Source organism: Triturus cristatus, chromosome 4_2 (assembly GCF_964204655.1).
Source record: "Triturus cristatus chromosome 4_2, aTriCri1.1, whole genome shotgun sequence".
Taxonomy (NCBI): Eukaryota; Metazoa; Chordata; class Amphibia; order Caudata; family Salamandridae; genus Triturus; species Triturus cristatus.
In genome coordinates this window covers 933,896,674-934,108,474 of record NC_140586.1, presented here as the reverse complement: position 1 = coordinate 934,108,474, position 211,801 = coordinate 933,896,674, and the positions used below count along the sequence as shown (strand labels likewise).

Genomic DNA, 211,801 nt, shown 5'->3' with positions numbered 1-211,801 from the left:
ACATGGTGCGGGTGTAGTGATGTTGTCCCACTTTGTCATCCACACAGGTATCCCCCAACCACAAGGGGAAGATCTGGAAGGATGCCGTCAATGCCGTGCAATCGGTGGAGGGTCGCAGTCGGCGCCTGCCACAAGTGAGGAAGAGATGGCAGGACATCCGGTGCTGGACCCGGAGGATCGCCCGGGTCATGCTGAAGGACTCACCTCCTCGCAAGCATGGCAGGCGCCGGCGCCTGACCCACCAGATGCGGCGTGTCCTGGCGGTGGTCTTCCCTGACCTGGATAGGCGGATACAGGAGTTACAGCAGCAGGAAGGCGGTAGGTACATGTGTGTTTGTTGTGTGTCACCAGCTTTAGGAGCTGCTCAGTCACCTAGATACACTGCCAGGCTATATATGTGCAGTGCATATCCTGTTCCCCAAAGTCAACCTGTGCTGTTCTTCCTCCCTTCCCCTCTTGACATGTGTTACCTGGTCTGTGTGTTATCACTATTGCACATGGTCATCTAGGCTGCCAGTTTATCAAGGTGCACACTGCTTTCAGCATCATGTGTGGGGGTGGTCTGCCTGTGCCCTGTCCTGTTCAGTCATTTGGGGGTGCATAATTGTTGGCACTGATGCGGAGTCTCAACATAGGAGTGTGAGGGTTCAAATGAACAGACTTGCAGCATGCATTACCAATGTTGTGGCCTCAGACATGATGTGCATGAGTGGGATATATGCATAGTGCCGGGACGGTTGCTCCTGTAACAGTCAGCTCATTCCAGGACCATGGAGCAGTGTGCCCACTACAGTCCCCTGACACAGCCTGCCCTCCTACTCATGTGTGTCATCCAACACTGTGCACATTCACTGTGGGTTCATCATGGCTTTGCCTCTCTGGCATTGTTCCCTGGCCTAGGTAGTAGTTTTCACATGTGTGATACATTTGTCCACTGGACAGGGATACACCAGTTTGCTTGTGCATATTCACACTGGGCAGTGCCTGTGTGGCTATTCACAACAATCTGTTGATGTTTGTTTCAGACCAATATGTTTTGCCAGCCCTACAAGGTGATGTCGTGTTAATGAAGCTAGTTTTCAAGCACAGTTATTGTAACCCTGAATAAGAGGTGTCACTTCTTGATCGGTATCAGTCACATTGACTCAGGTATGGGTGGGTGTGTGCGGGAGGGGCGTACATTTTCAACCCTGATGTTTCATTGCCAGTTCTGACTTGTGTGTGATGATTCGCAGTACAGAAAGTCATCGTGCAGTGCCCCTGTGATGTTGGCCAGTGCTTAATGTTCGTGCTTCATTGCCTGTGTCAGTTTTTGACAATCATGTATCCTGTGTTAGAAGGGTGACCTCCTGGGAGTCAGAGGGTGTCGGACTGACCACCCCGAGAGGCACCGTTCCGTAAGGATGCAGCCGAGCGCCGTTGAGAAGCCTCCTGGGCGAGGTCCTTCTCCTAGGATCGTACAGCCAAGTAATCCCCTCCCACCACAAATGGACACAACCAGGGTATCAATGCTCACAAGTCGTTTATCAGAATTAAGGGTAGGTCTCCGTGGCAATATTTACAGGTGGATCAAGGGATCCGAAAGAGTCTCAGGGTCTGGTTAGGAACGGGGGTAGCGGGACAGTCTCAGTATCAGCCCGGGACGTAGTCCGCAGGGTTCGAGGGGTCGCTTCGGTGAGGTCGAGCCACGACGAGGTCAGCAGGGCTCCGGTGGTTGCTTCAGCGAAGTCGAGCCGCGATGAGGTCAGCAGGGCTCCGATGTTCCGTGAGGGTCTTCTTTCTCAGCAAGGGGGAGCCGCGACGCAGTCAGCAGGGCTCGAGTTCTCAGTTCCAGGCAATGAGTCTTTCTCCGTAGGGTCAGCCGCGATCCGATCAGCAGGGCTCTGGACTCCAGGATACAACTGCCGTCCTGGTTGTGGGCTGCCCCAGATATATGGCTGGAGCCCTTTGATGTCCGGACCCTCGCGCCTGGGGGGCCGGAGGGGCCGGGCTGAGAGAGTCCAGACACCCAGCGGGGAGTGGAGCCATCGCCCAGGGAGGCCGGAGGGCGTTCGGGTCCAGGTGTCGGGGGCCGGCGGGAGGCCCCATTGAAACTCCCCTCCTCCGGGATCTGTGGAGTGGCCACTCGACCCCCTTGGGTCGGGTCTTGGCGCCTTGATGTTGGGGCTTCGCAGGGACCGAGGCCCGGGCGGGCCGGGTCGTGAAGGCTGGTGCGGGTAGCGGGGTACAAGCTCGGAGGGCCCCGAAGGGTTGGGGTGGCCCCCGTTTGGTCTGGTAGGAGGGTTCGGGACCACGCCACAAGGCCGGGTCCAACAGGCGTCCCCCCCAGCGGAAGGCTCGGAGAGTCACCCATCTTCTTGGGTGTTCTCCTCGCCGAGGCGGAAGAAGCGGGAGAGGCCGTCGGCGTTGGCGTGGTCGTTGCCGGGCCGATGGTCTACAGTGAAGTCCATCCCCTACAGAGAGATGGACCATCGCAACAACTTCGGGTTCTCACCTCTCATCTGCATTAACCACCGCAAGGGCCGGTGGTCGGTTTGGACCCGGAAGTGGGTGCCGAAGAGGTAGGGCCGGAGCTTCTTGAGGGCCCACACCACGGCGAAGGCCTCTCGTTCAATGGTGCTCCATCTTTGCTCCCGGGGCAGCAGGCGCCGGCTGATGAAGGCCACCGGCTGGTCAATCCCTTCAGAGTTCACTTGGGACAAGACAGCCCGACTCCGTATTCCGAGGCATCAGTCTGTACCACGAACTCTTTGCTGTAGTCGGGAGCTTGTAGCACAGGGGCGGTACACATCGCTGTTTTGAGTGTCTCGAAGGCCACCTGACAGAGGGGCGTCCAGTGCACCTTCTTTGGTTGCTTCTTTGAGGTGAGCTCCGTGAGGGGGCCCGCAATGCTTCCGTAGTTCTTAATGAACCGCCTTTAATAGCCCGTGAGTCCCAGGATGGCCCTCACAGCGGTTTGGGTGGCTGGGGGCTCCCAGGCCATGATGGCGTCGACTGGAGGGGAGCCACATGGCCGCTCCCCACTTGATGTCCCAGATAGGTTACGGATCCTTGGCCTATCTGACATTTGCTGGCTTTTATTGTGAGCCCGGCCCTTTGGAGGGCGGTCAGAACCTCCCAGAGGTGCCTCAGGTGTTCGGCCCAGTGGCTGCTGAACACCGCAATATCGTCCAGGTAGGCGGCGCTGAATGCTTCTAGGCCGGCCAGTACCTTGTTCACTAGTCTTTGGAAGGTCGCCGGGGCATTCTTCATGCCGAAGGGCATCACTCGGAAGTGGTAGTGGCCATCGGGGGTGGAGAAAGCAGAACGCTCTTGGGCGCCCGGGGTGAGCCTGATCTGCCAGTATCCGGCGGTGAGGTCAAAGGTGCTAAGGTAGCGGGCTGCTCCTAGGCGGTCGATCAGTTCATCTGCCCGAGGAATGGGATGGGCATCGGTTTTGGTGGCGGCATTTAATCCCCGATAGTCCACGCAAAACCGGAGCTCCGGGGTGGTGCCCGGGGCGGCAGCTTTCGGCACCAGGACCACAGGGCTGGCCCAGGGACTGTCGGAGGGCTCGATGACCCCCAGGGCCAACATCTTGGAGACCTCGGCGTGGATGCAGGCCCGCACCCGGTCGGGGACTCGGTAGGCTCGGTGTCGCACGGGGGGGCTGTCCCCGGGGTCAACGTTATGGACGCACCATCGGGTGACTCTGGGAGTGAGGGAGAAGAGAGCAGCGAAGTGATGCAGCAGTCCTTGACACTCTTGGCGCTGCTCCGCAGTCAGGGTGGCGGAGAGGATGACTCCCTCTACGGAGCCGTCTTTTTCGGAGGTTCTCAGGAGGTCAGGTAGGGGCTCGGAGTCGTCCTCGGCCCCATCGTCCGTAGCCATCAGCAGGCTAAGTTCCGTTCGGGCAAAGTGGGGTTTGAGCCTGTTGGCGTGGAGAACCCGGAGGGGGTTCCTGGGGGATTCCATGTCGACCAAGTAGGTGACGGGGCTCTTTTTCTCTATCACCTTGAAGGGCCCGGTCCATTTGTCCTGGAGAGCACAAGGGTCAACGGGCGACATGACCCAGACCTGCTGGCCTGGCTCGAACTCGATGGTGGAGGCGTTCTGGTCATACCAGCGTTTCATTTCCTCCTGGCTGGCCTCGAGGTTGGCTTCGGCCAGTTCCCCGAATTTCCGGTTTTGATTCCGCAGGGTCAGGAGGTACCGGTAGATGTCGGGCGGAGCATCCTGGACGGTAGTCTCCCAGCCTTCTTTGACCAGGCTGAGGGGGCCCCGGACAGGGTGTCCGTACAAGAGTTCGAAGGGGCTGAACCCCAGAGACTTCTGTGGGACCTCCCGATAGGCAAACAGGAGGCAGGGCAGCAGGACGTCGCATTTGCGTCTTAGGGGCTCCTCCAGGCCCATGATCATTCCTTTCAATGTCCTGTTAAATCGTTCGACTAGTCCGTTCCCCTGGGGGTGGTACGGGGTGGTGAACTTGTAGGTGACCCCGCATTGTTGTCACAGGGAACGCATATATTTTGAGATGAAGTTCGTGCCTCGGTCGCTCATGACCTCCCGGGGGAAACCCACTCTGGAGAATATTCCCATTAAGGCCCGGCCCACTACGGGGGCCGTCACTGTCCGGAGAGGGATGGCCTCAGGGTATCGGGTGGCATGATCGACCAGGACGAGGACGAAGCGATGTCCTTGGGAGGTTCGGGAGTCCAGAGGCCCCACGATGTCGATCCCTACCCGCTCGAACGGGGTGTTTACTATTGGAAAGGGTTGGAGAGGGGCTTTGACTTTTCCCCCACTCTTCCCGCTGGCTTGGCAGGTCGGGCAGGTGCGGCAATGATTGTCCACGTCCTTCCGCATTCGGGGCCAGTAGAAGTGGGTCACCAGGCGGCTGTAGGTTTTGTCCTGCCCCAGGTGCCCGGCGAGGGGCACATCATGCGCCAGATTGAGGAAGAAGTCTCGGAATCGGAGGGGGACCACCAGCACTCGGCCGGCCCCCAGTTCTGCGGTCTTCTGCTCGCTGTAGAGGAGGTCATTGTCCCAATAGACCCAGTGGGTCCCCGTTTGTTCTCCGGTGGCCTGGGCGGCTGCTTGCTGCCGGGTCCCTTCGAGGGAGGGGCAGGTTTTCTGTTCTTGGCGGAACTGCTCCCTGGTGGGGCCACCTTCATGGCGCCATTGGGCGAGTTCAGGTAGGTCGCCGAGCGCGGCAACCTCCTCAGGGGGGATTTCTGCCGGGCCGGACTGAGCGTCGGCTTCTTCTTTGACGGAGGGGGGTGGCGGTTCGGGCCACTCCGGCTCTTCGGGGGGAGCAGGTATGCTCGGCTGGGTGGCCTGGGCGGTCGTGGACCGGGTGGTTGCGCAAACCCACTCGGGCAGTCCCAGCATTCCCAGATGCTCTTGGCGCTCGACGTGGGCCCAGGGGGAACTTTCCAGGTCGTTCCCCAGGAGGCGTCGTCGCGGACGGTCACCTTCAGCATGCCCGACACTCCCCCCCACTCGAAGGGAATCCGGGCCATCTGGCATAAGCTCTCGGTGTTGTCTGCCGACCGGACGGGGCACAGTACATTAGGCATGATCTGTTCGGGGGTCACCAAGTGGCAGCGGACGGCTGTCACGCTGTCTCCGGTGTCGCGGAGGGCTTCGGCCCGGCGTCCATTAATGGTGACCCACTGTTGGTACTTCTGGGTGTTGCTCGGGATGGGAGCCCGGGGCACTATTTCCCGGCTGCCCAGGCATACCAAGGTCATGGCGGCGGGTTCCCATTCGGTTGGCTCTGCGTCGTCGTTCTCTTCATCTTCTCCCCCTTCTACCAGGGCCACGGCTGCCAACTGGCGGGGGGTGGCCCGGTGGTCCCGGCTTGTCGGTTCACGGGGCAGGTCGGGTCACTGGCATAGTGCCCTGGCTGTTGGCAGTTGTAGCACGTTACCGTCGGTCGAGGCCCTGGTCGGGCTAGGGGGGTCCCTCTTCGGGGGGAGGGACGGGGACGTGCGGTTCGGGGGCGGTCCCTGGGGAGGACTCCGGGGTGGCCCTGCTGGAAGGTCTCTGTTTCGGTTCGATCCCCCTCCTCCGCCGCGCTGGCGGGGGGGCCCCGGGTCGTTCCGCTGGTACTCCCCCATTGAGTTCCGAGGGACCCGGGTGTTCACCCATCGATCGGCCTCAACGGCGAGCTTCCACGGCTCGGTCAGCTTGCTGTCGAGGAGGTGCTGTCTCAGCTCGATGAAGCAGTTGTTGGAGAGGTGCTCCCATACAATGAGGTCGAACAGCTGTTCCTAGGAGGTGACTTTGCTGCCCTTGATCTACCCTTCCAGGGCTCTGCTGAAAAAGTCTACGTATTCCACCCAGGTGGTACCGGGGAGCTTCCTGCAGTCCCAGAAGCGCTGGCGGTACATCTCTGGGGTGAGACCATAGCGGGTGAGCAGGGCTTCCTTCATATGGTCATAAGAGGTCATCACCGCGTCGGGGAGCTGTAGCAGGGTGTCTCTGCCTTCGCTGAGGAACCGTCCCCATAGGCCGGCACCCCAATCTTTCCGGGGTACCCGATGGGCGGTCATGGCTACCTCGTAGGCCTTGAACCATTGTTGGATGTCGTCGTTCTTGTAGTACTCTTTGACGACATCCTTGGGGATATGTACCTTCGCCTCGGCCGGCGGAGGGTTGTCCCTGTTTCCGGGGGCGCCGGTCTCTCCATTTTTGGACTTAATTTCAAGTTCTTTAAGGCCCCGCTCATGCTCGAGGGTTAGCCTCCTCTCTTCCAGTTCTCGGTGCCGTTTTTTCTCCTCTATTTCTTCTTGCAACCGTAGTTGCTCTAGGGCCAATTTCTTTTCTGCTAGTAGGAGTTCGCCGTCCAGGCGGAGTCGGGCGAGCTCTAACTCGTGGGTCCGGACCCTCTCCCGTTCTCGCATCTCTTCCGGGGAGAGGCCGGTCTCCATGCTAGTTCTTCTCCCATCTGCTGGGGCTGCAGGTGGTTGCTGGTGCACGCTTGGCACCGGGTTTTCTTCGGTTTGGGGGGAAGCCGCTTCGGGCTCTACCCAGGCCCTTGGGGCTTTCTGCAGGTCTTCTTTTGTGTTTAATCCGGTGGTCGCGATGCCTTTGTCTTTACAAAACTGTTTTAGTTCCTTATGGGTACATTCCTCCAACCGTTCTTGTTGGAACTCCGCGGTTGGGGTGGTCTCTTGGTTGCTCATAGTTACTCTGTGTCCGGGTAGGTAGTGGGTGAGTTACTCGCTGTACGATTTGCGTCGGGCTCGGATCGCACCGCTGGCCACCAATGTTAGAAGGGTGACCTCCGGGGAGTCAGAGGGTGTCGGACTGACCACCCCGAGAGGCACCGTTCCGTAAGGATGCAGCCGAGCGCCGTTGAGAAGCCTCCTGGGCGAGGTCCTTCTCCTAGGATCGTACAGCCAAGTAATCCCCTCCCACCACAAATGGACATAACCAGGGTATCAATGCTCACAAGTCGTTTATCAGAATTAAGGGTAGGTCTCCGTGGCAATATTTACAGGTGGATCAAGGGATCCGAAAGAGTCTCAGGGTTTGGTTAGGAATGGGGGTAGCGAGACAGTCTCAGTATCAGCCCGGGACCTAGTCCGCAGGGTTCGAGGGGTCGCTTCGGTGAGGTCGAGCCGCGACGAGGTCAGCAGGGCTCCGGTGGTTGCTTCAGCGAGGTCGAGCCGCGACGAGGTCAGCAGGGCTCCGATGTTCCGTGAGGGTCTTCTTTCTCAGCAAGGGGGAGCCGCTACGCAGTCAGCAGGGCTCGAGTTCTCAGTTCCAGGCAACGAGTCTTTCTCCGTAGGGTCAGCCGCGATCCGATCAGCAGGGCTCTGGACTCCAGGATACAACTGCCGTCCTGGTTGTGGGCTGCCCCAGATATATGGCTGGAGCCCTTTGTTGTCCGGACCCTTGCGCCTGAGGGGCCGGAGGGGCCGGGCTGAGGGAGTCCAGACACACAGCGGGGGGTGGAGCCATCGCCCAGGGAGGCCGGAGGGCGTTCGGGTCCAGGTGTCGGGGGCCGGCGGGAGGCCCCATCGAAACTCCCCTCCTGATCTGTGGAGTGGCCACTCCACCCCCTTGGGTCGGGTCTTGACGCCTTGATGTTGGGGCTTCGCAGGGGCCGAGTCCCGGGCGGGCCGCGTCGCGAAGGCTGGTGCGGGTAGCGGGGTACAAGCTCGGAGGGCCCCGAAGGGTTGGGGTGGCCCCCGTTTGGTCTGGTAGGAGGGTTCGGGACCACGCCACGAGGCCGGGTCCAACATCCTGCTTGTACATTTTTGCCACCTGTGTGTGGTTCAGATGCTACACAGTAGTGACTTTGTGTGCTGACATCTGTGGGTACATTCTGGCTTGCCATGAGGGGGAACCCACGGTACAGCTAGGCTTTTTTGCTACACAATTGCAGGCCCATTAGCTTTTGCATTGTCCTGGGTGTGGACATGTGTGCCACTCCAGATGACAGTCAGTAGGTCATATGTGCAGCCAACTGTGTGATGAGGTGACGGATAGCCATGTGACAAATGACATTTTTCAAGTTGTTACTCAGAGAAAATGTCCATTGGCACTCACTACACCTGTCAACATGTCTCAATGTTTCATATGCTTGACCTTGTTGTTTTGTTGTGAAGGACAATGATGTGCCTGCATGACAGATGTCTCCCAAGGAAGTGCACAAGACACCACCTTTACACTTTCCAGGGACACGCTGGCACATTTTAAAGTAAGGCACAGTTTGAACAAAACTTGTTTGGAGTTCATACATATACATGTTCCCACAGTGTGCTAGCATTTAGGTTAGTCCTTGGTTGTTGCTGATACCAACTTACGAATGTCAAGTCATCCAGACCACCGTGGTGCCATGTATGTGTACTTACTGATACGCCATTTCTGCCTAACAGTGGCTGATTTGAATGAGTCTGGCAGCTCAGACAATGACTGTGCACATGTAGTTTGGTGTGCACCTCCTTGTGTGACTTCTGCTATACAGACACATGTGTGTTGTGCTCACAGAGTGCCACATTCACACATGCTAGACATGTCCATTGTGTAAAGGGTTGTGATTCTCCAGGAATCACAATGTATTTCTTTGGGGTTTCCTAAGTACTCACAGGTCTCTGAGTGTGGGGACACCTTCTGCATTGGCATGTTGTATTTGGCCTTGGGTGCGACATTACTGTTGGGTTCACAGTGAACAAGAGGTGGCATGCCTTCATAGTCTTGCTGTGCTCAACTGATCCCAGACACTAGCTTCTCAGGATCTTGTGATTTCAAGTTATTTGCTGTTGTGTCCTAATTTTCATTGTTTCCAAGTGGCATGGTGGGTCAACCAACTGGGGAGTGCAGGGCTTACATATGTGGGGAGTATCCTAGATGCTACTCATGATGCCTTTCCTGATATGCACTGTTGCCTATTTTGTTTGGACTCATGTGTCAGATGTATACAGGTGACTGATTTTTTCCTGTCTCTTCACCTTGCACACAGCATCATCGGAGGACACCGAGGGAGACACCGGCACGGACATGAAGGAGGGATCGAGCAGTGGTGCCACCACTGCTGAGGAGTCGGTGGAATCTAGTGGCACGGAGGGCGAGGAGAGTGAGGCAGAGGACCTGCCCAGTACCAACACTGACTACGAGGCAGACGGGTCCGAGGCTGAACTCCCAGAGGGGGCGGAGGCTGCTCCCACAGCTGAAAGCAGCAGTACATCTCTCGCCGCCCCCTCCATTTCCATCACCGCCCTCCCACTTGCTCGTGTCCCTTCTGTCCGTGCTAGGCCACACCGTGTCTCCTTCGTGCCAGGCACGGCACCCCCTGCCCCTGTCCCCCCTGCTGCCCTCACTGCCGAGTCTGTGGACATTCAGCGGCAGTTGCAAGTTGGGCAGACATCGATCCTGACTGTCCTCCATGGCCACACCAGACTGCTGACCCAGATGGTGTCGTAGATGGAGGGCATGTCATCAGCGATGTCTGACCAATGGATGTTGCTGAGGTCCCTGGACTCGTCACTGACGGCAGTAGTGAGTCACCTGCAGCGCTGCGTCCCCCCCTACCCCTGCCTCATCCACAAGTCCCACACCCATGCCTGTCCCAAGCACACCAAGACATCCACACACACGCACCCCACCAGACAGAAGCAGCACACCACCACGTAAGGGCAAGCGCACACCTCCTGACACGCACACTCAGGGGGAAGCAGGCACACCCACTGGGTCTGGGGCACACAGGCAGGCACGCAGCCACAGTCCTCGTCCAAATGACTCACTCCCCAGTCCCTCCGATGTCACTCCCCTTGGCTCCCCTGCCCCAGATTCGGAGAAGGAGGCCTACTTTGCTGGGCTGGGCCTCAGCCCTGGCCAGAAACGGTCAAGGCACTCCACGGGTAGGGGAGTTAAGTCCCCCAGCCCGTCCACCACCTCCCCCAGTAGCGCTGCAACCCAACCCTCTGACCCCCCCACCCTCCTTTGGGCCTGTTGTTTCTCCGGGTGCAGGGGAGACCTTGAAGAACTGGCAGAAGTGTGCAGCACCGAGCTCGCCTCCACCTTTGGCGCTGCCCCACCCCCTGTGGTGGAGTCGTCCGTCCCTGCACCCACCACACCTACCTTTCCCCCTCCTGTCCCTGCGGTGCCTGGTCCTTCCCCACATGATGCCCCCCCCCCCCAGTCGACGGCACAGTCTTGTGATGTGCAGGCAAGCTAGGGGAGATGCATGGCCATGTGTCCCCCCCCAAGGACTGATGATATGGACTGTCCATTGGACTTTGGGAATAGTTTTGTTTCCACATTATTATTTTCATGCTGAATAAAGCATTTTCTTTTTCGTTTGAAATGTCTTGCATTTCAGGTATTGATGTTGATGCTGATGCTACAGGAGTTGGGGTTGTGGGCATGTGTTATGTTTCAGGGAAATGTTGTAGTCTGCTTCTCAGGGGGTGGGACCTGGTATCTGCGTGCCATCACAAGGTCTCTGCAAAGATTCTTTGTCGTGTATGCTCTTTTGTTTGGAGACATTGTCCCAAGGAGTGTTCCTTCCTCTGTGGCACCTGACATCTTCCCTGCAGAGAGTTGCACAATTGTTGTGTTGCCCTGTGTCTACATTTCCTTTGTTGGTGATGGATCCCTTCAACTCTGGCCATGCCTGCTCAGCAATGTCTCCGACTGCATCGTCTGTGCCATCCTTGGTACTCACTGTACTTGTGTAAAGAGTATTTTGCCATGCCTTCATGGTGAAATTGTCCCTTTTCCGCACAATGCATGTGTGTAATCCCAGCCTAGTACACATATGGTACTTGTTCTGCTGGGTATTTGAACACCTGACCCACAATTGTGGGCATTGTATCTGTGGGAACTCCACCCTATTCCTTCCATGACAGACAACATCTTGGTGGCTGGCCCAGCACCTGAACATTCCTATCAGTCCTGGGATGTGCGTGACAGTGTGTGTTCTCTTTGGCTCTCTTAGTTTATTAGGCAGTGACATGACTATACAGTCTTGTGGCATGATCTCAGTGTGTGTATTGTGCTGCATCTGCCAGGGGTGGGTATGCATGTGTTATTTGTCCTCACACCCACATGTGGTGTGTCATGCAGTGGGGGAAAGAAATCCATCCTCCTGGGAGTCGGACACTGCTGTCAGTGATGTGTTGTTATGGCACTATCATCATTGTCCAAATTTAGGGATACGTACATTCACCCATGGAGTTGTGGTCATCTGATAATGATGTACACCCCCCCATGTCTCTATCCACTGCTGGGAGTCCTCTGCACCCACCCCCATGTCTCTGTCCACTGCTGGGAGTCCTCTGCACCCACCCCCATGTCTCTGTCCACTGCTGGGAGTCCTCTGCACCCACCCCCATGTCTCTGTCCACTGCTGGGAGTCCTCTGCACCCACCCCATGTCTCTGTCCACTGCTGGGAGTCCTCTGCACCCACCCCCATGTCTCTGTCCACTGCTGGGAGTCCTCTGCACCCACCCCCATGTCTCTGTCCACTTCTGGGAGTGATGGGCACCCACCCCTCACATGTCCCTGTCCACTGCTGGGAGTCCTCTGCACCCACCCCCATGTCTCTGTTCACTGCTAGGAGTCCTCTGCACCCACCCCCATATGTCTGTCCACTGCTGGTAATGATATGCACCCACCCCTCACATGTCCCTGTCCACTGCTGGTATTCCTCTGCAACCACCCACCCACCCACTTGCGCCCTTGCTGTGGTACACTGCTGTCCTGGGCATACACCACCCCCAATTTACAGCTGATGTGCTGCACCAAGCCGTACACCTATATCCGTGGCATGTGTACGCCTTGTATCCATCATGTAATGGGGCTGTAGGGGTACGCGTGGTACGGCCCGTACCCATGCTCTGGGGACGTGGGTACGGGTCGTACCACCATAGTGGCGGTGACTGACATAGGGGTACGCGTGGTACGGCCCGTACCCACGCCCCCCAGAGCGTGGGTACGGGCCATACCACCATTGTGGCGGTGACGTAGGGGTACGCGTGGTACGGCCTGTACCCATGCTCTGGGGGCGTGGGTACGGGCCGTACCACCATAGTGGTGGTGAGGTAGGGGTACGCGTGGTACGGCCCGTACCCACGCTCTGGGGAGCGTGGGTACGGGCCGTACCACCATTGTGGCAGTGACGTAGGGGTACGGCCCGTACCCATGCTCTGGGGGCGTGGTTACGGGCCGTACCACCATAGTGGCAGTGACGTAGGGGTACGCGTGGTACGCCCGTACCCACGCTCTGGGGAGCGTGGGTACGGGCCGTACCACCATTGTGGCGGTGACGTAGGGGTATGTGTGGTACGGCCCGTACCCACGCCCCCCAGAGCGTGGGTACGGGCCATACCACCATTGTGGCAGTGACGTAGGGGTACGCGTGGTACGGCCCGTCCCCATGCTCTGGGGGCGTGGTTACGGGCCGTACCACCATAGTGGCAGTGACGTAGGGGTATGCGTAGTACGGCCCGTACCCACGCTCTGGAGAGCGTGGGTACAGGCCGTACCACCATTGTGGCAGTGACGTAGGGGTACGCATGGTACGGCCGTACCCATGCTCTGGGGGTGTGGTTACGGGCCGTACCACCATAGTGGCAGTGACGTAGGGTTACGCGTGGTACGGCCCGTACCCACGCTCTGGGGGGCGTGGGTACGATTCGTACCACCATTGTAGTGGTGATGTAGGGGTACGCGTGTACGGACCGTACCCACGCTCTGGGGGCGTGGGTACGGGCCGTACACGCGTACCCCTACATCACCACTGCAATGGTGGTACGGACCGTACCCACGCTCTGGGGGCGTGGGTACGGGCCGTACACGCGTACCCCTACATCACCACTGCAATGGTGGCACGGACCGTACCCACGCTCTGGGGGCGTGGGTACGGGCCGTACACGCGTACCCCTACATCACCACTGCAATGGTGGTACGGACCGTACCCACGCTCTGAGGGGCGTGGGTACGTCCCGTACCACCATTGTGGTGGTGATGGGTACGCGTCCACGTCCACTTCCGTTGTGGCGGGACTTGGGATTGGTGGACACGCCCCCGAAGTGACCAGACCATGGAGGTAATTAATGTGCAGGATATATTAGTTTTTTGTGGGGTGTGGGTTGTGTTTCATGTCCCTTGCACCCCCCCCTTTGCCCCCGGGGTTTGTTCTGACCTTCTGCAGCGTCTGCGTCGGTTTCTGAACACGAGGTCGTAGGCTATGAGGGCCGGGATGACGCGTAGGTTGGGGTCCATCGCTGTCCGTCGCGTACCGGTGCTCCTTGTTCGCGTCGTCCTCAATTTCCCGGCAGTTTTTGGCTCCCGTAAAAAATGCTACATGTGGAGTGACGTAGGCACGAATCGTACTTGCTGGTCCGTAAAACGCTGCCTGACTCCGTCCGGACGTCGCGTATGCGCCGTCCAGAATCAGATTTGTATGTATTTTTTTGCCAGTCGGTGTTTTTTACGACTCGTACGGAAATGGTATTTCCTATCGAATCGCACCTGCGAGTTTGTAAGGTGTTTTTCCCGGGTACGAGTCGGATGGAGAAAACGCTCCGTGCGACCATTTGTACCCGGGTTTTACAGGATCGGAATCGGCACCATAATGTAGTTAATTAATTATTAATTGGTAATTAATTTTTAATAATTGGTAATTAATTTTTATTAATTGATTAATGGATAATTATATTAAGTGTATTAATTTATTATTCGAGCGGGTTTTGAGTTTATAGGGGAATAGGGAGGGAAGTAATTTAATTGTAATTAAGTAATTATTAATTTTATTTTTGGGTATTGATAATTAATTTACTGTCAATAAATTATTAATTGGTAATTAATTTGTAATAATTATTATTTATTGGTATTTATCATTCATTTGTTGTTAATTAATTATTAATTTGTAATTACTTTTTAATAATTATTATATTTTGATATTGGAAATTAATTTATTGCTAATTAATTTTTATTTGGTAATGAATTTTTATTAATTATTATTCATTGGTGTTTATCATTAATCTATTGTTAACTAATTATTAATTGGTAATTAATTTTTATTAATTATTTATTGGTAGTGCTAATGAATTTATTGTTAATTAATAATGAAATCATTATTTATTAAAAAAATATATTTTTTCATTATAATTATGTTATTTTTAACCCCTACGCTATCCCACACTTTCCCTACTGTTGCACTCTCTGGAGTGGGAATAGTAATTTTTACCCCTACACTATCCAACACTTTCCCTACTGTTGCAATCACTGGAGTGGGAATAGTAATTTTTACATCTACGCTATCCCACACTTTCCCTACTGTTGCACTCACTGGAGTGGGAATAGTAATTTTTACCCCTACGCTATCCAACACTTTCCCTACTGTTGCAATCACTGGAGTGGGAATAGTAATTTTTACATCTACGCTATCCAACACTTTCCCTACTGTTGCACTCACTGGAGTGAGAATAGTAATTTTTACCCCTACGCTATCCAACGCGTTCCCAACTGTTGCACTCTTTGGAGTGGGAATAGTAATTTTTACCCCTACGCAATCCTACACTTTTCCTACTGTTGCACTCTATGTAGTAAGTATATATATTACATTTTATATGTATATGTTTCATTTATTTTAACATTATATGCATTATTTATAACTTTTTTTACATTTCATAATATTTTTAACTATGTTTTGTTAATTATATGTATTTATTACTTTATTTTACCTTACTTTTTTTAACATTTACAAATTACGATATTTTTGACATCGATATTTTTTTAATGATATTTTTGTACTTACCATGTTGTAGATAGGATGTCGATATTCTTGACTTCAATATTTGTGTCCCGATATTTTTGTACATCGATGTTCTGTCCTTCTGTCAGTGATTCGTTGAGGAAGGTATTGCATTCTGGAATAAACCCACATTGATCTGCGTGCACTAGGGTGTTAGCAACAGGAAGCAACCTACTGGCCAGAGTCTTCCCTAATGTCTTACAGCCTCTGTTTAGGAGGGAGATCGGCCAATAAGAGGGGACTTCAGGGGACCCGGCGCGGTTTTGATAAAACATATATCACATGCGAAGAGAGTCTAGGTGCTGACCTTACTACGTTGCTTAAATGAAACCTCCAAGAGATTCTGAAAAAGTTGTGCACTGAAGGTGGCATAATATTCTATTTTCCTCCCGTACCCAGATAGCCACCCATGTCACATTGATTTGAAGGGACTCATCTAGTTCTGCTCATTGGGGTGGAATCAATCAGGGTAAAGGTAGCTCATGAAGAAACCCCTTGATCCTGCCACCGGGGGACAATCTACGTCCGCACACACGGAGAGATAGAACTCTGCAAAAGAGGCAATAATGGTCACTTGCATTTTAAACATTGTGCCACCCCCTAACTTGACTGCTCATATCGATGGGCATGCCTGATCCAATTTAACTACCCCCGCCAATAGCCTGCCATGCGATCCCCCTCTACATGAAGAAGGGCAAGGCAGTGCCTATAGTCATGTTTCCATGACCGTGCCTCTAGATCCCTGTGACACTTTCTCAGCTGTTAATGTCTTTCCACTTTGTCAGCCCACCATGACATCTCAGTCTCAAGTTGTCTCAATTCCTGCTCCATGTCCAGAAGCTCCTCGTGCAGGGCTTTAAGGACACCCCCACATAGTTACAATGCATTGCCCTCCGATGAACACCTTGTGGGCATCGCACTCCAGCACCCTGGAGGGGGTAGTGCCTGTGTTACATTCAGAATATTGGGTAATATGTCTTGACAGGACCTCCTTGAAGGGAGGTTCTGAAGTGTCTTGGTCTGGAACCTCCAGGTCTGTAACGTCAGCAGTGGATAGTGATCTGAGAGGGTATGCACCAAGGACTTCGTCCTAGTTATCTGCATGCCCAATGGTTCACAGCAGAGAAAAAGATCAAGCTTGGTGTGGACGTCAGGCAAATAAACAAGAAGTCACTGGTGTCTGGATGGTGCAAGTGCCACATATTAAATACGCTCTTGTTAACCATCCAGTCCGGAAAGTATTGTGACACCCTAAAAAACATAGAGCCATTCAGCGGAATGGTGGAGAATTCCTGGGCAATATCGAGAACACAATTAAAGTCACTGCCCGATATGCTGGGACTGTGTGAGCCCTGGAAGAGAGCTGAGGTGAAGATAACTAAATAATGCAGAGTGATTAGTGTTGGGGGCAAAATCAACCACCAGCTTGGGCGATGGTTCATATGTCCTTCCACCACCACATTTCAACTCTATGAGGCCGATTATGATGGCGGGCGGACAAAGACCACCCGCCATTGCAAGGGAGACAGGGACAGACCGCCGAAGGTGCGCATCCCACATTTTTCACATTGCAAGCAGCACCCACCGCAAGGTACAAAATGCATCGTGTGCATTTGAATGCACAACGTGACAGGCAAGGTGGCGGCGCCTGCCACCTTGCAAATGCAAATGTAGGGGGTACCATGGGTACCCCCAAGTGCACCCCCATCCCCCCAAACCCCGGGGGCCCGCAACGGGCCCCCAATACAGAAGACCGCATGCCTTTCCGTGGCGGCAAAGCCATGGAAAGGCATATATCAGCCTGCATCACGAAATGGATGGCGGTGTCTTGCAGACACCGCCACCATATCATGCCCTTTTTCCGACTGGTCGACGAGTCAACCGGCAGAAAACTGGTGGACGGTCTCTCCGTCTGCCGGGGTCCCCCCCGCCATCGTAATGTGGCGGGGGGAAATGGTAGGCAGGCGGTGGGAATTGGCGGGCAGATCGCCACTGCCATACGGGCGGTGGCAATCCGCCCGCCAACATAATCGACCCCTATGTATGTCTTTCATAGGTGGGACCACCGGGGCAATCCATATCATGACCTCCTTGCGTACGACAATGTCGTAGTTCCATGCACCTGTTTGAATCCATTGGCAAAGTGAGCAAGAGACCCACGTCTGGGCATACCCTGCCAATTTAGGGCGAACAAAGCAAACACAAAGAGATTATGGTCAGAGTGCTGAAACTTTTCAGACACTCACCCAGTCACAGATCTGGATTGAATCCATCATCATTCTTTAGCTCACTTCGCCACCTCAGTTCAGACCCAGTTTTATTCAAATTAGTCTGGACCCTGTGACTCATGGGAACAGTCCAGCCCTCTCATAGCAGAGCACCCGCCAGCCATGGCATCAAGTCTAGCCCCTGGGAGTCCTTCCGAGCAGAGGCCTTGGAGCCATTAGTATCTGACTGTCAGAGACACGGTCTGACAGCAAAGCCTCAAAGAGTTCTGGCCATTTTACAGGATCACTCTCTGGCCGCCTGTGTCTGTGTCATGGCTTTGGGTCCCCTGCTCTTCCTACTCCTCAGTTAGGATGTCAGCCATTTACCAGCGTTCCGGTCATCTTCGCAATTCCCTTGGCATGTAACCAGATTTATGATCTTTCAGCCAAAACAAATGCAGAATCAAGTCTCTGTCCCTATAATTAAGTAGTTTGCAATTACAAGACTCGGCTGGCGCCCCGGTGGCAGCGGCCTCCCAAGGAAGACAATATGCTCTCTCCACAGAGAAGAATTTGGGTACATTACATATCAGCACTGTGGTCATCAACCACTGTTCAAGGAAGAGTTCCATACTCAAGCCATCCCAGCACTCCAAAAAGCCCAAGAAGTAGACATTATTACACCTCAACAGCCCTCAGCATTTTTCGATGTAGAGAGGTCATCTCTGCCCTCATGACCTTCAGTTGGGTTTGGAGTGCCTGAAATGTGGGTCGCCTCGTGGTCAATGTGGATTCAGCATCGTCCACATGTTCCACCAGTTTCCGGTGATCCATACGGAGCAAGTTCACATCCAAGAAGATTTGAATTGTGTTCAGAATTCAATGCAATATCTTTTGAAACTGGACAAGGGACTGCAGAGAGTGGCCCAGAGTGCCAACTCAATTATCAGGAAGGGCCGCTGCCCGCTGCGTCCCCAATGCCTGGGGTGGGGTTCTTAGCAGATTTGGGCTCCATCATCATGCCCACATTGGTATCAACCCCAAGTGGATGCTCCAGCAGGTTTTAGACAGTGCGCCATCGTCCCTGACTCTCTGCTAGGTTCGGGCCGCAGGTAAGTGCAGTACAATGCTAGAGCTTTGCATGGTGTCTGCCAGGCCCCCTCAAAGGAACTGAATATGAGAGCTGGTAGAATGTTATAAGAAATGTAAAGAAATACTGTAATTTGCTATCAAATAAAAGGTAACTTTAGTTGGTGAGTAGCTAAAGGGTAACCCATGAAAAGTAGGGGATATGAGATATTATAGCAACACATGAGCCGTAAAATTGGTATGCCCATAGTAAATGGTGTTGGACAACTAAAAGGAAGGGTTCCAGTTGGCAGAACAATACTATGCTCACCCAGCCAACATAAAACCACTTCAAATTGAATCATGGTATGTTCTAACATGAGAAATAAAGGGGATACCAAATATTATAGTCCATATGGGCCATTGTATGGACCATTGTATTTGGTATCCCCCAAAGGAAACAGGTGTTTCCTTTGGGGGATACTATTTGGCATAAAAATAAAGTGCTCACTCATCCAACATAAGACCATGACAAATTGAACCCTGATAAGTTCTAACTTGAGAAACGCAGTGGATACCAAATATTATAGCCGTATAGGCCAATATTTTTGGTATCCCCTAAAGGAACTGGATGTGAAAGCTTGTTGAATAAAATCAAAAATGGGAAAGGATACTGTTGTCTACTATTACATGCAAGGCACCTTGATTTGGTCAATGGCTAAAAGGTAACCCTTGAAATGTAGGGGATACCAGATATTACAGCAATGCAGAAGCCATAATATGTGATATCCCCATAGGAAAATATTATGGAAAACAGAGCGATGAGTGCTATTTGGCAGGAAAATACTGTGCCTAACCAGCCAACAGAAGGCCATGTCAATTTGAATACTGGTAAGGTCTAAACCAAGAAAATAGGGTATACCAAATATTATAGCCCATATGAAGCATTATATTTGTATCTGCCAGAATAACTAGATGAGAAAGCTTGTGGAATTACATGAAAAATGAAAAGAAATACTGTAATCTGCTATGAAATAAAAGGCAAATTAAACTGGTCAGTGGCTAAAAGGTGATCCTTGAAAAGTAAGGGGTACCATATATTACAGCAATTGTGGAGCCTTAATATGTGGTATCCCCATAGATGAAGATGTTTGGAAACACAGTAAATGGCTATAAGAAACCTTTGAAAAGTGGGGACTAAGATATATCAATGCATGAGCAATTTTGTTTAGTATCCCCGTAAAAAAAGATATTTGAAAGCACAAATATTGGTGTACATTGTTAGAAAAAATATTGTGTTCATTTAATCAATATGGATATGTTGTATTGCTTACCTATTTGTGAATTTCTTCAAAATTTGAAATACAAAATGCTTTAGAACAAGGGTAGCATGTGCTGTAACCAGTGGTACCCTAGATTGGCTACTGGCACCTGGCACACTATTCAAACCAAGTAAAGGGCGTATTGACCACCAAAAACAAACAACATATTGAGCCTGAAGATATATTTTCATTTTCAGTTTATTTCTTTGAAAGTTTTTCCCTTGAATTTGGCATGCCCTTTACTTGGCACCTGAAGCAACCACCTAGTATACTTATGTCTGTAACTATAACTTTTATTTATTAAAGTGAAGCTTGTGCTGCAGGTGTTGGTAAAGGCTGGATTCTCTGTGAGTTTTTGACTATTGCACTATTGAGCCCAAACAGCACTTTTAGTGCTCCAAAGCCAGCTAGTCTTCTCCTTTTAGCCATAACAGCACTTTTCTTGCTACAATTTTTCAGCCATGCTGTCAATCTTAAAAGAGAAACTACAAGTCCTAAAATGCTCACTGTAGACTAAAAAGTGAAGACTGACTTCCCTCATAATCTAGAGCCACTTCACACTAAGGTTGCACCAGAAAAAAACATCATTAGGTTAAGATATTAGTGTAAAGTGCTCATTGTTCATTGGTAACAATCATGCTTCCTTTTAATAATCATTGGACAAAATTACCCTTTTTTGTGTGGCGTCCCTCCAGATTTTTTCCATATCTGCTTTGCTGGATTTAGACCTCTGTAAAGTACCTACCCGCCATTTAGATATAGTTAATTTGGCTTATTCTTCATCGACTAGTCAAAAAAGAAGATAAATTCCCTTTGGTAACCAAATAAAATAATTGTTCGACCACTCGTCTCAAACATACCACAAAACAAAAGAAGAAGAGAGAGAGACAGATAGCAAATCGGTCTCTTTCTCTTCTTCTCTTGTTTTATCTTTCTTTTAGTTTATACATTTTTAATTGTTTTTAGTACGCGGATATAGTGTATGTACCATTTGTAGGATTTATATATGTGATATAATATTTGTCCTTGATACTTGATGAATTTTTGCATCTCCCTCTCGATTATTTGATATGCTATCTATGTAATACATAAAACTGTATAATGATATGTGTTTTTTATAATATGATGATTTATCAAGTCTGTATAATGAACATTTTTTAATGGCTCCAACATTTTTTAAATAAAATAAAGGTGGTATTCCATTATTAGTCAGTGGTTGTCTTGTGGGTTTTTTGAATGATTGGCACAAATTGTTTGTGGTATATTTGAGATGATTGGTTGAACAATTATTTGATTTGGTTACCAAAGGGAATTTATCTTCTTCTTTGACTAAGCAACACCCTGTCCCTTAGGTACATGGGGCTTCTCTCCCTTTTTTGGGTTATTCTTCATTGAAACATTTAACTTGCCTGACAGTCCCTACTTTATGTTGTAGAAAGTGAACACAGGGTCTGGAAAAGTAATGGCACTAGAGGGCTGTTCTACATATCAACTAATCAGTGAGAGTCTCAAGGTGCTGGGAGAGGTTGGGAGGGGGGTTGCAGGTCCGACTGGGCTCTTTGGTGCATTCGAAGAGCCAGGTCTTGAGATCCTTCCTAAATTGTGTCAGAGACAGGGATAGCCTAAGGTGGGGAGGCATGGCGTTCCAGGATTTGGCGGTGAGGTAGGAGAAGAATCTTCCTCCTGTCCTGGCACCTATAGTGCAATCAACCACAACAAATATGGCTTCAGGCCTACCCTGTGCATCCTGACTGCTGCACTGTAAACCCTACTGTGCATTCTTTCATCATAACCAATTTTGACAGGCAAAAACATTCTATTTAGATATATCAAAAATTCAACCCTATGTAGGTCTTGTAGCCCACAAGGTGGGTGCATGGTATATAAAAGTAGGACAGTAGTACTAAAAGCTATTTTCACTGTAAGAAGTCTCTTGCTATCCCAAAGAGAAACACTGGGAAGCAATAGTAAAAATAAATGTTGGTATCTCCGGTTAGGGCCCAGCTAGAAAGATTATGAAACGACTATTTTTAATAGTAGTTAAAATCTCAAATCATTGATCTGAATTCATATTTTTAATGAATAGTAGGGAAAGATATGTTTCAGAAAGTTACAATTTTCCTGCTTGGAGCTGCTGGGGGCTAATTTGCATTTGCTCATAAGCAGTGGCACAGGCAGGAATTAGCCATGTTGAATGGTATGAAAACTGATCCCAGGTCAGGTTCAATAGCTTGGATATTCTCTTTCTCTGGCAGGAAGACCAGTGGGATATGGTGCATGAACTACATTTACTTTAAAGGAGTGATCCCTGTAACATGCAAATGTTTGGTGACACATGTAAAGGCTCCAGAACTGGTTTATGGTAACTGGTTTAGGGTGACCTCTTAGAAAAAGAGTGTGTATTACCCATCTCACATCTTTAGGTGGGCGCACACACTCTTCACAAGCAGAAAAAGATTTTCTCGATCTTGATTTTAAGAGTGAGAGGGCACTGTGGGACTGTTTACGGAAGGGCAATTAGGAGCAGCTTAAAACATGGGTAGGGTTACCCCAGAGAACTTTTACCGATTCTCTTTGGGAGGAGTAATACACCAGTAGGTGCCAGGCATAGCTATGGAACCTCCAGACATCCTTTTTAGAACACTTTATGGACCTGTGGAAGAAGAGAAGAGGAATGGACCTGCTGTTTGTAACCAGAGAGGAAACTTGAAGAATTGGACCTGCTTCACTCTGTAACCAGGACATAAAAGTGGATTCCAAGTTTTAGTTGGCTGTCCTGTTTAGCTACAGGGCCATGACAAGCTGCAAGAGGACTTTTCCTTGAGGTGGCCAGCTGACCAGTAACAACTGGACCTGACTTGGAATCTGCTAATAACCTCTGCTGGAGTGAGTCTTGACACCCAAGTGTTGTTCCTCAGTTCCTGGAAACCTGGGCTGTGTCTAATTGCACTTGTCATACCACCTCTGAAAAGCTGGAACTTACAACCTTTTTGGTTTTCCAGCCCTCTGGAGACTCGAGACGCACAAAACCAGTTTATCCACCCAAGGCACGGATCGCTTATTTGAAGAAAGAGGTATCCACCGATCAGAGCTTCTCTGCAGCAGCAAATCAGTGGGGTCTGTGCAATAATGTATCCAACCTCATGGAACACATTATCAGATACAGTCTGGCGCCTTGACCCACTGAAGGATTTTGACTCCAATTTTACAGGCTGATTCCAAAGGTAGGACTCTATTGTGACCATTAACTATCATTGGCACGTAATCGTTTTCAGTGTTATTATCACTTTAATCTTTAAAAATTCATATGTTTTGTACCCTTAATGGTTTATTCTTGTTTTGGTGTTATTTTACTTATAAAATTTTACTCTAGTTTTCTAATTCAGCTTTGTATTTTTATTGTGTGGTATTTGGACTTTAGTACTGTCTCGATACTGCATACATATTTCACATACTTCTCTAGGTTAAGCTTGTCTGCTCTGCACCATTGCTATCAGGGGGTGGAGCTCAGGTTCATTTTGTGACTCTGAGGGTTCACCCCGACTCTGGTTGTGATCATTCCATGTGATGGGCAGTCGTCCATCCCCAAAAATAATCTTATTTTTTACAATCATTGAAAAAATTGAAATTCTAAAAGGAAAAAATACATAATTGTATTGCTTTTTAGGTCAAGCATTACAGGCGATTTGTATATACTTTAGTATATACTAATATATATATACTTCTTTGAGGGTTTACAACCCGCCCACTGTTTTCATTTGCCTGGTTCAATGTCCCTTAAGAATCCTTGATTGCTATTGGTCAATCCTTCTTCTTGTCCCTCCTTTGTGTCTTTCATTTCCTCCCACTTGGAGCAAAGACCTAGTACGGTATCCTTATGCTTTTGGGAGACTACTTTTTTAAGTTGTACTGTTTGCCTGTGTTCAGCTTCAGCTTCCATAGCTGCTTGTTGCAATTTTGGATGTTGACCCGTCAGTTGTTAAGAAACCAGATTGATTTTGGACTTCATTTTAAGCAGGATTGGGCTTTCTGTTTAGTTGGAGTCCAGCCATAAAGAGCTGGTCGGGATAAAATCTGTTTTTCTTTCATTTGCTCCATTGAGGTCTACAGGCACACAGGGCTCTGGTTACTAGCATGCCAGCCTCTTTAGGAGGCCGGGCGCCTTTCTTCAAACAAGCATTGGCATAGCCAATAGGTCTCGCTTTTGGGACCTTATAAGTATTTAGTTATGCAGCACAATATCCTTGGTGCAACTACATCAACTGTTGCATGACTAAACACTTATAAGGTCCCAAAGGCGAGACCTCTTGGCTATGCCAATGCTTGTTTGCTTTGGTATTTGGGCATTTTCTTTATAGGTTCACGATCTCCTTTCTTGACATGTTGAAAAGGAGTTTTGAAATGTGTTCTTAATATCTGTATATAATAATATTCGATTGAAATGTTTCACAATCACTATGAAATGTTTCACTATCACTAAATAAATTTATATAAATTTTGTACGTACTAGTAGAAAAATTGAGACCCGTAATTGGGTTAACTTTGCAGCCCTGTTGAAGCCTTGTTGAAAGCAAAATGCCTTGGCTGCACTTGCATGAATTGAAACAATAAAGCAAGATTTAACTTCAAGATTGATGGCCCAAGAAACATTCTTTGTTTACTCTGTTCAACTATTGTTGCCTCTCTATTCATGTGTGTATTATTGTTTTGTATGGTCTATAAGCAGCGGACCTTAGAGGCGGGCAACTTTGTAATATTTAACAACAACAAAAAATTGTGACTACACCAGGAGGTACAACCACAAATCCATTGGCTGCTGCTTAATTTGCGTATAGTGATTTACGATATGTACTACGATAATCCTTATTAGGTTCTCTTATGAGAGATAGTATTAGTATCAACTGTATCACTCTGCACTAAATCCTACAGACAGGTATTTTGTTACATGGAAACTCACAGATTATGGCAATAAGCAGGGGTTATGGTACTGGTTACCCCCCTGGACCAACTTAGTATGTAAGATTTGCACTGTTAGGACAGGTATGGTCTGTTTATAGTAAAAAGTTATGATCCGGGTGGCTGGAACTGCGATCGTGCAGTTGTGGTGGCGTTCACACTTACTTACGGATTTAACATAATCCATCATCTGCTACACAGTCTGCATATTTCAACAAAAAACAATGTTTCCAGTTCAAAAGTTCCTAAACGCTGTGACACGTATTGCCACACAGTGGAAAGCCCTTTGCAAAGGCTGACTGGCTACCTTTCTGTTGCTTACAGCTATACTTGATTGTTAATCTGCTAGTAATGAAGTGCAACGAATGCCCAGACAGTGTTAAAAACAAGCATTTGCAATGCAATAGCACCTCAGGTTTGCGAGAGTTTAAGCAATTGGCGTTGTATAGGACAATGCCTTATTTTTCTGTTTTGCTAATTAACACATAAATAAAAGACAGAAATTTACAATGCCAATAGGTCAAACTTGTAACTGCGAGACCTATTCAAATAAGCGGCCGTCATTGTCCCGGGCTGCTCGTAAAGTGAAATCACGCATGGCGAGCTGAATATTGCAGGGAAGAATGTCTTGCCTGCAGTAGGAGAAACTCATTAATGAAAATAGTGCTTACAGACTAAAAAAGACGCACCGTGTAACAACCGAAGTAAAAGGGCCAGTCCTCCTGGGAGGTTACAAATTAAGACAAGGCGGTACTAAGGAGGGACTAATCAGAAGTCAGCATTTTCGAAGGGGAATGACACAAGCCAATGACAAATATGGGCGGAGAGTGGGCGGGGCTTTTATTCCATACTCCAATACAGCATGCCGCAGAGCAGCACATGTGCTGCCCAGTCTGACCTAATGAGAAAATAATGAAGTAATACTGTCGCAAAATGTGCTGCATTATGCGGCATAGTTTAGCCAACCCTGGCCCATAATTTGGGCCTGTGCTGCTGCCTAATTCCAGTGGCGCTGTTTATGATAAAGGCAGTAGGACTGACATATTGATTGTGAGAAGAATATATTAAAACATCAACAGGCATTTAGGTGTGGATTGCTATTTCTCTGTATTAAAATCAGACCACCAATATTTTGTAACATGAAATGTTACAGACTATATTTGTATGGAGGATTTTGGTTTTGGTTACTGCCTCATAAAACCCTACGGCTATAAGATTTGCACTGTAATAGTTCTTGCTAGCATCTCTTCGGAGGCACTGACAAGCTCAGCTGTCTGGCACAAAACTTGTAATAAACAAATCATTATATAATAAATATGTATAAATATAGCCATACAAATACATAGAGGGTCTTTGGGTGAGCTCTCTTCTGCCAATGGTCTGTCTGAATGTCATCTACACTCTTCTTCCATCCATGACCGTGTACTGCATGGGATAATGGTTCAGTTCACATCAGTGACTGTCTCTCCTGCCCTGGGAGTGACAGTATTTTCTCATCACATATACATATCCACAGTAAAATGGGTGCTCTTCGGTGTCGGTGCTAGTTGCTCCTTTAGTTTTCAATGGTCTCCTTTTATAATTCCTCTCATTTATTTGCTTCTCTTTTTTATCATCATTTTTCTTAAGATGATACTACAACCTCAAAGGAGTACGGACAGGTCGCTTGCTGCTTATGTCATCTGCAGTGCATAGGATCACAAGTTGCCTGTTCATCCAAACCAAGAGACCATTCTGCAACGCTGTTGTTCATAACATATCCTTTTACCATTCCAAGATGTCAAAAATGTTGGTCCTAAATGTGGCAACCATGTTGGAATTTTAAGACAACAACAGACTGTGTGCTATCCCTCACGAAACAGACACCCATTGCTATAATCAGTTTCAAGCATATGCTAGTAGTGTTTAGGCTCCAGGCGGTTTTCTTTTTTCTAAATGTATTCTTTAAATTTATGTTTAAAATATTGTTGAGCTTGCATGTTTTTTATTACAGTTGTGTCAAAAAAAGGCAAAAAGAATAGTTTATCTGAAGAAAACTGATACACCTGGCTCCACTTAGCATGCACTTTCATAACTACAACACATCACAAATATTTACTAATACATTAGCAGAGTCTTTTACTTTACAGCAGCAACTGACGTATAGTGCAGCAAAATACAATAAGTAGGGTGAGGTAACCTACTTACATGGCTGGTAGACAGAGTGCCTAAAGCAAGTAATATGTATTAAACATGTGGGCTGGTCAAACACCCGCTGTGCTTTCCTCTTGCTGGCTACTGATTGAAGTATGTTACCTGACTATCAGAAAAGTAGTCAATGGCACCACAAGGATAATATTAGGATTTTTCAATCTGAATCATAACATCTGGTTGTCACTGCAGACCAAGTGTTACTCAATATTTAAATGCAAGGATAAAAGGAATACTGTACGCCTGGCAGAAATATCACTGCATCTTAACACATCTGTACAATTGGAAAATCAGAATTCCATTAAATGAATGGCTCAGCCCCTAGTTCAAGCGTGAATTTGGGGAGTACCTTCACTTATTTTCCCTCACCTCTAGAGCGGAATACAAACTAGTGTAATGGCCAATAGTCAGTTCTCTTAAAATGAGAAAAAGTTATTATGGTTTGTTATTGGTCATGCGAAATCACTAGACCCAAAGGACTCTTGGCTACCTTTCAACAAACGGTTCCAGGGTTCTTATAGAGCCACTGAGTAATGTGCCGATTTAAAATCCAAAATACAGCGCCGGATGGCCGTGGTAACTTTTTGATGTTCTTAAGACTCTAGAAAGTTGGACTGGATGCCTTAAGGGCGGTGGCAAGTGTTCCCATCCAAGGCTTGGCGTACTCAGTGAGCAGGCAAACTTGGTCTGAAATACCTAGTGCACAGATGCGTCATCGGGGAACAACGGAGTGCCTGCTCGCAATAACAAAACCGCCCTGAACCAGTGAGTCGAGCAGGTGAGTCAGGAAGGTGAGTCAGGAAGGTGCGGGGCTCGGGTTGCGCAGGCGTGGTAGCACCGCAGGCAAACCAGTTCTGAGCGAAACCCCAGGCCCGTTTGCAACAGGGGCTTAGTGTGTCGGAAGTGAAACGAAACTGAGGAAAGTAACATAAACCCAGGTCGAATCAAGGCTCTCAAATGAAAGAGGCGAGGGGTTGGCTGAGGCCTTATGTAAACATACGTAGTGCTCGAGTTGTGAGGTGTGTGGCACCTCGATGCAACCACTCAAGTCCCTGCTTCCGGATTTTTGCATTTTTATAATTTCATTAAGATGCAAAATCTTCTTTAAAAAAAAAATGTACTTCAATACGAAACTGAACAATACAATTAAAACTAAGTGGCACCGGTTGTGAGATAGTTCACTATTTAGAAGATTGGTGCAAATGTTGTAAAGGGCCGAAGTCAGCCTATAGGTTGGTCATATGTTTAATGACAGATACAATAAATACCATGAAATGTCAATACCCGTGTTCCAACATGGCTATAATTTGTCGCTGTCCAGGGCGAACACTATTAAAAGAGGTTGTGGCCAAAACGCAGAGAACATGTGGTGTACCTTGGTTTGAACGAGGATCCAGCAATGGTGGAGGGGGGGGGGTGGGGGTAGGCTAGCACCTGGGAAACAATCTGGGGAGGAGAAAAGAGCATTAAGCAAACAGCGAAACCGGTTTAGTGAAGAGAAGGTGCGCACACACGGTAATACTGGAGAGACGCGTAGCAGCAGCAAGAGCCAGGTGGCGCTGCTGCTTTAAGAGGGATAGGTTGCCTATATGTGCCAACTTTTCTAATGTATTTACATTATAAGGATCGAAATGTAAGGAGGCTGCATTTAAAACACACAAAAAAACAAGCCAAGTGAAAGTGATCGCGATCAAACATCAAAGCGGCCGCGAAAGTGAAAGTAATCGCGGTAAAGCACGGCACGCGCGCACATGCACTGTAGCTCTAGGCTGGCCTGTTAGCACTTTTTGGAGCCCTCTTAAAAAGTCTCGCCAGACCAGCGCATGCTCTGGGTCAGGCGAGACCTAAAAAGACAGTGCCCGATTTCCTATACATGTGCTTCATCCTCTAGTGGCGTCATCCAGTACGGAACTCATCGTGTCCATTAATTTCTACGTATTTCTCTACACTTCCTGAGTGCAGCACGCGCCTGACAAGCAACCGGCCGTCCAATCCTTAACGCGGCCGCTATCATGTTGGTCCCGCTCGGTCACGTGATCCAGAAGCAAACTACCGAATACAGAAATGAGATGTAGGGGGAGTGTGTGGTGGGTGTGGGGATTCGTTATTTACCACCAACTAAAAGTTGGTGGCAAATGACGAATAGGTGTAAAAATGCAAATGACTCAGGAAATGCTTTTTTTGGCCCTTAGATGTGTGCAATGTATGTGTGCCACATGTGCACACATGCAGAAATCAGGGGTGCAACAGGGTGTCAATGTGACACCCTGCCACCCTTGATTGAGCTCCCCCCATTACCGATTCGGTATTTACCGATTCGGTAATGGTAACCGGCTTCCCATTGATTCCTATGGGCCTCCTGGCCCATAGGAATCAATGAGATACAGGTTACCATTACCGAATCGGTAAATACCGATTCTAAAATACCGACAATTACCGAATCGGTATTTTTTTCCCTACATTACATTTACCGATTCATAAATACCGAATCGGTAACATTCGGTATTTATGAAGTGGTAAATGTAATTTACCTACATAAGGCCCTTTGCCCCGTCACTAGTTGAGTGCGTTGGAAAGCTTCCTGTGGAATAATGTGTGTTGTCCTCGCATCACTCGCTCCTAGCAGTGGTGTGACAGGGTGCCAGGAAGGCAAACGAGCCCCCGACCACTGGTTTTGTTGTGAAATACAACATTAATCACCCTTCACTGAGCCGCTAAGCCTATTGGGCCCTACCCCCTGCACCGCTGCCTGCAACAGCCTATCCTTTCAAAGTAAAGGGACCGCGTCGCCTCGCAAATCTCCGTCCTTCCGGTACCAGAAACTGCGGGAACCTGCCAAAGACAACGCCTCAAAGAAAACAAAAAATTAGGGAAAACTCGGAAAGTAAACAAAGATCTCCTGGTAAGGGCAACAATGCGCCATAGGGATTCCGAGAATGAATTTCACCTGCACCACAGCTGCTGTGGATTTATGGTAATCTTAATGGCAAACCCTCCGTTTTATTATTAAAGGGCTCCGCGCACTTGTTTTTTTTTCTCTTTGATGGGAATTGCACTGTTTTAATGAAAGGCTGATTTAAGATTTTTTGCCCCTGGCTTTGCGACTCAACTTATTAAAATTGAATATTGATTTTATTTACTATTTCAGTTGTAGATGGCACTATCTTTTCAGTCTGTCTTGTCTTTTCACCGGATAGTTAATAAAGAAGTGCTAATTTACTCTGAGAGAAAAAAAGTCAGACTGGCTGGTTGCAACTGATTATAAACAATTTTAGAGCTAAACAACATTAAAAGTTCTTACAAGTTGAGCAGAGCAAATAAAACAACGCAGCTGCCCTGGAAATCAGTATCGTTTTTGACAGACATCGATGTTGCTTTTCACACTTGACATCTGCAGAGGCGCCAAGCGCTTGCAGGGAACTCAAAATAGACTAAAAGCCAGCCTGCCTCTGGTAAGTAAGCATCCTCGGGCGGACGGAATGCAAATGACGGCTCTATAAGTAAATACCTGTCACTGATGACTGTAGTTATCTAAATGTCTGATTCGGCCTTTCATACTACCTACGTCAATAAACTGAGTGCCATTATTTGGACAATAGTAACGTTATGTACAGCGCTTAGAAGTGGCAGAGGTGTGCGATGAAACCCTATATAGAAAGGCCAGGATTAGTATTTGACTCAGGCATTCCGCCACTTGCCAATGTGTTGTTTTCCATGTTAGAAGTACTATGGGCAAGCCCCAGCAGTACGGTCCGACAAGGCCCAGCAGTGTGTTAGAACAAGTCCCGGCACACACACTGCTGTTGGCTACAAAGCCAGCCCTGGGCTCTAGTAGAGGTGTTCCTGCTAACCAGGGGCGGGTGTAGATTTGACGATGCAGTGTGTCACCGCAGGCTCCGGTTTCCTGTCTGAATCACGGGGAAAAAGGCTTTCAGAATCCCCCATCGGCCTTCAAACGCTGCTGTCATTCAGCTCGGCTTAATCGGTGGAAATGTTTAGCTGTCCTCTTTTCCTGCCAAATTCTTTCCACATATTTTTGCGAAAAAGCAACTTGACGGGCTACGGTCTTCCAGTAACCCCAACCGACACAAAGTAGCTCTGGTGAGTACTGACAACAGCATAAACGCCAATCTTTCACGCTGCAGCAGCACCCGTGGAGTCCCGGCCCTTCCAACATGTTTCGACCCAACCAGCCTTAGAGCATTCGGACTCAGGCTATTGCAGCAGACTGTTGAAACCTCCTGCTTTTAAAGCCAGACAAGAGATAAACACTGCTTAGTTCATGTGGTCTCTCTTCAGTGTTTAGTAGCCTGTGCAGGCCCCCATTGCCTACCTGTTGTGATGCTTGCATTTTAATATCCTTGGCGGAAAGGGCATGATGCTGAGGGTGTGTGGGACCTTTGGAGCTTTCACTGTGTGTATGTGGCTCTGTGTATGTGTGTGTGGCTCTGTGTGTGTGTGTGGCTCTGTGTGTGTGTGGGTTGCTCTGTGGGTGGCTCTATTTGTGTGTGGGTTGCTCTATGTGAGTGGCTCTGTCTGTGTGGGTGGCTGTGTGTGGGTGGATTTGTGTGTGTGGCTCTGTGTGTGGGTGCAAATACAATAGGTCTCGCATTGGAGAGTGATTAAGCTATTGACATTGTAAATAACAACGCCGTTTCTTCTAATGTTGTTTAAAAACAAAAACATAAACAAGAATAATGTCATGAGCAATGCCAACAGCTCTAACTTTAACAATGCCGAGACCATTGCATTGTAAATGCTTGTTCATCTTTCTTCCCTAGTGCTACAATTCATGACCGGGGAGGTCTGTTCACTGCTTGTGACCAGCTCCTCCATTGCGCTGCAATCACTGCCAGTGTCTCTTTCCAGCGTGTGGGCAGGCATTCAGTGCTTTCTCGCCAGCCAGACTGACTGCATTATTCTGCAGATCGATGCACCCCAAAATATTCTTGCACCCCGCCCCAGCGGCTGTAAACACACAGGCCTTCACTTCCACATTCATCTGGTAAGACTCCTTAAGAGCCGATGTCAGGAGCACATTCTGCAATATTCCCGTCGTTTTGTTCGCTGTTCTGCCTTCGAAGAATGTAAGATGTCTCTATTTTCTGTGGAATATGTGCAAGTCCAAAACAAAGCACATCACATCACATCATTCTAGTGAATATGTTTTTGGTTTGGTTAGCGTGCCAAAGCATTTGACATTCGATATACAAACTCAAGTTAGAAACCTTTCTTTATGTCTTTTTATTGTTTTATAAAGTCACAGAGTGATTTTAGGACTGTGAGTTATGAATTGATCTGCCGTTCTTGTTTCCCTATTATCAGTCGTTTTTTTTGTTTTGTTTAATGCAAAACTGCACATCCACATAAGTCATTCAAAACCACTGTCATTGTTATATTACATTAGTAGGTGCCTTTTTAAGTGCACTTGTATGCTTATTCCCAAAAACTGACCGAACATCTCCCTCCTTCTCATTTTTCCCCATTACTCACACTGTTGGGTATCTCGGACACAGGATTCACCCAACGCTGCAAACACCGGGCTTGCCCTAGTCCTTCATATTATCGGAATCACCGGTCGCTTGTGGACATGCAAATGACAAAACAACCCGGTGGGAAGTTGCTTCCTTCATACACAGTGCTGTTCTTGTCTATGAGTCTCCTAAATCTTGCCCAGCAGTTCCCAGGTTCTGCTTTCCATTATGGGGTTTAGTAAGCGCATGCTTAATGCACCCTCCTTGAGACCAGGAGGGCGAAGGAAAGTGCTCCCAGGGGCTGGGTAGTGCCACCAGGCGCAAGAGGAGGCAAACATGGTGCAGGTCAGTACCCTGGGGGCTGAGATATGCCCCCCAGAAGGTAGGCGACCTTTGACCTCCAAGAAGACCGACGACGAAGCGTGTGGGGCTCCGCCGCCAGTCTTTAATGGGTCCCGGGGTGGGTCAGGTCCCAGGGGCTGCCCCCAACAGCAGAAGTAAAGTCAGGGAGCGCCGTTGAGCTCCCCGTAAAGATGGTGGAAAGGGGGCCCGGGATCCCAACTCCCAATTCGCTTACTGCATTCTCGTCTGTGAGCCCCCTAATTCACGCCCAGCAGTTCCCAGGTTCTGCTTTCCATCATGGGGTTTAGTAAGCGTTTGCCAAACAGATCGTCCCACTTCTTCTCTGGGGCTAGTTTATACAGGTATTACTCTTGCACCTAAATCTGACAGCAGTCCGATTAAAAATAGTCTTGCACCCCGTGCCCTGCGTTCTTTCTGGGAAGTTAGCACAGAGTCTGTGGGCGTCACCAGTGAATTGGTTACTTTGCTCATGTTGTTTATTCAGCTGTGCACTCAATGTATGCTGCGTTGTTGTGTTGGGCACCATCACCACTCGGCCCTCTGATGCAGTTTTCAGTGGCTGCCAGCTGCAATTAACACAGGTGGGGGTGACAGGCACAGTGACAGGCACGAAGAAACACCAGCAGTATCCTTAGGCCCAAAGCCAAATTTCTGAATCGTGGTCTGTTTTAAAACTATGTTTATAATGGGCCACAAATGAGATCTCTGGAGCGGAGACTGAAGGCACTGCAAGTTTCTGTGCCTGTCAGTAAATTAAAGCAACTTAATATTAAAAATAAAAATATTGACTCACCTGTTGCCCCGTGCTGGGTGCCCCTCTTCATCTCAACAGCACAGGATCCCAGAGCTACTCCCCTCTATGAATTCAGATGCATGAGAGCAGCACCAGGGGGTTCTGTGCTTGCTCTCCACCCAGCTGTCTGAGACAGCTTGGGTTGGAGTGTTTATGGTGTGCATGTCAGGCTGACCGTTGCATGACAGCCGGCCAAAGTGACAAGCACTCTTCAAACCTGAAGGACACACTGTTCCTCCCTGCTGCTGAGCCACCCTCAGGCTCGGCTGCTGCCGGGACAAAAAATAAAATGGTAGTAAATGTGTTTATTACAATTCTGTTTTTCATTTTTCCTGCTCTCCAGCAGAGTGGCTATGCTCCTCTGCCCTCTTGGAGTCACCGCCACTGGCAGTTTTGTAACAGACTCTACTCCACATTATCATTCCACATCATTAAATATGCAGCTTTACAGTTTAGTAGGTGTTATACTGCAGGGCATGTTTTAAAACCCAGTTCTTTTACATACCCAAACCTATATATTTAAAAGATGTCCCTAGTACCGTCAGATTGCAGCAGTTGCTTTGATGCGGAGTATTCTACAAAAGGATGCAGGCATTTGGGCAACACAATAGCCAGAAAATTAAACTACTCCCCACTTCAAACCTAAGCTCATATGGTACCAAGCAAACGGACGAGCTCTCTTGTCTCTTCCATCAAAGCATATATCCATTCATCCTTCCATCCACCTGCTGATACCCATAATTTCACCTTTGCATTCTGTCATCCATTCATTCATTCATTAATATATCAAAAAGGGGCATATGTATCAAGTTCTGTTTTTGCTATTCTCAAATAGCGATTTTTAAGGAAACGCTATTTGAGAATTGCAAAACGGGATGTAATAAAAAATTCGCAATTGTTTAGCAATTTCTTAGCATTCCTTAATTGCGATTAGCAAATTGCTAATCGCAGTTAAGGAGGCCCATAGGAATGAATGAGAAGACATTCTCAATTAGCGATTTGCAATTAGAGAATCGCAAATTGAGAATAATTTCAAGGGTGCAAGGGTGTCATAAGGACACCCTGATGCACCCCTGAAATGAGCATGTGTGCGCATGTGGCGCACATACATGCCCTAAGGGCATGAATGTGCGCCACATGGCACTTTGAAAGATACCAAAAAGTGCATCTTTCAAAGAAATCGCAAATTACCACCAACTTGAAGTTGGTGGTAATTTGCGATTTCTTAAGGAGAAATCGCACAACTTGGGTGCTTGTTACATTGCATTTAAGGAATCGCAATTTGCAATTCCTTAAATGCAATCGCAAAATAGAGAATCGCAAATTTGCGATTCTCTAATTTGCGATGCCCTTTTGGGATGATACATCCCAAAAGGCCTTTTCCCGTTCGCAAACGGGCCGATTCTGAGAATTGGCCCGTTTGTGAACGGGAAAAGGGCTTGGTACATATGCTCCTCAGTCTTTCACCATTCCATTCATCCACCCATCCATATCCAAACCTATGCATCCATCTCATCCATCCATCTAGCCATCCTTCCTTTCACTCATCCATATCTCCATCCACCCTTTCATTCATTCATCCATCCTGTCAGTCATACATCTGTCTACCACCCTTTCACTCCATTCATCCTTGCACTCCATACATCCATCCTCCCTTTCACTCATCCATCCATCCTTTGACTCAGCCTTCCATCCATTCTTACACTCATCCATCCATCCACCTGACCGCTCATCCATCCATCGACTCACTCATTCATCCTAGCTTTCACTCATCTGTCCGTCCATCTACTCTTCCTTTCACTGATCCATATAGTATAGCGTGAACCATATAATTCCACTACAAACAACATACATCACTCAACTACAAACAAAAAAACGTAAGTCAAACACAATGTTATATACAAAACTTTCCCAAATGTATGACCGGTTGTATTGCAAATGATTGTTTTATTTGCATGGACACAAAAATATGGGGCAGACTAATAAAATGCTAAGAAGGTTGTATGAATCTAACTAACCCTGGACGTAGTTTATACATAGCTACACGAAGTAGTGCTAGCTGATAGCACTGTGTGCTTGTCTGCTTTGAGCAATAACTGCAAACAGCATCCTGCACATTGCAAATTATGAAAAAATAAACATTTCTGTCTTTATATGCTAAAATGCATATGATAATTTAACAAGCAGTGAGAGAGGTGATGATTTTGGGATCCTCCCTAACCTAGGGAGAGAACCAAGCAGATGCCTTGAAAACAAAAAGCACATCTTCTTGAACGATTCGGTGGTGGTCCCATCCTCTTAGGATCACCCCAAACACAGTTATTGGCAAAAATACAATCCCAACCAAAGGCCCTGCAAAGCATTATGGGACGAGATTAGCAGTGGGCAGTGAATATTATAGTATCCAATATCAAAATAATTCTACAAAGAGCTGCAGTTTAACTAGTCGTTACTAGATGTCCCTCACAAGTCAAATGCAAAAGCATTGAAATAATTATTACATCAAGCTGCAGTTCCACTAGTCGTTACTGGATATGAATCAAATGTAAAAGTTTCATGAAAGGGTTTCAATGCTTTTGCATTTGACTCAAGAGGGACATCTAGTAACGATTAGAGGAACTGCAGCTTGATGTAATAATAATTTCAATGCTTTTGCATTTGACTCGTGCGGGACATCTAGTAACGACTAGTGGAACTGCAGCTTGATGTAATAATAATTTCATTGCTTTTGCATTTGACTCGTGAGGGACATCTAGTAACGACTAGTTGAACTGCAGGTCTTTGTAGAATTATTTTGATATTGGACACTATAATATTCACTGCCCATTTCTAATCTCGTTCCATAATGCTTTGCAGGGCCTTTTCATTGGAATTGTATTTTTGCTCATAACAGTGCTTGGGGTGGTCCTAGGAGGAAGGGACCACCACTGAATCGTTCACTAGCATGATATGCTCTTTGTGTTCAAGGCATCTTTTTGGTACTCCCCCTAGGTTAGGGGGGATCCCAAAATCATCACCTCTCTCATTGCCTAATATTTTTATTTACGGTTCACCTTTGTGAATTGGCTATATGCTTTTTAGCATGTTAAATTGCTTTATCAAAGCATTTGTGGGTATTGCTGATATTGCTGCTATGAATGCGTAGTGCAAACTATGCATGCTCCGTGAGCGTAGTACTATGCCCAGGGTTAAATCTAACCCAATGTGCACTGTTATTCAGTTCCCCATTTTAACATCTTTCTTTTTCTCATTGCATTTTTTTTACCTTACTGCTTTAAATATTTCCCCCATTTTGATAATGGCTTTCCCCTCATTTTTGCCCCTGACTTTGTTTCTATACTCTTTCAATCTCTACTCATCGTGTTTATTTCATTATGATTCCATATGGTCCAGCAAATATTTTCCTTGCTTTCACAATGTATGTTAACTTAATTGCCCCTTAAATCATGTTTTATTATTTGTATTTTCCCTGCACTCTTTCTGTTTCTACTCATGCTGCAATTACTAGCCGCAATATTAGACAAGTTCCAGGTGATTGATAGCCAGAGCTGAGTTTGGCATCCTGTTGAATTGTGTATCCCCTAACTCAGCCGGACAGTGATCGGTTGCATCTGTCTGAACTCTGCCCGAGCAGTGATCGGTTGCTTCTGTCTGAACCTGCCCGGAGTTTTGTTTGCGAGCGGTGCGAAAGAGCCGGAGATACATGATACAATGGGGATACCAGATATTTCACTACACCGCCCATGTTGCCCCAAATCTTGTGCTTTCAATCCGCAGAGCCAAACAATCCAAGGCGAACGATCAAAGATTGCTCTACGAGCCTTGCACACAATATGCACTCCCTAAATCACACAATGATGGCCCGCGTTTTAAGCAATTGGTTTTAACATAGCATGATTTGTGTCCTACACCATTAACATTCGGTGGTGTACCTCCGCACGTCTTGCCCTTGATACTTGAAGGTCCCGCCCCACACACCTGCATCTGCTTATACTGGTTCCATGGTCACATGGTGTCCATGAACAGCACGATTTCTTAAAAATGTTGTGAGATGGCTAGTCTTAATCATACTGTCTTTATACTATGTGAAGTACCATTCACCCAGAGTTTATTTAGGTCCAAAGTATAAACAAATTCATGCTCCAAAACAAACAAATAAGAATATATAAAACAATATTAAAAAAATGAGAATTAAATACAGAAGCTCCATCCATATTCAACACCTTAATATAAGAAATAGAAACATGCCCACATCTCCCTAGACGCTTATCATGTGTATCATAGGAGTACAGAATTGTGTAAGTCACGATGTGGACGTTTTCTAAGGTTCGTATTTTGGGATTCAACAATATACCCGTATATGATTTGGGGATATAATCAACCATATTCATAATGAGATTGCAAAGAAACACTGCACCGAGACTTGTCTGTACTAGATGATCGGGTCACAGCCTCCCTGCTCGAGCTTAGCTCCAATTCCATTTTTAAGAATACAATTGCAAGCATGTAAATCTGTTCACGTCTCGGAGGCGCCACAGGCACGATCAGCGACATTAATAACACTGCTGGCCCACCACTTTGGTGATTTGAATTGTAATGAGTAAATAATTAAACACTGACCATTGGTCACCTTTCCCATCAGCGACAGAACCAGGCTGCCACATTGATGCTACTCATCAAAATCAAGGAACTCACTTCATGTATCGCCCTTTGAGTCCAACCCACGTTGGACGATTCCCTGAAGACCATTCCTCGATTAATTGTGCTAGGTCAACACTGCTCCTTTCCATATACCAGACACACCATTCTAATTGTACAGGCTGTCCCTTGTATCACCTTGTCCTGAGGAAGACCCGCCGTGCCTATTAGTAAATCACGCACCTCACTAGGTCGAAACGTCGATGCGCTTGCAATAATCCTGACCCTACTCTCTCCACCCCACGTGAAATGGAAGATTAAAATCCCAAGCTGTGCAAAGCTTCATGTACCTCGGGATGGATGTCCTCTGAATGATCCGTTTCAACAATTCATATAGCACTGTCATAGATGTCGGTGGAAGAAAGCGGCGAGGTTACTGCAGAGGGCTTGGGAGGGGGAAGATGTCAGTGGCATCCGTGCTGGGTTTGGTGAATTCTTTGATCACAGTAAAGAGTTCTTTGCTATTGTGTGCGTTGGCATTGATACGTTCCTGTAAGGCAAATTTCTTTGTGGCTGAGATGAGGTGGTGGTGCGTTGTGACGGCAGCTTTGAAGGCTGCGTAGTCTGCTGGCAATTTGCTGCTCCTCCATTCTCTCTCTAGTCATCCGCAGGTACACCTCGGCTCCTAGAGGGAAGGGTAGAACCAGCTGTCTTTCTTGATGAGCTGTTTGCTGGAGGGTTTACTGAGGGGGACAAGTGTGTTGGGGCTGTGTGGTTGGTATGTCTGGTGTGTGAAGGCAAGAGAAGGTGCAGTTGCGGCAGGTGAATGGTCCTTAGGTGTCATTGGGCGTCACGGGTTGGAAGGCAGTTGAGCGTCTGCTTTTGAGGGCGTGGATGATGCTGGCATTGTAGCAGTAAAAGGCACAAGGACCAGGGTCCGTGGCGCTGGGCATGGTCCAGGCGTGAATGGGCACAGACGGGCTTGCCTTTGGCGTGCTGGCGGCAGGGCTGTACAGCAGCTGCCATTAAGCAGTTGGGAGTGGCTGGCCAGCTGGGAGGAGGGAAGTGGTGCTGGAAGGAGGACGTACAGGAGAGAAGCAGTGGAAGGGGTGGGAAGCAAAAAGGTACAGAATGGCATAGAAAAAGGCACAGAAAAAAGGAAAAGAAAAAGGCACAGAAAAAGTAAAGAATAAAGAGAAATACATAAAAAGGAAAATGCAAGAAAGCAGAGAAAAGCAGAGACAAAGCTCAGCACAGGATCACAAGGGATGAGGTGCAGGTGGGAGCCTATGGGTGGAGGAGCTCTTTGAACATGAGGCCTGGAGCGCAGAGGGGACAACAGCTACGAGGTGGAGCAGTGTGGCAGGAGAGCAACAGATGCTGAAGGTCAGCGGGGTGACTCAAAGGTCATGAGGCTGACTCAGAATTCAGCTTACTTACTGCAACATTGTGGCCGTGAGGCTGTTGAATGCACAACACTGGATTGAGAGGGTAGAGGGTTCTGGCCGTGTGATTGTGGCAGGTGCGGTGTTTGGCGAATTTGAGGCATTCCACACCAGTTGTAGTGACAATACACATGTTAAGCTTATAGGCTGCATATAATATGTTAAACTTTGAAGTATACAATTATTGATTGCATATTGGGATATTTTATATGTGTCATGGGTGTGTGAGCACTCATTATGGAAAACACTTGGGTAAAGTGTTACTTAGAGGTGCCAATGTGAAATGCAAATAATATCACCTTTAGTGGTGGCACATGTCCCATCACTATAGGTGTCTAAGATGAAGGCCGGTTAGGCGACCCTGGCTGAATTACCGACATCAGCAAGAGACATGAGGATCCATTGAAATTAAGGGACTGAGCTTACAACGGGTGAAGACGATACCTGATCTATGCACAACTTCAATTGGTATGGGTTGCTCCTTTTATGACTTGACATGTGACTTGGTGTGGTGTATGGAAAATTAAGGGCAGCCAATGTGGCAGTGTCAATCATATAGATGGATATACGCACCACAACTTCTTAAAAAACATTCTCCCATTTGATGCTTTGTGCCATTATGGTGTATAAGGTTGTCATATTGGGTGCTGTCTATGATGATGGAAGCGGTTAATTGATGGTGCACAATGAACCCGGGGTACTGTTTATTGCATACCATATTAATGATATTGTGAGCATAGTTACAATTATGGTAATATTCACAAAAGAATCATGATAAAGGTTTTGCACGTCTTGGGATGTAAAAATTGACGGTTAATGATTTTGAGCTATTAAGCGTATTTTTAGTGGGAAGAGGGATATTTTTGTTGGTTCTCTGTCCCTCAGTGGTAATTCTTTCTGTCCTCGCATGAGTGATATATAGGTATCTATTTGTCGTGATAGATGTTTTGTAAATTCATTATGTGTCCCTGTGTTTTGTTTAATGTATTTTGTCTTGATGTGAATATGTGTGCAAATGTGATTTTGTGCATCGTATTGCAGCCCTGACGATGTTCACATATGGAGAATGAAACGTGTTGCTGTCTTTTCTATATCACCAGTGAAAATAAAGAATTATTGGACAAAATAAACCGTGGACTGGACTTGTATATAAATGAATTTTACGGTGCACCACCACTTGTGTGTTTTGGATTGTGTCTGACCGTTTGGTCGCATCTTGGAAGCAGCAGGTGCATGGTTTGGTGCACGCAATACTGTTATGTTTTGTAATGTACCCCAATATAGGCCTGGGTACTCACCAAACCTTTCACCTACATTTTCCCTGCAATTGTACTACATAACGGTTTTTGGTACTGACCGTTTGCCTAGTTAGGTGCTGAATAAAATGTTGTGTGGTTTTCCCAGAAAACTAGCCTCATTAATTAAGCATGCAGATTCTCAGAATCACAGCAGTTTTACCATCTTATGCATCATAACTATTTATAAGGGTCATCCATTTCGTCATTCTCGGCTGACATGACACAGCAAGGTAGAACACCTGAGGGTACCTTTTGGGTATTTAAACACATATCTTTGCTGGGGCAGGCAGAGGAGAAAGACTTCCATGCTCACACACTGACGCGAGACACTGAGTTTCCTGCACGCAGATACTTCAGCAGGTAGTTGTCTGACATCCCTCGCGTGGTATCCATCTCGAGACCAAGACGGGGTCCTGCATTCTCTCACACAAGGTAATGGGGTTGGTTTTATCCTAGGGGATTCTTGGCTCTATACCTACATACATGCTAGGTACACTTAGGTACATCTAGTTACGGTTGCACGTAGGAGTACATAATATTACTGGCATGTATTTATATGCTTGCATATATTCATTGTTTTAGCACTATGGTAGGAAATCTAAAATCCATTGACTCTGTTGGTGCTTATAATCTTTTATCTCTGTTTCTGTCTTATGGCTGTTTCAGCCCACCTACTACACACTAGAATGACGCTGGTTCAATTAATGCTTCTTGAAAATGCCCCCACTGTTTATTCTGTGTATATCTCCGAGACAAAGTGAGCACAAGTGACTGAACAAAAAGTACTGTACTGTTTCCATGATTCCTGAGGGGTCAGTGTCATATTCCATAGTTGCCAGGAACTATTCTCTCCTTGATAAGAGGAGTTTACAGTGACACTGTAAGCTAGTTGGTATACAGGCGAACATACCCGGTGGGGGTGTCTGGAATCAGTCTAGACACCAATCACTGTTTATGTTGTCTAAACGCACAGATCTGATATAGATTTATAGGAACTGCATGACAGTACAATTCATTTTCTGACAAGTTGGCACAAAGGGGAGGGGCCAGTACCAAGAGCGGCTCACTGCTCTGTTCTGTGTGTGTTATAAAATACTGGATGTTAAAATCCAAATTACCCCCTACCTAAATTTAAATAAAACTTTACAAGTGTGCTGCATATGTAACACCATAAACTTTGTTATTTTCCAGGGCAAAGTTTATCAAAGAAACATTGGTGAAACAGAATCCAGGAACACAATATGGCATGCTATGAAATAGCAGCAGTCCACTTCAAAGGAAATTTACAACAGCGTTGTAGGGAGATAGGAACTAATAAAGCTGCAATGTTCCATGTGCTCACTTCAAATGTGTCCTACTATCACAACAGGCAACACTGGCACTTAAAGGGAACTCATTGTGTGCGGATTTGCACCTTGTGAAAGAGAAAACTGCAGTCACTCAAAGTGACTTTAACCAGAGGCGTAGGTATGCTGACCCATTGCCCAGCTGTATACTGTATCGATGGAAGCAACATGGGAATGACACAGCAGACAGATTGGTGAAGAGAGTTGGCTGAAAGCCCCTTTAAGCAGTATATGATACATTTTATTTTAATAAAATCAAAAGGTCTTGTCTAACTAAAGGCAGACCTAAAAAGCAGTGATGACACAACTCCATCATGACATTCCACTTGCAGATGCATGTGTGATGATGTGAACATGTGCATGTGTCAGAACACATGCGAGAGGAAAAACTCCATTGGCATTTAAAAAAAAGACTGATCAGAGAAGAAATTACACTGAAGTAGTGTGTCAGTGCTTTTATAAGATCAACTGCCTTTACACATGCACCATCCTATATCACTAGGCCTGTGGGTGCAGCTTATATGCCATGTATACTCACTCATAACATTATTGTAAAACTCAGCAATTGCCGTCAGCTGGCAGTGAGAAAGAATAGCTAACATGGGTGCCAACAAATGCAAACAACCCTCCCCACCCAAAATTTGATTTTGAGCAATTGTCTTCATGGCAATAACTTTAACAGATATCCTTGCTTACTGATTCCAGATCCATCAGAGGTTTAGCCCCAATATTAAATCTCATGATTTGGGTGGGCCGATGATAACCCTTAGATACCAGCTTGCCACGAACAATGGCGGCCGCACCAAGCTGAGCTCCTCCATGAACCCCCCCATGATCTGTCATTACCTGCTGCAGACTGGCATTCCTTTAGGCATGTTCACCTGCATACCCTGTGCCGCAAACTCCTACCTGACACGCCTATTCCAAGAAGTGTGGTGTAGCGCACCAAAGGTGAGCCCCCTGCCTCAAACAGAGCATTAGGCCGAGACAGACACCGCAGGTAAGGAGGGTCAAGCCATGCAGCAACCCATGGTGAAGAGACAACACAGTCGCCCCAGGCCTTGTCGAGGAGACTAGGCGTAGGTGTTGTGATGCACCGACAGAGGACTCATCGGCCTGTGACTGTCAGATGTGGGGTGCTTGGACCCAGCAGATGAGGTAGTGTTTCCTGCCTTGGGGCCCGCCCTTTCATGTTCGGCAGCTGAGTTGGGCCTCTTGCTGAAGTGGCGGCTGTTTCACACAAGAGACTTATGACATTTTACTGCAGCTCAAGACTCCCCCAGCCAATCACTGGCTCAAGCCCAGTCATGACCTTCTAGCCAATCAGAGGCCTCCAAAAGTCTTCTATGGCATTTGTTTCAGCATTTCTGATTGCCTATAAGCCCCAGAGTGCCACAGCGTGTACATTATTTAAGTGACTTAATGTCTAGTTGCCAACAGATAAAATAGGCATTAAATCTTCTTGCCCATCACAAAAATCAAAATGTATCTGGCAATATGAATCGCCTAGCCCTGAGGCATATTGTTTTCTCTTTTTTGTCCCGAATGCAGCCTCTCTTTTCTTGGCACATACTAGTCCTTACATTTAGGCTGCCAATCTTCCAAACAACTCTCTACTATTCTTGCACTGCTCCCACAAATCAAGCATAGGATACCAACTTTATTTTTAGCCTCCAATTTCCGTCACATTTACACAGCATTAAAATAATCAGTATACAAGTTTACATTTTGTATGTGCCGATACTTTATTAATCAGCTAATATTAGTTACCTTTCTAAATAAACATGGACCTCTGGAGTAGGAATTACCAACCCATAGAGGGCCCATGGTCCACAGGTTAAGAACCACTGCTCAGTGGCAGTGGCTGCTGGCTACTTCAAGTTTGAAATGATTTTGTGTGTATGCATATGTGCGCATGCATTTCTGTGTGTGTAATTTATGTGCAGGGTGTTTCATTTCTGTTGTCTAGAAGGAAGACTGCAAATCAGAAGCAAGGTTTTCTCATTTACATTGCTGGGAATTGTTTTAGGCACATTTCAGAAGTACCTTCCCTTTTCCTGCAAATAATGTACTTGAATAAATAATACACACCCTGCTCTGTAGAAAATGCAGCTTACTCTGTCGGGATGGTGGAGGACTTTTCCTCCGCCATCCCAAGAAGCTGCCTCCAAATTTTGAGAAGTCCCTTTGACCCATAGACATCGGTCTACATTCTAGTTCTAGTTCGGCATTCAGTAGTCAGAAGACTTCAGTATTACATGTGAATGTGAGAAGTCTCAGGTGATTGCATGTCTGCCCATTAAATAGTCTTTTCTGTTCCATTCGGGTCTAAGGAGGATGATGTAGACTTTGGGGCAGAAGATACAGCCCAGGAGTCCAGCACTGGAAGTCAGGATGGCAAAGACCTCTACGGCCACCATGTACCTGCCCTTGGTGCTAAGGTATGCTGGGATGAAGGCGACCCAGACACTGCAGAATACCAGCATGCTGAAGGTGATCAACTGGGCTTCGTTGAAAGTAGATGGTAAATTCCTAGCTATGGAGGCGACGACAAAGCTCAAAAGAGACAAAAATCCCATATAACCAACCACTGCATAAAATGCAAAGACTGAGCCCTCATTACACTGCAGTATCATCTTGCCAGTTTCTGATCGGGCATCAATGTCTGGGAATGGGGCAGAGAGAGTGAGCCAAATAGCACAGATCAACACCTCCCCCAGGGAGCAGAGAAGCACCAAACAGCTAGGTAGTTGGGGTCCAACCCACTTTCTAAACTTACTTCCCGGCTTTGTGGCATTAAATGCGATGAGAACTGTGATGGTCTTTGCTAGTACAGAAGACACAGCAATTGTGAAAATGATCCCAAAGGCGACTTGTCGAAAGAGGCATGACATCTTTGAAGGACGTCCAATAAACAGGAAGGAGCAGAGGAAGGACAGCATGAGGGAGAGGAGAAGGGTGTAGCTGAGATCCCGGTTATTGGCTTTCACTAGTGGTGTGACCCGGTACTTAATGAAGATTCCCAACACTCCCACAGTGACAACGGAGAAGAAACTTGCAATGCAGGACAAGACCAAACCCAAAGCATCCTCAAAGGACAGGAACTCCACTGTCAGTGGAATGCAGGCATCTCTCTGCTCATTGTACCACTGGTCTTCAAGGCACTTTATACAGTTTTCCATATCTGCAAAAAAAGAAAATCAAGTAGAGTTAAGAAAATCATGTAATCAAAGAAATACAGCTTCTCTGTTTGTGGTTTATTAATCAATTCAGTGCAGGTGTTCACAAACTGCAGCTTGTTGATATAGTTCCCATACTTAATTTAAATGTACTTCACAAATATAAATAAGCGATGTGCTCTACTGGCTGTACACCTGATTCTAGCCATCTACTAATTTGCACAACATATTCACATTTGTACTTTAAATGCATCAGACCCCATCTTAGTCAAAGCTATGTGAGTGCCAGAGTCCCATGTAAGACAACAAGTTATTAATCGGGCAGGATGCGAGTCCTTCCCACATAATAAGTTCAACATCCTCCATAATCCTGGGCTCAACATCTGTTAGCAATGGTGCAGAGCAACCAGGATTAACTCACAGACAATGTGGCAAGTATTTAGTAGTAACCCAATATTTAAAAACTCAAAATAACACAATAAAAATCCCAAACCAATTTCCAAACAAATCAAGAAAAATTCAATAAGAAAAAGGACACAATATCTATAAATACATTAAGGGGAACTGGAGATATAAATTTCTTTTAACTAAAAAGTGCCATGGGATGTGGCTGAATGGGGCCTAGGCAGAAGTGGAGGCAGACTGCGATGCACCAAAGGCGGGCTAAGCCTAGGGGCTCGACTCGGTCAAAGATTTTACCTTCTAAGTTAGGCTTTTTTATGCATGAAGAAATCCTCCAGTGGGACCAGTGTAAAGACTGTATCCGATGAAGTTCTCTCAAAGTCAGTTAGCTGTTGTAAGAGGTCCCAATGAAGCAGTTGGTTTAGAAAGGAAAAGCTCAGAGCAGGAAAATTCGACTTATTTGCCAAGCAAAGTCCTCTAATTTGTCTGAGACTTTACATGTATTTACCAGGTTTCTTCATGGGGATTTATGGCCCACTTTAGAGTTTGGTGGGCAGGGCACACATGATGGAGTATACTCTCTTCGTGAAACTCTAGCCCCGTCCACGTCATTTAGGGATGGGCAGACTGTAAGTATTCTATTGACGAAGCCCTCATTAGCTCTGTCAAGGAATACTTCCTCCGATGGCCCAACAGAGTGGGAACCATCAGATGAAGGACATTTAACTATCCACCCTATTTAAGGTGGGTGGTGTAATGTCTTTTTTCCTGTCCATCATAGTAACAGACAGAAAAAAGCCAAAAATCCATGAAGGCAGTTCTTGTCACTGTAGAAGGATGTCCATGGGGCCAGCAGACATTTCTAAATTTGGTGGGCGAATGTCCCTTGGGATGGTAGATGTGTTCTAAGGAGCTGAGGTTGAGGTGCCATTTTTGTACAATTCACCAGCCAGTGGGTGGGGATGAGTCCTGGACACTCTCTAACCAATGGGTAATTGGTTCCCAATGAAAACTTTATCCTTTTTCAGTATATCCTTTTTGCCTTATTATAAACTATCCCATTGCATTCTAAAGTAAAATTAACAGCCCCTAAAAGTGGTGTCACAATGGCTGGAGTTCCTTGGAATCAAAAGTAGGCCTGGGCAATGAACTCCGCTCCGCTAGTCCAGTTTGCGGAGATTTGTCAATTACGCATTCCGTGAAAATCACGGAATTCAGGCCAAAATTCTGTTACGTGGGAGTCAGCTACTAAACTGCACCCACAAATGCTTTGATAAAGCAACATTACATGCTAAAAAGCATATCACCAATTCACAAAAGTGAACTTTGAAAATGAAAAATATTAGGCAATGAGAGAGGTGATGATTTTGTGGTCCCCCCTAACCTAGGGGGAGGACCAATCAGATGCCTTAAACACAAAGAGCATATCATGCTGAACGATTCAGTGGTGGTCCCATCCTCTTAGGACCACCCCAAGAACAGTTATGGGCAAAAATACAATCCCAACCAAAGGCCCTGCAAAGCACTATGGGATGAGATTACCTTTTCTTGCAGGTGCCACGCCAACCCTTCTGGTGGGGGATTTTAATTGCATTTTGCATTCCAAGGATAGGCAGGGTGCACAGGCGACTTACACACTGCATGTGACTTCTAAACTGTTGTCATCTCCTATTCATGATTTAGAACTCTATGACACTTACAGGAAACACCATCCTCCTGGTACAGGCTTTACGTGGGAGGCAGATCATGGGAACGCCCGCTCCCGCTTGGACTTTGTGTTTGCATCCAAAACTTTGAGCGCAGATAAATGCAGCCTTACACCAGTCCCCTTTTCAGATCATCATATTCCGGCTGTCTGGTTCACAACACCAGGAAATTAAATTATGAGCTCCTTCATGGCGAAAGCATTTGTGATAGATACATCAAACGCTATCATACATGGGAAAGACAGAAAAACAGGATTCCAAATAAGTACAAATGGTGGTGTTGGGTGAAACATAAAACAAAAAGGTTCTTTCAAGAACAAGGCCGGCTCAAACGCAGAGCTGAATGGGACGCTTACCAGAAATTACATCGTCGCCTTATTCTTCTTCAACAATTGGGGGAGGCAGGAAAAGATGTGAAAGATTAAATCCGCCTAGTCACACTGGATATGAATAACTGGTTGGCAAAAAGGAATAAGGCTACAATATTCCATTCTAGAGTTAAATGCTATCAGGAAAATGAAAAATGTACATCTTTCTTTTAAAAAAAAGCAAAATCCTCCCATGAATTGCTGACAAACCTACGTAATGAGCATGGAAATATTTTGCAAGGTATTGAGCATTGCAAACAGATACCTTTTGACTTTTATTCACACTTATATGCTGCACCACCACCTAACCCTTCTTCTTTTCAGGACTGATCAAGTAGAATTCCTGGAACAGCCTTTTGATGGGGAGGAACTGCTATCTGCATTACAGTCCTCTCCCAGAGGTTCCAGCCCTGGGATAGATGGGCTCACTTGGGAGTTCTATCGTAAATTTTGGGCCCTGTTATGTATGGACTACATGGAGGTTGTCAACGAAGGTTTTACTAATAACACTTTTTCTGCAGATTTCTCAGCTGGGGTCATCACCCTCTTGTACAAAACCGGGGACAAGACCTCCTTGCAAAATTGGCGGCCAATTTCACTTTTGAACGTTGATAACAAGCTCATAGCTAAAGTACTCGCCCGCCGCCTTCGAGGAGTTATGCACTCTTGTGTTCAACCAGATCAAGCTTGTGCTCTCATAAGGCGCACTATTGTGGATAGCCTTGTTACCTTAAGAGATGCAATTTGGTACAATCAAGAAAGAGCGCTCCCTCTAGGTGTTCTTAGTCTGGAATTTCATAAGGCTTTTGACAAAGTTTTACATCAATTTCTTTATCTGTTATTAGCAAAAATTAATGTTCCTCCTGCATTTGTTCACATGATATCGACCCTCTACCAAGGTGCTCAGAGCAAAGTTAGTATCAACGAACTCTATACCACTGCTTTTCCTATTCACACTGGAGTGCGTCAGGGGTGCCCAACATCTCCCATTCTTTTTGTTTGTGTGTTGGAGCCTTTTTTATGCAAACTACGAAAACAAAAACTGGTAAAAGGTGTATTTGTACCTGGTGGTTCTGGGGTCCAGAACAAGGTCATCACATACATGGATGATGTGACCGTGTTGTGTTCTACCGCAGCTTCTGTGCGCAGAACTCTTTTGCAGGCTTCTCTTTTCCAGGAAGTATCAGGTTTGGGTTTAAACATGGGGAAGAGTGTCTGCCTGACTACAGGTCCCTGGGATCGACTGGCAAATCTGCTGGTAACAGTTACCACAGAACCCACTAAAATGTTGGGAGTGTATTTTGGGGGGCAAGGGCATGTGGAAAAAAATTGGCACGAAGTCCAGGCTAAAGTACTAAAGAAACTTTCTCTGTGGTCTTTGCGCACAACAACCTTAGAAGGAAAGGTGTTAGTCATTAAAGCAGTCTTGTTTCCACTGTTACTGTACCTTGCTATGGTTTTCCCTCCTCAGCACCACACTTTACAGAAATTGCAAAAAATGCTTTTTACCTTTCTATGGAACTCTAGGATGGAGAAACTAAGTAGAGAGAAAGTTTGTAAAACCTGGAAAAATGGGAGAAAAATTGGCCATATCTTAAGACCTTTTTGTTTTGTGAGTTGTTATGCTATGTTGTGTCCCGTACAGATGAAGACATGCAATGCTCAGATGTTTTGGACTATTTGCCCATTCTAACCTTTCTCTTCTGGCACACAATGCACTGCCATACTACAAGGGGCTTCACTCCTTCATACAGACTTTGGACACTGAACTTTTTGATCGAGATGTATGCATCCACCCTACCAGACTAAAACAGGAGCTACAGAAACAAGAGCAGCCTATCGTGTTGGGTATCCTGTCAGAACCACAGTCTTTGAGGGTGTGGAAGATTGTGAGCCACAGAGACATTATCCACAGTCAGTGAGACCTGGCTTGGATGGCTGCCCATCTTTCAGCATCGGTGAGGATTGCCCCCACAGCATGTTGCCCACGCACGAGATGCGGCAATGAAGAAACTGTTTTCCACCTGCTGTGGGGTTGCCTTTATGCCCAAAACTTTTGCACTTTATTGCAGCCTTTCCTTTAGAACATTGCGGTTATTTCTGCTTTATCCTTTAATGCCCTTCTTTATGGACAAGACATTTCTGCAGAACGTCCCCCTACTGCGTGGCGACTGTTAAACTGTGCTAAAGAGGCCTTCTGGGATGCGCAACATCTGTTTGTTTACCTCCATAAAGATATGGATACTAAAGCATGTAGAAATCTTTTTCTTGATAAAGTCATGACTTATGTACATGTAGATCGTGCTACTCTGGGACTGGAAGAAGCTAACGCTTTGTGGCATATTAAAAACTGGAAAGGTTGGGTCACTTAAACATGTCTCTAAATAAACTGATGGACTTTTCTTTTTGCCTTGCCACCAGGCCATAAGGATTGGCATTTGTAGAGACCATCAATAAAATGTATTAGTTCACTTTAGGGGGGTGGGTAAAACACCATGATTGACAAAAACGTTTATCTATTTCAAGTCTTACCTTGTTCTTTCAACTCTTGCTGTACATTTTGACTTGTGAAATGTAACTCTGTATGTGTGCCGTTATCAAACTAATAAAGGTTTTTGAAACAATGTCAAGACAGAGATACTTGTTATCTTATGAAAAGTATATGAAGTACCAGGCCTTTTCCACCCCTGTACTAAGCCTTTTTTTGGCTATTTGGGGTAGTTTGCACTTAGGCCCCTGTAACATTTTGACCACATAAGCTATCCACGCCAAATTTGCGTCCTTTTCTTCCAAAATACTAGGGATTCTAAAGGTACCCAGGGTTTGTGGATTCCCGTGGAGGGGAGCCAGAAATTAGCCAAAATACAGCTAAATTTTGTTTTTTTGGGGAAAAATTTGAAAAAAGTGCTGCAAATAAAAGCGTCTGGGTTTTTCCCTGCAAATGGTATCAAAAAGGGCTTGTGGGGCTGAAATAACCATTTTCCCAGCTTTTAGGGAATGACAGACTTTTGTAAGAAAACCAACATTTTTTACACAGTTTTGGCATTTTTCTGGGACATAGCCTATTTTTGCAATTTTTTGTGCTTTCAACCTCCTTCCAGTTAATGGTAGAAATGAGTATGAAAGCAATAATGGATCCTGGAAAGCTATAAATTTAGAAAAGTAGACAAATTTTTGAATTCAGCGAGGGGTCATTTGTGTAAATCCATCAAGGTTTCTTTATAGGAATTAACAGTTAAATATAGGAAAAATTGAAAATTAGTTGAGAAAAACAGCCTTTTGTGTCAACGTTTTCACCTGTAACTTCTTCTAATTATGACAGCTCTTTGAAAGCAATATACCGTTACATTCACTGGACCTTACTGGTTGTGGGGGTATATGTGACTTGTAGGTTCACCAAGAACCCGACGAACCCAGAGCCAAAAACTGAGCAGCGTCTTGCAATGGTTTTTTATTATATACCGGGTATATAGCAAATATTCTGGGAAAATGTATACATGGAAAATTCGGTATGAAAGACACCTATGTACTTCTGAAATGGGAACAAAATATAGAGTTTAGAAACAGTATATATTTGCACATTTCCAAAATTGGGAATACTCATACTAGCATGAGAATTATCAGTCATTTTTCAAAATGACTTCTTTTTTACACATTGTCTTTCATTTGGAAGGCAGAAATGCATCGAAAGTCAATAGGTAATAACAGTTGCTTTGCAAATCTGATTTACCCTAAGTCTCCCGATAAAAATGGTACCTCACTTGTGTGGGTAGGCATAGTGCCCACGACAGGAAACAGCTCAAAACCAAACGTGAACACACCACATTTTCACAATGAAAAATTAATTACCCTTTTTTTGCAAAGTGCCTAGCTGTAGTTTTTGAACCCTAGCTCTGCCAGCACCTAGGGAAACCTATCAAATCTATATATTTTTGAAAACTAGACATGCAGAGGAATCGAGGATGTGGTGACTTGACTGGCTCTCACCAGGTTCTGTTACCCAGAATCCCTTGCAAACCTAAAATTTTGTCAAAAAAACACATTTTCCTCATATTTCTGTGGTGGAAAGTTTTGGAATTTGCGTGGATCCACAAATTTCCACCCACCCCGCGTTCCTCAAAGTCTTCTAAGAAAAATAGTACCTCACTTGTGTGGTTAGGCCTAGTGCCCGCGACAGGAAACGGCGCAAAACGCAACGTGGACACACCCCAATTTCACAGTGAAAAAGACCCTTTTTTACCAAAGTGCCTAGCTATAGTTTTCGAACCCTAGCTCTGCCGGCACCTAGGGAAACCTAGCAAACCTATACTTTTTTAAAACATACACAACCATGGGAAATCCAGGATGGGGTGACTTGACTGGCTCCCACCAGGTTCTGTTACCCAGAATCCATTGCAAACCTACAAAATTGTCCAAAAAAACAAATTTTCCTCACATTTCTGTGGTGGAAAGTTCTGGAATCTGCGTAGATACACAAATTTCCAACTACCCGCGTTCCCCAAAGTCTTCCGAGAAGAATGGTATCTCACTTGTGTGGGTAGGCCTAGTGCCCGCAAAACGCAACGTGGACACACTCCAATTTCACAGTGAAAAATGACCCTTTTTTGGCAAAGTGCCTAGCTGTAGTTTCCGAACCCTACCTCTGCCGGCACCTAGGGAAACCTAGCAAAACTATACATTTTAGAAAACTAGACACCCAGGGGAATCCAAGATGGGGTGACTTGACTGCCTCTCACCAGGTTCTGTTACCCAGAATCCCTTGCAAAACTAAAAAATTGTCAAAAAAAACAAACTTTCCTCACATTTCTGTGGTGGAAAGTTCTGGAATCTGCGTGGATTCACAAATTTCCACCCACCCGGTGTTCCCCAAAGTTTTATGAGAAGAATGGTACCTCACTTGTGTGGGTAGGCCTAGTGCCCGCTGCAGGAAACAGCGCAAAACGTAACGTGCACATACCTCAATTTCACTGTGAAAAATGACCCTTTTTTGGCAAAGTGCCTAGCTGTAGTTTTTGAACCCTAGCTCTGCCGGCACCTAGGGAAACCTAGCAAACCTGTACATTTTTGAAAACTAGACACACAGGGAAATCCAGGATGGGGTGACTTGACTGCCTCTAACCAGGTTCTGTTATCCAGAATCCCTTGCAAACCTAAAAAATTGTCAAAAAAAACACATTTTCCTCACATTTCTATGGTGGAAAGTTCTGGAATCTGCGTGGATCCACAAATTTCCACCCACCCCGCATTACCCCAGGTCTCCCGATAAAAATGGTACCTCACTACCATGGGTGGGTCAAGGACCCGCTACAGGCAAGGGCCCAAAACCTATTGAGGTGACATCAAAATTACCTATCACAAACCAACCTGGTTTTGCAAAAGGGGTCTCGTGAGTTTTTGGCCCGGGGCTCGGCAGCCATCTAGGAAAACCTACCTAACCCACACATTTCTGAAAACTAGACACCCGGGGGAGTTCAGCGAGGTATGGCTTGCCTGGGTCCCCCAACATTCTCCTACCCAGAATCCCCTGCTAACCTCAAATTTCGCTGAACAAATCACTTTTTTAATCAAATTTCTGTGTAGGAAAGTTCTGGAATCTGCGTGGATCCACAAATTTCCTCCCACCCAGCGTTCCCCCAGGTCTCCCGATAAAAATGGTACCTCACTTGTGTGGGTAGGCATAGTGGCTGCAACAGGAAATGGCCCAAATTGTAGTGTGGAGACTTCAAAATTACCTATAGCAAAACTACCTGGTTTTGGGGGCGGGGTACCTGAGATTTTGGCCCGGGCTCAGCGGACATCTTGGGAAAGTACGAAACTCAAACATTTCTGAAAACTAGACACCCGGGGAAGTCCAATGAGGTATGGCTTGCATTGATCTTCCAACGTTTTCCTACCCAGAATGCCATGCAAACCTCACATTTAGCTGAAAAAACACACATTTTCCACATATTCTTGTGTGGAATCACCGTGCCGGCACAAATGTCCTACCCCAGCCATCTATTCCTCAAGCACACATACTGGTTGGATTTGGCATGAGGGCGAGTGATGGTTCAGTATATAAAATCTTATTAACAAGAGATTTCACAAAAAATTAAATGCACTGTCAATAATTGAAAAGACAAAAAACTGAACCAGTGACTCGCAGCTCGTGAGTTGTAAAGCCACGTCAAGGCGCCAACCGCTTTACAGGCCATTCACACACCTTTCATACATGATACATTCAAGACGATTCCCACCACCAGGCACAAAACCAACACATTACAACATTCATAAAAAAGGACAAGGTACACCCTGCTTGACAAAAACAGAAAAGACACATTTTTATGCACAACCACCTATTCCTCAAGCACACATACATACTGGTTGGATTTGGCACGAGGGTGAGTGATGGTTCAGTATATACAGTTGTATTAACCAGAGATTTCACAAAAACGAAATGCACTGTTAATTGAAAGGATGAGAAACTGAACCATTGACTCACAGTTCGTGAGCTGTAAAGCCACGAAAAGGCACCAACCTCTTTACAGGCCATTCATACACTTTTCATACGTGTGACACATACAAAACCATTCACAACGCCAGCCACGGGCCCAGCACATTACAACACTCACATCAGCCGACAGCGCCATTCAAGGGCCCATCACTTTCACACGCCCACATTCCTGACACAGTAACCACACCAGCTCACGGATTGCGTTGAGTGGCATTTGGCAAGCAGTGTTTAGAGTGACCAGCAGCTAGTCACTACTCACACACCGCCAGACAAGCGCCACTCCATGTACACCGCCAGCCGAGCGCCAGTCCACGCACACCGCCAGCCAAGCACCAGTCCACACACACCGCTAGCTAAGCGCCAGTCCACACACACTGCTAGCCAAGCGCCAGTCCACCCACACCGCCAGCCAAGTGCCAGTCCACGCACACTGCCAGCCAAGCGCCAGTCCACACACACTGCCAGTGAAGCGCAAGTCCAAACAAACCGCCAGCCAAGCGCCAGTACAAACACACTGCCAACCAAGCGCCAGTACAAACACACCGCCAGTCAAGCGCCAATCAAAACACACCGCCAGCCAAGCACCAGTCCACGTACACCGCCAGCCAAGCGCCAGTCCAAACACACCGCCAGCCAAGCTACAGTACAAACACACCGCCAGCCAAGCACCAGTCCACACACACCGCCAGCCAAGCGCCAGTCCATGCACACAGGCAGCCAAGCACCAGTCAAAACACACCGCCAGCCAAGCGCCAGTACAAACACACCGCCAGCCAAGCATCAGTCCACGCACACCGCCAGCCAAGCGCCAGTCCACGCACACCACCAGCCAAGCGCCAGTCCATGAACACCACCAGCCAAGCACCAGTCCAAACACACCACCAGCCAAGCGCCAGTCCATGCACACCGCCAGCCAAGCGCCAGTCCACGCACACCGCCAGCCAAGCACCAGTCCAAACACACCGCCAGCCAAGCGACAGTACAAACACACCGCCAGCCAAGCGCCATTCCACGCACACTACCAGCCAAGCGCAAGTCCACGAACACCGCCAGCCAAGCGCCAGTCCAAACACACTGCCAGCCAAGCGACAGTACAAACACGCCGCTAGCCAAGTACCAGACCACACACACCGCCAGACAGGCGCCACTCCACGCACACCTCCATCACATTTAGGATTTTTTTTATATAAATGAGAAAACACAAACAAATTGCAAATAGATACAAATCTACTAACACAAAATCTAAACTAAATACACTACACAAATGCCAACCTTGAAACTGAACAAAAACTATTAAACAATAGAGGCCAGGCAGTTCACTTTACCACTCATGGATGCTCCCAAAAATTATTTTGTGTGTGGTACATTCTAAAACAAGCAGGCACATACAGCCCACGGTTAGAAGGACACTCGGGGCAGTATATACGAGTCTCTTTCCGCGTACCTCTTTACCAACAGACTCTACATCTCCTACTGGGAAAGTCTTTTGAGGGTGTGGGAGGAATGTGATCAGGAAAGTGGCGATCTTTCAATCTAGCAACATCCTCCACCGATCCAACTCTAGGAACACTTGCCTGTTCCACTAAAACAAGGCTGCCTATTACAGACTCCTGAAACTTAGCAAAAGTCATCTTTGACTCAGGACAAGAATCCTGGAATACAACAAAAGCATTAAAGGTTGCCAAGTGGAAAAGATGGATAGCCAACTTCTTATACCAAATGTAAGCCTTATGAAGAGCAGCGTAACGTTCCAACCTCTGATCTACTCTGTCAACACCACCCATGAGCCTATTATAGTCTAAAATGAACACAGGTTTGCGCACTTCTGCAACCTGCCCCCAAAGAGTTACAGGTGAAGTGCTTTCATCATGGATGGTAGTCAGCATGTAGACATCTCTCTTGTCTGAAAACTTCACAGCTAGAAGTTCCTCGCAACGCAACGCACTGCACTGTCCCCACACAAGCTTTTGACAAACAAGTTCTTTTGGGAAACCTTTACGGTTAGAGCGGATTGTGCCACAAGCAACTGTGTCCACTTTGGTCAATTCCCTGAACAACCGCACACCAGTGTAGAAGTTATCTACATATAAATGGTGGCCTTTGGTAAAAAGTCCTCTACCAAGTTCCCACACAATTTTCTCAGTAACTCCAAAAGTGGACGGACAACCAGGGGGGTTAATCCGGGATTCCTTACCGGTGTACACCCTGAAATTAGAGACATATCCAGTCCTACTGTCACACAGCATATACAGCTTACTAGGAATGTATTGCCTAAAAACCAAGCGGCCCTTGAAAAACACCAAATACTTATCCACTGCTATTTCTTTCCCTGGAGCATAGATCTCAGAAAATCGATCAACAAAGTGATCAATGACAGACTGAATCTTAAAAAGACGGTCACAATCAGGGTGACCTTGTGCCAACGCTAAACCATTAACGACAAAATGCATCATCCGAAGCAGAAGCAAATACCTATCACGACTCATGACGGCCGGAAATATAGCTGTTGTCATCAAGGGACTAGTAGACCAATAGGAAGACATTGATGGCTTCCTTAGCAAGCCCATCAAAAAAGTTAAACTCAAGAACTTCTTCATCTCTTCCAGATTAGTGGGAGTCCACGGGGTAGCTCTAGAGTGGGGCTTAAGGCTGGCACTGTTTCCTTCAAAAACTGTTTGGCATACAAATTAGTCTGCTCAACAATCTCTGCCAAAAATACATCGTCCATAAACAACTGAAAAAAATGTATCGGCAAAAGGTTTTCAGTATTAACTCTACACCCTGGAACACCAGTAAAGTCTGGCAATGCCGGCTGCACCATGCCTGGGGCAACCCAGAGGTCAGCCCAGATGCCTCTTGCCATATTATACCAACAGTAAGCCTTGCAGCCCCAGGCTGCAGCCCAGATGCCTCTTGCCGCACTATACCAACGGGAAGCCTTGCAGCCCCAGGCTGCAGCCCAGATGCCTCTTGCCACACTATCGGCACATCAATGTCCTCCTCTAACACAGGCATTTCATCCGCACTAAGAGTAACTTCATCCGCACTGAGAGTAGCTTCATCATCCGATGATTCCATGTGGAGAGAAAACTCACTGCCTGAATCTTCCCCTGCCTTCTCTACCTCAGATGCAGAGTCACTCTCTGAACCATAGTCAGAGGAAGACTCAAAAAGCATACCAACAACCTGCGGCTAGCCATTATCCTTACTAAGTAAGGAAACTTCACAAACAAGTCAACAACAACCAACACTGTGCAAAATAAGTAAGTAAAAAAATGTGTGCCTTTATCACAAAGATCTATATACTCAAAAACGATATGATTCACTTACAAGAGACAGCTACACTCACCAGCACCTACTCTGCAGAGACACAGCAAAAACCAACAAAATCCCACTAGAAAGAAAAAACAAAACCAATTACTCACAAGACAACAAAATACACATCGAACACAAATGCAAAAAGTTTTTGACACTCAAAAAACAGAAGCCAAACATACTGCTATTATTACACCATTTGCAAAAAAAACATTCATGCAGAGAAATTAAACTCATTTACATTGTACAAAAAGAGTCTCTTACCAAACACATGTAACTACACTAACAGCAGAACCACCAGTAACGAAACTGCAACCTGGAACAGTCTAAAGAGCAAAAGCCTCCAACTAGAACAAAAAGGGAGAAATAAAGCATTACAATTGCAATTCACAAGAAATAAAACAATTAACATTATAACACGCTATGTCACTACCCAAAAGGGGGCAGTAAGGCCAAATAAACGGGCAGATCTGCCCCCGGGGGGGCAGAATACACATAAAAAAAATATATCCACTGGAAGCTACCAATTTATTTATTTTTAAATCCCTGGCTCTAGTGGGCTTTTCAGTCCCGCACCCCCGGGACAGAAATGCCATAAAAAATGCAGGTGATCTGTCCCCAGGAGGGGGGGGGGCAGAAAAGTCTTAAAAATTATTTAGGCCCATAAAGAAGCGACCCTTGCCCGAGGGGTCGCTTCCATTTAAAACTTAAAGCACTCCCTGGTGTCTAGTGGGATTTTGGGCAGAAAGGCCAAATAAACAAACAGATCTGGCCCGGGGGGGGGGGGGGGGCAGAATATACTTTTTTTTTAAATATGGCCCAAGGGGTCGCTTCCAATTTAATAAAAACAAATTCCCTGGCTCTAGTGGGCTTTTCTGCCCCCCCTGGGGACAAAAACACCCAAAAAAGCAGGCGATCTGTCCCCAGGGGGGGCAGAATATACTTTTTAAATAAATGTGGCCCCTGGAAGCGACCGTTGCCCAAGGGGTCGCTTCCATTTAAAAATAAACAAATTCCATGGTGTCTAGTGGGGTTTCCTGCCCCCCGGGGGCAGAAAGGCCAAATAAAAAAACGATCTGCCCCCAGATGGGGTAGAATATACTTTTAAAATAAATTGGGCCCCTGGAAGCGACCCTTGCCCAAGAGGTCGCTTCCAATTTGATAAAAAAACAATTCCCTGGCTCTAGTGTGTTTTTTTGCCCCCCTCTGGGTCCAGAAACGGCCAAAAATATTTCCCCCTTAAGAAGCGACCCTTGCCCAAGGGGTCGCTTCCTTTGCACAAAAAAACAAATCCCTGGTGTCTAGTGGGGAATTCCTGGTGCACGATCGCGACGTTTTGCGCGATCGTACACCAGGAATGCCCTGCATTGAGACATCAGGGGAGAGGAAACAATGTTTCCTCTCCCCGATGCCTCAATGTGCTGCAATGTGCCCCACCGGAGCAGGAAACACTCACCCTCCTCCTGGACACACTGGAAACAAATGGTTTCCAGCACGTCCAGCTCTTCCTGATGAAGTCGGCACGCGCTGTGCGTGCTGACGTCATGGGAATGCGTGGAGGGGTCGGGGGTGGCAGCGGAAACTCCTCCGCTGCCACCCCCCTCTGTGGGGGCAAGATCGCGAACACAGGGAGGGAGCGCCAGCAGAGCGGTTCCGTCATGAGCACAGCCCAAGCGATGCTAATGACGGAACCGCTCCGTCATGAGCATCGAAGGGGTTAAGGAGGAACTTATTTTTTATTTAAAAGTAACTTTTTCTCTGGTTATTTTGACAGGTCTGCTGGTCTAAAAGCTGCACGAGTCAGACTACAAATGTAGGCATCAAGCCATACTTTACTGGTCAGCCTGGTGGCTGGTATAAAACATACTGCAGTCCACAGACGACATTAACCTTCCATACCTTCAATGTACTTCCTGCCCAAATATTATTGGTGTACTGGAGAAGCTAAATATACCAATAGGTGATTAGTCAATTTTAATATGTTTTAGGGGTCGGAGCACACACACTTGGAATTGGACAAAAAGAGTTAAAAAATCAGCAGCATCACTCCACAGAAAATAGATCTGGCCATGCAAAAAGAGGCTTTAATAGTGACACCGGCTATAAACCTCTTAAGTGTGCCCGTCGGCTAAAGGCCAATGGCCGAACTACCTCCTCAGTGCATGTGTCGGACGTTGGCTGACCCTGGGGAGGGTTATAAGGGCTACGTCCTTTATTTTATTTTCCAACTGGCTACTTGGGGAGAGCTTCCCGAGCTGCCTGATAGTGTTTTTTTTGTATTATAATGACGATTGGCATGCAGGGTCCACTTACGTCATTACAGTAAACTGAATGTAAAATGAGTCTATGGGTTCATTTTACTTTCAATGAATCAGTGCTAGTGGGCATATCTCAGCCCCCTAAGCAATGATATTGGAATGGTAGAGTCTTCCAGCAAAATTGAACAAAACAAATGGAAACATCATCATATACATTACATCAGAAAAGATGGTCGGAATATTCCAAAATATACATGCATGAAAAGGAACACTCCAAACTATACATGCATGAAATGTACATATATCATTACGTCAGGAAATATGGAAGGAACATTCCAAAATATACATGTAAAAACACATTCCAAAATATACATGCATGAACCCTCCCCCCTCCCTTAGGGAAAATAAAGAAAATGAGCGTTGCGAGAGCATGGCTTAAAACACAATCAAGCCTATGCTCAGAGATTTGGCTACTAACTGCCCACAACCTCAACGTAATAGGAGCCACACATTCCTATAAACAGAATTAGGGCACTAACCACTCCACAACCTCACCATAATAGGGTAAACAACACCCTTGAAAACAGAACTGGGGCACTCAGCTCCCACAGCCTCATCATAGTAGAGTACACACCACCCTAGAAAACTGAACTGGGGCACTAAGCTCCCACAACCTCACCGTAGAAGGGTACACACCACCCAAAAATAAAAACTGAACTGGGGCACTAAGCTCCCACAACCTCACCGTTGTAGGGTACTCACCACCCTAGAAAACTGAGCTGGGGCACTTAACTCCCACAACCACACCGTAGTAGGGTACAAACCACCCTAGAAAACTGAACTGGGGCACTCACCACCCCACAACCTCACCGTAGTAAGGTACACACCACCCTAGAAAACTGGATTGGGGCACTCACCACTCCACAATCTCACAGTGACCGGGTACACACCACCCTGTAAAACAGAACTGGGGTACCGCACTCACCACCTCACAACCTCACCGCAAAAGGGTACTCACCACCCTAGGAACCGAACTGGGGCACTCCCCACCCCACAACCTCACCGTGATAGGGTACACAAAACCCTATAAAACAGAACATCTACTCCCCAGAAGGAAAAAACAAGACTGTACCACAAGCACACAAAAACAAGCATACGAGACAGACGCAGAATAAAACTGAACGAACCCATGGTAGGAAAAAAAAATCTACAACCACTCAAAGAGAAATGCACACACCAATACACGACATGTCAAGGATTACAATAAATAGCAGAATGAAAGTCTTTAACTCCGGTGTGCGATCTCTCACCCATCGTCCCCACCCAAAGCTCCATGTGGCTGTTGGCATCCACTGCGGTGTGGCACAGTGACTTCCTCTTGGTTAACATCCCACAAAGCTTGTGAAGAGCAATCAAAGATAATGTGTACTTCAACGGAATGACGCCACACCCAGTTGCCGTAGTTCGGTGAAGGAAACCCAAACGTCGTAAATCTGCACAAAGACACAAATTGCTACCGAACAGGAGATCGCGAAGTTCTGGGTCCAGTGCAAGATCTTGTCGAACTTTATTGAGAGAGAAGCGCTATTGGCAAGACGTGTTCAAAGCTGGAAACTGCAAAGAACCCAGGAGTACACTACCAATTGCGAGATGGCGGCACTGGTGACGCCGCACAGGATGGCTCCCGGCATCACTGTGCTCCAAAACGTCCACTACAACCATGAGCCTTGAGAGGGATCACACGTCAAAGAGGATCCCATGGAGGAATGGCAGGACAGGTGGATGCAGGAAAGACAGTGCGCGCTCGGTGTATGCGCGCTATGGACAGCTCGTGCCATATTTTAAATGTCGCAAAGCGGTTGAACTGGCACACGTTAATGGGCAGCATTGATACGTGTTAATACGAAAATGGCTCACCTAAAAAGTCCTCCATAGACAGCATTTGGGTATCGGTCTGCAAGTTCAGAGACATCACTTGTGGACAAGAGCAAGTCACCATCCCTGCACAAATCTCGCTCAATCCACGACACCGCGAAAACGTTGCCACTGAACGTGGACTGCTCAATCCAAACTGCCCACACAACAGAGTATTTGCGCTTTCAATGTGCTTCAAAGGCAAAGACCGCTAGTAGAAGTTCAAACACCCTAGGATGCAGGTTGTTCAGGTGATGAGGGACACTGGTGGGGCTGACCAGGGAGTTCCTTCTCAGTTGCGTTTCCTTTTCCTTAAAGTTTCAGTTCTTATGTTCCAATCTCTTTAGTAGGCTCCTTAATTCTAGTATCTTCAGTAGGGTATTCACAGTCTTCCTTCCTCAACGTGTAGGTTCTCTTCAAATCGTCGCCAAAAATGTGGTAAATAGAAGGTCCATTGGCCAGGTGTATAAAACAGGATAGGTTTATTTAGGCTTAATTCCAGGGTAAGGTTAGTAGAAGAAGATAGGTAGATGGAAGTATAGCCCCACCAGGAGCAGCCTCCCCGATGCTCAGCCTGCATCCACCAACTGACACTCCACACATAACCAGGCAACCAAACATTCCGTGACATCCTCACACATTCTAGCACTCATCTTGGTTGAGCAGTAGGGAACAAGTAATTTATAACACATATGTTAATTACCTACCAGTTGAGTTGGTGATTTCTCCCTCTGGGCAGTGGGCACAGTCATAGCAGCAGATTGGCCCCGCCTTCCAAGAAACCTTTCTGTATCCGGCAGGACAGCTCTCAGTGCACACAGAGAGAGGGATCTGTGGATCAGGACACACTGGGTGAGTGAAATAACATAAGGCATCAGAGAAGTAAGAGTCAGAGGACATAATACAACACAGACTGATTAATTTAAGGAGAGATAAATCGAATATGTAATAATAGTGCCGTCTGAGGAACAAAAGACAACGGACTTATGTGAAAACACCATGAGGGATTAGGAGGAAGAGACAAAGGATATATGTGATAACACAGTTAGTGATTAGGAGTAAGAAGCCAAGGATATATGTGATTACACAGAGAAAGGGTTCAGAGGACATGTAATAATAGAGCAAGGGATATGAAGACAAAGTGAGAAAGGAAATTTTGATAACAGAGCAAGGGGCATGACACAGAGCGGGATATGTACAAGGAAGTGGCGGAGAGAGACGTTAGCCTTCCTGGCTTAACGCCTCTCTCCGCCACTTTTGAACCGCAATGCTGCACCATATTTACAACGATATGGTGCAGCCTTGTTTTTCTCCCTGCGAGGGCGCTATACTTAGCAGTGTAGCGTCAATGCAGGCACCCTTGCACCATAGTGCAAGGGTGTCTGCATGCAGGGGAGGATTGTTTATGTGTAAGAAGGTGTCCCTTCCTGCACATAAACAATCCTGAAATGCCATTTTGTGACTTTCATGTGTGCTGCTTAATGCAGCACAGATGAAAGTCACAAAATTCTGCTCCAGAGCTCCTTGCTGAGTGTGATCTTCACCGCCGCCGATAGCAGCGCCCCAGCCGCCGCAGGGCCGCCCGCTCAGTCTGATCTCGTTTTCCCGCCGCTTCCTGCCTGCGGCCCCGCCCCCTCGCCAGACGATTGGTGGACGCGACCCCGCCTCCCAGCTGACCCGTCCTCCCGGATCCCTTCCTATGTCGCCCCCTCAGCGACCGTGCAGCGGACGCGCGCAGCGGGAGCACCGACTGAGGGCCGAAGGTGCGCCAAAGGTAAGCCCGGCTGCGCCCGTCCGCGCCTGGACCGCGCTCAGTGCCAGGACGCCTGGCCCCCGCAGACCCCAGCCCACCCGCCGGACCTACGACGCCACCGAACTCTACGCACTCAACGCCGGAAGAATCCCGGGGTGCTACCGAGCCACCCCGAGACGCACCCACGGACCCTTCTGCTGCAACACCTGCAAGTTCACCTGCATACGGACCTGCACCACTCCAGCAGCGCTCAAGACCTCGACGAGCAACAGCAGCAGCCACCTAAAGTGCATCCTGCTCAACACCCGCTCCGTCCACAGACACGCCGTTGAGCTCTGGAACCTGCTCGACACTACTTCACCAGACGTCGCCTTCCTCACGGAAACCTGGATGAACGCCTCTTCAGCGCCCGACATCGCCATCGCCATCCCAGACGGCTACAAGATCATCCGAAAGGACCGCATCAACCACACCGGAGGAGGCATCGCCATCGTCCACAGGAACACCATCCGCATCACGACCAACACCGACGACACCCACGCAACCGCCGAGCACCTGCACTTTCAGGTCCACATCAACCCCAAGACCACCCTCAGAGGCACCCTCATCTACAGACCCCCGGGACAACGCACACAATTCAGCGAAGACATCGCCGACTTCATCAGCCCGCACGCCCTCTGCTCCGCTGACTACATCCTCCTAGGGGACCTCAACTTCCACCTGGAGAACAACAACGACCGCAACACCACCACCCTGCTGGACAACCTCGCCAACCTGGGACTCAAGCAGCTGGTGACCACCCCCACCCACTACGCCAGACACACACTCGACCCCGTCTTCTCATCCAGCAAGGACATCGCCTTCAAACACGCCACCGGACTCCACTGGACGGACCACAGCTGCGTCCACTTCAGCTTCGGAAGGACCACGACCCACCACCACCAGCAACAGGTTGCACGCAGGAGCTGGAACAAGATCACAGCCGACCAGCTCACGACCTCCCTGAACATGAACCCTCCCACCAGCACAACGAACCCTAGCCAGGCGGCCACCAACCTCACGAAGTGGATCAGCGACTGCGCAGACGAGCTCGCCCCCCTGAGGACCCCGCCTAGCAGACCCGGCAGCAAGAAAGCCCCATGGTTCACCGACGAACTCAAGAGCTCCAAGAAGAACTGCCGAGCCCTCGAGAGAACCTGGCGCAGAGACCCAACACCGGACAACATGACTGCCCTCAAGCTCGCCACCCGAAAACACCACCAACTGATCCACGCCACCAAGAAAACTGCCTTCAAGGAACGACTGGACAACAACGCCCACAACAGCAAGGAACTCTTCAACATCGTTAAAGAGCTCTCCAACCCCAATGCCGGAAACAACGGCATCACCCCTTCGCAAGACCTCTGCAACTCCCTCGCCTCCTACTTCCACAACAAGATCGCGGACATACACAACAGCTTCAGCACTCAACCGACGAACGCCACGACCGAACCACCGCCCCCCACCACCACCCTCCGCGCCTGGACTCCGATCAGCACCGAAGACACCGTCTGCACGATGAACTCCATCCACTCCGGATCTCCGACCGACCCCTGCCCTCACCACGTCTTCAACAAGGCCGACGCTGTCATCGCACCCCACCTGCGGGACATCATCAACACCTCCTTCGACACCGCCACCTTCCCGGAGAGCTGGAAGCACTCCGAACTCAGCGCCCTACTCAAGAAGCCATCGGCCGACCCGACCGACCTCAAGAACTACCGCCCCATCTCGCTGCTCCCGTTTCCTGCAAAAGTCATCGAGAAGACCGTCAACAAGCAGCTGGCCGCCTTCCTCGAGACAAACGGATCCCTCGACCCCTCGCAGTCTGGCTTCCGGGCCAACCACAGCACCGAGACCGCCCTGATCGCAGCCACCGATGACATCCGAGCGCTGCTCGACAACGGAGAAACAGTGGCCCTCATCCTCCTCGACCTCTCCGCGGCCTTCGACACTGTCTGCCACCGTACCCTAGTACAACGCCTCAGCAACGTCGGAGTCCAGGAGAAGGCACTGGAGTGGATCATCTCCTTCCTCGCCGGAAGGACAGAGAGAGTCCGTCTCCCTCCGTTCAGATCTGAAGCCACTGAAGTCATCTGCGGCGTCCCTCAAGGCTCCTCGCTCAGTCCAACCCTCTTCAACGTCTACATGAGCCCCCTCGCAGGCATCGCACGCCAGCACAACCTCAACATCATCTCATACGCCGACGACACCGAGCTGATCCTCTCCCTCACCAACGACCCCGCCACCGCCAGAGCCAACCTTCACGAAGGGATGAAAGAGGTAGCCGAATGGATGAAGAACAGCCGCCTGAAACTGAACTCGGACAAGACGGAAGTCCTCATCCTGGGATCCTCACCCGCCGCTTGGGACGACTCCTGGTGGCCCCCCGCCCTAGGCAGCGCACCCAAACCAACAGACCACGCACGCAACCTGGGCTTCATCCTGGACTCCTCCCTCTCCATGACCAGACAAGTCAACGCCGTCTCCTCGTCGTGCTTCAACATCCTGCGCATGCTACGTAAGATCTACCGGTGGATCCCCACCGAGACCAGGAAGACGGTCACCCAGGCCCTCGTCACCAGCCGTCTGGACTACGGCAACTCCCTCTACGCCGGAACCACCGCCAAACTCCAGAAGAGACTCCAGCGAATCCAGAACGCCTCAGCACGACTCATCCTGGACATCCCCCGTCGCAGCCACATCTCCGGACACCTGAGAGACCTGCACTGGCTCCCGGTCAACAAGAGAATCACCTTCCGCCTCCTCACCCACGCACACAAAGCCCTACACAACCAAGGCCCAGGATACCTCAACAGCCGCCTCAACTTCTACGCTCCCAAACGCCAGCTTCGATCGACCAGCCACGCCCTCGCCGCCGTCCCCCGCATCCGAAGAGCCACCACAAGGGGACGGTCCTTCTCCTACCTCGCCGCCAAGACATGGAACTCCCTCTCCACCCACCTCCGCCTGACCCAGGACAACCTCGCCTTCAGGAAGCAACTCAAGACCTGGCTGTTCGAGCAGTAGCGGACCCCCCTCCCCCAGCGCCTTGAGACCCTCTGGGTGAGTAGCGCGCTATATAAATGCGATGATTGATTGATTGATTGATTGAAAATTGATTTTTTTTAAAGGGGGACCTTCCTGTACATAAACAATCCATGGCATTTTGCTTTTCCCATGTGTGCTGCACATGGCAGCATACATGGAAGAAGCAAAAACGAGGATAAATAATGTTTTGCCAACTTAAGACCAGGTCTTAGTTTTGGTGCTGCCTCCATGTACGCCACCCTTGTACATAGGAGGCAGCTTTAAAAACAATAAGTGTTGCGGAGGAACGCCCACCGCAACACGCAGTGCCCACCAGTGGCGTAACAAAAGTTTAAGGGCCCCCCCTGCATTGTGCACAGAGGGCCCCCCACTCCATATTTAATCCGGAGCGTTTAGGCATGAGTACTGTGCTGAGGGGGCCCCCTGCAGCTCGGGTCCCCTCACACCGTTGGGGATGTTGGGCCATGTGTTACACACCTGCTGCCCACTCCTTTCACAATCAGCATAGTGTGAGAGGGGCAGTATTTACAAGGCAGCTTTAAGCTATGTTAAGAGGCTTAACGTCCCTTGTAAATAAGGCTAAGCCCCTATCGCCACCACAACGTCGGTAAAAGTGACTTTGTGATGGCAATAAAGGCTTGTACATATGCCCCAGAGCAAGGGGCATGCAGAGTAAGAGACAAATGAAATGTGTGATGATCAAACATATTGTGAGTCACAAATATCGCAGCCATGATATTGTGACAATAAAAAAAATATCGAAGGCAAGAATATTGTTTGTTTGATAGATATTTATCTTTTTTTTAATACAGGTGTGTATAATCATTTTTTATTTAATACTCTTGTATAACATTTCATTTTTAATTAGTTTGACAAATAGTTATTTTAGCATTATATGTTATTTGTGTTATACCAATATTTGTGTAATTTTTCTTAATTATGGATTTTAAGTTTTCATATTAAATATTGTTTCTCAATGTATCTAGAAATTGTTAATTTGGTTGCATGTTGTTGGGTTTGTGCAGAATTAGGGTGGGAAGTCTTTTAAAAATATAAATTATTCATGTTAATTTTGATTTTTTTAAATGTAAATCATTTATTCATTTATAATTATGTATACAAATTATTTTTTATTTTAATTTTGTGTTGATGAGTTAATTTTAATTAAGAACTAATTGTCAGATCAGCTTATTTAATTTTTACATTTCGTTAATTGTTATATTTAATAATAAATGTAATATTATTAATGTTTATGCTTTATAATATTTACCTTAAATTTAATTATTTGTTAGTGTTTCGTTTTTTACGGCAGTGAGGAGGAAAGATTTTTTATATAAAATATGTTTAACGTTGTTTTCAAATTTTTATTTGTAATATAAAAGTTACATTTTTAAATGTAATTTTACTTGTTTTATAATTAATAAATACACGTATTCTTTTAATTATGATTTTATGTTTTTATATTTAAATGTTTTATTTACAAAAGTTAGGGGTGGGGATAGTAAATCTAACCACCTCAAAACTCTTATAGTTTCCCTACTGTAGCTCTGATTAGCGTGGGCATAGTAAATCTACCCCTGCAGATTTCAGCACTTTCTACTTTGCTTGCGTTAGTCTAACACTTTCCCTACTTTTGCTTAGATTGCAGTAGGAGTAGTAAGCCTGACCCTTCAAATTTTCTACAGTTTCCCTACAATTGCTTCGATTACAATGTGACCAGTAAACTAAGTCTGGGGGGGGAACTCCACTCCGCTTGCGGAGTTTGCAGAGTTGACACGTTACGCGGAGCTCGCGGAGTTCCGAAGAGTTTTTTCCTCAATCACGTTTGTCAACGTCAAGTTGGTGAGGGCGAGCGAGGAAAATCCACCTCCCGGCGAGATTTCTTAACGTGGGCGGTCAGATTTCTCAGTGCGAGTGGTCTTGTATGCTCGGCACTGCTCTCGTTGAGAAACCATCTGTTCACGTTGAGAAAGCTGCAGCTCGAGTAAAAATCTACTCGAGCGGCAGAAAGGAAGCAGCACCCGCTTGCGCTGTGCATGGTGCCGTTTGCGATGATTGCACAGTGCGGACAAGAACCTGGCACTGAAAATCACTGCAAATGGCATTTATCTAACGCACTTTGCTGCTTGTGGAGCTCCGTGTAGCGCGGCAGATGTTTTTTTGCACTTCATGTAGTTTCATGTAGTTTCGCATAGTGGAACTCCGCCCAGGCTTACAGTAAACCTGATCTCTCCCAAATCCTACACTTTCCTACTTTTGCTTACATTTGAGTGGGAATAGTAAAGCTGACTTCTCTGAAGTCCAATATTTTCCCTACTGTTGCTGGGGTTGCATTGGGACCACTGTTCCCTAGAAAGTGCGCGGAAGCGCGCACACGCACTGAAGTCTCCCCGAGCGCGCAGTGTCCCAATTGTAGCGCGCACACACACACACAACACAGCCTGTAAGTCCATTCGTGACCCCGCTTTTAAAACGGGAGCGGCACGAAAACGGTAATTTCTTGGTTGCTGGAGACGACGGTGGAGAGGACACAGCTGAGCTGCAGGAAAGTGTCTTCTCCCTTGTGCCCTGTATGGTTAGGGAGGGCACGGGTTTATGAGCAAGTGGCGCCTGCACTTGCTGCATTTTTTTCTTAATAGCCAGCGGAGCAGTTTGTGGGCCTTTGTGAACGTATTCATTAAATGCGCTGCAATTAACATGAATACTTTTACAAAGGCCCACAAACTGCCCCGCTGGCGTGCACTATTAGGAAAAGGAATGTGGTAATCTAAAGCGCGATGTGTTCTTCCAGATGATTCTGAAAGAACACGTCGTGTTTGACTCTGCATTCCTTTGCTAGTATTGGGCATCTGCGGGGCTGAATGTGGGCCTTTGAAATAGTTTTCATGCTAATTGCGGTGCACACGGGCGCTGCAATTAACAAGAATACTATCTCAAAGGCCCACAATCAGCCCCGCACTATTAGCAAAACGAATGCAGGGTCAAACACAACTTGGGCTTTCAGAATCACATGTCCTGTTTGACCCTGCATTTCTTTTGTTAAAAGTGTGTGGCTGAATGTGGGCCTTTGAGATAGTATTCTTGTTAATTGCAGTGCACACCAGCACTGATTATTATCTCAAAGGCTCACATTCAGCCCCGCGGCTGCCCACTATTACCAAAAGGAATGTAGCAAACAGTGGCGGCTGGTGAAGTTTAAGAGTGGTAGGCTGGGCCTGGCGAAGGAGGATGGAAATTGTTAGAGGGGGCACCTTAGGTGAGCATCACTCAAATAAAGGTTGTTACCATAGTCCTGACATGATACAGAAAGCGCAGAGATGAAGCATTTCCAGCAGCTATACAAAGCAAATACAGAGTTTTATGAAGTCTAAAATAAAAGCAGCAACAAGAGGTCTCTTTGGATTTAAATAAATGAAAGAGGGCAGCGTAAGCCAGGCATAACGATCTGGCCCTATAAAGAAATGACTTAACATTCTCTGTTGTTGCAACGGTTGTCCTGGAATCAAATGTTCTTGTTCCAGTCTGAAGATAGCTGCCAAGTTTTCAGTGTGCTTACATGTGACATTTCAATATTTTGTCTTTTTATGTGTAACGTTTGAATGCTTATGTATGATAGTGTCGAAAAAAACATTAGAACAAGTAGAAAAAAAACCAATTCAATTCATGCAATACAACATTTTTCACAAATCTTTCAAAAGGGAAAAATGATGGGGAAATAAACGTAAAACGTATCTAACACTTCATAAAGTCGTTGATTGCAGGCCGGGAGCCACGCTGGATAGGATTGCTAAGGAAGATTATTATACTTCCCGGGGACTTGGAACTTTGGCCCCTACTCGCCCAAACATACCGAGGTTTTTGGGATTACTCTGTTGTATTCTGTTTTAGGTGCCCGTACATAGGTTTTCCTGAAACATGTCCTTATATTGCACAATTCGCATTGCCTTATACAGGCATAAGATCCCAGTCCTTATTTAGGCATTAGCCACACTATCAAAATACAGGCATGGTCACCTACATCTGTCCACCCTAATGACACAACGAGTTCTTAGAAACCAGACCCTTAAGCTCTTGGGAGTTTCCCTAGCCCAGGATTATTGATTTCTCCAAGAACTCATTTATTATGCATGAACCGCTATTCCTTAAGGGTTCATTCCTGACGTCTTCCTCTGCCCGACTCTACGTCAATGCTAACATTCCAATGCACCTGCCAGCAATAAATATACCTTCCCTTGCCCAAGCAAGTTAGAGGAGACCTCGACTTTAGAGGAGCCCATGTCCCAGCCTGACGCACTGACAAGAGACTCTGTCATCCCTGCTCGCAGAGAATCCAGCTTCCAGTGTTCTGACTCTCTTCGCGGGGTGTTAGAGTTCGAGACCCGGAAAGAGATTCCCACCTCTCTCATTCTCAAGGTATGGAGCGGACTAGAACCTAGAGGAACTCTTGGCATACCATACTATATCATACCATAGCAATCTACCTAGTAGACCGCCTATTGAATACATCACCTAGTTCTTACCTTGTACTACACTTAGGTTAGGTACACTGGGGTAGAACTAGTTTGAGAAGCATCTTATGAGTGCTCGCATTTTTAGCTTGTGTTATTTATGTAGGTGAATATCTGTCATAGCTAAAAGATAATGCTAGCGCAGTATTATTTCTTTCTACTGTTTACGCTGTACATAATTTATCTCGCATACTGTCTTACGATTGTAGTGGCTCATATCTCTTACAGGAGAAACAAGACTGTTCAATAAATCCTTTTATTGAAACGCCCGTCTATTCTTTCTGTGTAACTCTGAAGAAACTAAGCATGCAGGATTAGCTGAGTGAAACTGTTATCTGTTGTTTCCACGATTCTGAGATTGTTTCGATTCTAAAGGGAAACAAAGTTGTCATGTTTATGCGGTTGCCAGAAACTACACCCTTCTTGTTTACAAGGAGTTTCTAGTGGCCTCTGAGTTAGCTGGCACAAAGTAATTAAGTTTAATATACTCGATAGGGACATACTGACCTCAGTCCTATGCCAAACCTATAGGCTATATTATTCCAATGCGCAGAGTCTATTAGGGAAATAGGAACTATACTACATGGCGCCCAACATTTGGTAAGGCACCAATTTAACGCTAGATGCTGAGTAACTCAGTCATGCTTTTCTCAGAGACGCCTACTCACATACTCCAAAAGACATCTGGAGTGGGTAGGGTTAAGTATCCACCAAAGCTGAATAGGACAAAAATCCAATATATTAGCTATTTGATTTGTTCAATGTTGAAGGATGCAGTGTTCCAAAATATTGTGCACCTTATCTTTGTTTCCTTGAAACTTGTTTGCCATTTTTCAAACAAATGTCCCTTAATGGGGGAAAAAAACACAGAGAACAGTGTAGCTGTGGCTGACACTGACATAACAGCTTTTAATTTAACAAGTTTAAATGAAACCGATGAGGGTGTTATACACATCCCTCCAAATTTAAGGAGAGCCATCACTCTAAAACGTATAAAACACGGCCTAAAACCAAGAGGTGGTAGAGCAGTTTTCATGATAGAGGCACACAAATTCTTTCAGACAGAGGTATTCTATTCGTGGATTGTATTCCCAGAATCAAATCCAATAACTAAAGTGTTTCACTTCTTTAAAGAAGATGAACCACCTGAGGATTATATTCCTTTTGAGGATATTGAAATTCCACTCACATACCAGGAGCATAATCTCTGGTTTAAAGGCGCCCTAAAACATCACAAAAACATTACCAGGCTCGGTCCACTAGGTAGACCAGGAGCAACATGGCCGATTCTAGCCGGGTACACACCACATCCTGACATTGAAGAGATGTCAGAAGAGGAATTACTTACTCAACTACAAGAGTTAATAAAAATTTACAGACAATTAGTCCAATATGTCATGCGGACTTTCACAGTCCAATCACCATTAACAATTTCAAATCAAACCCCTCAACGGGGGCATACACTAAATATTACTCCACAGACTTTACACGCAGTCATGGGTAAAATGCCCACAAAACGTGAACAAATTCCATTCTGGATAGCTCAAAAAATTACTCAAATCGAAGCAGAATTTCCTAATACTAGCCCTTATGAGAAACACAGAATCCCAACAATCTGTTTACCAATGGGGATCACACCACAACTGGAAGACTGCACCACTTGGGGCACAGTCTTTGCTGCCATCTATACAAAAACACATGGTGTTCCGTCAATTGCAGTAATGCCAGATGCCCTGAAACAAATTCAAAATGAATACGGGGCAGAGCCTGCTCTGAATTTAGGTATGAAATTATTAAAAAACTTCGACCAGGTCTCAACAATAATATTATCTAATATTAAAGGGGAGGCAGCATCAGTGGCGATCAGCCAACGCTTAAGAGAATTTGATGTAACAGAACATCAAGAAGAACTACCCAGAATAATAGAAACATCTTATGCTGAATTAGGCAGAGACAGTTTGGTTGGAAAACCTTTAAAGCCACAACTGTCTGAAAGTCCTGAGAAGGACTCTATTAAACAAAATTCTACATCTTCTAAAAAGAAGTGGGAAACTAATAAACAAAATTCAAAAGAGAAATGTTCTCAATCCAGAGGTAGGTCTCCTCAAAAGGAGCCCTCTGATAGGAGGTATAACCTCAGGAATAGGGGTAATCTGAGAAAATCTGACAGGTATCAGGATACTGATACACGTTCCTCTTGTACCTTTCAGATATCGTCACAGACATCAGAAAGAAGAGGACGGTCAGAAAACAAAGAAGAATGCGTCAAGTCCAAAGACGAACAGCACGTTCAGAAAAATAAATCAAAACCTCAATTCTCAAAAAAGAAGGAAGCAGGTCTGAAGATCAGACATGCCAAGGATACTGAGAACACAGCTCAAGAACGGAGAATGGGCTTAGACAATGCTGGACAGTGCAGCAGAAGTAACAATTGCTCGCCAGAACCTAAAGGAACTTCTGGAGATAGTGGACTTGAATGAGTACATCACAGTAGAGACTGTAGACACCAGGGTTAGTACTCCACAAAAGTTATATGAAATAACACTCCGGATGAAGAGAGACATACCAAGAAAAGTAAAAGCACTCTTTTGGGAGAAACTTTCAAGGGGTTATGATATACTTCTAGCAGAACAGGACTGGCCACCAAAATTTGTCAGGGAGTGCCCACTTGGCGATTACATCATTATGCCAGCCTTCTCCAACCATATTCCAATGCACCTAAAATATACCTATGCCAGGAAATCGGCAGTTGCCCAGGACCCAGCATTATACAAAAATCATGTAGGATCGGATGAGGACTCACCTCACTACAAAATACAACTAAAAAATCAACCTTCTGCACAAAGGCAGTACCCAATAAAGCAAGAAGCCTAAAAACAGGTCAAGGAGCTCTTAGATCAACTTGAATATCAAGGGGTAATTGAAACATGCACCTCCTCAATGAACAATCCTTTGTTTCCTGTTTCCAAACCAGACAATGCATATAGTCTAGTTTTGGATTACAGACACTTGAATACTTGTTCTAAAACATTTGCAGTGCAAAATGCACATAGTACAGCATTAATGAATAACATTGTGCGTAAAAAATATAACACCACATTAGACATTTCAAATGGTTTCTTTTGTTAAAACATAAAACCTGAAAGCAAGTACTTGACAGCTTTCTCAATAATGAGGATCTAGGGTCAATTTTGCCGACTCCCACAAGGGTTTAAAAACAGCCCGGGGTTATTCTCACCAAGGGTAACAGACTTACTACAAATTTATGATGAGGAGGCATTGTCATATGTCGATGACGTCTATCTGACAGACGATGCCCTAGATAGGCACTTGAACAGGATGAGTACCATTATACTGGGCTTCGCCTCTGAGGGCTATAAATTCAACTTTAAAAAATCCAGAATAGCCCATCTCAATGTCCTTTTCTTAGGGTATGAGCTTTCAAGTGAAGGCAAGAGTCTGGCAGCTAACTTTTTAGAAACGTGTGCGCTGCTCCAACCTCCAAAAACACTGAAAAAATTACAATACATCTTGGGTTTTCTAAACTTTGGAAGACATTCTAAATTATGCAGAAAGGGTTAAACCTCTGTAGGAATCAATCACACCTGATTTTTCAATAAAACATTGGACACAGGAACACTTAGACATCCTGTGTTCGCTCTAAGATAATATGCTAGCAACAAATCACTTACAAACACACGTAAATAAACGCAATTTAGTGATCCGAATAATTTCAGGTCAATGCGGATTCACCTATTTAACATTTAATGACAATACAAACGGGAAGCATCTCCACAATATGGAAGGAAGCCTATGTACGGCCGATATTGAAAAAACCTACTGACCCACAAGTATTCAGCAATTATAGTCCTATTTCCCTGCTACCCCTGTTGGATAAGCAATTGGAAAGCTTAATAAATAGGCAGTTGGGGTCATACCTTGAAACCAATAAAATTCTGGATCCCTCGCAATTTCGACCAGGGTTCAGTACTGAGACTGCCCTTCTGGCCGTGACTGGCTCTCTTAGACAGGTAATGGACGCTGGAGGATCAATAATACTGATCCTATTAGACCTCTCCGCAGCCTTTGATACCATTTCGCATCCAAAGCTTGTGGAATGATTACATGCCTGCGGTATCCAAGGTACAGCCTTAAAATGGCTGCAGCATTTTTTGTCAGACAGACAACAAACTATTATGTTAGGGCCCTATCTTTCAGGAAAAATGCACCTGGATAAGGGCGTACCTCAGGGTTCTTGTTTAAGTCCGACTTTATTTAATATATATATGGGCCCTCTGGCAAAGATCGTAGAGCAGTTCGGTTTTGAAATAATCTCATATGCTGATGATACTCAGCTTATGTTCACTGTTGACCCTGATATAGAAGCAGAGAAAATTTGTTTTATTGCCAGAATGCTTGCAATATCCAGCTGGATGACTGAGAACTGCCTCCAGCTGAACCCTGAAAAAACGACGGAGATCATGCTAATGGGGAAAGACCCAACCATCTGGTCGGACGAGTGGTGGCCACACCAATTGGGAGCAGTTCCTGTGCCCAAACAAAGTGTTAAAAATGTAGGGATAAAACTTGATCGGACATTAACTATGAAAGATCACATTGCTGCCACAACTAGCTCCTTTTACTACAGCCAGCGTCTCTTGTGCAGGATCTTTCCTTATCTGCCCATAAACTATCGCAGAACCCTGGTCCAAGCTATGGTGATTAGCAAATTGGACTATGAAAACGCTCTGTTGGCCGAAGTAGGAGTGACCTTGCTTGCTAAGCTACAGGTGATTCAGAACACCGCGGCAAGAATAATTCTGAATAGCCCGTCAGGCTGCCCTTCTGGCCCTTTGTTGAGAGAATTACACTGGCTACCAGTGAGGATGCGGTCCTATTTTAACATCTGCTGTCTTACATATAATGCCCTGAAAGGCAAAGGTCCCAGCTATTTGCTAAAGAAAACTTAAAAAACATGTACCTTACTGAAATCTCAGATCTCGCACACTAGCCCTTCTACAGGTGCCCCAAATACGCCTCAATTGTAGAGGGGGCAAAGCCTTCTCTTACCTTGCTCCAAGATACTGGAATAAACTACCAATTGCTCTTCGCGAGATCTCCACCTATAGCACATTTAGGAAACAACTAAAAGCTTACCTGTTTTAACTTCTTATGGTTGGTCTCTCAGTAAGGTTTCTTTAACAGCGCCAAGATGCCCCCGGGTGAGTCGCGCGCTATAAAAGTGGAACTAACATAACATAACAACGAAGGTGAAAAAGTACCAATAGCATACAAATCACATTTGAATACACAAGCAGAAATGCGCTTCACTTCAACAGAAAAAATACTGACAGCAGTTCAAACTGCTGTAGCAAAAGAAAGAGCACTAGCTCAGGGGAAACGCATTATTGTCATGAGTCCGGTACCAGCCTTAGAGGCTGCTACTAAAGCGAGCATCCCAAATGCGAAATCTTTACATCCTAGATGGATACAATGGGTTAATTCTCTTGCTGCAATGGATGTTGAATATGTTTTTGATCCTCATTTAAAAACACAAGCATTCCTGCAATATGAACATGAATGTCCTCTGCCCACTGAAATTCTGCCTCTCGATCAGTACAAATTCATAATTTATACTGACGGATCAGCACAACCCGCTACAGGGAGTAAGCAAGCTTACAGTGCAGCGTGCGCAATCGTTAAAGGTCGCATGCGCGATGGTAAATTCCGACCAATGGTCACTAAAACTCAATCTCTAGGAGATTGCCCAGCTCAGCAAGCTGAACTACAAGCATTCAAACTGGCATTTGAAAGTACAGATCGTGAATTCCCCACACTTATAGTGTGCGATTCCTTTTACTGTGTTCAGTCATATAATGAATATTTACAGAATTGGCTTCAAAACGGATTCAAAGATGCAAAAGGTGGCACAATAAAGCATAAAACACTTTGGGAACAAGTAGTTCAGTTGAGAAACGAACTGCCAAAAACTCACGTGATACACACGCTGAGTCATCAACGTGATGGCGTTCACGTTGCAGGGAATTCATTGGCTGATGAAGCCGCAAAGGGGGCTGTTCAGACAGCTTCCGTAGCTGCGATCACTTGTTCAAAAATGAGAATAGACGTGAGATATTGTTGGCTGTCAATGCTTCAAGCAAAGGCAGTGGTACAGCGTTACCAAAGAAATTTCCACTCAAGTACTCTTATGTAATTGATGCGAACAACATTCCTTTTGCTTGAACCCCTGGAGTGGGGGATAGGGTAATTCCAAACGTGGAACGTAGATTAGGACTGATCCTAGCAGCACATGAAGGGATAGCCTCTGCCCATGCAGTTGTTTCTGCAACAGTATCTTTGCTAAAAGAAAGATATTGGTGGCCTGGCATTAGGAAACAGACCAAAAACAATGTTTTGGAATGTGAAATATGCCAACAGATGAAACTCTCCACAGTGAAACCTCCAGCGCAGACACCCCTGTTGATACTCCCAATACAAAAACTTTCATAGAAATCATAAACACATTGGGACTAAAACAGACAAAGGGGTCCACACATCATGCAGGACATACCCTTGACGGGATATGCACAAATGCCGCTAATCTAACTGTTGCCCCTCCAGTCACGATAACTTGGTCAGACCAGATGTTAATTCCCTTCAAATTTGTCTATGATAATGTCCGAATGGAAAGAAATTCCAGCAAATCGGGCCCCACACGGAAATGGAATCGCATGCTCTCAAACCCCAATTTACAGAGCATGGCAGAAAGCACAATACCTATCCTCACCGTAAATCCAGAGACTGACAATAATCTATTTAATGAATGGATGTTGTCAATGGTCAGCATTTTAGCCCCACTAAAGAAAACCACTATCAACAAAAAATCTGCCCCTTGGTTTACCTCTCATTTGAAAGCCTTAAAAGGACATTGCAGACAAGCAGAAAAACAATAGAGCAAACACTATGAGGCTGAAGATCGGAAGCTTTTTAAACTAGCACTCAGAGCATACCAACAACAAATTAGAACAGAAAAAAGACACACTATGCTAATCTAATAAACAGGGCAGATGACAATCAGAAAACTATCCCACAAGCCTAGAGCGAGAAATCCCTCCTTCACAGGACCTATGCATTAGCATTGCTGAGTTCTTTGACAAGAAAATCAAAGCTCTAAAGAAACATTTCACAAACATACCACCCCAGCCAAACAAAGCCCAATCAGTAGGAACAAAAAAGGAACTCACATGTTTTAAGGAGATAAATCTTGAACAATCCAGGCAGGCCATCCTCTCCTGTAAGTCAGGTTCACCTTTCGACCCATGCCCTCCGAAAGTCCTACATGCATTTAATGGACACTGTAAATCCCATTATCAATCAGATCATCAATACCACCTTTAGGCTAGCAAAAATCCCTGATATCTGGAAAATTGCTGCTGTTAAGCCACTCCAAAAAAAGAAACTTCCCGACCCCACCACTTTTTCCAACCTCAGACCTATCTCACTATTACCATGCCTTAGTAAAATTGCGGAGAAACTAGTCAATGCCCAACTTAATGACTTCCTGGGAGAAACCAATACCCTGCACCCCAAGCAATCAGGTTTCAGACCAGGCCACTCAACCGAATCAGTGCTGCTCCACACCACCGACACCCTAAAGTCTGCCTTGGATCAGGGCAAGGAGGCAGTACTAATTCTGCTGCACCTATCAGCGGCGTTCAATACTGTCTCTCATGACATCCTGGGAGACAGATTGGAACACAGCGGGGTAAAAAACAAGGCACTGGCCTGGATTACATCTTTCCTAGATAAAAGACATCAGATTGTAACACTGGGAAGTTACAAATCGGGAGAGAAATGGCTGTCATCGGGGGTTCCCCAGGGCTCATCCCCGAGCCCAACCCTATTTAATCTGTACATGACACCACTTCTCTCTCTGATAGCCTCTTTTGATGTTGAATCTATTGCATATGCTGACAACACTCAGCTGATCTTCACTCTTGGCAAAAATTCTACAGCGGTGGAAGAGAAGTTCCACCACTGTCTCACCGCACTGATGAATTGGTTGAAACTAAATCATCTTAAATGTAATAGCTCCAAAACAGAAATTATGCTGTTTGGAAAGTTCAATGTATTTAGACCCAACCAGTGGTGGCCCTCAAATTCAGATGCCCCACCCACAACAGTAGATACAGTCAGAAATTTAGGAAACAAATTTGACCCCACACTATTTTTCCACAAGCAAGCACTTGCCATCGCAGGCATGTGTTTCCAAACTATAAAAACCCTCCAAATTGTTTTTTTACCTGCTCCCGCTGCCTTCCAGAAAGACGGTTGCAGTGGCCCTAATCTCATCTCAGTTGGACTACTACAACAGTCTTTATGCAGGAACGAAAAAGACGGTCGTGAAAAAATTGCAGGTGGTCCAGAATGCTGTGATGAGACTGGTACTCAAACTCCCCAGGGACTCTTCCTCAGCAGCTGCACTTAAAGCGCTTCACTGGCTACCGGTCCACAAGAGGATTCCTTTTAAAATCTTGACCATCACTTACAAAGCCATAAGCGAAACTGGACCAGAATATCTAAGATCCAAAATCAAGCCATACACCACCAAACGTACTCTGTGGTCTACTTCAGAGAACCTGCTAACAGTACCCAATTTCAAATTGAAAACCCGGGGTGGGAAGACTATGGCAGTACTATGGACAAAAGCCTGGAACGCCCTACCCACTCAGCTGAGGCACAAACAAATGGAACCCACCTTCAGGAAGCTACTCAAAACATGGATCCTTGCTACCCCTGACCACCTAGCGCTATCTCTTATCTAAACATTTCACTCAATCAACCTCTCCTCTATTAAAATCTCCTTGATGTCCTTTTTCCGCTAAGCGCCAAGATGCTCCTTGGAGTGAACGTCACGCTATACAAAAACTCTTTCATTCATTCATTCATTCATTCATTCATTCATTCATTTCAGACAAACCATTAGCTTGTGTTTACCTGGATCACTGCGGCCCCTTGAAAAGGGACGGTAACTATAAATATATAATGGTCGCAGTAGATTCGTGCTCAAGGTTCCTATGGATGTGGCCTCAGCGCTCGGCTGACTCTCGAACTGTTATAAAAGATTTACGAGTCTTAATCGGCACGTACGCAATTGACACACTAGAATCTGACCAGGGCCCTGCATTTAGCTCTCAGGCTTACAAAGAAGCCATGGCCAGTTGGGGTGTAGCATTGCGCTACTCCTCTCCATTTCATCCTGAGGGAAATTCTGTTGTGGAAAGGAAAAACCGGGACATGAAGCAGTCTATAACAGCTAGAGTATTAGATTCGGGTGATGGGTGGGTCAAACATCTTTATGGGGTCCAACTCTCATTAAATAATTTGCCAAGACGTTCTCTAGGGGGGGTCACTCCATATGAGGTCCTATTTGGGACAAGAATGTGGGTTCCTGATCTCGAATGTAAAGGCACAGTGGTGGAAAATATACCCTTTGATATCAAAGATCGTTTGGCTGTTTTACAGGATCTAAATGCACTAAGATCGAAACAAAGCAACGTGTTCCTGAAGCCAACCACCACTGGGGAAAAACCGTCAGTCCCAGCAAGGCCTGTCTGGATCCCAAAAGTTGGGGATCTAGTCAGAGAGAAGATTGCGGACAAGAAGGAATTTGGACCTTCTTACAGACAACCAGTACCTGTCCTTGCCGTCCACGGAACAAGAACAGTACTTCTGCCTCTTGCTGGAGAAAAGATTTGTGTCAATCGACCTCATCAAACCACATTGTGTGGCTGATACTAAATAGTAGGCCTCGTGAACTCCGACCTAGTAACAGACGCCCTCCTCTTGCAACTATCCAAGAGGTTCAGACTGAAAGACTCATCACCATTGAGCAGTAAGAAATGAAGGACTAAGCAACAATGCTATGGAACTCATCCCTCTTGAAATTCAAGTAACAATTCGTCCAGATACACCTGTCTACACCAATGTAACACGTGATCAACTGGTTCCAGCGATTTCAACGACTCCTGATGCAATTTCAAAAATTGACCGAACTGCTTCTGGCTATTTCATTAACTTTGATACGCTTTCTGAGGATCCAAGTGAGCCTGAAACAACGCCAGCCTTAAAAACTTTCAAACAACAAGTACAAGACTTTTTTCATTTTCTGAAAGAGACTTATCTGGTTTCACCATGGATTGAACTATGGATAATTTCCGGAATATTTTTTTTCTGCTTTGGCTAGCTTTAGTAATGACTCTTAGCGTGCTTATAAATGGCAGGTACATTCATTTGGACACTGAAAGTAAAAATGTGAACTTACTTTTAAAACCACACAAATCATCCCATCGTGAAACAAGAGACTTGTCAGCAGGGAACATCACAGCCGTTCCTATACAGGATGGTATAGTTTGGGACAAAAACCGATTTCGACATATTTAGCCCGACGGAACTTTTGAAGATTCCACATTTATTTAAAATGTCATTAACTGACTTTATTACCTCCAGTACCTATTCTGATGATTGGGACTTTCAGACTGTTAATAACATGTCTGATCTAGAGAGGTCTGCTAACAATGAAAACTTAGAGGGTTCATCAGACTACAAACAGCTTTATTGTTTCAACCGCTATGGTAATCATTTGTTGCATAAATCTGCAACACCTAGAAATGTGTTTATGTTTAACCAATGGGAATATTGTTCTACACCACCAAGGGGTAGTTCAAAAACGTTTGCAAATAAGTTTCCATATTTTTCAGGGTACAATACATCTGATCCATAAACCGTTTTCTATAGAAATGTAAACAAAACAGGACAGAAAAATATGTAAACTAATACAAAACAGATTTATTCCGAAGCCTTTATTGCCCAACTGTCTAGACAAGGGTTTGACTTTTGGAAAGACAGAATCGACTCAAAATCTGTCTGGGGTTTTAAAGAATGGCAAGTGCAAGGGATGGAAGCTTTGTTTAGAGCATGTATCATCCCACAGCAAATAATGTTTTTGAATGACACGGTGCAACAAACGTCATGCCTTGGATTAGCCAAGATCAAAGACATGAACACACCATCTGTACCAACACCTGCAAGTAATAGCACTACACAGGGGGCGGTTCAGGCGCTGAGAGATCCCTCTGGGGGTGATTTGTGCACCTTACAAATGAGTTTAAAGTAATGTAAAGGTCACAGTAGATACAATACTACAACACAACAGATCAGATCCTGATTGGGAAAAATGGTTGCTCTGGCCCACAGACACTAACATCTTTCAAGAAAGATTCCTGAATAGAATACAGGGTTTTACTATCCATAGGCTAGACCCACGTTATATTCAACGACAGCACCCGGGGGTAGTAACAACATACAGTGTAGGAAAATTGTGCCTCGACTGGTTACAAAAATCTATACTCGAGGATGTGAAACTATCTTTACTGAAAGAAGACGCAGACCTTAGGGATTTCTTGCTAGGACCAAGAAAACCGCGTCAAAAATGTTTCATATATGCCATCATTTATGCTGCTTATAATGAAATATGGAAGGTTTCACAGGCAGAGGCCGCAGAAAGAATACGTGAAAATGATCGTATTAACTTAGAGAAATCTCTCACTGTGGTCGACAATGGGTTAACAACTTTGTCATCCAGAATTTATTCACTGGGCAACATTGTATCCTCTGCTATTGATATACTGGAACAAGATTTACCCATGTTACAACAAGGCCAATCTCAGTTACTTTCTATTATGTTATTGGGCTGGACGCTGCATTCCTTGCGTGCAGGCTATGTGCTCTGTTTTCTGAATACAATCTCACAGATAAACAGATCGAATTGGCACAAAGGGGAGCAAAGTATACAGTGCTGAGCATTGAAAAACTGGAAAATTTACCATTTACATTAGCAGAAAAACCAGCTGCAGAATGGTTTATCCATAGCAAAATAACTCTGCCTGTCACTTCTTTTCATTTTCAGTATTGCCTCAAACAAATGCAAGCAGGCAAATATGAAAGGTTGTGTATAGAATACATTAAGACATCCTGGGATTTACCTTACGAATACAGGTGTTGGAGTTGGGGTCGTGAAGTGTTTCTAAGCGGTACACACTGTGAAATTGCACTTAATGGCTCACTCATATGTCAGACTAAATGACAAAAGCAGCTAAATATGCACTCATATAGACAAAAATAAACATATAATGACAATTTTACTTGCAAGTATTAAACAATGTTATTCAATGCTGTGTGCACCTGAAAAGTGGCACTGCCAGCCACCTGTATGAAACTAAGACCGAAAAAAATTCTAGACAAGTGTCTAGAAATAACAAGTGCACTACTGGTGCCCAACGAGGGCGTAATCACATTCTCATCATCAATAATCTTGAAATGGGCACATATGTCAATGACAAATAATCACATATACATCAATCACAAACATAATAAGTGAAAAAATGAAAAAAATATATACATTGAAATATTATGATGACAATTCAAGCGACAAATGGATATCCAAATTCAAGATGGACTTGTTAATCTTTTTATTCAACAGAGCAACGCTTGTATTCAGCAGTATTCTGTATTTCCAGCTTCATAACAACAAATCTCAATGCATTTCGGGTTTTTAACTTAGCCCTTCATCAGGGGATTCTACAAAAACAACCAATACTTTAATAAGCTGCGGAATATACATCAATAAGTCACATCATAAGTAAACGAACAAACATGATGCTCAAGGAAAGTCAGGGTATTGTGTCCAGAAAAAAGAGAAAACCTTATGTTTATCACATCAAGAGCGCAATGCCACCACCAAAAGGAAAATTAAAGAGAAATTGAAGAAAAAGAAAAAAAGAAGAAAAGAAATGAACTAAACACTATACTAAAATCAGTTACTCAATGTGTTCGAATTCTAAAAAAAAGCCATACCTTAGTGTCATACAATGCGTGGGTAGTCAAGAACTGTTTACGGAATGACCCAGAAGATGTCTGCTATTGTCCTAGGGTTTGTTTACTTATGATGTGACTTATTGATGTATATTCCGCAGCTTATTAAAGTATTGGTTGTTTTTGTAGATTCCCCTGACGAAGGGCTAAGTTAAAAGCCCGAAATGCATTGGGATTTGTTGTTATGAAGCTGGAAATACAGAATACTGCTGAATACAAGCGTTGTTCTGTTGAATAAAAAGATTAACAAGTCCATCTGGAATTTGGATATCCATTTTGTCGCTTGAATTGTCATCATAATATTTCAATGTATATATTTTTTCATTTTTTCACTTATTATGTTTGTGATTGATGTATATGTGATTATTTGTCATTGACATATGTGCCCATTTCAGGATTATTGATGATGAGAATGTGATTACGCCCTCGTTGGGCACCAGTAGTGCACTTGTTATTTCTAGACACTTGTCTAGAATTTTTTTCGGTTTCACTCATATGTCAGGACATTTCTTTACACGGGGCTTGTAATGGTTCAGTGGCAAATTTGTCCTGCCACCTGCAGGATACACCAGCTGCGGTGATTAATCCAACGTTTGGCCAACTTTCAAACAGGAGCTACCTCATGTTGAATGATTAGAGTTGCTGTGGCATGTTGCCTGGGATCCAATATCTGGTAACGGTTAGCTCCATGGTTACTTTTTGTATGCAAGTATTGTTCCCCCAAATAGACACAGTCAGGGAGTCGCCTCTATGGCTTTCATTGAATGTTTCTTTTATACATTTTGATACTTTAAGCAGAATGAAAGCCATGCTTTTGCAACAGACCGTATCTTTGACCTCAGCCAAAGAAACCTATGATCTACAAATTGCAAGGACTTCGGGTGAGATACAGGCTCTCATACATACAAACTGCCCTGTACATTTCGTAGAACTGATGGGACGTATCTTAAACATTTCTGATATGAGCGGGATTGTACATGTATTTAAGACCATATGTTCAGGACTGTTAACACATTTTCAGGCAGTCCTCGGAATCATTCCAAACTTCGTGCATTCGGTGTTTGGTGGTCTGCCATTAATTTTAGCACTCGTTGCAGGAATCCTGATTCTATTTCAACTACTACGCTATGGCAAGCCTATCCACCCGCGTCACTTCCAGCAACTTGGAGAAAGCTCTCCTAGAACGGAAGTGCCTTGAGCACAAAGTTCAACTTTTGGGCATACCTCATCTACAGGAACTTAATACTACTGGTTTCTGTCATTTAGACCAATCTGGCAAGATTGCATCTTACCTGTTCTACGCTGCCTGCTTTGAGGTATCTCACACTCCCATCAGTCATGCCAACGGATATCGATACCCTGCTGGATCCGATAAAGGCCCATGCTCTGTGTTGTCCCCAGAGGCTACCAATCCTGATGACTGCATTCATTGAGATCTCACAGACGCTTCCTGCTGCTGCTGAGGTACGAGATGGATCAACAGGCACACAAGTAACAACGGACGCAAACATTGCTGTGGCATCCAATGCTGAAGGCAATGCTTCACATCTCTGTGCGATTAACCTTCTAAACGAGGTATTCCAACGGTCACCGACATCGGTAGACGTTCTTTTGTCTACTGGAATGGATGATTTCATGTTTACGCCAGACCCATACACTGACTTTGATTCGGCTCACAGTGTACTGGGAAAGCTATGATTTAGGCCTCCATATTTTCAAAACAGAACACAACTTGGAACTCTTCCTAAAATTGACTTTTTTCTAAATTTGAAATTAAATGGCACTTCAATCTGCTTACAGTAGACCTGTTCTTTTAGGACAGACTTCTTTGAACACTTCCAGGGACACTTTGTCACCTTATTGACCACAATTCTATTTAGTACCATTTTATGAAATGGCTTTGGTGTTTGAATAATTGTCCACCATTTTGTCATATGTATATATTTATTTTCATTCAGGATTGCATTTATTTCTTATATATGCTTAGAATGAAAAACTGCTTTAAAATATACAGTTCTTATGCATTACATGTTTAGCAGAAGTTTTTTTAAACTTCTTTTAGTATGCGTTTACAAATGTTTTTAGCGACATGTGCTACTCAATTTAATGTCTAGCATTTACTGTTCAGCATTTAGTACTATCGTTCATTCGAAAGTGGAGTGGGTGTTGTATTGCGTTTTAGGTGCCCGTATATAGGTTTTCCTGAAACATGTCCTTATATAGGCACAATTTGCATTGCCTTTATACAGGCATAAGATCCCAGTCCTTATTTAGGCATTAGCCACGCTATCCAAATACAGGCATGGTCACCTACATCTGTCCACCCTAATGACACAACGAGTTCTTAGAAACCAGACCCTTAATCTCTTGGGAGTTTCCCTAGCCCAGGATTATTGATTTCTCCAAGAACTAATTTATTATGCATGAACCGCTATTACTTAAGGGTTCATTCCTGACATCTTCCTCTTCCCGACTTTACGTCAATGCTAAGACTCCAAGGCACCTACCAGGTATAAATATACCTTCCCTTGCCCAAGCAAGTTAGAGGAGACCTCGACTTTAGAGGAGCCCGTGTCCCGGCCTGACGCACTGACAAGAGACGCTGTCATCCCTGCTCGCAGAGAATCCAGCTTCCAGTGTTCTGACTCCCTTCGAGGTGTGTTAGAGTTCGAGACCCGGAAAGAGATTCCCACCTCTCTCATTCTCAAGGTATGGAGCTGACTAGAACCTAGAGGGACTCTTGGCATACCATACTATATCATACCATAGCAATCTATCTATTAGACCGCCTATTGAATACATCACCTACTTCTTACCTTGTACTACACTTAGGTTAGGTACACTGCGGTAGAACTAGTTTGAGAAGCATCTTATGAGTGCTCGCTTTTTTAGCTTCTGTTATTTATGTTGGTGAATATCTGTCATAGCTAAAAGATAATGCTAGCGCAGTATTATTTCTTTCTACTGCTTACGCTGTACATAATATATCTTGCATACTGTCTTACGATTGTAACAGCTCATATCTCTTACACGAGAAACAAGACTGTTCAATAAATCCTTTTATTGAAACGCCTATCTATTCTTTCTGTGTAACTCTGAAGAAACTAAGCATGCAGGATTAGCTGAGTGAAACTGTTATCTGTTGTTTCCATGATTCTGAGAGCGTTCCGATTCTAAAGGGAAAAAAAGTTGTCATGTTTATGCGGTTGCCAGAAACTACTCCCTTCTTGTTTACAAGGAGTTTCTAGTGGCCTCTGAGTTAGCTGGCACAAAGTAATTAAGTTTAATATACTCGATAGGGGCATACTGACCTCAGTCCTATGCCAAACCTATAGGGTATATTATTCCAATGCGCAGAGCCTATCAGGCAAATAGGAACTACACTAAAACTCGCTTGCACTAGTGACCATCTGGGCACTTTCTACTCATATGATCTTAGATGGAATGGAGTAGCATTTCGAATTCATTATAAAGATTATGATGACGATGGTCTTGCTGACCTTACACATTGCAGAATTTTGCACCAGAGCCTTGAAAAAGTCGTATAACGACAAAACACGTGTCGGCTGTCATTTTTGCTTCATGTACGTGTCAACAAAGTGTGTAATGATCCACCTATGATCAAGATTGTGCCATACCTACTGCTCTTCATTTGAAAATAAACTGTTTCCTGACTGCTTGACAGTCAGCTTGATCTCTTAAATAGGCTGTGCTCTGCTGTTTGAATTCCTACAGGCTAACAAAGTATTTAGGTATCAGTAAAAGGCCCTTAATAATGAATAATTAGGTATTACCCTAATATACCTAATAGCAACAAACACATCATTAATGCCATCCGACTCCTGACCTGATTAGAGTAGCCACATTGGTTAAATTGGGTACAATAAAACATAATAACATGTGTATTTGTAAAATGTTCACCCCCAAAGGGGCATCTAGGCACTGGATAACACATGTTTATTGTTACCCAACTCAATGGTACTCATTTTATCAACCTCAGAAAGGATGAGAGACTGAGTGGACTCGCCGGGATGTGAACCTGTGAGCATGAGGTTGAACACAGGTCCCTGCAGTGGGTGCATTAGTCCACTGCCACCAGCTGAGGACTCACTTTAAGACATACCAGTTCTGTGTCATGTCTGCAGATACTCAGTCTACAGTGTCTTTGGTGGTGCATAGGAAAATATATAAAGATAAAGTCACTGCTGCGCATGAGGCTGAGAGCCGAGCAGACAAATAACATAAATGGAATCAGCATCATTCATTAAGAGTGTAAACTTCAGTTACAGAAATACAATTTATGTTATTTCTCCGCTCCTCTCTCAGGCTCACTCTACAGCAATGACTTCATTCATATAAAGCTTAGAACTACTGCTGCATGGACCAAGCACAAATCGATTTATCTTAGTTAGTGTCGGTAAGCTACTCATGCTGTGACTGAGGTACTATTTTATTCACTGCTGCCACCTTGGTCCATCTTGTTTATACCCAATTGGCACAATATATGTTGCTACTTTCCCCACTAGCCCCTCCCAGTCTACAACACATTTATTTGTAAACAGCAACCCTACACCAGGAGAGCTGCATTTTACCACCATCCTCACTATTTCACAAAATGGTGAGATCCTAAGCAAATCAAGAATTCTCCCCAAGGGAAAACTTGGAGTGCTTGTATACCCCAAAAAGTAAAAGCAATCACTGTGTGCTCCATCTTAGAAAAAAAAGCTCCTGCTTCAGATTAAAGGCATCAGATATTTGCCTGGATCGTAGGTCAAGATAATTCAGAACATATTGGATTATAATTGTATTTATATAGCATGGGGTTTGAAGTGAGAGAAAGTAATTCAATGCAAACTTGTGTAACTTTCCATACCACAGAATGCCACTCTATTCTACACTACGACATACAATGCCACTCCACATCACACCACATCATGCCACTCCACTTCATACAACACAATCATACTCTGCTCCATGCCACAAAAGTCCACTCCACTCCATGCCACAAAATACCACTCCACTCCACACAGTTACAAGCCACACAATCCCACTCAACTCCACGCCACAAAATTCCATGCCACACAATTCCACACCACTCAATTCCACTCACTCCATGCCACACAATTCCCTCCACTGTACGCAACACAATCCAACTCCATGACACACTATTCCATGTCATTTAATGCTACTCTACTCCATGCCACACAATTCCACTCCATGCTAGTTTCACTCCATGCCTTACAATTCCATGCCACACAATGCCATGCCAAACTATTCCACTCCACACCACACAATTGCACACCACTCCACAATTCCATTCCATGATACACAATCACACGCCACAAAATTCCACTCCACACAACTCCACTACACACAACCCCACTCTATGCAATCCCACTGAAATCCACACAATTTCACTCCTCTCTATGACACCCAATTCCACCCAATTTCACTCCACACAATTCCACTCCACTCAATTTCACTCCACTGCATGCAGCACAATTTCACTCCACTTCATACAATTCCACTCCCTACAATTCCACTCCATACAAACCCCCTCTACGCCACATAAATCCAAACCACAAACTTTAATGCCAAACAATTACAATCCTTGCCACACAATTATACTCAGCTCCAAGCCCCACAATTCTACTCCACTCCACACAATTCCATTTTACTCCATGCAACACAATTCCATGCTACAAAATTCCACTCCATGCCTCGTAATTCTGCGGCTCACAATTACACTCCACACAATTACACTCAAATCCATGAAACACTCCACAACACACAATCCCACTCCACAATACACAATTAATTCCATTCCACTCAACAAAATTCCATGCCACACAATTTCACTACACTCAATGTCACACAGTTCCAATTTCGCTGCAACCAATTCCACTTCACGCCACACAATTCCACAGCACTCCACAACACAAAATCTCACTGCATGAGGAACAATTCCACTCAAATGAAGTCCAGTCCACTCCACACCACACAATCCATTCCACAACATCTAGTCCCATGCCACACAATTCCATTCCATGCCACAAAGTTTCACACCACACAAATCCACTTCACCCAATGCCACATAGTTCCAAGTGACAACATTCCACTCCACTCCATGCAACAAAATGTCACTCCACACAATCCCAATCCATGGCACACAATTCCATGCCACATAATTCCACTTAACACAAACCCAATCCATTCCCCTTCACACAATTCCAGTTCCCTCCATGCCATACAATTCCACTCTACGCCACAAAATTCAACTACACACCATTCTGATTTACTCTAAGTGACACAATTTCAATCTATGCTACACAATTCCAAACCTCACAATCCCACTCCCCTCCAAAACAACCAGTTCCACATCACACAATTCTACTCCATGCCACATATTTCCTTGTTACACATTCCACTCCATGCCACAAAAGTCAACTACACACAATTCCATTCCACTCGAAGATACACAATTTCAATCCATGCTTCACAATTCCACAGCTCACTATCCTAAGCCCCTCAAAAACACACAGCTCCATACCACACAATTCCACTCAACATAATTCCATGCAACACATTCCACACCATGCCACATAATTCCATGCAAACACATTCCACTCCATGCTACACAATTCCACTCTATGCCATACAATTCCATGCAAATCAATTCCAAACCAGTCCAAGGAATCCCATTCTACTACTTGTCACACAATTACACTACATGTCACACAATTACATACCAAACTATAACTCTCCATCCCACACAATTCTACTCCACACGACAGAATTCCATGCAACACAATTTCATGCCACATAATTTCACTCCACATGATTCCACCCCATGCCACACAATCCCACTCCACACCACACAATTCTACCACACTTCACACAATTTCAATCCACTCCTCGGCACACAATGCAACACCACTCCATGCCATAAAATTCAGCTCCACTCCAGGCCACAGAATTCTACTCCACACCACACAATTCCACTCCACCCCATACAATTTGACACCTTTCTTCACAATTCCACTCCACATTATACAATTTAACTCCAAGCCACATAATTTCACACCACATAATTTCATGCCGCACATTTCTACTCCATGGCATACAATGTTACTCAATACCACACAATTCCATTCAACACCACACAATTTCACTCCATTCCACAGAATTTCCCTCCACACACATAATTCCCCTACATACCACTGAATTCCACTCCACTGAATTCCACTCTACTTCTCTATACACCACACAATTCCATGTCCTTTCATGCCACATAATTCCACTCCACAAACTTCCACTCCATGTCACATGATTCCACTCCATACAATTCCACTCCACATGATACAATTCCATGCAACACAACCATACTCCACACCACACATCACTATTCCACTCCATGCCACACAATTCCATACCACACAAGTTTATGCCACTCCACTTAATTCTACTCCACTCTACATTACACTGTCCCACACAACTCAATTTCACTACATGCAATGCTACACAATTCTGCCCCAGACAAATCCACCCACTCCACACAATTTCACCTCACTCATTGACACACAATTCACCACTACCCATGCCACACAATTCAACTCTACTCCAGGCCACAGAATTCCAAGGCACACAAGTCCACTCCACACCACACAATTCTACTACATACTATTCCTCTTCTCCCCCACACAATTCAACTTCAATCGAGGTCACACAATTGCACACCACAAAATTCCATGACGCACAATTCCACTCTATGCCACACAATTCCATGCAACACAATGCTATTCCACACCACACAACTTAACTCCACACGAAACAATTCCACTCTACTCCATAACAGAGAATTCTACTCCACGCCACAGAATTCCACTAAACATGACAGTTCCATGCCACACAATCCTACTCCACACAGCACAATTCCATTCCATGTCACACAATTCCACCCCACACAATCCAAACCACTCAATTCCACTCCACACTATCATCCAAAATGTTGCACCAGACAATTCCACTTCACTCCATGCAAGACAATTCCACTCCACTCACTGCCACAAAATTCCATTGCACTCCAGATCACAACATTCCACTCCACTTCACACAATTCCACATCTCTCCATGCCATAATTTTCACTAAACCACACACATTTCCACACCACACAATTCAACTCCACAAAATTCCACTCCACCCCACACAATTTCATGCCACTTACTTCCACTATACTCCACACAATTCCACTCCAGTCCACTCCTTGACATACAAGTCCACTCCATGCCACACAATTTCATGCTACTCCATGCCACTTCATTCTAACTACTGATTTTAAATGCACAACACTCCACTCAATTTGACTCCATACCATGCAATTCCACTCTAGTCCACTTCAATCCACTCAATTCAACTCCACATACCAGTTCATTTCTCAACTCAACTTTACTCTATTCCACGCAGTTTCACTCTACTCCATGCCACACAATTTCATGCCACTCCATACTACACAATTCCACACCACATAATTCCACTCCACACCACACATTTTGACTTGACTTCACATGATTCCTCTCCACATCATATGATTCCACTCCTCTCCACATCACCCAATTCCACTCCACATGACAAATCCATGCCACACAGTTCTACTCCACTCCATACAGTTCCACTCCATGGCACACAATTTCATGCCACTCCAACTCACAAAATCCACTCCAGGCTATACAAATCCACACTACACAATACCACTCCACACAAATCCACACCACACATTTCCACTTCACTCCATGCTACACAGTTCCACTCCACTCAATGTCACAAATTTCCAATGCAGTCAACATCACACAGTTCCACACCACTCCACACCATACAATTCCACTCCACACTTCACAAGTCCACACCCCACAATTTCACTTCACACAACATAATTACACTCTCAAATGATACAATTTCATGCCACAAGACACAATTCCACTCCACCCCATATAATTCTACTCCTTTCCATGCCACACACTTCTACTCCATCCACACACATTTCTACTCCACTCCATGCCACACAATGCCACTCCACTCCACACAATGCCACGCCACTCCATTCAATGATGCTGCATCCCAACCCGCTCCAATCAATTATAATTGTACTTATATAGCACTTACTGCCCCTGATTAATTTTTGAAGAGCTTTGCAGAATGCCACTCCACCCAACACCACTCAATCAATGAAAGATGTGTTTATTCAGACCAATGGCCTTTAATCAGTACAACAGTAAAATATGGTAAAAAATACATATATAATAATAAATTCCATCTAATTAAACCATAAATAAATGATTTAGCTAAAATATATATTTCAATAAAATCTGCAAACAGTTCTATAAAATACATCCATACTCCTACTTGTTTTCAATAAACACTGCATTAACTGCCCTCATAAATCTACAAATTGCGCATGCTATATCTAAAAAAACGCATCTCAGTTAAAAGTACTACAGCATGCCCTCGAGTCATAATTTCATATTTCAAGAATACTGGGCGTAGCCATTGTCTCTGCTGTTGATTGAGTTTTAAGCAATCCAACAGAATATGCAGCATATCGCATTTAGTGTTCAACCTACAAACACAGTTCCCTCTTCTACCAATCATTTTTGCTTTTACCGTATGACTTATCTTACAGGGGTTGAGACCAATTCTTACTCTCAGCATTTTGTTTCTTAACAACAGGCTTGGGAAGGTCTCCACATATGGATAACTCACTTTACTGCGCCACTGGTTTAACACAAAATGTACTGATTTTTTCTCTCTTAGGTATTGGTAGTTGTTTACATAGGATAATTCTTTGCCTAGCGCTTTTAGCTCACTCTTGGAGATATCAATTTGTAAGGACTGTGGAAGCTGCTGTACTTTAATTGCAGTGCAAACGGCAGCCAGGTTAGTCCTAACCCTTTTTGCTCATTTTAATTTACTGTGCACAATTTCATTTTTGCACCACTGAGAAAGTTTTTGTCCATCTTCCCCATTCAGTTCCCCCCAACACCACTCAATGCAATTCCACTCCAATTTACGCCACACAATGCCTCTCCACTTTACACCACACAATGCCACTGCACTCAGTGCCACTCCTCTACACCCCTCTCAATTTTATTTACAAGGCGTTTACTGCCTTTGACGAGGTGTTGAATGCTTGCTGCACGCCACTGCACTCCACCCCATACAATGTCACTTCACTACACACCTCACAATGCCCCTCCAATCCATGCAATGCCACTTCACTCCACACCCCATAATGCCACTTCATGCCATACAATGCCACTCCACACTATACAATTCCACTCAACCACACCCCTCTACTCAAAAAAAGCCAATAGATCACACATAGTTGAGACCCACTGGATTTTGCACTGCTTGTTTTACCTTGACCACCTATACAACGAAGGGCAATTCACTTTTTATGAATTACAGGAGAGTCACTGGACTGCACCTAGGGCAACATCTCTCTACGCACCACAACCAAGCAGGCTTGAATGTCCACAAGTTACCCTCTCGGCCCTGCATCTATTCAACTTCTAAACATTCCGTAGTTCACTCTCTCCCACCCTACCCCAGGTGATGCCATTGCATTCAATCTGCCCTTCAAGTAAGAGCAGAAGTGGGCCTGAATATCCATAGGCCAGGACTTGAGCAGCAAAGTGTAAGATTATGTTTCGGTATTCTCATTGCAATAGATCATATCAGTAATCCAGTCTTACACCTTCGTAACTTTATTCCTGCTCCAGTGCATTGCAACTCTTCTTTTGTGAGCATGCAATTTCAAACTGTCTCTTTACTTTTGGTATGATTTTAATATGTTCCAAAAAAACAACTAACAGTGTACACAATATCTCCACACTCACCATTGTCATAATTCCCTCCAGCACCCTGGGCCAGTACTTAGCCACATGCGGGCAATCCCAATCCAGATGTAAAAAGTTGGCATTAGAGTAACCCTATTGCTCACATTTCGGGTACACCAGTGGTATATTACAATATGATGCCCCCCCCCCCTGCAGAATATAAAGAGGTGCCCTTTAGTCTCTCAAACTTGACAAGTATTCATGAATCTTAGGCTAAATAACCCCTGTGAAGGACTGGGAGACCCCTGAAGGGTTGGGGGCCCCATGCACAACAGGGGCTGCAGGGGCCTGTGTTATGATCCTGGGATCCACCTCTGAGCCCATCGTAGGATACTTACCAGTGTGTAATACATTCAATAATCTGTGTTTACAATTAAAAGAGATTATTTGTGTTAATGTGCAGCAATATCACCACTATTCATCAATAGAGTCTCTCCGGCATTTTCTTCCCAATGGTTGCTCAAGCCCCTGGTAGGTGGGCATCTTACTTCTCCCACTGCCTGTATAAAGCTTGATATTAGTTGGTACGGGGAGGTAGTGGATAACAGGATAGTGAGTTGACTGAGGTCAGAGGTTCTGAGCACAACATAGGCAAAGTGATTTTAGTGCAATCTTTAATCTGAAATGCAGGAATATATCTAATGGGGTGGTATCACATCCATCCTTGTACTGGTATATGGTCAAAACGTGTGCTCTACTGATAAATCCCCATAAGTTAGTATATTTACTGTCTGCAATTGGGTATCTCCTTTGGTTCTGATGTAACCAGTAACAAAGATTGTTTATCAGCAGCAGCCTAGGGTAGAATACTCAAGTAAGGCTACTAGACCACCAAGTATGTGTCATGTATAGACTTTCTGGACCGTGATACATTGAGCCGTGGGTCGCGGAGTGGGTTTCACCATTATCTCAGTGCTACATATTGGAACCTTGGAATCCTCCCTTATTTTTTTATTTTATTTTAAAATATCTTTATTGTTTTTTTTATTTTCATTTGCACTTTAATTGTACTCCTTCTCATTACACTTTGCATGACAATACAGAAATCAAGAGCAACATGTAGATCCGCATAGTACAACCGTGCTAAATCAATGTACAATTAACGCTATACATGACAGAGGCATAGTCAGTGTGTGCCATGGTTCTCACATGCAGTATCAGCAAATGATAAGTCATGCAATGTTATGATCGCCTGCTCATGTTTCTGCAACCCTTCTACTGGTTTGTAATTGAAACCACTAGCTCTATGCATTATCATGATTGATCTTAAAAAATATGATTATACACAGCATATACGCCGTCAGTAGACGTAGTGGAGATCTATGTACAGTCGCTTCGATACCCAACAGTAGTGTTTCGCAAAAGAAAAGAAGGAGGGGAAATGGGGATGCATCAGTAAGACATATATTATCCAACAGACGTCTCCTAACAACATACTAAAAACAAAGAAATAAGGGTGCTGTCATTGATGAAGACATATAATAATCTTCGTTGGACTGTGTATAGGATGGTATACTTCCACACACGCAGTGAGGGAGCACGTCAGGGCGGGACTCGGACTCGTAAAAATTCAGAGGGGCAATGTTGTGTCGATGAATATCCTGGCAGGAAAAAGGTGTGGGGTCCTTCACATCAGATTACAACTATGCTGTAGTTCCTAACAGTTGGTGATTCCCTCCCACTGATATCGTATCCCCGTAGCCGCTAGCCGCTAGCATGCGCACTATGTGTAAACCGGGTGAGCATCTTCCGCGTCCCCATTTCCCTCGTTGTTAAATGCTGGGAGTATAGTGTCCCAGTATTGCGCAATGGGGAATTTGCGTAGCCGTGCTGTTTCCTCCCTCTGTAGTGCTGTGCTTTCTGCCTGAGTCCAGTTCGGAAGTGATCTCTTCCAGCTGATCGGTTCAGGGGGGTCTGAGTGTTTCCATCTTTTTGTAATCAAACGTTTTGCAACTATCAGCCCCAAGTCTCTAAACCGTGATGTTACTTTGGTTTTTTTTGGTCCTTACATAAATTGCCAATATACAAACCTCCCATGATGGCGGCAAGAATGTGTCTGTACAGAGTGCTAGGGATGTGGTGACTTTGCGCCAGTAGCTTTAGAGAGAGCCACAGGACCATAACATATGTAGTAGGTCCACACCGGGCCGCCGACAGCGCCGGCACTCAGAAGTAGTAATTTTGAAGTATCTGTTAATTTTATCGGGGGAGAGATACGCCCTGTGTAAGATGTAAGTGTGTATTAATTTGAATTTGGAGCTTCTCGGTATATAAATGAGACAGGCCAGGATATTACCCCATTCCTTGTCGGTCCAAAGTTGGCCGTGATCTGCCTCCCAGCGGGCACGGAAGGACGTCATTGGTTTCAGCGTGTGCGTAAGTAAGGCTGTCACCAGCCAATGTACTATGTGCAACTCCATCCCCATGACGTATAGCTACTGTATTAATAAATTCATTGGGGGCTCAGTTGTGAGATCTCTCCAAAGAGTCGACAAGGCTCTCACTAAGGAGGTGTGTAGTAAGAATTGCCCTACAGGTAAGTCAGTGTCATCCGCCAGAGGCTCAAACGTTAATAGTGCACCGTCCCTATAGAGGTCGCCTAGAGTGTCCACGCCTGCCAATGTGTGACAGCCTCCTCAGAGGTACCCGCTCTCCCCCTTGGCGTCCCCAAGAGTGGTTTTATTGGGGCATACGGAAGAGTCGCGCGGGTGAGATGCAGGCTCCTCCTGTAACATCTGTATGCTAACCCTAAATGCAGCTGGGACGGTCTTGGGCACTTGGCCGCAGGATGAAACAGATGATAGATTTGAGTGTGAGTCCACGGCTGTTGCAAGGTCACCGTGTCATCCAAATAGCTGCCACTTACCCACTTTGTTACCCATTGCAACTGGGCAGCTATATAGTACAGTTCCATGTTAGGAACTACTAAACCCCCCTGGCTGGTAGGTGCATGTAATTTTCACAGCGCAACACGTGGCCGGCCCTTATTCCATATGAAGTCTCAGGACATGCTCTCCAAGTCGCGGAAGATTTTGGCGGGGACATAGACCAGGAGATTCGAGAAGTAATATAACAACTTGGGAAGGACTATCATCTTCAGTTGGGTGACACGACTCATGACATTCAGCGGGAGAGTTTTCCAAAACTGCACTTGGGCTCGCACCGCTGAAATCGCCCTCATTAAGTTGCCTTCCAGCAAATCATCAGGTGCCCGATAAATAAATAACCCCAGATATCGGAAGGTGGTAGGGTACCACGGGAGGTGTGAGCCATTGATACACACATTCATCTCCTCCATGTGCGCATCAAAGAGGTACACTCCAGAATTAGCCCAGTTAGCCTGAAGGCCCGACATTGCCTCAAAGGTCCTCAACACGCCTTCTATGGACGCGGGGATGGCAGCAATATCGTGAACGTACAACAATAAATCATCTGCATACAGGGGCACAGCATGAGTCCCATCCCCTAGTGTTATGCCCCAGTCTTCACCACCGTTACGAAGTAGCAGTGCCAGCGGCTCCATGGCCAGGGCAAATAGCAGTGGGGACAGTGGGCAACCCTGGCATGTCCCCCGCCTTACTCTGATGGAATCTGATAGGAGATTGCCCGTACGGACCCAGACAGTAGGGCGTTGATATAGCAGCTGATGTGATAGGGGGCGACGACTCTTCTTGACGGATGAGCCACGTTAACAGCTTTCCAGCTTTATCCCCCATGTGATGCGTCCGCGCGGAATGCGCAGCATAGTTGAGGCATTGCAGCCTCTCCAGCAATTGTATATATTTTTCTCTACAATGATCTAGTTGCCTCCGGGACCCTTCGATCGCTTCTTTTTCTCGATCTGCCAGTTGCCTCTCTAACGCGGTAAGATCTTTTTCCAGCTGTACTCTGATGCCAGCCTGCGTACCATAGCAATGACCCCTGACTACTACCTTGAGGGCGTCCCACTCTACCAACAGCGATGAAGCGGTGCCCGCGTTATCATCAAAGTATTGAGCCATGCTGGTGGCCAGGGAGTCCCGAAATGGTGCATCAAGTAGGACATCCGGCTGAAGTCGCCACATGGGGATTGGCGGTATCTCGTCCTCCCATTCTACCACTATTATATGCAGATTATGATCTGAGTGTGTCCGTCCCATATAAGAAGATCTTGAAATGCTTGGAAGAAGATCATTGGATACCATAAAGCGGTCGAGCCGCACATGGAGTCCGTGTGCCCCCGAATAATAAGAATATACCCTGTCATGTGGGTTATGGTGTCGCCATGCATCTGACAAGCGCCAATGTGCAGCCCATTGATTCAGCGCCTTCGCAGCGGTGTGCGTGGTCGTGCCAGGTGGGGGGGAGATCTATCCAATGATATATACATACGCATACAGCGAGGCCAATAGTATTTGCCTCCCATCTAGGATACCCTTAACTATGACATATCTACCTTCTGTGTCTATTTGGGAGTCTACCACTCGAAAAGGGGTCCCCGGCTTTACCCACACCAGCACCCCTCGTGCAAATGCCGAATAGCCCGTTGCGTACAGCTGACCCCTCCAGCGCCTGTGCAGTCGTATTTCTGACTTATGCAAGTGAGTTTCCTGTAACAGTGCTATTTGGACATGGTGACGTTTTAGGTATGAGTAAATTAGGTATCGGCGTGACGGACTATGGATGCCCCTCACATTCCAGGTGATGATCTTGATAGGTGCCATATCATTCCTAAGTTAGTCATGCATGCAAACGTGCGAAGCCCATCGGTGGAAGGGGGAAGTACAGTGCGCATACTTTGGGCCCCAGAGTGGGTCCCCTAGTACCCAATATCAGCACAACTATCCTGACACAGTCCGCGAAGTATGACATGACGAGCCAAAATATAATCATAATAATTAACAGCAATGAAAATTAAAATAAACATTCCACACAAACCAGTGTGCGACAAACAAATGCCCAAGCTAAGAAGGAATACCAAAAGGGCGAATATGCAACAGGCAATCGTCCAAACCATGTGCAGAAGCATCTAGCTACCTAAGTCAGTGGGGGTGTGCTGAGCTCTCTAATTTAAATGTGTCAAGGGAAGAAGAGAGTCCTCCCAGGGCTCCCCGGTCACTGACCGGTCATGGATTTTCCAACTCTGAGTCTATAGGAAAGGCCTCCAGCCGCTCCCAGAAAAACCACAAATAGAGACATCTATAACAAGCATTTGCAATGCAATAGGTCTCGCATTTACGCGCATTTGAGCTATTAGCAATGTAAATGACAATGCGTTTTATTTATGTTTTGGTTTTTAAAACATAAATAAAAGGCATTGTCATTTATAATGCCAAACTCACGTAAATGCGAGACCTATTGTATTGCAAATGCTTGTTAAACCCGCCCTGAATTATATCGGCCACGCCCCTATGAGAGACCCGCCAGTTTTTTCATCCCACTTAAAGCCCTGATGTTAATGCAAAGTCTCTGACTGCAGTGCCTTTGGGCTGATTTACTGTTTCACCCTGAGAGCCGACTTCAAAGCAGGAATGTCGCTCTTCAGTTGAGCTGATTTTCTTTTCCCCTTGGGAACTGCGAAGGCTGGCCTTGAATTGCCGAGATAAATCCAGCACAGAGGGTGGAACGAAACAAAAAAAAAAACGTGAAATGTAAAATTAACACAGCACTGGAGCCCCCGGCACTGAAGAAACAGGACAGGAAGGAATTTTTTTCATAATTCAATATGTATGGAGTTAAATTAAGAGAAAAGGGAGAGTAAGAACGAAACTGAAAGGCAGAGGGAGGAAGTATTAAATATGCCAGAAGGAAGAACGACCGGCCTGTGAAGCGATTGAAGAAAAGCCAAGTGGGCCTGCTGGAGGAAATAAGGCTACGACAGCGTGCTGAGAGGAGGAGCGTGAGAGACCTCAGGCAGATGCTGTCCTTATAGTGTGAAGATACGAGACGCGCTGTGGAAATAGGAGATCAGCTTGGATGCTGGTGCATTTTTGATTGAAAATTTATCATGTGCCCAGAAAAGGGAGAGAGGAGGGATGAAGGAGAGAGGAGGGACGGGGGAGGGGGCGGGGGCAAAGGTAAGACGGACGGGTACTGCTCGCGCACGGAGCACATTAATGATATTTATAAAGGGAATGAGCGACAGCGGGTAAGCGAGAAACTAGTTTTATATAGCGCAAACTACACCTGAAGGTATCTGTGTGCTTATATGAGCACTAGTTGCGTTATTGACACGTTGGACGGCCCCGGCAGCACCTGAGGGAGATGGCATCAGGAGGACGCGGCACCGTGTATGGGGTACGTAAACAAGCTGTCGCCATTGTGAAACAAGCAGGAAGTGGGATAAGGGAGGGGGTGGCAAATGGTGTGCACTTTCGCGGCCGCTTTGATGTTCTCAGTGGCCGCGCGGCTCACTGAGAACATCAAAGCGGCCGCGAAATGATCACGCAGGCTGCCAAATGGTGCGCGCGCCCGGCGCACATGCACTGTAGTTGGCGGTCTGAAAGCACTAGTTTGCACTTTCAAATCCCCCGTTTACAAAAGCTCTCGCGAGAGCAGCGCTAAAGCGCAGGCTCAGGCGAGACCTAAAAATGAAACAAATAGTCTCAGGGTCACTGTTTGGAATCTTCCTTTATCACATGAGAGAGGCAACGTATCCCATAACACACTCAGTTGTCCAATGTCCATATCAACTTTGTTAGGATAGCACGGAGTTGCATAAAGAACCTTTCTGTCAGTGTTATTGGCATGTTTACGAACAAAAATAACAATTGTGGTAGAAGAACTATCTTAATAACCACAATTTTAGCAACCATTGAAAGAAGTCGAACATGCAGTATTTCCGCCCTGTCTTGGATTTTCACAATCACATTCCCATAATTTTCCCTCAGCACTAGGTCCATTCTCCTATCTAACATTATCCAGCGGTATCTAACAGGTTCATCTAACCAATGGGAAATCCCGTATTAGTTTCTAAATAAGATTTCTGAGTTGGATTACACCTGACGCTGGGGAGCCCGCGCTTTCATGACCTGACCATACATTTCTGTTGCTGGGGTGAAACGCTGGAATCTCCTTGCCCTGCGTACCATAGTGCGCCAACACACTCTGGTGGGACTTCATGTCCCAGAGTGCAATGCCGGTCCTCCACCACCACACCTGAGAGGGCGGGACTGTCTTCACGCTCAAAAGCGCCACACAACACCCACGGCATGGGACGCGAGTTTTGCGCTGGGCAGGCCGCGCATTCATGACCTGACCTGACATTCCTGCTGCTGGGGTGAAACGCTGCAATCTCCTTGCCCTGCGCACCGTAGTGCGCCAACACACTCTGGGGGACTTCATGTCCCAGAGTGCAACACTGGTCCTCCACCACCACACCTGAGAGGGGGAGACTGTCTTCACGCTCAAAAGCGCCACACAACACCCGCGGGACGTGCCAGGGCAAAGCCCGGGCCAAGGGTGGTCCCATCCTTGACAGGAAGAGACAGGGCAGGGCAACCCCTCTGTCACCTGCCACCTGGGTTCGGTCTACCCTGGGGAAACCCTTTTCGACGCTGAGGTACTGTGTGATTGTTTTTTGTTTTTTTTCATTCGCTCCTTGCTAAAATTGGCGCTCGTGGTGAAGGACAGGAGCCGGAACTTGATTGCTACAAACTATTTTAATTTCCAAGGAACATTTATACATCACTTGGAACTTTGAGTTTAAAAGTTGTTGTAGTAAACACGGGACAGCCTGTGGAGATATCCCTAGTGCTGGTTTTTACACTTTTGAAGCATGGGGAAAAGAAAGACTATGGAAGGTAGCGGGGGTGGGGGCGAAGACGGCAGCACCGGAAGAGCCAGTAAGGGGACAAAAGCTAGGAAGGTATCCAAACATGCAGGTCGCAATTGTGTAATGGACAGGATTGACGCGCTCATTGAGGAGTGTGTGATGTTGGGCCCTAGGCCCGCATGCAGGGGGTAATCATAGACACCAGACACATAGTCAGGGTAGTGGGTTAATGGCCACGAGCACGTGCGCTCGGCCTCTTTATTAACAGCGTCACCTGACCCAGTGACGTCTGTGGTGGGTGGGTGTACAGTGTATTCCACACACATAGGAACACTAGAACGTGTCCCTGCTAGGACACTACAGAGTGCAAGGATATAGTAGCTGAGCCAAATGTGCGATCTGTCAGGCATAAGTCTTTCTCCAGATCTACACAAATCACCAGTGGAAGCCCAAATCGACATGCTGCTATCCTAGCTATGTTCCTTAAAACACACAAAAAAGGTCCCATTTCTAAAAGTGGTGAGAGAAAGCAGGGCTTAGGAAAGAAGGGCGGCCCTCTTTCTACCAACCTTCCTTCTAGCCCTCCTAGTCCAGTAGATGATAATAATATCCCACATATTAATCCTTTAATTATATGCAAAAATAGGTATACGGCATTGTCTAACATTACGGAGGAAGAGAGGCCACAGCCATCTGAGCCATCCCCAGCAAGTACAATAGGGATGGCTGCAACCCACATTACAGACAGGAGGTGACCCAATTGGTGCATACGCTACGGGCTGAACTAGGGGCAATGAAAGTGATGATTGAGGATTTATCTACTATGGTTAGGCTCCTATCGCAAAAGGGTTCCCCATGTCTAGAATGCGTTCACAATAGAGCTACTAACCCTTTACCACCCAGCCAAACTACTAATAGGTTCTTGCTAATCTAGAGAGAGCAACAGTCCCCCTTCATAATGGCGGTAAGCTTAAAGGCAGTCTTCTGTTTTCTGAGGTGGCCAAGCCCCAAAAGTTGGCCCCATTATTACCCACGCCTAAGCATGTGCCCTATATTAAACTAAATGCCCCCAGAAACCACAGAAGGTCATTTACCGCACGGCAGAAGCACTCATTACACCCAGTCTCACAACCCACAGTGCAGTACTCTTACTGGGCGGGGGATACAGCATGTTGATAAAGGCGTATAACACATACAGAATCTATATGGTGAATGTCCCCAAGTTTGACATCAGTAAAGGTATAGAAAATGTGGATTCATTAAAAAATAAAGTCCTCCACAGAATACGGCATGTTAGGGGATGCCGCTCTGTGATTAGGGAGGATATTATCAGGGTGTGTAGGCTTACTTCCCCAACTCAACACACAGATTGTATTGAGCTCACTTTTAAAAGGGAGGATCTTGTGGAACATTTTTTTGCCCTCGAGTTTCGAACCTGTTCTCCTGATTCGTCATCCATCCAGTTCAGACAATTTCCACCGATTTGCCAGTCCAGATGTTCCATCGGGCAGATGCCCACAATGCGGATGGGAGGTTCCACACTAGAGAGTAATGACTGACTGGGAGGAATGCCCAGAACAAACGTAGGAGACACTGGAGATTCCGTAAATAGGGGTAGTCCTTCGATCACTTATCTCGCTAGTATAGATGCTGGTGGGCTCACAGGAATGATAAATATGCCTCCACCCCAATGGAGAGCTACCGTGAGACTAGTTGCACATCCCGTGAGAACCCAATAGAGCCATCATCAACTAGTCCTAATTCCCAATGAGGAACACTACTATCGTGGAGCATAGCAGGGATGAGTTCAAAGCTATCTTCCCCCGAGTGGTATGCTTTTATTGAATGTTATGATATTTGCCTCTTTCAAGAAACGTGGCTCATGGTACCACAACATTGTGTAGGCTATTTAAACTATCATATCCCAGCTGTGAGAGGAGCAAAAGGTCGCCCCTCCGATGCGCAATGGGGTATTCCAAAGTTGGAGCCTCCACCCATAAAAATATGGACAGACGTGGCCATACAAATTAACTCTATTTGTCTAGAAAAGGGTTTGCGAGCGGCAAATGGTAGGACTCCACTAGACAGATTAGGGGCAAATACCTTTAATAATTGATCTAGTGCCAGTCGCATATTTCATATACTAATTTGCCTGAAACTATGGCACACCCTTGGTGATATGGTTGTTAAGGATCAGCTGGAGAGTGGTCAAAACCCTCTGTGTGTAACTTTGGGATTATGCCGGCAGAAGACATCCTTACAGAATGGATCCATCGACCAGGTGTTTAGTTTCATTTTGTTGCACTGTAAGACGGTGGTTCTGGGTAAAGGCAGCTTGTATGCTGCCTTTGTTGACCTAAATTCAGTATTTCATCTTGTCACCCGTTCTAAATTATGGGTGATTTTGCAGAAATTGGGGATGCTACCCGAACTCCTCTCACTCATTATGAGATTGCATGAGGATAATTATGCCAAAATTCGATGGGGCTCCCAGGGCATGGTTACCAGCTCTTTCCCAGTAGAGAGAGGTGTACGCCAGGGCTGCGTTATGGCACCTACCCTATTCTCCTTGTTTACTAACGGAATAGTAAACTATATGGAAGTGGCAACTACTGATGCCCCATCACTAGCAGGTGACAAAATTCCTATTTTAATGTTCGCGGTTGATACATTGATTATCTCAAAGACCCCGAGTAGTCTTCAGTGGACCCTGATAATTTTCGAAGAGTTTTACTCCGCACAGGGCCTGGAAGTCAATGTGTCAAAAACGAAATGTATTCCTTTTAACCCACATAGAGCTTTTAAAAGTAGTATTTTAATGAATAATCACCCACTGGAACAAGTTAAAGCGTTTACTTATTTGGGGGTCAATATTCAGAGTGCCTTAAAATGGAAGCAACAAATTTACCTGGCAACACTAAAGCATCGGCAATTGTCGGGTGTTACACCGGGAGTACAATACCTCATTAAACAAACCAATTAGCCCAGTGCTCCAGGTATACAATATGAAAGTGGCTAGTTCAGCCCTTTATGGACCAGAACTATGGGGGTACGAGAACTTGTTCAAACTTACTATAGCAGAAAATTGGATCTTGCGTGATATTACAAATCTCCCCCAAAGTACTCCAGTGTGTCTCCTACTTTATGATCTTGGAAGAAAGCTTCTGGCTGAGGTTGCAAAACTACGCCCCTTACTATACTGGCATAGATTATGGACTACACCAGAACTGAAACATTATGCTGTGGGCTTTATGGACATATTAAGGGCTGATAACTTCCACAAGATCAGATGGTTAAGAGAAATTAGAGATGTCCTACTAAGCATTGGCATGAAGACATTATGGGAAGATCCAAATACAGCTTGCTTTCCCCCGAAAAAGATTCTGAAAGAAAAATACTGGGAGATGGTCACGCACAAAACACTGAGAACCAGTGATTCATCATCACTCACAGGAATCTTTTCAGAAGCGGAGCTGATCCCGACCTAGAACCGTACAGGGATACAATAACTAAACCACATGACAGAAAGTTATATTTCCAGTTTAGGGTGGAGTCATTGCCCATAAGGGCTTTCACAACTAGATGGGCTAAATCATGCGATAATAAGTGTCCTATATGCCAGGCCCATGTGGAGTCGAGTGGCACATATGCTGTTTGCTTGTCCAGCCTATGCTGCTCCCCGTCGTGCATGGATGGTGCCAATTTGTAAATCGTTAGGCACCAGAAGGAGTGAAGAAGCCAGAAGAATTTTACACACCAATACTTCAACTCCTAGCATCACAGCAGTAGCATAATTGTTCGGTTGGTCATGGGCCATAAGGTCGCATTTCTTATCTATATGACGTGTGCTATTTTGCACCTGTATTAGGGGACTCATAGCTACACCTTATTTCAATTGTACTTAGTTTTTAGCGCTTGGCTTAATTATCTAGATGTCACAGCACACCGCGGGCACCACCGCAGAACACTGACGACGCTCGTGGCCCCCGAGAGACGGTAGCGAGACCTGAGAAACCACATTACCCAGGAATCCGGTGATCGGCGCGCCATCGGCGACGTCACGACGCCCGTCGGGGAATCCTGAAATACTTCCGGATTGCCGAGGAGCGGCGCTGCTAATTCCGGATTGAGAGCTAGGTTTGGAGAAGACGCCGAGAGACGGTAGGGGTGCTGTAGCACCGGAACAGGTCTTAGGAACACCCTACGCTTCTCTTTACTCGACTCTGCATTATCCTGTATACCGTGTGTCACTTTCAGCCGCGCTAAGAAAGGGGTGCATGATGTATTGATTCCGAGGAGGAATTCCACCTCCCTCCTGGTGCAGTGCTTCCCGTGGGCAAATAGGGCCTGATAATCTTATTGCTGTGTGACCTGAGGGAGCGACTCGCAGGCCTGTTGGACGAGCCGAAATCGGCTCTTGCGGGCTTGCTAAGCGCCCCACTCGGATCAAGAAGGTCCAAGCCGCAGTTGCGGACTACACCATTTGTTATTACCTTCAGTAGTGTCTCTGAAGTTCGGGGCTGTATGAGATTAAATACAGCCGAAACACAGAAGACGCGTGTACGGTAGCAGACGGGTTTCCGGAGAAGCCCTCACCGATTGGTATACGCCCTGACTAGTTTTGCATAAATGTTCAGGTGGGAAAAACCTAGTAAGGCCAGGGAAGGCCTGACAATTTCCGAATAGTCCTTTGTCTGTTTTATGGCTCTGTGGTGCTTCCCTTATCCAACGGGGGAAAACTAATATCATTTCTGCTTGTCGCCTTATGTAACAGGGGCTGGTTGAGCTCCTTGGATGTCAGCTCCAAAAACCCCTGTAACAAGCTGCTGTATGTCTCTAGGTACGCGTTATATATTTATATATATGTATCTATCTCTATGCAATGTGACAACGTAGTTGTAGGACGCACTTATATGACCGTAATAACTGTGCTCTCCCATCTCTAGAACAAGATAGAGACCGTGGCTTATCAGAGGCTATACCCTGGCATAACGAACCATTCTTTTCCTTTACAGGTATTTAGAGAGAGGGGGCAAGATACTTGTTGTTTTAAGGGCCATTGGCAGAAGTGCGTAAGATACAATAATTTTTAAGTGTATTGATCTCTGTGTGCTTTCCTTTTCAGATCTCCCTCCCTACTGACCCCATCCTTTCCTTCCCTCACCTGATCTATCGATAGAGCCTGTGGGTTTATTCAGGCCTTTTGAGCTATCAGGAGGTGGACCCCATAGAGCATCGTACGTCTCTGAGGATCTGCGGACCTGACAGAATTAGCAGCCCAAGATTTACACATCCTCCTGGACGTACGGTGCCATGGCCACCTTAGACGATGTTATGGCCGCCTTGGCCATAGTTCAGAGCGAGTTATGCGCATCTAGGGCAGAAACAGCAGCGCTTCAAGCACAAGTGGAGAGAATGCAGCAGAATCCCTTTAGTGTAGGGGCTCCTCACGGTTCCTCGATCCCATCCGTAGTAGTAGAAGTCCCTACACGATCCCGCTAGCTTCCCCAGAGCGATTCAATGGGGACCCCAGTAAGGTACAGATTTTTTCACGCAGGTCTTGTTACACTTCTCCTGTAGACCGAAGGCTTTTGGCACAAACCAGTCCTGGGTAGCCTTTTTAGTGTCTTACCTAGTAGGGGATGCAGCGCAGTGGGCGGTGCCGTTAGTCAAGAGGGATGATCCGGTAATATATGATTGGGAGGCATTCCTAGCAGCGTTCGAAAGAACATTCAATCGCCGAGCTGCTACTCTCTCTGCTGACCGGGAGCTGTTGGGATTAAAACAAGGCAATCGGGACTTGATCTCCTATCTCAATGATTTTCGACGCCTAGTAACTGAAACTGAGTGGCCTGAAGCCAAACAAGCGGCCATTTTTCATCAGGGACTAAGGGAAGAGATGAAAGATGTCTTGGCGCAAATCGACCCTCAACCTGACTCATGCGAGGCTCTTGTCCAACTAGTGTTACGGTTGGATCATCGGCTATGTGAACGCAAAGGGGAACAAAAGAAGAGAGACCGGTACACGTTCAGGGTAGAACCGACTCGTCCATCCATCAGTGCCCCCAGATCTAAGGCAGAGGCAATGGAAATAGGAGCTGTACGCGCTCCCTTGACATCGGAGGAGCGGGAGTATCGGAGAAAGAAAAGGCTTTGCCTCTACTGCGGAAGAAAAGGACATTTCCTTAAGGAGTGTACTCTCCGTTCAAAGTCTCCGAGGGAGGAGTACCGAAAAACCGCGGCAGCCATCACAGGTCCACAAGCGGGAAACTACCAAGCTTGAAGAAGATTTAAGGGAGCCCTTCAAGTCAGGCCATTATCCCTTCACTCGACGATAGCTCTGCCAGTAAGAATAATCACTTTTATATAGAAATACGCCTGGAAGTACAAGACAGATGGCATACAGTACAAGCCATGTTGGATTCCGAAGCAACAGGCTGTTTCATGGATCAGCAACAGGCCACTACGTTGGGGATCACCTTACGAGAAAAAGACACGCCTGAAGCTGTATTTGCGGTCGATGGGAGACCTTTGAATTCAGGGCCCATTCGTTGCCATACCGGAGACCTGGGGGTAATGACGGGAACAGCCCATGTCGAACGATTGAACTTCAACATAATACAAGCACCACAGTACGGGGTGATACTCGGGTTGCCTTGGTTAAGAGCTCACAATCCTGTAGTGGACTGGAAGGAAAGAACCCTTCGGTTCACCTCGGACTACTGCGAAAAACAGTGCAACCAACACCATTTCAATCCAGCGACTTCCTTGGCACGGTGCCACCACATCGCCACAGCGGAGGAGCATGAGGTAACCCTTCCTGTGGAATATCAAGAATACGCCGGGGTGTTCAATGAGAAGGAGGCAGAGATCCTACCCCCAAACCGGTCATACGATTGCCAGATCGACCTTGAACCCGGTGCCATAGTGCCCTCGGGTAGAGTGTATGCACTTACAGAACCGGAAACCGCGCACCTCCGAGAGTACTTGGAGAAGTACTTGAGACTTGGTTTCATACGGGATTCCAAGTCGCCTGCAGCCTCTCCCTTTGTTTTTTATCCCAAAGGCCAACGGCGAGCTCCGCGCCTGTGTGGATTATCGCTCATTGAACGCCGTGACCATCAAAAATAGATACCCGTTGCCCCTTATCAATGTTCTGCTGGAGCAGGTCAAAGAGGCGGTGATCTACATGCGTTTGGACTTAAAAGGGGCGTATCATCTAGTCCAAATGCGTAGTGGAGACGAATGGAAAACGGCGTTTAAGACACGCTTTGGGCTATATGAGCACCTTGTTATGCCCTTCGGATTGTGCAACGCTCCCATGGCCTTTCAATATTTCTTGAATGACGTGTTGCGGGAATACCTGGATAAAATCGTTGTGGTATATATAGACGATATTCTGATCTATTCATCTAGCGTTGGGAAACACGCACAACATGTAAAGACTGTCCTGAAAACCCTAAAGAAGCACAACTTGTACTGCAAGATCAGCAAGTGTGAGTTCAACGTAACCTCTGTCGAATTCCTGGGGGTAATGTTGACACCGGAAGGTCAGGAAATGTCAGAACGGAAGGTGAAGGCGGTAACCGAATGGCCCGACCTATGAACATCCGTGATATTCAGTGCTTTCTCGGATTCGCCAATTTTTATCGTCGGTTCATAGATCGATTTTCAGACTTGGCTGCCCCCCTCACACACTTGCTACGAAAAAAGACTGTCTTCCAGTGGACCGAAACAACCCAAGAGGGGTTTGACGCCCTTAAACGCGCTTTTGCGTCGGCCCCGGTCCCAATACATGCCGACCCGGAACGGCCATACATAGTGGAAGCGGACGCATCAGACACGGCTGTGGGAGCAGTGCTGTCACAACGACATAAAGAGACGGGGCAGCTGCACCCAGTGGCATTCATGTCCAGAAAACGTAATAAAGCGGAGTGCAAATTATACCATCGCAGAAAAGGAGCTGCTTGCCATTAAAGAAGCATTCACGGATTGGAGACACCTCTTGCAAGGAGCCCGGCACATCGTGATGGTCTACACCGACGACCGGAATCTCCAATTTATGATGGCCGCACGACACCTCGCCCCGCGACAGTTGCGCTGGACTCTGTTTTTTGCCGGATTCAATTTTTTGGTGACGAACAGACCTGGAAAGGACAACAAGAAGGCCGATGCATTGACCCGACAAACCACAGCAATTACACCGATAGCCGTCTCCAAACGGGCTATCATACCCCCGCGTAACCTGATTGGAGTTACCTATACCGACGCTTTTCTTCAGAGCGTGGCACATAACTGGCACATAACTGCCACACGGTGAAATGGCGGGACTGGCTAAGGAAGAACAAAGACTGGAAGTTGAAGGAGGGATTACCCTTTCGTGGAAGACAGTTACTTCTACCTATTGTGTCGCTCCGCAAATGCGCCTTTGAGTGGTGCCACTCCCTGCCCAGTGCCGGGCACAATGGTGTGAACAAAACCATCGACAAAATCCTATGACAATTCTGGTGGCCTTCCTTACGAACAGACGTCACTAGGTGGATAAATGAATGTGAGACCTGTAGTCAAATGAAAGCCAACCACTCTAGACAGGCCGGGTTGTTACACCCCCTCCCTACTCCTGAACAACCCTGGGACAGCATTTCTGTGGATTTTATCGTAGAGATGCCGGCGGACAAAGGACATACAGTGATAATGGTGGTTGTGGACTACCTGACTAAAATGGCCCATTTCATCGCCTGCAAAAAGATTCCCTCGGCCAGTATGTTAGCCCACTTGATGTTGACGCACATAGTGCGGATACACTGATTGCCCAAGAATATAGTTTCGGATAGGGGGTCCCAGTTCACCACGAACTTTTGGAGGATATGGTGTTCGTCCCTGGGTGTAGTTCCTAACATCTCGACTAGTTTCCACCCCCAAACAGATGGGCAAACAGAGAGGGTTAATCAAACCCTTAAACAGTATCTCCGCTGCTATGTAGACGTCACCACGGAGAATTGGGTGGACAAACTGTGGGTGGCGGAAGTGGCATACAACAGTGCAGTGCATAGTTCCACCAAAACATCCCCATTTTTTTGCACTTACGGTTTCAATCCGAGGTTCACACCCCTGGTTTTCCCGATACAGGCCACACAGGTGCCCGAGGTACACAATAGAATCTCCAGTATACAGAAGACGTTGAGGGAGGTGCCGAAAGAACTAGGCGCAGCAAAGATCAGATACAAGGCATATGCTGACAAACATAGACGTCCAGGTCCTGTGTATAAAAAAGGAGATTACGTGTGGTTGTCCACTAAACATATCCGATTCAAGCGATACAGTGTGTTCAACCCTAAGTATATAGGCCCCTACAGGGTGATTAAATTGGTTAATCCAGCTGTGGTTAAATTAGCACTACCCTCTTCTCTACGTATCCATCCCGCTTTTCATGTGTCCCTCCTTAAGCCTTCCCACACTACCGCCACAAAGGGTTCTGTTCCTGTTGTGGCCGATAATGAACAAGAACATAAAGTACGTTGCATTAGGGACTCCAAGATATACAGGGGCAAGCTGTGGTATCTCGTTGCATGGAAGGGATATGGCTCTGAAGAGGACTCCTGGGAACCAGCGTCAGGGGTGCACGCACCTCGGTACACAAATCTCTTTCATAAAAGATTCCCTTCTAAGCCTTGCCTCTGTCAGTGTTCTTCGGGAGAGGGATGTACTGTCGCAGCACACCGCGGGCACCGCCGCAGAACACTGACGACGCTCGCGGCCCCCGAGAGACGGTAGCGAGACCTGAGAAACCACATTACCCAGGATTCCGGTGATCGGCGCGCTAGCGACGACGTCACGACGCCCGTCGGGGAATCCTGAAATACTTCCGGATTCCCAAGGAGCGGCGCTGCTAATTCCGGATTGAGAGCTAGGTTTGGAGAAGACGCCGAGAGACGGTAGGGGTGCTGTAGCACCGGAACAGGTCTTAGGAACACCTTACGCTTCTCTTTACTCGACTCTGCATTATCCTGTATACCGTGTGTCACTTTCGGCCGCGCTAAGAAAGGGGTGCATGATGTATTGATTCCGAGGAGGAATTCCACCTCCCTTCTGGTGCAGTGCTTCCCGTGGGCAAATAGGGCCTGATAATCTTATTGCTGTGTGACCTGAGGGAGCGACTCGCAGGCCTGTTGGACGAGCCGAAATCGGCTCTTGCGGGCTTGCTAAGCGCCCCACTCGGATCAAGAAGGTCCAAGCCGCAGTTGCGGACTACACCATTTGTTATTACCTTCAGTAGTGTCTCTGAAGTTCGGGGCTGTATGAGATTAAATACAGCCGGAACACAGAAGACGCGTGTACGGTAGCAGAAGGGTTTCCGGAGAAGCCCTCACCGATTGGTATACGCCCTGACTAGTTTTGCATAAAAGTTCGGGTGGGAAAAACCTAGTAAGGCCAGGGAAGGCCTGACAATTTCCGAATAGTCCTTTGTCTGTTTTATGGCTCTGTGGTGCTTCCCTTATCCAATGGGGGAAAACTAACATCATTTTTGCTTGTCACCTTATGTAGCAGGGGCTGGTTGAGCTCCTTGGATGTCAGCTCCAAAAACCCCTGTAACAAGCTGCTGTATGTCTCTAGGTACGCGTTATATATTTATATATATGTATCTATCTCTATGCAATGTGACAACGCAGTTGTAGGACGCACTTGTATGACTGTAATAACTGTGCTCTCCCATCTCTAGAACAAGATAGAGACCGTGGCTTATCAGAGGCTATACCCTGGCATAATGAACCATTCTTTTCCTTTACAGGTATTTAGAGAGAGGGGGCAAGATACTTGTTCTTGTAAGGGCCATTGGCAGAAGTGCGTAAGATACAATTATTGTTAAGTGTATTGATCTCTGTGTGCTTTCCTTTTCAGATCTCCCTGCCTGCTGACCCCATCCTTTCCTTCCCTCACCTGATCTCTCGATAGAGCCTTTGGGTTTATTCAGGCCTTTTGAGCTATCAGGAGGTGGACCCCATAGAGCATCGTACGTCTCCGAGGATCTGCGGACCTGACACTAGAACTAAAGTCTTGTGTTCTTTTGGAAGAGAATTTTATAATTGTTCGTTTTTATTGGCACACACTGTTGTTTTTAATATAACCTTTATGAAATTTAGTATGCTATGAAGATTTGATTGTATTTCCTCTGGTTCTTACCAGACTGGATTATGCCAGCTCTCTGCTTCTGGGTGTGAATCAGGCAGAACTAGCCCGCCTTCAGCGGGTTCAAAATGCTGCGGCCAGAATGCTGGTCGGTCTTCCTAAGTTTGCTTCTGTTCGTCATACCATCCAAGATCTTCACTGGTTACCAGTAGGCCAGAGAATTAAGTTTAAAGCACTCTGCGTAACTTTTAAAATTCTCAAGTTAGCCTCCCCTCCCATTCTCACCCAGACTGTTCTTCATTATGTTCCTTCCAGATCCCTCCGATCTGCAGGATGCAATTTAGCTATCGTTCCGCGTTTTAAGAAAGCGCGAATAGGTGGTCGTTCCTTTTCGGTGTTGGCAGCCACCCTTTGGAACTCGCTGCCTGCTTCTCTTCGTGCCATTCCGGACCTGTTCCTTTTTAGGAAGTCTTTAAAAACCTTCCTATTCTCCATCGCCTAGTCTCTTCCCCTCTGGTTATTTCTGTGATGTTGTGTTTTCCTATCTCCAAAGCGCCAGGACGCCTCTTTGCTGCGGCATCTGAGCGCTATACAAAATCAAATAACATAACATAACATAACATTTCCTCAAACAAGCTTTATAACCATGCTTCGCACTTTTGTACAATGAAATATTTTAGATAATGAAATATTTTTGTATCACGCTTTTATGACTAAACTGTCGAATAAAGGTTGTTTGGTATTGGATTACACCTGACTTTTCCCAGTTATTCCGCAGGTAGCATGCTGACTGAATTTGTCTGGGGGCACTCCTGCTGGCGCCATATTGTATAAGAGTGCTTGACATGAAGAGTAATGGCATTAGTATATCTCCAAATTATATACTGTTTCCCTACCATATTAACTACCCTCTGAGATTGTTTCCCCATGATTACGCTTATCAAGGACTCGGGGTCTGATTTAGATCTTGGCGGATCTGGTCCTGTTGTCACTTTTCTTTCGGTTAATCCATCCACAGTCCGCCCGCTCAATTTAGATGCTGGCAGATCTATGGACAATAGTCTGTCCAAGTCCGACCATCTCTGCCAGAATTGCCCTCCCACATCAAAGGCATCATAGGCAAAAGCGCCTGTTGGAGGGAGTTCAGACCATATTTCCACCGGGCCAGATGCGATGTGCCTTCCCGTTGACATAGCTGTGGCGGGTAAACCACCACAACCGAGCAGGAGGTTTTGAAGGGATAGAGACTTACCTTTTTTTTCTTTTTTCCACTTCCCTTTCCATCATGAACCCAATCATCCAAGTCCTTCGTTTGCTGCTGCTAGTTAACCACGAAGCAAGACAACCCCGGTTTCACCGGAATCGAAGGTAAGCGTCTTTTAATTTGTTTTCTTTTGAATTGTCTGTTTACATTTTCTCTGGACTCGTGCTTTTTTTACATTTCTCATACAAGCAATTTTTTTCTAATTCGTAATGCATGTATGGGTAATGATGTTTAAGAAATTTGAAAGCACACAACCAGTATTACATTTTTTTTGTATTGCTTGTTGCATGCTTCCATAATGATGACGGACACTTACACAAAATCTGACATTAATCAAAATTCATAATGTGTTCATACAGGTGTGTTTAAATATTTTTCATAAACTATCAAATTATAAACATATGTGTTACACATGGTTTGAATAATTAAAATTTAATATAATTCAGTAATTGCAATAGACAAGGCAGAACTTTTTAAAAAATATATGCAAAATCAATGTTAGATCTAAACTTAATTTTATTTATGCAACATTTCACCTTGTCCAGTGCATTTCTTGTATTTTCTGTAGCTTATTAAATGGTATTCCTTATTTTAGGGTGTAATTCTTATGTGTTTATTTTTTCACTTATTAAGTTAAAATAGACACACACCTGTAATAACACTTAAAGATAAACATTTCAATTGTTCAGTGTAAGTATCCATTATCATGATGAATGCTTGCACCAAAATGTTAATGTCCATTCTATTTTTTTCTAATGTTTTGACTTTACACGTCATGTAATTGTTTTTGTATTTTCCGTTATAAATGTAAATAAGAACATGTATTTCACATTTTCATCATTAACATTTTTAATAATCAATGAATTGTAAATGAATAATAATGTTAGGACTAACTTTGTAAAATTATAATTATTTATTTCTAATTGAGATAATTCCCCCATGAACTTATTTTTCAATTAAAAAAATAAAGAAGAGTTTTCCATATTAACACCTTGTGGCATTGTTGTCCATAACTTTCCTCCTAAACATAGTCCAGCCTCCTTAGGAACGGGTATGTATTGGACACAGAGCAGGCACCTCAAGGATTTTTCTTGGGAGAAGTGGGTTTGGGTTTAGTAGGGGTCAAGGACAGGTAAGAGGTGAATTCAGAAGGAGGAGTAAGGATAGGAGGGGTGGTAGAGGATTGCCTTTTGGAGATAGAGGGAGATGGAGTGGGTGATGTGCTTGTGTCTGTATGGGTCCTATAATGATGGCGGGCGCATCACCACTGCCGGCTCGGCAGTGGCGATCCGCTCGCCATCAATTCCCCGTCCGACTGTCATTTACCCCCGCCACATTAGAATGGCAAAGGGTACCGCGGTAGACGGAAAGCCTGTCCGCCGCTTTTCCGACGGCAGGCAATCGTCACAATTGCCTGCAGTGCAGAAAAGGCCCACAACATCCATATTAGGACGAGTGCGGTAGGCATCCCTTTCCATGGCAGAGACTCCGCCATGGAAAGGCATGCGGAGAATGAATTTGGGGGCCCATTGGGCTGCCTAGGGGGGCGGTGGGGGGTTGGGGGTGGGTGGCTGCACTGGGGGATACCTATGGTACTCCCCTTCATTGCCATACACAAGGGTGGCAGGCACCGTGCGGTGCATGTCACGTTCTGCATTGGAATGCACAACATGCACCTTTAACATTGCGGCGGGTGCTGTATACAGCACTGCCCGCCGCAATGTTAAAAGCAGGAATGCGCCCACCAGGGTGGCGGGCGTATCCTAATTGGCCCCATGGGACCGCCGCACCTTGGCGGTCAGTCCGTTTTCCGTTACGGTGGCAGGTGGACACAGTCCACCTGCCATCATAATGGGGCCCATAGTTTGGCAGTTGCATGTGGGTCTGGTGTATGTTTTTTGGCTGGTGTTTGATATTCTAGTGCGTGTGTGGATTTGGTTTTAGTTGGTGATTTGTGTGTAAGTGTGCTTTTGTGTAAGTGTGTTGGTTTTGATGAGTGTGTTGGTGGGGTTGTGGTGCTTGTATGTATGGGAGTGGTTGTAGGTGCGGTGGTGGTTGCGGTACATGTGGGTGTGGTGGTGGTTGTGTTGCTTGTGAGTATGGTGGTGGTTGTGGGTATTGTGGTTGTAGTTTCAATAGTATGTGTAGGTTGTTTGTGTGTTTCTTTCTGTTTTTGAGTTAATGTGTGTGTGTGATTGTGCTGCGTGTGTCTGTTGGAGTGGGTGCCTGCAAAGAAGGGAGTGTGCTTGTGACAGGAGTGGGAGTTTGGAATAATATTATTGCATCTGTGTAAATATAACGGCTCATGATGTTTTTTCTGAATACATTTTCGAAATCTTTATATTTCAACAGCTCCAAGGTATTTTAAACTTTAGTTTATTTTTATCTTTATTTCTCTCATGTAGGGACCATCTTCAGAAACCATTTAGTCACAGTTTTGTAATTTTCTATTATTGCTTCTAATTTGTTTTTGACAATTGTTCTTAACTATTTTCAATTCTCTCCAGGAACTGTTTTACACTTCTGAATGGTTCTGATTTGTTGTTTTGGATAATGAACTCATGTTACAAAAATGTATTATAAAACAAAAATCCCTTCGTACATTGTGTGTACAAGTCCAAAAAGCAGATTTATGTTTTTTTAAATAAAAATATGAATCAATGTGTCAATATTTACTATAATGTACCAATATTTGTATACTGAAGGTCTGTTTTTTACTTGGGCATTTCACAATGATAAAACCTACTTTAATTAACCTCTTCAGTGCCCTGCCCTTTCCCCGCCCTGTGCCGGGCGTTGCATTAGCGGGCGGGGTTCATGACGAGATAGTCTCGTCATGGGCACAGCGCAACCGCGCTCCATGACGAGACCATCTCGTCATGGGCACTGAAGGGGTTAAAGTAAGTATTTTTTAAATGTTAAATTTTTTTATTCAGTACTTAAGCTGCTTATTAATGTATCACACCCTATGTATTTACTTATGCTGTTGAAGAAATCCAAATATAATCTATTTTTTAGTGTTAAATTACTTTTACAGTATCAGTAAATCCATAGAACTTGATACATTTCAAGCCACTTTAGTACAAATATAAAAAGTGTCATTTTTTATCTTAAATATCTTAATTTATGTTTAGTTTGTTTTACCATTGTGAAAATAAAAATAAGTATATTCTGGCCCTTAATTTAGTCAAACATTGGTACAACATTACAGTAAATTGTGAAACACATTAATTTATATATATTTTTAATTAAAATTCAAATTGCAATTTACAATAAAAAACTTTTTTTACTTTGAAGCATTTCAAATATTTCTGAGGGGCCGATTTGGATGTCGGGCAGTCGGGTCACTGACAGGCTATTGTGGCGGTCCGACCGCCAGCATCCCTTTGTTCCGACAGCAGCATTGCGATGCTGGCAGTCGGACCCACAGTGGTCGGAGGCATGACCCCCGCCTCCCTCAGGTTCTGAGATCCTGACGAGGTGGCGATTGGAGCTGCGTCCGACAATGACAATGGTGCCAAGGCAGGCACTGCCATCGATTGTACAATATCCCTTTCTGGCAGCCTTTTTATGGTGCAAACACCACCATGAAAAGGTTATCGGAAAGGGATATTGAGGGCCCCAAACAGGGCCCCTGTCTGTCGCGGGCCACTAAAAAGGTACCCTGGGGGTGCATGTAGTATAAAAACTCACCTGTGTGCACCGTGTGCCATGCACAACATAGTGGATGGCACATGGACGTGCTGAAGGCACTGCATGGTGGCGGTATCTGCTGCGGCCATTCTATATGGCCAAGCCATGCCGTTGCCGTGGGACCACCACCTTTCCAACCACCAGCACGGCGGTCATATCCTGATACAATGGTCAGACGGCCATATGCCTGTCAGGCGGTCTTTGACTGCTGCAATAGCAGCCAGGGGTCAGACCTGCGGGCATCGTAATGATGTCCTAAATGAGTCTTTTTTTGTGCTTGATTTAGAGTTTTGCAGATGGGATACTCCAACATATTCTTGACGGAATTTCTAGCCATCAAATTCCAAGTGCATTATAAAATATTGCCCTTGGAATAAGTTGGAAAAAATATCTGTTTTGTTTGTGATGGAACATTCCATCTGCAAAAGTCCCGTTAAGAATTCTATTTTTGTTCATTATTGATTTATTATCTGGACATAACAAAGGACATAAAATTAATGTTTTTTTGTATGTGTTACTATGGCACTAATGAGTTCACATTCCTGCCTGTTTTTTTCAAAAATGCATACCTGTAGAATTCATTTTCCAATAAACAGACTGGCTTACAAGCACATTTGTGAATGAGTAAGACCTCATGCCAAATTGTCATTTTTAACACAAATTAAATTGCCTTTTTTATTAAAACATAATTTTGGTATGTTTTTAATCAAAATCTTATCTATTTAACCTTGTTTTTAGTCATTTTTGCTCACATGTTTGATATTGTTTGTCTGTAATACGAACTTAAAAAAGTGAAGTTTGGAACATACACTGTATCATAAGTGCATTTGATGTTAGCTCATTTGTAATAGGGGAACGTAACCTACTTCACAATTGTGAAATATATTGGTATAATTTTTAATAATAAAAAAATGCATCATGATACACCTTGTGCAAAAAACTTTCACCTTCAAGACCTCTACTTGTACGTTGGTCATGTGGCAACCTTTGTGTTGATGCCACATTTTGTAGCTGAAACAAAAAATAGTTATTTAAAATGAGAAATACAAAAAAGTACCCCCTTCATGCTGCTGTCTTGCTTTCAGCTGGCCATCAAGGTGGAGTAGGCCACCGCAAGTATGCAAGCAATTAGAGGAGTCAGGGTGTGCTGCACACGCCTAGAATGGTGGGAAGACTGGCCAAGCTGGACTTCTGCTGACTTCTTGGTCCAGAGTCATAGGTGCTCCCTTCTCTTGCGGCAGGGTATCCTGCACCACTTGTAGACACCCAGGGTCCATACCTACTTGGCGATAGCCTTCCAAATCTCCTTCTTTTGATGGGAGTTGACCAGTATGGATAACAAAAAAGAAAATATTTTTGTGACTGTTTGTTTTGATGTACCACAATTTTGAGAAATCAATCTTAAGAATGTTTTAAAATTAAAACAGCACAGCCTTAAAAAAAAAAATAGTACCCTGTTGAGTACCCTTATTCCTTGGTATGTCCTTATTTTACTAATCCAGGCAAGTGACAGCTGATTTATTTGCCAGATTATAAAAATTTCAAATTGAAATTTTATGGTATGTAAATGCAAATATATATATATATGTAAGTGCGGGAACCATGTGAGATATCCTCTATGGGGCAACCTGTGTTTATGATGTTTTGCGGCCAGTCCAGCCGTGAGGATATCCCGCCGCCCTAGAGGTGGATCTTTAGTGCCCTGAATCACAAGCACCATGTGGAATGAAGAGGGCCTCACTACCGGGTGATTTGGATAGCAAGACAGCCTGCCTTCACGTGCTTCTACCCACTGGGGGTAAGACATTTGCGGCACCCACTGGGGTGGATATGGGAAATATAAAGTCATGTCACCTTTAGCATGGACTACAACATCCACAAGGCCACCTGTTGACGCCCATTAGGGCGGGACTTTTTAATTCAATAAATATGCATTTCCCGCTACAGTCCGCTGTCTGCATATTTTAAAAAAAGACAGTGATCAAGAGCACTCGGTGCTCGAAACGCGTTTGACAGCTCATGAAGGAGCGTGAAGACAAGCTGAGACTGCTGCTGCCGGTGGTGTAAGTGCAGGAACCTCATCATGTGAGATATCCTCTATGGGGCAACCTGTGTTTTTGATGTTTTGCGGCCAGTCCTGCCGCGAGGATATCCCGCCTCCGTAGAGGTGAATCTTTGGTGCCCAGAATCACGCGCACCATGTGGAATAAAGAGGGCCTCACTACCGGGTGATATTGGATAGCAAGACAGCCTGCCTTCACGTGCTTCTACCCACTGGGGGTAAGACATTTGCGGCACCCACTGGGGTGGATATGGGAAATATAAAGCCACTGCATCTTTAACATGGACTACAACATCCACAAGGCCACCAGTTGACGCCCATTAGGGCGGGACTTTTTAATGCAATAAATATGCATTTCCCGCTACAGTCCGCTGTCTGCATATTTTTAAAAAAGCCAGTGATCAAGAGCACTCGGTGCTCGAAACGCATTTGGTAGCTCATGAAGGAGCGTGAAGACGATCTGAGATTGCTGCTGCTGGTGGTGTAAGTGCTGGAACCTCATCATTTGAGATATCCTCTATGGAGCAACCTGTGTATTTGATGCATATATATATATATATATATATATATATAAATATATTCACTGAAAAAACCATAGGTTTCACACACGTTATAGTTAGGAATTAGCATTTAAAAAACCTTGCAAATTCACTGAAAAAACCATAGGTTTCTCACATGTTATAGTTAGCTGGACATTTCACTCGTACAAAACCAATGAAATTCCCCCGTTATAGTTAGTTCAGCTAACTATAACTCGCGCACCCGCAATGCACTGCTGATGACGTCACATATTACATCACTCATGACATGGTCAGTGACATCACTCATGACATCACTGATGACATCATCCTTGTGATAGAGTGGCAGACCTCCTCTCCCCCTAATATAACCTTTGATACACACATTCAAAAATAGAAACTAAAATTTTCAAAACAATGAACATACCAATATCAGTTACAACAACCTATTCATTCTAAGATCCACATCCACTCATTCACCAACAGTCCTATACAGTCACTCATACATGTACTCAGTCATCATATGTTCTCATACACCTATACATCCTGTTACACAATGCCACTCATCCATTGAGTTACTCACACACATAGTCACTCATGCTAATAAAGAATCAAACATCCATTTACTTGCATATACAGTTATACACACACCACCACACTTACTTTTACAGAAACTTACACAAACTTAGTCTTTTAAACAATCACTTATAGAAACACATACTTATTCATACAGGAACTCTTTCAATCTCTCACTCTCACATATACTCACTTATATACACCAATAGTCACATATACTAGTTTAAAACATATGTAGTTACTCATAAAGACACTATTGATACAGTCATTCACTCACTAACACACCCATGCACACACTCATCCACCCATACAGTCCTACACACATGCTGTCTTCAACACATACAAACAGTGAGTCACTCATTCATGCACCTATGCACTACGTAATACCCCCCACCGAACCATACAGACACTCAGACACTCGTACTGATACTCAAAAAAACAACTAATAACCTATATAGACACTCATGTAGCTACTCACCAACCCATGCAGCCACTTATACACAAAGTGAGAGACTGATACAGATATTTACATATTTAAACATTACTCACTAAGCCATGTATTCTCTAAGATACACTTAATCAGTCAGTTATACAATCAATTTTTCAAAAACAAATCATCCATTTAGACACTTATATAGCCATTTATTCTTTCATCGACCTTTAGATAAACATATATAAAACATATGTAATTTTCAGAAAAACACACATTCACTGGATGATGTCATGAGTGATGTCATGAGTGATGTAATTTGAGATGTCATCAGTGATGTCATGAGTGATGTCACTGACCATGTCATGAGTGATGTAATATGTGACGTCATCAGCAGTGCATTGCGGGCGCGCGAGTTATAGTTAGCTGAACTAACTATAACGGGGAATTTCATTGGTTTTGTACGAGTGAAATGTCCAGCTAACTATAACATGTGTGAAACCTATGGTTTTTTCAGTGAATTTGCAAGGTTTTTAAAATGCTAATTCCTAACTATAACGTGTGTGAAACCTATGGTTTTTTCAGTGAATTTGCAAAGTTTTTTATATGCTAAGTTATGTATTTTTTATTTATATTTTTAAAATATTTGTTTTTTTTTAAATTTCCTATGTATTCTTTTATATATTATCTTTATCCTTTAATTTTGTTTGCTCATTTTTTTAAAAATTTGCAATTAGGATAAAGTTGAACAGCATAGTTAATATTTTCTATTAGGTTATGTCCTTTTTTTTTTTTTATATTAATTCTTAGGGTGCGCGCTCAGAGCGCGCACCTAGTACGTTTGCGTAAGTTTATTAAGAATTCCGTTTTACGTCAGTTACGTACGCATACATACGTTTTCTTTCACGCTCGGAGCGCGCACCCAGTACGCATGCGTACGTACGCGTACGTACGCATGCGTCCGTACGCATGCGTGCGTACGTATGCGTACGTACGCATGCGTGCGTGCGTCGTACGTGCTCCACGCGGTACACTTCCGTATACGCGTAGAGTACGCGCGCTGTCGTTCGCGTATACGCGTGTGCTACGTATGCGCGTTACGTACGCGCATACCACGTATGCGCATGCGCTCGTACGCGTTTGCGCATGCGTAATTGCCGGGTGCGCGCTCCGAGCTTGCTCCGTGCGCGCACCTCGGGTTATGTTCATAATAAAACAACACTTCTAATTGGTTTTCATTACTTTCAGTTTCTGATTGTTTCAACACCACACCCAATCCCCTCATTGCAAGTCATGTGATCCACAATAATGACTTTTGATTGGTTTGAAGTACTTTCAGTTCCAGATTCTTCTAACACCACTCCCACTTTCTTCATTATTAGTTCTGATTCCCTTGGAGAAGGAGCTAATCTGTTGTTGAGAGACAATGGCTGAGCAGCAACCATCTTCAGAGAGTGAACAGGACACTCTTGAGAGACAGAGGAACAGGAAACAGAAAGACAGCTTTATATGGCAGTTTTTTACTTTCCCTGAGGGAAAAAAAAGTGGATGCACCGAAAGTTACTTGTGTATTGTGTCAAAAAGTCTTATCACGTGGGAATGCTAACAAGAAGTATTCTTTTAGCATACACACAATGACGAGGCATGTTGAGGCAATGCATCCAGTGTCTTTTCGTCGAGCTTCTGGAGCAAACCCTCCACCTGCTCAGCCGACGACATCTGCAGCAGCTCAGCCGAGCACATCTTCGGCAGCTCAGGCAAGCACTTCTACTGCGATGGTGCCTTCACCTTTTTCTACACCTCTTGTTGGTCCACCTTGTTTGGCGAGGTTGTCTACACGGTGCACTGATTGCGGTAGTCTTATTTCTGTAGGGGAGACCAGTCTTGATCTCCTTCAACGAAAATTTGATGCGCATCAGTGCTCTAGGCCATAGATGTTTTTTCTTTTTTTCGTTTTTCTCTTCCTGTTTCCCTACATTAACTCAAGGGCTCTTTTCAGAGCCACCTAAAAACTAAGCCCAAAAATATTTTGGGGGGATTTTTTTTTAAAAAAAATGTTTTGGGGTGCGCGCATGCTGCACGCACCCAAGGAGATTTTTTTAATTTTAATGAACAAAGAGGTGAACAAAAAGGAATCATGAAAAGGAAGGATTAAGAAATACAAATATTTTTTACTTATCTTATTTTTAAAATAACTTATTTTGATAAAAAACATTTTTAATAATTTGCAAGGAAACAGAATTTCATTTTTTAATTTTTCTTTCAAGTTCTGAAAAAAAAGAAAAAAAGTATTAATATTCAATCATACATTTTATAAAGCAGTACATGTTTTTACATATTTTACAAAGCAATTTTTTGCCCTTTTTTTGCTGTTTTCAGAATTTTTTAATTTTCATTTAAAATAGTGAAAACAATTGTATTCATCATTTAACAGCGGCCAAATCTGAAAGATTGTTTAAAAAAGCCCAAAAACTATCCACACTAAAATATACTTTGATAGAAATATTACATATATATTACAAATACCTTTTTAGATGAATAATAATTTTGTAGATATTCCATCTTTAAACATTGTTGCAAAAGCACATATGCCAAAATAATATCTGTCAAAAAAGTCCACATTTGTTTTTATTACTTTTCCTTTAGGCCAAATAGTAATTTCAAAATCCTTTTTAAGTGAAATCTTCAATTATAATCTTTTAAAATTTCTTAAAATGCTTTCTTCAGATGCAGTTTTTAGTTTTTAAAATTTAGGTTACAGAAAAATTAAGTAAGAATTGGGTAAATCATAAGGCAAACGTTGCTTGAAAATTAATTGGGAATCATTACACAGTGTCCAGCCTTTTTCACATTTAAGATAAACTGTGTAATGTCCAGAAGTTACAGTAGGTCCTTCATGAAAAATTATTGCAACTGTAACAAAAGTTTTTCCAGAAATTGATAATTGTTGTCCTATAAACTTCTTTATTAAAGTATCCAATTTTGAACCATCAGCTCTACAACGTTGCATCATTAAAATTACATACTGACCGTATTTCTGTAAAAATAACGTGGAAAACATGTCAGATTTGCATTCAGAACATTCCATGTTGTGATTGGCATCTTTAACTAATTTACTAAAAGTCACTGATTTACTTTGTGGTAATGGTAAATATATGAACCTTTCAGAATCAACATTACTACTGCATGTGTTCATACAGTTTTCACAGCAATGTTCCCATTTATAAGAGACACCAAATAAATGTTCTACTTCTACTCCTTCATCTTCCAGTACCATCAGCATATATATTAAGAATTCCTGTGCATCTTGCTGAACATTTTCTTTAAACTGCGTAGATCCTGAACATACATCTAAAAGATTTCTAACATCAGAAGCACTTTCTATTTTAGTTTTATCATTACTGAGCTTCTCATAAAGGAGACTCAGCAGAGAACAGAATCTTTTTCCATGATTTACTTTTATCTGCTCTTGCAAATTTTCAAGATAAAAAACAACATTCAGCACTACATTTGCGTAGCAGTTGACACCAGAGCTATTTTCAAAATGACAACCAACAACCTCTTGAACACTGTCCTTTTTCTTTTTGCTTACAATCACATCACTCTCCTTTTGTTTTCTCTTCTGTCCATCCTCATTACAAATATTCTCAATTCTCCTTTTCTGAGAAACAACATGTTTTTCAATCACAGGATACTGACCTAAATGAGGAGCATAGGTTCTTCTTAATCTATTATACTCCTTTACACAGTTTGCATCAGCACTAACTTTTGAGTCATCAAAATCTATCATAAATAAACCAGATGTTTTCACTCGTGACAAAGCAACATATGCCATACCTTCTTTGAATACAGTAGAACCAATGTTTACAAAAGCACTATCTACAGTTAATCCTTGAGACTTGTGAATAGTTACAGCATATGCTAGAGAAAATGGAAACTGCTTCCTACGTACATACAAGTCTTTCACTAGCAAAAAACTAACTGAACAACGACTAATGTCTTTAACCTCTTCAATCTGGTCAAATTTTATTTTTAAAAATTCAATTCCATCTTTTTTCTGGTACTTCTCATAACCCACAACTTTACCCATAGCTCCATTTACTAAACCTTTTTCTACATCCAAATTTCTCCTTAAAATCACTCGACAATTCATGCAAACATATAGATTTTTTTCTAATCCAGCTGTTTTTGAAATGTTCTTCTCTAGTGAATCCAATTTATTTTTCAGTTTGCCTGTTAATGTAATAGTAATTCCTTCATGCTGAATTTTGTCCACTGCTTCCATTTTCTTAATCTCTTCTTTTTCCAATTTCAAAAGTTCCTCATTGAATACTGAGCATTCGCGTAGTGTTGGCATTAAGCAGATTACAGTATTTTTTTCAGCAATGTTCTTGAAAATTTTCTCTGCAACTATTGTTTCCTTTGGAAATAAATTATGTAGCATCCAACTCTGTAATGCTTTTTTGCCATCTTCTGTGAGAAGTCCAATTCTAATATCTTTCAGAATAGTTGCATAATCTTCATCGTTTGCTTGCCTCATATTGGTAGTGAGTTCTTTGTACTCAAAGAACGACCAAATATTTGCATTACCAATGCTTCCTAATGACTTCTTCGTGTCTTCATGTGTCACAGTATTAAACATGGGTTGTCCTTTTACTGGAGTGAGCTGTAAAAGATCCCCAAAAACTATGACGTGTTTTCCTCCAAATAACACGTCATAGTCTCTTTTTAGAATTTGTTGCATTCTTAAATGCACAAAGGCAAGCATTAAGTTTGATACCATGCTCACCTCATCAATAATGAGAACTTGCATCTTCTTCAACACTCTTTAAACTTCGAAGCATGCTTCTCCTGTTAGCTTGTGATATTGTATTTGGTTCTCATGCTCCACTGGTAACATTAGCAAGCGATGTAAGGTAATTCCTTTTATGTTATAGGCTGCTAACCCAGTTGGAGCAGTTACAACACAAGACAAAGTGGAAGCTTTTTTTTGCTGTAGGTAGCTTTTGATGACTTTTATTAAGAAACTTTTTCCAGTTCCTGCTTGTCCACTCACATACATCCTGATTGGTTCAAATGATGTGCATGAGCACTCTTTATTTTCATGTAGTAATCCATGATCAATTTTTTTTGGTGACTTCTTCATAAATTTGTTTTTGTTCTTCATTCAGTTGTTGTTCCAGATTTAGTAAGTCTATTGAATCTTCCTGTGCTTGATTCATAGCCGTTTCTACTTCAGTCATGGCTATTGCAGCTTCGTTTTCTACAATAGGTTGTCCTAGGGGATCTTGACTGAGTGTTCCAGAACTTTGGCTGTCTTGAGAACTGTCTCTAGCTACTTCAGCTGCAATTGTACTTTCCTGTTCTATTTCTTCATTTAACATTTGCACGTAATTCGTGAAAGTACTGCATTGAATTGTTTCTTTATATGCATTAAATGAATCTTCATAGCTGTGAAATTCTCCCAGTAGTTCGTCCTCTGAACGCCATGGTTTAAACAGCTGTAAAAGTGCCAAGTAGTAAAATTCCTTTTTCTCAGTTGTATCACAACTGAGCTTCCTGTGATTAATCAAACTTCCTTTTGTTTGCTTCACCAAACATCCTTCTTCACCAATGACTTTATATTTTCCATTATTGATGTCTTCTGTGGCTTTCCGTGAAAAAATGTAGTTCTACAGCACTTCATAGAGACACATGTTCTCAAGATGACGACTTCTTTTTGGGTAATACGTGTCCAACATGTTTGATTTCAAAATATCTGTACTTTCCGGGTTATACTCGGCCAAATATTCAATTTCTGCAACAGATTTCAGTACCCGATTTCTCATTCTTGCAAGGCCTAAACTTACCCAAATTATTCTTCTGGATTTCGAGTAAAGACTTGCAGATGATAACCTATCTGAGCATTCGTAGGATCCAATTTCTCGATGCGATAACATCTTTAAACTGAAACTGTATAGCTTCTTGCTGACAGTCTTCTCGTGAGAAATCTCTTCCCACATTTCCTTCAATTCTGTTTTCTCAGATTTGGTGATGTATGATGTGACATACCGAGCAACAGCAATAGAATTGTCTGCCACATACTGAATATCCATGTTAGCATTCCACATGGATAAAATTACTGGGTTGTAGTGATTTATGTATTTTGACTCTTCTTTTCTTCGTAGGTTGTAGGTATTCTTAGGTGATTTTCTTGTAATAGTATGTCGCACAGCTGACATAAAACTGTTTACTCTTCCTTTTGAAAGAACAGGTCGTGGAAATCCAAATCGACATTTTGTGTAGAATTTATCTTTGCTCTTGTACTTTCGCCGACAGTATTTTCCACACCGATGATTTCGAAAACGTAGAACTTGCTCTTTTAACTTTTTCTCTTGTGTGCTTTTAGGTATAGCACATGTTGCATATTCTTCAATGAAACTTAAAACTACTTCATCTGCATCTGTTCCAAATTTTGGGGCATCCTTGATCCACAACAGCATATGAATATGAGGAGCACCTCTTGCTTGGTACTCTTTTCTCCAAAAGAAATCCACAACTTCTCCAAGAGGTGGATTTTTTTTATTGCAGATGAAGGACATCATAGCCTCAAATCTATGATTAAAATATCTGCAAACATTAACCGGATCCAATGAGCACAGTTCTCCTGCTGTCTTGTATTCGATGTTTTTAATGTTAGAATTTGCTTCTCGAAGAAAATCCAGTAAATCATCCCAAGCGTACTCGGCACAGCTTAGGGTAAGGAACCATGTTGGTGTTCCTAAATTTCGTAACATGCATTTTAATTCTCCATGGCGTCGGTACCAATATTCATTTGTCCCACGCTGACAAGCCATCAGATTGATCAATTGAGATTCCAAATGATCATCTCGCTGTTGCACTTTGTTCATAAAATCCTTTGCAGTCACATTACGTAGATGTACTCCAGTTTTCAAAATGTGATTTACTGCATAAGATAGTGCTGACAAGTCACTTTCAAATAAAAGATGGAACAAATAAGGAATACTTTGACGAAATCTTGGATCTTCTGCATATAATCTTGTAGTCCGATACTCAGAAGCTGGAATCTGTTCTGGGCGTTCATCGTATCGTCCACCTTTTCCTGTAGGAAACAGCTGGGGAACACATTGAGCTTCCAAGCTCTTCTCCCATATACTCACGGTAGTTCCTTTTGCTTTCTTCATCTGAAACAGATCAATAGTGTCTCCCATAACTTCTTTTGAATGAAGAGGATGTATGCTAAAATGTTCATAAATTTCTTCTTCTTTTGACTTGTCCACTTTTTCAATTTGCCCAGTTGGTGTTTCTGTGTCTTCTTGTAAATCTTCTTCATCTATATAAATTGATTCATACCATTTATTATTCCTTTTCAAATATAAATTTGCTCTTTGTACTTTCCGTACATCTACCAGCTCCTGCCAAATCTTCTTATTCTTTGTAGGTACACCATTAACCAGAATAACTAATGGTTCAGTTTCCAAAGTATCTGCATCAATAGTTTCCATATTTTTTTTCAAATCCAACGGCAAATAGACAACTCTTCCTTTTAAACCTCTCAGTAAATCTGAAGGAGGTAATTTACCAGTTTTGGGCTCCATACGTACTATGGTCTGGAACGGATGAACACATTGAATGAGTATAGACTCATATGTATTTAAATCAGAAAGTTCGGCAGGAATAGCATCCAATTCTAAATTATTATGTACCGCTCTGGTCGGCATTCTATTTTCTTCTAACTTGTTATAACAGTATTTACAAATACGCTGATCATCACCCAATTCAAAACAATTTTCAAGAAATATATATGTTGCAAAATCCTTCCACTTATAATTATCTTCATTTTCACTTTTTTTATACAGATCAACATTCCTTGTTTGAATTTTATAATGGCTTCTGCGGCAACAAATACAAGTAATATTTGGTCTTTCATTAGAGATGATAGTACATTTTGTCATTTCATCCTCAAAATTTTTAGTAATAATGAGTTCTACATTCTGTTCCTCATTTTCCTCATTAACTGTGTCCTTTTCTGCACTTTCTTGTTCTGGACCAAAGTAACAAAACTGAATCTCATCGGTAACCTTCACTACATCTGATACAGATCCACGGAACAGAGCATTATTTAACTCATTTAACTCTACTGCTGGACTTTTAGCAAAATACAATGTTCTCACAAACTTTCTCATTTCAGTATGATGAACAGCCAGCATCCTAAAATGGTGAAAAACACTTTGACACACTTTCCTAGATAGACAAGCCAGAGAATGTCCTTGTAAACCAGTATTCTCTGTCACTCTGCATGGATCTAGTCTTTGAAGCACCTTAATCTTCTGTTTTACACTCTTTTTACTATATTCTCTTAGAAAGTCACGAAATTTATCAATAGATTCCTGACGCACAGTACAAATACTACTACATTTCAAAGTGTACACTGGGGCTTTTGGACGTCTCCCCATAGCCTCAGCAGCCATCACTTCTTCCTCATTTCTTGGAACCATTTTCTCTTTTTCCATCACACAACCATCTCTAACTTCATATGCTCTACCATTGGTGTCAACTGCATGCAACAAACAATTACTTTGAAGATAACTCTCTTCATTAAAAAATGGTTCAGTACTTGAACTGTGCTTCCATTCTCCCAAGAACACTTTACAAAAGTTACTTTTTTTCACTTCTCTTTTCCTTTTGCTTTGTGACTTCATTGCATTGACTAATTTGTCTAATCTACGCATCCTATTCAAAATTAAAATAAAAAGATTTCTTTTTATTTCCAAAGCCTTACTTACAATATTTTCTATAAAAAAAAATTTCTTAATAAATTTTGTTTTTTTCTTATATTTTTTTTCACATCCTTTAGCAAATTTAACATCACTCTTCTCTGAAACATTTTTCGACGAATGTTTTTAAAATCCTATTTTCGTGTTAAATCACTTTTACTTACTTCTGATTGTACATTAGCTTTTCTTTTTTGCTGTTGACTGTGTTGTTGCTTTGTACCTAAAACACTGTTTGTTTTACATTTATTTTTTCCATTGTTTTGTTTTTTGAAGATCTTTTTTAAGAAATCTCTACTTTGCTTACCAGTAGACTTTTTCTTTTTGCCATCACAAGCTTTTCCTCCTATTTTTTTTTCCAGTTTTGTCCAGATATAGTTGTTGTTGCTTTTCTTTCCTCTTTCTTGTCCTTAAAGGCATTTTTTTGTTTTTTCACTGTTGCTCAGCAATACCTACAAGAAACTGTAAAAAAAAATACCTTTTTGTAATTATAATTCATTTAAAACATTTTTTAGCTTTTCAATAATTTAAAATGTTTTAGCATTTGACTCTCATTTGCGATTTAGTGATTTCTGCTGAGTGCTAACCACCACATTTGAAGAAAACAAGCTGTCCCTTTCCTGCAAGTGCATGTTTTACAGAACAACTGCAACACAAATTACAACTCTGGCCACAATTCCTGTGCGCTGTGTGCGCACAGGAATTGTGGCCAGAGTTGTAATTTGTGTTGCAGTTGTTCTGTAAAACATGCACTTGCAGGAAAGGGACAGCTTGTTTTCTTCAAATGTGGTGGTGTGGTGGTGTGATTCTAAGCAGAAAACAGAATTTGATTGGCAATTTCAAAGCACACTTACTACTGTGGTACAGCAAGTGATAATTACTGTTACAGCCTGACACATTTTCCTTGTAGATTACAGAGGCAGAAAAGAGCATGTGTCCTAACAGCTACTTCATACCATGAGCATGTGCAACCTGGGTGAGTGACTATACTAGAGCAAAGGAAATGAGCCTTGGTGACGTTGAATGTGTTTGCGTTACACAGTGCTATCTGAAACAGCACACAGAGCTGAGTACTACGCATGGGAGTGTTGGAGAAGCTGCTGCGTGTGTGCCAAGAGTGTGTTTCTGGAGACTGTGTATTGTCTGGTGCAAGACAGATGAGCAAAGAGACTTCCAAAACTGCATGAAGACTGCAGGGATGTATGTAACAGTGCATGTGTGCTAAGGGTTTTTTTCAGTTTTGAACATATGGCAACTACCTGTGCCTTTGCTATTTTGAAAGGAAAATCTACCCTGTTGGTTTCAAATGTTTTAGCTTTTGCCTCTCATTTGCAATTTAGTGATTTCTGCTGAGTGCTAACCACCACATTTGAAGAAAACAAGCTGTCCCTTTCCTGCAAGTGCATGTTTTACAGAACAACTGCAACACAAATTACATCTCTGGCCACAATTCCTGTGCGCACACAGCCTCATGGTGTGATTCTAAGCAGAAAACAGAATTTGATTGGCAATTTCAAAGCACATTTACTACTGTGGTAGAGCAAGTGATAATTACTGTTACAGCCTGACACATTTTCCTTGTAGATTACAGAGGCAGAAACGAGCACATGTCCTAACAGCTACTTCATACCATGAGCATGTGCAACCTGGGTGAGTGACTACACTAGAGCAAAGGAAATGAGCCTTGGTGACGTTGAATGTGTTTGCGTTACACAGTGCTATCTGAAACAGCACACAGAGCTGAGTACTACGCATGGGAGTGTTGGAGAAGCTGATGCGTGTGTGCCAAGAGTGTGTTTCTGGAGACTGTGTATTGTCTGGTGCAAGAGAGATGAGCAAAGAGACTTCCAAAACTGCATGAAGACTGCTGGGATGTATGTAACAGTGCATGTGTGGTAAGGGTTAATTTGTGTTTTGAAAACAGACTGCCCCATTCCTGGGTCTGCTATTCTTACAGAACAACAACTTCAGAAATTAAATCTCAGACAACAATTCCTATATGCACACAGACTCATGCTGTGTTTGTAGGCACAAAACACAGGCTGCCCCTTTCCTGGGACTGCAATTCTTACAGAACTAATGCTAATTTCAAATGTGTTGCCATTTTCCTCTCTTTTCTTTCAAAGTGATTTCTGCTTATTCCTAACCATCACAATTAAAAAGAAGCTGTCCTTTTCTTTCAACTGCAAGTCTTACTTTTCAACAGCAACACAAATTAAATCTCTGTCAACAATTCTTCTCTGCACACAGACTCATGGTTTGATGGTAGGCACAAAACAGTATTCCTCGTTGTTACCAGTACACATTAACTTATGGTGAAAACATACTCCATAATATTTAACTAGTTAAAGACAGTTAAATATCTCCCAAACCTCAAAATGTAAAACATAACTTTTGAAGAAGATTCACAATTCTAATATTTATATCATAAATCCCACATACTTCCCCTCTCAAACTCATAACTCACCTTTAAAATTAGTTAGTTGTGAAAGAAATGTGCCACTCAAACAGCAGACTATCAGAGTCAGAATAGCAGAGCTCTACACCTCTCTCCTCTCTCCAGAACCAGTAAATGGCAATGTTTCCCTCTCTTTTTTCACACATATACATGTTAAATTCAAATCTCAGTGCTTCCCACTTTTTTTCAAATGAAATCACACATTTCTATTGGTTGAAAACTTCAACCCCTTTCCAAATATACCCTTCCCCCAACTTGACTTCTGCCTGCTACCATAGCAACAGCTCATGGAATACTGCTGTGAGGAGAGAGGTCAGAAGTTCAGCACACAATGTTTCAAATCCAAAGAGCAAGAGTGATTCACCTGTCCAACCTAACAGCAAATCCAATCTATTCTTCTGTGGGAACACAATTTTCGGAACCAATACAAAACATGCTTCTAAAAATATACACATACAGCCTACTTTTTTCTGTTAAAAGATTTGAATCAGCCAATGTGTTCTTTTTATGTTAAAAAAATATGTATGCCTCCATTTTACAACTGTCTTTCATTTCATATTGCCTTTCTACTGAAAGACACCTCCTGAGTGCATCCAGATATCCTTGGAAGATGTTCACAGTGTGGATTGTAGTTCACAGCTATGTCTTCTGGAGTGAAAAGTTTGCAGAAAAAAGAGGTATGGGGAGAGACCTTGCTTTGCCAAATGTAGACATTAAATGGATTGGTCAGAGAGGGTTAAAGTGGCACCAATTAATGCCTTTGGTGAAAACCTTTCTACATCTCCCACAGCCTAACCTTATTATTGTGCACTGTGGTGGTAATGACTTAGGCACTCTAACTGGGGTAGGTCTGGAAATGCTTATTAAGGACACCTTTGTGCAATTGATGTCGCTTTTTCCACAAACTGCCTTTGTATATTCTAATATATGCCAAAGGCAAAAGTGGAACTGGTCCAACCAATTTTGTCCACAGATTGACAAAGCAAGGAAGCATGTCAACAAATCTATTTCTGCTTTCCTCAGAGACTATGGTATGGGTTCTATATACCACAACAACTTGCGTTACAACATGCAAGACATTTATAGAGGAGATGGTGTACACTTCACTGATGAAGGCAACAGAGTCTTCCTCTTGAACTTAAGACTCTGCATCGGTACTTGCTTGTAGGTACCAAAAACACACACAATGAACACAAGGGCTCTTTTTAGAGCCACCTTCTATCTAAACACTTAAATGCGATTTTTTTAATTCTTGTTTTTTATTAGTTTTTTTTTCGGGTGTGCGCTGGGTGCGCGTACTCGGCGATATTTTTTTTAAAAATAGTAATCTTTTTTTTTTTTGCCCTACAAGGTCCTAGTGGGTCAATATCTCCCCACTCTGCCCCCTTTACACGTTCTCCCCCTTTGTTTCTCACCCCCTCTTTATGCGAGAGACAAAATGGCGGCCGCCGCTTCCTGATTTCCACTGATTCGAATGTTTACTTACTTCTAACAACCAATCAGAAGTGCGCTCGCGCACTGCCGAGTGCGCACACCCAGCGCGTACGCTGCGCGCTTACAGATATATATATTGTTTTAAATGCTTTTTTCTCTGGAAATACTGAACAGATTTACACCAAACCTGCAAAAGGCACTTTATGGACCTTTTAGCTACCTCTCTGCCAAATTTCACATAATTATGTTAAGCCGTTCAGGCTGTAGCTGCGACTAAAGTCCCGATGGAAAAATCCATGGGGAAAACGTGTTTTGGGACCCCCCCCCTTTTTCTCAGCCCCCGCTTTACGAATCACCCCGAGACTTCCAGGGTAGGAGCTGAGCGGAGCGCCCCATTAGTTTTGAAAATTTCGCGAGGAATCGTCAACCGGCGCCAAAGTTATTCAAAATAGAATTTTGAGATTTCCTATGGAAACTCGGTCCTATCTATAACTATCTACTGGCGACCGCCAGTAGATAATAAATATATATATATTACCTACTGGCAGTCGCCAGTAGGTAGTTATAGTTAGGACCACGTTTCCATAGGAAAACCTCAACATTCTATTTTGAATAACTTTGGCGCCGGTTGACGAATCCTCGTGAAAATTTCAAAATAGGTGGGGCGCTACGCTCCGCTCCTACCCTGAAAGTCTCGGGGGGATTCGTCAAGCGGGGGCTGAGAAAAAAGGGGGGTCCCAAAACGCGTTTTCCCCATGCATTTTTCCATAGGACCTTTAGACAGGGCTACAGCCCGAACGGCTGAACAGAATTACTAGAAATTTGGCAGAGAGGTAGTCCCCAGGTCAAGGAAGTGCCTTTTGTAGGTTTGGTGTAAATCTGTTCAGTAGATTATGAGAAAATAGCCTTTAAATCAATATATATATATCTAAGCGCGCTCCGTGCGCGCTGGGTGCGCGCACCTCGCCGTGCGTGAGCGCAATTCTGATTGGTTGTTAGATCTTAGTAAACATTCGAATCGGTGGAAATCAGGAAGCGGCGGCCGCCATTTTGTGTATCGCATAAAGAGGGGGTGATAAACAAAGGGGGAGAACTTGAAAAGGGGGCAGAGTGGGTAGAAATAGACCCAGTAGGCATTGTAAGGGGGTCAAAGTAGGACCTTGTAGGGCAAAAAAAAAGATTAATATTTTGTTAAATATCGCCGAGTGCGCGCACCCAGCGCACACCCGGAAAAAAACTTAATAAAACAAATTTAAAAAAAATCGCATTTAAGTGTTTAGATATAAGGTGGCTCTAAAAAGAGCCCTTGTGTTTATTGTTTGTTTTTTGGTACCTACAAGTAAGTACCGATGCAGAGTCTGAGGTTCAAGAGGAAGACTCTGTTGCCTTCATCAGTGAAGTGCACACCATCTCCTCTATAAATGTCTTGCATGTCGTAACGCAAGTTGTTGTGGTAAATGGAACCCATACCATAGTCTCTGAGGAAAGCAGAAATAGATTTGTTGACGTGCTTCCTTGCTTTGTCAATCTGCGGACAAAATTGGTTGGACCAGTTCCACTTTTGCCTTTGGCATATGTTAGAATATACAAAGGCAGTTTGTGGAAAAAGCGACATCAATTGCACAAAGGTGTCCTTAATAAGCATTTCCAGACCTACCCCAGTTAAAGTGCCTAGATCATTACCACCACAGTGCACAATAATAAGGTTAGGCTGTGGGAGATGTTGAAAGGTTTTCACCAAAGGCATTAATTGGTGCCACTTTAACCCTCTCTGACCAATCCATTTGATGTCTACATTTGGCAAAGCAAGGTCTCTCTCCATACCTCTTTTCTCTGCAAATTTTTCACTCCAGAAGACATAGCTGTGCCCTACAATCCACACTGTGAACATCTTCAAAGGAGATCTGGATGCACTCAGGAGGTGTAATTCAGTAGAATGGTAAAAAGAAATGAACGACAGTTTGGAAATGGAGGCATACATATTTTTTTATTAAAAAAAAGAACTGATTGGCTGTTTCATACCATTCTACACTAAAAACTAGGCTGTATGTGTAAAATAATAGAAGCATGTTTTGTATTGGTACAGAAAAATGTGTTACCAAAGAACAGTACTATGGATTTGCTGTAAGGTTTGAAAAGTCAAGCACTCTTGCTCTGTGGAATTGAAACATTGTGTGGCGAACTTCTGACCTAATTCCACACAGCAGTGTTCCATGAGCTGTTGCTATGGTAGCAGGCAGAAGTCAAGTTGGGGGAAGGGTACTAGGCAGAAGTCAAGTAGGGGGAAGGGTACTTTTGGAAAAGGGTTGGTTTTCAACCAATAGAAATGTGTGATTACATTTGAAAAAAAGGGGGGAAGCACTGAGATTTGAAATTAACATGTATATGTGTGGAAAAAGAGAGGGAAAGTTTGCCATTATCTGGTTCTGCTGAGAGGAGAGAGGTGTAGAGAACAGAGATCCTGGCTCTGATAATCTGCTGTTTGAGTGCCACATTTCTATCACAACTAACTAATTTTAAAGGTGAGGTTAGAGTTTGAGAGGAGATGTATATGGTAAATTAAGAAATGAATAATAGAAATGTAATTCTTTTTGTTGAAGTTGTGTTTATTATTTTCTGTTTTGGGAGAAATTTAAATGTGAGGAACATGTAAAATAATATGGACTATGTTTTCACGATAAATTAAGGTGTATTGGTCTGGACATGGGCTTTTTAAAAAATCTGAAAAGTGGATTCATAATGTGTCAGTCTGTAAATGTGAATATTACTTGTCAAAAAAAAAGAGCAGTAAGTGTGCTTTCAAATTGGCAAAGAAATTTCGTTTTGTGACTAATGTGAAAACATGACTCTGTGTGCAAAGAGGAATTACAGGCAGAGATTTATTGCGTTTTGCTCTGGTGATTTCACAGTTGCATTAGTAGGAAAAAGGGGGAACCATTTTTTGGTGCAGAAGCAGACTCTTAGCACACACCCAGCTCCTTTCCATGTATAATCATGCACAGTATTCACAAGCGAGTGGGGTTTGAGGTTTCAGTCTGTAATGCAAATACATTTAGCATCACTAAGGCTGGTTGCCCTTGCTGGAGTGTAGGCAGTCACCCAGCGTACACATGGTGGTGGTCTGAAAAAGCAGTCTGGACATGGGCTTTTTAAAAAATCTGAAAAGTGGATTCATAATGTGTCAGTCTGTAAAAGTGATTATTACTTGTCAAAAAAAAAGAGCAGTAAGTGTGCATTCAAATTGGCAAAGAAATTTCGTTTTGTGACTAATGTGAAAACATGACTCTGTGTGCAAATAGGAATTACAGGCAGAGATATATTGCGTTTTGCTCTGGTGATTTCACAGTTGCATTAGTAGGAAAAAGGGGGAGCGATTTTTTGGCGCAGAAGCAGACTCTTAGCACACACCCAGCTCCTTTCCATGTATAATCATGCACAGTATTTAGAAGCGAGTGGGGTTTGAGGTTTCAGTCTGTAATGCAAATACATTCAGCATCACTAAGGCTGGTTGCCCTTGCTGGAGTGTAGGCAGTCACCCAGGTTACACATGGTGGTGGTCTGAAAAAGCAGTCTGGACATGGGCTTTTTAAAAAATCTGAAAAGTGGATTCATAATGTGTCAGTCTGTAAAAGTGATTATTACTTGTCAAAAAAAAAGAGCAGTAAGTGTGCTTTCAAATTGGCAAAGAAATTTCGTTTTGGGACTAATGTGAAAACATGACTCTGTGTGCAAGTAGGAATTACAGGCAGAGATTTATTGCGTTTTGCTCTGGTGATTTCACAGTTGCATTAGTAGGAAAAAGGGGGAGCGTTTTTTTGGTGCAGAAGCAGACTCTTAGCACACACCCAGCTCCTTTCCATGTATAATCATGCACAGTATTCACAAGCGAGAGGGGTTTGAGGTTTCAGTCTGTAATGCAAATACATTCAGCATCACTAAGGCTGGTTGCCCTTGCTGGAGTGTAGGCAGTCACCCAGCATACACATGGTGGTGGTCTGAAAAAGCAGTCTGGACATGGGCTTTTTAAAAAATCTGAAAAGTGGATTCATAATGTGTCAGTCTGTAAAAGTGATTATTACTTGTCAACAAAAAAGAGCAGTAAGTGTGCTTTGAAATTGGCAAAGAAATTTCGTTTTGTGACTAATGTGAAAACATGACTCTGTGTGCAAATAGGAATTACAGGCAGAGATTTATTGCGTTTTGCTCTGGTGATTTCACAGTTGCATTAGTAGGAAAAAGGGGGAGCGATTTTTTGGTGCAGAAGCAGACTCTTAGCACACACCCAGCTCCTTTCCATGTATAATCATGCACAGTATTCACAAGCGAGTGGGGTTTGAGGTTTCAGTCTGTAATGCAAATACATTCAGCATCACTAAGGCTGGTTGCCCTTGCTGGAGTGTAGGCAGTCACCCAGCATACATATGGTGGTGGTCTGAAAAAGCAGTCTGGACATGGGCTTTTTAAAAAATCTGAAAAGTGGATTCATAATGTGTCAGTCTGTAAAAGTGATTATTACTTGTCAAAAAAAAAGATCAGTAAGTGTGCTTTTAAATTGGCAAAGAAATTTCGTTGTGTGACTAATGTGAAAAGAAATGTAGTAATATATTTAAATAAAATAAAGGATTTTTTTTTTAGTTTTTTTCAGGTATTGCTGAAGAGCAGTGAACAAAATTTAAGATGCCTACAAAATCCAGAGTTAAAAAAAACCCAGAAAAAAAACGTATATTTGAAGACAACTGGAGGACCAAAGTTAGTAGAAGATGCTCATGTTGGGAAAAAGAAAAAATCTTCTGGTAAGCAGAAAAAACAATTTCTTAAAAATATATTCAAAAGAAGGAAAAATGTACAAAATGTCTGTACTGGAAAGAATGTTATGAAACGAAAAGGACAGGAAAAAATTGAGAATTTAGTTAATGCAAATATACCTTCTGCAACTGAAAAGATTTACATAAACAGAAAAACAGCGTTTAAAGAGATACGTAGAAAAATGTTTCAGAGAAGAGTTATGTCCAATTTGATAAAGGATGTGAAGAAATATAAGCAAAAGAGTAAGTTTTATAAAAGAAAAAAAGAAATTGAAGTCATTGCAGCAAAGGCATTAGAATTAAAAAGGAAACTATTCATTTTAATTTTGAATAGGATGCGTACATTAGACAAAATGGTTAATGTACTGAAATCACATAGCAAAAGGAAAAGATTAGTGAACAGAACAAACTTTTGTAAAGTGTTTTTAGGAAAGTGGATGCATAGTTCAAGTAGTGAACCTTTTTTTAATGAAGAGAGCTATTTTCAAAGTAATAGTTTGCTGCATGCAGTTGACACCAGAGGTCGTGGTTACGAAGTGACAAATGGTTGCATAATGGAGAAGGAGATAATGGTTCCAAGAGATGAGGTACAAGTGATGGCGGATGAGGCTATGGGGAGACGTCCTAAAGCCCCAGTGTACACTTGGAATTGTAGTAGTATTTGCACTGTGCGTCAGGAATCTATTGACAAATTTCGTGAGTTTCTAAGAGAATATAGTAAAAAAAGTATAAAACAGAAGATTAAGGTGCTTCAAAGTCTGGATCCATGCAGAGTGAGAGAGAATACTGGTTTGCAGGGTCATTCTCTGGCTTGTCTATCTAGAAAAGTGTGTAATAGTGTTTTCCATCATTTTAGGATGCTGGCTGTTCATCATACTGAAATGAGAAAGTTTGTGAGACGGTTGTATTTTGCAAAAAGTCCAGCAATAAAGTTAAATGAATTGAATAGGGCTCTGTTCCGAGGAACGGTATCAGATGTAGAGAAGGTTGTTGATGAAATTCAGTTTTGTTACTTTGGTCCTGAACAAAACAGTGCAGAGAAGGACACAGTAAATGAGGAAGAAGTGGAAGAGAATGTAGAACCCTCTGTAAGTAACACATTTAATGATCATATTGTGGAAATGTGGATTTTCCTGGTCAGTTATGTCCCCTATCTTGGACCCCAACGGTTCTATATGCATGTTACAAGTACATGTATGTTCCCTCCAGTTCCAGTTTCTAAGACGCAAACATATGTGTGTCTACCGTCGACATGTTCTCTGTCAGATCCGCCATCGATGGGCTGGATATTCGATTCCTAGGTATGAAAGGTCACCGACTTTATATGGCTAAGTTACTCCATTTTTACAGTTCAGGCAAGTAGGCCCGATTCTGTCCTCAAAGCCTTTCCCTGCTCTCAGCCTCTGACAGCTTCAGCTTGAGCTCGCATCTGTATCCATGAACTTTGTCCTACTCCCTGTGCAGCTAACGGTGCCTGCATCGGCCAGTTTTCGCCTGCCTGCCAAGAAGCTGTATTTCACCTTCGAATTATCTATTTTGCTCTTCAGCCGATGCATTCCTGTCTAGTGATTTAGGTAAACATTTCCTTTAGTTCACAAGCAAAAGGACTCAGCCTTTCCGTCCTCCTGCAAGTGATTCATAGCCCTGCTGCCATGGAAAGTTTTCTGCCCCTCGCATCTCATATAGACACTTAGACGCTTGTACACGCACACACAGTTAGTATAGAATAGATTCTGTCCGAGAGTCCTTCCTTGTGGATAACATAGTTCTCCAAACATAGGATGGTAGATATGATTTGGGATTAGGTTGACTTGACCCCTCAGACTTCTCGTCTCCACATGTAGAGCTAAATGTCAAGTCCCCTTCACCCCCTAGTTGCACGTCAATTACACGTCATACTGCTGCGCGCGCATCTATGCCAAGTATTATCTTATAGATCCACCTATGCCTGATAATGCTAACCAATCATGTTTCTTTTATTCCTTATTACGCCTAGTTTCGATTACGTACCTGTTTTGTCACTTTTCTTATCAAATGTTACGCCTTCTACATTCGTTTCATTGTAATGTACTTATTATAAAAATACATGTCTGTCAATAAATTATTGTACTTCACTTCCTGAACCCTCGTGGTGACGGAACCTGAAGGCCGCGACTCGAGTCGGCCATTTTGAATGGAATAAAGCCCATTTAGAAAACCTCTTATACCACGGATTCTGCCTCTTGTTATTTTGAGCTATTTTACTTTATTTTAAGATTCCGTATGAAATTCAGTCCGGTATTTTATTTACCACATAATGGCGCCCGAACAGGGACACTTTCTCATCTCACGCGCCGGCGGTGCGTTGCAGGCCCGGTCTCCTGCCACAGCTGGACGGACCATAAACGCGTACCAGCAGGATTTCCTGTAAGCTCCCTCCGGTCAAGCGGGGGCGACTGAGGCTGCGATCAACCCAGACGAGGCGGTGAGAAGTGCGAAGTATCCCGACCAGAGCCTAGCTGAGAGAGCAAGATCCGAGGTATACAGAGGCCCACCAGGTTTTCCGAAATCCCGATGTCCAGAGGGTCCGCTGTCCGCAGTCATCGAGTCCTGTCCATTCTCTGAGGCTTTCCGTTTCAAGGAGCTACTCGGTGAGTACCATCGCCGGGGAGGCGTGTTGACGCGCACATAGGTTGTGCCGGTCAAGACGGATTTGGGTACACAAATCCGGTCTGCACTGTTTAGCAGTGTATATGTACTGTTTAGCAGTATATCAAGTATTCCGAAGTATTCAGTTATTGTCAAGAATTCAGCGTGGTGATTAGTTAGGCAGACTGTCATCATTGCCGGTCATTTTTAAAATGTTTAATGTTTAATGTTTAAAGTATTCAGAGATGTCTTGCATATTGTGGTATGAATGATTGTTCATTGTTCACCGTTCATTATTGTGTTTTTTTCATATTAAGTAAATTCAAGAGTAAGTATCAGATCAGTTGTAAATATGCCGCTCTTCTCGAAGTTAAGACAGATTACTACCAGAAAAGGGGTGCTTGAAGAAGCAGTTCCTATTCCTCCTAGGGACACTCCAGGGCATTTTATGTACCATAAACATGGCTTAGATGCCATATTGTTTCTTGATCTATGGGTAGATTATACCAAGGGATTACCGGAAAGTCAAAGGTGGCCCATAGCGGGAACCTGGGATGCAGAGTGCATCATGAAAGTGGAGGAAGAGTTATGGAAAAGAAAGGTCAGACAGTCACAGAAAGACGCTGTTGAGTTATGGCGTAAAGAATCTCATAGACGAACAGAAAAAGCACGTAGACAAGAAGAGAGGAGTAAAGAAAGTTCAAATAAAGTTCAAGAAAATCTATTAATTGAGGAAGGTATCCGAGTGAAATCAGAACAAATACATAGACAAAGAAATGCTCTTATGAATGGTATGTATCCCCTACTAGCCGAAGGATTACCTAAGGCTGCTCCAGAGATACCAAAAGACTTGCCACCCCCATTATTTCCAATTAAGGTACATCCAAAAGGGCATCCCAGAACCGCAGAAGATGTCTTTCTTTCCTCATATCTAGACGACGCAGCTCCCGAGTATGCTAACGCCGCACCACATAGACCGTCTGGTGTAGGGGTTCAACGTCAGGATCAGGTATCTGTCCCCGTGCAACAGCAAGTCCCGACACAAGCTTCGGCAAGCACATCTGTTTCCGCATCTGTCTCCGCAGTCGACTCTACAGAGGTATCGACACCCATGGTTGCTGTGTCACGTTCAACGAACCCATTCACACCCGACGCCCCAGATAGGGCCACGGGAGGTGCTAGCAGTACTTTTACACCACCTAGAATAAATAAACTTGTCTTTCAAGAGTCAGCACATTCACGTACACCTAAATTCGTAAGTGAACGTACGCTTAAGGAACTCCTTGTTAATTGTAGATATGACCCCGTGGTCGGTAAAGAGGACGAAATGGTCCTGGCATCATTACGTATCAGACGAGCCGCAGAGTATTTAGCAAGGTTACCAGGAATGACTACGCATCTAGATAACATATATCATTTTGTTCAAACAGGACGAGATCCAGGCTGTATTAACAGAGCTATGGAATTCCAGAAAGTAGAGATACAGGGGGAACTGTTACGTTTCCTCATAAACTGTGTGATCAGAAATCAAGACCGCCCGGGGGTAGACCCGAATGCAATGCTTATTCTTACAAGATGGAGTCAGAATATATCAGAAGGGAGACACGATAAGCAAAATTGTATAATAGCCATGTGCCGAAAAATCCGTAAAGAAATAGAGCGTATTCATGAAGAGAGATTGGGAACAGACGAGTTTGAGCAAGATGAAGTGTCCGAATCAGGGAATTCCGCAAGACAGTCAGAGACCATAGCCTATGTAGGCAGAGGAAGATCCTGTGAAAATACTAGATGTTTTTCTGATCCAATACACTCTGTATACCCAAATAACAGCAGAACGTATCCAACGCCTGTAATAAATCTGAAGTCTCCTGAACATTCGTTTCAAGCCACAGATAAAATACTACGAGAACGAAGGGGTTACCACCTCCTCGATTCCATGGATGAGCAAGAATTAGTCAGATCAGCCGTTCACTGGATTGTTAGCCCTGAAAAATACGGTGATGAGACCGTAGCACACACGTTTCTCAACCTCAGTACAGATGAACAACGTTTGGCTGGAATCTATATGATTCAGCAACTCCTTATATTATATAAAAGCCGACATGCTGACCCTGGTCCTTTACCTGATATATTAACGGAACTACTCACGTACAGATGGAGAGGTTCTAGTAACAAGCTAATTAAAGAGATATTAGTGTCACGTAAACAGTATGTCCTTTTTGTAAATCCAGATTCTCTCTCCCTGCCCCGCAGAGAAAGAGCACCGTACTATATGGATAGACAAAATCCTTTACGAGAAGTGCACCCAATAAAAGGCGAAGACAATGAGTTTCACCGTGTATTTGTTTACACACCCATATCAAAAATAGAATTATTAGAAATGAAGAAAGTAGTACCTAGTCATGACAAAGACCCAGCGGGTTTCCACCGAGAAATTAAAGACATGTTACTGATGGGAGAGTACACCTTTCCTGATATTATGACGATATTAAAGGTGCTTTTGCCTGCTGGCATTTATGAAAAACTGAAAGAAAAAGAGTGGGAAGTAGGAGACCAAAAGATAGACTGGACAGCATTAGCAGAGGAAGAAAGGAGCCGAACTGCAGGTTCGGGGCTCGGGGATAGAGTTAAACTGTTACCAGGTTTACTAGTACAGGTACTGCCACGTTTATTAACTACAAAAAAGGAAGATTGGGGTGCAATCACAGCCTGTAAACAAAAGCAAGATGAAGACACAAGCGATTATTATGCTCGATTTGAAAAATGTTTTGGTATAAATAGTGGTATAAAAGCAAGTAGTGACTCATATCCACATCTATTTGTGACAAAATTAGTGGAAAATGCATTGCCCCCAGTGAAGAATAGAATATTGAAATTCGAGAGTACCTGGCAAAGTAACACTCCGTCGCAAATGCTACAAATGTTACAGTATCATCACAATAGAATTAGGGATGAACAAGAACACGAGCATAGACGCATGAAGGATACAAAAATGAAAATGCTAGTTTCTCAGACAGTACCAGCAGATGGCCACAAAAAGGGTGTGACACATTCTGGTGATTCTGCAGTTCCTGTAAAGGGAACCTGCAATTACTGTAAGCAACTAGGCCATTATGTACATGATTGTCCAGTCCTGAAACGTAATATAGCTACAGGTATTGCAAAAGAGAGACCACGATTAGTTAGACAAGATCAGAATGAACAAGGAGCTATGCAGCATGGACAGTCCATGCCAGTTCAGCAACAGTCCATGCCAGCCTCACAGCAACCCATACAGTTTGTGCCAGCTGCACCACCGTTGCCTGCTACTGCCACACAAACAACAACACGACAAATGTATCAGACTGCACAGTATGAATACCCTGAATATCAGCATTACGCATGAACCAGCCTAGAGAGGGAAGTTGACTTACCGCTCATCGAGATTCCTGTAGATCAAGAAGGACCTTATGTACATAGTGAATTATTAGGTCAAAATAGAAAATTCTTACTCGATACAGGGGCAAGTCGAACAACCATAAAACGTAGTGAAGTTCCAGGGGCACCCCTCTCAGGCTCTCAAAATGTTTCCCTTGGTTTTTCAGGAAAACCTATTGTTAATGAAGTATCACAGCCTCTACCACTTACGATAGGACCTTTGACACGAACTACAGATTTATTGCTTACTAAATCATGCCCAGAAAATCTGTTAGGAATTAAAACTCTGAAAGCACTAGGAGCCATAATATGTTGTTCTCCGGAAGGAGTAAGGTTGTTTTTGCGTGATTTTAAAGGTCACTATGTGTCAAGAGACATGGATCCCCGACTACAGACTTTACCAGTACATCTATGGGCACAAGGCCCTACGGATGTTGGCTGCATGAACATTACACCCTATCGAGTTACATTGAAAGCAGGAGTGGTACTACCACGAATGCGACAATACAAGTTACCGCATGATGCTGTAGTGGCTTTGTTGAAAATCATTGATGAGCTAATTGCCCAGGGAGTAGTTATAGAAACAGACTCCAATGTATGTAATTCACCGATAATTCCGATTCTTAAACGAACTGATCCTACTGCCCCACCAGTGTACCGATTGGTTATTGATTTGCGTGAACTAAACAAGTGTATTGTACCTCAATTTCCTGTGGTCCCTGATATATCATCATTATTGACAGCAATTGATTCCGAAGCTACATTCTTTACTGTAATCGATCTCAAGAATGCCTTTTTCAGCGTCCCAATAGATCCGGAAAGCCAATACTTGTTCGGATTCAGTTTAAATGGGCGCAGCTTTAAATTCTCACGCGCTCCCCAAGGATTTACAGAAAGCCCCAGCATCTACAGCCAAGCACTGAAACGAGAACTTGACAGTATCCACATGCCAGACAATACAGCACTGCTTCAATATGTCGATGATCTGCTGATCACCGCAAGAAGCGAGCCAGAATGTGAAAAAGCTTCTCTGACAGTTTTACATTTTCTAGCCGACAAGGGGCACAAGGTGTCTCCTTCTAAGCTGCAATTCTGTGTCCAGCGAGTTATTTATCTTGGTCACTCGCTGTCCAAGGAGGGAAGGCAGCTTACACCAGATCGCATCCAGTTAATTGCTAACATGTCAATACCCCAGACACAAAAGGAGGTGCGAGCTTTCATAGGCCTCACTTCATATTGTAGGCAGTGGATCCCTCAGTACGCATTTCTAGCAAAACCACTCATTCAGTTAACCACACAGGAGGCAGCCACATCGACTGTTCTCCCTTGGACTCAGGAACATACACAAGCTTTTGAAAGCCTAAAGAAAGCTTTATGTCAAGCACCTGTTTTAGCAACACCATGTTATAGCAAACATTTTACACTCTTTGTTACAGAACGCGAAGGTACTGCCTTGTCAGTACTCACTCAGGATCAAGCAGGATCACGCAAGCCATGTGCTTATTTTTCCAGTACATTAGATCCCGTAGCTCAGGCTTTGCCTGCATGCCTGAAATCAGTGGCAGCGACAGCTTTAGCAATCAGACAAAGCGATGCCATAGTATTAGGACACCCATTGACAGTACAAGTACCACATGCAGTAGAGGTTCTTGTGAACCGAACACAAACACAACACTTGACCATAGCAAGACTTACCGGTTATGAACTGACATTGTTTCAACCACACATAGAGATCCGACGGTGTAATACATTGAATCCTGCTACACTATTACCTGTAATTGGAACAGACCCACTAGCTCATGATTGTGTTGAAATCATTGAAATAAAGACGAAACCCAGACAAGACTTGACAGACGTTCCATTGTTAGATCCAGACCTGACGTTGTATGTAGACGGATCGTGCATGAGAACAAGTACAGGAGATTTAGTGGCCGCGTATGCAGTCACAACAGACACTGAAGTTATTGAGACACATTGTATAGATACTCTGTCAGCCCAAGCAGCAGAACTTATTGCTCTAACGCAAGCCTGTATTCAAGCCACAAATAAGAAAGTTAATGTATACACTGACTCACGTTATGCATTCGGAGTTGTACACGACTTCGGCGTGCTGTGGCGAGAGAGAGGTTATTTAACGTCCCATGGTGCCCACATTCAGCACGGACCCCTCATTCATGCTTTGTTAGACGCAATACATCTACCCACTGCTATATCGATTATGAAATGTAAAGCACACACGAAGGTTACTGATACCGTTTCTCAAGGCAATGATTTAGCTGACAGAACAGCTAAACAGACTGCTCAGAAACGCACATTAGACATGACAAAGCCAATAGTTCAGACACCAACACAGTGTATGACAATTAAGGATCCCGCACTTGACGTAATTGACATACAGACACATGCCACAGCAGAAGAAATAAAGAAGTGGACTGAACTAGGAGGGATCCAGACAGATCAAGGATGGATGACGAAGGAGAAATCTGTATGGTTTCTCCCTGATTCCATGGTTCAAGCCATTATAGCTACAGTTCACAGTCCAGCACATTTAGGAGAGAAGGCTATGCTAGACAGCATTCAGCACATTTGGTTCAACAAACATTTACGAGCAGCAGCTAAACAAAAAGTTCGTACCTGTATGATATGTTGTCAGTTTAATCCAGGAAAGAGTGTTCCCGTAGAGCAGGGTGGATTTCAGCCTCCTGACCATCCTTTTGAAGTTCTCCAGACGGATTATATTCAGATGGAACGTTGTCGAGGATTCAAATATGTTCTTGTAGTTGTTTGCGCTCTCTCCCGTTGGACAGAGGCGTATCCCGTATCAGATTACACGGCCCCGACTACTGCCAAGCAGCTAGTTCGAGAATTCTTCCCACGGTACGGTTTACCACGTGTTGTATATTCAGATAACGGCCAGCCTTTCTCATCCGAATTAATGAAACATGTCTCACTTTTGTTGGGATATCAGTGGAAATTCCACTGTGTCCGACACCCCGAGGCAGCAGGTCTCGTGGAACGACATAATCAACTTTTAAAAATCAGATTGTCTAAAATATGTCAGGAAAAGGGTGTGGACTGGATAGTAGCCTTACCAGTTGCGCTATTTTACATGAGGATGGTAGCACACTCTCGAACAGGGTTATCCCCTTATGAGGTGATCTTTGGTAGACCACCGAATATGTGGGGGACGCCTATACCCCGTAAAATAACTGATGTTGACTGTAATATGCTGACAGATTACCTGGCTTCCTTGATGTCTGCACTACAATCTTGTCGTTCACAGGTAGTCGCAGCTTTTCCCGACAACACCGAGGTAAAACCTCATGATGTAATTCCCGGTGATTATGTTCTCATCAGAAATTTTGATCGGAAAACCCAACTGGAGCCAAGGTGGAGGCTTCCTAAGTTGGTCCTGCTGACGACCCGAACAGCTGTGAAGATCGAAGGAAGAAAAGGATGGGTGCATTCCAGCCATATAAAGAAATTTCATGGACTTCCTCCTGACACAAACAGTACTCCCCGTGTGTCTTCCCCCATTGACTCAAAGCTACCTTTGGCTGAGGCCAGTAGCACCGAACTCTATAAACAGAAACTCAGGTCCAGATCTAAACTATCGGACGATTTGATTGTTTAAGTCCTCTCCAAGGTGAAGCGGTTGAATCTGTCCCGACATGTATCCCTTAGGTCTGAATCATGTAGAGTCCAGAATCATTATGAAACGACATGCTTATTGTAAGTCACTGCGTAGCCACTGTATTGTGACTTTATTAATTTTGTTTTTCTTGAGTTTTTTAATAGTTACTGCAAGTATATTGTTGCATATGTATTATCCTGTTTCTAAACGTGCTTTCAATACAACTGAAGAACATTCTTTTAGTGACCTACCCCCACACGAGTTGTCCTATAGACTTGCGCTGCGCAATAACACATTCATTAGCATGTTACATCATTCCCATCAGACTAGTAATGCCACCAATTGTTGGGTGTGTGGCCGACTTCCTCCCTATCAGAATAACAAAGGAGTTCTGCCTTTCTTTCCACATCCGTTCACACACAATGGCTCCTGTGGAGCATGGTTTAGTTTATTAAATTCCATAGACCCAGACACAGCAGTTTATCAACAACACTGGATATGGGGAAATCTGAATCTAGTTTTATTCAAAGTCTGTCACCCTAATAAGGAGGGTCACCCCAGTAGAACAGGAACTGATTTAGAAAATGAAGTGTATAAATTAGGTAATTTTACGCCTAATCTTATGATTTTGAATGTCAAATCCGAAGTTGAACTAATTCTGCCCACTATGTCAGTATTTCCAGCTAAGGGTGATCTATGTGTAAGAAAGGTTGGTTCCATACATATGGGCCATAGCCAATGCGTTACTATAGTAGAATATAGTGATCAAGGTAAATCTTCATTTAGAGCTTCTCGCCATTCTTACTTTATATGTGGTCAGACTGCATATATGCGTCTACCTCTAGATTGGGATGGTACCTGTTACATAGCATTCCTTTTGCCACCTGTTTTCCTAGCTCCTCCTGATTATTATCGAAATGTTCATTTAGTACACAATAGAAAACGTAGAGATCTCCCAGTTGTCGATTATACTGAGACGGCATGGGACAAGTATGTAGATTTCAATAAAGGTATCTTTCCCTATATAGGTACTATATCAAATAGTAAGCTGATACGCAGACTCACCAAGACTCTTGAAGCTGTAGTAAAAGAGACTATAGCCGCCCTAGGCAATCTGACAGAGGAACAATCAGTGATGAGAATTGTTGTTCTCCAGAATCGTCTTGTCCTTGACGTCATCCTGGCCGATAGGGGCGGAGCTTGCAGGGTCATCGGATCCAGCTGCTGCATATTCATACCAGAAAATTCGCCATCTGTATATAAAGCTATAACACGCCTTCATAAGATTGTAAGCCAGATACACGAAAATCCAGGCACTTGGACGTGGTCCGGGTGGTTTTGGAGTGTGATATCAGCCTGGGGATGGAGAGTTCTATCCTTCCTAGGTATTGGCCTTCTTATGCTCTTCAGTTGTTGTTTATGCCTGCAATGTGGACCAGCGATTTGTGGTCTGTGTGCCACATCATGCATTCCATATCACAGTTCTCGTTCAAAATGCCGGAAGAAGAAGGAAGAAGAAATGATGCTCTATGAGCAAATCGATGGATTGATGAAGATTGATATCTCTTGAAGGGCAAGTAGGGGACAAGGAGGGAATGTGGAAATGTGGATTTTCCTGGTCAGTTATGTCCCCTATCTTGGACCCCAACGGTTCTATATGCATGTTACAAGTACATGTATGTTCCCTCCAGTTCCAGTTTCTAAGACGCAAACATATGTGTGTCTACCGTCGACATGTTCTCTGTCAGATCCGCCATCGATGGGCTGGATATTCGATTCCTAGGTATGAAAGGTCACCGACTTTATATGGCTAAGTTACTCCATTTTTACAGTTCAGGCAAGTAGGCCCGATTCTGTCCTCAAAGCCTTTCCCTGCTCTCAGCCTCTGACAGCTTCAGCTTGAGCTCGCATCTGTATCCATGAACTTTGTCCTACTCCCTGTGCAGCTAACGGTGCCTGCATCGGCCAGTTTTCGCCTGCCTGCCAAGAAGCTGTATTTCACCTTCGAATTATCTATTTTGCTCTTCAGCCGATGCATTCCTGTCTAGTGATTTAGGTAAACATTTCCTTTAGTTCACAAGCAAAAGGACTCAGCCTTTCCGTCCTCCTGCAAGTGATTCATAGCCCTGCTGCCATGGAAAGTTTTCTGCCCCTCGCATCTCATATAGACACTTAGACGCTTGTACACGCACACACAGTTAGTATAGAATAGATTCTGTCCGAGAGTCCTTCCTTGTGGATAACATAGTTCTCCAAACATAGGATGGTAGATATGATTTGGGATTAGGTTGACTTGACCCCTCAGACTTCTCGTCTCCACATGTAGAGCTAAATGTCAAGTCCCCTTCACCCCCTAGTTGCACGTCAATTACACGTCATACTGCTGCGCGCGCATCTATGCCAAGTATTATCTTATAGATCCACCTATGCCTGATAATGCTAACCAATCATGTTTCTTTTATTCCTTATTACGCCTAGTTTCGATTACGTACCTGTTTTGTCACTTTTCTTATCAAATGTTACGCCTTCTACATTCGTTTCATTGTAATGTACTTATTATAAAAATACATGTCTGTCAATAAATTATTGTACTTCACTTCCTGAACCCTCGTGGTGACGGAACCTGAAGGCCGCGACTCGAGTCGGCCATTTTGAATGGAATAAAGCCCATTTAGAAAACCTCTTATACCACGGATTCTGCCTCTTGTTATTTTGAGCTATTTTACTTTATTTTAAGATTCCGTATGAAATTCAGTCCGGTATTTTATTTACCACAATATAACAAAATTTGCAATAATCTCTAATGAAAGACCAAATTTTACTTGTATTTGTTGCCGCAGAACTCATTATAGAAAACAAACTAGGAATGTTGATCTCTACAGAAAGAGTGAAAATGAAGATAATTATAAGTGGAAGGATTTTGCCACATATATATTTCTTGAAAATTGTTTTGATTTGGGTGAAGATCAGCGTATTTGTAAATACTGTTACAACAAGTTAGAAGAAAATAGAATGCCGACCAGAGCTGTACATAATAATTTAGAATTGGATGCTATTCCTGCTGAACTTTCTGAATTAAATACATATGAGTCTATACTCATTCAATGTGTTCATCCGTTCCAGACCATAGTACGTATGGAGCCCAAAACTGGTAAATTACCTCCTTCAGATTTACTGAGAGGTTTAAAAGGTAGAGTGGTGTATTTGCCCTTGGATTTGAAAAAAAATATGGAAACTATTGATGCGGATACTTTGGAAACTGAACCATTAATTATTCTGGTTAATGGTGTACCTATAAAGAATAAGAAGATTTGGCAGGAGCTGGTAGATGTGCGTAAAGTACAAAGAGCAAATTTGTATTTGAAAAGGAATAACAAATGGTATGAATCAATTTATAAAGAAGAAGAAGAAGAAGATTTACAAGAAGACACAGAAACACCAACTGGACAAATTGAAAAAGTGGACAAGTCAAAGGAAGAAGAAATATATGAACATTTTAGCATACATCCTCTCCATTCAAAAGAAGTTATGGGAGACAATATTGATCTGTTTCAGATGAAGAAAGCAAAAGGAACTCCCGTGAGTGTATGGGAGGAGAGCTTGGAAGCTCAATGTTTTCCCCAGCTGTTTCCTACAGGAAAAGGAGGACGATACGATGAACGTCTGGAACAGATTCCAGCTTCTGAGTATCGGACTACAAGACTATATGCTGAAGATCCCAGATTTCGACAAAGTATTCCTTATTTGTTCCATCTTTTATTTGAAAGCGACTTGTCTGCACTGTCTTATGCAGTAAATCACATTTTAAAAAGTGGAGTACATTTACAAAATGTGTCTGCTAAGGATTTTATGGAGAAAGTGCAGCACCGAGATGATCATTTGGAAACACAACTGATCAATCTGATGGCTTGTCAGCGTGGGACAAATGAATATTGGTACCGACGCCATGGTGAATTAAAATGCAAGTTACGGAATTTAGGAACACCAACATGGTTCCTTACCCTAAGCTGTGCCGAGTACGCTTGGGATGATTTACTGGATTTTCTACGAGAGGCAAATTCAAACATTAAAAACATCGAATACAAGACAGCAGGAGAACTGTGCTCATTGGATCCAGTTAATGTTTGCAGATATTTCAATCATAGATTTGAGGCTATGATGTCCTTCATCTGCAATAAAAAAAATCCACCTCTTGGAGAAGTTGTAGATTTCTTTTGGAGAAAAGAGTACCAGGCAAGAGGTGCTCCTCATATTCATATGCTGTTGTGGATCAAGGATGCCCCAAAGTTTGGAACAGATGCTGATGAAGCAGTGTTATCTTACATTGAAGAATATGCAACATGTGCTATACCAAAAAGCACAGAAGAGAAAAAGTTAAAGGAGCAAGTTTTACGTTTCCAAAGTCATCGGTGTGGAAAGTACTGTCGACGGAAATACAAGAGCAAAGATAAATACTACACTAAGGGCCTCATGTAGGTAGCCAAATACCGGTCGGTAACGGCCGATTTTCGGTAAATATGCCGTTACCGACCGGTATTCAGACAAGTGAGATGTAGGAGTCCAAAAACCACTTTTCGGTAAATATGAGGCGGTAAATACCGATTCATATTTACCGAATTCCAAAATACCGAATCAGATTTACCGAATACAGAATTAACGATTCGGTAAACATGAAGTGGTAAATATGAAGTGGTAAAAATTAAAATGACATGTAGGAGCACTCGGTAATTAAGAAATGCAGGAAAATCGGTAAATAAGAGTCGGTAATTAACACGGATTGAAAGCAGGTGGTAACCATCAACAATGCATATAAGCAAACCCAAAATGCAACAGCGTGGACAACATGGCCGCTATGTACGTCATTGCAAGGCGCCTACGTCTACAGGCAGCAGGACTGAGGGTGTGGCGACGGGAGGAACAAATCTACAGACAGCGCATCACACTATTCCAGCTGACTGATGCAGAGATACATGAGAGGTACAGGCTACACCCCGAAACCATCATGGACTTAATCAGGGACCTACACCCACTCCTGGACCATCCAATAAGAAGGGCGCACGCCATACCCCCACATGTGCAGGTGCTCTGCAGCCTACATCTGTTGGCATCCGGCAGTTATCAGGTGGTGATAGCTGCGGTGGGTGGGGTATCCCAGAGTTGCCTGTCACGTTTCTTCAGGAAGTTCCTGGATGCCATGATGCAGAGAATGCACCACTACATAAGCTTCCCAAACACACAGGCTGCACTGCAGAAAACAAAAACTGACTTTTATCACATGGCACAGTTCCCCCATGTCATCGGCTGTATTGATGGTACACACATCCCAATCTGTCCACCAGCTGATACAGAGCACATCTACAGGAACAGGAAGTCCACCCACTCCATCAATGTGCAGGTGATCTGTGATGCAGGGAACATCATCACAGATATTGTTGCAAAGTTTCCTGGGAGCACCCACGACTCGTACATCTTCCAGAATAGTGGGATCTACACACGACTGAGTGCCGGAGAATTCGGAGAGGGATACCTGCTAGGTAAGTAACAGTGACGCCCCTTGAAACCTGCAAATCATAGTGTATAGAGGCATGTTACTGATGGTTCCCTTTTACTCATCCAGGCGACAGTGCATATGCATGCCGGTCATTCATCCTCACTCCCTACCTACACCCAGCAACCCAGAGTGAGAGACGATACAACGTGGCACACAAAACAACACGCAATGTGGTGGAGCGCACGTTTGGACTACTGAAGAGCAGGTTCCGCTGCCTGCACAAGAGCGGAGGCGCACGCCAGTACAAACCCATCACCTGCTGCAAGATTATTGCCACTTGTGCAATGCTGCACAACCTTGCCACGAAAAAAGGTACAGATGTGGAACTAACATATTTTGAGGACAACGAGGATGAGTCAGGCCAGCCAGAGGGCAACGCAGCTAGAGTGCCAACTGCAATCGATGGGAGAGAGAGACGGGCAGAGATCACATCCAACTATTTCTGAGTAAGTAAGGGGACACAGCGAGTTGTGAGAAGTCCTGACGTAGTTTTAATGTGGCACCACGCCATGAACACATGAACAGGCCAATCTGGCAATATACCATCTATACAAGGAGTATGTCCAGGGTTACGTCACCCAATGGGAAGTGGCTAAGCAGGGCTACATCAATGTTTGCGCATACGCGCTGCAGTGGTGGATTGCACGGCCTGTGCATCCTCACTAGAGCCAACCCCAAGCCGCCTGCTGCTCCTGCGTGCTTCTGGGACGGGGGGTGTGATGCTGCTGCTGGTGTCGATGCTCTCCGCAGCATCCCCTGCAGCAGTTGTCGACGCCTGACTAGTCAATAGCACCCCTAGTGCACTTGTCACCTGCACCATCCCCCGAGACAGGTCGCTGCAGCACTGTGTTAGGCCCTCCTGCATCGTCACAGAGCGCCGGCACAGTAGAGAAGTCGCAGTTGCCAGACGGTTGAGTGCCCTGCTGGTAGTGTCCCTTCTCTGGCGTTCCCGGCGCCGTGCTTCGATGTCAGCATCTAATTTGCTGCACAACTGCTGGATTGACTGGGACATGTCCCGAATGCCCGCAGCCATGCCGCTAATGTTATTGTCCATGTTGACTAATGTTGTCTTCATCACCCGCATGTGCCTCTGGACTGACATGACTGCCTTTGATTGCAGGCGCTGTTGTTTCAACATTTGGCCCTCGAGCCCCAAGAAGACACCATGGCCGTCAGTGGGTGCTGGTGGACTCTGGACACGCGACCTGCGGCACCCTCTTGCTCCCGTCTGTGCTGCCTGTGAGGTGTGGGGCACAGTGGCATGGCTCCCTTCCTGGGGCCCGGTGCGGTCTTCTGGGCCCATGCTGTCGTCTGACGAGGTGTCTAAGGCTCGTAGCCTGGCTGCTGGACGCCTCCTCATTCTCACACCTGCAAGCGGAGATGTGGCTGGTGATTCGAACATGAGTGGCGATGCTGGCTCTGGTTGTGGTGATGCTGGCTCTCGGTGAGGTGATGCTGGCTCTGGGTGCGGCGAGGCTGGCTGTGTTGGTGGTGCGGCTGCCAGTGGGCCTGCTCCCTGGTCTGAACTTGTGCTGGCTAGAGGTGATATTTGTGGCCGGTGTGCCGTCTCTCCTGCAGCATGCCCTGTCCTGCATGATGTCACATCTGTGGACAGAAATACAACATTGGCTCAGTGTCCCCGAAGGGCTGCATTGCAAGCGTCACAATAAATCATTTCACATTCCAATATGTCCTCTGTCTCCTTGTGCCTCGAGTGCGTGACATGCCATGTTGCCCTGTAACATTTACGTCATGGTTAGTGTTGCCCTGACTACATCTCCCGGAATGCATTGCCTGTCTGCACTGACACGTGTGGACTGCAGTGTGATTCTCGTTTCACAATGGGGGATGTGGGATAGGAGTAGGGGGGGCTACATTGCTGTGCTTTCGTCTTACCTTGGTGTGTTGCGGCTCTGGCAGAGCTGTCGGCGTCCCCAAGACCCACGACGCTCTCTTGCTCGATTGTGGCCGCCACCAGCTCCTCCAGTTTGGTGAGGGCAGGTGCCCTGTTGGTTCCACCTCCGGTCTGGCTGGCCTCCTTCTGGATGTCGCCCATCTTCCTCTTGGTTACAATCCTCAGGTCATACCAGCGCTTTTTGAGGACCTCAATGTCCCTGTGGGTCACTCCCACAGCATTGACCTGCGCCTGGATGGCCAGCCATATGTTGCGCTTTTCAGCCTCAGGCACTTGCAGGGATTGCCTTCCAAACAGCTTCTGGTGCTGCTTCACCACCTCCTCCACCAGCACCTGGAGTTCCTTGGGGCTAAATTTCAGCTTCCTCCTCCTTTCCCCTCCGTCTTTCTGTGTTCTCTGGCTGGACATGCTGTTCGTTTACCCGCTCGCACATGCAACGGCTCCCTGCCTCTCCTCTGCACTCCAAGCCTCTCCAGGGTCGGCTAATTATGTACACCTGCCTGGGTGTGGCCACTTTGGCTAATTATGTACACCTGCCTGGGTGTGGGCACTTCCTGGTTGGGTGGGCTGTCGTTGCACAGGATTAGCTGTTTCGTCAAGTCATGTGATTTTATTTACCGAATCCGTACATACCGATTCGGTATTTTCCGATTCGGTAAATACCACCTCGGTATTTTCCGATTCGGTAAATACCACCTCGGTATTTTCCGATTCGGTAAATACCACCTCGGTATTTACCGATTCGGTGAATTCCGATTCGTGATTACCGAATGTTACCGAATCGGTAACTGTTACCGAATTTTTACCTACATATAACTTACCGATTCTAATTTACCGATTCGGTACGGCTCGGTATTTAAGAACCGGTAAAATTTATTTACCTACATGAGGCCCTAAATGTCGATTTGGATTTCCTAGACCTGTTCTTTCAGATGGAAGAGTAAACAGTTTTATGTCAGCTGTGAGACATACTATCACAAGAAAATCACCTAAGAATACCTACAACCTAAAAAGAAAAGAAGAATCAAAAAATATAAATGACTACAACCCAGTCATTTTATCCATCTGGAACGCTAACATGGATATACAGTATGTAGCTGACAATTCCATTGCTGTTGCTCGATATGTAACATCTTACATTACGAAATCAGAAAAAACAGAATTGAAGGAAATGTGGGAAGAGATTTCTCACGAGAAGACTGTCAGTAAGAAGCTGTACAGTTTCAGTTTGAAGATGTTATCGCATCGAGAAATTGGATCCTACGAATGTTCAGATAGGTTATCTTCTGCAAGTCTCTACTCGAAATCAAGAAGAATAATTTGGGCAAGTTTCGGCCTTGCAGCAATGAGAAATCGGGTACTGAAATCTGTTGGAGAAATTGAATATTTGGCCGAGAATGACCCACAAAGTACAGATATTTTGAAATCAAACATGTTGGACACATATTATCCAAATAGAAGTCAACATCTGGAGAACATGTGTCTCTATGAAGTGCTGCAGAACTACATTTATTCACGGAAAGCCGCAGAAGACATCAACAATGGAAAATATAAAGTGATTGGTGAGGAAGGATGTTTGGTGAAGCAAACAAAAGGAAGTTTGATAAATCACAGGAAGCTGAGTTGCGACACTACTGACAAAAAGGAATTTTACTACTTGGCTCTTTTACAGCTGTTTAAACCATGGCGTTCAGAGGACGAACTACTGGGAGAATTTCAAAGCTATGAAGATTCTTTTAATGCTTGCAAAGACAGCATACAATGCAGTACATTCACAACTTATCTGCAAATGTTAAATGAAGAAATTGAACAGGAAACTACAATTGCAGCAGAAGTAGCTAGAGACAGTTCTCAAGACAGCCAAAGTTCAGGAACACTCAGTCAAGATCCTCTAGGACAACCAATCGTTGAAAATGAAGCATCAATAGCCATGAATGAAGTGGAAACGGCTATGAATCAAGCTCAAGAAGAATTTATAGACTTACAAAATTTGGAAAGACAACTGAATGAAGAGCAGCAACAAATTTATGAAAAGATCAGAAGCAAAATTGATCACGGATTTCAACATGAAAAAAAAGAGTGCTCATGCACATCATTTCATCCAATCAGGATGTATGTAAGCGGACAAGCTGGAACTGGGAAAAGTTTCCTTATAAAAGTCATCAGAAGCTACCTACAGCAAAAAACGGATTCTACTTTGTCTTGTGTGGTTACTGCTCCAACTGGGTTAGCAGCATATAACATAAAAGGAATCACTTTACATCGTTTGCTAATGTTACCAGTGGAGCATGAGAACAAAATACAATACAACAAGCTAACTGGAGAAGCATCCTTGGAAGTTTCAAGAGTACTGAAGAAGATGAAAGTTCTCATTATTGATGAGGTGAGCATGGTATCAAACTTAATGCTTGCCTTTGTGCATTTAAGAATGCAGCAAATTTTGAAGACAGACTATGACATGTTATTTGGTGGAAAACACGTCATAGTTTTTGGAGATCTTTTGCAACTTACTCCAGTTAAAGGACAACCAGTGTTTAATACTGTCACACATGAAGACACGAAGAAGTCATTGGGAAGCATCGGTAATACAAATATTTGGTCCTTCTTTGAGTACAAGGAACTTACTACTAATATGAGGCAAGCAAACGATGAAGAATATGGAAGTATTCTGAAAGATATCAGAATTGGACTACTCACTGAAGCTGGCACAAAAGCATTACAGAGTCGGCTGCTACATAATTTATTTCCAAAGGAAGAAATAGTTGCAGAGAAGATATACAAGAACATTGCAGAAAACAAAAGTGTCATCTGCTTAATGCCAACTCTACGTGAATGCTCAATATTCAATGAGGAGCTTTTGAAATTGGAAAAGGAGGAGATCAGGAAATTGGAAGCAGTTGACAAAATTGAGGATGGAAGAATTACTGTCACAGTAACAGGCACACTGAAAAATAAATTGAATTCACTAGAGAAGAACATTTCCAAAACAGCTGGATTAGAAAAAAATCTATGTTTGCATGAACTGTAGAGTATTTTTAAGGAGAAATTTGGATGTTGAAAAAGGTTTAGTTAATGGAGCTATGGGAAGAGTTGTGGGTTTTATTAATTATCAGAAAAAAGATGGAATTGAATGTTTAAAAATAAAATTTGATCAGATAGAAGAAGTTAAAGATATTTGTCGTTGTTCAGTTCGTTTCATGCTTGTGAAAGACTTATATGTACGTAGAAAGCAGTTTCCATTTTCTCTAGCATATGCTGTAACTATTCACAAGTCTCAAGGATTGACTGTAGATTGTGCATTTGTGAACATTGGTTCAACTGTGTTCAAAGAAGGTATGGCTTATGTAGCTTTGTCACGAGTGAAAACATTATCTGGTTTATTCATGATAGACTTTGATGACTCAAAAGTTAGTGCTGATGCAAATTGTGTAAAGGAGTATAATAGATTAAGAAGAACCTATGCTCCTCATTTAGGTCAGTATCCTGTGTTGGAGAAACATGTAGTTTCTCGTAAAAGGAGAAATGAGAATATCTGTAATGAAGATGTAGAGAGGAGGAAAAAAAAGAGGAGTGATGTAATTGCAAGCAAAAAGAAAAAGGAAAATGAAGAACAGGTTGTAGGATGTCATTTTGAAAATAGCTCTGGTGTCAACTGCTACGCTAATGTAGTGCTGAATGTTGCATTTTATCTTGAAAGTTTGCTAGAGCAGATAATAGTAAATCAGGGAAAAAGATTCTGTTCTGAGCTGAGTCTCCTTTTTCATAAGCTGAGTAATGATAAAAGTCAAATAGAAAGTGCTACTGAAATTAGAAAACTTTTAGATGTATGTTCAGGACGAACACAGTTTTCTCAAAATGAACAGCAAGATGCACACGAATTTTTGATGTATTTTCTTCAAGTACTGGAAGAAGAAGAAGTTGCAATTGATATTTTATTTGGTCTCTCTTATAAATGGGAACATTCTTGTGAAAACTGTTATAATATATGTGGCTCTAATGTTGATAATGAAAGGTTTATTTATTTGACATTACCAGAGAGTAAAACAGTCACTTTTGCTAAATTAGTTAAAGATGCTAATCATAGCATGCAATGCGGTGAGTGTCAATCTGACATGTTTTCAACATTAATTTTAAAGGAATACGGACAGTATGTAATTTTAATGATGCAACGATGTAGAGCTGATGGTTCAAAATTGGATACTTTAATAAAGAAGTTTACAGGACAGCAATTATCAATTTCAGGAAAAACTTTTGTAACTGTTGCAATAATTTTCCATGAAGGACCTACTGTTACTTCTGGACATTACACAGTTTATCTTAAATGTGAGAAAGGCTGGACACTGTGTAATGATTCCCAATTGGTTTTTAAGCAACGTTTGCCTTTTGATTTAGCAAATTCCTATCTAATCTTCCTGAAACCTAAATTTTAGAGAGACTTGGCAAAATCTGGACAAAACAATTTTACCATTTTATTGGATTACCATTGGAATTTTCAAAAAAAAGATTTTTTAAATTATCATTTGGCCTAATGGAAAGATAACCAATTGTAATGTGGACTTTTATAATTTTTTATGAAACTTTCAAAAACCAAAAATTTAGATAAAATTGGTAACATCTGCACAATTCAAATTTTGGAATGTTATTGGAGTGCCATTGGAAATTTTTTCAAAAAAGAGTTTTAAAATTACTATTTGGCCATGCGGAAAAGGAACCAATTCTATTGTGGACATATTAAATTATTAATAAATCTTTCGGGAACCAAAATGTTACAGAGAATCGGTGAGATCTGTACAAATTTAACTTTAGAATTTTATTGTATTACCATTGGGAATTTAATCAAAAAAGAATTTTAAAATTACTATTTGGCCTAAAGGAAATGGAATCAGATGTATTGTGGAGTTATTTGAGATATAATATTGTGATTATACTTCTGAAACAAAAATATCAGACGGTATTTTAAAGAAATAAGTATTGTTTTTAGATGATATTTTTTTAGAATATTATGCATTTCTATAATGTTAAGTTTAAGTGAGAAGAGATTCTGGGCTTTTTTAATACAATCTTTGAGATTGTTATTTTTTTTTTGCCCGCTGTTAAATGATGAATGCAATTGCTTTCACAATTTATAGTGAAATGCAATATATTCTGAAAACAGCAAAAAAAAGGCAAAATTTTTTTTTGGTAAATATGTGTACTGTATTATAAAATGTTTTAAAAAATATTAATACTTTTTTCTTTTTTTTCAGATTGATATAGAAAATTTACGAAAACTAGAACCATTTTTAAAGCAATTTTTTAGAAATATAAATGAAAAAATATTTTTTTGAGTGGGTATGGTAAGTCACCAATATCATGGTTCCTTTTTTTCTACTTCTCTACAATCATATTTTCAATTTTTAATTGTAGTCTCTCAAAAAAAAAAAAAAAACCTTGGGTGCGCGCAGGGTGCGCGCACCTCAAAAAAATTTCAAAAAAAATTTCTAAAAAAAAAATTTGTTTGGTTAAGTTTATAAGTGGCTCTTAAAAGAGCCCTTGAGTTAATGGAGGGAAACAGGAAGAGAAAAACGCAAAAAAAGAAAAAACATCTATGGCCTAGTGCACGGATGCGCATCAAATTTTCTCTGAAGGAGATCAAGACTGGTCTCCCCCACAGAAATAAGAGAACCGCAATCAGTGCACCGTGTAGACAACCTCGCCAAACAAGGTGGACCAACAAGAGGTATAGAAACAGGTGAAGGCACCATCGCAGCTGAAGTGCTCCCCTGAGCTGCCGAAGATGTGCTCTGCTGAGCTGCTGCTGATGTCGTCGGCTGAGCAGGTGGAGGGTTTTCTCCAGAAGCTCGACGATAAGTTACTGGATGCATTTTGTAAACATGTCTCAACATAGTGTGAATGCTAAAAGAATATTTCTTGTTAGGATTCCCACGAGATAAGACTTTTTTACAAAGTACACATGTAACTTTCGGTGCATTTACCTTTTTCTTACCATCTGGAAAAGAGAAAAACTGCCATAAAAAGCTGTCTTTCTGCTTCCTGTTCCTCTGCCTCTCAAGAGTGTCCTGGTCACTGTCTGAAGTAGGTTGCTGTTCAGCCATTGCCTCTCAACAACAGAATAGCTCCTTCTCCAAAGGAATCAGAACTAATAATGAGGGGAGTAGGTGTGGTTTGGGAAGAATCTGGAACAGAAAGTACTTCAAACCAATCAAAAGTGATGATTCTTGATCACATGACTTGCCATGAGGGGATTGGGTGTGGTATTGAAACAATTAGAAACTGAAAGTAATGATAACCAATAAAAAATATTGTTTTATGATGTATAAACCCGAGGTGCGCGCACTGCGCAAGCTCCGAGCGCGCACCCCGTGATGACGTATGCACGAACGCGTAAACGCGCAGGTGCATACGTCATATGCGCGTACCTAGCGCGCATACGTTGAACACGCGTATACGCGACCGTTATTGCGCATAATTTTAGCGTATGCGGAAGTAAACCGCGTCGAGCGCGTAGGACGCATGCGTACGTACGTACGCATACGTACTGGGTGCGCGCTCCCAGCGCGCACCATGAAGTATATTTGCGCACGTAAACGTACGCCGGAATTCATAAAAAACTTACGAAATAGTACTAGGAGCGCGCTCAGAGCGCGCACCCCAAGAATTTATAAAAAAAAAAAAAAAAAAAGTGGACATAAAATAATTTCAAAAATTAACAAAAAAAAAAATATATCCTAATTGAATTTTTAAAAAAAATAATTTAAAAAAAAATACAGATAATATATAAATGAATATATAGTAATTTTATTTTAATAAAAAAAATATCTTTAATTAAAAATACATAACTTAGCATATAAAAAACCATACAAATTCACTAAAAAAACCAAAGGTTTCAAAAACGTTATAGTTAGGAATTAGCATTTAAAAAACCTTGCAAATTCAATGAAAAAACCAAAGGTTTCACACATGTTATAGTTAGCTGGACATTTCACTCGTAAAAAAACAATGAAATTCCCCCGTTATAGTTAGTTCAGCTAACTATCTCGCGCGCCCGCAATGCACTGCTGATGACGTCACATATTACATCACTCATGACATGGTCAGTGACATCACTCATGACATCACTGATGACATCTCAAATGACATCACTGATGACATCACTGATGACATCATCCTTGAGATAGAGTGACAGACCACCTCTTCCCCTAATATAACCTTTGATACAAACACTTAAAAAAAGAGAAATTTTAATTTTAAAAACAATGGACATACCAATACCGGTTACAACAACCTATACAGTAATTCTAAGATCCACATACACATCCACTCATTCACCAACAGCCCTATACAGTCACTCATACATGTACTCACTCATCATATGTACTCATACACCTATACACCCTGTTACACAATGCCACTCATCCATAGAGTTACTCACACACATAGTCACTCATGCTAATAAAGAATCAAACATCCATTTACTTGCATATACAGTTATACACACACCACCACACTTACTTCTACGGAAACTTACACATACTTAGTCTTTTAAACAATCACTTAACGAAACACATACTTATTCATACAGGAACTCCTTCAATCTCTCACTCTCACATATACTCGCTTATATACACCAATAGTCACATATACTAGTTTAAAACATATGTAGTTACTCATAGAGACACTATTGAGACAGTCATTCACTCACTAACACACCCATGCACACACTCATGCACCCATAGAGTCCTGCACACATGCTGTCTTCAACACATACAAAGACTGAGTCATTCATTCATGCACCTATGCACTACGTAATACCCCCCACCGAACCATACAGACACTCAGACACTCGTACTGATACTCAAAAAAACAACTAATAACCTATATAGACACTCATGTAGCTACTCACCAACCCATGCAGCCACTTATACACAAAGAGAGAGACTGATACAGATATTTAAATATTTAAACATTACTCACTAAGCCATGTATTCACTAAGATACACTTAATCAGTCAGTTACACAATCAATTTTTCAAAAACAAATCATCCATTTAGACACTTATATACCCATTTATTCTTCCATCGACCTTGAGATATACATATATAAAACATATTTAATTTTCAGAAAAACACACATTCACTGGATGATGTCATCAGTGATGTCATCAGTGATGTCATTTGAGATGTCATCAGTGATGTCATGAGTGATGTCACTGACCATGTCATGAGTGATGTAATATGTGACGTCATCAGCAGTGCATTGCGGGCGCGCGAGTTATAGTTAGCTGAACTAACTATAACGGGGGAATTTCATTGGTTTTTTACGAGTGAAATGTCCAGCTAACTATAACATGTGTGAAACCTTTGGTTTTTTCATTGAATATATATATATATATATTCACTGAAAAAACCATAGGTTTCAAGCACGTTATAGTTAGAAATTAGCATTTAAAAAACCGTAGAGATTCACTGAAAAAACCATAGGTTTTAGGAAAAATTATAGTTAGTTGGACATTTCACTCGTACAAAACCAGAGAAATTCTCCCGTTATAGTTAGTTCAGCTAACTATAACTCGCGCCCCCGCAATGCACTGCTGATGACGTCACATATTGCATCACTCATGACATGGTCAGTGACATCACTGATGACAGCTCAAATGACATCACTGATGACATCATCCAGTGACTGTGTGTTTCTGTACAGTTTAAATATGTTTAATATATATAGGGAAAGGCATATTGAAGAATGAGTGGGTGTTGATGATTTAGTAGGTGCGTGACTGCCTCTATAAGTGAGTAATTAAACGTATCTTACTGAATGCATGGGTTAGTGACTAAACTGTGTGAATGTCTGTATCCGTCTGTCTGTTGGTGTGTAAGCGGCTGCATGGGTTTGTGAATAGCTACATGAGTGTCTATATGGGTTATTGATTGGTTGTCTGGGTGTCTGTATGGGTGCCTGAGTGTTTGTGTGGGCGGGGTGTGTGTGATTCTGTGCATAGATGTGTGAATGGGTGATTCACTGGGTGCATGGTTTCAAGAGTGCATCTGTGATGGACTGTATGGGTGGGTGAGTGTGTGTATCGGTGTGTTAGTGAGTGAATGTATATCTCAGTGGTACATGTGTGAGTAACTACATATGTGAAAGGCAGTATATATGTGTGTTGGAGCATATAAATGGCTATATGTGAGAGTGTGTGACTGTGAGAGTGGCTGTATGGATGAGTGTCTGCTTGTATCAGTGATTGTATAAGAGCGTAGGAATGTGCTAGTATTAGTATGAGTAAGTGAGCTGGTGTGTGTATGACTGTATAGAAAAGCAAATGGCAGTGTGATTAATTATTTGCATGACTGACTAGGTGTGTGAGTACCTCTATAGATGAGTGGAGGTGTGTGAGTGTCTATATAGGTGTATGAGTGCATATGATAGCCCTGTACTGAGTGACCATAAGTATGAGTGACTGTACGGATGAGTGAGTAGATGTGTGTGTAAACCTAAGAATCAGTGAGTGGGTATGTAGTTATTGGTGTTAGAGTGTCTATGGTTTTGAGAATGGCAGTCTGTAATTTAGAGTGGGTGTATCAAAGGTTATATTAGGGTGTGAGAAGATGCATTAAATTATCACATGGATGATGTCATTTGAGATGTCATCAGTGATGTCATCAGTGATGCCACTGACCATGTCATGAGTGATGTAATATGTGACGTCATCAGCAGTGCATTGCGGGGGCGCGAGTTATAGTTAGCTGAACTAACTATAACGGGGGACTTTCTCTGGTTTTGTATGAGTGAAATGTCCAACTAACTATAACGTCCCTGAAACTTATGGTTTTTTCAGTGAATTTCAAAGGTTTTTTAAATGCCAATTTGTCAATATTTTCTTCTTTAAACCTATAGTTTTTTCAGTGATTTTAAATTATCACTTCATTGTCAACCTAGTGAAAACAGCCAATATCCCCAGTTTTCCAGCAGTACCTTCACCAAAACAAAAAATTTGTCACAAATGAGAACAACAACTAACTCCTTGGTTCCCTAACTGGATTTTCAAATTGATGGACCAAGGACCTAAAACCAAAGAGATAATTTCCCAACTAATGTAGGTGTGCATAAATCCTACTGATAGTAATTTATAGTTCAAAACCAAAAGTTGTTTCAAAATACACAACAACAATCAAATTTAAATAATTGTTTGGTACATCAGAAAAGGGGGGTCTACGCGTTTCGAACCCACTGTTTTAAGGGGTTCTCTTCAGGACCAAGACGCTGTGGGGAAAAGAAAAAGAAAATGTACTTTAAAATGACTGAACAACCCAAGAGTGCAACTCCCTTATTTGTATGCCTCAAGATAACATCTTACCAATTCAACGCTCACCAATGAGTCTAATTCTGAAGTTCTCTAGTGAAGGAACACTACAGAAGAGAAACAGATGAAAAGAAAAGAATCTGTCAGCAACTTACTCAATTCGAATCATTAGATTGAACAAAAAATATGGCCTCAGAGAGACACTTACTATGTCATTGACAAGAGGGTTCGTGGTATGAGTAGAGGCGAAGCCTCTGTTTGCTTGTATCTTCTCGTACTGAATTAAGCCATTTTATATGGCGTGCCCGGAGCTGAAATAAAAGGCACAAGTGTCTCAAATATCCATGTGAGGACGAATTATGTAGTTGAAAAAAGTAAACGTCTCTAGTTGCGAGACAACATACCTGCCGTAAAGTTTTAATGTGTTCAGAAATTTCTGGACTTCGTCTGACCTGCGGGTGTTTATTCTTCAAATGTACCGGTTTCTGAAAAGAAACGCGGGGGCCGAGTTGATTAAAAAGTTGGAAGAAAACCGAGTGATTGGCAAAATAACATCAGCGTGTCACGCTGCCTACCTGCTCCGTGGCGGCTGCAGTATTGTTCTCAAGAAAATTCTCTGCAAAAAGCCTCGAGCACCAGCTGTGTTTTCATTAAATATCCAATGGCGCTTCCATGTAGTCTCCGCTTAGCATTCTGGGAAAGCTCTGACCTTAGATTTAAGGGAATTGTAGTCTTATGCCAAGTTGAAATGCGGGGAACTAATCGTGCAATGTATGAGTTATCGAAGTAGAAAAGACCTCAACAACACGTACATGATGAACTTGAAGGCTTCATCAAGCGGCTCCTTACAGTTTATATATTTCTGATAATTCATTCAACCCTGAAATTTCAGTATCAAATTTTACGATAAGCATTGCTTCCTGCTGTGATAGTTTTAAATCTAAATCCCCTCCTCTAGGGTCACGCTCGACTTTTGAAATAACTGTCCAGTGTAAATCTCTTTCTGTATTTGTTTTTTTGTTCCAATGATTAACAAGCGGAGCAGTTTCAAAAATTCTTTCTAATTCAAGACTTGTGTTGAGTTATTCTTTGACGAACCTCTTGGTTGGTTTTTCCTATGTACAACATTGGACACGGACATACAATCCCATAAATGACGTATTTGGTCTCACAATTTGAGAATGTATCATGCTTCCAGTGGATTCCTTTATGGGAAAACAGTGATCCTTCAATAGTTTGACCGCAGCATGTACATGTGCCACATTTGTGGTGTCCTGTCACAGGTGTTAAACCCATCATTTGTCTTAATGTTGGTTGAGGGTTTTTCTTGGCTGTTGCCCTGACTATATGGTTAGATAGACTTCTTTCTTTTTTTAAAGCAAATAATGGGGCACTCGCAAGAGCTGGATCCAGGTTCTCTACCAGATGCCACTTCTGATTGATGACTTTTTTAAGTTGGTTAGAGTTCGGACAAAAGGTAGTGACAATCACTTGTCGTTGTATAGAAGATTTTTCTTTTTTGTTTAGTAATGTTTCTCTGGGAGTCGACCAGGCTCTCTTCATAGCTGACCTGACCAATTTCTTTGGGTAACCTCGATCTCATAATTTTTCTGCAAGGTTATTAGCATGTGAAGTATATTCATCCTTGTAAAAACAATTGCGCCGAATCCTTAAAAACTGTCCGTAAGGCAGGTTCTCTTTCAGACTTCTTGGATGGTTACTAGAGAACCACAAGGCCTTGTTCCTGTCTGAAGGTTTTTTATACAATGTAGTAACTAGGCCACCTTCTGCTGGATAAACTCCAACATCAATACTCCCCACAGCATCTTGGTCCTGAAGAGAATAACTTAAAAACAGCGGGTTCGAAATGCGTAGACCCCCCTTTTCTGATGTGCTAAACAATTGTTTAAAGTTTGGTTGCTGTTGTGCATTTTAAAACAACTTTTGGTTTTGAACTATAAATTACTATCAGTAGGAGTTATGCACACCTAAATTAGTTGGGAAATTATCTCTTGGTTTGGTTTTAGGTCCTTGGTCCAATTTGAAAATCCAGTTATGGAACCAAGGAGTGGGCATGTGATTGTGTGTATGATGAATGGAGACTGTTGTATGAATGATCAAGTATGAATGTGAATGGTGAGATATGCCAAATTGTTGGCAAGTCATTTTCTTAAATCTCTTGGTATTTCGGTTTTTTTAAGATACATTTTTCATGGTGTTTCTGTATATCTTTTGTGTTCAAAATAATTGTAGATATATATAAAAAAAATTAAATGAACAAAAAGATGTTCTTCTAATAAATACTATTTATTAGTGTTGGCGTCGCTTGATTGAGTGTTCTCGCGCCATTTTTTGATTATTAAGTGAAATTGTTTATCAGTATTGGCAGACAGTTTGTTCTTCTCGCTAAAGGGGCTCAGCCTCACTGATTAGAGCCACACCCATTTTTGCTCTTTGGTTGTTTGGCGGGTGCACTCCCGCGAGGTGTTCTATATGAAACTTCGGGTAGCCAATCCCCTCAGATTCGCAACAATTGTTGTCATAAGTTGTTGGTTTTTGCAGGAAGTTTGTTCTTCCATTTTCATATTTGTTTAACTGTTAAATCTTCATTCTTTGTATTTTTCTTTCTTCTTTTAATAATTATTGACTGACTGAAAATGACACTTTCGTCTATAGCGAAGATCACATCAAAAAGCTTATGAGCGCTCCACCGTTGTTTGCCTCAGCCTCTTTAAGTGCGACAGCAAAAACGCAAAACAAATCTGATAAATTATTACGTTTAAAGAAAAAACAAACCAGGACAGACCTACATGGTCATTTCCTATTAGAACATCTGAAGGCAGGGACATTTCCTGGAGGACTCCAAATACGCAACATCCCAGTAATTTTCACCGAGGATCCTCTTTACAAAAAGGGATACAGCTGTATGGAAACTAAATGCAGGAAGGACCTTATGGTCCTTACGGTTTAAACAGCCCTCAGGATTTCGCAACAACAATTGGACGAAATAGCTTTATTGGAAACAGAAATTAAGGACAACCAATCTATCACAGATTCAAAAACTTTGCTAGAGAAGGTGGAGAAGGAAATCTTGGAGTTCAAAGATTATACCATCAACCAAATAGGAAATAATTTTGAGAACATCAAAATAAATTTTGCCTTGGATACTGTTTATCCATATTTGCAGGCAGATTTTTATACTAGAGCGGAATCACACCGATATCTACCAGAATATCAAGGTAGATCTAAGAATCGGTTCATCTCTTTTTCTGATACCTCATCTTCATCAGGAGCTGAAACAGATAGCAGCGAAGGACGCCCCAACACAAATAGAAGATGGAATGCCCAACAACAACCGGGACCATCTTTTTTAGGGAGAGGCCAGCAAAAACCAAAAGGATGGATCAGATTCAACAACCAGCCATGGGAAATGACAACCCGGAGACAACATTACAAAAACTAACTCCATCCCCAATTTTTAATTTATCTGGACGTGTGCTGACCAAGGCAGAAGAAAGTATTCTCGAAAAAGGCCTCTCTTTGGTCCCTACGAGAAATACAGATTTCATAAAAATGAAAACTGAAACAATTGAATTCTGCCAAAAAATCCGGCATAAAATGTTCTTCGTTGGGAATGATCTGACTATCTCAAATGAAGTAACAGGGCTGCATAAAAAATCTAACTTCTGCCCTCCTGCGAACAAGATATCAAAGGAAGTAGTGACGTTTAAAAGAACCATCCTTTCTGCAATTACGAATATGGAAAAGAGTACCAAATATGTAAAACATAACATCACAAAGGCACAACGAGACGCAATAGTCTCACTAAAAAATGATTCATCCGTTAGCATAAAACAGGCGGACAAGGGTGGCTCAATAGTGGTTTGGGGGACCCCAGAATACACAGCTGAAGCGCTCAAACAGCTAAATGATCCGGCCTGCTACAAACAAATTCCTAATGATCCCACGGTTGAGCTCCAAGGTTATCTATTTGCCATTCTAAAAATAGGTTTCAAGCAAGGGTTTTTAGGTCCAAAATAGTACAACTTTCTACAAAATAAGGATCCTAGAATTCCAGTTTTTTATGTTTTACCTAAAGTCCATAAGAGCGAGATTTGTCCGCCAGGAAGGCCGATAGTCTCTGGCTGCATTGCTTTGAATGAGCCAATTTCAAAGTACGTTGATCATTTTTTGAAGCCATTCATGGTGGAAGTTCCATCATACCTCCAGGATACCACAGACTTCATCAACAAGCTTGAGGATGTCACATTTGAAATCAATACAAATATAATGGTGACACTTGATGTCACATCATTATATACTCAAATTCCACAGGATGAAGCATTGGCCGTCCTTTCACATTTTCTGGAAAAAAGATCGAAACCCGTTCGGGTTCCTACAGAATTCATTCTTGAATTGGCAACGTTTGCACTCAAGAAACTATTTCACCTTTGGAAGTGAGTTCTTTTATCAGATAAAAGGAGTAGCAATGGGATGTCCCTTCGCTCCAGAACTAGCGGTTCTGTTCATGTCAATGTATGAGGACAAGTTTATATACAACAACAATCCTTTCAAGCAATTTATAACAACTTGGATGCGTTTCATTGACGATATCTTTTTGGTATGGTCAGGGAGTGTGGAACAATTAATGCAGTTCTTTGATTGGCTCAATCAAAGATCACTAGATGTTAAGTTCAGCATTAATCATTCATCTAAAAAAATGCCTTTCCTTGATGTTGGAGTTTATCCAGCAGAAGGTGGCCTAGTTACTACATTGTATAAAAAACCTTCAGACAGGAACAAGGCCTTGTTGTTCTTTAGTAACCATCCAAGAACTCTGAAAGAGAACCTGCCTTACGGACAGTTTTTAAGGATTCGGCGCAATTGTTCTTACAAGGATGAATATACTTCACATGCTAATAACCTTGCAGAAAAAATACGAGATCGAGGTTAACCAAAGAAATTGGTCAGGTCAGCTATGAATAGAGCCTGGTGGACTCCCATAGAATCATTACTAAACAAAGAAGAAAAATCTTCTATACAACGACAAGTGTTTGTCACTACCTTTTGTCCGAACTCTAACCAACTTGAAAAAGTCATCAATCAGAACTGGCATCTGGTAGAGAACCTGGATCCAGCTCTTGCGAGTGCACCATTATTTGCTTTCAAAAAAGAAAGAAGTGTATCTAACCATATAGTCAGGGCATCAGCCAAGAAAAACCCTCTACCAACATTAAGACAAATGATGGGTTTAACACCTCTGACAGGACACCACAAATGCGGCACAAGTACGTGTTGCGATCAAACTATTGAAGGGTCACTGTTTTCCCATAAAGGAATCCACTGGAAGCATGATACATTCTCACATTGTAAGACCAAATACGTCATTTATGGGATTGCATGTCCGTGTCCAATGTTGTACATAGGAAAAACGAACCAAGAGGTTCGTCAAAGAATAACTCAACACAAGTCTCGAATTAGAAAGAATGTTGAGACTGCTCCGCTTGTTAATAATTGGAACAAAAAAACACATAAAGAAAGAGAGTTACACTGGACGGTTATTTCAAAAGTCGAGCGTGACCCTAGAGGAGGGGATTTAGATTTAAAACTATCACAGCGGGAAGCAATCCTTATCGTAAAATTTGATACTGCAATTTCAGGGTTGAATGAATTATCAGAAATATATAAACTGTAAGGAGCCGCTTGATGAAGCCTTCAAGTTCATCATGTACGTGTTGTTGAGGTCTTTTCTACTTCGATAACTCATTCATTGCACGATTAGTTCCCCGCATTTCAACTTGGCATAAGACTACAATTCCCTTAAATCTAAGGTCAGAGCTTTCCCAGAATGCTAAGCGGAGACTACATGGAAGCGCCATTGGATATTTAATGAAAACACAGCTGGTGCTCGAGGCTTTTTGCAGAGAATTTTCTTGAGAAGAATACTGCGGCCGCCACGGAGCAGGTAGGCAGCGTGACACGCTGATGTTATTTTGCCAATCACTCGGTTTTCTTTCAACTTCTTAATCAACTCACCTCCGCGTTTCTTTTCAGAAACAGCGGTGCATTTGAAGAATAAACACCCGCAGGTCGGACGAAGTCCAGAAATCTCTGAACACATTAAAAATTTATGGCAGGTATGTTGTCTCGCAACTGGAGACGTTTACTTCTTTCAACTACACAATTTGTCCTCCACTAGAGAACTTTAGAATTAGACTCATTGGTGAGCGTTGAAGTTGGTAAGATGTTTTCTTGAAGCATACAAACAAGGGAGTTGCGCTCTTGGGTCGTTCAGTCATTTTTAAAGTAAATTTTCTTTTTCTTTTCCCCACAGCGTCTTGGTCCTGAAGAGAACCCCTTAAAACAGCGGGTTCGAAACGCGTAGACCCCCCTTTTCTGATGCACCAAACAATTGTTTAAATTTGGCTGTTGTGCATTTTGAAACAACTTTTGGTTTTGAACTATAAATTACTATCAGTAGGAGTTATGCACACCTAAATTAGTTGGGAAATTATCTCTTTGTTTGGTTTTAGGTCCTTTGTCCATCAATTTGAAAATCCAGTTAGGGAACCAAGGAGTGGGCATGTGATTGTGTGTATGATGAATGGAGACTGTTGTATGAATGATCAAGTATGAATGTGAATGGTGAGATTTGCCAAATTGTTGGCAAGTCATTGTCTTAAATCTCTTTGTATTTCGTTTTTTTGAAGATACATTTTTCGTGGTGTTTCTGTTTATCTTTTGTCATCAAAATAATTGTTGATATAAAAAAAAAAAATTGAAATGAACAAAGATGTTCTTCTAATAAATACTATTGATTAGTGTTGGCGTGGCTTGATTGAGTGTTCTCGCGCCGTTTTTTGATTATTAAGTGAAATTGTTTATCAGTATTGGCAGACAGTTTGTTCTTCTCGCTAAAGGGGCTCAGCCTTACTGATTAGAGCCACACCCATTTTTGTTCTTTGCCTATCTCAGTGCAGCACAACTCATCCATCCTTTCTCATACAATATTTTGTGTATAATTTCACATCTGCTGTCCTACCTCAGTGTATCACAAGTCATGAAGCCTTTACAATAGAATCTTTTCTGTAGGATTTCATATCTGGTCCCTTACTGCAGCACAAATCATTGACCCTTTATGATTGAATCTCTGTGTCTGATCCAATGATTACTGTTGTACTTGTTGCCAGCACCAACCTTTCCCGGAGGGTTGGCTTATAATCACCCCACACGCATCCACCACAGACGTCCCTGGACATGTGACCCTGGTAATGAATATGAGTCGAGCGCACGTGCCCGTACCCAGTTCCACTATCTATCTGTGTCCGTGTGTTCATTATGTATGCAACATGCTGCCCCTAGGCCCTACCACATTACATAGTGCTCTGAACAGCGTATGCAACCATTTTACCTTTAACAACGGGGGAAAACTTTAGTTATGTAACTTTGTCTTGGTTATTGTACAAGTACGTGCGTAGAGACTACATCATAAGAATACTACGGAGTGTATAGTGAATTTATAAGTGTGTGAGGATCATCGCAGTGATTGTATAAGTACATATGTTGGCGCAGCCTAACTCCGACAACAAGCTTGTCTCTAATTGGCTGCCCTCCAAAAACTGAAACTACAACTTTCCATGGCCCTGTATTGGTACAGCTGCAACACTCCACTGAATGTGCAATAAACATTCATATCCACACAGATGTCTCATATCCACCATCTTTCTTGTGTGGAACTATGGATGAATATAGGGTCAGTATTTCCCCATACCTTCCATGTTGGCCATATTGTGGGAGTTGGCTCACAGAATGAAACTTTGGTTTTGCAACCCGGGTGACGGTAGCACTCCAACTCGGACACCCGCATCCAGTGTTGTCCGATTTTTTTTTCAACTTTCTATAGCCCAAAGCCAACCAAAAAGTAGCCCAATATTGCTACTTTAGGGAAGGAGGGGCAGGGACAGCGTCAAGCAGGTGGTGAATGCATTGGAATTGATGTTGCAGCAGTATGCCAAGTAAATATTTGTCTAATAAAGCGCTTTAACATACTGCTTTGCTGGAGCGTTGTATATACATTTATAATCTGGCAACTAGCACAAACCAAAATTTTACTGCAAAACCGGAAAAATATAGCCCAATTGTGCGTGATCTAGCCCAATCTGGTAACACTGATGCCACAGACACTCGCTCACGGCTGGTATATACCCACACCACACCCATCCAGCACAGGCGTCACAGGAAACTTGATCCTGCTAATATAAAAGACCGGGTGCACGTGCACTACACCATTTTAGAGTTTATAATACATGGCCTCACTTCTCACTGAGTTAGCAGCACCGCAAGCACTGAGCGGGTGTACAACGTGCGATGATGATTGGTGCACTAGTATGTCCTCTGCCATGGCCATATCAAGACTCAGTCCCCAATGTGAGACCTATTACCTTCCAGAACAGAGCTGCATGATGTGGAGGGTGCCGTGACCGCGAAAAGGTGAGCAGTGAGGCCTGGGTGCACAGCGGCGGGCAGATACCTCTGGGCGGCGGGAGGGCATGTGGTGCAGCAGCCTGGATGCAGAAAAGCTGCACAGCGATTTAGGCGTACGCAGTCGTATATACCCTGCCATTAGCCTTTCTTATTGCATTTTGAACAAGTTTTCCAATAGCAGGACAGTTTTTACAGTCAACCAAATGTCCGTCGCTCCCACATCTGTGGCAAAGTAGTTGAGTATTTCTTTTTTTTTTTCATACTTTGTACCCTTAAATTTACCATCAAATTTTGACAAACTTTCCTTTCTCTGTTTTTTTTTAAGAGGTAAGGTGTGTTGGGAGCATCGAAGCATGCAGACACGACAGTGACATTCCTCTCACAGCTCGTGGCTGCCTCGCGTCGCTTTGGGAATGTTTTGAATGTGAGAAGGTTGGAAGGTAGAAGTTAACGGGTGTTCAGTCATTCTTGCTTTATACTTGCTGCTTACAAAACATGTTCTGAGGATTAAACCACATCAAGAGAATTACCGTCTGTCTTTTCATTCCTGCATACTGGTCTTTCCTACAATTACTAATTCTGTACTATCTTTCAGATGTGGGAGCTTGGGGGTGCACTATGTCCCGGCAAGTGGTTGGAGACACACTGGTGACACAAAGGTGAGCTGCGAAGATTTTCTCCAGAGTCACTCTCTCTCATTCTCTCTCTCTCTCCTCCTCTCTCCTTTGAGGGACGCATGACGCACAACCTTATCTTGGTTTTTATCTAACAGACTCTGATTCACAAATTGACGTCCCCCTCCCCAACACAACCAGAGCTGAACACATGTAGAACCTGCGATGATGCATGGCCATCCTAGCAATCAACACCCATTCTGAATTGTGAGATCAGTTGACCGCGTGTACTGAGGCTGAGGAGGTTCCTTCGGCATGTGGTCGACTCTTCCACACGCCGGGGGCGGAAAGTGAGCAGAGACTTGTTTGCGCAGCAGCGGGCACTCACCTCTGGCCAGTGGGAGTGGATGGGGTGCAGCAGCCTGGATGCGCAGCAGCAGCTCCGGATAGTGGGAGTGCATGGGGTGCAGCAGCATGGGTGCGCAGCGACTGTTATACACCTCTGGGCAGTGCAAGTGTATGGGCTACAGCAGACTGGGGACCATAATATAAAGAACGGCGATAACATCACCGCTTTAGCGGCTGGAAACTGGCGATAAGTGGCTTGATAATATGCCCTTGAGAATTCCCATAGAAGCCCAGGTTCTGGTGTGAACGACATCAAACCTGGGCTTCTATGGGAATTCACAAGGGCATAATATCAAGCCCCTTATCGGTGCTTTTGCGGCAGTTTTCTGCCGCTAAAGCGGCGATAATGTTATCGCCGTTCTTGATAATATGGCCCTGGGTATGCAACGGCTGTTAGACACCGCTGGGCAGTGGAACTGGATGGGATGCAGCAGCCTGGGTGGGCACAGCCAAAAAAAAAATTAACCGTGGGCACTTGTATATAGTCTACAATTACTAATTCTATACTATCTTTCAGATAACTAAACTTGAGGATGCAGTATGTCCCGGCACGTGGTTGGAGACACACCGGTGACACAAAGGTGAGCTGCAAAGATTTTCTCCAGTATCAACACTCCCTCTCCATCTCTTCCTTTCTCTCTCTTTCCCACTTTCTCTCTTTCTCTGTCTCTTCCTCTCTCTCTCACTCTCTCTCCTCTCTTTCTCTCTCTGACTTCCTCTCTCTCTCTTTCTCTCTCTCTCTCTCTTCTCTCTCACACTGTTTCTCTCTTCCTTGTATCTCTTTCTCTCTCTCTCTTTCTCTGTCTTCCTCTTTCTTTCTGTCTTCCTCTCTTTCTCTTTTGCTCTCTCTCTTCCTCCCTGTCTCACTCTTCCTCTCTCTCACACTGTTTCTCTCTTTCTATCTTCCTTGTATCTCACTCTCCCTCTCTTTCTCTCTCCTTTGCTGGAAGCATAACGCACCATCTTATTTTTCTTTTTGTCTTGCAGGCTGTGATTCACAAATTGTCGAGGGATGACACGCCATGACTGTACATAGTTTTATTTGTTTTTGTTTTCTATTAATAAAATATTTTACACACATAGTTTTATTTGCTGTTTTGTTTTAATAAAATGTTTTACATGTAAATCCATACACGACTAAGATTCTTACTTGTCCAACCTCCCAAGCATCTTTTTTATTAAAACTGCAACTCCAGCCGATTTGTTAGGCTCCACATTTAAAAACTTTCCTGTCACATTTGTTTGTGGAGGGTGCGCGGGTATGGCGGACAACCAGCTCCTGCTGGAGGATGTTGGAGTACTGTTGGGTGTCTGATCTGCATCATCGTTCCCTCCATTGCATCTCTTCTCAGAGACCTGCAAACCGGCGGCATGGCTCGTAAAAGTGCGGGCCCGAGAAGTCACACCGGAAGAACTGCGGGTCCGCCAGTGGTTCGCAGAGGGAGACTTGCGGGCCCAAGAAGGTTGTTGACGGTATGCTAGTGATGTGGGAAGAGGGTGCGTTACCTGCTGATGTGGGGAGAGGCAGCGTGAAAGGGGTATCTCTCACAAACAGAGCTCCGGTATGTTTTCAGAAATGCCTCAGACAGATGCCAGCTGACGGACTCAATCACAAAATGGCTTTTCAATGCCCATATAGTAAAACTTATGAACAGTTTGAACCCAGGCTCGCAGAGGGACAACAGCGGCCCGTCTCCTCAACTCAAAGAGGCAGAACTACGAACCGTTTGCTCCCAAAGGAACAGCAGCGTAGTAGCTCGCAGAGGTACCGGCACTGCAGCGTACTAGCTCGCAAAGGTAGACAGCTACAAGCCAACGTACTGGCTTCTAAAGGCATACCTCCGAATTGGTGATGTTGGACACAGGGAGCATGAAAGGGTTATCTTCCTACTAGTGTCCTGGAGTGGAAGTCGTGCTGCCTGGCGCTCACCTGTTTCTCTTTTATTGTCAATAAATGTTAAACCTTCACTGCGTCCAAATCATCATTACACAGAGCTCCGCTATATTAAATTGCCCCCGGAACCTTTCTTTTATATTTTCACTTGATGGGAGGCACAAGATGGCTGTCAACGCTTCCTGGTTTCAGGTGTTAGCAGCCAATCAGAGCACACTTCCTGCTTTGAAGAGTTAGCAGCCAATCAGAGGCAAGCTCATGCTCGAGTGTAAGGCACCGACAAGATATATATATATATTACACCAACACTGCGCTTTCTGGACCAAGACCTTTCTCCCTGCCAAATTTGGCGTAATTCTGTTCAGCAGTTTGACCTGTAGCCTTGTCTAAAGTTTCCTATGGAAAATCCATTGAGAAAACACGTTTTCACACCCAACCTTTTTTCTCAGCCCCCCCCTTCACCAATCACCCCTAAACTTTCAAGATAGGAGCTGATCAAAAAAGAGAAACTTTTTGGAAAATTTCGTAAAGAATCGTCAAACAACGCCAAAGTTATAAGCAGATGGAGAGCTCCAGGAGGGGGACTGCGCAACCCCCCTCCCAACCGGAGTGAAGCCCCGAGACTACGGTGACCCCAGCGGGCACCCGCAGCCCCAGCTTTAAGAAATGCCCCCGGGACCTAGCCCACCCCGGGGTCTTATTAAAATAAAACACGGAAATACGCGACCCCAGCACGAATTACGCAGATTTAAAAAACCGGGACCGCCTGACCATGCCTAGGGGGTCACGGTGTTTCTATTCTGCCCCAATCTCTTGTTTTCTACCTCTGTTTCTCTGTTTTCTAGCGATTCGCTTCTACCGAGCCACAAAATGGTTTCCAACACTTCCTGGTTTGGAGTGTTGGCAGCCAATCACAGTGAAGCTCGTGCACGGGACTTAGGCTCCGCCCAAATATCAAAACTTTTATTTTTCTAATTTCGCAGCAACTACTGAACGGATTTACACCATTTAAAAAAAAAAGGTCGCTTTCTGACCCAGGCTCTACCTTTGTGCCAAATTTGGGGTAATTCCATCCAGTACTTTCAGCTGTAGCCTTGCACAAATTTTCCTATGGGAAATTGACATTTTCACTCTTATTTTTTGAATTTCTCAAACTACTGAACGGATTTACACCATTTAAAAAAAAAGGTCGCTTTCTGACCCAAGCTCTACCTTTCTGCCAAATTTGGGGTAATTCCGTTCAGCAGTTCGGGCTGTAGCTCGTCGCAAAATTTCCTAAGGAAATTAACATGGGGAAAACGCGTTTGGGACCCACCTTTTTTCTCAGCCCCCGCTTGATGAATCGCCCCCAAACTTTCAGGATAGGAGCTGACCTGGATAGACTTTTTTGGGGAGAATTTCGCAAAGATTCGTCAAAGGACACCAAAGTTATTAGCAAATCAAAAAATGCTTTTCCTATGGAAACTAGGTTGTAACTATAACTACCTATTGGCCAGTTATTAAGATTCAGTATTTCTTTCACATGCATTTTTTCCTGATTGTGGTAGTATGTTGTTTAGTTTCATTGTATGCTGCTATTGGTTGAGAAGGGAGGAGGGTATTTTAAGACACTACATCAACAAGAAATGGGTCCTAGCGTGTCATGTGATCAAGGTCATGGCAACACGGCCGAAACGCGTCATGTCGATCCTCACGAAATATAATTGCACTAATTGAACCAGTAGCACATTGTGGTCTGTACCTGTGTTTCCGAAGACTTGGAGTTAAGGGATTGTGATTTTTATATATATATATATATATATATATATATATATATATATATATATATATATATATATATATATATATATATATTTCCACAATGTTCCTGACACAAAGAATGCCTCTGCCTCTCGGATTCGGGGCCCGGTTGAGGTGTGTCAGACACCTCTTAGTAATCCACAGAAAAAACGCACACTTCCTCCAGCAGCGTCAAACAGGCCACACCAACGATGCTTTTCAACCAGTTCATTTATTTAAAACAAACCAAACAGGCATTACGCGTTTCGAGTCCTGCGACTCGTAATCATATGCCAAGCTGACATTACGGTGGGTTCGTTTAGCTTTTAAATACGTGACTTGTTAGACATTGAGAAAGGACAATCTCTCCAATTAAAGGAACAGAATCTTTTTCAAGTGTTCAAAAAATGCATCACTCATTAATACATTTTTGCGCAGCGAGGGTAAGTACCAACTTTTCATTATTCTTCAGGTTCATCCTTTACACCAAGTGGTTGTTATTCAATGTTAACCCTCGTTGACACATTTATTTCGTTATTGACTTTGTTTTAGGACTTCATATCCCACAATGCTTCACTTCTGTCCTTAATGCTTTACTGGGTCCCAATGTCGATATTGGTAAAATTTCACTGATTTCACTGGGTCCAGAGCGCCAACAAGCAATAAAAGGAAAGTTCCATACCTCGGCCACAGTTCTAAACAGGGAAATCCCACGACCACCGTATTCTTTTGCAGCTCATAGTCCGCCTCTCAAGGTGATTTCAAGCTCGAAGTGCAAAGGAATATTCCTCTTGCAAACCCTGGCTGCACCTGGCTGAACCTGAAGAATAATGAAAAGTTGGTACTTACCCTCGCTGCGCAAAAATGTATTAATGAGTGATGCATTTTTTGAACACTTGAAAAAGATTCTGTTCCTTTAATTGGAGAGATTGTCCTTTCTCAATGTCTAACAAGTCACGTATTTAAAAGCTAAACGAACCCACCGTAATGTCAGCTTGGCATATGATTAAGAGTCGCAGGACTCGAAACGCGTAATGCCTGTTTGGTTTGTTTTAAATAAATGAACTGGTTGAAAAGCATCGTTGGTGTGGCCTGTTTGACGCTGCTGGAGGAAGTGGGCGTTTTTTCTGTGGATATATATATATATATATATATAAATATATATATATGCTACTCAAATGTGAAGGTGAGGTCCGTGCATTGGGCTAGAGCTTTTGTAACCTCGCTCCAATATGCCAGTAAGGTGGGGCAGCTCCATAGCATATACAATAGGTCAGCGTTATGCAGACATCTGGGGCATGCAGCGTCCCCCCCCGCTTTAAGTATTGGTAACGTTTTCCCAGGAGTGAGGTATGCTCTGTGCCTGATGTGGAATTGTATCTACTGAAGCCGGGAATTCCTGGAGATACGTGTTAGGCTGGATAGAACTACAGCCCATTCAGCATCTGTGAGTTGTCGGCCTAGATCGTCTTCCCAATGGCTCCTGAGTGGTGTCAGGTCTATTGCTGTGTGGTGACGCGGTGAGTTGGCAAACCATTTTATTAGGCGCCTCTTCTGTCCCATTACGTGTATGTATTGTAGCATGAGGTGCATTTTTTGGTCTGTGGGTAGGTCTGCACAGTTGTCAGTGAAAGCAGCTATAATTGAGCGGTGAAGCAGGAATCTGCCTGGGCGTAGCTCATCTTCCTCCACTAATGTTTTATATGGGATCAGGGCTCCCTCCCGATATAAGTCCCCTATATCCCGCAGTCCCGCCTCATTCCAGCAGCGGAGCTTGGCGAATGTGGTGACTGTGGTGCCCCTGGGTGTCTCTTCCAATGGCAGGGCAGGTGCATATGGAGTGACCTTGCGTGTGACATATAGCATTCTGCGGTAGCATTTGATGGCGTGCTTAGCAGCAATTGTGCCGGCCACTAACAATCTTATCATGACTGGACAATGTTTAGGGTGCGATGGACATGACACCAAACTGTAGCACTATGATATTATCCAAAATGTCTGTGTTTGGGCAAAGCAAGTTTACCAATGGCAACTGCATGATGTGTGTCATTAACTAATTAAACACAACTACACAAATATACACACACACCAGCAGTCACAGTTGAACACCTAGACAAACATGCAAAATATAAAATGTGGCAATGTCACATTTTGTTGTTACATTCCAGGAATGTACAACAGACTCTCTAGAGTACAATGTTGGTCAAGATGGCCAGAAAACATTAATGGACTGTGTTGCAGTCCTGTGTGGGCAACCTGTACCGCAACTCTGGTCATGTGTATGCTACCCCAAAACCTATCTCCGGACAGAACCAAGGGAAATCTACCATACACACAAGAGAATCATAACATGTGATGATGAAAAACAGACACACATGGTTGTCTCCTGGATGACAACTTGAGCAAACAAATACCGTGAGACAAATACCATGAAAAGCATAGTTGTACAAACTGTGTGAACATGTTTCTGGTGATCATGCCATTGCGGTGCCTCATCTCCTCCACACAAAACCATCTCACAATCATGGACAACAACACAAGGCCTCCAAACACAATGCACTTTAATTATCAATGAACCTGCAAACGCAATAAATTCTCAACCGGGAGTACGCAAGCATGGGTACAGCTGGGCACAAGTACCCTGACATAAAAATGTCTTAAGGCCAGACGCCTCACCTTCAACTGCTAATGTTCGGCCCAAAAACATCATGCATGATGATGTGAAAAGGTGCAGGACAAAATAGGATGTCTCCACTGTCAACCCATTGTTGCTTTGGTATGTGCCATGCAACACAGAGTACCCTATGTATATAACCATGTGCACCTTGATTGTTCAACCATACAAGGTGCACCATTCCTGTATCTCCAGTCTGCAATGGGTCTACATCTTGCATGATGGAGTTTGCCAACAGCTGAGTGTTGTTGATGCTGCATCAATGTCCACTGCTAGTGCACCCAGGCCTGTGGAAGACGCAGGCCCAGCTGTCATTAACACTGCAGTACCTGTGTCTGACACTAGGGGTCAAATACAAATGATACAGTGTTGATTCTATTCCATGTGGACTGTATGTGCTTACTGGAATTGTATGTCATGCTGTTGCAAGTAGTGCACTATGTAAAGTGCTGTTTTGTTGTGGTCATCCAACAATGTCCTGTCCACATTGGACACTGGCTCCACAACATTCAAACCGATTTCTTTGTGTGCTTTGTTGTCCTCTACATGCTTTGCATATGGCATATTCTGCATTACGGTGCATAGATTTCTGCCAACAACATCAGAGTTGCTACAACAAGCTCATTAAGTGTACTGAGTCTGAAACATGACGAACTGCAGACAGACATGAAATGCTTGGCGTATCTCCTGTCCAGGCATCATCTTGGTATCAACTTAGCTTCAAACTGTGTAGCGCTGTCACACTAAACTGATGTGAATTTGTGCCGGACACAAACTGTGCAGTATGAGATGTAAGAATGCATCTCACATATGTAGAAATATGTAGAAATAAATTGCAAATATAAATGACAAATATGCTCACACCATCAGATAATGTAGATCACCATTTTGACCCACAACCACCTTTATTCATGCACATGACATTCTTTGCAGCTGTGCATATTAATTGTGCACATCTGCTAATCTACACTGAATAATACCAAGTATGAATCTGTGGTCAAGCATACACATTGTTTTAATTATCCAAAATATGTTTTACAAGTACTGGATGCCTGATGTTCATTTACATGTATGTTGCAAGCCGGAGAAACCGTAGCAGACATTACAGGAATGAGTAAATTGAGAGTCACTCATGTTGAAACACATACAAACTATGTCAAACACAATTACGACCACTGATGCATGCATGTATGATCACATATGAATCAATATGGCTAGTCTGCAATGTGTGATCCAAGTGCATGTAGACAGCTATGTATAACTGTAATGTAGACATTTCAGATTGAGTGAAGTCACATACCCAACACAGATCACATCACACAAACAAATGGTGTCAGCAATTATGCAATTCCATGAAATCTTGTTCATCTGATGAACAACTTGCACTTAGCATCCAAATATTTGCCACTTTAACGCAAAAGCAATATTTTTTTCACAACCGCCATCGAAACCAATTGCAAAATATATGTAACAACACTGATTATTACCGCAAAACACAATTTTGGTGCATAATCTTAACGCATAGTCAAAAAACGGGGCGCAAACACACAGGTAGTGATCTCAGGATGCATCCTGTGTATTAGAGGAGTACTGTACACTTTCACTTTCTCTTTTTAGCACACTGTTAGTGACTGTGGAAAGTGCTGGAGATGTTTGGAGTTGTGTGCTGGTTTTTTGTTAGTAGAGTGTGTTGTTGTGTCCTGAGAACTGTCCCTAGTGTCTCTGTGAAGTCTTGTGTACTTGTCCTTGCGTGTTTTTTGTGCCTTTTAACTGATCTTGTTGGGTGTCTGTCCAATGGGTAAATTAACATCATTAATAGTTTCTGGGGTATATATTTGGGCTTTACTTTTTTACTAGTAGGTTTAGGTGTGTTTTGTAAGATGGTGTGTGTGGGTAGGGAGGGCAGGATGTCCGAGGGGGCATTGGGGGGCTTCCTCTCGCTGGTAAAGTTCTACCTGCCCTTGATGGTGGAGAATGGTGGAAGGATCCTGCAGGGATATTCCGTACGTGTACGGAAGGTGAGGTGGGAGCATGTACGCAGCCAATTGCTGAGGATCTTTGGGGTAGCAGGACTGTCAGACAATGGAAGCACCGATGGCAGGATTGCGTGGACCGTGAGGGCAACCTGTTGGACCACCTGAGAGCCATCATTGGTGTACAAGTTGGTAAGTACAACCTCAGAAATCTTAAATGAACAATTTTGTTACAAAGTCAAAAAGGCAGTCTGGAGCACAATGTGAGAAGTGCTACAGGATGATGTCAGTCATGTAGAATGAAGATGCCAGCTGCCACACAATTACACTTGTAACATTGTGCAAGTGAGACAGGGTTAATGAAGTGGTATGACTATGTTCAGGAATGAGTACACTACTGCACACATAAAACAAAGTGCTGTGTCAAGGTACAAGGTGGGCAGCGCAGTGCATCCTATGAAGATAGTGTATGATGAGATATGTGTGTGTACCCTTAATGTGAATGCGATGGGCATGTGAGCTGCACAATGCAGGATACATGACATAACACACTGCCTCATTTACAAACATGTCTGGCACCACTGTACAAGGGTCTAATCACATGTTGACACTTTACAATGTATGTGAAGTATCACATCAATGCAACACTGTCTCACAATCACAATTGCAATATTACACGGCTGATTTCATTTAACGCATGAGATTAGAAAATGTTTTTCGAAGTAGGCCATCTCCGTAGTATCAATCTGCCACATACAAAAGGTGTGATCAGACAACATCAATTGTTGTAACACACCCTTGTGAGAACTGCAGCGATAATGTCTACAGACCATGGAGAACATGATGCTGTTGGCAGAAACGTGGCCTTGGTAATGTGTCACACAAGTTGTGTGTGCAAAATGTCCAAATCTGATAGCAGGATTGTCTTCTGTTGCCCACATCAGTATTGGTCATGTCTTGTGGGAACAACAGGCAAAGTAGACCCAATCATGTATGCTACATGAACGGCGACAGTACAGTTACAGGGCATTGTCATTGATGTTGATGAATCTGAGGATGAATAGGACAAGTGGGAATTCACGTCTGATACGAAAACACACTTCTTTGCATGCCTCACAGCTGGCCGACCACTGATCACTCACGTGACATCGACGCCTTCATGGACCCACATGCCACTGGTGAGTTCATTCATTAAATATTGTCATTGTGAGATGTGATGTATGTTTGGGTAAAATCCTTTATGTAGTAGTATGCAGTCTGGGTGTGTATCACATGTACCTTGGCTCCAGTGTGATGAATTTTCAAACAAGTGTGAAGTATGAACCAATCAGTAATTTAAGATTGAGCAATGCATTTGTCTTCCGGATGGAACTATGCACATCCCTAGTCAGTGATATCCATGCAAGGAATATCAATGGGTCATGTCACTCCAGCACATGCATGTGGATTACACAGTGTACAGACAGGAGCGGAGACATGTGAGTGATGTTGGTGATAACTATGACCAGACATGGAATGCGCGTACATCCTTGACTGAGATGACTGTCAATGATGTTCAATTCTTTGTTGCACCAGGTGTCCTTCACAGAAACCAGTACAAAGAGTCAGTCACATCCACAATATGTAAGCTTGTGTCTGTGATTACCAATTTATTGCTGCAGGATCCAGAGTCACACCTCCTTTATATGTGTCGACATAACTGTAATGTAAAGTTAGGCCACAACCCTGGATTTCTACCAATAGTGATTGTCATTCATCTGATGTGTCATATCATTGACATGTTGGTGCATATCACTAGCACACCATTTACTCCTCGACGTTACATTGTACAGCATTGTGGGAGCACGATTGCCTAAGCCTGAGTCACAATACTGCGTTTAGCTGGCTGCCTGAGAATGAAGCATAATAGGGCTCAAAACCAGCTTTTCACATCATATCTTGTGTGCCAAGGTTGGAGGTGAATTAATGCACAAACAAATGTTTAGAGGTCTGGACACTCCCTCGAAGGCCAGCTAGAATGTGTTGCAGTGCGTAATCTGTGATACCCTTGGGATTTTGTATCTGAATGTGACAGTGGTGAGATTTGTTGAATTGGTTCACAAACATGCTGTTCCAATGTGTGCTGCGTTGTGCGGTACACATGGAAACAACAAGACACCACTGATTGTTCAAGTCCATGAAGGTGCGCCTTACATCACATGAACAATCAGTGCTGAGATTGTTATCATGTGAGTTCAATATGTGCTGCATGAACCAGCACACATTGATTTGTCTGGACATATTGTAATGGCCATGTGCAGGAAGGGGCACTCTGTGGCCCATTCTCATCTTCCACAGCAACACAGAGACACTTGCAGCATTGTGCAAGTGGGCCAGGATATGCCTAAGGAGACAGTATTTTTCTAGCAGTGCGGGGTCAGACACAAATCTGCACAGTACTATTGTAGGTATGCTGCATACCAGCTTTCATGAAGTAGCAAGGCGTAGCGTTAAGCCAAGGATACCAATGGCATGCTCCCCAACCACCTTGCAAAGATGGCCCTATGTATTTAATTGGCATGTTTAGGCTCTGCAATGGTGTTGTCAAGCTGTCTCCTTGGGCTCCTTACTCTGGTAGACTCAGGGAAAATGTACAAGCCACTCTCGCCACCACAACGTCGTCTATTGTGAAGTGGTGGTGGCAAGAGAGTCTGCACCTTATGTACAAGTCAGTGTTCAGCCAACTAACAATGGTTTTCCATGTGTGCTGCCTTGTGCAGCACGCACTAAAAAAGCCCAATTGCATTGTTAGTTACTGTACAGGAAGGTGTCCCTTCCTGTGCATGTAGAAATAATGAAAATAAAAATGCCATTATGTCGCTTCCATGTGTGCTGCATGAAGCAGCATGCATGAAAGTGACAGAAGGGCTTATCTAGGATTGTTCATATGCAGGAAGGGACAACTTCCTAAACATAAACAATCCTCCCCTGTACGCAGACACCCTTGAATTCTTGTGCAAGGGTGCTTGCATTAGCGCAGAATTGATGAACTTGGCACCATGGCAGGGGGAAACGCAGGGCTGCACCACATTATTGTAGACATGCGCAGCCTTGTATTTCATAAGTGGAGGAGCGAGGCGTTAACGTTGGAAGGATGACAACTCTCGCCTCCACTTCCTTGTGCATATCCCCCTCAGTCAGGGTATGTGACAGCACCATCATTTGACACTGACAATCTCATTGTGTTGTAACAGTACATGTCACATGCTATGTACTGTCATGTCAGTGTCACCATCATGTTTTAACTAATCCTTAAATCAACATTGCATTGTCCATGTCACTTTAGAAAGTCACAATCTTCCGTTAGAGTGTAGGGTCCCATGTATTCCAGACCTTCATGAATATGGATGTATGCGACATGTTCCCAAGATTATGGCCCCACCCTGCATTCACATGTGCCTGGCGCAGTGTCCAGCTGCCATGCACAGACACAGGCACCCTTGCTCAGTAGTGCAAGTGTGTCAGCATTTGTTAATTTGGATATTTATGTGCAGGGAGGCTCATATGTTGGCACATACAAAATTTGGTCATTTTGCAGATCAAATCTGTGCTGCATAAGGTAGAACACAGTTAAAACAGCAAACAGGAGGTGAAATGAAGCATTTCTCCCTGTAGTGCCAGTGTTATACCCACTTTGCCCAGCTGTTACTTTTGGCATTACCTCATAGTCCGGCCACCCATGAAATAGTGGTACAGCATCTGACTCTATACTAATTGCAGTGCACTACACACCACTAAACACATTGCCCTCCCCTTTCACACTAAGCACAGCATGAGAGGGTTCCTTATTTTCAAGGCATTAAGTCATGGTAAGTGGCTGACTGAGTACTTGCACTTTAGAAGGAGTCCCTATTGCCAACACAACTTCACTGAAACTGACACTGTGGTTTCAATAGCGGCATGTAGAGATGTGCCATTACGCTTCATTATCCATGTGAATATGGTGTTTGCTCTATTTTGAATTGTGACATGCCATGACAACCATCACAACAAGCTTTGTCCACCGTGTTGAGTGTGAGTAGATTTGCCAAGTAAGGCCTGTCAGCAATGCTAGTAGAAGACAATTCTTGTGGCATGAGACTGACTTGGACATATTTCAAAACATGCCTATTCACATCATGTATGTAGGGAAATGTTAGATTCTTGTAGGAATGTAGTATTTGTGCTATAAGGGCATGGCTGGTTCACACATACCCGGTCATCTCACTGCCTATTGGGGACACAGACTCAACATTACCATTTGTCAAATGTCCCTGTTACTGAGTTTAGATGGAGTCACAGACCATACATTTTTTGGACACTTCAATACTCAACAGGTCATAGGCAACACGCATCGGTTTGACTTTAAATTTTTTATTTACATGTGCATTCAAATTGGTAGAAGACTGGCAGAGGAATTGGTCAAACAACCCCCACATTGTATAGATGCCCAGTGGAGGGCCTGATAGAGTCCTTGGGGGGTAACATGTCCCGAGACATGTTGAGGTAGAGGCAGAGTTCATTCAGCAGGCTCATTGCAATGTCATTGGGAACAATGCCAACATTGGCATGCCGTATTAAAGACCAAGGTAGCAGAGTCATTCATTGGACAGTGGAAGATGGTGTTCCAAGGCATGATGGTAAGCACAGATCCAAGCAGAAAATGTCCATTTGGCACAGATGAATTCTTCCGCTGACTTCTTCGCAGAAATGTGGAATCATCCACATCTTCCTCCTCTGATGTGTCATTTGCCTCCCGTGTGCATGATGGTGTATTGGCTGGAGCACTGTGAGTCTGTGACACATCAGGGGGTGAGAAGTGGATGTGGAAGTAGCAGCAGCATTCATCTGTTCCACATGATGAGGCATCACTCCAGTGATGATAAGCTGCATGGCTTGCAAGACTCCAGCAACGTCTCCGTGGTATGCAGCCATGGCTGCCAAGTGTGAGGCCTGTATCCACTCCATGTTCTCCATGATCTTTCTCATTTCACGCAACTCTTTGGTGACATCGCTGGACAGTTGTTCTTGTCTCTGAGTCAGTACTCCAGCGATGTCAGCCATGGAATGCTGGAGAGCATGGAGCGGACTGTGGGTGCCCGTGATGGACTTTAGGTGGTCCCTAATGGGACTAAGACACCCACGGACCCCATCTAGTTTGGCTGCCAGTTTGTCAAACCCCACCCGCACCTGACCAGCCATCTCCTGGTGGACTGCTACCGCACAACGTTGAAATGTTAGAAGTGAGTCCTCAAAGTCCTGGGAGACAGCTGTGGTGGTAGGTGCTTGCTGTTGGGTGTTTTCAGCAGGGGGCGGAGCTTCCCCGACGCTGCTTGATGTCCCCGCTTCCGGAGATGGGCTGTCGATGGAGTTGAGCAGCTCTTGCAGGGTGTCCTGGTCGATGGTTGAGATGTCTTCATCTTCATCATTGAATAGTGGGACAGGCTGCTGCACAGGAGGTGATGTTTCTCCCTCTGCAAAGTAAAGGTGTGATGCTGTTGTATGTGTGTCTCAAGTATGGTACTGCACAATGCAGTACACATGGAAAGATCGAAACCGTTGGAAAAAGAAGATTTCCTATATATTTGTATGTTAGGGATCAGGTTTTTCCTTGCATACATTTCTTACTAGCATCCTATTAATTTTAAACTTGTGAGTATAGGGCAGCGTATTTTTCAATGGGTCTTGCAGTGTGGACACACAAAACGACACCCATTACCCTCACCTCTTCCACCACGTAAAGTGTGTATGTGTTACATGACAGTGATTTACAATGGCTTGTAACTAATGGTAAGTCAACATCACCACCTCAACATCACAGCAAGTGATATTGGCATGTAGATGGGTGCTTAGAATTATGTACAACTGATGGTAACATGGATGATACATGCAATTCAGCTCAGGCTGACTGAATGCCTTTGTTTGTGCAAGGATATTTATACACACGACTGCCTGGGCATTTGTTCACTGCTACTGTTGACTTTCCCCAAGGACAGGTTTCCATGCTTGTAAAGGGGTAATGGCCATCTCACACCAGGACTCTGATTTCTGTACAATACTGTTGACTACATGACACTTGCAGATAGTTTGATGTGGATGACTGCTTTTTGACTTATCAGGTGAAGATGACATGTAGCAAGTTGCAATGCATATGTGCAACATTGTGAATCTTGCTCTGTGTCATACTTCAATTGACATGCACCTTGAGAGGGACTGGATGGGTCAGTGAGCATGGCGCACACACAAAATTAGTTGTAATGGGACACATTCCTGATGTGCATAGTCTTTACACTGTACTCTTGCTTGCATTTCCCTTCTGCTTATAGTTGTACATCACATTGGCCCTCCAGTTTGTTGAATTTGGACAATATGGTCTTTGCACCTTTGAGGCACAATTGCCTGGAGGGTTAGCAGAGTGTGGCATTGGCCTCCTAGGTACAACACCACGCTCTGCCAAACTGTCAACACAGGGCTGCAAATCATTGACATTAATGAGATGCGGCCATGTGAATTTCCCATCTCTGTGGCCTAACTTCACAGGCCCGCACTGATGCCGGCACACATGCAGTATTGTGCAGGGGTTTCAGGGGTGTCTGAGTAGAGTTGAAGATTGGTCATTTGCATGAAGGGGAACCTTCCTGCACATGCACAATCTTCCGCACAACACAGGCACCCTTGCACAATACTGCATGTGTGCTGACATCAGTGTGGGCCTGTGAAGTTAGGCCACAGAGAAAGGAATTTCACATGGCCGCATCTCATTGTTGTCAATGATATGTTGCACAGTGTTGACAATTTGGCAGAGCGTGGTGTTGTGCCTCGGAGGCCAATGTCATACTCTGCTAACTCTCCAGGCAATTTGCCCCTTTGCGTGTTCATGTTGTCCTTATTGTTTAAACTAAAGCATATGAATTTGGTTCTATCTTAGAATATTATTTTATGTAGAATTCTACAGTCAGTGACACCACCATTATGTGTCTTTATATGTATTCAATGACTACGGTGACATGCCTCTACCCCCTAAATCCCCCCCGCCGGGACCGCTGTGTGTGGAAATCGATCTGCACACAGTCTTGGTGCACACTGAGGGATATTTAGTTGGACATGAGTGACATTAGTGCCCACAGCCCCCTCTCCCAGTCCCTGGTTGTTACTCACCCTGTTGCTGATGTAGCTGGTCATGTTCAGCACTATCCTGTCCCTTGACTCCAACCACCAACTCCTCGCTGATTACTGCAGACACCTGTTCCTCCAAGGCATCAAGCTTCTCCTGTGGCACTGGGCTCCCACGTTTGGTCTGCAGTGCTGCCTGGCGATAGTTGGCCAGTTTCTGCTTGGTCTTGCGCTTACCGTTGCCTCCTAAGGCACATTCCACTAGGGGGAAAGCGGCCACATTTGCTTTCTTACATGACGTCTCAATGTGAGAGATTTGCAAGGCTGCAACCTGGAAAGCGGTTCATACCTTTACGAGGCACTACTGCCTAAAATCTGATTCCAGGACTGATGCTCAAGTTAGGCCAAGCCTCCTTGAGGAATCTGTTTGGATAGTTTTTCTTTTTTTTTTGCTGTATCCGACCTTGGTTTTCTAAGCTTACTGATCACATTTCTGTGTTCTCCTTATTCTATTCTAATGGTTATGACTATTGATGAGGATCCCCTGGAAGATAAGGATTAGTTACTTACCTGTAATCCTAGTTCTCTTCCAGGGGTATCCTCATCAAAGTCATAAGCAACCCTCCCGCCTCACTGGGCAAAGGATTGTTATATTTTGAAGATATTGTTAACTCTTTGTACCATGGCTTTTTCACTCTCCGCAAAGAACAACTGACCTAACTGTCACCCCTGAGGCATGATGGGAAGCTGGGGGTCAGGAGTGCCTTAAAGGCACGGTGTCAGTTTGTTGCTATGCAGCTACAGGTTAGCTTTTCAGTCTTTTTAGACTGGGTGTTTGCAATGCAGCCTGGGAGCTTCCTGTGCTTTCAGTGGTTTATGAGAATTTCTACTGTTTGCTGAGCATTAAAACAGTTTCTAAACAAATTTTGTTGTTGTTTCTCCTGTTTCTAATGCATGTTTTTCATGTATGGTGGAAATTCCTTACAGCATGATTCAGCTCTGGTGTTTATTAGGCTGCAATTGCTTATTTATATATATATATATATATGTATATTATCTACTGGCGGTCGCCAGTAGATAGTTATAGATAGTTAGGACCGTGTTTCCATAGGAAATCTGAAAATTCTATTTTGAATAACTTTGGCACCGGTTGACGAACCTTCGCGAACTTTTCAAAATTAATGGGGCACTCTGCTCAGCTCCTACCCTGAAAGACTCGGGGGGATTCGTCATGCGGGGGCCGAGAAAAAAGGGGGGGTCCCAAAACGCGTTTTCCCCATGCATTTTCCCATAGGACCTTTAGTTGAAGGTACAGCCCGAACGGCTGAACAGAATTACTTGAAATTTGGCAGAGAGGTAGTCCTCAGGTCAGGGATGTGCCTTTTGCATATATGGAGTCAATCTGTTCAGTAGTTCCTGAGAAAATTGCAGTTAAAAGCACATACATATTTATAGCCCCGCACCGTGCGCGCACCGTGCGCACACCCTAACGTGCGCGAGCGTAATTCTGATTTGTGGTTGTTAGACCTGGCACCTTGGCGTGAGTCTCCCTCCCTCTTTTTGTCGCTGTGCATCATGTGTTTTTATGGTGTTGGCCGCTCAGCGCGCTGTGCCACTGCCAACCAGTGTCGCGGTGCAAGTGCTCCCTATGTAAATTGTATATGTTGGTTGGATTCCATGATTGGATTGTTTGATTTACTGTCAGACCCCAGTAAAGGGCGCCAGGAGCGCCAGGACATGTAAAGGCAAACACCGCTGGTGGGCTTGCAGCACTGGTTGTGCCACCCACAGAAGCGGCCGGTAAAATATGTCTAAGGTCTGCCATCGCAGAACCTGCGTGCAGTCTGGTACTGACATGCTGACCGGCAAGTGCCCACACTTGCCGGTCCCTGAAACCTTCCCTTAGCTGCATGTTAGTCACCCCTCTGGTAGGCCCACGGGCAGGGTGCGTTGTGAGCATAAGGTGGGACAAGCCTAGATGCGTGGCATGTCCTAGTAGTGAATTACCGCCATCTTGATGTTCACTACTGCAAGGCTACCCTGTTCTCATAGGCCAGTATGGGCGGCCTGGATTGTTACACCCTATGATCCTAACCGACCCAGGGAACATGGTAGGAGATCGAGTTTAGTATGCCTGAACTCGGAATAATAAGGTTTATTTTAATATTCCGCTTTTAGAAAGCTGGCCTTTGCTTGCCTAAACATTTCAGCCCGCCTCTGCGTGATGTGTATCTGATGTCTGGCTGGTATGAGTGACAGGGCTGGGGGAACCCAGATGGGCAGGGCTAGGTAGCCTGGTGGTGAATAGGACGATCGACAGGTAGATGGGTGGGAGGAGTACTCCTAGGCTCTGAATAGGACAGTGCTCTTCCACCTCAATGCCGGCTCTGCCCCCTGTGGAGCGTCTGAGGACTCTGCCCTGCACTCTGAAAGAAGAAGCCTGCATCGCGTAAACAAGGTGCTCAGAAACCGGACTGGACTAGGCAAGGGCCCCCCTGGCCTGGGAGAACAAAAGATTTGCTGTATAAATGTAGGAGCCCTGCTCCTAAGAAACTAGATCCGCTTTTGACCAAGAAGAATCTCTGCCTGAGGAGGAGGCACCGGGAAAGCTGTAGGAGGAAGACTGTCCCTATCCTGGGGGATTGGCCTACAGTGGTGACCTTGCTGCCAAAGGGGAGAAGAGAAACTGTTGCTGAAGACTTTGCTTTATTTTTACTTTCAAGACTTGTGCTTTTCCAAAACGATCTCCAAGGGTTTGGAACTGAGCTTGCCCCCTGAACTGAGCCCCAGGACCATTGGGCTCTACCTGATCTTCACTCGCCTGCCGCTGGACTGTGGTGTCCTTTCCCTCGCCGGAGCTGTGACCCTCGTGCCCCAGTCCCTCCCTGAGCCGTGACCAGGACTGCTTAGCCGCCCCCGCCTTGGGAAGAGCCTCGCTCGATCTGAGTCGCTCCCCCTACGCTGTGCTGGGCTGCCCCTGTTACCTCGCTCGCTGGAGGCTCGCTGCGCACCTTCACCCTCCCGCCGGAATCGGCGTTGTGAGCATCTCCAAGCCTCGGACAGCCCGGACGGAACCTGCGTGCCCGGCTGCCCCGCTTTGTTCACCCGCCACCTGCAACACCCCGCTCTTGTCGTGAGCCTGAAGATCAGACCCCCAGCGTGAAGTGTGGGAGCCTCGGACGCCGCCTCGCCCTTCTGTCGAAGAGCCGCTGAAATCCCGCACCCGCCTTCGCGTCAAGAAACAAGGTACTGTACTTACGAACTCGACCACGAGCTCGCTTCGGATCCAGGGTCTGCAACGTTCTGATTTCCCTGTCATCTGCCGTGTGCTTCCCGGACGCCGCCTCAGCACGAAGTGCGCTGAGGCCCACAGTTACCTTGTGCCCGCCTAAAGAACTTTCCGTAACAAAGAGACTTCACCGTATTTCCAAGAGTTGTGGCCCCATCAGTTCAACGTTACTGGGCCTCGTATTTGAATCTGCTGAATCTAAATAAAAGCTTATTTTTATATACTTCCTGATTGGTGTCCGTTTGTGGTGCATGCAAGGGGTTTACTGTATGTGTAATTGCATTTGCTTAACCGTGTACGCCTGAGACTTAGCCTAGACTGCTCGCGCCACGCACCTAGAGGGTGAGCAGGGGTTATTCTGGGGAGTCATCCTTCGCCCTGACAAGAAGTAAAGGGTCCCTGCTTGTTGTGGGTTCACACCTGCGTCAACCAGAGCCCCCTCATTTCTAACATTGGTGGCAGCGGTGAGGATTTATGGATTTGCATTTGTGGTTTGCGTATAGTGAACCACTGATCACCACGTAGTGAGAGCAGACCAGTAACGCAGCCACAAGACTAGCAATTGTTTTTGTTTTGCCAAGAATCTCCGTTGTTAGAGCCATGCCTGGTTCACTTCCCGCCGGAAGGGCAGCTTCTATAATCTCTGGATTTGAGGACATAGATTGGGAAGAAAGCGCACTTCAGGATCATACCAATGAAGAGTTGAGAGGTTTTTGCTCCAAGTTCAGAATTGCCCGAACTGGATTGAAAAAGAAGGACCAACTCGTGAAGGCGCTGAGGGCCTGGCATGAGTCAAAGGCACCAGAGAATCAGGTGGAAATGGTTCCACCAGAAAGTGTCCATGAGTTTGGCAGAGGCCTGTCGCCAGAAGAGTTGGCAGACAGGGCAGCACCCCGGGCACACGAAGTAGAAATGGCAAAACTTCATGGGCAAATGGATATGGAAAAACAAAGATTAGCCATGGAAGAAAAGAAACTACAATTAGAGCATGACATGAAGCTGAGGGAGCTGGAGCTGAAAGCAAAAAGTTTGGAGCTTAATCCCTCTGGTGGCAGCACACCGCCAGTACCGGCGGAACCAAGATTTTATATTCCCAAGGATGTAGTGAAGGAGTTCTTCAAGAATGACGACATCGGGCAGTGGTTCAGAGCCTACGAGGTAGCCATGTCTTCCCACCGGGTCCCTGAGAGAGATTGGGGAGCGGGGTTGTGGGGACGGTTCCTGAGTGAAGGGCGGGACACACTGTTAGATTTACCTGCTGATGTTCATAATTCTTACGCCCATATGAAGGAAGCATTGATGACTAGGTATGGGTTGACCCCTGAGTTATATAGACAGAGGTTCAGGGGTTGCACTAAGATTCCCAATAGTACGTATGTGGAATATGTGACTTTCTTTTACAGAGCGCTGGATGGTTGGGTAAAGGGTAGTAAGGTAAATGATTATCAAGGGCTTCTTGATTTAATGGCATGGGAGCACTTGTCCAGTAATTGTTTTCCTGAGCTACGCCAGCACCTGATAGATAGTAGGCTGACTAACCCTAGGAAGCTTGCTGAGAAGGCGGACCGCTGGGTCAGTACCAGGGTCCACAAGGGTCCCGTGGGAGATTCCGCCAAAGGTGGGCAGGGTCCCCAGAAGAAGAGTGGGGGGGACAGTGGTAAACAGAAGCAGTTCCAAAAAGGGCCCCAAAGTAGTCCCCAAGGGAACCAAGGGAAGGGTTCTCAGCCTCCCCCACCCCAGAAAAGCGACTGGGGCCCCGACAGGTCCTCCTGTTCAGAAGGGGCCCGTAAGATGTTACAGGTGTAACAATTTGGGGCATTTTGCCTCTGATGTAAAGTGTCCATTGTTTGGTAAACCAGCACCCACTGGTGCTCCACCCCGGCAGGTGACTAGTGTAGCCTTGGGGGAGGAGAGGGATGTCCAAGGTGGGTGGGGTCCCGCAGAGATGTCCCTGGTCTCGCTAGGAGACCGTGAAGTGGTCCCTCCAACCCAACTGCCTGAGAACACTAAGAAGTACAGGCAGTGGGTGACCATAAATGGCCATAGGGTGGAAGCTCTTAGAGATACAGGAGCCAGTGTGACAGCTGTCAGGTGTCACCTGGTGTCTCAGGAGCAGGTGGTCCCCAATGCATTCTATCCCGTTGTTGCCGCTGACAACACAGAGAGGCACTGCAAGGTGGCTCAGGTTCCCTTTGAGTGGGGGGGGGGGTCCTCTGGTACTCTTCAGGTAGCTGTGAGGCCCGCCATGCCTGTAGACTGTTTGTTAGGGAACGATTTGGAGAGCTCACCTTGGTCTAAGGTGGAGCAGAGTGCTCACCTGGAGATGTTGGGTATGCCGGATTGGGCGTGTGTCACCACACGGTCCATGGCAGCCAGTAGAGGGACTCAAGAGGTCCTGGAGCCTGAGAGGGAGGCCCAGGAACCGGCCTCAGAGAGAAGGGGCGCGGGAAGCCGGCCCCTGAAGTTCCCACGGTCCAGGAGGAAGCAGACCTTGAGGGGGATGCCCTGGAGCCTACAGGGGAACAGATAGCTGAACTGGGAGACCTGCCGGAGCTGACCCATTGGCAGCAGGAAGGAGGTCCCACCAGGGAGGACTTTTGTAAGGCACAGAAGGAGTGCCCTTCTCTCGTAGGTATGCGGCAGCAGGCTGCAGACCAGGCCGCAGGTGATCAGTCAGGATCACACTTCGTTTACTGGGAGAACAACCTCCTATATACAGAGCCTAAGGTTGCTGAGCCTGGGTCAGCCCGTGCGCTGGTGGTACCCCAGGACTTCAGAGCCTTCCTACTGGGGCTGGCTCACGATGTGCCATTGGCAGGGCATTTGGGGCAGCACAAGACCTTTGAAAGGCTTGTCACCCACTTTTATTGGCCTCAAATGCGCAGGAGTTCAGGTACTCACTGCAGGACATGCCAGACTTGCCAGGCAAGTGGAAAGAGTGGAAGGAAGCAGAAGGCTCCACTCCAGCCATTCCCTGTGGTCGGTACCCCATTCCAGCGAGTGGGGATTGACATTGTAGGGCCACTGGACCCCAGGACAGCGATGGGCAATAGGTTCATCCTGGTCCTGGTGGACATGTAAAGGCAAACACCGCTGGTGGGCTTGCAGCACTGGCTGTGCCACCCACAGAAGCGGCCGGTAAAATATGTCTAAGGTCTGCCATCGCAGAACCTGCGTGCAGTCTGGTACTGACATGCTGACCGGCAAGTGCCCACACTTGCCGGTCCCTGAAACCTTCCCTTAGCTGCATGTTAGTCACCCCTCTGGTAGGCCCACGGGCAGGGTGCGTTGTGAGCATAAGGTGGGACAAGCCTAGATGCGTGGCATGTCCTAGTAGTGAATTACCGCCATCTTGATGTTCACTACTGCAAGGCTACCCTGTTCTCATAGGCCAGTATGCGCGGCCTGGATTGTTACACCCTATGATCCTAACCGACCCAGGGAACATGGTAGGAGATCGAGTTTAGTATGCCTGAACTCGGAATAATAAGGTACATCGTTTTCCAAGGTTTATTTTAATATTCCGGGTTTGCAAATGCCGCTTTTAGAAAGCTGGCCTTTGCTTGCCTAAACATTTCAGCCCGCCTCTGCGTGATGTGTATCTGATGTCTGGCTGGTATGAGTGACAGGGCTGGGGGAACCCAGATGGGCAGGTCTAGGTAGCCTGGTGGTGAATAGGACGATCGACAGATAGATGGGTGGGAGGAGTACTCCTAGGCTCTGAATAGGACAGTGCTCTTCCACCTCAATGCCGGCTCCACCCCCTGTGGAGCGTCTGAGGACTCTGCCCTGCATTCTGAAAGAAGAAGCCTGCATCGCGTAAACAAAGTGCTCAGAAACCGGACTGGACTAGGCAAGGGCCCCCCTGGCCTGGGAGAACAAAAGATTTGCTGTATAAATGTAGGAGCCCTGCTCCTAAGAAACTAGATCCGCTTTTGACCAAGAAGAATCTCTGCCTGAGGAGGAGGCACCGGGAAAGCTGTAGGAGGAAGACTGTCCCTATCCTGGGGGATTGGCCTACAGTGGTGACCTTGCTGCCAAAGGGGAGAAGAGAAACTGTTGCTGAAGACTTTGCTTTATTTTTACTTTCAAGACTTGTGCTTTTCCAAAACGATCTCCAAGGGCTTGGAACTGAGCTTGCCCCCTGAACTGAGCCCCAGGACCATTGGGCTCTACCTGATCTTCACTCACCTGCCGCTGGACTGTGGTGTCCTTTCCCTCGCCGGAGCTGTGACCCTCGTGCCCCAGTCCCTCCCTGAGCCGTGACCAGGACTGCTTAGCCGCCCCCGCCTTGGGAAGAGCCTCGCTCGATCTGAGTCGCTCCCCCTACGCTGTCCTGGGCTGCCCCTGTCACCTCGCTCACTGGAGGCTCGCTGCTCACCTTCACCCTCCCGCCGGAATCGGCGCTGTGAGCATCTCCAAGCCTCGGACGGCCCGGACGTAACCTGCGTGCCCGGCTGCCCCGCTTTGTTCACCCGCCACCTGCAACACCCCGCTCTTGTCGTGAGCCTGAAGATCAGACCCCCAGCGTGAAGTGTGGGAGCCCCGGACGCCGCCTCGCCCTTCTGCCGAAGAGCCGCTGAAATCCCGCACCCGCCTTCGCGTCAAGAAACAAGGTACTGTACTTACGAACTCGACTGCGAGCTCGCATCGGATCCAGGGTCCGCAACGTTCTGATTTCCCTGTCATCTGCCGTGTGCTTCCCGGACGCCGCCTCAGCACGAAGTGCGCTGAGGCCCACAGTTACCTTGTGCCCGCCCAAAGAACTTTCCGTAACAAAGAGACTTTACCATATTTCCAAGAGTTGTGGCCCCATCAGTTCAACGTTACTGGGCCTTGTATTTGAATCTGCTGAATCTACATAAAAGCTTATTTTTATATACTTCCTGATTGGTGTCCGTTTGTGGTGCATGCAAGGGGTTTACTGTACGTGTAATTGCATTTGCTTAACCGTGTACGCCTGAGACTTAGCCTAGACTGCTCGCGCCACGCACCTAGAGGGTGAGCAGGGGTTATTCTGGGGAGTCATTCTTCGCCCTGACAAGAAGTAAAGGGTCCCTGCTTGTTGTGGGTTCACACCTGCGTCAACCAGAGCCCCCTCATTTCTAACAGTGGTTACATGTTAGTCAACGTTCGAATCGGTCGAAATCAGGAAGTGTCGGCCGCCATTTTGTTTGTTTTCAGTGCGAGAGTGAAAAAGGAAGGTGGCGAACGTGGAAAGGGGGCAGGGTAGAGAGTTCCTGACCCCCTAGCCTTTGTCAGGGGGTCCCTGAAGGACCCCGAAGGCAGAAAAAAACATTATAATTTTTTTTTTTTTTAAATCGCGGGGGTGCGCGCACCGTGCGCGCACGGTGAAAAACCAAAAAAACAACATTTAATACGTAGTTTCTTGTAAAATAAATATATAAAAAAAATAATAATACATACATAACTTAGCATTTAAAAAGCCCGTACAAATTCACTGAAAAAACCATAGGTTTCACACACGTTATAGTTAGGAATTAGCATTTAAAAAACCTTGCAAATTCACTTAAAAAACCATAGGTTTCACACATGTTATAGTTAGGTGGATATTTCACTCGTAAAAAAACAATGAAATTCCCCCGTTATAGTTAGTTCAGATAACTATAACTCGCGCGACCGCCACTCTATCACAAGGATGATGTCATCAGTGATGTCATGAGTGATGCCACTGACCATGTCATGAGTGATATAATATGTGACGTCATGAGCAGGATTTCATTGTTCAGCCCATTTTTATATGTGTCTAAGGTATAGCTCCAGAAGACCTCTCTTCTTTTGCGTATTTCAGTACTTTGGTTGCCCGAATTAATGAGTATTTGTTCCAGAATAAACCACTGTATATCTTGGGCAGTGTGTTGGGCCTCCATGTAATGTTTGACTAACAAGGCCGCTATTTGTTTGGTTCTGATAGCTGACCTGTGTTCAGTCAAACGAGTGGTAATGGCTGCCAGAAATGAATCCCCCCTTGTGTAAGTTAAGCAACAATGCGAAAATTCACCGAACAAAGGTGGTTTGGCTTCATCCGGCATGGGTTACTGCACGCCAAGTGCATAGGGTGTTTTGATGAAGATGGGATACACCTGTCCAGAGTGGGAATGGACCTGTTCTTGCTTGATCTGGGGGAGGGTTTGGAATCAGCAGGGTGTAGGTAACTAGGCCTATCGTTTTGGGGGGGCCCTGGGGTGACGGTGGCCACATCCAGTGCTGTGGAGGAGTTACAGGGTGATCCAGAGGCTGCAAGGTACAGAGGGGTACCCTTTGCACGAGCACAGAGTGCAGAGGCCAAATATCCCCAAGGAGGTCCTCGCGTTGGACCCTGGAGGAGCGACGGCGCCCCGTTAGTCCTACGGGCGGTTGTGGACCCGAGCAACCGGGGGTTGCCTGGAACAGAGCCCCCCTTCTGGGGGCGTGAGTAATGGGGTGGACTGGTGGTCCACCGGTGGGAGGGGTTATCCTCTCCCCCAAATCGGACAAACAGCGATTGGCTAGGGCCACGGTGTAATTTGGCTCATCAGGTGGGCAGGCGGCGAGGGGCTGCCTGCCCTGGGATCGTTTGTAAGATAACCCACCATGTTGGCATATTTGTTATGCAAATAAACCTGCAGCAATTTTCTCCACAAAGAACGTGTCTGGTCTGTTTATTTCTCCAGGGTATTGATGTAGGAGGGATGGGGAGTGTTGCAGATTTTGGCACTATGATCCCCTCTTCTCTGTTTCCAATTCTCCTCCCTTCTTGCCCGTTTTTCCTGAGCCATCGTCTTCCCTTCCACATGCTCCTGGTTGTGCCGTTTGTTTAAAGCCCTGCTTCTCCCTCTCATGTCTGTCTCCCGATGGTCGTTGGTTCCCCTTTTGGGTCTGACGCTTGCCTTTGGCACACTCAGTTTTTTTCACCATCCGAAACCTATTGGACACCCCCGCTCTTTGCTGGGTCTTCCCCTATCCCTGTTGGAGTCTGACTAGTCTTTGCTTGAGTACCTATCTTCAAACCCTGCATCAACCTCCTACACAGCACACCCCATGTGTCTGCGCTGTCTCCTCGTGCTGTACTCTCACCACTGACCTGGGAGCAGCTCTGTGCTCCTCCACCTGTCTGACTACCTCCCTCCTTGGAAGCGCTGGTCCAAAGACTGCCCTTCGGGCACCCCTGTTTCCGCTGGTACCTATGTCTGGAACAGCCTCTTTGTGAGGGGGTGCAACCCGCGACCCGCAGGACAGCCGGACCATGGTCCACCCCCCTCTATGTCTGAGCTTTCAGCAGCGACATCTTTCTGATTACGCAAGAAAAATGTGCTTTCCCCACTCCTCATGTGGTGACCTCTACGACATGCCGAGGGATGCCCTTCCCCCCAAAGACCCGGGTATGGAGAGCGCTATGCTCCCCCGCCAGAGGCCAGGCATCTTACAGATTACTTGCCATCTTCTATGCATTTACAACATTGTTCTCTGCAAGGACCTTTCAGGAAACTACATCAACATTAGTGGTAGGTTTAATAATAGTGAGAGTCATGGAACCTCCCACGCTTTCAGTGGTGAAGGGCATGTCCAGGGTGGCTCAGACTCTGTGTCAGAACCAGACCGGACCGTGCCCTGGAGCTGTAACCTCAGGAAGCAAGAGGAACAGAATGTGACAATCGGCAAAGTGACAGGCTGAGAAAACAGGTCCTTGCCGTGGTTGATGGGAGGACGATGCAGACAAACCTGAGCTCAGAGACTGACCAGCTTTTAAGATGGGCAGCAGTGAGCATGCGCAAAAGGAAGCAACAGCAACTCTTCCCACGCCCTGCAGAGGCAGGACTCTCCTAAAAAGAAGAGAGCTTCAGACAGGGGACATTTAAGGTGGTTAGAGACAGCTGAAGAACCCAGCTGAGCATAGAATATCTGACCGCAAGCCCCTGGAACTGCACGTGATTGCTCCACCACTCAGCCTCAAGAAAGCCTCTGCCTCCTTTATAACTGATGCTCAAAGTTTGTCAGATCCGATTCAGACCTCTTTTTAGGTCTCGCCTGACCCAGCGCATGCGCTGGTCTGGCGAGACTTATTGAGAGGGCTCCAAAAAGTGCTACCAGGCCAGCCTAGAGCTACAGTGCATGTGCGCGGGCGCGCGCGCCGCTTTTACCGCGATTTCTTTCACTTTCGCGGCCGCTTTGATGTTTGATAGCGATTACTTTCGCCGCTTGGCATAGCCAATAGGTCTCGCTTTTGGGACCTTATAAGTATTTAGTTATGCAACTGTTGCATGGCTAAACACTTATAAGGTCCCAAAGGCGAGACCTATTGGCTATGCCAATGCTTGTTGAGTCTTGACTTACCCATGTGGATGGTCTTACCTGCGTAAAGTTATGGTGCCACCAGATGGCGCTGTCGTTGAGTATGAACTGTGCCTCCCCCGAGGAGCTGATGCTGAAGCTTCCCACTTTGTTGGTCGTGACATTTACATGAGAATAGTAAATCCAGTTCAGAATGTCAAACCTCGCAAGCGGCTCTCCTTGGTCATTGAAATGGACCTCTTCACCAGAGGTGGTTTGAAAATGAAGATTCCGCATATAATGGTGGAGCTGCCAAGGAGAAATGAGACACAGAAAGAGGATAATTCTATTATAAGCATCAAAGACAGCTTCTAATGCAGAGGGCGCGTGGTTAATGCTACACTTATATTATTCATCAGTGTTGTCATCGGGTGGTGCTCATTGCATCGTGTGGTCAGAGGTAGCAGCAAAAGTTTAAAGTCAGTTTGTTTCCCTTTAGTGTTATGTATGGCTGCAGTTGAAATTATCTCAGTTATGTCAGTGCACTCCATTTATATGGGTTTTGCTTGAGGGAGTGCAAATGTGTGTGTGCATATATGTTATGAATGTGGGTGAGTGCATGTGTGGTCATTGACTTCCATGCATCCGTGCATGTTTGCATGTGCGTATGTGGATGTAACCATTCATTGCATCCATGTCCCATATTTATGTGTGAGTGCCTCCACATCGGATTGCATGTGTATTTTGTGTTTGCGTATGCATCTGTACATGCCTGCATGTGCGCACGTGTGTCCTGGTTTGTTTCCCATGTGTTTGCATGTGCTCACCTATCAGTGTGTGTGCATGTGTGTCTGTTTTTGTCATTGTGTGTGTGAGCCAGTGCATATGTGTGTGCTCATTTGATGACTTGCATGCATCTGTGTATGTTTGCAAGTGCATATCTGTGTACACAAGTGTCCATGTCTGAACCTGTTTCCTTGTGTGTTTGTGCATGTGTGCCTATGTGTCAGTGCATGTGTGTTTCTATGTGTCTGTCTTTGTGTCTGTGTGTGGAATCAGTGACTTCCACGCATCTGGATATGTGTGCACAAGAGTCCTTTTCTGCGCCAGTTTCCCTTGCGGTGTTTGTGCATGCAGCAAGCATGTTTTTTTTGTTATTTTTTGTTGTTGTTGCATATTTATATAGCGCGAACTCAACCCTGTAGTATTCTTGCGTTATGATTCATGCCCTATGTTATCTTGTTCCTAGCTGCTCAGCCTGTGTGTGTGTTCTGTATGGAATGTTGGTGTGTGGGTTATGAGTGGAATGTTTAGGTGATTGGATGAGTGATGAGTGGCAGTTGGTGGATGGGGCTGAGCAGCTAGCAGGCTGTTCCTGGTGGAGCTGCCCTACAGCACTTATACACCTGCTGATGAAGATTTATACTACTTGTTTACTTACCTGAATAAACCTACTTGAACCTCATCATACCAGCGTAGCCATGATTAATACTCTCTCTCTCTCTCTCTCTCTCTCTCTCTCCAGCACTATTTTTTCTGAGAATCACAGTGCTTTGTTCATGACGCCCCCTGCAACGGACCGTTCCTCATCCAGCTGCATTGATGCAACACCCCTACCCTCCCCGGGGTGAGTGCGGAGATTCCAACGAAGCCCTTCCTGCCGGACACCAGCACACTGATGACTCCCACTTCACGATTTGAGCAGGCTGACGAAGGCGCTTTTAGTGGAATACCGAGGCTGGTTTAGGAGTCTTCTGTCTGTGGTGAGTTCCCCATGTCAGATGTACATGTGGTTAATTACTTTGTTTTTGGAGGGACACTGTTACTGCTCTGTCTCTGGTGATTGGGCCACATGCTGCCATTTTCCTGCCTTTGGATTTCTTTCTGTGCATTCTAAGCCCACGAGGCCCTCTCCCTTTCAGCATGCATAGATAGTGACATAGGACTATCCATCTCAGTATAGCCACAGAAATAGGACTACACTCCCTACTCTTCTAAAGGGGCAGACATCTTGGAACGAGTTCCCTCCACCAGTGTCCTACATCTATTCTCCTCATCAACATCCTAGCTCCTCCCTACCTAGTGACCTCATCATTGAATTATCCCACATCAAGGCAGTGAAGCCCTTACTATATCCTGCTGGACACATCTCAATCAATATCATCGACCCATCAAACTTAACCAAAAATGATGCACAAAATCTCAAACACAAAATACTCAAATCAAATCTAGAAACACTCTTCCTAGAATCCTACTTCTACTGCAATAAGGGCTCCATAATCAACGATCTTATATTTTTCACCAACCATCGCGCTCAATGGAGGAAACCCTTATCCTTCGTACTCATGGTTACCACCTCCAAGAAGATTCCACATGGCTTTAAACTTATTATAGCAGCCTCACCTGCGTACAATGCTGAAACCACCAGTACCATTTACAACAACAGCACTGCACTTATCTAATCCTCGAACCACAACCTGGAGCTCTTTGATGATCTCTTCCCCTGCATTAAAGATGAGTTTAGTAAGGATGTAAACCTCAACTCCTTTTTACTGCTACCAACTACCACCCTACAGAGCGATCCCCATATCCCATACACTCCTTCCTTTACCTTTTCCCACCACTCTCTCTCCTATGCTTTCCACCCTCTCTCCCACCCATGACTCCACAACGATCCAGATTGCCCCCTTGAGAACAACAACAGCAACCCAAGTCGCCACATCACCACAGTACAAAATGTTACCTCTTCACCTTTGTGGCCAACCCCTCCACAAGCCACCATCCTGCTATCAACTCCACTCCCCAATCTATATGCGAACCGAATATTAACGCCGATCCCTGGAGCAACAGCAATAAGTACCTTCGCGATCAATTATCTTTGACACTGTAAATCCGTTTGCCATGTCTACCCATCACAAATCCCCCGCCTCTTTCTATAATACGAGATCCCTCCACGGCAATGCTCGACTCAGACAGAATCTAAATCGGACTTCCCACACTTCCTCCAATCACCCAAATCCTCCTTCCACGTAACCTCCAAACCCAGGCAGCATCTCACAGTCATTGACCCACAAACCATCCCTATATTCCAGGGTCGCCCCAGACCACTAATATCCCCACTCAGCCCAAAAACCTTCACACACCTTCCCCAAATCAGTTCCATAGTAGTTGGTCTCTCTGGTCAAAGCTCTACAACCTAAAAACCAAATTACATCTCATGAGGGCTGCATCCAGAATCTACTACATATTACATCTAAATTAGAACGCACAGGTATGAACCAAAAAGCATTACTGGAACCAGAACACGCCCATCTTCAAATACCCTATTACCACCAGCCTTACCACACCAGTGCCCCCCACCTATATGGAGCTGTAAAACGAATCTAGAGCTCTCCTCCGTAACCAACAAAGTGGTTATTCTCTTACAATGATATCCTCTCTCTTCTCGCCTCCTATAATCGCACACCTATACAGCACACTATGCCCGTGGGGAAAAACTCGAAAATCCTTACTCACCCACATAGGGTCCCCCATCCGATTCTAAGGACCATTACTAAATTCAACCTCAAATTAGTCCCCATATCTGATCCATTCTCAACTGGTACCAAAACAAAACTAAAATGTGCGCTACTGAATTGCTGATCTGCAGTGAAGCATGCTGCCGATATTGCGGACCTTTTCCTTACTCATGACCTGGACCTCCTAGTACTCGGCTTAATGAATCCTCATCTCCCATTCTGGACATTTTAGCCCCTCCCAGCAACAACATCATTCACATGGACCGTTCAGGCTGTCTGGGTGGGGGCATTGCCTGCATTCACCATAACAAGTTCTCAATAAAACAAACTCATACTCAATCTCTGTCGTCATGTGAATACCTGGGAATCAATGGCTCAACATATTATGTACACTGCATACAATCTATCACCCCCCTGGTGATAACTAAACATTCATTTAACAAATCATGGAGATCATCTCTACCAACAACAGATCACACAATAATCAGATTTTTCTTGGTGATTTCAATATTCACTGGAATGACACAAACAACCCTTTGGTGAATAGCTTCAAATCCGTCCTCCATGACCTCAACCTGGTTCAAGCCTACAACAGCCCGACGCACAATAAAGGGACCATATTAGACCTAATAATAGCAAAAGGAGCATACCATCCAAAGTTAACCTATCCTACCAAAGGACTGGAAAGACCACCATTGCACCATAGTGGAGTTATCTCCAAAGGCCAACCAATGAAAGCCAAATGCTGGGATGACAGTGGGGTTATCTTCTATCAGTAACAACATTCTACCTCCACTCACTAACATCTCAGACACACAAGTCCTCACTGACCGTTATATCAACTCCATGTTCCACATCATGGACGTCATTGCTCCAAACAACTAAAAGGAGTCCAGAACAAAAAATCAAACCCATGGTTTGATTACATCCTTAATGATGAATGCCGCTCACTAAGAACAACAGAAAGAACACGGAGACTCTCTCCCTCTCCTACTAACCTCAAGCGACTGAAACAAAGAAAGAAAGCTTTCAACAGGCATATCAGAATACCCAAAGCATCTTTCTATAAACAACAACTTGACACGTCCACAAACCGCCCCAAATTTATTTTGGAACTTGTCAAAAATCAGACTAATAGGAAAGGCAATCCCCTTTCTTCTGAGATTTTAACTACACCCAGTTGCAATGTATTTGCCTCCTCTTTTAGGGCCTCATGTAGGTAAATAAATTTTACCGTTTCTTAAATACCGAGCCGTACCGAATCGGTAATTAAGAATCGGTAAGTTATATGTAGGTAAAAATTCGGTAACAGTTACCGAATCGGTAACATTCGGTAATCAAGAATCGGAAATCACCGATTCGGTAAATACCGAGGTGGTATTTACCGATTCGGAAAATACCGAGGTGGTATTTACCGAATCGGAAAATACCGAATCGGTATGTACGGAATCGGTAAATAAAATCACATGACTTGACGAAACAGCTAGTCCTGTGCAACCACACCCCACCCAACCAGGAAATGGCCACACCCAGGCAGGTGTACATAATTAGCCGACCCTGGAGAGGCTTGGAGTGCAGAGGAGAGGCAGGGAGCCGGTGCCTGTGCGAGCGGGAAAACGAACATCATGTCCAGCCAGAGAACACAGAGAGACGGAGGGGAAAGGAGGAGGAAGCTGAAATTTAGCCCCAAGGAACTCCAGGTGCTGGTGGAGGAGGTGGTGAAGCAGCACCAGAAGCTGTTTGGAAGGCAATCCCTGCAAGTGCCTGAGGCTGAAAAGCGCAACATATGGCTGGCCATCCAGGCGCAGGTCAATGCTGTGGGAGTGACCCACAGGGACATAGAGGTCCTAAAGAAGCGCTGGTATGACCTGAGGATTGTAACCAAGAGGAAGATGGGCGACATCCAGAAGGAGGCCAGCCAGACTGGAGGTGGAACCAACAGGGCACCTGCCCTCACCGAACTGGAGGAGCTGGTGGGGGCCACAATCGAGCAAGAGAGCGTCGTGGGTCTTGGGGACGCCAACAGCTCTGCCAGAGCCGCCACACAACAAGGTAAGACGAAAGCACAGCAATGTAGCCCCCCCTATCCCTATCCCACATCCCCCATTGTGAAACGAGAATCACACTGCAGTCCACACGTGTCAGTGCAGACAGGCAATGCATTCTGGGAGATGTAGTCAGGGAAACACCAACCATGATGTAAATGGCACAGGGCAACAAGGCATGTCACGCACTCGAGGCACAAGGAGACAGAGGACATTTTGGAATGTGAAATGATTTATTGTGACGCTTTCAATGCAGCCCTTCGGGGACACTGAGCCAATGTTGTATTTCTGTCCACAGATGTGACATCATGCAGGACAGGGCATGCTGCAGGAGAGAGGGCACACCGGCCACAAATATCACCTCTAGCCAGCACAAGTTCAGACCAGGGAGCAGGCCCACTGGCAGCCGCACCACCAACACAGGCAGCTTCGCCGCACCCAGAGCCAGCATCACCTCACCCAGAGCCAGCATCACCTCACCCAGAGCCAGCATCGCCACTCATGTTTGAGTCACCGGCCACATCTCCGCTTGCAGGTGTTAGAATGAGGAGGCGTCCAGCAGCCAGGCTACGAGCCTTAGACACCTCGTCTGACGACAGCATGGGCCCTGAAGAACTCACCAGGCCCCAGGAAGGGAGCCATGCCACTGTGCCCCACACCTCACAGGCAGCACAGACGGGAGCAAGAGGGCGCCGCAGGTCGCGTGTCCAGAGTCCACCAGCACCCATTGACGGCCATGGTGTCTTCTTGGGTCTCGAGGGCCAAATGTTGAAACAACAGCGCCTGCAAACAAAGGCAGTCATGTCAGTCCAGAGGCACATGCGGGTGATGAAAACTACATTAGTCAACATGGACAATAACATCAGCGGTATGGCTGCGGGCATTCGGGACATGTCCCAGTCAATCCAGCAGTTGTGCAGCAAATTAGATGCTGACATCGAAGCACGGCGCCGGGAACGGCAGAGGAGGGACACTACCAACAGGGCACTCAACCGTCTGGCAACTGCGACTTCTCTACTCTGCCGGCGCTCTGTAAAGATGCAGGAGGGCCTAACACACTGCTGCAGCGACCTGTCTCGGGGGATGGTGCAGGTGACAAGTGCACTAGGGGTGCTATTAACTAGTCAGCCGTCGACAACTGCTGCAGGGGATGCTGCGGAGAGCATCGACAACAGCAGCAGGAGCAGCATCACACCCCCCGTCCCAGAAGGACGCAGGAGCAGCAGGCGGCTTGGGGTTGGCTCTAGTGAGGATGCACAGGCCGTGCCATCCACCACTGCAGCGCGTATGCGCAAACATTGATGTAGCCCTGCTTAGCCACTTCCCAATGGGTGACGTAACCCTGGACATACTCCTTGTATAGATGGTATATTGCCAGATTGGCTTGTTCATGTGTTCATGGCGTGGTGCCACATTAAAACTACGTCATGACTTATCACAACTGGCTGTGTCCCCTTACTTACTCAGAAATAGTTGCATGTGATCTCTGTCCGTCTCTCTCTCCCATCGATTGCAGTTGGCACTCTAGCTGCGTTGCCCTCTGGCTGGCCTGACTCATCCTCGTTGTCCTCAAAATATGTTACTTCCACATCTGTACCTTTTTTCGTGGCAAGGTTGTGCAGCATTGCACAAGTGGCAATGATCTTGCAGCAGTTGATGGGTGTGTACTGGCGTGCGCCTCCGCTCTTGTGGAGGCAGCGGAACCTGCTCTTCAGTAGTCCAAACGTGCGCTCCACCACATTGCGTGTTGTTTTGTGTGCCACGTTGTATCGTCTCTCACTCTGGGTTGATGGGTGTAGGTAGGGAGTGAGGATGAATGACCGGCATGCATATGCACTGTCGCCTAGATGAGTAAAAGGGAAACATCAGTCACATGCCTCTATACACTATGATTTGCAGGTTGCAAGGGGCGTCACTGTTACTCACCTAGCAGGTATCCCTCTCCAAATTCTCCGGCACTCAGTCGTGTGTAGATCCCACTATTCTGGAAGATGTAAGAGTCGTGGGTGCTCCCAGGAAACTTTGCAACAATATCAGTGATGATGTTCCCTGCATCACAGATCACCTGCACATTGATGGAGTGGGTGGACTTTCTGTTCCTGTAGATGTGCTCTGTGTCAGCTGGTGGACAGATTGGGATGTGTGTGCCATCAATGCAGCCAATGACATGGGGGAACTGTGCCATGTGATAAAAGTCTGTTTTGGTTTTCTGCAGT

General features: G+C 44.5%; 1 protein-coding gene across 1 annotated transcript; it reads right to left on the bottom strand.

Moving 5' to 3' along the window:
- Positions 1–44,630: 44,630 nt before the first annotated feature.
- LOC146838951 (vomeronasal type-2 receptor 26-like) lies at positions 44,631–206,331 on the bottom strand. The gene is made up of 4 exons (XM_085599992.1): positions 206,278–206,331; positions 204,104–204,331; positions 62,697–62,820; positions 44,631–45,538 (listed from the first exon to the last, which is right to left on the bottom strand). Exons 1-4 carry the CDS (start codon positions 206,329–206,331, stop codon positions 44,631–44,633), a joined length of 1,314 nt encoding a protein of 437 aa, XP_085456118.1.
- Positions 206,332–211,801: the final 5,470 nt, after the last annotated feature.

Excerpts from the sequence above, each read along its gene's own strand:
- LOC146838951 (XM_085599992.1), bottom strand. The coding sequence starts at position 206,331 with ATGGTTGGTGAAAAATATAAGATCGTTGATTATGGAGCCCTTATTGCA. Across the intron at positions 204,332-206,277 it reads GAGCCCTTATTGCAGTAGAA|CTCCACCATTATATGCGGAA; the intron begins GTAGGATTCTAG and ends TCTCCTTGGCAG. Across the intron at positions 62,821-204,103 it reads GGCACCATAACTTTACGCAG|ATCCCTCTCTCTGTGTGCAC; the intron begins GTAAGACCATCC and ends CCTGATCCACAG.